The sequence below is a fragment of the Equus przewalskii genome, chromosome 24, assembly GCF_037783145.1.
Source record: "Equus przewalskii isolate Varuska chromosome 24, EquPr2, whole genome shotgun sequence".
Lineage (NCBI taxonomy): Eukaryota > Metazoa > Chordata > Mammalia > Perissodactyla > Equidae > Equus > Equus przewalskii.
Genome location: NC_091854.1, coordinates 32070669 through 32359026, shown reverse-complemented (window position 1 = coordinate 32359026; position 288358 = coordinate 32070669). Strand labels below are relative to the sequence as shown.

The following is a 288358-nucleotide window of genomic DNA, read 5'->3' as shown; positions in this document are numbered from 1 at the left end:
GAGTAGAATGGTGGTTGCCAACAGCTGGGGGGTGAGGGAGAGAGGTCAGTAAAAGGGTACAAACTTTCAGTTGTAAGATGAATAAGCTCTGAGGACCTGATATATAACACGGTGACTATAGCTGATAATGTCATGCTGTATGATTGATATTTACTAAGAGAGTAGAACTTGCGTTCTCGCCAAAAAATAAAAAGGTAAATATGTGTGGTGATGGATGTGTTAATTAGCTCTATTGTGGGACTCCTTTCACAATGTATATGTATATCAAATCATCGTGCTATACATTTTAAATATCTTTAGTTTTATTTTTCAATTATACCCCAGTAAAGCTGTGGGAGTGGGAGGGAGTGCTGGATCATCTAAAGGAAAAAAGAGAGAAGACACAAAAAACTTAAGGGCCGGCCCTGTGGCCTAGTGGTTAAGTTCATGCTCTGCTTTGGCAGCCTGAGGTTCCCTGGTTCAGATCCTGGGTGCAGACCTACACACCACTCATTAAACCATGCTGTGGCAGCATCCCACATAGAAGAACTACAATGAACTACAACTAGGATATACAATGTGCACTGGGGCTTTGAGGAGAAAACAAAAATGAGGCAGATTGGCAACAGACGTTAGCTCAGCGCCAATCTTCCTCAGCAAAAAGCACAAAAAAAAATAATAAAGCAAACTTTTAAAAAAATAAATTAAATAAAAACTAAAATTAGAAACTGAAGGAAGATATTCCTACTGACCTCACAGAAATAAAAAGGATTATAAGAAAATACAATAATGCAAAGACAAATTGGTACCCTAGATGAGGTGGACAAATTCCTAGAAACACGCAAATTATCTAAACTGACTCAGGAAGAAATAGAAAATCTCGACAGACCTATAACAAATAAAGAGATCGAATCAGTAACCAAAAACCTTCTAATAAGAAAACAGTCTGGGACCACAAGTCTTCATTGGTAAATTCTACCAAACATTTAAAGAAGAATTAATACTAATCATTCTGAAACTTCCCAAAAAATAAAAGGGGAAGAAACACTTCCTAACTCATTCTATGAGATGAGCATTACTCTGATATCAAAGCCAGATGAAGACATCAAAAGGAAAGAAAATTATGGACCAATATCCTTCATGAATATAGATGCAAACTCCTCAACAAAATACTAGCAAATTGAATCCAACAGCATATTAAAGGATTATATATATATATCTACACACCGTGACCAAGTAGGATTCATCCCAGGATTGCAGGGGTAGTTCAACATAGGAAAAGTAAGCAATGTGATACATCACATTAATAGAATGAAGGGAAAAAAAACCCCAAATGATCATATCAATAGACACAGAAAAGGCATTTGACAAAATTCAACACTCTTTCATGAAAAAAACATTAAGAAAAATAAGAATAGGAGAGAACTTCCTCAACACGATAAAGGGATTTTATGAAAAGTCCACAGCTAACATCACACTCAAAGGTGAAAGACTAAAAGTTAAGATTAGGAACAAAACAAGGATGCATGCTTTCACCACAGCTATTCAGCATTGAACTGGAGGTTCCAGCAAGAGCAAGAGACAAGAAAAGAAATGAGACACTCAAATGGAAAAGGAAGAAGTAAAACAATCTCTATTCGCAGGTGACCTGTTCCTGTATGCAGAGAGTCCCAAAGAACACACAAGAAAGCTACTAGAGCTAACAAACAAAGTCAGAAAATTTGCAGGATACAAGATCAACAGGCAAAAATCACGTGTGCTTCTATACGCCAATGATAAACAACTCAAAAAAGAAATTACGAAAGCAATTTCCATAGCGTCCAAGAGAACAAAATACCTAGGAATAAACTTAACCAAGGAGGTGAAAGACTAGTATACTGAAAACTACAAAACATCACTGAAAGAAACTAAAGACCTGCACAAACAGAATGATCTCCCAAGTTCACAGAGAGGAAGACTCAGCATTGACAAGATGTCAATAATATCAAAGTTACCTGCAGCTGCAACACAATCCCTAACAAAATTCTAACAGCCTTTGTACAGAAATGGATAAGCTAATCCTCAAATTCAAATGAAATTGCAAGGGATCTGAAAAAGCCAAAACAATCTCGAAAAAGAGAAAAGTCAAAGGACTCATATGTCTCAATTTCAAAACTTATTACAAAGCTATGTAATCAACACAGTGTGGTAGTGGCATGAGGATAGACATATACACCAATGGAATAGAACTGAGAGTCCAGGAATAAGCCCACACATCTATATATAATTGGTTTTTTGGCACAAGGGTGCCGAGTCCATTCACCGGAGAAGGAACAGTCTCTTCAACAAACAGTGCTAGGACAACTAGAGTGGCACATGTCAAAGAATCAAGTTGGACCCCTATCTCACACCATATATAAAAATTAACTCAAAATGTACGTAAGAGCTAAAACCATAAAACTCTTAGAAGAAAACATAGAGGTAAATCTTCATGACCTTGGGTTTGGCAATGGATGCTTAGATATGAAACCCAAAGCACAAGCAACAGAAGAAAAATTAGATACATTAGACTTCATCAAAATGTAAAACTTTTGCAAATCAAAGGACATTATCAAGGAAGTAAAAACACAACCCACAGGATGGGAGAAAATATTTGGAAATCTTATATCAGAAAAAGGTTTAATATCCAGAATATATAAAGAACTTCTACAACTCAACAACAAAAAGACAAACAACCTAATCAAAAAGTGGGCAAAGGACTTAAATAGATATTTCTTCAAAGAAGATAAACAAATGACCAATAAGCACATGAGAAGATGCTCGATATCAAGGAGCCACCACATGATTCCACCTATATGATATATCTAAAGCAGTCAAACTCTTAGAAACAGAAAGTAGAGTGGTGGTTGCCAGAGGCTGCAGGGAGGAAGAGATGAGCTGCTGTCCAATGGGTATAGAGCATCAGTCTGCAAGATTAAAAAGTTCTAGAGACCTGCTATACAGCATTGTCCTTCTAGTTAACAAGACTGTACTGTACGCTTAAAAATTTGAGGGTTTATTGTATGTTATGAGTTTTTTGCCACAATTTTTTTAAAAGATGCTCAGCATCATTAATCATTAGAAAACATAAATCAAAAATCACAACCACTGGAGTGGCTACGACCAAAAAAAAAAAAGGAAAATAAAATGTGGGCGGGGCTGTGCATCCTGGTACGCTCCTGGCGAGAATGTAAAATGGTGCGGCCACCGTGGAAAACAGCTCCTCAAAACGTTACACGTAGAATTACCACCAGACCCGGCAATCGCATTCATAGGTATATGCCCAAAAGAATTAAAACAGGACCCAGATATTTATACGCCAATGGTCATTGCAACATTGTTCACGACAGCCAAAAGATGGAAACAATCCAAGTGTCCGTCAACAGACGAATGAACAAAATGTGGTGTGCGTGCATGCATGTGTGCATATAATGGAATACTATTCAGCCATTAAAAGGAATGAAGTTCTGGTACATACTGCTACATGGATAAACCCTGAAACACTGTGCTAAGTGGAATAAACCAGACACAAAAAGACAAATATTATGATTCCACTTACATGAAATATCTAGAATAGGCAAGTTAACGGAGACAGAAAGTAGATTAGAGGTTATCAGGGACCCGGGGGAGAGGGCAGTGGGGCATTATTGCTTAATGGTTACAGAGTTTTTGTTTGGGGTGATGAAAAAATTTTGGAAATAGGTAGTCGTGATTATCTGCACAACATTGTGAATGCAATGAATGCCACTGACCATACACTTAAAAATGGGTAAAATGGCAAATTTTATGTTATATATTTTACTACAATACAGAAAATTTTAAATTAAATTTATCATCTTTCTCCTCCCTCCTCCCTAAAAAAGCCAGGCCATCTACAGTCAAGGTTGTCAGGTAGTTATCTGCTTTCTCGTTAACATTTATCTGAGCTCACACAGGCTAAAGCAGAATTTGAAGGGAGTATGGGCCCAGTGGAAGAGAAACAACTTTGCACCGTGGACCCAGAAAGTCTACCTGTGGCACCTTCAGAATATCCATAGAGGGAGGGGCTCGGGGTGGTCCCCCTGGCTGGAAGAGGAGGTAGCCCAGGACACTGGTTTTGAGCTGCAATTGCAGAGCAAGCACGCTGCTTCTGATTAGAACACGTTTTTCTGGGGCAGGCATTTGGTGCTGCCACTGAAATTGCTCAAAAGGCCTTCCTTTACATGCCTTCCGTTCTCCCAGAATTACGGCATTTTCACAGCCTGTGCCCTGTAAAATGGTGTGCTTTATATTGAAAAATTCAACTCAATTTGGTATTTATTATGGATCCACTATGTGCCAAGTCCTGGGTGAGACTCTTGGGATAGAGAAATTTTAAAGTCCAATAATTCATTAAGATGTCAGTGTTGCCTCAATGACGTATGTCCATCCTGGATTCCGTCATGAAGAGTTGTAATAGAAACTAATATTCTAGGTCAAAATAACAAACATTCTTTTCATTCCCAAAAGGCAAAGTTAGACAGGAATGTCACTGAAACTTAAGTAGTTGTTCCATAGTAATTTTTTTAAAAAATGTATTTCTTTCAAGAAGGCTTAGCATTATCTTGGTCAGCACCAGTTTCGGGATTTGGCTTTATAAGTAGTGTATTAGTTATCTATTGCTGCATTAAAAATTACCCCAAAACTAGACAACTTAAAACAACCATAATCATACACCCTCTCTTACAGTTTCTACAGGTCAGGAAGGGAGACAAGGTACAGTGGGGACAGCATCTGCTCCCTCATTTCTGTGGCTTCAGCTAGAAGACTTGAAATCTGGAGTCATCTGAAGGGTCACTTACCCTTAGCTGATGCTGGCTGCTGGCTGGGGGTCCGGCTGAGGCTGTCAGCCAGAACACCCATACGTGGTGTCGCCTTGTGGCCTGGGCTTCCTCACAACATGGTGGCTGGGCTCCAAGAGCAAGTGTTCCAAGAGAGAGCCCAGTGACAGCTGTCTTTTGTGACCAGTCTCAGAAGCCACACAACATCACTTGTGCTTCATTTTATTGGCCAAAGCAGTTACAAATTTCTGTCCAGGTTCAATGCACAGATCCCACTTCTCAAAGAAAACCATGATCATCATATGGGAGGAAGAACATGTGGGATGGGGGATGCATTGCTGCTACTGTCTTTGGAAAATAGAATATGCCACAAGCAAGGAGAGAGCTATGCAGTGTTTCCTGCTGTCAAAAGCTTTAGCTTGCTCTATCTCCCTCTTTGAAATTTGCTTTTAACTGGGGCTGACATTTACTAGCAGTCTTGTATAAAGCATCTTCTTCAAAGAATCCTATTCAACTTTTTTTCTTTTTCTTTTTTTTCGCTGAGGAAGATTAGCCCTGAGCTAACATCTGTGCCAGTCTTCCTCTATTTTGTATGTAGGTCGCTGTTACAGCTTGGCTGACAAGTGGTAGGTCCGCACTTGGGATCCAAACCTGCAAAGCCAGGTTGCTGAAGCAGAGCACGCAAACTTAACCACTACACCACAGGGCCGGCCCCTCAACTATTTTTAATTACAAAGGAAAGATTGATTTGGTGAGAAGGCAGATGACATGGAAGATTTATCCAGAGCCGTCTGGTGAAAGTCACCACTGAAATTGATTGACAGGTGGGATGGTGAGTTAGTCAGTTGATTCATGCCTCACTTTCACCACCATGGACTTGAGGCTGCCTACTCCTGCACCTTTAACTTCCATTGCCGTCAGGGACCACTCTTATTACGGGTCCTCCTTGGTTCAACTGGATTTTAATTCCTGCCCCAACAGCTTTATTCATGCTATTCTCACACCTGAGATAATACTATGATATTTGTCAAGATGTTTAGTTGCAAGGAATAGATATCCACTAAATTAGTGCAATTAACGAATGCTTTATTTTAAGGTTTGAAAATTTTTCTGACCCGCATATTGATAGAGCCAGACTTCACGGAAACAAAAGCTAGAAAGAGAGCCTACAAAAAAATCAAAATGTTCTCTCCCTCTTAGAGCCTGTAGGGTCTTTCTCACTTCTGCGTCTTTCTACTTTCCTCTGTCTCTTCCCTTCCCTTCCCCTCTCCTCTCCTGTCTTCTCAACTCCATCTTCCCAGCCTCATCTTCTCTCAACAAGCTTCCTCTGTGTGCACAAATCGGGGCACGGCTGCCAGCCCCAAGTCTTCATCTTATACGCCCACCACCTGCCACCAGGAGGCCACACCCTCTGTCTCCCAGGACAGATTGTTGAGAGCGAATCTGAGGGAAAACCCCAGCCCCACCATCAGCTGTGGCCAGGAAAGGGAGGGTCAGGTGATCAAAATATGGCTGCTAAATCTTGCACATAGGCAGGGACTACGAGCCAGGCATGCACCCCAAACATTATTCTACACTAATTTCTTTGTTTCTTTCACAAGAGCTGATGAACACTATTGGAGAAAACTCTCAACTGCGAGCATCAGTGCTATCGCTTCCCTCTTTGTCCCCCTCCCCAGAGCCCCAGCACACGGTTGCGTATCCTGCTTGTAAGTCCTTCTAGTGTGAGACACTGCCACAGCATGGCTACTGACAGATGGGTGGTGTGGTTCCACACCCGGGAATGAACTGGGGCCGCCAAAGCGGTGAGAGCACTGAACTTTAAACCCCTAGGCCACCAGGGCTGGCCCAGTTCATTAATTTTTTAAGAAAATGTTTTATTGTGGTAAAATATACATAAAACAAAATTTACCATTTTAACCACTTTTCAGGGTACTGTTCAGTGGCATTAAGTACATTCACATCCCTGTGGAACCATCACCACCATCCATCTCCAGAACTTCTTTGCATCTTCCCAAACTAAAATTCTATAATCATTAAACAATAACTCTTCATTCTCCCTTGCCCTGGCCCCTGGCAACCACTATTTTACTGTCTCTCATTGATTTTTAATATTTCTTATTTACTAATATATACATAAATTTTCCTCTACGTATCCTTCTGCTGCTGTATGTTTTGATAAGCAGTGCTTTCACTCTTGTCTAAATATTCCATAGTTTCTATCACAATGTCTTCTTAAACCTGCGAATTTAGAAGTATGATTTTTAGATTCCAAAACATTAGGATTTTTAAACTATCTTTTGATATTCACGTTTATAATATGATATTGCTATATTACATTGCGTGTTCCGTATGGTGTTGGTTCCTTAGAATATGTTAAACTTCCTTTTGTCCCAGTATGGGTCAAGTTTTAAAAATATTACATGTATGCTTGAAAACAATGTGAAATGTATCAGAATACCCATTAATAGTGACTTAAGGGGCTGGCCCCGTGGCCAAGTGGTTAAGTTGTATGCTCCACTTAGGTGGTCCAGTGTTTCACCAGTTCAGATCCTGGGCGCTGCTCATTCAGACATGGCACTGCTCATTAGGCCACACTGAGGTGGCGTCTCACATACCACAACTAGAAGGACCCACAACTAAAATATACAACTATGTACTTTAGGGATTTGGGGAGAAAAAGCAGAAAAATAAAACAAGAAGAAGCTTGGCAACAGTTGTTGGCTCAGGTGCCAAACTTTTAAAAAAAAATAGTGACTTAAGCAATAACGACTTTTAATTATCTTGCATAACTGGAAGTCTGGAAGCTGGAAGCTCCAGCGTTGAAAGCTCAGAGCGATTGCGCCATCAAGAACGGAGCCTCTATTTTTCCCCTCCTCACTCTCCTTGGTCGCCATGTTTGGTCACAAGATAGACATGTCACAGTTGCAAACGTAACGTCTTCACACCACTGTTCCAAGCAGAGAAGAAGGGGATAAAAGTCTTCCCCCTCATCAAACTCTTTTATTTTATCCCAAAAGCCCTACATCCGGCATTCCCTTAAATGAAGCTGTGGCCATCCCAAGCTGCAAGGCAACAGGAAAGCAGGAATATGGAAAAGAGGGACAAGGCACACATGATGTGTCCCCTACGTGATGGAAACTTCTCTATCTCGGGTAAGTGGCTTGCCTGGTCACAAACAGGAAATAAGCACTGGCATTTCTTATACCTGCAATCAAATACCATGAACCTAAAAGTGCCCTCTTCTCCGAGCCCACGGGTGGAACCAGTTACGTAGTCCTGTCCAGTTACAAGGGGGCTGAGAAATAGAGCTTTCCATGTGCACAGAAAACAATATTCGTGAATATAGCAATGGCTACCGCACCATCCATGCAGCTTTTCATTTCTATAAGTCCTAGAATACTCTTTTTCAGCACACCTGCTCTTTTTCTAATAGACTTTATTTTTTAGAGCACTTCTAGATTCACAGCAAAATTGAGAGGAAGGTGGAGAGAGATCCCACACACCCCCTGCCCTTCCACACCCACATCTCGCCCGCTACCAGCATCCTGCACCAGATGGTCCATCCGTTACAACTGATGAACCTATTCTGACACGTCATCACCACCCAGAGTCTGTCGTTTACATTAGGCTTCACTCTTGCTGTTGCACATTCTCTGGGTTTGGACAAATGTACAATGGCATATATTCCCCGTGATAGCGTCATACAGAAAAGTTTCACTACCATAAAAATCCTCTTTGCTCTGCCTGTTCACCCCTCCCTCCCACTAACGTCTGGCAACCGCTAATTCTTTTACTGTCTCCATAGTGTTGCCTTTATCGGAATGTCATATAGTTGGAATCGTACAGTACAAAGGGTTTTTCAGATTGGTTTCTTTCACTGAGTAACATGCATTTAATTTTCCTCCATGTTTTTCGTGACTTAGTAACTCGTTTCTCTTTCAGCACTGAGTAATACTCCATTGTCAGGATGGACCACAGTTTATTCATCCACTCACCTATGGAAACACATCTTGGTTGCTTCCAGGTGTTGGCCAGAGTGAATAAAGCTGCTATAAAATGTGTGTGCAGGTTTTTGTGTGAACATAAGCTTTCAAGTTATTTGGGTAAATACCAATAGGCGCAATTGCTGGATCACATGGTACGAGTGTGTTTAGTTTCGTAAGAAACTGCCAAAATGTCTTCCAGAGCGGCTGTAGCATTTTGCATTTCTCGCTGCTCCACATCCTCGGCAGCATTTGGCGCTGTCAGTGTTTTGGCTGTTGGCCATTCTAATAGGTGTGGTCTCATTGTTGTTTTAATTTGTATTTCTCTGATGACATCTTTTCATATGCTTACTCGCCATCTGTATCTCATCTTCGGTGAGGCGTCTTTTGCTCATTTTTTAATTGGGTTGTTCATTTCCTTCTTGTTGAGCTTTAAGAGTTCTCTGTAATTTTTGATAACAGTCCTTCATCAGACATGTTGTTTGCAAATATTTTCTCCCATTCTTCTCATTCTCTTCACAGTGTCTTTTGCAGACCAGAAGTTTTCAATTTTAATGAAGTCCAGATTATCAATTATTTCTTTCATGGACCATGCCTTTGGTGCTGTATCTAAAAAGTCAATGCCATACCCAAGGTCATTCTAGGTTTATATCCTATGTTATCATCTAGGAGTTTTATAGTTTTGTGTTTACCACTTACGTGATCCTTTTTTGGGGGGTGGTGGGGGTAGATCAGCCCTGAGCTAACATCTGCCACCAATGCTCCTCTTTTTGCTGAGGAAGACTGGCCCTGAGCTAACATCCGTGCCCGTCCTCCTTCACTTTATATGTAGGATGCCTACCACAGCATGGCCTGACAAGCGGTGCCATGTCCACACCCGGGATCCGAACTGGCAAACCCTGGGCCACTAAAGGAGAACGTGCGCACTTAACCGCGGCGCCACTGGGCCGGCCCCTGTGATCCATTTTGAGTTAATTTTTGTGAAGGGTATGAAGTCTGTGTCTAGATTCATTTCTTTGCATGTGGATGTCCAGTCGTTCCAGCATCATTCGTAGAAAAGACTATCTTTGCTGCATTGCATTGCCTTTGCTCCTTTGTCAAAGATCAGTTGACTATATTTATGTGGGTCTATTTTGGGGCTTTCTGATCTGTTCCACTGATCTATTTGTTTATTCTTTCACCAGTACCACCCTATCCTGATTACTGTAGCTTTATACCAAGTCTTGAAATTGTGTAGTGTTAGCTCTCCGGCTTTATTTTTCTTAATATTGTGTTGGCTATCCTGGGTCTTTTGTCTGTCCATACGAACTTTACAATCAATTTGTCGATATCCACAAAATAACTTGCTGGGATTTTTATTGGGATTGTGTCTACGGATTAAGTTAGGAAGAACTGACATCTTAACAATATTGACTGAGTCCTCCTATGCACAAACGAGGAGTACCTCTGCATGTATTTAGTTCTTCCTTGATTTCTTTCAACAGAGATTTTTTGAGAGCAACAAATCACATTTTTATTGTGAAATATTTCAAACATACGGAAAAGTGCACAAAATAATATAACAAACCCATGTACACTAAATATTGTTATTTAGGCATTTTACATAAATTATTTTTCTTTTTTTAACTGGTTCATTTTTTCCTGTTTGTTTTTACCATCTTAACCATTTTTAAGCATGCAACTCAGTAATATTAAGTATATTCATGTTATTGTGGAATAGATCTCCAGAACTTTTTCATCTTGCAAATCTGAAACTCTATTCTCCTTAAATAATAATTCCCTGTTTCTTCCTTCCCCCAGCCCCTGATAACACCATCCCATTTTCTGTTTCTATGAGTTTGACAACTTAAGTACCCAGCATAAGTGAAATCATACAGTATTTGTCTTTGTGTGATGGGCTTATTTCACTTAACATAATGTCCTTACATTCATCCATTTTGTAGCATGCGACAGGATTTCCTTCTTTTTAAAGGCTGACTAGTGTTCCATGGTATGTGTAGACCACATTGTTTATCTTCTCGTCCATGGATGGACATCTGGGCTGCTTCCACCTCTTGTCTCTTAAGAATAGTGCTGCTTGCAGCCAGCCCGGTGGTGCAGCAGTTAAGTTCGCACGTTCCACTTCAGCAGCCCAGGGTTCACCGGTTCGGATCCCAGGTGTGGACATGGCACCGCTTGGCAAGCCATGCTGTGGCAGGCGTCCCACATATAAAGCAGAGGAAGATGGGCATGGATGTTAGCTCAGGGCCAGTCGTCCTCAGCAAAAAGAGGAGGATTGGCAGCAGATGTTAGCTCAGGGCTGGTCTTCCTCAAAAAAAAAAAAAAAAGGAATAGTGCTGCTGTCAATATGGATATGCAAATTTCTCTTCAAGATCCTACTTTCATACATACCCCCGAGTGGGATTGTTGGATCATATGGTAGTTCTACTTTTTATTTTTTGAGGAACTGCCATACTGTTTTCCATAGTAACGGGAAATGATTGCATCATTTTACAATCCCAGCAAATATGTACGATGGTTCCAATTTCTTCTCTGCATCCTTGCTTACATTTGCTATTTTGTCTTTTTTTTTATATATATAGTAGCCATCCTAATGGATGTGAGGTGATATCTCATTATAGCTTGGTTTTTTTCAGTGTAAAATACTTTTCTTTCCATTTTCATTGAGAAATAATTGATATACGTCCCTATATAAGTTTAAGCATACAGCATGATGGCTTGATTTACATATATTGTGAAACTATTACCACAATACAGGTTAGTTAACATCCATCATCTCATATAGATACAATAAAAAGAAAAAGATTTCTCCTTGTGATGAGAATTCTTAGGATCTACTCTCTTAACAACTTTCCCATATATCATACAGCAGTGTTAGATGTAGTCATGCTGTGGAACATTACATCCTTAGTACTTATTTATCTCATAACGGGAAGTTTGAACCTTTTGACCCCCTTCCTCCAAACCTCCCTCCCCCTACTCCCCACCGCTAGTAACCACAAGTCTGATTTCTTTAAACTCAAAAGATACCTGCACCTCCGTGTTCATAGCAGCATTATTCACAACAGCCAAGACACGGAAACAACTTACGTGTCCATTGGTAGATGAATGGATAAAGAAGTGGCAGTATATATATATACAATGGGATACTATTCAGCAATAAAAAACAAAGAAATTCTACCATTTGTGACAACACAGATAGATCTTAAAGGCATTATGCTAAGTGAAATAAGTCAGAGAAAGACAAATACTGTATGATCTCACTTATATGTAGAATCTAATAAAAGATTAATAAACTTCAAACTCGTAGTTTTCTATTTTATTTTTTATTGAGGTTATGATAGTTTACAACCTTGTGAAATTTCAGTTGTACATTATTAATTGTCAGTCGTATTATAGGTGCACCACTTCACCCTTTGTGTCCTCCCCCAATCCCGCCTTTCCTCTGGTAACCACTAGTCTGTTCTCTTTGTCTATGTGTTTGCTTATCTTCCACATATGAATGGAGCCATACAGAGATTGTCTTTCTCTACCTGGCTTATCTCACTTAATATAATACCCTCAAGGTCCACCCATGTTGCTGTGAATGGGACGATTTTATCCTTTTTTATGGCTGAGTAGTATTCCATTGTATATATATACACCATATCTTCTTTATCCAATCATCAGTCGATGGGCACTTAGGTTGCTTCCACGTCTATTTGTTTGTCTCTGTGCCAGTACCACACTGTTGTGGTAACTGTGGCTTGATGATATGTTTTGAAATCAGGAAATGTGAGCCCTCCAACTTTGTTCTTTTTCAAAATTGTTTTGATTATTTGGGGTCCTTAAGATCCCATATGAATTTTAGGATGAATTTTTCTATGTCTGCAAAAAACGCCATTGGGATTTTGATAGGAATTGCATTGAACTGCAGATCGCTTTGGGTGGTATGGACATATTAACAAGATTAAGTCTCCCAATCCATGAACACAGGATGTTTTTCCATTTATTTGTCTTTAATTTCTTTCAGCAATGTTTTGTACTTTTCAGTGGACAAGTCTCTCACCTCCTTGGTTAGGTTTATTCCTAATATTTTATTCTTTTTGAGGTTATTGTAAATGGAATTGTTTTCTTAATTTCCTTTTTGACTGTTCATTGTTAGTGTACAGAAATGCAGCTGATTTTTGTGCTCTGATTTCATATCCTATAACTTTGCTGAATTCGCTCAGTTCTAACTTCATCAGAGGTTTGTAGTTTTTCTCACCCAGATCTTGTACACAATTGTTACCTGCTCATTTTTTAGACAATGCCCTTACTTCACTACGGCTTCTATTCTTCCTTTTATTTTTTAAATTATAAACATTTTTATGTTACAAGCTCTTTCAAATTATTCCATTATTTCTGGTTCGCAAGGTGCTAATTCTGTTGGTTGCGTCTGATAACACTCCCTCATGGAGGCTTTTTTCTTTATATGGTTTGTAATTTTTTTCTATTCCATTTTCAGAGGAGTTTATTCATTCTATAGCAGTCACAGGTGCCCTGGATTGTGAAAATGTGGAAGATATACAGTATTTTCAGGCTCGTTTCTGCAAACATGTTCCTCCCAATGGTATCAATGGGCCTGGACTATTTCTTGGCTTATGAATCCTACATCACACAGGTAGAGTAAATTTGGGCATCACACATACATAGAGCACAAGCTTGGGATTTTAATTTCCCGGGCAGATGGCAAGCTTTTTTACCACATATCTAGGCCAGAGAGAGTTTTTCTAGTCTGCAAATATAAGAATGTCTAAGTTCTAAGCTCTATCCAGGGGCATCAATTCCAGCTTCCCTACTTTGTGAACACTTGTTAACCAAGTCTCTTATCTCTGTGTGGGTGTCAAGAACCCAACCCCCTGCTCGTAAATCCTATAAGCCCACCAAAGTCAATTTCATCCATACAGCAGTGGGCGCAGGGCCTCCAGGGCACAGGCACTAACACCTCGCTCCCTGCCCTTCATCTCTACAGGGTCCCCTGTGGGGTCTGATTCAAAGGCTTCAGGGCAGCCACTCAGCCCAAAGCATAGTCCCCAATCAGAGGCCTAAAATCCTACCACTAAAGATTAGTTCCTGTGGGATAAGCATTGCCCCCTTCTCTTTACACAGACAAAATTCTGAACAGACTTGTCTTGGTGACAGTACCTCTGGGAACATTTTTCAGAATGACATTGGCACAAATCTGCTCAAATATGTTGTCCCCGTCTGTACTCATTTGTTTGGCAATATCAATAACTTCACATATCAGTGTAAACGACAGGAGAGGAAGTGAGCAGGAAGAAGAAAGAAGAAGAGCATTTTCGACTATCAAGATATGAGCACTGAAAATTTTTAACAAAATTAAAACAAGTCTTGTTCCTAAATGGGAGGCAGCATGCACATCTTGGCTTTCACCTGTGCAGCAACACTCCACCCTCTATTTCTTGGTTACAGAACCCTTCTTTTCTGGCGTAACCCACTCATGCAATCTGGGTAGAGATGGTGCTGGAGGGGCAAATGAACCAGGCCCGGCCAACTAGTGTGATCCATTCCACTAGCCTCAGTTGGTCCACGGATGGGGCTTTTCCGCTGGAGCAAATACGGAAGACGGTCTCTTCCAATGAGGATGAGAAGTTAGGAGGACTGAGTCTGTGGTTGCCTACAGCCATTTTTGCTCGCACATGGAGAGAACCTGGTGAAAATGACACAGGAGAGACAACAGAGGCAAGAGATGGAAACAGAGTGCAAGAGATGGAAAGAGAGTGCTGTGTGCTTGCCTACACCTGTTCCTCTTCATCCTGGTCTCACAGCAAGACTGGATTTCTCTGTCTCTCTTGCAGATAATTGTAGCTGTGCAGCTGAACTCAGTGGCAGTGGTCCTCCAGGGTCTCCCCCACTCCTACCCCTCCCTGTTGGCTGGAGTAGAGAGTCCCACAGAGGGCTCTGAAGCCCTAGGAGTAGCAAGCCAGAAGATGAAATGGGCTTGAAGCCCTAAACCACCATGTGGAAGGCCACCCACTGAACATTCACGTTAAACTATTAGGTGCATGTACAGAAATAAACTTCTATTTTGTGAAGCTACTGAAATTTAGGGGTTTGTAACAGCATTTAGCCTACCCTGATGAAAATAGAAATGGAGAGCCCAAATGACCTTGTTTGAGTGTGTAGAACCATCTAGGTTTGAAGCTAGCTGCTCCCCCAGGAAATCCGTCTGCTTAAGTTGGTTTGAATTGGGTTTCAGTTTCTTGCAATGAGAAGAGTTCCGACTAACACAAGAGGAAATATGCACACACACAAAAAATCAACAATACCTTAGTGTAAACTGAGTTAGAAAATCATTACTTTCTAAGAAGAGCTAGAACAATATTAAAGTACTGAGCAGCTGAGAGGTGCTGTCAGTTCAAGTATTTCTTCAATTCTATAGGCCAGAAAATGTTTCTCTCAACTCAGATAATGATTTCAAATAATAGTTACATTGTTAATTGCTGAAATAATATGCAAGTCTTTTTTCTCTTCAATCATTAATACATAATATTCCTTTCACAACTTATCACCAAGACAGCTAGGTCAACAAGCGAGAATGTGAAGGCAGCCCCAGCCTCCTGATCTTATACTTTCAGACCAGAAAGTAAGAGACCAAAAGGAGTTTAGAGACCATCTAGGTCAACTCTCATTCTACAGACAAGAAAATTATGGTCCAGAGAGGTGAAGGTATTTGCCCAAGTTCACACAGGAAGCAAGTGGCAAAACGAAAGTTAGAACTCAGATATTTTAAGAGAGGAAGAGAATGAATGTACAGGAGAGAGAAGGCATCACTAAGAGAGGAGGAGGGAACGAGATCCAGAGGGCACAGAGGCATTAGCCTTAGATCTGAAGATGGATGTCCCTTACATTTAAACGAGCAGGGTGGGTGTGAATACAGATCAGTTTTCTGGGGTCTACGGAAGTTGCATTTACCATAGATATTGTAGTTTGTTGATGTGTCATGCTGTCTCCCTGATCTCCATTATGACAGGGGCCATATAAATATGGCATATGGTCTCTTGAAAAGGACAGGGCATCGGGGAGCCAGGGAGGGAGGCCGCACAAAGAATCCCAGAGGTGTGGACAATGAACTTTGCCAATTTCACAGCTTAGCTCAGGCCCATTCCCAATGACAAAAAGTCCCGGAATTAAAATCAAGCCAAGAAAACTTTAGAACTATTCAAGTGAACAGACTGACCCAGCACATCAGAATGGGGCTTGTGGAGTAAATATGTCCCTTGGGATGAAATGGGGAGGGGACTATAAACAGAGGCAAGTCCTACCAACAGCAACAAAGGCCAGGTTTCACAAAGCTCTATCTGGTTGCCCTCTGTCACGAGAGTAGGAAAATCGCACACCCCTGTTGGGTGTGAGTGGCTCTGGCTGCAACGTCTGTCATTCCATTGATCGCCAGGCTGGCTTCATTAGTTCTGGCTGGCTAGGCTAGGGTCTCCTTTCTCCCTCCCCCTTCCATGTGCATCTCTTCTCAAGCTGCATGCTCTGTCAAAGAAGGCATCCTTCTCTAGTAGAGTGGACCATTCTTCAGACAAGAGTCTACTTACTATCAGGGAATAACCCAACCCGATTCAAGAGTCCCTAAATAATCTCTTAGTTCTGAGATATTTTCACCCTAAAGGGTCGTCTCTAGTGCCTGCAGCGCCCAGAGCAGTGAAGGCCTGCCGCTGGAATGGAAGATTCAACAAGGGGAGTCCGAAGACTTTCCTACTTTCATCTAGGATGGAAAGCCCAAAAGCTGATAGGGACACGGTACGAACAACCGCCCTGAGGACGCTGTAAGATGCCCTGACCCCTGGGCTTCCTTTGCGTGCACGATGGGAAGGCAGCACGCCTTCACAGCTTGAAAATCTTTACCACGCGTCCCAGGTGCCCTTGTCTTCACGCCTTCCTGACTTCAGTTCCCATCTGCGCACTAACGACTTCCTCTCTAGAACTCCTGACGCTCACACCCATCTGCCTACAAGACTCTTCCACTTTAGAATCCCATAGACTCAAAAAATATTTACTTGGCATCTACCAGGTGCCAAGTCACGTCCCAGTTTGAACTTATTATCTTCACTCTCCTCAAAGGAAAACTGGATGATACTTGGGGCCTGCAGCAGAGTTTCAAATTGGACTAATGGAAGCATCCACAGTGCCCACTCCTGGCCCACGCGCGTGCACCTGCACATCTCATCTAATCTTCACACTACTATGTGATAAGCATCATCCCCTCCACTTAGCAGGCAAGAAAGCAGGGATATGAAATAGATGCTGCCAAGACGTCTAGATTTCAAAGACATTTCAAAAAATATTTTGGGGAGCCACATAGGATTACTAAATGTTTATTTTGGCAAATAAACTGCTCTAAAAAAAATTAAGTCTTTAAAAAGAAAAGACAGGGGCTGGCTGGGTGGTGCAGCGGCTAAGTGCACACGATCCACTTTGGTGGCCCAGGGTTCACCGGTTTGGATCCCAGGTGCGGACATGGCACCATTTGGCATGCCATGCTGTGGTAGGCATCCCACACACAAAGTAGAGGAAGATGGGCACGATGTTAGCTCAGGGCCAGCCTTCCTCAGCAAAAATGAGGAGGATTGGCAGCAGTTAAGTCAGGGCTAATCTTCCTCAAAAAAAAAAAAAAAAAAAAAAGACAGGCTATATTAAAAAGAAAAGCTCAAAAAGGAGAAGATAAACAGTCCTTTCAATTCAACAATTTTAGCTTTATGGAAAATTTATATGTCTTTATTCTCCTCATTTTGCTGCCAACCAAAGAAAGCCTTGTCACAGGCCCTGAATTTGGGGACCACGTATCTGAGTCACTTGCTCAGGCCTCCTGGATTAACAGGTAAGAAGCTGTAAGTAGCTAGAAGGGCTTCCTGGTATTTGCATGAAGAGCCAGGTTCCATCTCTCCGCTCCTGCCATCTTCCCAATGCCCCGTGTTAGGCACACTAACTCGCATCGCCTTTCCTTAAAAGATGTGATGCTCAGAGCAGCCTGGGCTGGACCTCAGGGAGCTTCTGCTCCTTCAGCGGGGCTGCTGTAGATTTGAAAAAGAAGAGAATGAGCCTCTCCAGAAAAAGAGAACTTTTGGAATATCCCAGTTTCTTCAGAGATAGAATAATAATTTCTGGAGAAAATACTATTTTGTCATACTATGTTTTGTGAAGACTCTGAGTTTACTCAGAGTATTATCAGAATAAATCAGAAATCAGTGGGCCAGGGCTTGAAATTTTAGTTTGCAGAGTAAACACAGTAAAAATTTTCAAATTACAGACTAATGAAATCTTCCAGTTTGTCAGAAACAATGAAAATTAGTTTTATATGTGCTTTCTAATATTGAAAGAAGCTGACATTTTTTAAAACTATAACTAAATTTGGAGATTAAACACTACCCACCATGCCCTGATACCTAAAACTCCTCAAAGAAGTCAAATAACACTGCTAGCTAGACCTCACCTATTGAACTCTAGGCTCCTTCACATTAAAAACATATATGATTTAGGATTTGGAGTGCCAGGTATATTATGCAATTAATTTTTTGGTAATAAAATACCATTCAGTGAAGAAAGCAAGGCCAAAATGATCAATCAAGGTGAAATAGAGAGGTAGAAAGAAAACTACAAGAGTGATGGAATTAACATATTTGGAGTTGTGGTTATTTTCATAATTACATTTTTGGTCAAGTTAAAACACCTTAGAAAAAAATATTAGATTGAATCAGATGAAATTTTTATTTTTGTAGGTCAAAAAAATGACGAAATACCACAATCTCATATAGCTCAAACTAATACCTCACAATTGTCAGCATATTTTAATCGGGTCTTTGGAAAACGTAGTGTTCATTTTCATACAGGAAAACTGAGGGGTCCTGGGACTTGGTTTTCTGGCGGATTATCACAGGGGGATCAACAACAGAACTAGGGCTGTAACCTAGGAGAATAGCAGAACTATGCGTTGTACCATCATTTCACTAGCGCTCAGGAGCGCCTCCCACATGCGGGCCAAACGGTGGACCGTGAGCGCGGCGAGGGGTGGGGAGCAACATCACATGCTTTCCAGAGGTTTGCACATCTGAAGTTTGCCGAGCAGAGAGTTTAACCTTGGAGCGCACAGGCAAAGATGCAAGGCCGCCTCTTTCTTGTTTTTACTTCTATTGTCAAAGAGAAGTATTTGTTTTCTGTGATCAGTAGAAACTGTTCATGAAGACGTGCTAACTTAATCAAGTCACGTCTGTGAATTCCCGCCAAGCCAGACTTAAGGCGCTTCCTATGCTGATATCACAACCAAAGCCCTTTCTGCCAGGGCCTCAGCCGACTGTACAGATCCACGAACTGACAATACAGCAAAATATTAGCTTTAATAATGAATCTGCAAATTCTTCTTCCCTGCCTGTCTTGTTCAACATTACATTCCCATTCCGGCAAATAATAAGCCCTCAATAAATATTTGTTGAATGAACAAATTAGCTGGTGTTTGGTCCTTGATTATAGCATAATAATTCCTGCCAGATAAAATAAGTCCACCATGCTTACATTATATATAAACATTTTAACAAATAGTACGTCACCATAAATTCATCAATTCTAACACCTTCTCCTACCAAAGAACACCATTCTCTCTCACAGTTTTTCAAGAAAATCAAATCTATGTAAAATGTTAAATTAACAAAATATTAGAAAATTATGTAAAATGTTAAATTAACAAAACATTAGAAAATTATTTTGAATATTATTTTGTTGAAACATCCTAATTTGCATGTTATACTTTGTATGTATATCTTTTATATTAGAAATGCAATCAGAGCTATGTGTATACAAATTTCTCCGTGTTTCCCTTTATGGCTTCCAATACAGTACTGTATGGCTAGTTCATGAAATTGCTGTATGAATTCATGAATTACACAAGAAAGGAATTTTAAGCATAAAAGGGCCTATTCTAGGTGAAAACATTATTATGATAATTTTACCTCCTTGTCCAGTTGTAACACACTGAATAATTTTATAAGGCAACTTCTATATCAACTTCCAAATAGTCTGATTAAAAATGTTTGCATCTATATTTTAGGGAAAACGGAAAATCCAATGTGAACATATTATCAAATGATTGAAAATAAAAGCACGGTCAATTTCAGTATTTCAACTGCCAGAGTTCTATAGGCCAGATAAGAATTTTAAATAATAGTTACATTGTTAATTGTTGAAATAATATGCAATAGTCTTTTTTTCTCCTCAATCATTAAAATCTTATATAATATTCCAATAATAATTTATCACTAAGACAGGTATTTTTCTAAGTAATGTATCACCAAACCACATTTTGTTTCTGGAGTCATCTGCTGAAATCAATCCATGTTATAAAATGACACATTGGCTAAAAACTTGATAAATTTTGGAGTGAAGTTCACCGACATGCTGCTAAAAATAGACTCCTTTTAATTTTTTCAACAAATTTAATATGAACATGGTGATAGAAATACATTAGGAGAATAGAAATTCACCCTACATTAGTTTTTAATGAATCTTAGATATCACAATTCTTTCATACTCCAAATTTTAATTAGTCTTCAAAAATAATAACTACCATCTCGAGCACTTACAACCTGCATAAAAGTATACTAAGCACTTTACATGTTTTACGTCACAAATCCTCACAACCACCTTATGAGGTACTGTACATATTAACTACTGTCCCCGCTGTATAGAAGTGGAAACTGAGACTCAGAAGGTTAAGAAATTTGTTGTAGATAGAAGAACCAGGATTTGAACACTTCAGGTCTATCTGACTCCAAAGGCCATGGTCTTAAGCAATCATCCAAATTTAAAAAAATGAAGTTCTAAATATTGGGAAGTGGAAAGTCAACAAAGTCAAAATACAAAGTTACGTTGGATACGAAAAAAAGGTATTGCTAATTGTTAAAGAGAAAGGAAATGTAAACCATACTAAGAGTCTCAAAGATATATGTACAAAATAAGTGAGGCAAATGAATTTTTATTTTGAAGAAATCAGTTTCTTTTGGCAATATTTGTATGATGATTGCAGAGAATAAGCCTTTTCAGAGTTTCTTGATTGACATTTTAGACTAAATTCTTCATTCTAGACTCAAAATTCAAGGTCTTTTAACCACCAAGTTTTTCACACCTGTGTAGGGTTTCACTAAATAATGTACATACATTTTTTAAGCATTTCATAACAGGAGTTACCAAATATTGGTGAGGAAATAGAGTATACTTATGTAAGCTTTATACTGTCATTCCTCCTCCATGGGAAATGAAGTTATTTTCATAAGATCAAAAGAATTCATGACACACAATTAAAAAAACAACAAACAAGAGTCACATTTTATAAGGCAGCAATTACGTTCATGTGGTACCAGTATAATTGAAAGACAGAAGACGTTTCATTTGTCAGTAACACAGAATTTCTTCCAGTGGGTTTCCTAGAGCTCATTAGATATTCCCTGGCTGATTCTCCTAAGTAATTAGATTTTAACAGGATTTTCCACAGATCAGAGCAATCTCTGTGGGTGCCAATACAAGAGTCCCCCTCTGGCCTTACCAGCAGGGCAGAGCAGATAACACCCACACGGGGAGTTAATGGGACAATTACTGGCCTCTTTTAAATGAGTTACATTAATGCACTTAAGCTAAATGGCTCTGCTTATGATTAAATATTAACATCTGCAAAATATGAAATCATGATATGCAATCAAGTTTTGTTGTTTTAACTTCCCCAAAGAAAGATTTCAATTGTTTATATAAGTGCCTTTAAATACTGTGTATAAGCATTTTTAGGGTATACTAATAGAAAGTTGGGAAACCATTCTTCTCACTTAAGAGTCCTAAAATACACTGACTTTTAGGATGCTACTTCTGGCTATGATGGAGTAACTAAAAAACTAGGTAAATACGTGACATAACAGTTTTCATTGGACAACAGGCAGTGTAGGACGATGACCCCTGAGAGAAGGGGAAATAAATCAGGTGGCTTTCCTGAGTTGAGAGACAGAGTTGAGAATCTGGGGAAGCCAAGGTGCCTAGAATTCACGGGACAGAGTATCAGCGAGGAGAGAGTACCGGCGTACTAAAGAAGAGAGCTCTGAAGATGTGCAGAGGGCGCCCCTCAAGTCTCGTGCTGAGTGTTGATCAGCACGTGCGTGTGAGGAAACGACCCAAGGCTGGAAACAGAACGAGTGGGAAGGAGCAGGTGGAACACAGAGCTGGGCCTAGTTCACATCTTCAACAGCCAGAGTTAAAAAACAAAACACCTCATAACATATAAGAAAACAGGTAGGAACACAGAAGGTTGTTGTCTCAGCAGTAGGGACAAATTAGCCCTGACTAAAGGTTGCTGTGGTCCTACCTAACGAAACTTAAAAGCAGATCTCAAAAGGATCAACCTATTTCCAAGTTATCTGAAGGCCCCAGGACAAAGCTCAAAAATATTTATAGGAATACAAAAGAATACAGCACAAAACAACCTGAAACTCACGATGTCTAGCACCCAAATCCACTAAGTCATGAGAGAAGTAGGAAAATATGACCTACAATGAGGAGAAAAATCAATCAATAGAAACAAACGCAGAAATTAAACAGGTTAGAAATCAGGAGAAAAGAACATTAAGACAGCTGTTATAAATATACTCCATATGTTCCAGAAGAGAGAGGAAAGCATGAGTGTGATAAGGAGAGACATGGAAGAGACAAAAATGGCCTAAACCAAGCTTCTAAAGATGCAAACATAATGTCTAAGATGAACAATACACTGGGTAGCATTAGCAGTAGTTGGGAAAAGAGACAGAGCATTGGTGAGCTGTGGGACAACTTCAAGCAGTTAATACATGGTAACTAGAGTCCCCAAGAAGAAGAGAGAAAAGAGAGGAAGAGAAAAACTATCTGAAAAAATAATGGCCGATAATTTTCCAATTTTGATGAAAATTATATACCCAAGAAACATGAAGCTACACCAAGGCACTTCATAAATCAAGCAGCCTAAAATATACTGACTTTTAAATGCATTTTAGATACATTTTAAATGTCACCATCAAAAAACAAAATACGTTGGTCCAGACCCCACCCAAGTCACTCTCACGCTTGGTTCTGAGGACATTGGCCTGTAACCTTTTTAAGGGTAGTTTTCAACCTAATGTAAAGAGTCAATTTTGCCACTAAGTATGAGAGATATTTCAAGAGTTTTATAATGAATTCCATTCTTTACTTACTGACTTTATAAAGAGATGGTTCCTACTCTTATTATCATTATAAGCTTACCTAGCCTTACATTCCTAACCATCACTATAAATTATCAAGTTAGGCCCCAGCAAGTGCAGAGGCAGGAGCCTGAAGCAGACAAGTGGGCCTTGGCAAGCACCACCTCTCTCTCTTCATGGGCTTGTATTCACTTGGACAAAATAGGGCACAAGATCAGTAAGAGAATCTTCCCAGCTACCAGGCCCTCACAAAGTCCCCAGGAACTTAGTGGCAAGTTCAGGTCTTTACAATCCAGAGAAATGCAGCCTGTGTGCAGGGAGGGGCCTTACAAAGAGGTGCCGACCAGCGGTGACGTTTTCTTCCAAGGGACTCAAGCTAGAGGCTTAGGTTAGATCCTAAGAAACAACTTCTTGATGTTGGAATGGATTAAAAACAAAATTAGTAGAGTTTTCTTAAAGTTTTAAATTCAGGTTTCTGTTCTGACTAGATGGTATGGTTATAATCCCAGTAAAATCTGGCCTGTCTTTTCTGTAAGCCTGTGGACACTTGACTGGTTGAAATGATACTTAAACTTCTAGGCTGAGCCATGAGCTCCACCAAGTCCCACAGCAAAGCTGGAGCACGTCTGTAGCCCCAGAGACGTGGTAATATCCAGGCAGCATCTTTGTGTTGAATTTCTCCTCCCTGTTTCTCTCTGTTCACCTACAAGTTTATTTCTGTCATTCTCTTCTCCCTTGTGGAGTTTTCAAATGTCTGTATCTTGTTTACGTACTTGAAGCATTCCAGAGATCTTAGTTTGAAACAGAACTTTTTTCAACCTAATTACACTTTAAGGGCATTTGGGGAAATCGTTATTCAAAAGAATTCTTTGAGTGAATTAATCATTTCCTAAATTTTTTGGTCTGATTTTTGTATATCAAATTTAAGGTACAAAAACTAAATTGTTAATAATGCATATTTGCAAATATGGAATATCTGGGTGGAAGGGAATATCTTACATAATTTACTGAGTACTATACATGGTCTCTGGAAAAGGTTAGTATTGCGAAGATTCATAGAGATAACTAATCAGATAATGAGTTTTAAAAAAATGAGTTGAATTAACCTGGCCAAATAGATTCTATGAAGTCATACTGAGACCCCCACAAAAACCAGCATTTGCAAAGACCTCAAGGAAATCCAACAACTGGCCTAAATGAATTATAGTAGACTCTAGTTTCCCTTTTCTTACCCTTTTTTGAGATTTTTCAGGCCTGTTTTACCCAATAAACTTGAAATACTTTGGTAACAGGCATATTTATGGATTTCATTGGCCAATGGGCATCTAAGTGTGTCCTACTGCCATAGGGCATTGACAGTAGGGAAAGACAAGGTGATGCACAGGAAAAGGGGCTGAGGGATGATGCTCTCCATGGCTCACTGCATGGTTTTTGAATCACCAGAAAGCAGAACTAAAATCTATGAGTTGAAGTTGCAGGAAGAGAAATTAGGCCCAATATGAGACTAAACTTTTTAACAATCTGAGCTGAACAAAGATCAAAGATTAGTGTCCCATCACTCCAAATGTGCAAACCTTGACTGACCATTCGGCAGGGGTTTGTAGATTGGCTCCAAGTGTTGTACAGGAGATTGGACCAGACAACGTTTAAAGACACACTCTTTAGGTCCTTCGAAACATCCAGATGATCTGAGTCTATGCTCCTAAATGCTTTGGCGGTCGTACAAGGAACTCGCTTTGCCTTAATTCCTCCATAGGATGATATAACACAGGTCCCTTCCAGGCACACCAGAAGTCTTGGACTGGAAGAAGACCTAGGGTAGTTTGGTTCCGTCACTAACTTGTTGGATGACTTTGAACAAATCCCTTAGTGTTTCTTGGGTTTTTCTTAGTCATCTGCCGCTGTGGCCCAGGGGACTCCAAAGACACGTCTCAAGAGTTCACTCCTTACAGACTTTGCTTCTCCAAGTCTCTGACCGTTGGCTAGATGCCAGCCCAGCGCCCTGCTAGAATAACCAGCTACAATTCTGTTTCTGGCCAGGGAAAAATGTAAAATCTCTGACCTCATAATTCCATGTCGCTAACATGGGAAATCCCACAGTCACAACTGACTTCCACCTGGTTGCCCCACCCATACCCATTCATGGTGGCCAATCACAAAGAAGCCTTGTGGAAGCTTCCCAGGTTATCACCGACCTTCACACAACAGCTCAAGCAGTCAGCTTGCAGATTGTATTACCTAACAGATTTACATTCCCGACAAAAATCCTATCGCCCTGCTCCCAAAGCCATTCTCTGTGCTATAATCCTAAGAAAGAGCAAATAGATGAGCTCCGAGCTCAAAATTTTTAAAAAGTTTTTCCATTACAATATTTTAAAATACTATTTGCATCACTTACTGCAGCTTCTAAAATAAATATACAGAGAATATTACCAAGAGACATGTTAAATGAACCACTCTGAGAAGAATGCCAAATACAGCACAGAATAATGAGTAAAACTAATTCTTTTCTTGCAGCAACTCATCAAAATTGACTGTCTAGTCATTTGCATACACGTAACTCTACGTTGCTAATTCAGAAGCAATCTCATTAAAATGAGACAACTCTCCCACGAGCTGAATATCCTCTGTCCACTATCCACATTTTGTTCTTTTGCTTTCCAGTTAGAGATGGGCCGTTGTAGATTTCTTCTCTTAACCTTTCATACATTTGATCCAAAAAACTCTACTTCAGAACCATAATCAAAATAAAACTGAACTCTTCTTTCTTCCCAGAAGATTGGTAGGTTGTGAAATCTAGTTCCTGAATGTTTGGAGTCATTATGGAAAAATCAGCACTTCTTGTTATCCAATGCCCACTTTATGTTGTTCTCTGCCTCCAAAAGACATTTTCTTAAGGGGGTGAGACCACACTCAGACATTACTCAATTTTTCTATCTGCCATGTAAACATGCTCAGGAGAAAAAGAACTAAGGATGGCTAAATAATAAGAAAAGCCTACCCTCAGTAACATCAGATTCAAAAATGAATATAAATAATGGCATATGAGTGGCACTTTAAATGTGTCCACGTATTAACATCCATGATTTCACGTGACGTACGGGTAACCTTGTGAGGTAACATAAGTCATGAACTCCCATTACTGGAAAGGGAAAGTGAGACAGAAATCACTTGCCTGGTCACACAGTGAGCTTGCTGTGGACAGAATGGCACTCCCCTTCTCCCTAATTCACACGTGGTAGCCCTAACCTCTAATGTGACTATATTTAGAGTTGGGGCCTATAAGGAGGTAATTAAAGTTAAATGAGGCCATATGGGTCTGGCCCAGATATGACGGAATGTTCTATCTGTCGTCGTAAGAAGAAACACCAGAGAGCTCACTCAGTCTCTCTGAGGGCACACAAAGAAGAGGTCATGTGAGCACACAGCAAGATGGCGGCCACCTACAAGCCAGGGGGAGAGTCCTCACCAGAAACGGACCACGCTGACACCCTAATCTCGACTTCTACCCTCCAGAATTATAAGAAAATAAATGTCTGTTGTTTGAGCCACCCAGTCAATAGTATTTTGTTATGGCAGCCCAAGCTGACTGAGACCGAGCTAACGACATTTCTCCTAGAACCACAGCCTCTTGACTCTTGGTCTCGCTACATCAGTATAGCACGTGGCCAGCACTGAAGCTCTGAGAATGACGACTTAAATTTCAAGCAATTTCTCCTGAACTTCTAAGTGTGGTTGCCCCAGAAGCTGCTGTCTCTTCATCTTCCATCAAACAATAGAAGTCTTGCTATCATGGAGATACCCCTCAGAGGGGAAATGGAAGCGTCATCGTAAATGTGTAACAAATCCTGGGGATTCCTCTACAGCAATCAACTTTTGAACTGATTTCTTTTAAAGAAAACTCCACTTGTTATTGGGAAATGATTTTTTTCCTTACTCTTAATGTTTACTTCCTTTAAAGAGAGCTAAGGCCTCTCTATACCCCTTACTCACTCGAACCTAACTGGTAAATTTTGCAAAGAATAACTAGGCATACTCCAATTGGCTCAACTCTTCTTTCTCCTGAGATGAGACTGTCCACAGAAAGCACAAATTCTTTGCTCTTCCATGTTAAAAATCTTACCTAGGCAGTCCTTCCACCCAAGGAAGCCCAGGACCCGGTGAGTAAGCGTGCCTAATGTCAGGATTTTGTTAGAAAGCCCATTTGGCTCCCAGACTTAGCCACCCTAGCCTGTATCAGTAATAAAGGTGATATTCTGGCCCCAGTATTTTCTCTTCTTAAAAAATTTCTCTAATTACTCAGAAAGAGGAAAAGCAGGGTGTTATTTAATGCAAGTCCTTTCAGAGACGACCAGCATAACCTCAGGACAAACATTTGTATCCTGTTACCTCTACCATCTGAGAGGCCAGGAGCAAACAGGAACCTTAATCAGGTGGAATTACCCTTGCAAGGCCTGCAGTAAATGTTTGTTGAAGGGGAAAAAAAATGGAAAGAGAAGATATACCATATATACCCAGTTTTAATGGAAAGCCTATTTCTCCCACATACATTAGAGAAATTGTTCAAGAACTGTTCATCCATGGGAAAATATTAGCACTGTAATTCTGCCAAGGTCAGTAAGTCCTAGTGATTTGCTGAGATATCACCTTCATTGCCAGGTAAACAAAGGCTCCTTTTTCAGTATGTCCTACCCAAGAAGGCACTCCGCAGCAACAGTTAAATTATGAATACAGCACATATGTTCCATACCATATCATTTACAGCACGATTTAGCATAGACATAATGCTTTGTAACAAACTACAATACCATTCACAAAATGCATTTAAATAGCATAATTTAGTTCATTAAATTCAGTCATTTACAGTAAATCAAAATCATCATAGGAATTGAAGAGAGTACACAGTTGTTTGTTTGAACAGTTAAGCTAGGTAAGTCAATTTCTTTTTGAAGGTCAAGGACAGAGTTGTTTCCATTTTCTGTTATAAAAAAGATACAGCTGGTGTCAAGAGATAATTTAATGTCACCTCAAAATGATCAGCCCTCTTTTTTCCTCCCTCTCTCTCTCCTGGTTGCATATCATATCATATCACCGCCACTCCTGAAATATATCCAACGCCCTGGAAACGTTTTACATACTGGCTAACTAGAAGGGGTCTGCAGATTTTACGAAATCTCAAAGGTACGGCTTCTCCACATTTTTAACCAAGACATGTACATTTGGCCCTGAGAAAGGCTCAAACATTTACATCACAGTACACATAATGATCTGTTTATCTATTGGCTTTTTGCACCGTATCGTAAGCCCCTTGTGGGTAGAAGTCTAGTCAACCATATTCAGATTCCTACAACCTAGCACAGTGTTCGTTGATTGCAAACTCCCTGAAAGCAAAGATTGGTTCTTTTATTTATTTTTATTCCTTATGATCCCTGTCATAATGCTTCACAAATACTCAGTAAATATTTGTTGATTTAAAAATCTGGTTGGAAGGGCTTACCTCGAGTTATATTCCATAAGCACACTAATTCACTATATTTTTTATTGACTTAGTAAACCAGGGCTAGAATAACAAAGACAAAGTAAGACAAGAGAGGACAGCCTTTAGGCCTGATCTCATGGCCTCCCGGCCCAGTGTGCTCTGAGCAGAACCATACTCCAGGTGCGCACAACTGTCTCCACCTTACACAGTCCTTCCCTCAGCCTCTGCCTGAAACGCTTTCACCAGACTCAGCAACAAGCAACAGGATGAGGATTGAAGCCCTAGTTCAGCTGAGTTAAAGCCACCGCAACCCCGGGCAGCATTCATACGCTCAGCACTCATCTAGACGTTGCCTAACCTTACGTACGCAGGCATTAGGCACTGTGTTAACAGAAGAGGAGAGAGACGCAAGTAAGACCGGAACTTGGTCCTCAAACTGCTTAGGATCTAGGGCGCACACCATCAACCACGCAGTGTCTGAGGTAGGCACAAAGTGCTCAGAGAGACAGCACATGATCTGGATAATAAAAACATACCAGCACCCTCTACTCGGCACTGCCCACCTCTCCGAGGGGATGATTTCTCTTCTCGGCACATTTCGAGAGGGCCAGGGGGCCACTGGAGGAGGTCCAAGGGAGAGCCGCCAGGTGGAAGGGCTGCCTTCGCACACTGCCTCCCCTCAGCTGCCTCTTCCCTTCTGTAAAGAGGAGGGAGAGTGGCAAAGGATGTTGGAAGATGGGAGGGGGGCATTTTTGTTTTAATTGAAAGTAGCTGCTCTTGAAAGTACGCGAGTATTGCTGGTTTGAGGAACCACGGCAGAGCCCATCACCACGAACAGCCTCCAGTCGTATGAACTCCCTACACTGAGACTATCAACTGCTCCACAGAGCCGAGCAGCAAGGTACCAATTCCGTGGACCGCCTTGAAGACCTCTGTAATCTGGCTTCCGTCTTATCTCTCTTGGTAAGAGACTGTTAGCTTCCTCCAACGTCTGTTTCCCCCTTCTTCTGTTACTAAAAGAAAGTTTAGCTGGAAAGAGGGCCACCCAGAAAAAAAGATTATGTTTCCCTGCAGCTAGGTGTGGCCAAGTGACCAAATTCAAGTGAATAGGATGCCGGTGCAAATGTCCGGAGGCAGCTTCTGGGAACCTAAAGAGACAGTGGATGCACGCCTCATCCTGCCGACTGGGACACGAATGTCACGACCGAGGTGCCATCCTGGACTATGACGACAAGGGCCACACCACAGGGATGACGAAGCAGAAGCGAGAAGGAACTGGGCCCTGAGGACTTGGTGGAATGGAGCCACCATAACAGCTCTGGATTGCCTACCTCCAGATTCTTAACTGAAAGGGAAATTATTTTCTATTTCAGCCACTAAATTCAGCCATTACTTGGAGACTCTGTTGTTTGCAAGTTAAGACCATTCCCAGGTCACACCCTCTGTATCACCCTGTCCCCAGATCCTGCCCTGGGGCCTGCTGTGAGCCAGACACTGCGCTAAGGGTCTGCGTAGATCACCTCATTTAATCCTCACAAAGACCCCGTGAGATGGCTACCATTCGGAGCTCCATTTTACAGATGCAGAAACAAACCAAGAGAGATGAACTTACTTGCTCACAAGAGGTAAAGCCAAGTTTCTGCGCCCAGGCCGTGGGTCCCCAGATGCTATACTCTTAGTCTCTGCGTTCTCTGACCTGCCTCAGCTGAGCCACTTTCCCTCTGAGCTGCCTCAGCTGAGCCACTTTCCCTCTTCCCTGCCTTCACTCATGTTATTCCCTTGCCACCTGAAATGACTTTCTGCCTTCCTGATGTCCTTTTCTGTTTCGATGTCACCTTCCACATGAAGGCTCTGATGCAGAGTGGAAATAAACGCCTCCCCGAATGAGCCCATTGTACCTTGACCATGCCTCTGTGACATCACTTTGCACATCCTGCCTTGCAATCTCATTAGCTGTGTTACGTGCCGGTTTTCCTTAATATATTTTAAGTTCCTTGAGGACAAGAAACATATTTTATTTGTCCTTGCATTTCCTAAAGTACCTAACAGTCAAATTCAATAAATGTGATTTGAATTGCTAAAAAAAAAGGTTCTCATCGAAAGATATGAGTTTTTGACTATCTTATAAATGAAAGACAAGTGGTGAGTTAGAGTTCTAAACAACTGAAACTCTGTAACAGCACCATCCAATGAACTTTCCATGGCCACGGAAACATTCTACGTCTGTGCGAACACAGTAGCCACTAGCCACATGTAGCTACAGAGCGCTTGAATATTTAATTTTAATTAATTTAAATTTAAGCAGCCGCATACGGATAACGGCTACCATGCTGGATGCTGCAGCTCTAAGACTCCATGTTGAAGAGAACAGCTCCAGCGTGCTTTATGCGGAACAGGTTTTCAGGAAGCCTTGCTGCAGCACTTCCAGTTGAGTCGAAGTGATTATCAACATCAGTAGACATAATCTACACAGATGAAAAGAAACAGACTGAGAAAGGGAGAAACTTTAAGAAACTCAGGGATAACATAGAAAAAGATGAAGTTGAAGCCACAAGAACCAAAACATGACCAGAGGGCAGCATGTGCAGCAGAAGAAAGCCCTCGATAAACCCTGTCCTTGCTCAGGCAGTCTGGAAGAGGGGCGTCCAGACAGGCAATTATGTGATGTATAAACCCAGTTTAATAAAGGCTGGGCTGGCATCCATTTACAAAAACCTCCAGAGGACACTGAGGTTTCTCATGCTGTCTTTAAAGAAACTGTAAAAGGTTGGGATGGGTCTCACTAGGCTGGAAAGAATAAGTCCAGATCACTCTATTTAACAACCATTCATCATAAATTCCATTTTTTATTCGGTGGGGAAATGACAGAAGCTCACTCACTCCTGGTTACAGCAGCTCAGGGCAGAAATCCCTCTAGCTGTGCTCTCAGACCAAACCTTTAAGTTGAGGCCTCTCTGGAATTCCCACTCTTGCTTTTGCCCCACCGAGGTGGAGCACTAAAGAATGCCATTAGGGCCACACTGTTAAGCGAGCTCCTCCCTGCCCAGCCATTCTGGGGGTGACCTTCCCCAGGTCCTGGAGCAAGGCCAGAATGTAAGATGAAAAGCCACATGTGGAGGATGACGCAAGGGAAACAACCATGACTCCCACACTGAGAGCCAGAAAGAAATTCGAGGTCTTACGCACATGATCTCCCGCGCCTGGGTGTTTTACTCAGCATAATAACTCCCTCAACATTTTACATTTCAGGATTTCCAGCCACAGAAGAGTGAGCACTCTAGCAACCAAACTTTGGGTGTACCACTCTATACAACTCAGAGGGGGTCCATATGGTGTTGTCCTGGGTTCCCATAATAACTTGAAGGTTTCACAATGTCTGGAGCCCTGGATGTCCTACAGATGAAGGGGGAGGACGTCCTCAAATTCCTTGCAGCAGGAGTCCACTTGGGTGGCACCAACCTTGACTTCCAAATGCAACAGCACATCCACAAAAGGAGAAGTGATGCCATCTACATCATCAGTCTCAAGAGGACCTGCGAGAACCTTCTCCTGGTGGCTTGAGCCATTGTCACCATTGAAAACTCAGCTGATGTCAGCGTCCTATCCTCCAGGAATACTGGCCAGAGGGCTGTCCTGAAGCTTACTGCTACCACTGGAGCCACTCCTCTTGCTGGCCACTTCACTCCCAGAACCTTCACTAGTCAGGTCCAGGCAACCTTCCAGGAGCCACACTGGCTGCTGGTTACTGACCCCAGGGCTGGCCAGCAGCCTCTCACATAGGTGTCCTATGTTGACCTGCCCACCACCACTCTGTGTGACCCTCCTTCGTGCCATGTGGACACTGCCACCGCGTGCAACACCAACGCAGCTCACTCAGCAGGTCTAACATGGTGGGCGGTCGCCCGGGAAGCTCTGCGCATGCGTGGGAGCATCCCTTGTGAGCGCCGAGGGGGGTCACTCAGCGGGTCTAACATGGTGGGCGGTGGCCCGGGAAGCTCTGCGCATGTGTGGGAGCATCCCTTGTGAGCGCCGAGGGCGGTCGCTCAGCGGGTCTAACGTGGTGGGCGCTGGCCCGGGAAGCTCTGCGCATGCGTGGCACCATCCCCGGTGAGCACCGAGCGGGGTCATGCCTGATCCCTACTTCTACAGAGATCCTGAGGAGATGGAAAAGGAAGAGCAGCCTCTGCGGACAAGGCCGTGACCAAGGAGGATTTCAGGGTGAGGGGCCTGCTCCAGCTCGCGAATTTACCTTCCTCAACCTGAGGTCACAGACTGGTCTGGAGGCGCAGGTGCCCTCTGCGCCTGTTCAGCTGTTCCCTGCGGAAGACTGGAGCCCCCAGCTGCCACCGGAGACTGGTCTGCAGCCCTACTGTGCGGGCCACGAATGGGCGGGAACAATACTGAGGGGTCTTAAGCTGCTCTTCCCCAGGCTCTTGAACAGAAAACGGAAGTAAAGTGGATGGAAAAGAAACATAAGTTTCTTAAAAAACAAACCAAATAACTTTGAGTGTACAGTGTTTATACTGCTCAACTCGAGGACCACTGAGACCCACAAGCAGTTCTTGCTGTGTGATGGCAGGACTGAGCGCCGAGAGTGTGGAGATGAAGACAGTGGCACCTGTGACAAACGTTGGGACAATCTGCAACAGCATCTACGAGAACAAACATTTTTAAACTCACTGCCATGCTTTACACGTGCTGTTTCAGTGAGGCCTCTAGGCGATTGGTATTGTTATTCCTGTTTTCCAAGTGAAGAGGTGGAAGCTCAAAGAGATTAAACAACCGGCCTGTTAGCACAAGTGGTGATTGCCACAGCTCGGATCCGAATCGAGGCCTGTCTAAACCCAAACCGTGTGCCCATCTCACCACACTACCCTCTCCTTCAAACACGGCTGAGGGGCCGCCCCGTGGCCAAGTGCTTAAGTTCGCCCGCTCGCTTTGGCGGCCCAGGGTTTCACTGGTTCAGATCCTGTGTGCGGACATGGCACCGCCCATCAGGCCACACTAAGGCGGCGTCCCACATGCCACAACTAGAAGGATCCACAACTAAAAATATACAACTATGTATGAGGGGGCTTTGGGGAGAAAAAGAGAAAAATAAAATAAAATCTTTAAACAAAAAAAACATACACACACACAACTGAAAGACGGTAGGCTCAGAGATGGACCCCCAAAATAATATCAGATCTCTCCAGGGCCTGTAACAGCTTGGTCTCTCACCAGCTGAAGTAACTGTTTCCAACAACAACAGTGACTTACTGAATGTCTACTGCACCCAAGTACTTACCATATTTTATCTCCAGTGTCACAGTTATCCTGTAAGGATAAGATTATTAATATTAACAAAATCATCCTTATTTGACAAATAAAGAAAGTGAGGCTCAGGGAAATTGAGTTTGGCCAAGGCCATACAATGACTAAAGGAAAGAACCAACGTTCAAAACTAAGTCCATTTAGCTCCAAAGTGAACATTCTTTCCACTAACCATTCTGCCTTGAAAACCAAATCATCTGAAATCAGAGCAAACTCCAGGTTTAACGTTAGGCCTGTCTTTTCCGGGGTGTGGGGAGGACCTTCTTACTTGGTTACCCAGCAGAAGGAGGCGGGCTGGGAAGGGGAAACCCGTTAAAACACGCCCAAGAAAGAACACACCAGACAGATTCTGAGTTAGAGGATGGGGGGCTCCGTAGGCATCAGGAGGTATCAGAGGCCCCAGGTCCATGAGATGTGGGTTAGCACTGCTGACAGTACTGGGAAGCACAGAGACTTGGAGCCAAAAAACCTGGCTTTGAATCCTGACTCTGTCACTTACTACACGTATGATTTTTTTTATGTGTGCCACATCACGTATTTGTGGCACAACATAGACACAAGCTGGACCCTGTGGCATAGGCAGTTCAGACCCCCCAGAATAAAACAAGAAACAGGCCAGCATGGAGGAAGAGGAGACAAAGAGAACACGTTTGCTGACAATCATCATAAAACAAGACAAGTCCAGATTTGGGGCAAACGCTCCCAGGCACTTGCGAATGTGCAGAATCTCCGCGGTCTTCTCCGGGATTCTTCTGTTTTGTAGAACAAGGGAGTCTGTGCGGAAAAGCAGAAGGATGCCTGAGTAGAAAAATCAAGGTTTCATGTGTGGGTAATCTGAGCCCACAATGCAAAGTGACTGCCTTTTCTCTAATAAACATCCCTCAGACCTCAGGGAAGTCATTCAATCTCTTCGAGCCTCAGTTTCTCCATCATTTGGAGTATCTCTCCAAATAAGGTCATTGGTATAGAATTAGGATTTCCCAAATTGTGTTTGGCAAAATTCTCAGGGGCGGGGATGGGAGGAGTCCCGCTGGTACCTGTGTTTTGGAAACCTTGCATTATCTATCCACCATCTTGGAGAATCAAGGTGCACAGGAAACGCACATTTGTTCCTTTTGACTACCCAGCATCTATTCATCCTATTTCCAGCAACTTCCTCTGATATCCATTTGGGAATCCACCCTTCCCGTCTCTCAGCCCATGTAGATCCTGTGGGATTGACTCCCACACCCTGGCCCTAAGCACGACACACGACCCAGGCAAGGCCAAAGCATGGTATCCACCCCAGATGATGGTGATTAACTTGGCGGGGGCGGGGGGCATGTGACCTGAAAAAGTAAAGTCAGAGAGAATCTCAAGACTTCCACCGAGAATGCTGGGATAAAGCTGCTCATTCTTTTCCGCTGGCTTCATGCTTGGAAGAATGTCGCCCTGGAGACCACCAGCAGCCTTTCTGACCAACAGGAGAGCTTGTCCAAGAACAAAACCACACAATGGAAGGCAGAGTCAAAGCATGGAGCTATGATGACTTCATTTTAAGCTTTGAAACTTTAAAAAAAAAAAAATTAAATGCTGACAACATCCTGAAGAAGGGAGAGAACGGAAGAGTCCGGGAGCCACCAGCCGAGGGGATTAGTGGCGCTCCTTCCTGATCTGGAGTTCTGTGACTCCAGGCAGAGGATCTTCCACACCAAGCACGCCCTGGAAGGGGAAACACGGAAGGCTAATTTGGACGGCTCTGAAAGCACATTAAGCAGCTATATAGACCAAAGCAATGTCCTTACGCTCCTCACCGAAGGAGAGAATTCAGAGCGAACTGAAGATGCTACTACCCTGCTTAAGAAATGTTAGCTCAGGGGGATTGACCTCGGGACAGAAGTTGCAGTAAAAGAGCCCACGTACCTCCTTGCAAATATGCCTAGATTTTCATCTTTTTTAAAAAATCATGCTTCCAATAACACTTTCTCTAAAGGATATTGAGTGTAAGCAATCAGGATCCCATACAATTCTAATTCTGCTCCACTAAGCAAAGCTTTCCTAAGAAAAATTCCTCTTAGCCAGATCACACGAATCACTTCCTGAACATTAACTTAGTCTGGAAACAGACGACATTCGGTCCTGTCTGGCCTAACAGACCTCATGACTCACTAGACAGCTGCTAAGCTTTAGGCAGAGCGGCACAGCGCTTGGCGGAGAGAAACAGATCTTGGGGATCTAGAGATCTTTAAATGTATGAGAGTTTCTGAAATACACAAAGCATCATGCAGGTGAAACATTACATAAAATACCGAAATAATAATCCAAAGCACTGATGCTGCATGTTTTTGAGCTTCTGATTTCTAACACTTGGTAAAACAGTGGCAGAGAGGATAAAAGGTGGGGTTTTGGAATCAGGAAGAGCTAACTGCTACTTACCAGCTGTCTAGACTTGGCAATTTACTGAAGTTCTCCGGAATTCTTTCACCTCCTCTGTAAAGTAAAAAGATGATAATGCCTTTCTAGGATACTTGTGAGGATTGAGGTCATGCGTGTAAGGCATCTGGTTCAGCCCCTGGCACATAACAGGTGCTCAATAAAAGGGAATTATTAACATTACTTAAAATTCCTAGTATATTCAGGCTATGAGTAACAGGTACAGTGTACCAAATCAGACTCTTTAAGTGAACAAACTGACCAAAAACCCAACTGAAACCGGATAGAGCAAAAAGCAAACTTTATTAGCTCACACAACTGAAAAATCCAGAGAGAGATTTTTCTGACCTTCATCTAACCTTGATGTAGAGGCAGCATCTGCCTCGAGCTCCCAGCTTCACACCCCGCCGGACTGGTATGCCACAAGGAGGCAACGTGCCCTTCAGCAACTCCATGCCTGCCAGGTTTCAGTCCAGCAAAACAGAGGGGGCTCTTCCTGGTGGCTCCCATATGAGTTTTGAGCATTGGAACAACCTAAGTCATGGGTCTACCCCTGAGTCAACAATGTTATTAGGAATGGTAACTATGTGAGGTGATGGGTGTGTTAATTAACTTGACTGATAATGGTAATTTTTTGTAATTGTAAATCTTGTTACATATAAAACATTGTAATCATTGCACAATGTACGTGTATATCAAATTATTACACTGTAAATTTTAAATATATACAATTTTAGTTGTCAATTGTATCTCAATAAAATTGGTAAAAAATAAATGCATTAAAAAAACCCCGATGTTATTAGAGGATTTGGTACTCTGATTGGTCAGGACGGAGTCATGTGGTCCATTCCTGATGGAGTCCCACCAGCTAAGTGGAAAGAGATAGTTCTCCAAAGGACTTTTGGGTAGCTTCCAGAAATAATGAGGAACAGAAAAGAAAAGTATCTATTAAAGGTAAAATTCTTTTCTAACAAACTAATAGCAAAATACCAAATAAGAAAACAAACATTTCATATATTATTTTGAGTGGGCAATTTGGCAATATGTATCCAAAATTCAAATGCACATTCTTTTTGCCCAATTCCACCTCAAGAGATTTATCCTACAGATAAAATCACCCCAGTGGGCAAAGATGTTATGTAAAGGATGGTCACTGAAGCATTGATTATATCAGCAAAACACTCTCCATCAACATGGAAGTTGTAAAATCATTATATTCATAGAGGAGAATGTTGCACAATTATTTTTTAATGAGATAGATCTACATGTTCTGATATGGAAAGAAGTCTATGATATGTTGTAAAAGGGAACAAAGCAAATTGCAAAAAAAATAGGTGAATATGGTCCTGCTTGTGTAAATGCATAAGAAATATCTGGAAGATATCTGGAAGAACATCCCAGAAGTGAGTAACACTGTTTATTGCTGGGGAAGAAATGTTAGGGAGTTAGGAGCAGCCCGAAGAAGACATGTACTGTTTACTTCATGTCCTGTGGGGTTTTAATTTGTTTACCTGAGTATATGTGATTTTTATTACTTTAAAAAGTTAGTCTAAAAAACACCTGTTCATTTGACTGTCTATTAATATGATTTACAATTGACACCATTGGCTTTAAAGGAACAAAAATATTTGATTTTATGTGCTGAAGAAATTTATTAAATTCTTGAAAACACACATAAATGGGATTTCACCATGAGAACCTACATACTCCCAAAAAGTATGCCAATCTTCTTGCTAAGAAGCAATATAATATTTTCATGCTAATCTAGCAAATTATCTGGGCTACTGAATCAACTTGGTTCATTTATTTACTTTGTTTATGGGTCAGACCAGCCCATCCCAGGACTTCGCCACTATAAATTGGCCCCTGGACTGGCTTGTTCGGGCAGGCAGCAACTCCATCAAACCCCGTAATTAATCGGGCAGTCCTCCTCCATATGTCATGGTGACTATTCATTAAAGCAATGCATATGGCTCTTACCTACATGTGCTAGCTTTTCACTTTTATTCATGGTTCAACAAATTTATGAACCTTAGATCCAGCGGAACAAAGAAAAATTAGAACAGAAGATATTATAATTAGGCTGATAGTTTAACATTAGAAAAGAAAAACTTAAATTGAGAAGAAATGTTGCCATTAACAGCAGAATTCATGATATAGCAAACATCTTTTGCCTTCTATGAACAAGGTACAAGGCTACCCTCTAGAAACATAAAGAAATACATATGACATTGTCCATGCCCACAGTCCTACTTTTTATTTGAGGAGATAGCATATGTATTGAAAAGAATAAGTCATGGTATAAGGTTATCACTGGCTAGTGCCATATATTTTTAATTATCAAGATTCCCATTTAAGATGTTCAAAGCATCTTAGGAGTCACGAGTAAATGAAGTATATCATACTGTATATGTTATATATACTGTAAGAACTATCATTAAACTTAGAGTATTGTTATGGACTGAAAATTTGTGTTCCCCCAGAATTCATTTGTAGAAATCCTAAGCCTCAATGTGATGATATTAGGAGGTGGGGCCCTTGGGAGGTAATAGGTCATGAGGGTGGAGCCCTCAGGAGTAGGATTAGTGCCCTTATCACAAAAGATGCAAGCACTTGTTCCAGCTCTCTGCTCTTTCCTTGATGTGAGGTACAATGAGAAGTCAGCCATCTGCAAGAGAAGAGGGATCTCACCAGGCCTTGACCATGCTGGCACTATGATTTCAGACTTCCAGCCTCCAGAAATGTGAGAAAAAATTTCAATTGTATATAAGCCACCTGGTCTATGGTACTTTGTTATAGCAGCTCAAATGGACTAAGATAAGTATGTATCAGCTGAAAAAACCTCTTTATAAAATAAGAAACGAGGATTACCAAGTTGAATTGACAATGCTTTGGTAACTTAGATATTCAAAATATAATTTCCATATGATTTAACAACATACATCTGAAGTACAAAACAAAACACTGATTTAGAGGAGATCCTTGAATGTCAGTGTGAGTGACATAAGATATGATAATCACAATCATAATCATAGCTAAGGTTTATATAGCATTTACTCTGTGCCAGGTACTAGGTTATATATAAATGTATATATCATCCTCACAACAATTCCATGATCAGGTAATTTATCATTCCTGCTTTACAGGTGAGAAAACTGAGTTGCTGAGGAGTTAAGTAATTTGCCCAAGATGAGTGTCAGGGCCAGACTTCCAAATGAGGCCGTCTGATCGTACGGGCCACGACAGTGCGTGTATAAGATCTATTCCCTAAATGTCACAGTGTTCCTATGTTTAAGGAGAAAATACAAGGCCCAGAATAGTAAAGATAAGGTTTCTTCCCCCATTCTGGGATTCTGCACTTCCTTTGTAGCCTCAAGCCGTACTTTGCACAGAATAGATGATCAGTAAACACCTGGCCCACAAATGGCTGAGCTCCAGGACTGAGAAAACAGTATTTGTGACCCGTATTCCTCACTTTTCTTCGAAAGCCCCCACTACCACGTTGCTATCCCCTTGTATTCTAGTAAGAGGTCGCTCTCTTCCCAGAGTTCCAAGCAAGAAGCAGAAGGAGTGTCTGAAGGAGAAAGTATGCGACAGAGCAGAGCACTGGTCTGGGAATCAGTCCTGATGTTTTTTAGTTATACAACCTTGGACAAGGGGGTTCGCTCCTCTCGGAAATGGATGTTCATATTTGACAAATGAAAGAGCCGAGTTAGACGAGTGACTTTGAAACTGCGCTCAGAAGGCAGGAAGAAGAAGCAGTGTATGAACAGGTGTGACCTCTGTGGCTCCAAGGAGAAAAGCTCCCCTTAAACCTGTGTTACATATTAAGTCTATGAGATTCTGCTGGAATAAAGGAACTCGAGGCTTTACAAAGTTGGAAGACCACCGGATGAGATCAAAGTCTCAAGTACCATCTCATTTCAAATGTTCAGCCCCTCTGACAGCACGGGCACACTCCAATGCGTCAGACCATTTGTCTGTTCCGATCTGTTCAAGAGACATTTTAACTGAATCTTAGAATTCTCCCCATCATTACAATCCTGGATCTATCCTCTCAAAAAAAGAAATTGATTTTTTTTTTCCCTCCACTCACATTTATCAGTCCGTTTTTTGGGAGCTCTTCTTGCCACCTCCTTAAATAAGTAAATAGGATAACTCCGGTAATCGCCTGACCCACAAAGTGTATAGAACTTCAAGGTTAATGCTCTTGGCACAAGATTTTCGCTACAAACAGCAGAATTCCTCCAACCCTTTGCTGAGGCATCGGTTCAATAATAAGAGAAAATCATGCCATGTATCGAATTACTCAAAAGAGAATTATCGGAGAGTCCTCTGATGGTCTAACCATGGCTAAAGTGTACTCCAGGAAGAACTGGTCTTAAAGAGCTTCAGCGAAGGTTTCCACCAGACATGCAGGAGAAGAGCCAAATATTTAATAACGACAACAAAACAAGCTATGTATCCAAGCATTGGTACAATCCTACCCCAAATGTTGTGCTAATTCCTTACGTTTCATTTTATAACACTGAACTTCCTTCCACATGAATGAAAAGAATTGTTACTATGAAGCCTATCCATTCTCTGAAATCCTTTAGTCAGTTTTCATTAAGGACTGTCAAATACATACATCATTTAGGGACTTTTAAATCTTTTAAATTTTATTGAAGATGTATTACATATGGTTTAATATTTCAGTTCGGCAAGGGCCATCAGCAATAAGCATTACTCCAAGAGTGGGATTAATTAAATATTCTAGCAAACACAGTGATCCAAATAGCAAAGAAAAATCCTGGGCACTGAGCCCAGATTCCCCACCCTCTCTTATGGTGTGGCTCATCTCTCGCTCAGATAAACTAGACAACCGACAAATCTTTCCTCATTATTGGTGAATGTGTAGATGTGCAATAAATGATCAAACTCCCCTACCAGGTCCCCTATTAAATTTTTTAAATAGAAAAAATTGCATAAAATCAAATTGCTCCATGAGAGGGTATTTTTAAAACCAAGGAGAAATACAGTTGTCAGAAATAAAGGGCAACTTTCCACAGTCCTCAGCAGTTTTCATCCAACTTGACGTTAGCACACCTCCGACGACCAGCTGGAAGACGGTGCTGTTCCGTGATTACAAGTCTGTTGGTGACGTTATGAAGCTTTAAAGTATTTCAGCTTTGTGTATTACAGTGAGTATGAATCTCAGCTCCACAGAAACCAAGAGATCCACAGCAAGCTGGTGGTCTTGGTCCCACAAAGACAGCTGGTTTTGCAGTCGCAGATGGTACTCCAACCTCAAACGTTCGCTTTAGATCTGAACGTCTTGGTTTTCGTGATCTTGATCTATCTGAACGGTGAGGTGGTGGGAGGAGCTCCAGGCAGCACGCTTACGAAGGGTCTTGTTCATCAAAGCTACGTGTTTCCTCTTCTTCACTTCCTCTCTCAGTTCCCAGCAGCAGCTACTCGGTGACCCGATACGTATACGGAGCCCAGTGAAAAATGCCCACCAACAACCACTTCCTGTCATCACCAAACCTGCATTTCTGGGACAATTACCTTAAATCTTCTATCAAAGAACCCTCCTGGTTCAACAGGGAGGCTGGTAATAAAGCAAAGTCTTTGGAGCTAAAGTAGCTGACAAAAGAAACAAAAAGCAAAAGAGCAGTAGGAGCAGCATTACCTGAGTGCAATTTAAATGGTTTTCAAAGCGTGATCAAGTCCATTCCGTAATGGTGTCTTTCCAATATATTTGTAAGGTGGTTATGGGCTTAATTAAATCACTTATCTGTGAATTTCAGAATCCTCACCTTTAAAGTGGGGATAATATTTCACAGGCTCGTTGTGAGGCTGGAACAAAATAGCATATATACAGTACTTGGCACAGAATACTCATCAATAAATGGCAGCCAGTCTTGTTTGTTTGTTTTTTCAATGCGAGGAAGATTGGTTCTGAACTAACATCTGTGCCAATCTTCCTCTATTTTATGTGGGATGCCACCACAGCATGGCCTGACAAGCGGTGCCAGGTCCACGCCTGGGATCCAAACCTACAAACCCTGGGCCACCAAAGCAGAGCACCTGAATTTAACTACTATGCCGCTTGGCCAGTCCATGCAGCCAGGTTTTTAAAAATTATTATTATTACTACAAATAGAGGAAACACTGCTTAGAGCAAGTTACCAGCCCAAGGGCATTCAATGAAGAGACTTTATTGAGACCCGCACAGGGCTGTGAATATAAAAAAGCACAAGATCCCGTCTCTGCCTTCTATCTAGGAATGCAGACTCACTCTTAGCAAGAAGCCAGCAGGTTCTAGAACCTAGTAGTCTTTTCACTCTACTCTGACGCAAATCCAGAAAGGAAGAGGTAAACTGAGACCCATGTCAACTATCTCTTAGATGAAAACCCTCTTCCTACGCAGATTTTTCTCACTGTGGTTAAGGGTGGACTAACTCAATGTGCCCTCTCCAGCCTGCCCCCCTTCCATAATCAGGAAATCCTTAATAGTGGGATTTTCCCCCTCGGAACGAGAATTCCTTGCTTTATGTAACACTGTACACTTGACTAAAAACATTTTCAACCATACTAACTAGTCTAACCTAACTAACTAACTTAATCTTCCCCACATCCTGTGAGGTATGAATTAGTAAAAACCATTTCAGAGAGAAGGAAATTGAGACACTGCTATGAGAGTCATAACCCAGACTAGAAAACTAGATCAATAGCCTCCTACTAGTTTAAGTACTAGTTTAAAGCTTGCCCACTGAACCACACTGAACCCACAGTAAAGTATTTTTGCGATCTCACCCAGATTTCCTTCTATTTTCCTCCGAGTCTCTGTGACACGCTCATCCTCCCAGGGGTCTAATACTGGACCTTGCAGCTGAGGGATTCCCTCAGGCGATATGTTTATTCAGTAACCCGTGCGACATAGTATAATATCACCTTTTCAGGCTGGCTAGGACTTTCACATAGACGCGACCCATAAAGAGAGATGGAGAATGGTACTCGGCGTTTGTTCAGCAGTCTTTCAAAGTGCTTTCATACATATTATTCAGAGCGGGGAATGGAATTTGAATTGAAGAGTAGAAAGGATGTTACAGGTTCTCAAATGCAGTGTTTCTTCACCTTCTTTGGGTCACTTGCCTGTTTGAGAATCTGACAAAAGCTCCAGACCTCACACGTGGGAAGACGTACATGTGGACACACACACAAACGTTTGCATGGTTCCAAGGGGATCCCTGGACTACTCCCAGGGTAAGAACTGCTCTGATTCGCCATCTGACTTTACAGATGAGGGAGCTACTTTGTATCATGATAGCGTCTCTACGAGGGGGCAGAGTAAGGATTATTACCCACATTTTCCAGATCTGGAAACCGCGGTCCCCCAAGGTTTCAAGGCTCACCCGAAGCCTTGGAGCTACTTCACAGAAGCAGCAGAACCCAGGCGAGTCTCGTTCTCCGAGGTGGCACGGCCCACCCCCTGGACCCACCGGGATTCCCTCCCCACAGGAAACCTCTTTCTACAGCCGGTGGTCTACTTTAACCTCCGCAACACACACCATTCTTGACCTCTCGTGAAAAAGCTCCAGATACAAAAATCGTTCTCTTCACAAGGGGAACTCGTTTCTTAGAGATTTCCAAAAGGTTTCAGTCGTTGCTGACACTTTAAATATTGAAATCTAGAAATTAGAACTGTAAACAACTCTCTAACTTCTACGTTGGTAAACACCAGTCCAGTTGACTTCTTTGAGCAGCAAATGAGCCCCCTGAATCTCAGCAAAGAAGGCAAACGTGTTAGCACTTCTCTCAGAAGAGCCTGGGAAAGCAGTACGAGCACGTCAGAATTACATCTAGCACAGAGAAAGTGCTGAATAAATATTTGCTGAATGAATAAGTGAATTCCCCTATTAATATCATTGAGTTCTTCAAGTATTTTGTTTCCACTTTCAAAAATTATGTTTAAACTAAGAGTAGACTCCGATACAGTACTTTTCCCTTAAGGGCTAAGTGAAAACAACAGCAGCATATTCAATCCGAAACTATACATAAAAACAAATTGGCTTTTTTAAATGTCTACTTAGGTTTTATCAAAACAGCCCATGTTGTTAAGAGAGTGGTTCTGATTAATTTTTTCATGATTTATGCATTCTTCCACAGCAATAAATATATGTACATATTTATTGGGAAGAAAATATCTTCGATATGTGTAAAATATTTAGATATACCAAGGATACTATAACCATTTATGATGAATGTTAAATTTTTGCAAGAAAATGGCTATTATTAACATTTAATTTAACTTCACTTAATAGCAAGCTATCTTGCTGCACTCGAGATTTCCCTGCCTGAAGAGCAGACTCTCTGTGTACGCGCAAAGCTTCCAGAACCTATGCTAGGGTGCTGAGCATTCTGGTATTTAAGAGGAATCAACGATGTTGTGTTTCAGCTGTGCTTGTTTACCCCGGCTCTAGTCGACTTCAAGTCTGAGTATTAATGTTTCATTATCATAGTTTTTCGGTGATAACTGGATAGATTAACAATTTTCTACAAAACAAATGCTTAATAAGGCAATAAACCTGTTGAAGGAACGAATTAGCCGGCGGGTTATGTTTTCAGGGTGTCTACACTACAGAAAAGGTACTGTGCCCACTCTAGCCAGCGATTAGCTTTACACTGCAATGTGACTCGTAAGACTCATTGTCCTGAATAAAAATTTAGGCAATTAGTGATCTTATTTCTTAGGAAGCAGTGGTTGCTATCCTATATTAACACAGATCTCGCTCAATTAAAATTGCTCACAGTCAGCAAAAATAATTTCTGCACTGTAATGAAATAATGAAATAATTATATGCAAGGGAGCACTTGTGATCTTTTTAATTATTCTATTCTTCATTTTTAAAAGGGCTATTTGAAAACGTACTCTTATAATTGATTGCTATAAATCAGTCAAACGCATTCTAAGGATCATAAATATTCTAACTTTTAAAAGACAAAGAAATGCTAAATATTCAATGGAATACTTCAATATTCAGAAAATTTAATCTGGGGGGAAAGGATAGACTGCTCTTTGGAAAATAAAAAAGTAAATTTGTTGTCCCATGAAAAATGAAATATCTTGAATGTCAGTAACAGAAATGGAATTAACAAGAGATCTTTTTATTGTTTTTTAAGGTCATTAGGCTGTGAATTCTATAATTATGGAAATCGTCAGTCCAGTTCTGAAAGAATGTTTGCTCCCATCCATAAGGTAGTGCAATGTTCAATCAGTCTCTCTCGTGGGAAAGTTAGGTCATAACTGTAAGTGTACCAGCAAAATTGAATTAAGCAAAGAGATTTCATTAGTATTTATAGCCAGAAGGCATCTGTAAAAGTACAGGGCAAAGAAGTTATGTGGAAGTCAAAGGAGAAAAAAAAAAAATGGGTTTCTAGTGACAAAGGCGAATCTGAAAGAGATCTAAGTGTATAATGAACAAGAGCTATTGAACACCACTGCAAAGAGGGAGTTGCAAAGACGTCAAATATTGATTTTCCTGTGCATGCCTTTGGACTACATATGTAATTGTTTGGGTTTGCTGTCTTCATGGTACAACAATATTTGTTGTCAAAGGTTAAAAAGCATGATGTGAAATAAACCAAAAACTGAGAAACATGTTGGAGAACCATAATAATCCTCCACTCAGTGTCTCACGAAGAGGTTTCTATATTTTCTTGCAAAAGAACATTTGTAATGAAGAAAAATGTTACATATTTTTCAAACAGAACACAAAATCCTTATTGTTAATTGTGTTGTTGAAAATTATTTGACTTTCAGCATAGTTTAAATTAAACTAGCTTCTCTACTATTTTATTGAATGGAAATTCTTAAACCATATATCTGATTTTGAAAGTACAGTTAAACCACACTTTGTTTTTTCAATATAATTATAATTAATCCAATTAAAGCTGATAATAAAAATCTGATATTACTCCTTTAAAAAAAAAAACTCCTTACGGTATTTTCCTTTTCACTACTGAAACTCCAGAAAGAAAATTTCTGTATTTTAAAGTCTATATAAGCACATTTTTTTAACAACAAATTGCAAACTCAAGTAATCAAATTAATAATCAAGCTAGTATGGTCACAAGATAAACAAATACTGTTTTCTAATGTTCTCAGGGGTTATTTTCACTTTGACTATTCAAGTCTTAACAAAGAATGTTAACAATCATAATGCTTTCTTAAAAAATAACAGACACTTGTTTCTTTTATCTGATTTCCTTTTATTGCTTGTTAGGATCTTGAGTCATATTTATTAATATTACCTTGTTCTCTTTCCCACCTCAGGAAGTTTAAAAACAACAGCAAAACTCTCCCGGTGGATTATATTGCACTTAAAACCACAATGACCACAAACCGAAAAGAGAAAGAAGAAAAAAAAGTATGAGATCTTTTCAGCATTAGACGCGGACAGGGGTACAAACAGAGGAACAGGATAATATATGGCAGAAGGCTATCATCTTCCCAGTGCAGCAAATACTAGCTGGGAGAATTGCAGAGAAGACAATTTCTGCAGCACAAACAAGTTTCAGATCCTATTTTCCATGTCTCACTTTTAAACGTTATTAAATATTTAATAGCAAAGTAAAACAGAGTGACAGTGTTGAGTCTATGTGAAATCCAAGATGTTCTTTTTCTAGTGTTTTGAAAGCATTCAGGACGCGGAGAAAATAATCCGGCAGGAATGGCAGCTCCTCTCCGAGGTAAATACTTGCCAGGAACAAAATATAATTCAATTGCTCTCTTTTTTTTCTGAAAAGGTTGCTTGTGGAATATCCATCATAAAGTCATTTCTATTTCTTAAGAGCTATTAGTGCCTGGCCCCTTGGCTTCATTAAGACACTCTTTTTCAATATATTCTTTTATTTTAGACTTCATCCCACTTCTCAGCTACACAGTGCACATTGCAATTTCTCAGCTCCTGAGGGAGACGTCGGCCACGCCCCTCAGTGACTGGCATGCAAGGACAAGGCAGCAGCCGGGGAGAGGCGGATTGGGTGGCACTGAGTCGAAACATTTCTTAAACACTAGAGGTTAAAAGGGAGTTTGTCCAAGCCTCTGAGACACAGCACTGTGCCGTTCAGCTGACACTAACATTCGCACACTCCCCATCAGGAGGGCCTCGGCTCCCGGCCTGTTCATCTCACTCCACGTTCGGAGCGAAAGGAGCTGAAGGAGCTAGAAGTTTGGACAGTCCCTGTCACCAGACTTCAGCGTTGCCTAAGCAAGCATTAAGGGATTATGGTAATAATCGGTGTGCTTACACCAAATAAAAGGTTTCATTAATCAAGCCATATTGAGATAAACCTGTCACAGGACAGAAGGGACCAGCAATCAAATACTGTGAAAGTTCTGACAGATTGTTAAATAGAAACCCTTTAAAATAGAATTTAATTTACTGTGATATTATAGATATTTATGCATCAATAGGCAAGTGCAGATTGAGTTCAGAGGTCGGCTCTGGGATTTGAAAAATAAAAGCATAGGATGAAACAAAAGGTGACAGTTACCTTTGTCTGAAATTAGGGTTCGCGAGACTAAATGGAGAGTTTCTAAGTGATTCGTGTGTGGGACTGAAGCGCGGCCTGCCGTGCGGTGTGCTGTATTGGATAACAGGCAAATCCAATTAAGGGACCCTCATTCTGTTAAAAACTTGTCTACAAACTCGAAAAAAATCCCAGGGCCAGCCACGGAGCAGCCAGGCAGCCGTCTGGGGTGGCCCTCCCCACGCCACAGCAGGGGAGCAGATTTCCTTCGTGGCTCTACGGTCAGGAGTGCTGGCTTTGGGAGTCAGGCAGACCCGAGTTCGAATCACAGCTCTGCTGTTCACTAGCTGTGTGCCTTTCGGCCAATGACGTCCCTGCAGCCTCAGCATCCGGGCTGTTGGGAGGATGCAGACGCGGTCTGCAAAGCACTTAGCAGGGCAGCTACCGGTCGGTGCTGGACAAACCGCTGTTATTAACTCTTCCTTTTCCTCGTCCTTTCTTTCTCTCCCTCTTCGCTTCTTCCAGTCCCTTTCTTTTTGTCTTTCTCCCCCTCTTCCTTTTTTCTTTTACCCCCTGCCCTCCCCCAGCACCAACACCTCCGGGCATGTGCAGCCTCTCGGGATGGAGGGGCCGGCTGACCTCTGGCTGAGCGGGCAGAGTTCAGAATGAAGCTCTGAAAGGCCCGTTCATTCAGACTACCTCATTCATGAAAGACTGTTGGAACTTCCCTGGGCTCTGTAATGTCTGAAACTTGCTTGTTCAAACTGACAGAATTAAGTTCCGGAGTCGACGAAATGCATCCACAGGTGCAATCGTTCCTGAAAGTCAAAGCAGCACTTTGCCACAAATTTCTTACTGACCGGCGGTTAGAAATATGGGTGACAAATCGCTAAGAAGAAGATTAGGTTAATAATTTTTGTTAAGAATCCCACATCCCAAATGTTGCATTCTCATCGTTTGACATTACGTACTTCAGTCTAATTCGCATTTCCAACACTTCTATCCTTCCTGGGTTTTGTTTTGTATTTTAATATTCCTTTTTCTTAGTGTCGCTGTCCCACTCCATTTACCCTGGCTAAAAGACAAAGGAAGTCCTTAAAAAAAAAGTCGGAATAATATCTCAGAGAATAAAAGTCGTAGAAAGGGTGTCTGTAGAAAAACAGAGAGCAATGTACTGATACATGCAAAATAATACACAGGCAGCATACAGTCTTTTTACTGCCACTCCAGAGTCTACAAAACAGCGGAGACAGATTCAAAATGCTACAAAGTAGCCGGGCCTCTCTGAGAAAGTCATTCGTCTTCCCTGCCCTCCCAGGCCGGGATAGGCTGACGCCTCTGCACTCTACCTGCTCCCTGCGAATCACCGTATCAGGACGGTTCCCCCATTATTGAAATGATCCACCCCACCACTAACCTACAAACTATTCATGGGCAGAGATATCTTATTTATCTTTGTATCCCCTGGACAGCAGTGCTGTCCTTTTTTTTTTTTTTTTTTTTTTGCTGGGGAAGATTCATCCTAAGCTAACATCTGTTGCCAATCTTCCTCCCTCTTTTTTTTTTTCTCTCCAAAGCCCCAGTATGTAGCTGTACGTTTTACTTGTGAGTCCTTCTAGATCTTTGTGAGTTGCTGCCACAGCATGGCTACTGATGGGTGAGCGGTGCGGTTCCGAGCCCGGGAAGCGAACCCAGGCCGCCGAAGCAAAACGCACTGAACTTTAACCGCTAGGCCATCAGGGCTGGCTCAGCAGTGCTGTTCTTGACCAATGTTTGCTGAACTGATCAAAGACATTCATGTCTAGGCCTGAGTTAAATGACCCGTTGAAACCTCCTCCACGTTTATTAATTGAAAGTAGTATAATTGACCTGCGTGTAAAAGTAAAATAACTCAGACCACTTGAAATAGTTTAATATTAAAACAAGTAGCTCTCAGAAAACTTCTCTTGAAATAAGTTTCCTCAAACCATAATTCTCTCTTTTGAATGTGTTGCTGTCACTTTAGACTTAGTCTTTACCTGTATTTAAAAAAAATTTTTTTTTTGAGGCAGATTAGCCCTGAGCTAATATCTGTTGCCAATCCTCCTCTTTTTGCTGAGGAAGACTGGCCCTGAGCTCACATCCGTGCCCATCTTCCTCTACTTTATATGTGGGACGCCTGCCACAGCATGGCTTGACAAGCAGTGCCATGTCCTCACCTGGGATCTGAACCAGTGAACCCCGGGCCGCTGAAGCAGAGCATGTGAAGTTGACCACTACACCACTGGGCTGGCCCCTACTTGTATTTTAATAGAGCCATATTTCACAGAGAAGTGGAAAAAGAAAAGATGTTTCAATTCTTAGCTATCACCATTCCCTCCAATAAATATATCATTTAACTTTTCTATTCTTCATTTCCTGTTTAATAACATGAAAATACTGCATACAGGCTAAGGATAGATATGATGCTTGTTTCTAAGGGTCAAATGTCATAATAAGAACACCTACATTTATTGCTATTATAATTGTTTTTAAACAGAGAATGTTCAACTTTTGTCTTATCAATTGTATTAGTTATCTATTGCTGTGTAACAAATTATCCCCAAAATTTAGCAGCTTAAAACAACAAGCATTCATTATCTCCCACAGTTTCTGGGGTCGGGAATCCGAGTGTGGCTAAGGTGGGGGGTTCTAGCTCGGGGGTCTCTCGTGAGGCTGCCGTCATCACAAAGTCTGACCATGGCTGGAGGATCCCATTCCAAGATGGCTCACTCACATGGCTTTTAGCAGAAGGCCACACGATGCCTAACTGGCTGTTGGCAGAGGACTCAGTTCCTTGCCACGTGGCCCTCTCATGGAGCTGTCTGAGCATCCTCATGAGCTGGCAGCTGGCTTCCCCAGAGCGAAGGATGCAAGAGAGTGCAAGGCAGAAGCCACGATGTCTTCTCTGAGGTAGCCTCAGAACTGAGATCCTATTATTTCTATCATATTCTTTTGGCTGCACAGACCACAGCTACAATGTGGGAGGGGACTGCACAAGGCTGTGATTACCCGGAAGCGAGGGATCATTGGGGACCATCTTGGAGCCTGGTTACCACACTAATAAAAATGACTGTCCATGCCAACGGCGCAGAGAAGAAATGATTCTTAGTTTTTCAGAGGGTGGAAAGCCAGAGTCCAAATGACTGCCACAGAACTGAGATTAAACTCTGTACTAAGCCATCTCAAACAATAATTAATTAGTTAAGTGGATGAACTTGGAGTTCTGACTCCTTATTCAAGTGCAAACTCTGTTCCGTGGTTTTTATGTCCAGAACTCTGCATTGTGCCACTTATTCCCTGAACTGACCAAAAACAAACTCGCCTTCCCCACTTGCACCTATAACCACAGCACTTGGGGTTAGAGGAAAAATCACATTTCTCCTAAAAAGTAACCAGCATCGGTAACCAAGGCGCCATCAGACAAACCCAGACCTGTGGGTGCAGGGGCTGCAGACTCAGACTGGACATTCGGCAGACAGCACTTAATTGTGTTGTCCCAGATCTCGTCAGCATCTCAGCTGGTTGCTCAAGGATCACAGGCAACTAGATGCTTTGATTCTCAGCTGAAGAGTATAAAAGTCTGAGTCCCTGTGGGTTTGACAAACCCTTCTCCATCAAACGACAATCTCCTCCCCAGAAGGACAATTTTCCCTATACCCTACCTCCTATATCTTGCTGGGAAAAGAAGGAAACCTGGAATTAAGACATGGGTTCTAGTGCCAGCTCTGTCCTTAGCTTGCTGTGTGATTTCCAGCAAGTCACTTGACATCTCTGCTCTTCCACTTTATAGAGCCAGGACTGGATCCAAAGAACTCTTCCAGGGCTGAAATAAATCCTATAATTCTGATTCATTTTTGTTTTAGATGGACCCAGCTTGCTTATCCCTATCTACTGTCATTTGTGACCCTGCACTGATTTGTCACTACATGTGTCAGAAGACAACAGAACAATGACCACATCTGAATTCACATCAAGCTTTGACCTAGCCCATCCCTTCACAAAATTACTGCTGGAATGTACCCTATCGTACTCACTGAGGGAAGCTCAGCAGAGATGAAAACACCCAGCTGTGGGCTAAAACCATTCTGTGACCAATGGAACCAAACTGGAGATAAATTTAGGAACATGGATACAAAAACCAATTTTTAAAACACGGTTTTAACCAAACATGATTGCTTGTGGACAGAGACAGGAAGATGTCTTTTCCTGAAGGATTCACTCCCCACCAAGTTTGGCAGCACGATGAAAGGCAGAGAGTCGGGTCCTGTGGCAGCCCAGGAGATGAGCCCCTCATCAGCTGGCACAGGAGCGTCCTCTGAGGAGGTTCAGACACAGCTAAGCCAGGCGAAGTCACCCTGGCACTGAATTCCCCCCGGGAAGAGTGGGGGAAGACAGCAGTCTCATCTACTGGGCCTGGACGAGCTTAAAGGAAAAGGGAAGCAATTCCTTCAGCCATTTCCTGACAACGTAAGGAAGGCAGAAAAGTAAGAAAATGAGAGAAAGAAATCCAGGTAACAGAGAGAAAGGGTCCAGACAGGAAATGGCAGGAAAATGCAAGAATGAAAGAAACGAGAGGGAAAAAATCGTCCAAGACTAGAAACTCGTCAAGGGAGCCTGACTGTCTGGTCCTACAAGGGGTCCCTACGCGTCCCAGAGTGCTGGCAGAGAACTGGGGCTCAGCGTGTGTGAGCGAATGAGAGAACCAGGACAAAGAAACAAACACACATGAGTTTTGAAAGAGGCAGGATGTTCATTTGCTTCCAGCTGGGTGCTAACTCCAGCCCAAATCTCATGACTGAGCAGTGGCCATGAGCAAGGCAAGGGGTGGCCGGATCAGGACAAACTCCTACCCCTCAGGGAAAAAAGAACAAAAACACATGTCCTATTGCTACACACCTTGTCACTTTTCCAAATGTTCTTCTAGATATTGATAATCTGTATCAGTCAAGCACCTCATAAATATTTTAGGGTCGTGTTAAAAAAAAACTAATAATATTTTTATTTATATACTAGTTCAAAAAAATTTGATGGTCCTAAAAAAGCACTTTATTTGGACATAGAAACCACATAGTCATCTGCAGCACTTCTTAGAGCTCTACCAATATCTCAATATTAAAATAAAATTGTCAAGAAAAAGCACCAGTGCAAAAAAACAACATTTAAATGTTTTTTAGGATTTTCATCCTTCTGCAGAATACGTTATTTGTTTAGAAATTCGGTTCTCTTGGTTAAACACTGACACGAGATCAAACTGCATTACAGTTTGAATGCTCAGTCCATTCCCCTTCCAGAGGTTATTTTAGATCTTGGTCTCACACAGCCATCCCTCTAGGACCCGTCGGATTGCCACAGTAATTGCTCAGTGACCACAGTTGTTGCAACTCTGACACAGGAATGACCACAGTTCTAGGTCAGCTTTCATTTCACCAAGAAATGAAGACACATTAACAAAGGTGGGACTATACACAGACACAGAATCACAAACACAACAACTGTGACAGAGAGGAAACAGAGAGAATAGCATCCATTTCAATGTCACATAAAGACTCAGATGAAAAATACTATTATTTTTTTTCTCCATCATTCCTCTCTTTTAAGAACATGAAAAAGATCACTTCCACACAGAATTTCAATCGGGTATGCCTTTGTTTAAATGAATTATATTCCTAAGTGGAAATAATCAGACCAGATAGCCTGTTAATAATCCATGCAATGTTCTTCAAAGTTCATATCTTGGGGTAAATAAATATTTTAGAACAAGACTGAGAGATTAATTTATTCTTAATAAAATGAGTTTCAAATTATCTAATTTTATGTCACCTTAAAATGTGATTATGTTTAATAGAGAAACTATAAACATATTTATAAAATAAGCTACATTATGAGGAACTGAATTATTTATCTGTAAAATGAAAAGAATACACATTTCAATTGATTCAAGCATCAGATATCTATAAATACTGTTCTGTGCCCACCCACATGCTTAGTAAAGGAAAATAAAACTGAGATGAGACACTCAAGGATATCAAATACCAGACAGTATATACTCCAGCTGTAAGTCTTGTGTGCTCACATTTTATCAAAAAGGGAGCTAATTTTTAAATGAGCCAATATTACATTCTAAGAGATGGCCAAAATATTAATTTTCAAATTAATTTTAGTAAGTTTCCTTACGCAGATTTGTGTTCTTATCTAGAGATTCTCAATTAGCATTAATAATTATGTTGTAACTATGTATGATGACATGTTAACCAGACTTATTGTGGTGATCATTTCACAATATATACAAATATTGAGTCATTTTTTTGTATACTTGAAACTAGTACAATGTTATATGTCAATTCTATCTCAGTTAAATAAATAAAAACAGTGACAACAACAAATTTTTAAAAATAATTATAATAACTAACATTTATTGAGGACTTACATATTGGGCACTACACTAAGCCCTTTATATACATTAGTCATCTAATCCTATGAGGATGATATGGGTAAAACCCTATGAGGTAAATAAACGGTTTCCCCCACATTACTGGTGAGGAAATTGAGACTTTTGACAATATAATGATCTAAGATAACAAAAATAAGTTGTCTGTTACAAAGACCTAGAAATGCTGGAAGAAAAAAATAGACATCATTTTCAACGTAAGGCTGAGAAGAAAGAAAGGAAGAAATCAATCAATCAATCAATCAATTGAGGTGCCAGAATGAAGAGGCTGCTGGACCACAAGGTAGAGCAGAGCTTCACCTGCCTTGAGAGAGAACTGGTCCTAAGAACCTAAGACTTCAGTTTAATGTTCCTGTGGGAAGAAAAGATGAGGCTTTGGGTGTGCACGAGGAGCTGAGAATCCTTGGATAAAGACAAGATCCTCCATTGGCTGCTCCTTTTGAGGCAGGATGAACTGGAAAAGAAATATGTTGACGAGGATAAGATGACAAAAAAGCTTGTCTGTCTCTTTTGGGCTCTAAGTTGGAGAAAAAAACCTTCCCTCCAAATTCAAAGGCCTGTACCGCCCATAAATTTGGGGCTAAAATGAATATAACACGTATGATTTAGGAGGCCTCAAACTGAGAAGGGAACACAAAGATTGATTTTGGTTGGTGGTCTCTCTGGAGGAAAAGCAAGCAAGCCTTGATAAAGGTTCACAACAAAACGTGTGAGGAGATAAGCCAAAATGGGCAAGAGCTCATAGACAAGAACTTGAAGTAAAACTCCTGAAAGAGAACACTGAGAAAGAGATAAAAAGCCATAAAAAAGGAGGCACTATGGAAAAGAACAAGTTGATTATGGAGAAAAAAATTATAAAACTTGAAAAAAAACCTTCAGCACTTTCAGAAATGAAAAAGTAAAATTCAATGAATGGGTCAAATGAAAGATTAAACTGAGCTGAAAAAAAGAATTAATGAACTGGAAGATAGATCTTTGGAAAGAAGCACAAAGAGCTAAAAAATGGGAAAATGTAAAGAGAAGTAAAGAGACCTGGAGGACAGAATCAGAAACTCCAACATGTCTCCAACAGGCATAAGAAAGGAATGTGTGGAACAGAGAGAAGGCAATATTCAGGAGATGATGGCTGCAGAAATGGTGCCGCCACTGCGGAAAACAGTTTGGTAGATCTTGGAAAAGTTAAACATAGTTATCATATGACTCAGCAATATAGCCCAGGTGTATACATAAGAGAACTGAAAACATTAGGTCCACACAAAAACTTGTATGTGGATATTCATAGCAGCATTTGCATTATGGCCAAAAAGCGGAAACAATCGAAATGCTCATCAACCAATGAAGGAATAAACAAGATGAGGTTTATCCATACAAGAGGATGTTATTTGTCCACAAAAAGGAATGAAGTTCTGATACATGTTACAACATGGATGAACCTTGAATATAAAATGCAAAGTGAAAGAAGCCAGACACAAAATGCCACATATTATATGATTCCGTTTATATGAAATGCCTAGAATAGGCAAATAGGCAAATCTGCAGAGACAGAAAGTAAATTAGTGGTTGCCATTGGCTGGAGAGAGAGGAATGGAGATTGATTGCTAATGGAGATGGGGTTTCATTCCCAGGTGAAAAAAAATGTTCTGGAATTAGAGAGTGGTAAAGGTTGCACAAATTTGTGAAAATACTAAAACCCACTGAACTGCATGTACACTTTAAAAGGGTGAATTTTACAGTATATGAATTATACTTCAATTTTTAACATAAGTTTAAAAAATAAAATGGCTGAAAATCTTTTAGAATTGATGAGTTAAAGACACAATGAGTCTCAAATAGGAGAGATGAAATTAAAGACACAATTAGTACAGTATAAGAAATCACAGAACACTAAAGATAAACAGAAATATCTTCAGAATAGCCACAGAGAAAACATAGATTATTCACAAAGAAACAATAATTAAGCAGAAAACAGATTTCTCAACAGCATAAATAAAAGCTGGAAGAAATCAATTAAAATATCTATAGAATGCTATAGTCAGCTAAATTAAGATTTTAAATGAGAACACAGTAAACACATTATCATTAGACAAAAATTGAGATAATATATTTTAAATACATCCTCACTTAAAGAATTAATATATACTACAAAAAGAGGAAAATCAAATCCAAAACTTTAAGTGAAATTCAAAGAAACAATGATGAACAAAGAAATTGGTAAATATGGGGCCAGCCCTGTGGCCGAGTGGTTAAGTTTGTGCGCTCCGCTCTGGCGGCCCAGGGTTTTGCTGGTTCGGATCCTGGGCATGGACATGGCACCGCTCGTCAGACCACATTGAGGCAGCATCCCATATGCCACAACTAGAAGGACCTGCAACTAAGATATACACCTATGTACCAGGGGGATTTGGGGAGATAAAGCAGAAAAAAAAAAAAAAAAAAGATTGGCCACAGTTGTTAGCTCAGGTGCCAATCTAAAAAACAGAAATTGGTAAATATGTGGGCAACAATAATCAGGAATTGACTATACAAAACAAAAACAGTGCTGTTTAATTTACAATCAAAGTGGAACAAAAATACGTGACAATAACATGTATAACAGAAGGAGATGACTGAAGTTAAAGTATTCAATGATCCCTTTATTATTTGAAAGGGAGTTAGAGATATTGATTAATATTGACATAATTAACTCAAATATGCATGTTTAAAGTTTAAGGGTGTGCCAGAATGAGGAGAAAATCAATGAATCGACCAAAACCAACGCAGAACTAACATAGATGTTAGAATTATTAGATGAGGATATTAAAAGTGTTATTATAACTGCATTTCATATATTCAAAAGGCTAGAAGAAACATTAAAAATGTTAAGTAGAGACATTAAAAGCTACTAAAAACCAAATCAAACCCCTAGAGATTAAAAATTGCAATGTCTGAAATGAAAAAAAATCTACTGGATGAGATTAACAGTAGGTTAGGCATTGTTGAAGAAAATGCCAGTGAACTTGAAGACATAGCAATAGAAATTATCCAAAAATAAACACAGAGAGAAAGAACACTAGAAAGAAAGAATGAACAGAGAAAGGAGGGAAGGAAGGAAAAAAGGAAGGAAGGAAAGGAGAAAATAAACATTATTGAGCTGTATAACAACCTCAAGTGATCTAGTATAGCTCTACCTGGAGTTTCCAAAAAAGGGAGAGACAGAAAAAATATCTGAAGAAACAATGGCTAAAAATTTTCCAAGTTTAATGAAAACTATAAACCCACAGATTCAAGAATTTCAACAAACCCCAAGAACATAAAAACAAATTACACCAAGGCACATTATAACAACTTGCTCAAAATCAGTGCTAAAGAGAACATCTTAAAAGCAGCTAGAGAAAAAAGACACTTTACTTACAGAGGATGAGGATAAGAATAAGTGCAGATTCCTTATCAGGACAAATGCAAGCAAGAAGCCAGGCGAACCACATCTATAAAGTACTGGAAGAAAAGAACTGTCAAACTACAGCTCTATATCCAGGGAAAATATCTTTCAGAAATGAAGGTGAATATTCATAATAAATAGCCAAAAGATGGAAAAAAACCCAAATTCCTATCAATGGATGAATGGATAAACAAAATGTAGTATGTCCACACAATGGAATATTATTCTGCCATAAAAAGGAATGAAGTACTGATATATGTTACAACATAGACAAACCTTGAAAAAATCATGTGAAAAAAGCCAGTTACAAAAGACTACATACTGTATGATTCCACTCATATGAAAGCCTGGAATAGGAAAATCTACAGAGACAGAAAGTAGTGAAGTGGTTCCTTAGGGCTTGGGGTGAGGGGAGATAAGGGGACAGGGAGTGATAGCTAAATTATATGTTTCCATCTTCAGGTGTTGATAATATTCTAAAATTGACTGTGGTAATAGTTGCACACAACTGAGAACATTTGAATTGTACACTTTAAGTGGGTGAATTGTATCACATGTGAATTATATCTCAATAAAACTGATTTTTAAAAATGAAGATGAAATACTCTTCCAAACATTGTTGTTCATGTCATCGAGTGGATTCTGACTCCTAGGACCCTGTGGACAGCAGAGTGGAACCCTGCCTGGTCTTTTTGCTCCATCCTCTCCAGTTCTGTGCTAAGTAAGACAATGCTCTGCTGTTATTCCTAGGGTTTTCATGGCCAATCTTTTCAGAAGTGGGTGGCCAGGTCCTTCTTCTGAGTCTGTCTCAGTCTGGAAGCTCCCCTGAAACCTGTCCCTGCTGTGACCCTGCGGTATTTGAAATATTGGTGACAGAGCTTTCAGCATCACAGCAACATGCAGCCACCACAGTCTGACAACAGACAGACAGGTGGGGTGGCTCCCTGACTGGGAAACAAATTTGGGCTGCAGCAGCAAGGGCACTGAATCTTTTCTCTTTTTTTTTTTGAGGAAGATTAGCCCTGAGCTAACATCTGCTGCCAATCCTCCTCTTTTTTGCTGAGGAAGACTGGCCCTGAGCTAACATCCATGCCCATCTTCCTCTACTTTTATATGTGGGATGTCTGCCCACAGCATGGCTTGACAAGCTGTGTGTAAGTCCGCACCCAGGATCCAAACTGGCAAACCCTGGGCCACTGAAGTGGAACATGCAAACTTAACCACTGTGCCACCAGGCTGGCCCTGAGAGCACCAAATATTAACCACTAAACCACCAGGGCTGGCTTTCCAAACATGGAAAAGGTGAAAGAATTCATCATAGCAGACATGCACTACAAGAAATGTTAAAGAATATCCTTTAGGGAGAAGGAAAATGATACCAGATAGAAATATGGACCTACTCAAAAAAAAAAAAAAAAACAAAGAGCATCAGAAATGGTAACTACATGAGTAAATGTATACATTTTTTCTTATTTAAATCTGACTAAAATGTAAATAAAAATAATAACAATGTGGTATGGGGTGTATAACATGAAAAAGTAAAATGTCTGACAACAGCACAAAGGTTAGGCAGGAAGAGATGGAAATACACTATTAAGAGGTGCTTATACTATATATGAAGAAGTGCAATATCACTTGATTGTAAATGATGATAAATTAAAGATAAATACTATAAATTCTAAATCAAACACTAAAATAACAAAAAAAGTTATAACTAATAAGCCAACAAAGGAGATAAAATAAATCATAAAAAATACCCAATCCAAAAGAAGGCAGAAAAGAGGGAAAGAGAGAACAAAGGAAAATCGAACAAATAGCAAAATGGCAGATTTAAACCCAATCATTATCGATAATCACATTAAATGTAAATGGTGTAAAAAGTCCCAAATTAAAAGGCAGAGATTATCAAATTGGGTAAAAAAGCAAGATCCAACTACATGCTGCCTACAAGAAATCCACCTGGAATATAAAGATACAAATAAGTTCAAAGTAGAAAGATGGGAAAAGTTATTCTACACTACTACTAATGAAAAGAAAGCTGGAGGGGTGATATTAATATAAAGTAGATTTCAGTGCACAGACTATTACTAGGGATAAAGAACATCATTTCATAAGGATAAAGGGGTCACTTTATTAAAAGGGCATACCAGTCTTAAGCATTTATGAACCTAATAACTAAGCTTCAAAATAAATGAAGAAAAACCTGATTGAACTGCAAGAACTAAACAAATCCACAATTACAGTCAGAAATGTCAATATTCCTCTATCAAAAGTGATAGAATAACTCGACAGAAAATCAGCAAATACACAGAAGACTTGAAAAACAGTATCAACCAATCTGACCTAATTGACATTTATGGGACACTCAACCCAACAACAGCAGAATACACAAAGTTTTCAAGCGTACATAGAACATTTACTATGATAAACTATATTCTGAGTAATAAAGTAAGTCTGAATATACTTAAAAATATTCAAGTTACACAAAATGACCACAATGTAATTAAATTAGAAATCAATAACAAAAGGACATGTAGAAAATGCATTTGGAAACTAAACTTCTACATAACCCATGAGCCAAAGAAGACATCAAAAGAGACATTAGAAAGCGTTTTGAACTATATAAAATTGAAAATACAACTTATCATATACAATTTGTGGGATGCAGCTAAAGCCATACTCACAGGGAAATTTATAGCTAAAACATCTATATTTAAAAAAAAGAAAGATTTCAAACCAATGACCTCAGTTATCAGTATTGAAAAGCTAGAATAGAAGAGCAAATTAAACCCAAAATAAGCAAAAGAGGAAGTAATAAAGATCTGAGCACAAATTAACCAAACAGAAAACAGGAAACATCAATGAAACCAAAATATGGCTCTTTGAGAAGATCAGTAAAATTGATAAACCTCTAGCCAGATTGACCAGGAAAATTTGAGTATAAAATGAATAAATTAGAAGGGTACCTACATATCAACCCAGATAAATCTCACAAATATAATGTATAATGTAGAGAAAGAAAGCAAGTTACAAAAGAATACATACAGTAGGATTCTGCTTACGTTCAAAAACATGTAAAATGTGTATGTGCATAATACACATAATAAAAGTATAAAGAAGAGCAAGAGAATATGATTTTAAAAAGAGGATTATAATTATCCCCTGCGAGGATGGTAAGAAATGATTCCTTGAAGGCTTCAATTAAATTGTTGATGTTATATTTCTTTAAGCTGTGGGTTGGTTATAAAGGTGCTCTTTATAACTTATATGTACCTTATATATTATATATATTCTTTTGTATGTATAAAATATTTCATAATAAAATTTCAATAAAATGTATAGGTAACCACTAAAAGGGTAGAATCAATGTATAACCTCCAAAGCAATGGTGAGGGAAAGAAAAAGAACACAGAAAACTCAAACAACGCAGTAGACGCAGGGGAGGATCAAGGCCAGTCGAAGGAACAAAGAAAGGCCTAGGGATCTAGAAAGCACGAAATGAGATGAGGACAGAAAAATCAACAACTGAAATTAACATAAATCAACTAAATTTGCCAGTAAACAAAATAGACATTCATATTGAATTAATAAAACAAAACTTTTTATATACTATTTAAGAGAGAAATACCTAAAACATAAGAACATATCATAGAAAAGCTGAAAGTAAGAGTGGAAAAGTTATTCCATTCAAATTCCTACCAAAGGAAAGTTGATGCAGACTGTTAATATCAGTTAAGACAGGCTTTAAGGCAAATATGCATAGGCACAAAGAAATATATAACAAAAAAATTCACCAGGAAGCTCTAACGATTCTGAATTTATATGCACCTAAAAACATGGCCTCAAAATTCAGAAGCAAAAATGCACAGAATGAATAACTGTCAACTCCAGCACTAGGATGTGAGATTCTGACTCCCCTCTCCCAGCAATGATAGTCAGTGGAAGGATACAGATGTGTACAGATGTAGATGTTTTAGACAATGTAATTCACATGCTTGAGCTAATGACAGAACTCTGAATTCAATTGTTAAAGAATACTCTTTCTTTTCAAGCACACATGACACATTTAACAACAACCGAAAGACCAGTACTAGATTACAAAGCAAATTCTAATAAATACCCAAGAATCTGATGCTACTGAGATGAGGAAACTGAAATTTCAGAGAGTTTAAGTAACTTCCCCCAGAACATACAATTAGTAAGTAGTGCATTGTCGACTCCGGGGTCTCTAATAATAACCACGACATCATAATATTAAAAGTTTAATTAAAAATTAAATCTTCTTTTAAAGATTTTTTAAAAAAATTTTTCCTTTTTCTCCCCAAAGCCCCCTGGTACACAGTTGTATATTTTCAGTTGTGGGTCCTTCTAGTTGTGGCATGTGGGATGCCACCACAGCATGGCTTGATGAGCGGTGCGATGTCTGTGCCTAGGATCTGAACCAGCAAAAACCTGGGCCGCCAAAGTGGAGCATGCAAACTCAACCACTTGGCCACGGGGCCAGCCCCAGAAAAAAATTAAAAATTTTTATGCTTCTGCATTATATCTGACATCTGTGTCTCTGTGTAGACATTCCTAGTAATAAAGGCATTCTACTTTACTAGGAAGCCATAATTTGAAATATGGGCAATTTTAATAGGCTGTGTAAGCATGCTAGATAGAGAAAATCACACAAACAAAAAAGGCAAAGAAGCAGGATTATGGAAAGGTAGGTTGGGGCCACATCAATAACAGTTTATTCATTAGACAGAGGGAGAGTATGGAAGATATTAGGGAAGCGACATGTTTTAGAAAGAATACTACGACGGATATAATAAATAGGGCTCCTTTCAAAGTACTGCTCATGAACTACATCATTGTTTCTAACCTTCCCTTTGTTTTGAGATGTTCATCTCAGGAACTAGCACGGCAGTGTACAGATAAATGGATGAACATGCTGCTACTCCCTACTCTTGTGTTACCACGTTGATCCAAGCATTTCTTTTTGTTGGATCTTGGATTTGGACTCAGAATCTTCCTCAACACAATTCTTCTAGTAGCCACGATGAATTGCTGAAACTTTTTGCAGGGCCTGGCACTGTAACAGAGAACGAGGTTTGGACTAGATGTCCAACACGAGCTGTACTATCTACCTGGCTGTGTGACTGTAAACAAGGTACTTAGTACCCCCAAGCCTTCATAATAAAATGGGACCGATACCATTTACCTGACAGGATATACAAAATAATGCAATCAGTACCTAGCCCAAATAGCTATTTAATGAATGTTAGTCTTCTTTTCTTCAATGTAGTTATTCAAACTAGTACATAGTACGGACCCAGCATTTTCATAATTTTATCTTCAATAACTACAAATAAACCGCAGTTTAAAGAATACACAGCATGCAGATCTCTTAGGACAGCATACCAGGGATAACCTCCTTCAAGTCTTTGCTCAGGTGTCACGCCCAGGCCTCCCTGGCGACCCCATTTAAAATGGCACCGATGCGCATTCCCCACACTCCGAGTCCCTTTACCCTGTTCTTTTTTTCACTTTCCTTAACACTCACTGCCGTCTAACGTAATGTATAAATGTTGTTATACCTTTTATTGTCTTGGTAGAAAGACAGCTCCACTAGAATAAGCACCTTTATCAGTGTCACTGATGCATCCCCAGCACTTAGAACAGTACCTGGCTGATGACAAGTGCTCTATAAAGATCTGCTGAATTATTATTCTCAAAACATAATATACACTTAGGATGAGGTTTATCATGAACAACAGTGGCTATAAATCCCTATTTCAAAAACTCTTTCTTGATAATTTTAAGTTTGGGGTCCAATTCCTTGTCAGCTCTAATTAGATCACACTGCATTGTCTTTATTTTGTAATGTGCTGAAGGAGAGTTCTTAATAGATCATCATTATTTTTATCCTGTAATGTGGCTTAGACCTCTCCCAGGACGGGAGACAAGTCGGCTCTACCATTTTATCATTGGTTATATCTTCAAACCAAAGTCTCTTTGCAGGAATCATTTCAAGCTTAAGTTATATGTACTATTTTAAGGTTATTCTGATTTAACTATATAATATAATCTATAAATTCACTTAACCCGACAAACGCTAACTGCAGCAGCCTCACAGCAGGCTGGAGGCAAACACACGGAAGCCCCTTGTCTTGTGCGATCCCCGCGGTTCTCTCAGGAGGCTTCCTCCCCCTCAGTTACAGCTTCCTCACTTAGGAGATGACTATTTTAAGTAATCAAAGCAAAAGAAAGAAGAAATTATATGGTTTTCGTCCTTAATGTTGAGAAAAACAGCACGTCTGGGTGCCTTCTCCACTCTGTCTCAGTCTGTGAGTAGGTTTTGATGCCCGAGTAAAGGTAAACTGCATGAGCATCCTGTGTCGTCCTGGCGGGGGCAGGATGCATTCCTGAAATAGGTGTGCAAAGGCAATCCATGTGTGTGTGGTGGGTTTAGCAGAGCCCATGTGGAGACCCTTTGTGAGTCAGATGTCCTCAAATCCTCTGCCGCTGTGTCCCTCTGCCACCTTTCCCGCACTATGGTCAGTCCCGCCAGACTTCCTGATGGTTATAACGGCCCTCATAACGTCAGAGGGCTCCACCAATCCCTAAAGGCCTCTTTACTCCACTCTTCTTGAAGACGCCTCAAGCTGCCTTAAAAGTGCATTTTAACACCCAGTATGACTCCCTTCCTTTGTTACTTTGGGACAAAGTAATGTTTATGGATATCTTCTGTCAGCCATTCCGGATTCGCCAGAACACAGGAAAAACAGCAGAGAGACCACAGTGCAAAACACACTCCACTCAGGACAGCAGGATAAAGAGCTGGGAGGAGAGGGCAGATGGCCAGAGCTCAGACCGCCAGAGAGAGCGAGAGCCAGAGTGCCGGGGCAGCTCACAGCACGTGGAGGGGGTGCAAACCTGAATCATATTCCCGTAGAACACATTCCAGAGACAGAGATTCGGAAAAGCAGCGCTGCTTAAGGCTGCTCTCTCTTTCCAGACGTGTTGTATTCCTGGGAGATCATCTTCGAAGGCCACAGGTCTATTTTCAAAGGCTCACAACAGTCTTAGAATCGTCTTTTGAAGGGCCTCTGCAGACTATGGCACGTCCTTTCGATCATCCTTAAGGATGAAAAATCGTCCTTATTTAAAGCTGGCTCTTATGTAGATGACAGCCTCCAAAACTGAGTTGTAGAAAAGTCGATTATGAAGCAGGTACTAATTAGGGGCCAAAAGTTAGAGGTGAGTGCAACGCAAGGGGACTGGTTTTCTTCTCCTGGTTGTCTGCAACATGTCTCCTTAACTGTGTCACCATACTTCATCATCTGAAGGTGCTGTACGGAAGAGAACTGGGAACCACAAAGAGAAGGTAGAGGAGAAAGAACAAAACACAGCATTTAAATTGCAATGCTCATTACTTACAATGATCAAAAAACCATTACCAACAGCTCTGTATTATCAGCTGTCATTGCACCCTTTTTAAGGATCTATTTGTTTGGCCCAAATGAATAAGCAAGATTTAAAATTTGTATATACACATGCTCATACACATATACCTAGGATAATGAGAGTTTTGTTATACCTTAGGGAAAGATATTTGAAGTTGTGAAAACATTTGTATAATTGATCTCATTAATGCTCTATCTTATAGCTGGCCTTAAGTATTTAAGTATAATTTTGTTATGTACAAGACTAACCCTCTTCTTGGTACACCATCTCCAAGAGAGTTTATTTTCCCATTTCCACAACATCAGTCCACACTTAACCTGGCTTGATATTCGTAAACATTAAAACTTTGACATAAAAGACAAAAGAGATGTATTTTCAACATACATCCTTTTAAACCTCTCTATTTTATATACAAGAGCATAACCCCCAGAAATTCTGGTTTGGGAATAGGGTTTACTTATAAACTAATACGTAGAAGTCAAGGTTTCATTCAAAGTCTTTTCTTTGAAAAATATATTTTAAGTCATTAAATAATCTGTAAAACTAACGTAGAGTCGAGGGTATTGCTCTGATTTTGAAAGGTTAAAACGTATTGAGTCTTTAAATTCTCTAGGAAATAGCTTTATTAATTAACTAAAAGTCCTAGTTTTCTTTTGTCTTCTTAGTATTTAAAGTCAGAATTGTTTCAAATTAAGAACAGAGAGAATGATCTCCTTCAGGTAGTAATCACAATTATTGAAATATGTTAAGCTGGAGAGAACTGGGAAGTTGGTGGAAGTAGTAAACGTTCCACCGCAATGTACTTTACCGTTCTCCAATTTAAGATTTCTTTCAAGATATACTACACAGTGATGGTACTCAGAATAAAATACAACAATGTTGCATGTTAGCTTTCTTAAAAACCCCTCTTTTCTAAGAAATCCCTGTTTATAGCATCTTCAACCACACTCCAAATATTTTTCATGTTTTGACTGTAATTGATGTAAGTGCATACTGAAGTTATTGCGAATGCTGATTTTTAAATTGGTGTTGGTTTTAGCTTTTCACTTCCAGATTTTAACAAAGGACACCATCACCACCCCTCCACACCCTCCCCCCCTCCCCACCCAGATAGTAACGACAGACAGCCTTGCAAACTACATGCACACTGCCTTCTGAATCCACCACACTTAGCCACAAATCTAAATACCTTCAGTCTTCTTTCTACTTCCAAGCTGAGATATCTTGTTAAAAAAAGAGGAAAAGGTGATTTCAAATTACCCCATGATTATATACAAAGCCTTCTGCCTAAAAGGGAAGAGTTTAAAAACGCCATTTTGCATAATAGTGCTTTCTTAATTGTTGCTTTTATTGTTTTGATTCTTGCAGCGTCTTCCTTCTGAGCTTTTCTCATCACCTTTCACAGTCCTCTATGCCATAATAGAAAGCGGATGGAGGGGACAGAATCATCACTTCCCCTTTTACAGACAGAAACAGAAATGGTTTTAGAGGCAAGATCACACATCAAGACAGCAATAGAACAGGGCTGAATTCTTTGCATCCCATCCAATGCTCTCTTAAAACTTCCTCTCTAATTCTTTAGGCCTCCATATAATTTGTTAATAAATTTAAGCAGCTGAGAAAGTCAAGACAAACAGCCCTGGCGGGAACTACAGATAATTTCCTGCAGAGCGCTATGAACTTCAATCCTACCGCATAACACATCCAGACTATTTTGGTCCTGGATGCCTCCCAAGGGTCTGGTGACAATCATATCAGATTGAGAATCCGCAATGCAGTAAGGACCACGCTAAACACATGCGCACTCATTTATGCTTAGAACTTGTAATAGGATTTTTGCCCTTTTCTCCACTTCCTAATGTTTAAATCCTACTTATCCTTTCAAAACCAGGAGCAAATGCTACCTCCTTCAGGAAGTCTGTCTTAATCCGCTCCCTTCCCCTCCCCCGCAATCCTCCAGGGCCAAAAGGAATCTCTTTCTCTTCTGAACTCCCAGGAGTACTCTATTGGTATCTTTTCTCCCACTTAAGACCTTCTACTTTATAATGTAATATTTTACGTATCCTAACTCTGCTATTAGTCTGCAAGTTCACTAGGTTTGGATCCATATTACTTAGTAAGACTTCAATACACGCTTTCTAAAAGCCAATCGATGCATTACAGGAACAGATAGTACAGGAATACAAATAAAATGCCGGGCATTTAAGAATGGGAAATTAACAACCAAAATACAAGCACTCTTGAAAAGGTGTTAGAAGGCAGGATAATAGTAAAGGGATACGCAATAGCTAACGTAACATGTGCTAATTAATTAGATATTAAAATTTCATTTGATGCCATGGGTTTACCAAGCATTCCAGTTAAGAACTTCTTGTTGTTAGTGTTATCAGAAGGATTGATCTTAGAATGGCTATTGCTTTGCATATGTAACAAAATCCAAACTCCCTTCCATGGTGGGCAAGACCCCATACGATCTGGCCCCTCCCAGCCTGTCCAGCTGCATCCTTCGCTACCACACAAACTTCCTGTCCAACCAGCCAAGCTCTTTTTTGCCTCGGGCCATTCTGCTACCTGGAACACAGTGACCCACCCTCACCCTGCTCACCATCCACCAACTACCCCTTGCTCTTAGAAAGACTAGCTCCTCATCCTTCAGATCTTAGCTTAAAAGACCCACCAGGCAACTCTATCTCAGAATAAGTCACTTTAGCTTCCCAGCTAGTATTTTCTACTGAAACACTCCATTTCCTCCTTTATCACATTTTACACTTTTTTTATTTCTTAACTTGTCTACTATCTGTCTGCTCCATCAGATGCTATGGTCATGAGAGCAGGGACTACATCTGTGTGGCCACCAGTGCAGACCTACTACTCAGTGTACAGTAGGTTCTCAATTCATTTGTTTAAATGGCTTATGAATGAATGAAAGAAGGCCAAGTACATGAATTTCAAACTAAAGTGTAGAGTTGACTTCAGTATCTTAATAAGCTAAGCCTCAAATACTGTCATCGTTAAAACTTTGACCTTAGGGGCCATCTCCGTGGCTGAGTGGTTAAGTTCGCGTGCTCCGCTGCAGGGGCCCAGGGTTCAGATCCTGGGCGCGGACATGGCACTGCTCGTCAGGCCACGTTGAGATGGTGTCCCACATCCCACAACTAGAAGGACCTGCAACTAAATATACAACTGTGTACAGGGGGGTTTGGGAAATAAAGCAGAAAAAAAAAAAAAAGGAAGATTGGCAACAGTTGTTAGCCCAGGTGCCAATCTTTAAAAAAAAAAAAGAAGAAAAACTTTGACCTGGGTTCAAATTCCAGTTTACTTGCTTTCTAGCCGTGTAGCCTTGAGCAATTTACTTAAACCCTCTAAACCTTAACTCCTTCAAAAAGAGACTAAAAATAGTATCTACTTGTCAGAGATGTGAGAACTGAATGACAGTATTTCTCCCTCCCTGCTTGGCTATTAAGCACTCAGTAAACGGTTCATATTATTATTCATATTAGAATTTCTTTTGTCTCCCATTGATTATTTGTTCTTCTTTCCCTGGCATCATTTGCTTCACTTAAAGCAACACTTTTACATTAACGAGCTTACTTTTAATTTTTTGTTTTGTAAACAGCTTTATTAAAGTCTAATTGACATGCTATAAACTGCACTGAGGTTACTTTTTAAATGTGATCTTGGCTCAAAGGTCCTCTAGCAAATCTAATAAGCGATGCTGACCAGCAACATTGTGCATAACCTTCGCTGCTGTGTGAATACAGGTGTCTCCCATTGGGGAAATCTTTAGGAAACACTATGTTTAGATTTACTGAACAAATACTTACTGGGCACCAGCTTGTGCCAGCACTGTTCTAGAGGCTAGGGAGACATCAGTGAATAAAACAGACAAAATCTCTGCCTTCCTGGAGTTGAACTTCTAGTATTATTTGCTCTAATACAAAAGGATTTGTGAACTTTGGAAAAATTTGTGAGCTTTTAAAAAGGGGATTCTTTTAAATAGCCGTACACAATGCTTAAAAAGCAAGGCTATAGTCTCATCTGTCACATGGAGAGAGTATTTCTGTAATGAAAGACCACCTCTGCAAAGGTGTGAAGTGCACCCAGCCAGGATCTGAGATTCACACCCACATTACGCTGTTCTGCTCCTGGACAGCTTACTCTACAAGGCTGCAACCTCCCTGCTCCTGAAGCTGGCGGTGACAAAAATTGCCTTTCCATCCTTCACCCTGTAAAATCCCAGGTCTGAATACACTGTAAGGAGGAAACAGATGCTCAGGGAAAAACACGGAGAAGGATGCAAAGGAAGGAGGGAGGTTTCAGTTGACTTCAGAATTCCTGAAAGTCAAAAAGAATGTGCTTATTGCATTCTGTTATTTCTCTAGAGTCTAGATAGTGTTTTATCAAACTGTTGCTTGCAACTCATTAGTGGGCCATGAAATTGATTTTGTGGGTCGTGACTAGGACTTTTTTTCCCAGAATAGGAAAAAAAAATCATAGTACAACACATACAGTATGAATCTTATTCTATGAAACATATGTTCCATTATGTATGTATGTCTGTATCCAGTTACATGTGCTCATGTTCTGGGTCATGTATTTCTTATCATGAGTCAAAAATGAAAATACCATACTCTTTATATGCCAGAGAAGAGTAAGTGGGGGGGGGGGGTCACTTGCAGGAGCAAAAATGAGAGACTAAGCTGAGTTTTATGAACAAAATAAAGTTCGATAATAAAACTTCTCCAAAATGGTAACCAGCTTATAGATTTTTGTTTTAGTCATTTGGAGAGAGAGTGAGAAGAAGCATTCTGACCAGATACATTCTCTGCTAATTCAGAAAATTGATGCTCATTTAAAAATAAACCTTCTTTTTTAGCCCCTCTCTCTAAGACCTAAAATGTTCAGTTCAGAAATAAAACTAAGGGTATGCTGAGTTTATCCTCAGGTTCAATTCTTGGCTCTAAAGAACGGTAATCACCATTCAGATTTAGCCATCAGGGGTCCTCTGTCCCCTCCCTGGGAGAGGCGATCCTTCCTTCCTTTGTAAAATCACATGTGAATACCGAGGGCAGAGATTAGCCTCCTGGTAAAACAAAACAAAGATGTTCCTACCTTACCAGTTGGTAAATTCAGGTTTCCCAACCTCAGGCTTCTTAATTCTGGGCTGAAAATTATTTGTGGTGCCTTATAAATATTATCTGAAATCAGAGCCCTTATATCAGGAAAGTCATTTCTTAGGATATTAATTCACATCCTTTGAATGTTATTTATTTACATGGCTTTAAAAGCAATTAAGACATTTAGGAAACACATTAAACCACAGATTAATGTGCATTTTTCTCTTGCACTATCTATCATTCAAAGGCTTACCCCTACCCTTTTCCACCCAGGGAGATAAATGTTTCAGAACCAGAGAGGCATATTTCCTTTCTGTCTGGTTTCTTAGAATTCATTTAAACATGCTTATTGAAATTTCCTGTCATGCAATATTTTAGAAAGATTCCCCAAATATATACAGCTTGCAGACGGTAAATATTGCATGACAAGATTGCCATCAAGTTTTCTTCCTTAGGCAAACAATGCCACAGTCAAAGTCCCCTATATAAACAATTCCAGTCGGTATGTAAATTAGGTTAACATAATAAAAGGGTAAAGCATGGCTGTTTTCCTCTAAGCCTTTTAAATAAATAGGAGTGAATATTCAAAAACTGTAAATGCCCTGGGGCATCAGCGCTGTTTGTGCTGTCATTGTCATAGCCACTGATCTAGAGGGGACAGAGGACTGCCCGTCTCCAAACTAAATATCACTTTCTCCAAACAGCACCCAAATCAGAGCACAAAGAAAACAGTTTCCTCTTTAAGACACTGTGTTCAAAAACTTTTGAATACCTAAGGAGGAGTCCCCATGAGTTACAGACTCAGACTACCAGAGACAGAGGATTTCACAGCTTTTTTGAGACCAATTTCCTATTTGTAAAAAGGAAAGATACATGTCAAAACTAAATACATCTCCCTTTAAACATCTACAAAATCAGGACACTAAAAGTAGTCATCCGAGCTAATACATGCAGACTCATTTCCTTAGGCTTCGTACGGGCTCTCATGGGATAAAATACTCTCCGGAAAAAGGTAACTATCAGAGGTGGTTGCCACCCTTTTAGCAGCTCATTCTAGGTGGGGGTCGGTGAGAGTGTCTGGGACTGAGTTTTCCTCTGCTCTAGCTGCCTAAGGGTGGCAAAGTAATCAGGTCCCTGGGAACCAGCTGATTTAATAAGCTGGCACTGATTAAGAAATTAGAATCTTGATCTTGTTTTAAACTTTCAAGATTGTGTCTTCTTTGTTTTAAAGGAAAATAAACACAAATTTTGATGATTTCAAAGTTACAATATTGGCTCTCACAAGAATCAGAGGCCTTGACCATAGTTTTCTGTGTATCTATATCCACCAAGTGGATATATGAACTCCACTAGCTTCACACTGAGAGCTAGCAAATTGCCTTCTTATAGAAGCGTTTCTCTCACTCCTGCATAGTGGTTAAAGCACAGACTTCGGAATCATACACACTTCAGCTGGATGCTTGTTTGGCTACTTTTTAGCTGTGTGACCATGAACAAGTTGGTTAATCTAATCTCTCAACCAAAAAATGGGAATATTAATCAGTACCTACTAGACAGGGTTGTTATGAGTACTGAGCAAGACAATGAATAAAAATAAGTGGTGGCTCAATGAAGAGAGAAGAAGCTACCTATGCAGGAGGAAGAGGAGGAAATGGGGGAAGGAAAAATAGGATGAGGAAAAGGGGAAAGAAAAAGCTAGGAGAAAGAGGTAGGGGCCCAGGAAGGGGGGAGGGGGAGGGAAGCGAAAGAGGGAGGTCCATAGTTATAACAATCCTTCCCGTAAAGTACACCCACTGTGCTTGGCAAATACCAGTCACATAACCCTGCTTGCAGCCCATTATGCACCACTTTCTCCAGCCTTTTTTGGAGCAATTGGCCCAACAAATAAGAACAAACAAATAAACAAAAAGCACACAGTCATGCTGACTGGGTTCCAATTCATGACCACAACAAGAAACTGGTTTAAAAATAAAGAAAATGCGTTTTTCCAGCATTGACTAACTCAGCTGCTCAATTACATTAGGAAAGAACCTAAGTCCTTTCCATCTTTATCCTCTGCAGCTTCAAGGCCAAAAGTAGACAACTGCAGGTATGATACGCAGACATAACAACGTCTAGTAGAAGAAGAGGAACTCTTTCTTCCCTGGAGATCCTTTTGTCAGCAAGGAAACCCTTCCTAGAAACCCCTGAACAATCTTCCCCTTCTTTCTCACTGGACAGAATGGTATCTCTCGACCATGTCTTCACAGGTCTTCCGCAAAGTGAATGAAGCCGTCACAGCTGGATTAAATCAATCAAGTTTCACCTCACCTGGAGCTGGAATGGGGTTCATGTCTATCAATATACATGGCCATGAGGATGACAGGAGATACCTGGAGAATTATATTGGCAGAAATATCACCAGATTGGACTGAAAGGGAAATAACAGTACAAAATGAAGAGAGGCCTTTGGATTTCCCCAGACTTCCACAAGCAAGAAACAGGCTAAGAAAACTATTCAGCTGCAAACATGTGCTACCTTTCATGAGAAAGGAAGGATGACTTGGAAGGTGGAAATGAGAACCCAAAAGGCATAGTCAGAAGCCATGGAGAACTATTCTCAGGCACTGAGCCCTAATCAAGGAAATGCCAACCTGTGCCTAACTGGATTTCAGAATTGCTATGGACCATTCACTCTTGGGTGACTTTCCTATTCCCTCTTTTTGAACAGGATGTCCGTATAGCAGTTATCCTATGCCTATTCTACCATTATATGTTGGTTATTGGGCAGAAGAAGAAAAATTGTCTCTTTAGTTTGCAGGTCTTCAGATCAAAAGGAACTGTACCCAAGGAGCTGTACTTATGGAAACTACATCTGAGAAGTCTCATCTACACTTGGACCTGATTTATGTGATGAGGTTCTGAACTTTGAGGTGATGCTGTAATGGAATGAGACTTTTAGGAACCTTGGGAGGAAGTGAGTATGTTTTGTATTTGGGAGCAACAGGAATCACAGGGGACTGGAGAGTGGACCGTGGAAGCCAGCCTCCAAGATGGCCCCCAGTGATGCCTAGCCTCTGGTATTCACATCCTTATTGAGCGCACTCCCACACTGCATCAGGTTGTTCTGTGTGAACAAAAGACTCAGCAGAAGTGATAGCATGTGATGAGACGAGGACATAAAGACATTGTGGTGTCTGCCTTGCTTTTCCTCTTGTATCACTTGCCCTGGGGAGCCACCTGCCATGTTATAAGGATGCTTAAGTGGTCCTATGGAGAGGCCTACATGGCAAACAGCCATGTGAGTGAGCCCCGGTCAAGTCTTCAGATGAATGCAGCCCCTGTCCTCAGTTTGTCTGCAGCCTCATGGGAGATACTGAGTAAGAACCACCAAGCTATGCCCCTTCTGAATTCTCCATCCACTGAAACTATGAGAAAATAGGTATTTGTTATTTTAAGCTACTAAATTTTGGGGTAGTGCAGTAATAGGTAATAATTAGAAGTAGCTATTAAAAATTCTGTATTCAGTTTTTGCTAAAGACTGTCTGTTCCAAGAATCTCTCAAAAGTCAGTTATCAAAAAAGTACTATGACCCTTTTTGAAAGAAAACAGCACAAAATGGTTGACACATATCTTCTCTTCCCAAAAAAAAGTAAAATATCAAACTCTACAGAAATGACTAGATAATGAAGGTCTCTATTTGTTCTTTGTGCATTCTCTTTCATCATTCAAATTATTAACATTAAAATCATAGAAGCATTTAATCAATATGCCCCATTCAAAGATTTAATTCAGTTGTGGGTGCCAGTGAGAAAGCTACTGGGATGAGGAAGGGAGAGAAGGGCAGGTGAAAAGAAAGCTGATTTTACAGGGCAGGGCAATGTCATGGTCAAGAGCATAGGGGGTGCATGGGTTTAAATCCTAGTTGAGTGATCTTCCTCATTTGTAAAATGGGAATAATTATAGCATCCTAAGTTTGTCGTAAGGATTAAATAAATACAAGTAAATTGCACAGGAGAGCACCTAGCACATTTGTTGTTGTTAGTGCCATCAGTGGATTCCCACTCCCAGTGCCCCTGTGGACAGCAGAGTGGAACTCTGCCTGGTCTTCTGTGCCATCCTCTCACCTTCTGGCGCTATACCAGACAATGCTCCACTGCTATTCATAGCGTTTCCATGGCCAATTTTTCATGGCCAGGTCCCTCTTCCTAGTCTATCTAGTCTGGAAGCTTCACTGAAACCTGTCCACCATGGGTGACCCTGCTGGTCTTGGAAATGCTAGTGGCAGAGCATCACAGCCACACGCAGCCACCACAGTATGATAACTGATGGGTGGTGCCTAGCACATAGCAGGAGCTTACTAATCATTTTTATCCTCTTAGGGGTACGGATGGGATGAGAAGTTATAGATGTAATTTGGATCACAAAGAGATTTCAGTCACAGTCTTACTTGGCAGGTCACGCTGCTTCAATTTCCCTTCAGAACACCTCAGGAGAGTGCGAAGAGAAGCCCTGATCTAATTGGGAGGCAATTAAAACTATAGCGAGTGGCACCTATATTTGTTTGAAGCACTTCTCTATCCATCAGTTGAAAACCCGATGGGCAGCTTGAGTATGCTCTAGGTGTTGAAAGTTATGTCTACTAGAGATGGGGCAAGCAAATAATTTATTACCCAAACTGGCACACTTCGGAGAATAAAATAAACCCCAGATATAATTATACTTGAAAAGTTGGCTTAAACTGGAACTGTTCCAGGCAAGTAGCAATGAACCTTTTGGTCACTGTGACTATGGCCCAAGTTCATAGAAAGAGGCAATATGCATGTTTTAATGAAATCAAACAATAACATTTTGCAACTATGCACAGGATGAAGAAATGGTATCTACCCTCAATAACTGTCTCACCAGAATTTGAATAAGCAATCTACTTATATTTAAATAATTCCGATCAGAGATGGCCGAATCTTATAATAATATCTATATAACAATAATGCATAATAAAAATACATCTCAGAAACACTTGACCTTGTTGACTACTCATTTTCTCAAGAGCCCCTCTTCCTTGCTTGCTTTCCATGATACTACTTGCTCCCAATTTATCCTCTGTTTTCTCACTTTCTTTTATAGGCTCTTCTTCCTTCTCCCATGCCTGATATTTCCTTGGCCTTTTTCTCATCCCACACACTTCCATTTGCTGAGCTTACACACTCTCATTGCTTGAACTATCACACTTGAACGCTGATGACTCCCAAATCTTTATTTGTGATCCTAACTTCTCTCTTAGGCTGTAGACCTGAGCTGTCCAATACAATAGGCATTAGCCACACGTGGCTATGGAACCCTTGAAATGTGGCTAGTTCAAGGTGAGGTGGCTGAAAGGATAAAATACATACCATATTTCAAAGACTGAATCAGAAAAACTGAATGGAAAATATCTCAATAATTTTTATATATATTGCATGCTGAAATGACAATATTTTTAGGTATATTGGGTTAAATAAGATGTATCATTAAGGTCAATTTATCTCTTTCTGTTTATCTTTTTAAATGTAGCTATTAGACACTTAAAGGTACATACATGGCTCCTATTTGTAGCTTACATTATATTTCCATCAGACAGCACTACTCTAGACTCTTATCTCCTACTAATTATCTCTACTCAGAAATTCCACCAGCACCTCAAATTCAGTACGTGCAAAACTGAACTCATCATCTTCTCCTTTCAGTCCATTCTCCACACTGATGACAGAGTGATATTGCTAAACCACATATCCAGTCACATCACTTCCCTGCTCAAAATTCTACAATAGTCACTTTCAGGATAAAAATAATAATAATCTAAGCCTTTCAATCTCTACCTTCAAGGGCTTACAATGTCTGTCTCTCTCACTCCGCACTAAACTGAAAGCTCCTAGAAGGCTGGGGCTATGTCTCTCAATCAGAAAACAGGAAAAGGCATCGCAAAGATACAGCTTATTTAAAAAAAGTTTGAAGGGATCCTAACTATGTGTTCAATCCTGTTCTAAGTGTTTTGGGTATACTTAATCCTTACAACAAGCCCGTAAGAAAGGTACGATTATCCCCAATTTATAGATGATGAAATAAGGCACAGAGAGTGTACGGAATTTGTTCAAGGTCATACAACTGGTACATGATGGAGTTCATGGTGTGTCCTGGGAACGGGATATAGTCCCGTGGGGCTGGAGATGGAGTGCAATGAAACTAGAAGCTGGAGCCAGATGACGGCACACCTGAAATACTTTCCTAAAGAGTTTGGATTTTCTTCTGTGAACAGTGAGGTTTTTGATCAGAGAAGTGACTGGCATGCTCTGACTGATATTTAAGGAGATAACTTGGCTAGTCATGCAGATGACTGAGGGGCAAGGGACTAGAATATTCCTCCACCTGTATTCTCCCTCTCAACATCAACATTTCCTCCAGATGCCCAAATTCCATATCTGGGAGTTACTGTGAACGCCTTCTCTCTTATTAACCAGACACTTAGTCCTATCAGGTTTACCTCCTAAATCCTTCTCCATCCTTTCTTCTCCAGTCCCACCGCCAACAACTTAGTCACATCTTTATCATCTCTTGCTGAGATAACTGAAGTAGTCTCTTTACTTCCTCCAGTCTTACTCCCTCTAGTTTATCCTTCACATGCGCCCAAAAGATCATTCCAAAACTTTGCTCTAGAATCATGCCAATCATAAAGTTAAAACCCTTCAGCGGCTCCTTGTCAACATCAGGCTTTAAATTTAGCGCAATATTCAGGAATCTTCATGATTTCATTCTTGTCTACCTCCCCAGTATCAACTCCAGCCATCCTCCACGTCCTGTTCCAGTCATAGCAAACTATACTCTGCTCCTCAGGTCTTGCATGTGTCTGTGTCCTTGTTCGTGCTGTGTTCCCTGCCTAGAACTCCGCTTCTCTCTCCATCCACCTCTCAGCAGTCACTCATCATTCAAGACAGCTCAAGCATTATTTCCTTTGGGAAACCTTCCTACACATTCCTTCTCTTTTCCAAGCAGAGTTAGTATGTCTACTCTGCACTCCTGTAACATTCTGTAAGTATTTATAATTCATCAAACTACCTTTGAACTACAGACTTTCTGGAATGTCACCCACCAGAGCGGGGCTGTGTCTTACTGGTTCAGTCATGGACCCACATATATTGAGCCCCAGACCCACCCCCACCCCTAACCCCCTCTGGAGTGCTTGGCTGGAGGCTTGGGATACAACAGTGAACAAAATGGATCAAAATTACTTCCTTGTGGAAGTTACAATCTACGGGTGGAGCCTCCCTTCTCACCTACCCGTGGTTCCAGTGCTCAGCCCCTGAGGAACTAATAGGATAAACAAGGTGAGAAAAGTAGCTGGTCTACCAGCCACTCTCTTCAACAGACTCTCGCTATCAGCCTCTTCCCTAGGATCTTTTCCCTTTTTGCCAGCTTCCTTTTAAATTTCTCCCATGAGTTAGTCAAAGCACTTCCATGTAAAGGGGTCATACTGGACCTAGACAAAACTTCTAAGCAAGGTTCTATTTTTATGCTGTACCTTCTTCCTTCCAATGCTCATCTGTTTCCTTGCCACACTCTTGTCCCCACTGCCCTTGAGGCCAAGCCCCTCTGGCCATCTAGAAGCAGAGGAGGCATCTGAGGGCTACTTCCTTCCCCCAAGTATGGCAGGTTCTCATTACCTCCCCCTCATCTTCCCCTAATAGCCCAGAGTCAGAGCTGGCCCCTCAGTGTTATCTCCCCTCCTGGGACGCTTCGCCTCCTCACCTTCCCCGCAGCGACAAAGCTCCGTGTTCCTCTACCACGGAACTTAGCACCCACCCCGGAACCCTGAGTTTAACGCTTCCTTTCCTCCCTAGCACTTTGGAGAGTCTAGAACTGTTCAACAAAGTATCACTAAAGGAATAAATGAGTAAATGAAAATATACACCTATACTTACATATCCTCTCTCCCTGAATTTGGCTGAGTATGACTTCCACCCCTCTCCCACACGTTGTAGGGAGAGCTACAAAAAGCGGCAGCCAGAAATGCTCACTTTGGACCCCAGGTTAGGAAAGGCCTTTCTTTAAAAGTGTTGGAAAGAGAAGAACTTAAAATTAAAAAGTGTCCTTCAATATCCCAGGTCACGTCCCATCTGTATGTGTGGCATGTGTACGTGGCTTTTGCATTGTTTGTAAATTTAGTTTGACCTTCTGAGTGAATAAAGTGTGTATTACTATGTGTTGTCCAAGTGGGTCCCTTCCCCAGGATGTGGCTGAGCCAATGGCATGGTCTCGAGATTTTGCCCAGGGAAGACTGGGCAGGACAGGAGAGCTAATATACTACTCAAATGTCAGTACCCCGTTAGGTGTGTTCGGGAGTAAGGACGAGAGGGTATTCCTGCATGAACACAAAAAGCACAAACTTTCCGAAGGGCGGAGTTCTAAGAGGTCTGCAGGTCATCTGGATGCTCTGGGTCATGCATAAGGAGGAAATGGACCCAGTCCTCCCCGCGGAGAAGCCTTCCCTTGGGGCGGCATCCTCCGCCGTGCTCCCCTCCCCCACCGGGCCGCCCCCCGCGCGTGCAGGGCGGAGGGCTCTCCCGGAGCCAGCCCTGGGCCTCGCCTCGCCCCCGCCGAGCCCCGGGGATGGCAGAGATTCTTCGGCAGGGGTTTTCCAGTCGGCCCCTGCGGGACTGCCCTAAGGCAGGGCGGGCGGGCCCGAGCTGCCATGTAGAGAATTCGATGTCCGAGCGACCTCCTCGGAGGAGGGGACCGAGTTAAATATAACCGCGCGAATGGAATGGCGCTAAAAATAAGGCAACAGCTGGCGCGTGCACAGCCCAGTCCCGGGAAGGGCGGGGGCCGAGCGGTCCCGGCAGGACCGGGAGGCAGGAGCGTCCGCGGCCTGGCCCGGGGGCCTGCGAGCGGGGCCGGGACTGGACGCGGGGGCGCTGGGCGGCCCTGGGGGCGACTTTACGGAGGAGCCAGCCCCGGGGGAAGCTGCCTGGACGTGCCCAGGTGGGAGGGCTGGCCCGAGCCCGCAGGGGGAGCGAGCGCGGAGGCAGGCCGAGCCCTCGAGGGGGCCGCGATGGGCGCCCCGCTCCCCCAGCCCCTTCCCGCGCCCTCGCGCCCAGCGCCCCGACTCTCGCGCTGGGGATTGAAACGTTCCCCAAACGGGCTATTTATTTGCTCCCAATAAATCGATCGGCAGTGATTAAGAAATCGATGGGGCCTGGGTGGGCGAGCCGCGCGCGGCAGGAAAGGCGCCTCCACCCTGCGCCCTGCGCCCGCGGGGAGGCCGGCGGCGGCACGGGCCTTGGGGCGGAGGGAGGCGTGTCCGCCGGCCACGCCCGAGGACTCGCCACCTGGGCGCGCGGGCCCGGCCGGCCGCGTTCCCCCGGGCGGCGAGGGGCGTCCGCCGCCTGCCTTCCCGGCCCTCGCCTTCCTCTGGGGCGCGCGGGGAGCCGTGGCCGCCGCGCCGCGCCCCGGCTTTTGTTGCTGCTCGGCGGGCTGAATGGGGGTTTTGTAAAGCGGGACAGATAAAAATGAGCAGCATCATATTGTTTGACAGAATGAGCCCATATGATGAAGTGTCGGCTCCGAAGGGGGTGAAAATGGTGAATTCCTAAAAACCCGGCCCTCGGCTCCTCGGCGAGCTGCCGGTAGCCTGGAGGGACCCAGCGGACAGCGGGTCCGGCCGCGTCGCACCAAACCGTGTCGGGAAGGCTCGAGCTTTTCATGCCAAGTCATTTTTAAGGCCCGATCCTGCCCAGGACCTTTCTCCTCGCGGATGAAAAGAACAATTTTCGAGAGAAAGGCTCGTTTTGATTAAATCTGACATGCTGCTGATAACTCCATGCTAATGTGAAATAATTAACATAATAGCCATAATTAAAAGCACGCTAACAATGCCATAAATTTATCACACAATTTTACTAGCTTTCTGCCCCTAACTGCTCTCTCATCGTTAATTAAACGTGTTGCCTTTTACAGAATGGATGTTTATACATTTCCAATATAAATAAATTCGAAACCATCCTCTCTCTCTGTCTCTCTCTCTCCTCCTTTCCCTTTGGTCTCTCGCCATTTACAGGCGCTTCTTGGCATGAGCCCTGAGTGGTGGACACCTTGAAAATAAATGAAGTTTTGAGATGCAAATCCAAACAAGAACATTAAATTAGCTCCCTTTTTTCTTTCACCCCGAGATATCTGGAGACGTATACAAGGGTGGTGGGAAGTGAACTGAAAATCCCACCTACTTGGGAAAAGAAAGAATCTGGGTGGGTTAGGAAGCCGGGTATCATCTCGGCCCTTCCCACCTCCTTCGGTGGCGGCCAGCCAGGCCGAGGCTGATAATAGTTTAACAGATCTATGAAGAATTTCAAGAAGGAGCCGACTTTGGTTCTTGGGGGGTTGGAGGAGGAGGGGTGTATTCCACCTGGACTCCACCCACGTTTTGTTTCCTCTGCAACAGAGAGACGCGGCTGCTCTCGGTGGGGGACGCGCCCCTCACTGCGCAGAACCTGCGGTCCCATCTCCCCGGATTGTAAGAAAAGCGCACCCGCACGCGGGCATGGTGCTCCTGTCTCACATCGGGCCAACGGTTTACTCGAGCCATTGGCACAGTCTCTGACTTAAAGGAGGAGAAAGCGGGTACCTGGGTTCGCTCGGGCCTGAGGAGGGGGAGGTGGGCCACTCTGGCCTCCCGCACGCTCACCGCGCCCCTCCTCCTGTGTTGACCACTTAAGAACCCAAATTGAGTCGTAATTAATTTCCCCTTCTCCGTCATAAATTGTTCCATCCACTTTTCCCCTCCATCTCACCTCCCAGAACGCACACACTAAATCTCCCCTCCCCCGAGACGTCTCAATTTCCTTCCTATCGATCCGGACTCCACTTTCCTTGATTCCTGTTGCTGGAACCTCGGTCCCCTCCACCACCGGCAAGCCGCGTCCCCGACGGCCCTGTCCTGGTGGCTTCCCCAGCTGGGTACCACGGACTTTGCCCGCCCCAGGAGAAACGGAGGGAGCCTCATGCCATTCTCCTTTGGCTGAAACGTTTCAAACATTTGAACAGGTGAGACAGCTGGCTGCCATCTTCTTCAAACCCCTCCTGGGAAGTTGGCTTGTTGTGACCCTAGTAGCCACTCTCGCACTAATTGTGTGTGTGTGTGTGTGCTCGTTCCCCCTTTCTCTATCTCCTCCAGTAACCCTCTGCGACTCAGATAATATTTATCCACATCCCCCCTCCCCATATTTCCATTCCCTCAATCGCGTTTTTCTTCCCCCACTAATGTGTCACTTTCTGTATCTGTCTCGCTTCGTCCATCTCTCTCCGCCCTAAAGTTTGGCGGTTACTGACGACTTGTGGGCTTTTAGAAGCAAACTGCAACCACGCGGTAAACACGATTTTCTTAGCCGGAATCTGGTCGGCCCAGGGCAGGAGGGTCCCTGGCCCGCGTCTGCTCGGGCCCTTCCGCCCGGGGCGCCCCGCGGCGAGGACAGCGGGACCCTTCCTGCCTCCCACCTGGGCCGCCGCTCGCCTCCTTCCCGCCCCGGGAGCTGCGCTGGGGCCGCTGTCTGCCCGGAAGGAGGGAACGGCCGCGGGTCCCCAGCAGAACGGTCGCGGGAACTCCGCCGCCTCCGCTGGAAGTCGATACTAAGCGGTTGGGCCGGCGCGGGCGCGGGACGTCGGGGCGGCAGCCAGCGGGTCCTGCACGTCTCATCATTTAGCTAATCGAGTCGAAAAGTTTCTGTAAGGGCCAGACCCGGCATCAGATGGTAACACTGATTGAACAAGAGATTAGCACAATAGATCTCTAACCGAGGGGAAGCTTGCTTTTCACGCTACGCGCCGTAATTAATGGTATGAATCAATTAATTTGACTTTTATTGTGTCGAAGGAAAAAAGCGCAACAAATGGAACTGGCGGCTGGGAGTTGTTCACCACCACCCCCCCTTTCCCCCAGGGAGGTTCCAATGAGACACCGGGGAGTGGATGGATGAAGCCAGGTCTTGGCCGAGGAAGGGTGAGCGCAGGGGCCGGCCGCGCCGAGGGAGTCGGAGAGCCAGCCCCGCGGGCGGCGGAATCGAAATCAGGCTCGTTTGGAGGCTACTTCAAGAAGACCGCGCAGGACTGCCCCCCGGGGCCGCCACCCTCCCGCGCGCGCACACGTGCACGCGTCCACGCAGGCCCGGCCTCCTAGGCCGCGGTGGGCCTCGTGCTGCGGCCCGCGCCTGCCTCCGGGCTGAACAACCGAAGCTGAGCAAAGGAAATTCAGAATTTGTCAATTTCGGTTGGTTTGTTTTGTCCTTCCGACCTTCCTTTTGTATAATTACTGGATTCCTCGCACAGTTGCAGCCGCGGCCTCGGCAGCCGGGGGGCGATGGGCAGCCAGCTCGCCGCTCCAGTCGGTTTCGCGGGAGGCTGTGTAGACGGCGATGGCAGCGGTTCGGAGCCCGCGGGCCACAAAGCGGTGCAGCTGCGGGAATCAACCCAGATGCATTTAGGGTCAGGTGCAACCGGGGGATCATTCAGATACAGAAAATCCTTGGAGTTTCGCCGGCATCTCTGGATGGAGTAACTGCCCCCACCCTCCCCCCTTCCTCAACCAGGAACCTCTTGCGAAGTGGGGATCCATCCAATGGGCTAGTGTTATATCCTGGAAATTATCTAATGGAGATGAAAGTCAATCCGTGGGTCTCACTGCCTATAAGGAAGTAAGTTTTCGGGTTTTTTTTTTTTTTTTTTGGTGTGTGTAGGCCAAGGAAAGAGGGTGTCGTAGGTGAGAGAGACACAGACTGAGGGAACCAGAGGCACCACTGTCCACGAGCATTTACACCAGTTTCCTAGTGTCGTCTTGCGTACCCCACTATTTTCTCTCGGACCGCCCCCGTTGTGCTCCGTCCTCTGGTGAGGCTGGCATCGCCTCCCTGCCCTCAGCGGACAGGCTGGGCTTCGGCTCCAGGAGCCCGCCGCACCCGCAGGCGCTGGCGGCTCGCTCGGAGGCGGCCTAAAGACGCGGGAGGAAAGAGGTGGCGCATCGCGGACTCACCGGGTCAGGAGCGCTATGCGGAGGTGCGAGGTCCGTGCGGCCCAGCACTGCCGCCTCGCACCCAGGGGCTGTTTGCGGTCCCCTCTCCCAAACTCGCTTAAATCCCCACGGTCCTTCCTACCATCACTGACCTCCCTTGCCAAGGAGACTCGGTGTGCACGGGCCGCGTCCTCGCCGCCGCCTCCACGCGCTCTGCTGCCGGCTTCCGCGGAGTTCAGTCCGGGAGGGTTTCTGTAAACCTTAAGAGGACAGAATCCACTCAGTGCGCAGCCACTGAGAGCCCGGCCCGCGGCGAGCCCCAGGCCGCCCCCGCTCCCAGGAGGTCGCTCCGCCGGCGCCCGGCGTGGTCCCGCCGGCCCGGTCCAGGCGCGGCGCCCGCCCTCGAGGCCCGGAGCCCCGTCCCGGCCCCGCTCCACTTACCCAGGCCGCTCCACTCCCGGCTCCTTCCCCAGCGCCTCATTTCCGACTTTTTCACATGCTAAGTCGTTTAACAACTCCGAGCAGCTAGTTACGGCTTCTGTATTTATAGGTTCCCTGTTATTTTACGTCGTTTTTATTTCTCTCGGCAACTATTCTAATAGATTAATCAATAGCCATTTTCTGACCTTCGGGAACCCCAGCTGAGGCTGTGGAGGCCGCGCGAAAAATACACAGATATAAAAACCCGCCCCATCGAGCCGGGAAAGCCGAGGCAGGACCGGGGGCTGGGTCTCGGGGTGGGAGGTGGGGGGGGGGGAGAGGAGCGGCGCCCTCAGTGGGGTCTCCGCCGAGGAAGCACGGAGGCAGGAGGGGGTCTGAAGTCTAACCAGCGAGACGGAGCCGGGCGCGCAGCCCGGACTCTCTAGAGCTACAAAGAATCAAAAGCAACAGAACAGAGACTACTAAGTTTTTCTTTTTTAAAAAATGGGATGGGAGTCTCGTCCCACGTCGCCCAGTCCCTGTCTAAGGAGTGCTGGCAGGGGGCGGGGGCGGGGGGACGGGGAGGGCCGCGGGGTCCGGCCGGCGCTCCGGGGCCCACGCCCGCGCGCCCGCCCCCAGGCCCCCTCGACCCCCGCGCCCGCTGCAGCCGAGGCTCGGGGCCCGGGCAGGCAGGGCGCCCTCGGGGCCCGCGCGATGCTGGCGCACGACGCGGCGCCGAGTTGCGCGTCCCTCGTCCCTTTGTTGACAATTCCCCGAACCAACTTGAGTTTGGCCGGCTCCGCGGCGACCCTGACGTCACGCGCGGTCACGTGGCCCCGCCTCCCGCTGGATCTTTAAGTAGAAAGTAATCTATCAGGCCAGTCCTTAAAACGGGACTTTCGACTACCGGGGCTTCGGCGGCCCCGACCCCCTCCCCCCGTCGCCCCGGCGTCCCGCGCCCGCCTGCGCCGCGGCTGCTCCCCGCGCCCGGGCCGGAGGCCGAGGACGGCGGGCGAGCGAGGGGCGCGGCCGGAGCGCCCGGTGCCGAGGCCGGGGCAGCAGCGTCGGCGGAGCGCGGCGGCGGGGGGCGGACGGCAGCGCCCGCGCCGCGCGATGCCGGGCCGCCGCGCGTGAGCCGAGCCGGCAGGGCCCCGGGCCGCCCGCGCCCCCGCCCCTCTCCCGTGCCCCGTCCTTCGGGGGCGCCCCGGCCCCCTTCCCCCGAGCTCGGCGGCAGCCCCGGACGACCCCCGCCGCCCGCCGCGCCCTCCCCGCCGCCGCCGCCACCCACCCCGAGGAGGGATGACCCTCTCCGGCGGCGGCAGCGCCAGCGACATGTCCGGCCAGACCGTGCTGACGGCCGAGGACGTGGACATCGACGTGGTGGGCGAGGGCGACGACGGGCTGGAGGAGAAGGACAGCGACGCGGGCTGCGACAGCCCCCCGGGCCCGCCGGAGCTGCGCCTGGACGAGGCGGACGAGGTGACGCCGGCGGCGCCCCGCCACGGGCAGCCTCAGCCGCCGCACCAGCAGCCCCTGGCGTTGCCCAAGGAGGCGGCTGGCGCCGGGGCCGGGCCGGGGGGCGAGGCGGGCGCGTCCGAGGCCGACGGCGGCAAGGGCGGCGCGGGCGGCGAGGAGGGCGGCGGGAGCGGCGGCGGGCCCGGCGCGGGCAGCGGCGCGGCGGGCGGCCTGGCCCCGAGCAAGCCCAAGAACAGCCTGGTGAAGCCGCCCTACTCGTACATCGCGCTCATCACCATGGCCATCCTGCAGAGCCCGCAGAAGAAGCTGACCCTGAGCGGCATCTGCGAGTTCATCAGCAACCGCTTCCCCTACTACCGGGAGAAGTTCCCCGCCTGGCAGAACAGCATCCGCCACAACCTCTCGCTCAACGACTGCTTCGTCAAGATCCCCCGCGAGCCGGGCAACCCGGGCAAGGGCAACTACTGGACCCTGGACCCGCAGTCCGAGGACATGTTCGACAACGGCAGCTTCCTGCGGCGCCGGAAGCGCTTCAAGCGCCACCAGCAGGAGCACCTGCGCGAGCAGACGGCGCTCATGATGCAGAGCTTCGGCGCCTACAGCCTGGCGGCGGCGGCGGGCGCCGCGGGGCCCTACGGCCGCCCCTACGGCCTGCACCCCGCGGCCGCGGCCGGCGCCTACTCGCACCCGGCGGCCGCGGCGGCGGCGGCGGCGGCGGCGGCGCTGCAGTACCCGTACGCGCTGCCGCCCGTGGCGCCCGTGCTGCCGCCCGCCGTGCCGCTGCTGCCCTCGGGCGAGCTGGGCCGCAAGGCGGCCGCCTTCGGCTCGCAGCTCGGGCCCGGCCTGCAGCTGCAGCTCAACAGCCTGGGCGCCGCCGCGGCCGCCGCGGGCACGCCGGGCGCGGCGGGCAGCACGGCGGCGCTCATCAAGTCGGAGCCGAGCGCGCGGCCGTCGTTCAGCATCGAGAACATCATCGGCGGCGGCCCCGCGGCGCCCGGGGGCTCGGCGGCGGGCACCGGGGGCGCCGGGGTGACTGGGGGCGGCGCGGGCGGCGGCGGCGGCGCGGCGCAGTCCTTCCTGCGGCCGCCCGGGACCGTGCAGTCGGCGGCGCTCATGGCCACGCACCAGCCGCTGTCGCTGAGCCGGACGACGGCCACCATCGCGCCCATCCTGAGCGTGCCGCTCTCGGGACAGTTCCTGCAGCCCGCAGCCTCGGCCGCCGCCGCCGCCGCCGCGGCCGCGCAAGCCAAGTGGCCGGCGCAATAGGGGCGCGCGGGTGGCCGGGACGCAGGGCCGGGGGCGGCGCGGGCGGGCTGCGAACCCGGGCTGCGCGCCCCGCGGGGGTCCCTGCGGCCCTGCCCTCTCCCGGACGCTCTGCCTCTCCTCCGTTTCCTCCCCCGACCCTCGACCCCGACCTCGGGCGGCCCCCAGCCCCTGGCGCCCCTCGGCTGGCGGGGTCCGCTCGCGCCGCGCGCCCGCCGGAGTAGCTCTCAGCACAGGTAAAGCCGAGAACGGAATTTCCCAAAATCGTGCCCCGACGGCGCCCGCTCTCGGTCCCGTGGGGATGGGAGGGAGACGCTTTGTACATATTTGTATAAAAATCACTGACTTTCCTTTTGGGGTTTTTATTTTTTTAAGAAAAAATAAATTCAGTAGATTTAGAGCTCTGAACTTTCATTTTTTTTGAAGGTTCACTCTCCGCAGTTTTATGTGAGGAAAAAGAAAATGTATAGAGACGTTGGGAGATTTTAAATATAAAAAAATTTTCAAAAGGCGAAAAGTGTCATTCTATTATAAAAGTCTGTTTATATATGAATGAATATATATGGTATTCTAAATGTTATTCCATCGTGTTGTACACAACTTTGTAAATAAATTTTTAAAATGCTCAGCCTAGTGTTTTATTTAGGTGTCCGAGGTAAATGACAAGATTTTTAAGTGGCGTTTGCATCTTCTCTTCCCCAGAAATTCGGGAGTTTGGAAGAATGGCCTCTTCAAACTTTGCTAATTTGTAATTTGAGTGTAAGAAAAATTTAATTGGGAAAGGAAAGAATATGCCTAATTTAAATCGTATTCTTTTCCACATAAAATCAAGATATGGGTGATGATCTCATGTCAATATATTAAATCTAAATGACCAGATATTTCTGGAGATAAAATGAGCTGCCATTTAAAAAACCAACCTACGTCTAAACAACAGCACAAGGTTTTAATTTTTTTTAAACGCCAGACTTCTGTCTTTCACAAGGAAGGCTTCTCGAATAAGAGTTCTTGGTCATTTCAATTATCCTTTCAAAAGAATGTAAATTCCAAACATATCCCTCATTTTAGCATTTAAATCTTAGGTTTTTGAAATTAGTTCTCATTCCTTCAGTGGAAGTAGTAAATAAACCTACTTGATGTTTTTAAATGTATGTGATGGCATTTTAAATTTTGCAGTGCAATTGTATTATTTCTATTAACTCGGTAGATAATACATAGTTGTTTTATTCTTTCACAATATTTTCAAATAAGATGCCACTTTTCTATGGCAATAATCAATCCACAGCATAATTTCGATTTCTGAAGGATTCCTGTGGACGCCTCCTCTCCCTCCAACCGAAAGCCTTTCTGGAGGCCAAGGAGTAGCGGCCTTAATACCTTTTTAAGACCAGGTGCACATCACTCCCTTTTTAAAAACTTTTTTTTAAAGATACCTTAGGCTGGGTTGATGTGAAGTGTGAGATCATAGGGCTGGAATGGAGAGGTGTCCTAGTGGATTATTTTTAACGTTCATTTTAGCTGTTGCAATCTTGAGAGTATTATGGCAGAAATGAAACATCTAGACGCGGGAGGCCGGTTCCCATCACCACTAACATATCCTCAAACGGCATCAATTCTAATTATTTTGTAATTAATTTAGCTGTTACAATTACTTATGCGAAATCGCTTTTTAAGCCTGGAACCGGCAGCAGTGCTGTCAGCCCGGCCTCCTGCGCGTCCTGTGCGCGGAAGGCGGCCGGTCCCCGGCGCTGGCGTCCCCCGCGCCTCCTGGGCACGGAGATGCGCCCGGCTTCGGACCCGAGCCTCATTTCTCTGCTGTCGGCGTGGGCTGGGGAGTCTCTTTGAGAGACACTTCCTTGCAAATACCGGATCTGTTTTCCTGGTAAACAGTAAACATTATTGTATCCTGAGTAAACATTCCTTCTGGATCAGAGTCCTAAAATAAAACAAGCTGCCGGGGGTGAGAGAGTTTAACTCGATAAACAAGAACCTGGTAATCAGCCGCCGCCGGAGGAGCGACGTACCCTTCACGCAGAAGAGATTACGGACCACACAGTCTCCGGGCGGGTCCCTCCTAATCTCCTTTTACAAGGAAAACTAAACGGATCTAAATTTGTTTGTGTGTTGCAGCTATAAAAGTAACAAGTTGTTTCACAGTTGTGTCTGGCTAATCGGTTTTTACACAAACAGCAAATGGTACATGATTTGTGCAAACACATAGAGGTTATTTCTAAATTTAGCTGACACCCCTGGGAAAAGGGAAAGGCAGGGCTTCTTGAATTCACTTTTAGCCTCAAGAAGCTGCTGATCCAAGGCTTCTAAATGACATTGGATAACAGGGGCCTCATTCCATCCCTGATCCTTTGTTACTTATAAAATTACTCGCTCATATTTCCGCGCATAGCAGCAATACCGGCCGAGCCTGCGCCCGCGGCTTGACACTCGGCCACCAGCCGCTGCTTGGGATCCGCGGGGCTGTTTCCAGCGACGCCTTAGGCGGCGGGTGCAGAGGAGCGGAGATGGCCGGCGGCCTTCCTTCCAGCAGCTTCTCAACCTTCAACCAGAGCCTGGAGATGGTCCCCTTCCTTTATCTCTTGGAGGGTAGGAGACGCTCAGATCCAGACCCCGAAACGGCCAGCGGCTGTTTAAAGTCCTGGCAGATGTCTGGGAGACAGGCCTGGCCGTACCCCTCTGAAAAGCCCTTTTTGGTTTAAGCTGGTTAACCACGAAGGTTCAGAGCAGAAGGCAAAATGCAAGAAATCGTATGTAAAATCATATGAAATGAACGCAAGCACGTGTGGGGGCTGGGGGGTTGAAACATACATTTGATATGACCGAACGCGGGCACTAGAGACGAAAGGCACTGAAATCCCCTCTTACAGTGAGATTTAGAGGCGACACTACTGATACCGGCTTTTTATTCCACTTAGGTAGATTTATTTGTAATAAAAAGAGGAAGCGGGTTGATTTTTATGGGGAGGATTTTAGCTTTCGGCTACGCACGAATTTAAACTGGCTTTCACTTCCTCGGGCACTTATTTCTAGAAAGTCAATCCAGTTCCGAGGCCTGTGGTCCTTACAGCATCCCCAGGGCGGTGTCCCTGAATGGAACCCGGCGCTCGGTCCCCCAGAATGGAGGGTGGATCTGGAGGTCCAGGGAAATGCGAACCGAGACTGGAGCAAAACGTGCGCGCGCCAAGCGGGGCTCCCGCTGCGGTGGCCCACGTGGCCTGTAGGGGGCGACGAGCAGGTGGAAAACTTCCCCGTTTGTCTCCGAGGGTCCAGCCCCAGCCCTCGGAGGCCTCGCCTTGCCTCCCAGGCTCCGAGCACCTGACACCCTCGCTCGCCCTCCCGGCCTGGGACGCCCAGGCCGAATCCCGGAGAGGCTGCTTTCCTCAGCCCGTCTCCTGGAAGGGACAGAGTCCCGAGGGGAGTTTGTCCTAAAGATTGGAAGCAATAAAGTTTAGTGATGAGGAAACATCGACTTGGAAGCAATTAAGAGTTATATTTGAGGTTATTTATTTTACTGGGCTTATAGGGAGAGTCTTGGCAGTGAGGGGACCGTGAAAAGCTAGTGTGTGTGTGTGTGTGTGTCCGCGCGTTTCGACGTGGGTTCCTTGAAGAACTGTCCTAAGAGAATGTCCCAGAGCCCTGTGTCCCTCGGCCTCCACCTGTGTCTGCGTAAATTAGTGAATGGACTCCTCGCGGGGGGCCGGGTGGGGAGGTTGGAAGGGCGTTCTCAGAGTGCCCAGGCTGACCTTTGGGGGTGGGGGGGAGTATCTAGTTCATGGTGGTGGATGACCAGAAGCAGGGGAACTAGTAGGCCTTGCAGAGGGGATCCCAACCAGGGAACAGGCATTTCCTGACCGTGACCTTGGACAGACTGCGTGGTATCTCGGCGTCTCCTCTGCTCCCTGTGCGAGAGTGAGCCGTCTGCCTGCCGCTCGGGCTGGCAGGGTTGGGTGAGTCGGTGTCAGTGGAAAACGTTTTATAAACTGCGAAGAGCTAAGGGCGTGGAAGGAGTTTGTCGTTGTTGGGTAATGGCTTCCGGACAGAGAAACAACTCTGTTCCAAACACCTGCCGTGTTTGGTTTGGTTTTGAGCAACTCGATTTTAGGTGTGAAAAGTGGGTTTTTCTAAGAGGGGTCGCAGAACCTATTCCAGCTCCCTGCTCCCTGGAGAGTGGAGCAAAAGAGGCGGGTCCGGAGCGGCTTTAAAAGGTAGAGTCTCCTCCTGGCCTCGAGTCCTTGGACCAGGCCCTGGGCCTGAGCAGCAGCGCGCGGCACCCACTCGCCCTGCCCCAGAGGCCTGGCGGGCTTCCTCCTGGCTGAGCGTCCACTGTGCTGTTTGCCCCTTTTCTTCCACTGTCCGAGGCAAGTGGGGTAACCTGAGCCCGCCGCTGACAGACGCCCATTAGCGCAGACGCGGCCTCCGGGCGAATTCAAGGTAACCAGATCCCCAGCCCGCGGACACGACCACCCGCCCTTTGCCTGCCTCCAACAGTTGGCAGTTCCACCAGAGCCAACTTCTCTCTTAAGCATCACCACCCTCCCCGCGCCCTCCTAGGAATGTACCAGCCATTCTTTGCGCCCCGGGGGCAAGACCGGCCGAGGAGGGCGGGTGTCGGAACAAAACTTGAAAAGAAACGTCGCCAAATCAGCTAAGGAGTCGTAGAAAAGCAGCGTTATCACCTTATTATTTCCCTAGGAAGTGTCTTACATCAGACTTTTAAAAATGAGATTTAAATTAGTTCCCTCCTCTATTTTAATATGAAACTCGTACCTAAAGCCCTTCTTGGTTCCAGACGACTCTGTGCTCTGCGCACAGCTCAGTCCTGCCCGCGGCAAGCGGGGAGCGAGAAGGGCGCCCTCATTCCGGCGAGTCCTCCCGGGCTGAGTTCCAGAGCATCTTCCGGAGAACAGCCCTGGAGAACACCCTCCCCTCTTTGCACAGAGCCCCAGAAGGTTCCGTGACTTCCCCAAGGTCACTCAGCGGCTCCTGCGTGAGCTGTGTAAATACTTAGAGGAGGAAACATTGTTCTGCACCCGGGAAGGAGATCGCACTTGAGGAAAGGAAAACAGCGAGCAGCGGGGCAAGGAAGGTGGGGAAGAGTGGAGAGGAGAGGAAAGGAGATGCGGAGAGGCGCCGGCCGCGCGGGCTCAGCTCCAGGCCCAAGCCCTGCACCCTGGGCGCCCGCCCCGCCCGGGCCAGCCCAGCGCGGCGCGGTCCGGTTCTGCGGGACCGGCGGCTCCATCTCCTTCTGGCCTCGCGCTTTGGACGAAAGATAGAAGGTGGGAACCGCAGGCCCCAGGGTGCGCTTCCCCCACCCGCCCGGGCCACCAGCCCCGGGCCCAGCCTGCAGGACCCCCGCCCCCTGCCTGGAGGGGTAAGGAGGGAGGGAACTTTAGGGAGGAGCGGGTCCTGGGAGGCCCCGCCGCGGGGTGGGGGTGCCCGAGGGGCGTGGGGGCCTCGGCTCCCAGCCCCCGGCTGCGCCCATCTGCCGGTGCCAGGAGGCAGATCCCCGCCGTGCGCACCAGCAGGCCCGGACGCCCCCGCCTGGGACCTGTGGGGGACCAGGGTGACTTTCCTGCGTCCTGGGTAGGCCACAGCCCGGGCGAGTGGTGAGGGAGGTCACGAGGACGGACGGTGCCCCCATCGGCCGCCAGGTGTCCCCCGGCCGTCCCGGCCCCGCCGCTCCCGCTCCCGAGGCCCCGGCGTTCGGAACGCTCCTCCCGGATGCGGCGGCTGGGGCTGCAGCGCACGTCCCGCCCGAGAGGGAGCTGGGGTTCTCTTCCTCCCTCCACCCCTTCCTCTCTCTCCTCGCGACAGACGGTAAGCCAGACTCGGTTTTCTCCACAAGATCATCAACACATTTGGCCCGTTACCCGTTCCTGCAAGGGGCGCGTGCCCGTTATCGCTGTCAGCGCCAGGATAACCCCAAACCCCAAATTTTCTCTTTGCTCTCGAGCTCCACCTGGGAAGCAGCGCCTCCTCCGGGAAGCCTTCCTGAGCCTCCCAGCTCAGGTTAGTTGCACCTTCTTGGAGCCCATCGTGCCAACTAATGAACCCTTGTCAGCGATGCCCTGTGAGTTCCTACTGTCTGACACTGCTGAGCACAAAGGGGACATCAAAATTGTTTGTGCAAGAAATGAGAAGCTAGAACCATGGGAGTGGGGTGAGGAATCTTGAAGGCTGTTAATGGATCAAATCAAGTCTTTCTTAAGAGTTTGGGGGACTGTTTTCTTCCCATTTCTTTTTTTTTTTTTAAAGATTTTATTTTTTCCTTTTTCTCCCCAAAGCCCCCCGGTACATAGTTGTGTATTCTTCGTTGTGGGTTCCTCTAGTTGTGGCATGTGGGACGCTGCCTCAGCGTGGTCTGACGAGCAGTGCCATGTCCGCGCCCAGGATTCGAACCGACGAAACACTGGGCCGCCTGCAGCGTAGCGCGCAAACTTAACCACTCGGCCACGGGGCCAGCCCCGTTCTTCTTCCCATTTCTTTTCTTCAATCCTTTTCTGATCATAAATGCTTTTTGTAAACACCATGTTAATTTCTTAAGTGAAGGAATTCAAAAAGTATTGATTAGAGATCTAAAAAGTATAGGACACATCAATGTTCATATATAATGGGATTTTCTGGGATGTTTTCTCTGCCATTGTGAAATTAGTTGAAAACTCCTTCTCCTAAATTGAAACACCAGCGGTCAGGTCCACCTCCCGCCTAATGGAGAAAACCCTTCCAGAGTCCCCTCTCTTCAGCCAGCCTGTGCTCCCCTCCTCCTGTAGAAGAGGGATCTTTAACCCACAAAACAATCCATTGCACTTAGGGGCCTCTTTATTTGTTAGAGTGCCTTTATTTTATAGAAGCTTTTCATTTCCTTAGTAAAGTATGGAGAATTTGAGAGTAATCTGCTTAGATTCCAATACTAAAGGTGATCATATTATCATGTGCTGGGTTTCTTTATCTAGGAACACAAAGAATTCACTGTGGTTTGGCCTCTACTTTAAAACTGTTGTTTGTGGGGAAAACTGAGCAAAAGCAAAAGCGAAAGCTTCAAGAAAGCACCAGGATTCTGCACTCAGTATACATTTCTAGGTGCCCCATGGGCTTTGCTCTGAGACGCCCTGGAGAGCCCTAGTTACCTACTTACCGCCTCCTTTAGGGTTGGGTTTAGACTGTCCAGGTGGTAAAAATCTTGTGGGATGGTTGTTGAATCTCGTGTTCTTTTTTTTAACCAGACGAAAGGTATTTTTTAAAAGTTAAATCATTTAATTTCTCTCTCATTGCTGTAATCATTTTTAAAAAATGTCTTCCCTATCAGTCATCCAAACCCTTCGCCATATGGAACTAGAAACTTCGATGTCTTCACTGAAAAATATTCACACAGATTCTACTGTTTAACATAAAGAAGAAGAAAGAAGGGAAGTCCCAGATTATTTAGCCATTGCCCTCCAATGGGGATCAAGATAATATGCTCTTACTACTTTATTTGCAAATTGCTATCTAGTTTGTGTAGTCCCTGTTGATTCAGTCTTTACCTAGCCCAGTTAGCTTACTTCTTTGTCATTGTTACAGATTATGCAAGTAAGTCATCTCTCTAATTCTACCATCTTGCAAATGTAAATGTTGGTTACAAGAGCAAGGTGGCATCAAGATCAGCACAAATTAATCACAAGCATTGTGAAACATCTGCTTCATTGATAGTACTCCACAGCATCCCCTTTCCACACATGTCAGGAATAACGACTTCATGGTAAAGTTGCTCTTGTTGCTGGAGAGAATCCAGTGCAAGAGTTAATAGAGTGGGTTAAAAGACAAGACTAGTTCCTAGCCCTAGTCCTCACATTGAATTGGAATTATCTGATGGATTCTATACTTGCCCACGTAAAGACTCCTACTGAAAATTTAGCTGAGAGAAAGAGGAGAATTACAGCATTCTAACTATCATTTTAAAATTTTAGCCAACAGATCCTTTTGAGCAACTATTGAAAAATTTAGAACTTTTTAAAAACTTAATTTAACTTTTGTCTTGATTTGAGATATCTGTTATTCCAAGATGTCTGTCATTCAAACCTCCAGCAGTTTGATGACTCCTTTGGCCTGATCTTGGTGGTATATACTGCAGTTCAGGGTAGGGGACTGAATCACCCGCTTCTACCACCACTGCCCATAGGGCCCCACGGATAACTTGAAGAAGTCCCACAGGAGACCGGGAGTGAATCCACTCTCCGCTTCGGGAACCATCGTTCTCATACAGTGGATTCAATATACACACTTAATGGGTTACATTTATTTATCTGTTGCTTTAAAATATTCTTACATAAATGAGATGAAGTGTGAGAAAAAACTTCATTAACGACAATAGCTAAAAACTTACCAGGTAAGAGATAGCTATACTGTATTTTCAAAAGTGATTCCCTTGTTGGGAACAGTTTATTATTTGAGAGGCAGAATGATATATATATATATTTTTTTGATTGGCACCTGAGCTAACATTTGTTGCCAATCTTCTTCTTCTACCCTGGGCCGCCAAAGCACAGTGCACAAACTTAACCATTCGGCCACAGGGCCAGCCCCTAGAATGATATTCTGGAAAGAGCATGGACTTTGGATCTGATAGTCCTGAGGTCAAATCCTGGCTCAACTGTTTTCTTTTTTTTTCTTTTTTCTTTTTTTTGCTGAGGAAGACTGGGCCTGAGCTCACATCCATGCCCATCTTCCTCTACTTTATATGTGGGATGCCTGCCACAGCATGGCGTGCCAAGCGGGGCCACGTCCGCACCCGGGATCCGAACTGGCGAACCCAGGGCTGCTGAGAAGCAGAACATATGCACTTAACCGCTGTGCCACCGGGCCGGCCCATGGCTCAGCTGTTTTCTAAGCGTGGTCTGGATCAAAGTTATTTGGTCTTTCTGAAGCTCAGTTTTCTTATCTATAAAATGAGGGCCATAATGTGAAGATTTACTATGATAATGTGTTTGGAGTGCTCAAAAATGGTGGCCACTATGACTTTACAGTTTTGCTGACTTTATACTGGTTGTATTTTCATAAGACTAACTTTATTTTTTTCTCTGATATCATATACCAAGGGTGGTCACATTTCATATTTAAAAATGAAGTTGCTGAGACCACTGTCCCTTCCATCTGTTTGAGCACAGTATCAGTTCTGTGTTCTCACGACTTAACAAATGTGAAACAATTTACTCTTGGTGCCACTTGGTAAATCACTTGTTTGCTTTCAGGGTATTTTTCAGTCTTGTGGATGAGAGGTCTTGACAAGAGTCGTTAAAGATATGATAGCACTTTCACAAGAACAAGGACATGCGCCTTCTGTCTGTGCTGAGCTCCGGTCTAGGTGGACTAATTTTAACATTTTTTTAGATGTACACTAAGATTTCACTAGGAGAAGTCGCTGTCTGCCTACATTGGCTCAGATCAGGCCAATACCTAATTTTGAGCTTGTAAAGACCACCTCAGTGAGACTGTCTGGTTAATGGGAGGATGTGGTGTTGTCTAGTTAAAGGAGGATGGGATAGAAGCCAGCCAGGTGGGGGGTTTGCTGCCTGGTGACTTTAGCTAAGTCACTTGAAACCATAAACCTCAGATTATGATAATCTGGGGGAGACATTATATGTCTGTTTCGCTTACTCAAGTTAAAACAAACATCAATTTGAAAGTATAAGAAAGAAAAGAGAGAGAAGATGGAATGAAAAAGCTGACTTGAATTCCATTCCACGGGCGTGGCACCCAGGGAGAGGAAGCAAAGGCTGCATGAAGTTGCTGTTTCCAGTATGATGTCTTAGTTTCCATGTGCCTTTTACAGTGTGAGCATCTTGCTACAGAAAACAGGATGGGATCCCTGTGTTTAAATATATCGCCCTTATATTTTTTGTACAACGTGGCCCGTAAATGCAAGCCAGCTGGTACACCTGGAGTTCAACCAAAGAGGCATCAACCTGTTCTAGCAATTGGGGAAAAGCAGGCTATCAGATTAAGGAAAAGATGGTATGCTTGTATATTGTATAGGCAAATTTAAGGGATTTTGTGGCTAATTTTTATTATATTTGATTTTTTTACCTTACATATTACTTTAGAATCTAACTCCTGCACAAAATGCAATTTGCACTGTGATATCTGCCTTACCAGGGTTGTTCTGGGAATCAAATGAGATAATATATGTTAAAGTGCTTTGCAAAATTCACAGTGTTATAAAATGGAAAACGTTTCTGTCCTCTGAAAAAGACTTGGCCAGGAATCTATTCAAATGGTTTTATTCTGTGTTTTCACACAGAAAGTGAATTGTCACTGAGGACAGAACAACAACAAAAATAAAGATAGGAGCTAAGAAGATTAGCTGACCACTTACCACGTGCCAGGAACCGTGCTAGTGCTCTAAGTGGGTTATCTCCATCAGATATGGCTGCAGGAGGCTTCTTCCTCCAGCTTTCCACCCTCCAGCCCTCCTAGGGCAACCTCAGTTTCTCCTTAGAATATTAGATTATCATATATGCTTTCCGGGAAGCCTCCACATTACTCATGGGCTGTGTGTGTGTGTGTGTGTCTCCAGCAGTTTTTTTTTTCTTCTTATATGGCTGAATTTAATACCTAAGAAGTGTTAGCTGAGAAAATACTATTTCCTGCTCCATATGTTTCCGTGGGGAGGCATTTTCATTAGAGGACGTGTGAGCCTTTCTCTCCCCCGCCTCCCCTGAGGGAGGGAGGATGATTTGTCTGATGAGTGAGTCTGGGAGAAGGGCCTGGGCATCTGTGGAGCAGCTGCTCCTGCGCGTCCGGGACCTGCCTGCTCACAGAGAGGGTGCATTCTGGTTTTCAGCCTTGGCCATGCCGTGACCTTAGCAGAACGTGCTCTGTGCAGTGAGGTCTGTAACTTCAGCGCTGCCTGTGACCGGGGAGGTAAGTCTGACTAGCTCAGCAAATATTAGCAAATCCACTTGGTTGCACATCACTTAATTTAGCTCTCATTAGAAATAAAGCTAATATTTCTTATCTTTGACTCCTGTGTCTACTTCTCAAGTGGTTCTAAATTTACTTGGGAAAGAGAAGGGTTATGAATTAACTACTTAAAACCCTAACAAGAGGCAGTGTACAGAGTGGGTAAGAGCACAGGTGTGGAAATGAGCTTGCCTAATTTCAAATTCTGGCTCCATCACTTATCAGCTATGTTACCCTGTTTAGGTTACTTAAACGCTATGACTTAGTTACCTTGTCTGTAAAATGGGGACAATATTACCTGCACTCATAGAGGTGGTGAGAGGATTAACTGAGTTAATACGTGTAAAGTGTTTAGAGTAGTCTGGGTATATAAAAAGCAATAAACACGTGAGCTTTTTTTCTTATTATATTAATACTAATAGCCCAAGGATACTATCTAAATATTTGCAAATAATTTGCATTCCACTTCTAACTTCTCTCCTTAAAAAATGTTGATTCACTGATTATCAGCACAGGGGTCTTCTGTGTTAGCCTGTGCTAAACATGGTAATTTTTCTCCCCTTTTGCTACTTGCCACAATCTGCAGAAATGAGACTCACAATGACATTCCTTGGGGACACGTTTTTACTTCTTTCATTGGTTTTAGGCCAGTCCACTGTGATCACTGTTATTTAAGAATCCCATAGTACTCTGCCTATTCTTACAATTTAGCAATTCAATGTGTGCTGTCGTATGTAGTAGGGGGTGCTGGAGAGGGTAAAATTTTTTTAAAAAGACACAATCACCTGAATGGCCCTTCTTAGGGTACAAATATGCTGCAGTAATATTTGTGGGAGAGCGTCCAAAATTTTATTATAGAAAATTTCATACAGAAAAGTTGAAAGAATTTTGAAACAAACATCCGTAGACACCATTGTACCATTAACATAGTACACTTGCTCTATCACATACTCAGTCCAGCTGTCCATCCTTTCATCTATCCATCAGTCCATCTTACTTTCCTGATGCATTTCAAAGTAGAGTGTTGCAGTAATATTTTGAAAAGTAACCTTTGATTCCGTCCCTGGAATTTCCCGCGGCTTGTCTGTTTCCTCTCAGAGAGGCAGAAGCAATCGTGGACAGAATCTGGAGGCTGACTGCCTGGGCTTGAGATCCAGCCTGCCAGTTTCTAGCCATGTGACTGTGTAACCTGACTGTTACTTAGTGACCTTGGTGGTAAGGAGAGGATGATAACAGTAGCCACCTCGGGAAGTTGTGGTGTGCAAGTCAGGCCCTTACAGCAGTGCTTGGCCAGCCAACACTGGCAGGGTACTAACTTGTGTTGGGCAATTTTTACATATTACCTCATTTAATTCTCACCAAAACCCCTTGAGGTAGTACCGTTATTATAAAATATAATACACATTAGCGATTATTATTTCTTACAGCAGAAATTCATAGAGAAAAAGAGTCTCTGCTTAGTTTTTGAACTTAAAACAGACATTTTAAAGTTATGGCAAAAATAATACCATGGGAAGGGAGATGTTTTTAATGAACCTGGGCTCCCTGCCTAAGTACTCGGGAGAAAGTTTATACCATTAACAATGGCTTTTGGAACAACAGGTGAAAAATCTCATCTGGTCAAATTATTTAAAGTTTCCTAGCCTTTGGGAAGAGAGAGGAAACGCAATCGAGACAAGTTGTTGAGGGTGTTTGAGACCCCACCCAAGCCAGGCTGAGTCACAGAGTTGGGATAAATGTCCCTCCAGATGGATGTGGGGATTTGAAAGCAGAGAATTGTGCTTACTTTGAATACTTTTTGGGCCCTTGTGATGCAATCTTTTTTTTTTTTAATTCCATCCCTCTCTCCAATTCCAACTAGGACTTGTCATCCACTACCTCAGGAAATGGAGACCATAAGAAAAAAAATAAATTAAATTTTTCGATTTTGAATACCATAAACCAAACAGCCAGCAAAACAAAATAAAAAACATGTTGGGATGAGTACAGTTGTTTCTGGTTCCAGAGGAGATACCAATTTTCTGGACTGGAAGAGAAGGACAATTCCTGGCAGACTGGCAGAGATGGTCATCCTGGTCGGACGGTGTTCTCTTTCCAGTTATACTTGGTATTTACAACATAACTTAAGTGTTGTTACGGCATAACGAGGACTCTCTATTCTACTCAGGAACACCAGGCTTGGTGACTTTTCATCGTTCCCATTACTTACGACCTACGCAGCTCGCTGGAGCTCCCACGTTTTCAGGAGGGATGATTTGCTCATGCATTGCCGATGTGAGTTGGCCGTAATTTTCAATTGCCTCTATTTTTGCTTTTTAACTTGGAATTATTGTTCTAAGCACTTTATATGAATAAGCTATATAAAAAATAACTCATACATGTTATTTTCCAATTGTTTTTATATAACTATATTTATTTACCACAGGAAATTGGAAATAACTATAATAAGTGTAAGTGAAACGGAGTTGTAGTTAAGAACACAGGCACAGACTATCTGGGTTTGAATCCTAGCCTTGCCCCTTACTTGCTGTGTGATATTGGACAGGTTCCATTTCTTCACCTGCAAAGTGGGATTTGAAATAGAATCTACCTAATAAGGTGGTATGAGGATGCAATTCGTTAAGACGTGTAAAGCGCCTACAGCAGTGCCTGGTACACAGCGAGCGCTCAAGAATTGTTAGGTGATTTGTAAGTTCTTTTGCCCTACTAATGAAAACTTAAGAGTTTATCCATAATTCATTATTTTCGTAATTAGGACTTCTCTAAGACTTGAGAAAGCAGGTGAAAGTGTTTTCTGAGACGACTCATTGTTTTTTCCCTAACTTTTAGTAGGATTCTGCTATGAATTGTAGTCCCTCAAAATTCGTATGTTGCAGTCCCGCCCCGCAGCATGACTATATTTGGAGATGGTCTTCAGGAGATAAGGTTAAATGAGGTCATAAGGGTGGGGCCCTAATCCAGCAGGACCGGTGACCTGATGAGAAAGGGAACAGACACCAGAGGTTCACTCCTCGCTGCCACCCCATGCACTGAGGAAAGGTCATTTGAGGACACAGAAGGTGGCCACCTCCAAGCCAGAAAGAGCATCCTCAGCAGGAACTGCCCTGATGGACCTTAAATCACCCTGCCTGAGGTATTGTGTTATAGCGCCAAGCAGACTAAGACAGAGTGTTAATTAATGAGTACTGGAGACTGAGGAAAACTCCTGGAGTTGCAGTTCTTTGTCGAAAAATGGGCGCAGCCCCCCGAGGTCTCTTAGCCTATCGGGCCCTGCACAACGGCGTCTGCTGGCTGGGCAGATGATGAGGGGACCAAAGACCCCACCTCTTAGCCAGGCCCTGCCCCTCCCTGGCTACCTGATCTGGAGCAAGTCTTTCAGTCTCTTCATCCCTCAGTTTTCTCAGCACAAGATGAGGTGTAGGAGATAAATATATTTATTTTGTATAATTGGGTTGAATTACATGTTTGAATTGATGAGGCTGAGATGAGGGAGAAGCGACAATATGGAGACCAAGAACTTAGAAGACAAAGTAGTCGGAGCCAGAAGCAACTGCCATGAGAATTAGGCTCTAGGTCTTGGTGGAGACGTCTGGAAGGGCATTGGATTTTCCGCAGGAGGCGGCGGGGGCAGGGCGGGGAGGTGGGTCCTGAGTGGACTCCACGAGGTCTTAAGAGGCAGGAAGACCTTGGCTGCCATCTGGGTTTTGACTGGATGCTCTCTAAGTCACCTTCCAGCTCTTGGGGTCTATAACTTATTGACTACAGGGGGTGAGGAAAGGAACAAAGAGGGAGGATGAGCACTCATTTATGCTAAAAATGAAATAAAATATAGAATTCGTCCACAAATTCCCCTTCATTCCTGCCAACTCCAGGGGTCTGTCTTCCTTCGATCATGTATCTATATCTCTCCCTGCCCTTGAGATTCATTTTGACTTGACTGGAGTGCCTTGTCTGGGTCCTAGGCGTTCCCTGGAATGGCCCGGCCCTGGAGGCCACTAGGGCCACGCTGCCTGCTCCCACCTCCTCTCTTGTCCACACTTGCAGGGTGTGTGTCTGGTTAGGCTAAAGCTCTCTGATGAGCCTTGAATTCTAGCTCTGTGCTCACTCCCATGTGCCTCTGAGCAAGTTACTTAAGCGTGCAATGCTACGTGCTGTTTAATTTTTTAACCTGTTAGATAGGGATAAGTAAAATATATACCTCATACATTTGTCACGAAGATTAAATGAGATAACATATCTTTCTTGTCCTCATGCGTAGCATGTAGCAGGTGCTCAGGAACTGTTTATTTAGTGAATAAAAATGGCTCAGCCTGGTGTCTGGAGCCTAGCAAGAGCCCAAGAAAAGAAAACTATCCACGTCGCCTGCTCCTGTGGTCTTCAGTGTTTCTGCCTGCCCAGCATCTGGTCTGCTCATTTTCTAGTAGCAAAGCCTCAGTTTTCCTTTGCAGAACCTCCCCTCCCTCGTTCTGAGTTCTGGTGGTTCCGGTGGGCCTGACCCGAATCTCTGCTTCACAAGTTGGCATGTGGCCCAGCCTGGCCGAATTGAGGCCAACGAGAGTCAGGCCAGGGCTTTTTCCGGACCTGCTGTGAGAGAGAGACTCTCTTTCCATCTAGGTTGCCAAGTTGGTAAAAGGTAAGCCTGAAGCTCCTGGTGGCCATCTTATTCCATGTGCTCAGCAATAAAGCCAAGAAAGAAAACCAGATGCGAGGGCTGGAGGGAAACTGATTCCTGATCGCATCATTTAGCCTCCGGATGCAGCAAAAGTAAGACAAGCACGGGTCTCTGACTTTGAGGAGCTGATCGATATGAAAAGGACAATACGATCTGGTAGAGTCAGGCTGCCCTGGAAACACCAAGGCTGGCTTCCTACCCAGAACTTTGGGAGCAGAGGGAAGACTTCTGGGCTGGCAGGGAGAGACAGCTAGAAGAGGTGGCCGTGATGTTGTGAGTCGGCCAGGAGAATGTGGGTGGCGCAGGGGTCGGTACAGCTCTGAGAGGGGGTAGAAAGAGAGGGTAGAAAGGCAAAAGTGTAGGAAGGAAAAACAACGGCTCACAGGCAAAGCCGTGCAGTGCCTCCAGGGCCGTCACTGCACCTGCAGCAGACAAAGCGCCGTCCCAGACGGCCCCACCTAACCCAGCACGTTAGATGGCGCACAGCGAGAGCAGCACAGCCGTTAGAACGCGCTCAGCTGCAAAGGAATGATTAATGGTGACCTGAGCGATGAAGCAATGAGGATATTTAATTACCCAGAGGTAGGCAGTCAAGGGCCGGTACCGTGATTCTGTAATGTCGGCAGGAATCTGGGCTCCTCCTGTCTTCCTGTTCCACCATCCTCAGCTTTGGGTCATCGTGCGTATTATGCACGATGCACTTTGGTATTGAGAATAAAAGCCCCCAAAAGATGTCACATCCTAATACTCAGAACCGATGAATATATTAGTTATGTGGCGAAAGGGATTTTGTAGATGTGGTTTAGTTAAGGATCTTGAAATGGAGCAATTACAGTGATTCATCCAGGTGGGCCCAATGTAACCACAAGGGTCCTTACAAGAGGGAGACAGGGGAGTCAGCCCGAGAAGGAAGGAAGTTGACAGAAGCAGAGGTCAGAGAAACATAGGTTTGAAGATATTATGCTGCTGGTTTTGGCGATGGCAGAAGGGGCCATGAGCCAAGGAAGGCAGGCAGCCTTTAAAAGCTGGGAAAGTTCTGACCTCTAGAATTTTAATATAATAAACTTGTTTTTTAAGCCACTAAGTTTGCGGTAAACTGGCAATAGAAAACTGCCACATCACCCATAGTTGCAAGAAGGCTGTCAGAGCTCCAGGTATTACTTTCATGTGCAATGCAGGAGGAGGGGGTGGGGGTTCCTGGGGCAGAGCACACCGCATCCATCCTTTTCGTCAGGAAGTAGGCTTTCACAGGCACCCCACCAGCTGATTTTGCTGCAAGTCATTGACCAGAACCTGGACACTTGGTCATTTTAGCTGCAAGGGAGGCTAGGAAAGTATCTCACTCTCCAGCCTCATTTGTTTTGTAGATGCATTTGGTTTATTATTCGTGAGAGCGTAAGAGGGTGCACTGAGCTGTAGCACCTGGGAGTGTGTGACCAAAGGTGCCTTTCCTCTGCGAGTAGGGCCACAGTGAAGTCCTGGTCCCCTGTGTGAGGCGTCGTTCGCCCTCAGAACCCTGAGGTGTCTCAGAAACTGACTTCTCACACTTAGGGGTTCAGGTACTTCTGGAGAGTGAGCCTGGACATCCTTCCCTAGGGAGAGTGTCTGGAGGCTGGAGACTTCGGTCAGGGGTGCTGGTGCGGCTGCGAACCAGAGTCTTAGAGGCTTGTGTTCTCTCCAAGTCGACGCCTCCTGTCAGACACCTGTGGAGAGGGGCAAGGCTGCTCCCAAATCACAACCTTCTGGAGAACACAGAAGAGGGTGGCTGGAGTGGAGAGGGAAACAGGAGTAGAGCAAGGATGCTGTCAGCGGGTACGATGCAGAGAAAGGCAGGCATTGTTTTTAGTGGCGTTCACTCATTTGGTAGCTCTCTCATCAGGGGCAGGCTTCCCTCAGGAAGGGGCAGCTGTAAGGTTGCTGACCAGAGTCAGAAAGCTTGGGTAGACCCCTTGGTGTAGGCTAGATGTGTGTGCAAAGGATATGGCACTTGTAGCTTTTGGCAAAAGATCAGAAGCCTGCTATTGCGTACCGGGAGGAACACAGAGCGCTGAGAACCACAAAGAGCGTTTGACAGGGGGACAGAAGGTAAACAAAAGCAAGTTGTCTTCAGCAGGGCTCACCATCACTGGCATTGGCCGGACCACAGGATGCCCGGCTGGTCCTGCTGTTGGGCAGAAGTTTGTCTGTTGAAGTGGAATCTCCACAGATGTGAGCAGGGGAGCAGCATCCTTGACCCCCAGCCCCACCTCCTCTAGATATACTCACACGCTGCATGTGTGCAAAGATGATCATTGCATCAATGTTTGTAAATAACAAAAAAAAAAGGCAGAGACAGCCTAAATGTCCATCTGGAGGGAAGCAGTTAGATAAATTACGCTGTATCCATACAATGCAATGCTCCAAGGCCATTTTTATGGCTGATGTAGAGTAGGGCATCGAGCAGGATGCACAGCAGTGTGTAGAATATGCTTCCATTGTGGGAGCTGTTTTCTCATGGGATGGGGACTGAGGTTTTTGGGAGGAAGGAAAACGTATTTTTGCTTGTTGCAAAATTTTCCTTTACCAGGTGTATCACGCCAGTGATGTATTGCTCTATAACAGATCACCGCAAAACTTAGTGGCTAAACAACTACCATCACGTGCACATAACGACGTTTCAGTCAATGACGACCGCATATATGATGGTGGTCCCATAAGATTAGTACCGTACAGCCCAGGTGGGCAGTAGGCTGCACCATCTAGGTTTGTGTAAGTGCGCTCTGTGATGTTCACACAACGACAAAATCGCCTAATGATACATTTCTCAGAACATGTCCCCACCTTTAAGCGACGATGCATGACTGTGTTTTATTTGGTTACAATTCTAAGGGTGGCAATTAGTGCTGGGCTCAGCCAGCCAGTTCTCCCGGTCTTCTTTTGGTTATGTGGCTGCTCCGTCTGGTGACCGGACAAAGCTGGATGGTCTACGGTGGACTCGCTTGAGTGTCTGCTGTGGATGCTGGCTGCTGTCTGAGCCATCTGTCTCCAGCAGGTTAGCCTTGGCTTCTTGTCATGATGCTCGTGCTCAAAGAGAGAAAGAGCAGAAGCTGCAAGGCCTCTTGAGGCCTAGACTCCCGAGGAACCCACAGAACAGCACTTCTGCCATATTCATTAGTCGAAGAAAGTCACAGCCCAGCCCGGATTCAGGGACTGAGGAAACAGACCCCACCTTTTCCTGGGAGGGGCTGCAAAGCATTTGTGGCCATTTTTAATCTACCACATGCACACGTGACTTTTTCCAAAAAAGGCCTACTGAATTGAAAAGATAAGTATTAATGCTATTTGTGATAAATTCATAGGATTTTAAGAATTGGATGGGACCTTGGAGATTATCAATATAAAACACTCTGATTTCACAAATAAGGAAACTGAGATCGGAAAGATAAAGTGTTTTAGACCAGGCAATGGTCAGGGGGCAGCACAGGGTTAGAACCAGGTCTTCTGACTTCCAGTGTTAGGTCTACAGTTGAATTTGTTTTGCAAACAAAGCTTATTAGTGGTCTTGGATCATGAGAACTTGCCAACATCTTGGTAGGCTGGCCGCTCTTGTGGTTGAGGACTACAGGTTACATCTCAACCAAGCAAAGGAGAGCACTGAAGACAGAATCCAAGCAACTCTGAGGAAAGTGAAATGGGAGTTTGAATCATCTAGCTGATCTACTCTTAGTGCTCCACTCTTTTTTATTTTTTTTTTTAAGAAACCTAGCCTTAGTGTATATCTGTGGAATAAATAATTTACCACGTCATTAATAACTTGGTCAAAATTGCTTTATAAATTGTTCAGATGGGTCCAGATGCTTTCTCCTTTGGGGATATTTTTAAAACTGAAAGTACTGCCAAGTATATTCAAATTATACTTGTTGGTCCCAGTGGGAATTTGGGAGTTCTCTAACAGCTCTGCTTAGTCTTTAATTAGTACGATCTTGATTAGTAACTGGTTGGTTAATGGTTTTTTAAATTAGTTGAGTAAATGTTTATTGTGAACCCACTGGTTCAAAATATTGTGCTGAAAACCGTAGAGAATATAGAAAAGAACAAGGCATCCTTTCTCCTCTGACAAAGCCTCACGTCTGGTTGCAGGCAAACATGCGTAAAACGAGCGACAACACAAGGAGGCACGCATGTGACGGGCGCTCTGAGGGAGGTATGAGCAAAGTGGAACCAGGGCATCGGAGAACCACCACAGTGGTGCCAGCCGGGCACAGTGGGGAAGGCCACGTCTTTATTCATGGCAGAAAGCGGAAGGGCCAAGAGGGCCTTTCTCTATATTTAGAGTGGGTAGGAGGATGTCCTCTCAGAAAGTTCGAGCTGGGGAGTTTAAAGGCTTAAAGAATAGGACGCATGTCTGGGCTCTTGGGAACCCTCAGAATACATAGTCCCCCTCCCCCCGGGGGATCTTTTTGGTACGTAAAGTTCTGAATTGAAGAATCCTTTTAATTACGCCTGTGTGTGATCTGGATTAGATGGACTTGACCAAGCAGTTAAAATCAAAGCCCTGGCATGCCACGTGAGCAAAAGCGGGTCAGGAGCCCTGCTGGCAGCATTCTCCGTTAACAGCCTGGCTTCTTTTGGGGTTTGCTAACCCAGCACGATAGATTACAAACTAATGAAAGAGAGGGAGATACAGGAAAAGAATTTCTTAATTTATATAAGGACTGTATCTTTAATTTTTAAATTAAAGATTTAGCTCACGTTCATTCATTGACATTTTCTTTTGTGTTCAATAACACAACAATAACAACAGAAAATGCTGAAGTTCACCCAAATTTCAGTGAGAATGAATAGTAAAATATCTATTTGGTTCATCAGAACGTAAGCCCATAAACCACTCCTTTCAGAGCCTTGAAACCCTGAGAACAAGTTGAGTTGATGTGAGGGTGGAGTTTTAACCAGCTATTATGGCTTTTTTGATTTAAATAAGACTCATAATGCCGTTTTATGAGTGCCTATGTTATTTTTCAACATCCAGTCACCTTAGGATATGCAGGTGCTAATGGAGTACAGGATGTATATCATTGGATAAATATGGACACTGTATTTTCCTTGAGGGACAACACATGTTCTTGGGACTTTTATTGAGTTACGTTTTACTAGTCCTAAAATATTTAGAGTTATGTACTTAAAAGATACAGAGCTTAGGTATTACACCCACAGAAAGTATTTTAGTCAGTGAATGTTCAATGTAGCAGGTAGAGATGAACTTAGCACGTCTTGTAGACTGAGCTGGGAACAGACTCTTCAGCCATAAAATGCACTTAACAGTCTATTTAATAGTGGCGAGGTCCTTGAAAATGCAATATCCATGCTAATCTCGCCTTTTTCTAAATCACAGATGAAAAGTAGGTCGGTCAGGTGGAGCCTTCTCTTTCTATTTAAAGTGTGACATTTAATCTATTTAAACAACTACCAAAACTTTATTAATTCGATGTAAGATAAGCGTGCTGAGAAAGTAGAGAACTTTATTAGGAATGCAAGGTTTCCAAAATTTGATCTGGATGTCTTAGATCTCAGGACTCAGTAAAATCTCTACTTGGGGGTTTTGATCGAATCAGTAATACCGAAGAATGACCAGGAAAAAAGCAACCCAGAATGTAATTAAACCTCACTCTGTGAAACGGCATAAAGGAACTCAGTATTTTACAGAAGGTAAGAGGGGAAACGAGACAAGGAGCCTGCAGAGAGGGCTTTCTGCTTCCTTGGAACCTCGCAGGGAAAACCCATTTGGGAAGAGAAGTGCACACAGACAGAAAGCTTCAGCAGAGAACCAACCAAGGAGTCACATTAGGGCTTATCGTCGCTCGATCCCAGCTCTGGTGCATTTCATTTAAGCCACAGTGTTCTGCAGAATTCTCTGGAAGGAAAATGCAGAGTACCTGATAAATCGTAATTGCGTTGCACTGGGGTCTGTTCTGCAGAATGACTGTTCACGCTTTTCTTCTCCAGCCCCTCTCGTTTATTTGAATAAGATTTAGTGCTCTCTGGCCCCACCCTTGCAATCAGCCCAAATGCATACCTGGGGTAATGCCAGAGCTCCGATCTTTCCCAAGAACAGTTGTAAACAACGAGCGCTCCAGCGTTTGACAAGTCAACACAGCGATACTCCACTACAGCTTTGGGTAGGGGTTTTGAAAAAAACTTTTTTTGCTTTCTATTTCTTCTTATCATACATCCTTGGGTTGCGGATTTGGGCGTCATAACTGAAGGGGGAAGATGCTCTCCTCCTCCGAGCCCTCCTCTCCAGATCCTGAAAGAAACCCTGGAGGAGAAAGGGCACCTAGAGGTTCTTCTGCTTACCTGATACTGTGGATTCAATAACAGCTTAGTTCTGTTCAGTTCAGCTGTTATTCCAGAAAACTAACTCCATCAATTATAGAAAATAACTTTTTATAGACAGAGTTTTTTCCAAACCTGTCTTCACTGCATATCCAGGAAGGATTATTTTCTTTCACACCATCAAAGCACCTCGGTTCTTTCCTTCATTTTATGACAATCATTCAGGTGATATGTAGTAGCTACTAATATTGGGCACATGTGGTATCTCATTTAGATTTTTAAATCCATGTTCCTAGAGGCCGTGTGCTACTATTGACAATAGCTGCCATCTCCTTTCTCATTAAAACCAAACCCCAAACCTACTGTAAAACAAAATGGTGATAAAAAATCACACCATACACATTTTGCGTCCTGCCCCTCTTCTCAGCGCTCTTTTATAGTTTGGCAATCTTTTAAAAAAAATTAGGGAGCAAAAGCAAAAACTCAAGTAGGAAGCAAAGGCTTTCTTTTGTGACTTACCCTATTTCTCTCATAGGGACTTTCATTCTCTACTATAAATAAAAATTTATTTAAAAATCTGACTTTAAATCTTGATGTATTTACTGTAAAATTTACAAGTTGGAACCTCCCACCATCTTGATTTATATGATTTTAAAATGGAATTCTTATCATTTCCCTCGGGAGACTTTTTGGTTTGAATAGTTCTTACTGGCAGGTTGCCTCCTTTATATTTAGCCCAAATTTTCATTTTCAAAGACCGTTTTAGACAAGTACCATGATAACTCTAGCCAGTGGATCTGTGTGCCACATAATAGAGTGTGACAATCCACTCAGTTGTGAAAGACACTGGAGATAAAGCAATAAAGTAGCATTTGTGTTATCACATAGGCTTTACAAATCCACTTAAACACTGACCCAACAGTGTTACTCATTATTGGAAATTATAGATGTTTATAATTCTCCAAAATATGTTGGGCAAAGTTATATCATATATCATATATTTAAATTTAAATTCAAAATCCTGGACTGAGAGAGATGTAGATTTGTGGCACTCCTTGGAGGTTTGGGGACCATGAACCAATGAATACATTACATTGTCACATTAAAGAACTCTTTTCATCTGTAAAGATATAAGCACCATCCTATATTTTAATAACTTTTAAAAACAGAGTTTGGAAATCTTACGATTTTATAGAACTTAGACTTTCACACCAAATTATATCTGTGGACCTTCATAGATTTAGATTTCTTCTGTCTTATTTACATCTAGATATAAAGATACAAAAATACAAATATATGTTCTTAGAATTATTCCTAGATTCTGTTGCAATAACACTATTTGAACTATGTGATAGAAACATGTATTATTTCTTTTGTGGTCCATATCGACAAAATTTTTTTGTATGTATAATTACGTACATATATGCAGTTGAAAAATCTGTATTTGTGTGAGAATAATTCCAAGTGGCATCTGAAATTGACAGAAAATGTAACAATGATTTATATTCTACTGGGCTGTATATAATACTGGTCTGTAAACTCCTTAAGGGCAGGCTATTTATTTAATAAATATTTGTTGAATAAATGAGTATATCCATAAGTAATTACAAATTAACTTGATTAGCTTCATTTAAGCAATAAAGACATTTAAATCACTGTAGTCACAACAGATAACAATGCAGTTTAGGTTGATTCCACTTTGGTCCAATTCAAATACGAGGTTGTTTCTGAAGTTCCCAAAGCAATTTGTCTCATCCATAGGGCTGTTTGGTAGTTTGAAATAAGGGCGACTCCGTGTGCGCGCGCGCGCGCGCGCGTGTGTGTGTGTGTGTGTGTGTGTGTAAAAGAGAGGGAGAGGAAGAGAAAGGAGAGAGGAAGGAGGAAGGGGAAAGAGAAAGGGAGGGCAGCTGAAATATTCTATAAAGAGAATCTTTCTCTTATCAACTATTTGGCTACCCAGCAGAATAATTTATATAATAAAGGCAAAATAACTGCTTGATTCTTTTTCTTTATTTACCAATCTTCAAAATAATGAGTGGCTTACCAGCTTCCTCTATTGGTGACCTTATCTTTTTTTTAAAGTATCATTATGAGCTCATGGAGAATGCGACAGACAATTCACATTTGATGTGTTTCAATCCTTTGTAGTTATTATGCTTACTGATGCTGAATGTGTCCCATCCATGGCCAGAGGGAGTCTCTTCAAGTTAACTCCTGAGTCCTTTTGACATTGACCCCAGTAGTCTTTGATAGTTTCCTTGATATCTGGTATGACAAAAAGTTCCACATTTATTTTTGTATATTTCTTTTCCAAACCTGTAACTAGCTATTTCTCCAAGGATCCCTGGTTCATTTTAGTACGAATGGTATTTCAAGACCACAATCTGTGTGCTAAGGATGCTCGTTGTTATTGAGTTGGTCTTTGTTTTTATTCGTTTCAGTAAAAATAACTAGGAAATACGTTTTCTATTTCCTCCTTCCTTCCCTCCCCACTTCCTACCTTCCTTCTTTCTTCCCCGCCTCTCTTCTTTCCTTTCAATAATTCAAAAAGATAAATCACGCGTTCATATTTAACTTCTATCTTATACTTTTAACTCATTTTTCCCACACCAAGAATTCTGCTATTTAACAGGGCTTTTTTTCTTAAGGTATATTGCACTGAGATTTATTGTCAAATGACTGTGTTTTAAAGACATTTGGAACAGTTATTCTCTGTGTAGTTGAGCCACCAATTGGATACACATTTAAGTTCTTTTGTGTCATTTTATTTCTGGTTTTTAGGGATTTATTTTTCCCATTTAATTTTGTGTTTTAGCTAACAGTTTTCAAAGTTCATAGTCATTCTAAGGACAGTCATCATGTCAATGTTTTGTCTTTTTTTGCGTGCAATTTCTGCATTCTTTTATATAGACCTGAAAATGAATGTAAGTAACTAGGATCTGTGTTTAATCATAGTTTTGACATTTACTTGCTCTATCTTTTAGGGAAATTACACGACGTTTCAAACCAGCATTTCCAACAGTGTGTTTCATGGACCACTCTGTAGGACAGGAAGTAGGGGGTGGCGTGGGGTGGGGTGTGGAGATAAGCTTCCATGGTCAAATAAGTCTGAAAATTCTACATTCTCTTGGAGAACCATGATGTATATAACACATAAAAGGTTCTGAGACGACCCGGAGTAAGGAATCCTTTTTAGGTTGGTGCAACCTATTGTTTTCAAACTCCTTTGTGTCTGCATTGGAGACCATAGTCACACCTTTTTTGTTGTTGACAACAGTTATTCCACTGAATGAGAGTTCTGGGGAACATACTTTGGGAAATGTTGCTGTCAAGTTTTCCTCTATGTCAGAAGCGGATGATAATGCCTGGTCTACCGTTCTCTCTTAGTTACTGTGAGGATCAAGTGAATTGAATAGGAAAGACTTTTAGTATATAAAAGAGACTACTGTTTTGCTAATGGCTATAATGAAACTTGGAAACATGGAGCTTAACTCTAACTCATGCTGCTGAGGTGGACTAATTCTCTGAAGGGGCCAAGGGAATGATGAAACTTGGAGATTTCAGAAGAATGGAAAATGACATACAAGGGTCAATTGAGGAAGATGTTCAGACAGGAAAAAAGATTCTATTTCAAAGAACAGCTATGATCAGATTAATGGTTTTCACATAGAACAGGGAAGTCCTAGGCCTGATACAGAAAAGGGCTTGTTTTCTTAGCAGGTGGAAGTGATCTAGGGAAGGGGGTAGAAACCCCTATACAGTATGACTTGTGTGAGGAATTGAGTATTGAGAGTGCCTTTGATAGGTAGGTATTAGTTTGTTAGGGCTGCCACACAAAATACCGCAAACTGGGTGGCTTACACCATGGAAATTTATATTCTCACAATCTGGGAGGGTAGAAGTCTGAGATCAAGACATCAGCAGGGTTGGTTGCTTCTGAGAATTGTAGACAGCTTCCCTCCTTGGCTTGTAGCTGGCCACCTTCTCGGTGTCTTCCATGGCCTTCCTCTGTGCATGGGCATGTCTGTGTCCAATTTCCTCTACTTATGAGGATAACAGTCATACTGGATTAGCGCCTACCCTAATGACCTCATTCAAAATGCCTTTACTGAGCATCTGTTATGGAGGAACTGGACAGTCAGGCACTGGTGATAGTGCCTACCAGAGGGAAGGAGCAGGAGTGGGTATGTGGGTGTGGTGGGGGGGCAGCCCAGCTATGAAATAGAGGTTTGATGTCCCTTCCACTATTTATTCAATAAACATTTTAAGCACCAACTTTGTTCTTAATACTATGCCAGAAGCTATCAGGCTGGGAGGCGGAAAGGAGTGACTGATACCAACTTTTATCATTTGAAGATGTCTATTTTTTTCACACATTAATATTTCTGAAATTACGTTTTACAATGATAACAAGTTTAAATGGCTACTTTTTTTTTTCTTTCTTAGTGGTACATAAAATGATGATGTTTCTTACAATTGACAGAGCCAATTAGATTCAATAAAACATGCTGTTTGGTCTGCCAAATGTAGTTCTTCTTCAAAAGATGCTTAATATTTATGATTCTGCAATGTACTCGATTTCCCCTATGTTTGTAACCATGTAATATCCTTCATCAGCTTGCCGTGTTCCTCTTGGCCTTAAATATGCGTTTACTCAGCTATGGTTGTCTATTTTCTCTTTGTATGGTCTCCTTCAGCCTTCAGCCAAATGAAAGACTTCATATCTCTATCTTCAGCCCCAACTTCTTTCCTAGGCTCCGATTTGTAACTGGCGTCTGAACATTACTTGGTTGTCTTGATGTCACCTCAAACTCAACACAAGGCATTATCTTTCTCTCTAAGCCAGCTTCTCCTCCAGGCTTCACTAGATATTTCAGTTTTTCTAGTTCAGACTTGAAACTGTGGGAGCCCTACTTGATTTTTCTCTCTCCTCTCTTTCACTTCTACACATCTGGTACGTTGCCAACACCTGTACATTCTTCCTCTTGTGCTGATCTCTCTCTTCCACCTGAGTCCAGGCCCTTGTCTAATCATGCATGGACTACTCTAATTTCTACCTCTGCTTCTGATTCATCTTGTTCATTATTTAAATTTTGTCTAGCACTATACTGTACACTTGCTAAAAGTCATTTAATGGCCCCTTACTGATCGTTGAATAAATTCCAAACACCACAGCCTGGTACTCAAGGCTCTCCACAATTATTCCTTTCCGGCTTCATCACCCACCATCTAAAGTGGAGGAAATGTTCTGTACTTCTCAGCTGCCACAATTTTGGCTTGAACCATTTCCTTTGTCTAGAGTCCCACTCCCATCCCCTTGGTTAATGTAAGCCCGGGCTTTCCTTCAAAGCTCAGCTGACTCAGCATCTCCAGATAGTTTCTAGTTCACAGTGACCCCTCTTCTCTGAGCTCCTACAGCGCATAATGCATGCACCAATAATTTGACATTTAGCGTGTGCTCCCTTCTGTTGCTTTCTATCCTTTTATGCATGAAAATGTCTTTCCAATGAGAATTAAATCTTTAGAGGGCAGGGACTTGGCCATATTTCTCCGTATCTCCCGGGTCGATGGTCTTTTAAACAGAGTAGAACGAAACTTTAGCTCTGGAAATTTACTAGCTCCACCCACACATTGCACAGATAAAGAAACCGAGATCCAAAGGGGTTCAGACCCACTGAGTGGAAAGCCACGGCCACAGCCCGATATTTGCTGACACTTACGGATTATGAGTCAGAGGGTTGGCTTATAGAGAGTGGCAGCATTCAGAAGGGAGAATGCGAGCATCCTCTGAACACAGGAGGGAACGCAGTGAGTTTTGGCAAGTTTGGGGACAGACAGGAACCACGTAGCGGCTACTGGAGGGCAGGGCTGTCTTCTGCAGCTCCCACAGGCTCCCCGCGCGGCGGGACGTGGTCCAGGACATCTCCCGCACCGCCTGACTGCGCAGCCTCCACCACTCGTCCTCCCCGCCGGCTCTCCCGCTCCTGGGGCCCGGCCGGAGCAGGACCCACTGCCCGCTGGAGAGGGCGAGCCGGGGCGCGCCCCTGACGGGAATGCGCGCACTAAGCACTGCTCGGGCCCTGGCCCGGCTCCCTGGAAACAGGCGCAGGGGCTTTCCGCCGGCCGGGCCTCACCCGGACGGGGCTCTCGGGTTCCAGCGCCCGCGCCCCGGCCCCGCCCCCGCCCGCCAGGCCCCGCCCCCGCCCGCCAGGCCCCGCCCCCGCCCGCCAGGCCCCGCCCCCGCCCGCCAGGCCCCGCCCAGCAGCGGCCGCCTCTCCGCGTCTCTCCCCACCTCCCTCACGCTCGACGGGCTCGCTCCCGCGCCGGGCGCGCGGGCACGAGGGGCGGAAGCCGCGGGGAGCGCTCCGCCGCGGGGACGAGCGCGCAGGCGCCGCGGCGCATCCAGGCCGAGCGGGCGGTGCGGTAAGAGCGGGACCCGGGCTCCGAGCGTCCGGCGGGGTTGGGGGCGCGCCGGGATCTGCGCGCGGCTGGTGGCCCGGCTCTGCTGCGCTCCGCGGGGCGGCGCCCGCGGTCCCCAGGGTCGGGCGGGGCGCGGGGACGCGGCTGCAGCGGCGCTGGCGCCCGGCGCCCGCCCTCCGAGGGCCAGCCCGTGGGGACGGGGAGGACGTGGCCGGAGGGTCCCTCCTCCCGGACGGCTCCCCGGCCGTCGTGCGCTCGCTGGGTGTCGTGCCCACCTGGGGAGTCCTGTGGCACTAAAAGGAACGCCCCCGGCTCCGGGAAGCGGGCGGGAGACTCTTCCTGCGTCCAGATGCGCCCTCAGCGCCAGGCGGGACCCCTCTGCCGCCCCCGGGGCTGCGTCGGGGCGTGGGATGGGTTAGCAAGTCGCTTCACTTTGCTTTACCGGTGGAAACGGGAGTAAAGATCCCTTTATACAGTTTCAAGAGGAGCGCTCGGTGAAGAGTGTCACATACAGCGTTAACCACGGAGGACTCACTAACGTTAGGGACCTCGCTGTTCAGGCGCGAGGTCTCCATTCAGCAGATGCTTATGAGCACCTGCTTCCTGTCAGCATCGTCCCACGTGCAGGGAGCAGAGCGAGACTAAGACAGGAGCCCTGCTTGCATGGAGCTTCTGTTCTGGTTGGCCAGTAAACGTAATTTCCTTTTATACTTCTTATTGGAATATAACGTATGTACAAGAAAATACTGTACACAAATGGTAAATTGTAACTTGTTGATTTATCATAGAGTAAACCCATCTTTTAACCACCGCTCAAATCGAGAAAGAGAACATTTGCAGCATCTTAGACCTGCCTGGAGACCTCTTCCAGCACCACCCCTCTTTCCTCCCCAAGGTAGCCTCTTTCCTGATTTCTAACACCATAGGTTAGTTTTGCCTGTTTGTGTGCCTTTCATAAATGGAACCATGTGATATGTATTCTTTGGTGTCTAGTTTTTTATACTCAAAATTATATTTGTGAAGTTGTTCCATGTTGTGTGAAAATGTAATTTCTGATAGTGAAAAGAATTAGGAAGAAAATTAAAGAAGGTAATTGTACAGACAGTACGAGGTGGAAACTTTAGTGGAGTGGTCAGGGATGATCTTCCGGGGGATGACTTGAGATGTCACATGAACCACACAAGGTCAGCCAGTGAGCCGGGTTAAGAGCCTTCCAAGCAGAGCAAGTAGACATGACTAGGAACTGAGATGTGAATGAACCTGGCAGGTTCCAGGAGGAGAGGGAAGAGCTTGTGGAAAAGTGGGAAGACATGCAGTTGGAGAGGCAGGCAGGGGTCGGCTCACAGAGGGCCTGATGGCTGCGGTGCGTTGATTTTATTCCAGGTGTAGTAGATGTCAGGAGGAGATGGTTTTGATGCCCTTCAGTTTCTAGCATGAGCCTCTTGAGGTTGGGAAGGCCTATCCATTTTACTCATCAAAGAAACCCTACAAAAGTGGCAATACTGGGCAGCTGTTGGGAATTGGGCAACGTTAACATGCTGGGAGCCCAAATCTTTTGTATTATCAGGACTTATATTAATGCACACACATAATGTGCTTCCAGAATCAGATTGAGAAGACTTTAGAAATTAGTCATCTGTTCCACACTCTAAAAATATTCTTCTCAAGTGGTTGCTCAGCTTCTGTTTGAACCTTTTCAAAAGGAACTCCTTTCTCAGGAGGATTCTCGTTTCATTTTTGGGCAGCTCAATTGTTAGAAAAGCTCTCCTAACATTTGATCAGAACACTGTAACGTTGGTCATCAGTTCCGTGTCCATACAGGGCTCACGGTTACCACCTGTTATCTGCTGCCTCGTTTTCAGTACTCACCCAGTTGACTTTGGCTGGTTTGTTTTTTCACATTTAAGTGTAGAACTTTGAATTTATTTGAATTTATCCCTGTCATGGTTTCTGGAGTTACATCTGGTCCATCGTGGATGTTGTCCATACCTTTCTGGGTGTGATTGTTTCATCTGTCCGCCAGCTGACCTTCCACCACTGTGCTCTGAGCAGACCTGACAGCATGGTGTTAGTGAAGCATTATGTTCTTTTCAAGTTCGTTACGGTAATTAAGTGTTATTGGTAGTCTTATTTTTGTTACTTAAGGTTCCTGGGGAAGTACCTAAATATGAGTCTCTGGAGCTGTGGATAATTGATTTAACTTGGTCATATTAGTGATTTAAAGTTCCAAGATAGAATATTAGTTAAGCTATATTTTTAAATTCAGGAATTAGCATTTGTAAAATCAATTTTATTTATCTTTTAAATGAGACATCACTTTTTTTTTAAGATTGGCACCTGAGCTAACCTCTCTTACCCATCTTCTTTTCTTCTTTTTTTCTTCTTCTCCTCAAAGTCCCCCAGTACATAGCTGTGTATTCTAGTTGTGGGTCCTTCTGGTTCTGCTGTGTGGGACGCCGCCTCAGCATGGCTTGATAAGCGGTGCTAGGTCTGCACTCACGATCCAAACCGCAAACCCTGGGCCACTGAAGCAGAGCGCACAAACTTAACTACTCGAACTTAACCACTTGGCCATTGGGCTGGCCCCTGGAAAATCAATTTTAAACATGATGTCTCAGCAGAAAATAGAGTGCTGTATGCAATTCTGTAATATATAGTGCAGAATGTTGATCCTCCTCTTTTTTTTGCTGAGAAAGACTGGCCCTGAGCTAACATCGGTGCCCATCTTCCTCCACTTTATATGTGGGACGCCTACCACAGGATGGCTTGACAAGTCGTCTGTAGGGCCACACCGGGGGTCTGAACCAGTGAACCCTGGGCTGCCGAAGCAGAACCTGGGAACCTTAACGGCTGCAACACCAGCCCAGCCCATCCTTTGCTATTTTTAAGTAAGAAAATATTTTGCCCGGTAGGTAGAATGCGCCAGTTTTTCCCTAAATTTTTCAGTTGATTTGTTAATTGTATTTTTCTGAATATATTCAAATTAAAGTATATCCTGTGGTTAAAATGGTCTACCATTTTTCAAAGCTTTTTACTTTTAAACCCCCCAACCCAAGGAAAAAAGTGCAAAGAATGTAAGCAGTTAATTGCGTTTTACTGCTTTTGTATTTTTTCTTAAGAGTTGGGGCTATTATTGATTCTTGCAAAGGTTTTGTTAGATGGAAAGTTGGTGTGGTTACTACAAGTATATTTTGGAAGAGAAGAAGTAAAAATCAAAATTACATAAATGACTTTAGTGGAAGTCTAAATAGATAAAATTCCTCTTTCTCTCTGTACCAAAGGTGAGTCCTCCTCCGTTTACCTTTGTGGTCTCATGTCTGCCTGTAGGTGAAGGTGCCCTGGATGGGATCGACTGTTCTATCTACAGATCCCTGTGATTTTTGTCTTCACTCAGAAATACTCTCTTGTAAGAGCAGGTCCTTATCTTTAGATATACTGAGTCCGTTTAACAGGGAGAGCTGCCTTTTGAGGGATATTTCCCAACTAGAGCACTAGGGAATAAGAAGTTTAAAACTACCCCCTTTCCTGTGTGTCCGTCCTTGTGTGTCCTCTCCGTTCCCCCCACCCACCCACGTTCTCCACCTACTTGGTTTAATGGCTTTCTTGTTATAGGTACTCTGCTCAGCTAAATCTCAGTATCTTTTTTTTCCCCTCCAGGCTACTTCTTCATAGACATAAAAAAAAAATTCAATATTTAACTGTTTGGAAACGAAGCATCACTTGAAATCCTCTCCAACTCCTAACGCCAAAGAATTGATAACATTCCTCTGATCAAGAAGTGACTGACTGCGTGTTAAAAGTATTGTGGCATTGGTCCTGTTTTTCTCCCTCCCTAAATTTGAAGAAGAAATATGGAGAAATGGTACTTGATGACAGCTGTGGTCTTACTAGGACTAACAGTACGGTGGACAGTTTCTCTTAATTCTTACTCAGGTAACGCATTTTTACTGTTTAAAAGATAGGTAAATATTTCCTTGAATAGGTTTCTTTTTGGGGGGTGGGTGGGTAATAGTTTACAGTTTTCTGACCCGGACAGAGAAGAATTGTAGGCTTTATGGGTGTGGTCAAGAAAATACATTTAAACGTCTAATTCTGATAAAAAGAATTTGTTAAGAGCTAACTAGAAGCGTGGGCTTTGTGATCTACGAACACAGAAATGTATTCCAACTGGCAAGATGACAAATTACAGAGAGAAGTGAGCTGGTACTTCAAGGGGGGAGTGAATCAGGAGGCTTTTTTTGTTTAGGGTGGAGAAGGCATGATACTCGTTTGAAAGAAAGAGACCAGTGGAGGGTAAGGTTGGGAAGGATGTTTTTTTCTTATATATTTTATATTTTTGGGTTTTTTTTTCTTATGTGTTCTGTATTCTGGAAGCTGGCCTTTGTCCAAGTTGCAAATATCTCCTCCCAGTTTATGGCTTATCTTTTCACATCTTTTGATGAACGGGAGTTTTTGATGTTAAAATAATGAAATTTATCAGTCTTTTTCCTTCACAGTTTGTGCTTTTTGCGTCTTTAAGAAATCCTTCCGTATTCCTACGTGACAAAGATATTTTCCTAAAATTTCCTTCTAAAAGTTTTAAGATTTGTCTTTCCTATTTAGGTCGTTATCTTCTCACAGTTGAGTTTTGTGCATAGCATGTGAGATGAGGATCCCAAACAGTTTTTTTCACGCGGATAAGCCATTGTTTCAGCCGATTACTGAGAGTCCATCCTCGTCGGCTGATCCACATTGCCAGTCCTGTCTGTGTTAGGATGCGCGGGTCAGCTCCGACTCTCCGTCCTGATCGCTTGGTTCAATGCTGCCGTGTCTTCTTACCGTTTTCCATCAAGTCTTGATTTGTTGTGAGGCTGGTTCTCCCCCCTGATCGTTCCGCTGCTGGAGTGTCTTAGCTATTCAGGGCTTTGCTCTTTCTTACTGTGGGAGGCAGGACTTCTCAGATAGCCCCAGAGATGTCCCGTCCTAACCCCAAGCCCTGTGGAAAGGATGCGCTCTGGGCGGCGCGGGCCGTGCCCGGTGGTGTGGCCTGCTTGACCTTACCGTGCCATGTGCTTGACCTTACCGTGGGAGACTGCGCTGGGTGGGTCAGCTGTCGGTGCGAGATCGCCTGAGCCCTCACAGCAGAGGACTCTCCAGCTGGCCGCAGAGGGGCCCCGCGAGGTGCAGGGCGTGAGGACCCGCACTGTGGCTGGGCTGAGGGTGGAGGGGCCGTGAGAAGGAAGACGGGCAGCCTCTAGTCGCAGAGCAGGCCCGCTGACAGTCAGCAAGGGAATGGGGGACCTCTGGGCAACCTCGGCTTGCAGCCGAGAGGAACCGAATCACGCCAATAGCCTGAACGAGCGTGGCAGTGGGTTCTTGCCCCGGGCCTCCAGTGAGAGTCTAGGCTGGCAGACACCTTCATTTGGCCTTGTGTGACCCTGAGCAGAGAACCGAGGTAAGTTCACCCAGACCTCTGACCTACAGAACTGGGGGTTATAAAAGAATATTGTAATAATTGTTATGCAGCCGTAGAAAGGTAATACAAACGTATATGGCTTTTTAAAAAATCAGATTGTCGCAGTCCGGTGAAAAACCCTGTTGGGATTTTGATTGGGATTACATTCTTCTACACTGTTCGTTAATTTGGGGGAACTGGCAGTCGTTACCATAGCAGGGCTTCTCATTCACTAAGATTCTGTGTTTCTCCATTTATTTGTCTTCTGTAATGTCTTTCAACAAAATTTTGTAATTTTCTACATAAAAGTCTTACACATCTTTACTTACTTAGATGTATTCCTAGGTATCATTTTTTTCCCCTCACTATTGTAGATGGTATCTTTTTTTTTTATCTTTTTTCGTTGTTGAGTTCATAATAGTTTACATCAATGTGAGATTTCAGTTGTACATTACTTCTTGACCGTCACCACATAAGTGCTCCCCTTCACCGCCTGTGCCCACTCCCCACCCCCCTTCCCCTGGTAACCACTGAACTGTTTTCTTTGTCCCAGTACTTGTTTATATTCCACATATGAGTGAAATCATCTGGTGTTTGTCTTTCTCAGACTGGCTTATTGTGCTTAGCATAATTCCCTCCAGGTCCTTCCATGTTATTGCAAATGGGATGAATTTGTCTTTTTTATGGCTGAGTAGTATTCCATTGTGTGTGTATATATATATATATATATATATATATATATATATATATATACCACATCTTCTTTCTCCATTCATCAGTCAATGGGCACTTGGGTTGCTTCTATGTCTTGGCTATTGTGAATAGTGCTGCAGTGAACATAGGGGTGCATATGTTACTTTGGATTGTTGATTTCAAGTTGTTTGGGTAGATACCCAGTAGTGAGATAGCTGGGTCATATGGTATTTCTGTTTTTAGTCTTTTGAGGAATCTCCAGACTGTTTTCCATAGCGGCTGCACCAGTTTGCATTCCCATCAGCAGTGTATGAGGGTTCCCTTCTCTCCACACCCTCTCCATTTGGTATTTTTAGTCTTAGTGATTACAGCTATTCTAACAGGTGTAAGGTGGTATCTTAGTGTCGTTTTGATTTGCATTTCCCTGATGATTAGTGATGTTGAACATCTTTTCATGTCTTTATTTGCCATCTGTATATGTTCTTTGGAAAAATGTTCTGTAGATGGTATCTTTTAAAAAATTTCTCAATATTTGTTTCTAGGGTATAAAAATGTGGTTGACTTTTTATATTTGGCAACCTTTCTAAACTTTTCTAATTCTTATAATTTATCTGAAGCATCTTTTGGATTTTCTGTGTAAAAAAACAGTCTGTGCATGATGAGTTTTATTTCTTCCTTTTTACCACTTACACTTTTTAGTTCTTTTTTCTGTCTTTTTATTGCTAGGACCTTACTACAGTGTTGAATGTAGGTAGTGATTCAGGCATCCGTATCTTGCTCCTAATTTTAGTGGGTGCTTTTAATTCACCATCGAGTATGTTTTGTTCTTTCTAGTATTGAACCAACCTTGCATTCCTGGAATATTCCTGAATAACTCGTTTGTGATATATTGTCTTTTTTTTGTAAGTGTATTATTAAATTTTGCTGATATTTTATTTACAATTTTAGCATCTATGCCCACAAATGACATTGGTCCACAATTTTACTTCCTTAAAATATTTGTCAGTTTTGTTATCAAGGTTATGCTAGTTGCATAAAATGAATTAGGGCGTATATCCTCTTTTCCTAAAATCTAAAATAGTATGTAAGATTGGAATTGTTTGTTCTTTAAATGCTTGGTAGAACTTGCTAGTAAAACTATTTGGGCCTGGAATTTTCTGTGTGGAAAAATATTTAATTAGGGATTTAATTTCTTTAATGGTTATAGGACCATTTGGGGTTTCTATTTCTTCTTGAATTATTTTATAATTTATATTTTTCTAAGAATTTGCCTGTTTCACCTGAGTTTTAAAATGTATTGGCATAAAATTATTCATAATGTTTTCTTACCTTTTATATCTCTGCTATATTACTGCTAATGGTTCTTTTCTCATTTTTTATATAGTTTATGTTGTTTCATTTTTTTTTTTTTTGAGGAAGATTAGCCCTGAGCTAACATCTGCCACCAATCCTCCTCTTTTTGCTGAGGAAGACTGGCCCTGAGATAACATCTGTGTCCATCTTCCTCTACTTTACATGTGGGATGCCTACCACAGCATGGCGATGCCATGTCCACACCCAGGATCCGAACCGGCCAACCCCGGGCTGCCGAAGCAGAACATGCGCACTTAAACACTGCGCCACTGGGCTGGCCCCTGTTGTTTGGTTTTTTAAAAACCAGTCCTATTAGAGGTTTATTAATTGTATCATTATTTTCAAAGAACGAATTTGAGCTTTGCTCATCCTCTGAGTAGGATGTTTGGGTTTGGTTTTTTGTTTGTTGCTTAGTCAATGTTTTAGCTCATTAAGTTTTGGTTTCTCTTATTTTTTTTTTCTCCCCAAAGCCCCAGTACAGTTGTATATCCTAGTTGTAAGTCATTCTAGTACTTCTATGTGGGATGCCGCCACAGCATGGCCTGATGAGCAGTGTGTAGGTCCACACCCAGGATCCGAACAGGCAAACCCTGGGCCGCTGAAGCAGAGCGCGCGAGCCTAACCATTATGACACCAGCCGGCCCCCTCTCTTCTTTTCTAATACAGTCATTCAAACTGTACATTTCCTTTCAAGTAATATTTTCTACTTTCTATTGTGATTATGCTTTGACTCATTAGTTATTTGGAAGTATATTTTTAAAATTTTAAATATTTAGGCTTACATATATTACTTGTTCTGACATTTCTTTCCTAACATCTGAATTTACTCAGTTTCTTCCCTCATCTGGAAAATAGGACTCCTGCTGCTTGTTTTAAACCTTGCTCTTAAGTTGTCCCATAAGCAAGTCAACAGACAACATTACTTTTGGATTATTGTGTGTATAAGAGAAGTACTGTTATTGCACAGTAGTAGAATATTTGTATGTCTCTCTTGTGGTGCTTATGTATTTTTGTCATTTTTCAGATGAGAAAAATAAAAATGCTAAACACTAAGGAAAATAGTGATTCTGTCAGAGTTCTCAGCTCCATCATAAGAATAAGAATATAACATTTAGCTTTCACATGTGAAGAGCTTCTGTATCATGGGAGGCTGGGAAAATTAATGAAAAAGCATAACATCTGTGATTCTGCTGAGACCTTTTTCCTTCTATTAATTAAAATGCTTTTTTTGGTTATAATTTTTTTAACATGCTTATTTTAGTTTGCTTTTTGTTTATCTTGTTTTAAGATTGTAATTAGGAAGCGCTGGTGTGAGGAAGCTCCGGTGAGCTTGCTTAGAATTAATCCATTATTTCTTCTTTGGAAATGCACATATTGTGTAGACAAACTACTTATGTATTGTAATTTAAATTTTTCTGAAATTTATACCCCTTACATATTTACATATACCCTTTACATAAGTGCTGCTATGTAGTTTTTACAGACCTAAAAATACTCAATAAATATTGCTTGTTGCTTTCAGACCAACCATGGGGAGGAGACAAATTCTGATTTTAGTACTGTTTATCATAATTTGTAGAGATTCAGAATTCCTCATTCCTGTATTCCTCCTTGGATATACTCGATCCAAAGTGTTACCACTGTTTTTAGAGCAAATAGCAATACTTGAACTAATTTTAATAATTTATTTTTTCAAAACTGTATTGGCTGTTTAGGAGGAGAAAGTCATAGAGAATCCTTTTATGCAACCTGTCAATCATTGTTACTGCCTTCTATTTGATTGGTTATTGTCTCTCAGCCTACCCATTCCTATTTGTATTGTTTCTTCTTACTCACTAGGAACATATAAAAGGGATTTTATTCTGGAAAATGTTAGCTAAATTCTCTTCTCTTAGAATGTTCAAAATTTGAATGTAAAGGCAATTAGTCTATATTATTGTCAAAGAAACTACTTTTAAAAAAAATTCTAACAATTTTGAGTAGCTCAGCAATTAATGAAATGAACACTTAATTGGTGCTTAAGCCCATTTTCCTGAGAATGAGACAAAATTGAAGCTTCGTGAATACACATTAGTGTGTTTTCTGTCTGCGATTCTGCACCTGCTGTAACTGGGTTTGTGGGTTAATTGCAGTGGGAGGAGCCCGTTTGCCCTTCCCGGTGAGGCTCCCACAGGTGCAGTGGGGCTGTCCTTCTGGGTTGCTTTAAGGGCACTTTAGCAGTTTAAAAAACTTAAGTACTAATTTCATAGCCAGTGTCAGCTGAATTTATTGAAGTAGGTCAGACTCTGGATAGAAACTTGTTTCTCAACCCTAAGGAGAGTCATTATCCGCTCTTCCGTTTGTTAGAGAATGGTAGTAAATTCTTCCTCTTGACCACGAGTCTAGAGCAATTCAGAAAATCTAGATAGTGGGATGTTGTCAGGTACAGGAAATTACTTAAGATCCTCCCTGACTTTTATTATCCCAGTGGAGGAAAAACAAACAAATAAAAACAAAAGAAAAAATAAAAATCAGCTCCTTTCCCCCCATAGACGGTGGTTGTATTCCTAAAAACAGAAACACACACACACACCCACCTGTAAAATACACACGCACAAGTGCATTAGCTCACTGGGGAGTCATGTTCCTTTTTTTTTTATCGTAGGTTATTCTTCTCCTGTTCAGTTAATTAAGCACGTTTTTAATGAAAGTATGTACTATATGCTTAGCAACATGCTTCCTTTGAACTCTAGAAAAATCACATTCTCTGCCATAGAAACTAAAATTCTTATTTGGGTGGCAATTAGGAAATAGTATAGTCAATGACAAAGTATGTGATCTTGAAAATCTAAGTATTATGAGAAGTCAGTAATTAATGATCAGCATGTTTTCAATTTATAAGGGAAGGTTTCGTGGGGAATTTGGAATTTGAGACGATTCTTCTGGGACGGATATGAGTTGATAGAAGGGATGTGTGAATAGGGAGGAAGCAGTATGAACAGAAGCTTGGAATTTCAGTGTCCGACAGTAACTTCAAGATGGTTTTGGGCAAGAAGCAATACACGGGCATCGTGTTAAAGTATCCTTGGCGTCATTAGTTGGTCTGCCATCACAAATCGCTGAATGATGCACAGCCAGAAAGTGGAAAACCTGAGACTCAAAAATTCAAACGTTTTAAACTTAAAATCCTTGCTGTATCACACTGATTCCACCAACATCCTTGCTGTGTCATTGTACACTGAGAATCTACGAGGAGCCCTTTCATCCTGAGAGTACAGAAATGGACAGGATACGGTCCTTTCTGAGAGAGACAGCGGTGTGTGTACGTGTGCCTGTGCTGTGGGGAATTCCTGTGATAGTCACTCAGAGGGCACATGCTTTGGACACGTGACCTGCCTTTCCCATTATTATCTCATAGTGGGAGTATCTCTGTGGGCGGAGATGCTAGCATTTAGAGAATATTGGTAGAATATAGCCAGTAAGTGCAAAAAAATCTACCTAATGTAGTGTTCCACAGCTGGAGAAAATCTGGGTTGGATTTCAGTGAGTGATGATCTCTCCTTCTCCAATGTGACATACCTTCCCAATGGATTAATGCATATATTTGACTACCCGGGATTTTCCTTTGCTGACTGAAAAACCTTTAGCTGCTCTGGATCTCTTTGGGCCGCCTCACAATTTTGTAGTCAGTTGCTAGTTAAGCTGTGGGTGTTTACCAAATGGGATTACCTTTATATCATTTTAGATGACGTAGGGTGAATAACCTACTTAAGCGAGTAGTGAGGCCATGCGGAGTGGGAGCTAAGAGCGTGGACTGTGGAGCATCTGCCTGCGTTCCCATCTGGCTCTGCTGCGCGTCACCTGCGTGACCGTGGCCTCCGTTTTTCCAGCTGCAGAGTGGGGATGATGATAATCCCCACTTCTTTGTTGTATTTGGCACCCGGGAGGCACCATCAATTGTTAGTTACTAAAGATCCGTTATTCCGTGTTTGCAACTTTGAAATTAAAGACAGTTTCTGTATCACTCATTTGACAGCAAAGCCTGACGTAACTAACGTCTTTGTAACACAGTCTGTTTTTGGTTCTATGCTTGACCTCAAGTTATTTATATTTAGTTTGTAAAAGCCATTTGTGAAATACAGATATTTGTTATTAATACTGTTTTATGACACTTACTGGACGGTGTAGTGGACAGTCTTTCTCGTGAAGTAAAAGCAAACTTGAATATGTTAGCATGAGTGTTATCAGTGACTTAATTAATAACTAATTAGCATTATAGCTAGTTAATGTGAACAATATTTATTGAATGTTTACTGTGTGCCAGGGACTGTACTGGGCGTTTTATGTCCATTCTCTTCCTATTCCACTAGTCCCCTAGGTGGGTAGTATTGATCCTGTTTGTAATGCGCTGAGGCTCAAGGCCACGCACACTCAGTGAGTTAAAGTGCTAGGAGTCGGACCTCATCTCGCCGACGTTTTTGGTAACTTCTGTGTTCTTTGCCTTCACCTACACTACCTCTATAATATAGAAATTTTTCATAAGGAAATAAATTATAACATCGTATATAATACTAATAATATTATAACATAGTAAATAATAAAAATAAATTAAAGTCTATTGTTGTTTTGCTCTTTTTACCTTTCATCTTAGGTGCTGGAAAACCGCCTATGTTTGGTGATTATGAAGCTCAGAGACACTGGCAAGAAATTACTTTTAACTTACCCATCAAACAATGGTATGGATAATTTTAACTCGATTTTATTGTTTATCATAGTTGTTATAGATTACTTGAAGATACTTAAAAGGAAAGTATGTTCTTTTCTTCATCTTGAGCATTCTTATCTTCCTGCATGCTGATGTCACATACGTTACCTTGCGTATTGTAGGCCTGTTTTGACGTTGCATACTCCTGAAAGTTACCTCTGTACTCAGTTACTGCGGGAACATGGACTGAGCTAGAACTCTGAGGAGAGAACGCTGTATTCCTTAGAAGCTCCTCGGGACATAAACCGTGGAAGTTCATGAGCTAAAAATATTTCTGCTGGAGGTTTCGTGGAGTTTCTCTCTTAGAACGGATGAGCTGTAAAAAAGCAGTGGCCTAGACGGGAGGAGTGTGGGTGTTAGAGTCAGCCAGCCTGCGTTCAGACCCGGCCCTCCCTGTTTACTAGCAGGGGGACCCGTGGCGCATTATGTAACTTTCTCCGCCACAGTTTGATCACTTGCAGAGTGGACATGATAGAAGACGTATTTCACTGGGTTATTGTGAGGATTGAATGAGATGATGCACATGGAGCCCTTAGAGCAGGGTCTGCCATGTCGTGAGCTCTCGGTTAGTGTGAGCTGTGGTTATATCTTCACAGAAATCCACGCCTGTGGCATTTTTATTGAACATATTCTGATAACAACTGGTGATATTATTTATTGACTTACTGGATGCCTAGTGGATTATTTTATTAGAGGCTGGCTGTGCAAACCGTTCATGTTGTCTGTTAATTGTTTTCATATAACTCCTTCATGAGCGAGTTCACGCAAGAACTTCATATTGAACCTTCCCTAAGAGGGCAGCCTAGTCATAGTTCGCAGTGTTTAAACAGGTCAGGTAAATATTTGGCACTGTTCTGTAGTGTTCTCTTTTGAGTATCTTTCAGATCCTCAGACATTGATTTAACCAGCGAGTATCACTGTTCAGATCATTAGTACATTCTTAATGTTTTTCTCTTGCTTGATTGGTAAAATAGGGTCATACTTGCTGAGGCAAAACAGACCACTGCTTTGGAGCTTTGTAATTCTTTTCTGTTCTTTTGTAAATATTACATGGATAAGATAATTGTATTCTTGGCTGTTCTTTGATAAGTAGTTCTCAACAAAGACTTTAACACAAAATTAGACATAGTATTTAGTACTGAAAGATTAATTAATGCCAGGAGAGGAAAGCACTGATTCCAAGGGTGGGGTGGGATAGAGTGTATTTTTTTTTTTTTTGAGGAAGATTAGCCTTGAACTAACTGCTGCCAATCCTCCTCTTTTTGCTGAGGAAAACTGGCCCTGAGCTCACATCCATGCCCATCTTCCTCTACTTTATATGTGGGATGCCTACCACAGCATGGCGTGCCAAGCGGTGCCATGTCCGCACCCGAGATCCGAACCAGTGAACCCTGGGCCGCTGAAGTGGAACCTGCGAACTTAACTGCTGTGCCACTGGGCCAGCCCCAATATAGTCTTAATCCGGTAGGGCATGGGCCATTCTAACACTGACCTGCCTCAGCTTTCAGCTCTGGGCCAGTGGTCTCCTAGTTTGGCCCAGATAATTAAGAGGTGACTATATGTATTCATGCAATCTTTTTTCTTTATTAAAAGCCAGAAATGTATAACTCGGAGAATAATCATATGATTAGGTTTTGACTATGGTCCGTGAGCCTTTAAAAATTATGAAATGCCTGAGGTCATCTTGGTGGCAAATTTTGTAGTGTTGAAATCTTTATCAAGGGTTATACAGCCTGAGAATCCTGAAGGGTGGGCTCAGAGACAGAGGCGTAGAGTACAGAGAAATAGGATTTATCGTCATTGATCATGCACCACTTCAGAAAGTTCATAAGAAACTTAAGAAATATGATTTACTATAGTAAATGTCAGAAAATTTCTCTTTATGAGTGGATGGACTAGAAGAATCAAAAATGTGTGTCTGGTGATTGTAAGAGAAACAGATCTGTTTCTGATTCGCGTTTCAAGGGTGTGATTTCTTTTTCCCCCTAGTTTGAGGTTCACTTTATGTGATGTATGATTCATAATGGCCATCATTGAAAGTGATATATCACAGCGGCACAGTTTATATAGTAGAAAATATATACTCAGGACAGGTCCGCCATTATCAACAGTGGATATAAATCTATATGGGAAATAACATTTCTAATATTTTGAATTTTTTGGCTAATTTTATCAAATCTGATTAGTTTGCCATTATTACCTAGTAATGTGGCTGAGGAATGATGTATTTATTTATTTGTTTTTGGTGAGGAAGATTTGCCCTGAGGTAATAACCGCCACCAATCTTACTCTTTTCGCTGAAGACGATTGGCCCTGAGCTAACATCCATGCCCATCTTCCTCTACTTTATATGTGAGACGCCTGCCACAGTATGGCTTGATGAGCAGTGCGTAGTTCCACGCCTGGGAGCCAAACACGTGAATCCCGGGCCGCCGAAGCGGAGTGAGCAAACGTAACCACTATGCCACTGAGCCAGCCCTGGAATGATTTATTTTTTTTAACTTCAGTTTTCCAAGAGTCTTTCTGTCTTCATCTGGAAAGTTGGCTATCATGTAAATAGTCAAGGCTCTTTCAAATGACATAGTTGTCTAAAATATGCAATCAGGATCCATCAGGTTAACTTTAAAAAACGTCAGTTTTATAATTCTAAATTAGAAGAAAACATTTATTCTGTTTCAATATGGATAGTTGTAAGTAATAGGAATATTGAACTTTTTTCTTTAATTTTATAATGAATTTTATAGTGAAAATTCCTTATGTGTGAAATCAGGAGCACTTTTGGCATCAAGCACTAAAAAACTTGAGTAATAGCTTAAGCGATAAAATAATTTAATTCTCTCAAGAAGTAGTTCTTTGCAGGGCTGGTAAAGTGGCTCAGTGACAGCAGTCACGGACTTGGCGTTTTCCATCTTTCTTCCCTTTCTGTCTTTCTTCTTGGCATGTTGGCTTTTGACCCCACGCTCAGTAGATGACAGCCAGGGCTACAAGCATGGTAACTTTGTACAACTGTGTTCAAGGCAGGAATAATAGAATACCTTCTTTTTACCTCTCTTTTTGCTGAGGAGCAAACTCTTTCCCACCCTTAAAGCAGTCATTCGTAAAAAGAAACGCCTGGCTCCGTGCAGGCCTGGTTTCTGTCCAGGGCTAGGGGATGGGTCCACCTACCCTGAGCGTGCGGCGTTCTAAACCAAATCACAGCTTTGTGAGGTCAAGAGGCATTGTGGGAATGGCCGTTTATTTCAGCGTTCTCTATGATGAGAAACCAGGAGTGCGTTCTCTGTCTCTTAGTAGGTTAAGAGAATGATTAAGTAAAGTATATTTCCCTGTGCACATGTGTGTGTATTTTTTCTAGGTAGATTCCTAGAAGTGGAATCTCTAAAGTACCCAGTTTTAATGGATAACAACACCAGAATATGTCTTCCCACATACCCCTACCAACACTCTGTAACGCCACACTTTAAAAATTTCCATTTCCTTGAATACTTGTGACGTTGAGCATCTTTTAATATGTTTACTGATCATCATATTTCTTCTTAGAATTGTGTATTCATATCTTTCCCCTATGTTTCTAATGGATTGCTGATCTTTTTTGTAATGCTTTGTATGATTTTTAAATAAACAGTTATGTTAATTTTTTATGCTGTGTGACAGATGAGCACAAATGGTAATTGTTACACGCACATTTATCATGGCACAGTTTCTTTGGGTCGGAAGTCCAGGTGAGCTTAGCTTGATACTGTGCTAAGGGTCTTAGGAGGCTGCAGTCCCGTAGTAGCTGGGGCCATAGTCTTATCAGTGGCCCAGCTGGGGAAGGATCCATTCCACGTTCCCTTGGGTTGCTGGCAGAATCAGTTTCCTCGCATCTACAAGAATAAGGGCCTCAGCTTCTTGTGGGAAGCTACTCCTAGCTCCTAGAGTCCACTTGAAGTTTCCTGCCACATGGCTTCTCCGATGTGGCAGCTGACTGAGACGTGACAGCTTGCTTCTGCAAAGTCAGTGATGGGGGCATCTCTAGCACACTTGCTAGCGAGGTGGAATCTTACGCACATGTGAAACAAGCACGAGAGTGACATCCTGTCACCTTTGTCATATCTGGTTGGTTACAAGCAGGTCACAGGTTTTGCCCACACACAAGGGAGGGGATTGTACACACTCAGGGGCACACACATTAGAGGATGGGTTCAAGGGGATGACCTTAGGGTCTGTCTGCTACAACAGTATTCTACATTTTAATCATTTATCTTGTGTGTATGTATAAAAGAAATATCTTCTTCCTTTGAAGATATTTCTTCAAAGAAATATCTTGTCTTTGAATTTTTCTTATGGTGTCTTTTTTCATAGAAAAATTTTACATTTTCATGTGTACAAGTTCTCTGAACTATTTAAACTTTTCTGTAAATTTGAAACTATTTCAAGCAAAAATACCCATGACTCTAGGTTGTATGTTAAAAAAATTACGTTTTGGAGTTAATGATCACACTCTTGAATATAATTTCCTAATTTGTGTGGCAGCCAAATTTTTTCTGACAAAACGTCTCCTGAGGTCACATGGGGGTTTAATGGGAAAATCCATTTCACTGCTACTTATACAACTTTTTAGGTAGATCCAAAATACGTCAAGCAGGAGAATTAGCTCATTGCTTTGCTTCCACTGGCAGGTTTTGAAGCTTTACTGGAAAGGCTTTTCAGCTATCATCCATGAATTTCTCTCTTCTTATTTATGCATTTCCGTAAGAACAGGGCCGCAGTGGTTGGCCCCAGCGTTCTTCCCGATCTAAGCAGTGGCTTTGCTGTTGGCATACATCTGTGCAAGCTTGCAGCTTACTGTCAGCCCCTCTTTCACTTATCTCCACTGGATCTCAAGGTTGAAGTAAATGAAGAATAGCTTTTACCTTATCAGAAGCTGAAAGCCAAATCCTTTTGGTCAAAATATGATTCTTGACTTACTTGATAGTTTTCCCTTGCTGTATCCAACCCAATAGCTTTGTGGCTAATAACCAAATAGAATTAGTGTTGTGCACTTACCTTGTGGCAGGTGGTGACTTATCTGCTTTACGTGTTTAACTCAATCCCTCAACAACTCTGTGAGATAGCTGCAATCAGACTTTATGCTGATGCACCCTGTAGCAACGTGAATTTGGAAATAACACAGTTGTTGCCTATCTTCAGGCAACCCTTTCTAGAGAAGTGGGTCCTCTGGTCTCCACTGTTGGCCTGGTCCATCTTCCCAGATTCCAGCTGTCTGAAGCGGCTCCAGCTAACTTGCAGATGCTTGGCTTCACTGCTTCATGGCTTCAAGTCCCAGCCAGATATGGGATCCAGGATTGTTCACATGGGTGTTGCTGCTGGAGTGGACGACTGCCGACAGATGGCACCCTACTGGGGTACCCTATGCCCAGAGCTCTTGGCTGTCCGCCATGGCTCGGTCACTTTATTAGTCCCCATACAACCTACATGTTATGTGACTGACACTATGTAGACCTTCTGAAGATGAATAATGGATTATTTAACGGGATCAGGATGAATGCTAACGTAAGAAAGATTTTTAATCCCAAAGTAAGAGATTGTGATGCTGAGAAATTGTGACCCATTCAAGACCCCCTCTGAACAATGGTTATTTGTGAATTTGGTCTCCATATGATAAATTCTTCTTACGACTGAGAAAATAAATTGCATAGACGAAGCTGCCTAGTTATAAAGGGTGTGGTTGAGAAATCTGTCTATGTAACTGTAACTTTTGTTTCTTGAGTCATAACAATTATATACAGATCCTTCCCGTTCTGGCCAACTGGAGGGACCTGTTAATCTGTGAACGTTAGAGCCAGTGTTTTTCCTTAATTCAGAGAATCTTGCGTATAATAGACTCTCATTGTGTGTTGGTCGAATTGTTTTCAGATAAAGTCTTACTGAAAGTCTACTTGTTTCATGAAGTATTTCACTTTCTATAAACCAAGTCTTTGTGAGTTCTTCGATTCTCAGTATTTACTTTTTTAAGTTGTGAGTTCCTGCTGTTTCTCTGATGTGTCAGACTGTCGGAAGCAGGTTGTCTTTTTGTTGCCTGTTTTCTTTTGTGTGAGTCTTAGTCATCGATTAAGTCTGCTGATAGAGCGACAGCTAGTTCCGGTTTGCCTGGGACAGGCTGTGGTGCATCCACTGTTATGGCTTAATTATTAATAGCTTCCTTTTTCACCCTCAGGACTACTTGGTTTAGACAATAAATGATTTGGTCACTCTACTTAATAACAACTTTTAATTGTGAGTTCCCAAAAATTTTTAGGAGAAGGGGAAAAGAAAAACGTTTAGCTGAATCTTTTTTTTTTTACCTTGTAGAACATATTTTTTCATTTTAATTAAATTAAATGAGACGAGATGTTACCTGTAAGTCTGTTCTTGAATATTGGTTAATGGAATGGTGCTTTTTTCTTTTTTTTCAGGTATTTTAACAGCAGTGATAACAATTTACAGTACTGGGGACTGGATTACCCACCTCTTACAGCTTATCACAGCCTTTTATGTGCATATGTGTAAGTTTTTCTTCCTTAATGTGACTCTAAATGTCTGTGCCCTTAGCAGATGTAGTGGGTGACAGTGTGATCTGGCTTCGAGTAGAGCAGACCATCTGTAACTACTGTTGTCTTATGAAACTTTGTGACACACTGTGCCTAACAGTCAGGCGGCCAGAGGTCAGCTGTCAGAGTCTGAGCATTGCTGTAAGTTCTTCGGAGGACAGGCTAGAAGGAAATGCAAAGTCTAGCTTTGTTCTGAAGCAGAGATGTTACCAGTCCTGCATGGACCACTGAGAAATAGATCAAGTGTGGGTAGTTGTGCACAGAAAGCTTCTTTCTGGAATGGCCCAAAGTAAACGAAAATTGTAGGTCCAAATGGTACTCTGACTAACCGGTCAAGTTAGAAACTAGAATTACTGGATTTAAGCTCAGGGTTGGGATTCCTTCTGCTTTGACAGGAATGGGATGGTTTATGGAGATGAGGGGCTTCTGCTGGGTGGGGACCCGGCTCTGCTCTGTGGGGTCCTCCATCTCAGACCTGAAGTGCATCCGTGGAAATCTGAGGGACTTCTTCACAGAATCTTCCGAACTCATCTTATTTCTTTTACTACCTCATATTTTGTAAAATTTAACTTCATGGATTAAAAATAAGTCCCCAGACTTCACGATGATCAATTATCCTTTGCAGTGTTCAGGGTAATGCAGTATGATTAAAAACTTATTTTATCTTCACCAATTAGGTTTAGTTTTATGCGATGATGTATGATTAACACCTATTTATTGTAGCTGATTGTTGTAATAACTAAAATGATTATAAATTATAAAACTTGATCCTCTGGTCAATAGTGGCATATTGCTCTTTACAAAGTATGTGTTTAATAAAAGAAATGGGACACATCAGATTGTTTTTACCTGGAAGAATTGTGAAGGTAGGGATTTTAGTGACACGTTCCACAGTTTTGTTGGAAGATGAGCAAGGCAGACCCAGTTTTATAGCTCAAGACAGTGTCACATGATTAAATAAAAAAAGTCAAACTTAAGCCTTGCCTCTGTCGCTTTGTAAGAGCAGTGGCCACTTCTCAGAATAGCCTCAGATGTCCTCATTGCTGAGAGGATGAGGAATAAAGTGCATGTACATGTGCTCTGGTTCGCAGGGCCCAGTTTATCAATCCAGACTGGATTGCTCTCCATTCGTCCCGTGGCTACGAGAGTCAGGCGCATAAGCTCTTCATGCGCGCCACAGGTAAAGAGCAATGGGTATCGAGTGTGAAATTTGATTTCTAAAAAAATTTTGGACAAACTGATAAAAGGTTCTATTATTTCCTTACTGACTTTTAAAATTTTGTAACTATAGGGGCTGGCCTGGTAGCGTGGTGGTTGAGTTTGTGCGCTGTGCTTTGGTGGCCCAGGGTTTGCGGGTTTGGATCCTTGCATGGACCTACAAACCGCTCATCAAGCCATGCTGTGGCAGCATCCCACATACAAAATAGAGGAAGATGGGCACAGATGTTAGCTCAGGGACAATCGTCCTTAAGCAAAAAAATGAGGATTGGCAACAGATGTTAGCTCAGGGCCAATCTTCCTCACCAAAAGAAAAAATTGTGTAACTATACATATGCATGTATATGTACAATAAATGACCAAATGGATATGGAAGCTAAAAACAGAAGAGCAGAGACTAATGTGCTGGGTGGTTTGTGTCTATTATTATCCCACTTAATAACTAAACACCCAAATGAGGTAAAGACTATTTTACCCTTATCTTAAGCCGAGGAAACTGAGGCACAGTTAAGTGAGGTTAATAGCCCTCCAGGGGTCAGATAGCTATAAATTGAAGTTTTAGTTGTTCAGGCTGTTGCTTTAATATCCAAATTCCAAATCCTTTTCTCCTGTTTCTTAAAGTAAACCTTGCAGTTGTATCTCATACACTGTTGCTAAGTTAAATGCACTCATGGGTCGCCTAGCAATGGGGATGTGTTCTGAGAAAAGCGGTGTTAGGTGATTTCGTCATTGTGTGAGCATCACAGGGTGCACTTACACGCACCCAGATGCCACAGCCTCCTGCACACCCAGGCTGTACGGTACTAATCTATGGGACCACCGTCGTCTGTGTGGCCCCTCTTTGACCAAATGTCATCATGCGGCATATGGCTAATCCACTCAACAAACGTTTATTGAGCATTTATTGTGTGCTGTTCTGAGTTGAAAGTAATACGCTTAGATTTCTTTGAAGCTTTGCGTGACTTAGACTGTAGTGCTGGCCCGGGCCTTTTCCTTAATTAGTCTAAGATTGGTCAGCGTTCTCTTTACTGTTCATCTGCTCACAGAATCTCAGGCGCAGCTTCTCTGTCTTCCTCTCTTTTCCTCTCCCATTCTGTCCCCTCTTCCCCAGCGCTTTCATCCTCTGAACTGCACACTTGCCACGTGGTCCTTTTGCTTCTGAGCCAACCCGTGTATCTGCAGGGAACTCACAACCTTTACAGACAGTCTGCTCTGTGTTCAGGGAGCCCCAGGCATTAACAACTTCCTTCTTACGTTGACCCCCAACTCGTCATTTCAGCTTGTGTTTCCTTGGGCCACATGGAACACGTCTGATCCTTTACACCCGACACTGTACAGACATTTGAAGTCACCTCTTCTCTGGGGTATGCATTCTTAGATCTGTTAGCTGTTTCTTAGAAGACCCGTGTGTTGAATGTGTTTATGGCTTTGAGGCCTCTGGTTATGGTCCTTTGAATATGGTCTACTTTGTCAGTGTCATCTTAACTGTGGCACCTGGAGCTGAAAATAGGTTGCATGCATCTGACACTGACCGTTTACTATCATTTACCTTATTCTGGACGCTATATTTAGTACAAGAAAAAACAGGCTCTTTGGATAGCTATGTTGAAGAATGTCATGCATTTGTTTTCCTTTGTTCCAAAAGGACTGGACATTCAGAATTATGAATCACTTTTTGTTTTTTTTTTACTTTTTTCAGTTTCCTCCTCACATGGGCCTCTCAAGCTCTTTCTTTTGTTGTTGTTGGTTTGTTTGCCCTTTCTTTTGCGAGGAAGATTGGCTCTGAGCTAACATCTGTGCTAGTCTTCCCCTATTGTTTTGTATGTGGGATGCCACCACAGCATGGCTTGACCAGCAGTGTGTAGGTCTGCACCAGGATCCAAACCCATGAACCCTGGGCCGCCAAAGCAGAGTGAACGAACTTAACCATTATGCCACTAGGCCAGCCCCTCTCAAGCTCTTTATATACATTAATTAGGAAAATTTAATGTATTTTCTATAAATACTAACATTTAAAAAAGATTCTCCTATGCATCGCCACATTCGAGGTATTCTTCACACCAGAAAATCAGGAGTATACAGGTATTGAGGGAAAAAGTGTTGTCTTCCTTGCTTTGAGTATTCTTAATTTTCAAGTGTGAGTCAGAGCAGAGAGAGGATTAATTTGGGAACGTGTAATTGGTGTAATGTGTGGCTTTGTTAGAGAAAATTGAAAGAGGCTTTGTGGCACCGAATCAGTTGAACTTCGGCGCAGGGCAAGGGAGCGGAAGGGCTTGTCCAGAGCGCGTGGGAGCCGCGGTCCTAGGATCCCCCTCACGGTTGGAGGGCGGGAGGCAGTTAGTGGGGTATTGTAGATCACGATGGACTCACGCTAAAAATCGTTTGCTTGTGTTTCAGTGTTAATTGCTGACTTGCTGATTTACATACCTGCAGTGGTTCTGCACTGTTGTTGTTTAAAAGAAATCTCAACCAAGAAAAAGGTGAGTTTTAAAGCAAACCCGGCATTTTACCTCTGAAACGCTTTATTAGCGTAACTATGAAAACAAAGCTTAAGGAAGCCTGCTTTTGGGAGGAGATAAGAGGAAACAGTATATCTTTTGTCGATTTATTTTCATTTAGAAAACATCAACTGATCTGAGAGTAATTGTTTTAATGCTCGACTCTAGTAATAAGATGCCCTGAGTTTCACAAGTTAAGTGCTGCTGAATTTGTTGCTTTCTTGGTAAATCGGACTTCGAGTGGGCTTGTGAGAATGGCTAAACTGAAAGGCGTTTTGCAAAGTTGCTGTATGTTCTCGTGTTCACAGTTAACGAGTATTCTTTTTGGTCATTTTATATGGGTTAATCATTAGATTAACTTCTCTGATTTGTATATCTAAAAGCATTTTCTCTGACAAATACCTTTCAGTGATTTTTTCCCTTTTTACTGAAGTATCCTTTGTCACCTCCTTGAAAACTTTAGTGTTTAAAGAGTTGTTTTGTAAAAATGGGATCTTCATGTAAACAGAAGGTAAGAGGGGAGCGTTTGCTGCTGGGTTGAATGGAACTGCACCTTGACCCTGTGTGATGCAAGGAATAGATTACTCTCTCATTTCACAATATTTTTCTTTACAGATTGCTAATGCGTTATGCATATTGCTGTATCCAGGCCTCATTCTTATCGACTATGGACATTTTCAGTATCCTTTACTAATTGAGAAATGAAGTCAGATGCGTATGATGAAGTCGAGGCCCAATCTGTGTAGCATTGTCCTCCACTAATGTCTTTCCAGCATGTCTGTGCGAGGTTTTCCTGTGGTTGTGTGTGGCTGTAATTGTCCACTGCTGTGGCTTTATCATATTCCATGGCGTGGACACGCATAATTCTATTACTGACAGGCGTTTGGGTGGTTCCCAGGTTTTGGCTCTGATGAATATGCTGCTGTGAACATTCTTGTAAATATCGCTTTGCACACCTAGAAATACATTGCTTATGAGTGGAATTGCTGAGTTAAAGGTGTGGCCTTGTTTAACTGTAGATCTTCTCAGATGGTTTTGAGCACGATGCCCCAGTTAACACCCCATCTGCAATGGTGTGACAGGGCCAAGTGCCCGTCTTCACCAGTGGTCAGTCATTTTCACTGTAACCAGTCTGGTCAATTTGTAGTGGTATCTCCTCTGTGACTTGAATCAAATTCTTGAAGATTTTGGGATTATGTCGTTTTGTAGGGATACATTTATTATTCTTTTTAATTTTATTGAGATCATAATAGTTTATGGCATTGTGAAATTTCAGTTGTACATTAGTATTTGTCACTTACCATATAACTGTGCCCCTTTACCTCTTATGCCCACCCCCAAGCCCCTGCACTCTGGTAACCACTAATCTGTTCTCTTTGTCCGTGTGTTTATCTTCCACATATGAGTGAAATCATATGGTATTTGTTTCTCTCTGTCTGGCTTATTTTGCTTAACATAATACCCTCAGGGTCCATCCATGTTGTTGCAAATGGGACGATTTTGTCTTTTCTGGCTGAGTGGTACTCCATTGTATTTATGTAGCCCACATCTTCTTTACCCAGTCCTCAGTTGATAGGCACTTGGGCTGCTTCTGTGTCTTGGCTACTGTGAATAGAGCTGCGATGAACATAGGGGTGTGTACGTCTCTTTGAATTGTTGATTTCAAGTTCTTTGGACAAATACCCAGTATTGGGATAACTGGGTCATATGTTATTTCTATTTTTAATATTTTGAGAAATCTCCGTACTGTTTTCCATAGTGGCTGCACCAGTTTGCATTCCCACCAGCAGTGTCTGAGGGTTCCCTTTTCTCCACATCCTCACCAACGTTTGTTCTTTTTTGTCTTGGTGATTATAGCCATTCTAACAGGTGTAAGGCGATATCTCACTGTAGTTTTGATTGGCATTTCCCTAATGATTAGTGATGTTGAGCATCTTTTCATGTGCCTGTTGACCATCTGTATATCTTTTCTGGAGAAAGGCCTCTTCATATCCTGTGCCCATTTTTTGACTAAGTTGTTTTTTTTTTGTTGTATGAGTTCTGTATATATTTTGGAGATTAACACCTTGTCAGATATATGATTTGCAAATATCTTCTCCCAGTTAGTAGCTTGTCTTTTTGTTTTGTTCCTGGTGTCCTTTGCCTTGTAAAAGCTCCTTAGTCTGATGAAGTCCCATTTGTTTATTTCTTTTCTTTGTTTCCCTTGCCCAAGTAGACATGGTATTCAAAAGACTGATGTCGAAGAGTGGATTGCCTGTATTTTCTTCTATGAGTTTTATGGTTTCACGTCTTACCTTCAAGTCTTTAATCCATATTGAGTTAATTTTTGTGTATGCTGTAAGATAATGGTCTACTTTCATCCTTTTGCACGTAGCTGTCCAGTTTTCCCAACACCGTTTATTGAAGAGACTTTCCTTTCTCCAATTGTATCTTCTTGGCTCCTGTGTTGAAGATTAGCTGTCTGTAGATGTATGGTTTTATTTTGGGGCTTTCAGTTCTGTTGCATTGATCTGTGCACCTGTTTTTGTATCAGTACCATGTTCCATGCTGTTTTGATTACTATAGTTTGTAGTATCTTTTGAAGTCAAGGACTGATGCCTCCAGCTTTGTTCTTTTTTCTCAGGATTGCTTTAGCAATTCAGGGTCTTTTGTTGACTCATAAGAATTTTAGGATGCTATGTTCTATTTCCATGAAGAATGTCTTTGGGATTCTGATTGGGATTGCATTGAATCTGTAGATTGCTTTGGGTAGTATGGACATTTTAACTATGTTTATTCTTCCAATCCAAGTGCATGGAACATCTTTCCATTTCTTCATGTCATCATTGATTTCTTTCAGTAATGTCTTATAGTTTTCATTGTATAGGTCTTTCACCTTTTTGGTTAAATTTATTCCTAGATACTTTATTCTTTTTGTTGTGATTGTAAATGAGATTTTATTCTTTTTTTTTGTTTTAAAGATTTTATTTTTTCTTTTTCTCCCACAGCCCCCTGGTACATAGTTGTGTATTTTTAGTTGTGGGTCCCTCCAGTTGTGGCATGTGGGACGCCGCCTCAGCATGGCCTGATGAGTGGTGCCATGTCCGTGCCCAGGATTCGAACTGGCGAAACCCCAGGCCGCCGAAGCACAGCGTGTGGACTTAACCACTCACCCACGGGGCCGGCCCCAGGATTGTATTCTTGGGTTCTCTTTCTGTTAGTTCGTTACTAGAGTATAGAAATGCAACGGATTTTTGTAAGTTGATTTTGTACCCTGCAGCTTTCCTGGAGTTGTGGATTATTTCAAATAGTTTTCCAATGGATTCTTTAGGATTTTCTTTATATAAAATCATGTCTGCAAAGAGTGAGAGTGTCACTTCTTCAGTGCCTATTTAGATTCCTTTTATTTCTTTTTCTGGCCTAGTTGCTCTGGCCAAAACCTCCTGTACTATGTTGAATCATAGTAGTGAGAGTGGGCACCCTTGTCTTGTTGCTGTTCTCAGAGGGATGGCTTTCAGTTTTTCCCTGTTGAATAGGATGTTGGCTGTGGGTTTGTCATATATGGCCTTTATTAGATTGAGGTAAGTTCCTTCTATCCCCATTTTGTTAAGAGTTTTTAATCATAAATGGATGTTGGATCTCTTGTCAGATGCTTTCTCTGCAACTATTGAGATGATCATGTGGTTTTTTATTCCTCATTTTGTTAATGTGGTGCATCACGTTGATTGACTTGTGGATGTTGAACCATCCCTGCCTTGGGGACACATTTTTTAACCACTTTGTACTTCACTTTCCTCATAGAAATAGAGAAAATAATAACGCTTACTTTGTAAGTTTTTTTTAGAATTAAATGACTTAATCTTTGTAAAGCATTTAAAACGATACCTGGGAGCACTAGGCACTAAGTACTTATCGCTGTCGTTATCTGTTGCTGCTGCTGTTGCTGGTTTTCACTTTTCGGGCTCTGAGATTTTACTGCGATTTGTGTAGGCGTAGGTGTTTTGACAGCTGTTTTGCACTCTGTGGGTCATTCATTTCGAAAACTCACCTTCAGGTCTGTGAAATTCTCTCGTATTATTTCTTTGATAATTTTCTCACCTCATTCTTGCTCTTTTAGACACATGTTGATCTTTCGTGTCCATCTGGAGCATCTCTTTGTCTTTTTGTTTTATGGTTTCAGGATTATCTTGACTTTATCAGTAACACTTGTATTAAATTTCATTTGTTTTGTTAAGCATATCTTAAAGTTCAATTATTCTTTTTTTCCCCTACCCTTCCCTGAACTATTTCCATTCCTCTAGGGTCAGTCTTTCCTCTTTTTGTTTTGGTCTTTTTTCTGTCATAGCTTTTCCTTCGATGTCTCTTTGGTCCTGGTGTATCTATTCTAAGACTAAAGCAGAAGCACAAGCTGTCTGTGGGCTCTCTGTATTTGGTCCGCTGTAGGATACGTGGGCGGGAGCTGGCCAGTGTGGGTTGGGATCCGTAAATGTCCGAACACGGAGGGGTTTGCACCGTAGTGTTAACGTCTACACTAGCTGCCCCAGTAGTTTGTTCCATTTCTCTGGAGCAGTGTTCCTTCTTTTGTGGCCTGGGGGTAAATGTTTTGGCTGCCTGACAGTCTGCCCCGCGGGGAGGTGGGACTGGGTTCTCCATCTAGGGACCTGGTCAGTCCTCTTGTCTCCTTTCCAGCCTAGGCCTCGGCCACGCCACCTGCTGCTGCTTCCGGGCCCCTGGGGCGGGCAGAGGGGTGGCTCCTTGCTGCCTGAGCTTCCTCCGTGCTCTCTAAGGGGTGGCCTCTTCCATCCTGTTCTGAGTCTCACCACTTCTCTGTCTTCACTCTGTGTTCTAGATCTGTGCTGAAATCTTTACCTCTTGTAGCCATCTTCCTGTTCTCTTCATGGCTGTGAATTTATCCTTTTAAAAATTCCCTGTCATCTTAAGGGGCCTCGGGAAGGAGAGGAGGCGGACAGTGCTCAGCTCACCATTTTGAACTGAAAATCTAATTGCGATGTTGTTTGAATACAGTAATGTTGTTAGTTTCTAATCGAACACATATTAATTTATATTATTGATGCATATTATAGAGGAAGTATAGTGCTATCAGTAAGTTTTGTGGATTTTTTTTTTTTTTTTTTTTTTTTACTTTTGGAGCATTGTTTAATTCTCTAGATTTTGCTAAGTTATAATGTTGCAAAATAGTCCAGCAGAAAGAAAGCTACATGTTAACTATTGAGTTCTTTTAAACCTAGACAAATTGGTTTAGCAGATTTAATATTTTTGAGGCCATTATATATAATTTGAAATCTGTTCATCAATCCAGTACTTTCATTTTCTATTTAGAAATAGCTCTCATTACATATATTGTTTTAAAACCACATAAGAGGGGGCTGGCCCAGTGGCATAGTGGTTGGGTTTCCGCGCTCCACTTTGGCGCCCTGGGGTTTGCAGGTTCGGATCCTGGGCGCAGACCTACATATGGCTCATCAAGTCGTGCTGTGGCAGTCTCCCCCACACAAAACAGAGGAAGACTGGCACACATGTTTGCTCAGTGACAATCTTCCTCACTGAAAAAAAAAAAACCAACACGTAAGAAATAGACTCATAAAACGCAAGATCTGTCTCCTTTGGTGACTGAGATAATTTCCTTGACGCAGGATCATGTATAACTCTGTGAGCCTTGGTTTGGCTCTGTGGGGCGTTCTTGGAGTGTCCTGTGACTGGGACCTGCTGGGGTCCCTGGCCTTCTGCTTGGCTGTAAATTATAAACAGATGGAACTTTACCACTCCTTGCCATTTTTTTGCTTTTTACTTGGCAAGTGCTTTAAAAAAGGCCTCAAAGGAAAGGGGTGAGTGGCTTTTAGTTACCGGCATTCGGAACATTGCCCGAGTTTGTCTGCACACTCGCCTGAGGGAGGTGGCCCTTCTCTTCGCCTGCTGGGGATTTCTTACTGACGTGGTAGCTGTGGGGTGAGTGGAAGGGGAGACGTCGTGTTCTCTATCTTTTATCTGAAATCCTCCTGCCTGGAGAGATGATTTGATCAGTGCACGTTCCCGGAGGTAGTTGGATTGGCTTTAGAGGGTGGCTGTAGATTTCGTCCCTCCAGGGCTTACTGCATTATACCCTTGTTAGAAGTACATCCCGGTTTGACACTTTTCTCCCTGGCTGCAGAGGAGTGGTGTCCAAGGTAAGCGTTGATGCAGATGGGGATCGCCTTCTGTTGGAGCAGTGCACATCTGAACAGCTGTGCGTGTCCTGACTCCGACTTGAGGAGACTCCCGTCTTAGCCCTGTGCTGGTGGCACCACGTGTCATCATCACTCGACGCTGGCGTCCTTACACTCAGCGAGAGCCTCCGGCCTGACTGGTCACCTCTGTTCCTGTTCCAGGTTCGTTCTGTTCGTTAAGCTGGCAGGCACCGTGGTGGCTTCCTTCACCCTCTGCTGGCTGCCGTTCTTCACAGAGAGGGCCCAGGCCCTGCAGGTTCTGAGAAGACTCTTTCCAGTCGATCGTGGATTGTTCGAGGCATGTTTAGAACCCTTCTTCTCGCTCCTTTCTGTGACAGCACACAGAAGACACACAGGAGTAGTAACTTCAGCCGCTCTCCTCTCCCAGCCCCCCTGCCGGTGTTTAAGCCTGTACACAGGCTCTGCTCAGCTGGCCCTTCCCAGGCACCATAGGAATGGGGAGTGCTTATGCCATCATGAGACCCGTAATTCAGTCGCATCATACCTTTTTCTAATGAAATAGGGTCTGTAATGAAAGACGGCATGAGAAGTTGCAGCTACAAAGTTCACAGCTCTGTAATTTTTTGGTTTATATTCTCTTTTTAGTCTTAGGAAATTATTTATTAAACTAATAATCATGTTTGCGTAAGAAAGATCTCATAATTCCTTATGAGATATATAACCTTCATCCATAGTAATTTTTAATGAGAATCATTCATTTCATTTCATTTAATGCTAGCTTAATCACTCTTGTTAAACTTTTATTACATGGATAATTTGATTTAGATTTAGTAATTAAATTAAACAAATCATTTTTCTGAAACAAAAAGGCCTTTTAATAAAGTTAAAGAGAGACAACATATTTATAGATAATTTGCTTTTGAATAAACATTTCTTTTAAAAAGAGTTAGAGAAGCATATATATCTTCCTAATTTTTGAACATACAAATTGCTATGGAATATCTTTGAGTGGCTCTACAGGAGGATGGAACCAGCATTTTGAAAGAGACTAAGAGTTTGGTGTTGTGAAGGAACAGAAATGTGTGTGTGACGTGTGTGTCTGTAGGCATGGTGATGGTGGTGACACTGATCATCACAAATAATCACTATTATTCCCGCCACTTGCGTACCAGGTGCCAGACTCGCCACATGTGATCTTATTTGATCCTTAGAGTGGTCCTGAGGCTGCCGTTATACCCACTTTACAGATCAGAAAACCGAGGTCAGAGGTTCACACGGCTGGTGCATGGCAGGCCTGTGCTCCTCACTCCTTTGTATGTCCTCTCACCGTGACACCTGTAGAGGGAAAAGTTCAGTTCCCCGTGTAAGCTGTCCAGTGCTTCCATTTCAGAAATGGTGTTTACCGTGATAATTATAAAGACGGTACTATGCATGTTTGATGGGGCTGCTGGCACTTCCTTTGCTTGGTGCCCTCAGGGCCTGAGGAGCGTTCTCCTTGGTCTGACAGAGGGAAGTGGATGGTGCCGTTGTCACGATGTTGCGCCTGTGCGGCTGTGAGCGAGCAGCTGTGTGGAGGGGGTTTCACAGCAGAGTTGTGGTCCCAGATTCAATATTGAAAGGGATCCTAGCACAATTGCTAGTGTCTTTGAACTTCTCAATTAGCGATTAACTCTTGTCATTGCTAGAGCTAGTAGATTATTGTAAATAATTTCATGCATGTGATAAAATGGGCCAAGTAACAAAGATTTCTTAGAAAAATTTCCAAAGATGAATAACTTCAGTATTTAGGGATAACGTGCTGCTCTTTGAAAAATGTTAAGTATTTCTTGGGAACGTCTAGATTATGGTTGACTAGTGATTTAAATCAACTCCCATTTGTAAAAATGAAAAATGCTTGACTGTGTGAATGTGTGTTGAGTGTTTATTCCTTGGAGAGTTTAATCAACCTAGTTCTAAAATTGTGAACAAAAGCTTCCCATGGCTCAGAAGTTTGTTTATTTAGAGATTATGGACTGTACTTCATGGAGTTTAATATTTCTTTCAGTTATACCAGAATGTAAAACTAACAAATCTCTTTTAAGGATAAAGTTGCCAATATTTGGTGCAGCGTCAGTGTCTTCCTGAAGATCAAGGACATTCTGCCACATCACGTCCAGATCATAGTCAGGTGAGAGACGAGGTTGGGACGCAGAGTGGAAGCTGCTCTGTGAGCGTTTGGTAAGACCGCGTTTATCTGGCACTGTCAGGGAACGAGCGTTCTGCGTTAGTGGATGTTCCACGTTACGTAAACCTGTCTACACAACAAAACTCTTTCATGTGGAGGTTGTTACCCGCCTCCCTCCTCCTCCAACAGAGAGCATGCTGAATGTGACTTCACGTTGTCTTGAAGTCGTGATTTTCAGCGATGCATGTCAGCTCCACCACGGCAGTGGTGTGCACACGTGATGTGAGTTCATTCCGAGGGATTGGCTCATACAGCTGCAGGGCTGGCTGAGCACACTGGACGCTCACAAGGTGGGTGCTCAGGAAGGAACATCCTGGGGAAGGAAGAGCAACCCAGACCGGCTGCGGTTCGGAGGCCCTGAGCCCTCTTGCAAGGGCCTCTGGCTGGTGGGGTCGGCCCACCCCACAGGCTCCCTGTAGATTGACTTAAAGTCAGCTGACTAGGGACTGTAATTACATCTGCAAAACCTCTTCACAGCGGCAGCAAGATGAGTGTCTAAACAACTGGGAGAAGGGTGTGTGTGTGTGCGTGTACGTGCGCGCACCACAAAATGGGTGCTGCTTCTCCCTGTCCTGCAGTTCTTTTGAGAACACCCTTGTAGCCCACGGTGGCAGGTGGCATACTAAAGAGAGGATTCAGGGAACCCAGTTCGGCCTAGCCCAGCCGACACCCCACACAGCCACCACAAGTGGAGGATGAGCCGTCGCATTGCGCCAGGCTGTTTCGGGCCTTCAGAGGCTGTTTGCCTGGCACCTCCCGGCCGCACACGGCTCTGCCTGCCGCCTTCTTTTTCCTCCTCGCCCATCGGCCATCACTAGGAGAAGCCCTGGCTGCTTCCTGCTCCCTTTCTGACTTGTTCTTTCTCAGTTACCACGGGCTTGAAAATCAGATAATCAGCTTTTATGAAATGGGGGCCAGAGAGATTCTCCTGTGAGTAAATTTTATGAATGTTTGTGTTCCAAATGCAGCATTCTCTCTTTATACCTAGTCATGTTTTCTTATTTTGAGTGTAGGATAATTGACTATTAGCTATCTTTGTAACTTTTTTATAAATAATACTAAAATAATATAAGCAACATTTAGTACTATCATGTTTTATTCTGTATTATATAATCATATATATTAAAATGTACATATTTCAATGTGTGGATTTTATTTAAATGTTATTTGCTCTTAAATGTAGTAAGTAAAAATAAACTAATTTGAATTCAACTTAAATTGATAAGTAGTGTAATCCTTTTATTAAAAATTAGATTTTTGTTTCAGCTATACACCTCTACAAAGAAAACAAACGTTTTATTTTTGTTGATTTTTTAGCTTTTGTCTTACATTGTTGAGCCTGCTTCCCGCATGTGTAAAACTGACGCTTCAGCCCTCCCCAAAAGGATTCAGATTTACTCTGGTAAGTTTCTCATTACCTTAGATACTTAATTCTTGCTGCAGCTGATCTTTTCAAAATACAGATAATTATTCTCTTGCTCTGAACAGGATTTATTGGATTGGGAAACGGGACATCCATTTATCAGGTGAACATTTACTGAGTGTCTGACATACTTAGGTGCTGTGTTGGGCACTAGGCTGAGCAATCAGAATCTTCTCAGTTTAACTCAACAACTGCTTGATTTCTTCTCTGTATCAGTGAGGGAATGAATACAAAGAAGGAAACATGGTGACAGATGTGCTTAAATCATAATGTGGTAGGGGCTGGCCTGGTGGCGCAGCGGTTAAGTTTGCACGTTCCGCTTCTCGGCGGCCCGGGGTTCGCTGGTTCGGATCCCCGGTGCGCACACGGCACTGCTTGGCAAAAAGCCATGCTGTGGTAGGCGTCCCACGTATAAAGTAGAGGAAGATGGGCATGGATGTTAGCTCAGGGCCACTCTTCCTCAGCAAAAGGAGGACTGGCAGTAGTTAGCTCAGGGCTAATCTTCCTCAAAATAAATCATAGTGCGGTCAAGCAGGCGCTGTTAAGTTCTCTCAGGTCCAGTTAAGTGCGACGGTCTTGCGGGAAAAGGAGCTGTTACTTTGGGCTCAGGTTTTAGATTCTTAGAGCAAGTGGGGTTGGAGCCAGATTTTGAACGCTGGGCAAGATTTGGAACAGGAGGTTCTCTAGCAGAGAGAATGCGAGACAGGAGGGGGAGCGAGAAGGTCAGAGGAGGGAGACGGCGGGGAGCTCGGGGCACAGCTGCTGAACAGTGCAGTCTGTGTGGCTTTCCTGTGTTTGTGGAGCTTAGGAGAGCGCTGAGTGGGAGAAAAGAGTCAGAAAGGATCAAATTGCATAAGAAGACCTTGAACTTGAGGTTGGAAAAGTTGGACTTTGATTTGTTGCAAGAGGAGGCAAAAAAGGTTTTTGAGAAGGGGCAGGGACCGATCTCTGCTTTAGGAAGATGACTCCGGTCAGTTTGAACATGGATTGAGAATATTTCCTACAGTTTAGGGTTTCTCTGAGTGGGTTTACAAATTTCTCCTGGTTGTATTTCTGTGGTATTTAAAATTTTGTTCCTGTGTACCTTGGTCTATAAAACGACATTTAAACAATATCAAGAAAATTTAGTTTATGAAAACAGTAAGTCTTAGTGAACTTATAAGGGGACAGCATTTCAGAAATTAGGGTTTCAGCTCTGGGACTGCCACTTATTTACGTTGCATTCTGAAAACAAGCCGGAACACAGCATCAAGGTGAAGTGTTTCAAAGGTGTGTATCAGTACCACGTGCAGAAAGGGTCGCTTCCTGGTGCTCTTTTCCTTTCCTTACCTTTTTGTTGAGGATTTCTGTCGTCTCATCCTGTGAATGAACTCCCAGCGTATGGAGTCATCGCGGCTCGTGTTCTACGGGACGGTTAGAACAGGAGGGACGTGGTTAGTAATGCTCTCTTGTCTTTAATGGCCTAACTGGAAATATTTGCAAGCTTATGTGAGATTATATTGTTTTTCTGGGAAGTAGCATGCTAAATAAAGGTATATTTCAAAGATAAGGGGATGGAATTTCAGAGTTTGAGTAACTGCGGCAGTGTTAGAGGATCACTTTCAGGATTGTAGGCTAGAAACATTTTCTTTCTCTTAATTTCCTAATTTTACTCTATTTGCTATGTTTTAATATAAGCCACTGTGTTTAAAAAATAAAAAAGACTTAATGACTTTTGTTGCTTTATTTTTGTTGGTAATATTTTGAGTTCTTATTAAATACTTCTGAGCTTCAAAAACATTTCCCGTTATACTTTAGTGTTTTCCTTTCAGTCAAGATTGAATTAGTTCTCAGTATAAGTCTATAATTGAGGTAATTGACAGTATGAACGCTAATACGTCTATAGCAGCAAGATGATCTGTATTTAATGTGTAAGTGGGATTTATTACGTGGTCTGCAGGACACCAGGCCCTTTTCTGGGTTCTGGCGTGTAAGTGAATGCCGCCAGCATCCCTGCCCTCTTAGTTGGGGCCATTCATGCTCGTGGCAGGAGAAGGACCATGAACAAGATAAATCAGTTACCAAGCAGACGGCTGGCAGTGAGGCGGGCTGGGAAGAAGACAGTGTATGTGGAAGGAGTGCTGGTGGGGTTTGGTTACTACTTTAGACTGGGTGAGGGAAGGCCATCCTAGGGCGTATGAGCCCAGAACCGAATGACTGACCAGAACGGGCAAGTTTTTCCTTAAGGCAGGAACACATTTGACGGGTTTGAGACATAAAGGGACAGGTGTGACGTGGCTGGTGTGCAGTGAGGGAGGGCGACGGTAGGAAATAGCCTGGAGGAGGAAGGCTGGACCCAGGTCACGGAGCAGTTGGGGTTTTATTCCGAGTGTCAGGGGAGCTGTGGAGGGAAATCGATGGGGTCTGACACGGTGGCCGAGTGGAGTGGACTGTAGGGAGGCAAGCGTGTTAGCAACCAGGAGGTTACTGCAGTGGTCCGAGGGAGAGACGGGGGAGGCCAGAGCACTCCTCTGCGGCCGTCAGCAGAGGGGAGTGAGAGAGGAGGGTGGGTCCTGTGTGCGGGAGGCGGCTGGACGTACACGAATAAGATAGTGATCTAGGGTGTTTGCTTGAGCAGCTGGACTGGATGTATGTAGATCCATGTCCACCGTGCAGAATATCGACTTCTGAAAACAGATGCAAGTGATTTTATTTACAACCTCAAGTAGCAAATGATTACTTTATAAAACGTTTAATATGTTTTATTGAAGTGTACCTTTTAAAAACACTAAAATAGATTGTTTTACCAGTTTTAGATTTTGACCCTGTTCTTCATGCCTTTTATTTTAAATTGTCAGAGATTCCAAGGGAGGCCGAAGGTACGCTGCTGAAGTAGTCAGTACTTTTGTTTATCAATAATTGAGTCTCAGTGAACTTGTTGCAGATGGTTAAGTATAGCTTTATAATCACTGTTTTTTCAAAAAGTATTTTGATTAAATTTGAATAAAATATTATGCATATTAGTGTTGTATATATACTTTCCTTCTAGATAGAAGCTACATTAAGCTTTAAAATTTTCCTTGAAATGATATTTATTTAGATTCATAATTAAATTGCTTTTATATTTTACAAGTTGTAATATTTCATTTCTCCCCCTTTTTCCTTGAAGGTTAGCTGTGCACTGTCATTCTTTTTATTTTCTTTCCAAGTACACGAAAAGTCCATTCTCTTGGTATCATTGTAAGTAAAGATGTTTCAAAAGTATGTGTTTTATTTATTTATTATTATGTTTTATAATTTATAAATTTATTACTTACATATAATCATGTAAGTGCAAAACAAAACTATATAAATGTTATACAGTTGCATAAAATTATTTCATAAAATCATGTTTTTTCCCAGAATGATCTCTTATAATTTTACTTCTTTATAAAGTATAATAGTTGAAACTACAAAGAATTCACAGAACCATTACTGATGACTTCCTTCCTGTTTCTTCCTGTGTACTTTCCATACGCTCATAACAAATGTCTTCTGAACGGCTCCTCCGAGGGAGCCTGCTGTCCTCCCTGCCTTCTCTGCTTTGCTCGTTTCCGGGCTGCTCAGCGGCCTTGTTCTCTCCAGTCACCTCTTTAGGGGCTTTCCCATGTCTTTTGTCCAAACCTTTGTTTAGACCCTGTCAGCAATCCCTAACCGGACTACTCTATTTTAGGAGACTGAAAATCTTCTCCTGGTCTTTGTAGAAATCGGGTCACAGTTGGGGGAATATTATCCCAGTATTAAAATAGTATTTGCCCAGAACCCACTGGGATCCTTGAATCCCGCCCCCGGTCAGCCCCAGCCAGTGACCACTCCAGCCCTCTCCTGTGGAGGAGCTCCGTACCAGATGACTGGCGAGGGGTGGAAGCAGCATCGCTCGTATCAGCGTCGCTCAGCACAGAGCCGGGCAGTGAGCTGCGCTGGCCTGTTGGGGAGGCTTCTTTGCTCTGAACGGAATACTGCCACAGACGGGGGGACCACTGCCTTCATCCCCCGAGGTCTAAACCTGAGTCAGGTCGTACATGCTTACGTGAGGCGAGGCTGACCCTACACAAGCTCCTAGGGCCAGGGGATGGAACTTGGGAGAGGTACTGCTTCCAAACGTGTATTTTCCCCAGAACTTCTACCCCAGGGAAAGGCAGCTCCTTCAGTGACCTGTAATCTGACCATTCAGATTGACTCTCAGGCCCCGAATTTCTGGGGGTTCATACTCAACAACTATACCTAGATTATTGATAACAGAGCATGGCTTTAATACAATTTTTTTTAAGCATGACTTTTTTTTTTTTTTTTGCTGGGAAAGAGTTGCCCTGAGCTGACATCTGTTGCCAATCTTCCCTTCTTTTTTCTCCCCAAAGCCCCAGTACATAGTTGTATATCCTAGTTGTATGTCCTTCTAGTTCTGTGAGCCACCACCACAGCATGGCTACTGAGAGACGAGCAGGTGGTTCCATGCCTGGGAACTGAACCCAGGCCGCCAAAGCGGAGCAGGCTGAACTTTAACCACTAGGCCATTAGGGCTGGCTCACTTTAATGTAATTTTGATCATATGTTTTAGTTAGTATTGAAAGTTCCCCTTGGCCTGGTCCCAGCAAGTCTGTCATTAAACAGATATTTCATTCAGTCAACACTTACTGAGTGCCTCCCGTCTGCCAGGTTCTCTTCTGTGCGTGTGAGATATATCCGTGAACAAGACAGACAAAAACCCCTACTTTCTTAGCTTTCATTCTCAACGACAGGTATTGATAATTAAATAAAAATAGTAAATTAAATAGTGAGTGAGAAGGTAATAAAGGCCACAAGGGGAACTGAAGCAGGGTAGGAAGTGGGGCGTACTAGAGGTGGGGGCACGGCAGCAAGTGCAGGCTGCATCTGAAATGCAGCCGTCAAGGCAGGCCTCTGAGGAGAGACCTGAGGGGACTGGAGGAGGCAGGAGGTGGCTGTGTGTGTAGCTGGGGGAGGAACATTCTAGACAGAGGCAACAGCCAGTGCCAGGGTCCTAAGATGAGAGTTGCCCAGTACGTTTGGTGAACAACAGAATGGCCGTGTGGCCAGAGTGGGGAGAGAGGCAACAGGTGCAAATTACAGAGGACCATCTCGGCCACCTTAGGAACTCTGGCTTTTATTCTGAAGGAAATGGGGAGCCATGGTAGAGTTCTGAGGAAGCAGCATGATCTGATTTGATGTTTTAAAAGGATCACTCTGCTTATCAAACTATACATATTAAATACATGCAGTTCTTTGTATGTCAATTATATTTCAATAAAGCTGTTAAAAAAAATAAAAGGACCATTCTGGCTGCAGGTCAAGAACAGACTGCATGGAGCAAGGGTAGAAAACATGGAGGGCATTTAGAAGGCTGTGGCCAAAATCCAGGTGAGAGGGTGGTGACTGGGACCAGGATAGTGACAGCAGAAGAGGTGAGAAGGCTTCCTGATGACTTGGAGGGAGCATCTGAGAGAAAGAGAAAGGTCAAAGGTGTGTCTGTGGTTTTTAGCCTGGAACTGGAAGGATGGAACAGCCACTGACCAAAATGGGGAGGCTTGCAAGAGGAGCAGGATTAGGCTAGATGTGGACAGGGTGGGAGGTTCCTGAGTTCAGCGCTGGATTCTGGACATCCAAGCACGGATGCTGAGTCAGCATTTAGATGGAGTCTGGGTGGATATATAAGTGGAGGTCCAGAGAGAGGCTGAGCTGGAGATACAAATTGAATAGTTTGTCAGTAGAGACGACATTTAATGTCATGAGACTGGATGCGATCACCAAGGAAGTGAGTATAGACAGAAGAGAGTCCCAGGGACTGAGTCCTGGGCCACACAATGTCATGCGGAATCTGATCACAGAAACTGACTCTAGATACAGAGAACGCCTGGTGGTTGCCAGGGGCGATGGGTGAAGGTGGGCAAAGGGTACAGACTTCCAGTGCTAAGATGGGTAAGTTCTGGGGGTCTAATGTACAGCTTGGGGACTGTAGTTACCAGTGTTTAACAGGTATTGTATACTTCAAAGTTGTGAGAGAGTGGATTGTAAAAGTTTTCAACACACACACACACACACACACACACACACACGGTAACTGAGTTGATGGATGTGTTAACTAACCTCGCTGTGGTAATTGTTGATTGTGCAGTCTACACCTCCGTCAAGCAATCACACTGCACACCTTAAACTTACACAATGTTGTATGTCAATTATATCTCAAAAAAGCTGAGAGAAAGGACACGAGGTGATCAGTTATATCAGATGCTGCTAACAGGTCAGATAAGATGGGGGCTGAGAACAGATTGTTTGCCTTAGCAAAATGGGAGTCCCTGGTGACTGTGACAAGGCTGGTGCTGGTGGATGATGCCAGGAAGAGCCTGATGAGGGTGGGTTTAAGAAACAGTGAGAGGAGAAGAATAGAGGCCAACATAGAGAATTCTTTTTTAAAAAAGAAATTATATATATATATCTTTTAATTGTGGTAGAATACACCATTAGTACATTCACAATCTTGTGCAACCATCACCACTATCTTCTTCCAGAACATTTTCGTCACCCCAAAAGGAAGCCCTGTCCCCATCAAGCAGTCACTTGCCCTTCTCCCCTCCCGCGAGTCCTCATAACCACTGATGCACTTGCTGTCTGTGCATTTGCCCATTTGGACATTTCATAGGAATGGAATCATGACTGCGTGGCTTGTGTCTGAGCACTTCCACTGAGCATCATGTTTCAGAGTTCGTCTGGGTGGTAGCGTGTATCAGGACTTCACCTTTATGCCTGAGGGACACTGCAGTGTTTATCCTGCACCAATTGATGGACGTTGGGCTTGTTTCCACCTTTGGGCTCTCGTGGATGGTGCCGCTATGAACATTTGTGTGTGAGTTTTTCTTGTTTTCAGTTCTCTTGGGTCTATACCCAGGAGTGGAATTTCTGGGTCATACAGGAGTTCTATATTTAACTTACTGAGGAACTGTCAAACTGTTTTCCATGGTGGTTGTACCATTTTACATTCCCACCAGTAATATCAGATGGTCCTAGTTTCTCCGTAGCCTTGTCAGCACTTGTTATTTTCTGTTTTCTTGCCATCCTAGTGGGTCTGAAGTGCTGTGTCCTGTGGTTCTGATTTGCATTTCCCTAATGACAATGATGTTGAGCATCTCTTTATGTCCCTGTTGGCAATATGTCTACCTTCTTTGGAGGAATGCCTACTTAAATCCTTTGCCCAGTTTTTAACTGGTTGTCTTTTTGTTGTTCAGTTTTAGGAGTTCTTTATATTCTGGATGTTAAACCTTTATCAGATACATGATTTGCAAATATTTTCTCTCATTCTTTGGATTTTAAACTTTTTTTTTTTTGGTGAGGGAAATTCACCCTGAGCTAACATCTGTGCCAGGCTTCCCCTATTTTGTATGTGGGACGCCACCACAGCATGGCTTGATGAGTGGTTGTAGGTCCGCACCCGGGATCTGAATCCATGAACCCTGGGCCACCAAAGCAGAGTGTGTGAACTTAACCACCACACCACTGGGCTGGTCCCCCTCTTAACCTTCTTGATAGTCTTCTTTGATGCACAAAAGTTTTGGGCTTTTTTGGCTAAGGAAGATTTGCCTGAGCTAACCTTCATTGCCAATCCTCCTCTTATTTTGCTTGAGGAAGATTAGCACTGAGCTAACATCTGTGCCAGTCTTCTCTGGTTTTTTGTATGTGGGACACCACCACAGCGTGGCTGGTGAGTGGAGCAGGTCTGTGCTCAGGATCTGAACCTGTGAACCTGGGCCACTGAAGTGGAGTGTGCAGAACTTTAACCACTCGGCCACGGGGCTGGGCCCTGTACAAGTTTTTAATTTTGATGAAGTCCAGTTTATCTATTCTTTCTTTTGTTGCTTGTGCTTTTGGTGTCGTATCAAACAAACCATCGCCAAATCCAAGGTTAATAAAGATTTACCCTCATGTTTCTTCTAAGAATTTTATGGATATAGCTCTTCTTTCTTGTGGATTTAGGTCTTTGGTCTATGTTGAGTTAATTTTTGTATATGGTGTGAGATAGGTAGACAATTTTCTTCAGATGAGTTTTGCTGAAAAGGGGAGCAGGAAAACAGAGCAATAACTGGTAGAGAAAGTGGGGTCAAGAGAGATGTTGTTTGTCTGAAGACAGGAGGATAACAGCATGGGAATGGTCCGTCGAGGGAGGGAGAGGTGAGAGTCGCTGGAGCCGTGTCCTTCAGAAGGGAGGGGGTGGGATCTGGGGCACAAAGGGAAGAATGGGCTTTGGGCAGATGCATGATGGTTCATCTTAATAAAAAGGGGGAGCAGGTGACACTGGTCCAGATGCTGGGGAGAGGGTGGATGTGACGGTAGCATCTGTGGAAGCACCTTCTTTTTTTTAAAGATTTTATTTTTCCTTCTTCTCCCCAAAGCCCCCCGGTACATAGTTGTATATTTTTAGTTGTGGGCCCTTCTAGTTGTGGCCTGTGGGACGTGGCCTCAGCATGGCCTGACGAGCGGTGCCATGTCTGCGCCCAGGAACCAAACCAGCGAAACCCTGGGCCACTGCAGCGGAGTGCGTGAACTTAACCACTCGGCCACGGGGCTGGCCCCTGGAAGCTCCTTCATTTGCTTCAGTTTTCTTACTGGAGTGAAGGGCAGGGTTATTAGGCAAGGGTGGGGTGGAGCTCTTAGGGGTATGAGGAGAGAGAAGTTGTGAGTCATTTTTCTAAGTTGACACAGAGTATGAACAGACTCGGGTGACGTCCAGTAACTGTGGAACACTCGAATATCATGATCATGTATTTAAAGTGGGACAGTCGGGGGTAAATGTCCTCCTCCAGAGCAGTTGCTCAGTGCGGTTGGAGTAAGCGCAGGCGGACAGCTGGGTGCTTCCAGGTTCGTGGTTTTGCCTGTACGGGTAACTCACTTGCTCAGGCTTGAGTGAATGCATGGGAGTGAGTATGAAGTGACTGGCCCTAGCATTTAAGCTGGTGAAGCAGAGAAGAGGACGTCAGAGGAGTGAGCAAAGTGCAGAGGCGGCAGGAGCAGTGGACTGAAGGTCTTGGTGGGGTCAGACGACTGCTGGATTGGAGCACCGAGAGGTCGGAGAGAGGTGGGCATGCAGGGGACGAGTGGTGATTTCAGGGAGGTCCCAGTCTGGAGTGCGACTGCAGATGAGAGGAGTTCCGGCGCAGAGGTCAGAGTGTTGGAGGACCACGTGTATGTTCTGTGTTAAAATGTTACATCTGTATATGTTAAAGTTGCCAAGAATTAAGGGGGGTAGGGTCGTGAAGAGTGACAGTGAGTGAGGAGCTGAGCTTGGGAAGCGAGCCTCATGGCTGGTGGACAGTGACAGAGATGAGCAGTAATAGGGATAGGGCCTGATGACGCAAGATGCAGCGCTGGAGGCTGTTGGGTGGCGAGAGGGAGGCTGGGAGAGGTGGGAAGGAGCGGGGAGTCGTCTCCCTCCTGTGGCCCAGGTGTTTGAAGGCTGTGGAAACGAGGGCAGGGGGCAGCTTCTTGGTGCTGGCGGCGGGGCCAGGGGTGGTTGCGAACCCGGTGGTGGGCGTAAAGGGCGAGGAGAGGCGGAGGCCGTGGGTGTTGCTGCTGGACTGTAAAGGCCCTTGAGGTTAGGGCTGAGCTACAGTCACCTGTGTCTTCCCTTCAGAGCTGTGCTTGTACGTAATATGTTTTCAACAAATGCTGTGTTCAGTAAATGAATGCTGGATGAATGAACAGGAAAGAGTTAAGACCCAGAAAGGGAGGATAATGTTTACTGCGTCCCTGCCGTGTGCTTGTCATCAACGCGAACACATCCTGACGTGAAAAGCATCAGCCACGAAGCGGACAGTGCTCGAGTCCGGCTTCCGTGAGCCTCTTCCTGCTCCTTGTCCCTCTGCTTCTTCACCCCCGTCTGCCTGTCTCCCTTTTCAGTTGCTCTCTGCCTCTGTTGTCCTCTCTTCACTGGCGGATGATGATCCTGCCTGTTATAACTTTACTTTGTAACTCAGCTGAGTAATATGTCACACGGAGGATCTTAAAAAGAGAAGGTTCAAAACCACGGTACCAGGAACTCATTTCAGATGTACCAAGTGGGGTGAAATACATGGAAAAGCTCTTCCTCTGACTGTTCACCTCTGTGGATCTGATCCGGTCTTTAGCCTGCTGTTTGTAGGACAGAGAAAAGATGCTCCACGAATGGACTGCTGGAAGCCGTGTTTCTCCAGCGGTCAGGAGGAGGTAACACGCTGTGTCTAGACTCTCGTTTGGACTGAGAGCTATGAAGAAATGAGTCAGTAGCCCGTAGGAGACCTTGCTGGCTGTTGTTTGTTTTTTTAGTTATCCCGAAAATCAGACAGAGAATGTTTATATTTTTTATAAGAGTTGAAATTATATTCTGTAAGATTAAAATATTTTTCTTTGTCATTTTAGACCAGTCTGCCTAGTTTTAAGTGAAATTCCTTTTATGTCTACTTGGTTTTTGCTTGTGTCAACATTTAGGTGAGTCAGACTAATTTCCATATCATGTTTTCAGTATAGTTCTTATAAACTCATTTAAAACTTTCTGACAAGGTGATTTCGGTTTGAATCGACAGTTCTCTGATGATGGTTTTCTGTTTTCCTGTGCAGTATGCTGCCGCTTCTCTTGAAGGATGACCTGCTAATGCCCTCAGTGGTGACAACGATGGCATTTTTTATAGCTTGTGCAACTTCCTTTTCAATATTTGAAAAGACTTCCGAAGAAGAGCTGCGCTTGAAGTCCTTTTCCGTGTCTGTTAGGAAGCATCTCCCACGCTTTACATTTCTTCCCAGAATTATACAACATTTGGTAAGTTGTTCAGTTTTTAAGGAATGGTGCTTAGCATGGCACTGTTTTTAAAAAATTACTGCAATATCTTTTTTCTTGCATTACTTTTTAAAGCTATAACTCATGTAAATTCGCCCAGAACATCCACCCATTTAAAGTGTGCAATTCAGCGGTTTTAAATATGTACACGAAGTTGTACAACCATGGTCTAACTTTAGATTATTTGCATCACCCCGAAAAGAGACCCCGTACCCATGAGCAGTCCTTACCCATTGCACCTCCCTGCCGCCCCGAGCCTTGCACAGCCACTGATCTGCTTGCTGCCTGTGGATTCGCCTGTCTGGACACTTCACAGAAATGGGGTGTGTTAGTCTGCTGGGGCTGCCTCAGCAAAGTACCACGGCCGGTGGCTTGAAGCAACAGACATGTACCTTCTCGCAGTCTGGAGGCCAGAAGTCCGAGATCAGGTGCCGTCAGCGCTGGCGTCTGCTGAGGCCGCTCCTCCCGGCTTGCCGGCCATCTGGCTGCGTCCTCACAGGCCTCTCTTCGTGTGCGTGTTAGACAGTGGTCTTTTGTGTGTCTCTTCCTCTTCTTAGGAGGACACCAGTACTATCAGATAAGGGCCTCACCCTTATGACGTCATTTAACCTTAATTTACCCTCCCCCAGATTTCTATCCCCAAACGTAGTGGCACTGTGGGTAGGGCTTCAACGTAGGAATTTTGTGGGGTTCTGTTACATGGAATCATACGAAATGTGGTCTTTTGTGACTGGCTTTTTCCCTTAGTGTGTTTTTGAGCTTCACCCGTGTTGTGGCGTGTATCAGTAGTTCAGTCCTTTTTTATTGCCAATTATATTTCCATTATACGGGTATAGGGCACTTTGTTCACCCATTCATCATCAGTAGATGGCCGTTAGGCTGCTTCCACCTTTTGGCTGTCCTGAGTAATGCTGCTGTGCAGATTGGTTACAAGTTTATCAGTGCACGTGGGTTTTCATTTCCCTTGAGTGTATTCCTACAAGTGGTGATTCTGTTTAACATTTTAAGAGATTGCCAAACTGTTTTCCAAAATGCTCCAGGATTCTGCCTTCCCACCAGCAGTATATGAGGGCCCAGTGTCTCGACAGCATTTGGTATCTTTCTATTCCACCCATCCCAGTGGGTGTGAAATGGCATCTCTTGGTGGTTTGATTTGCATCTCCCTGGTTAGTAATGATGTTGAGCATCTTTTTACGTGCCTATTGGCCATTTGTGTATCTCTTTGGAGAAATGCCTGTTCACATGCTTTGCCCACTTTGAATTGGGTTGTCTGTTTATTTTTGAGTTGTAAGAGTTCTTTATACATTCTTGATACAGGTCCCTTATTAGAGGACTTGCAAAGGTCTTCTCCCATTCTGTCGCTTGCTCTTTCACTGTCTTGATGGTATCTTTTGCAGCATAAGAGTTTTATGAAGTCTAATATATCTGTTTTTTCTTTTGTTGCTTGTGCTTTTAGTGTCATATCTAAGAAACCGTATGTAACCAAAGGTCATGAAGATTTACTCATGTTTTCTTTTAAGAGCTGTATGGTTTTAGTTCCTTTCTTTCGGTCACTGATTCATTTTGAGTTAATTTTTGTGGATGGTGTGAGGAGGAGTTCAGCTTTATTCACTTTTCCAGCACTAGTGAACTGTGTTGGCACCCTGGTTGAAAATCACCCATCCTACATGTAAGGGTTTGTTTCTGGACCTTCAGTTCTGTTCCACTGATCCATGATGTCTCTCCTTATGTTGGTACCACTGCTTGGTTACTGTAGCTTTGTAGTTAGTTTTGAAATTGAAAATCTAAGTCTTCCAACTTTGTTCTTCCTTTTCAAGATTGTTGATTGTTTTAGCTATTGTATATGTCCCTTGTATTTCCATATTACTTTTAGGCTTAGCTTGGAAATTTCTCCAAAAATTTTGATAGCGGTTGCTTTCAATCTATATATCAATTTGTGGAGTATTGCTATCTTAAGATTTAGTCTTCCAAACCTGCAAACATAGGATACATTTCCATTTACTTATTCTTTAATTTCCTTTAACAATGTTCTGTAGTTTTCAGCGTACAAGTCTTGTATTTCTTTTGTTAAATTTATTTCTAGGTATTTTATTCTGTATGTTGCTTTTGTAAATGGAAATTTTTTTTTTTGCTGAGGAAGATTTGCCCTGAGCTAACATCTGTGCCAATCTTCCTCTTTTTGTATATGGGTCCCCGCCACAGCATGGCCACTGATGAGTGGTGTAGGTCTGCGCCTGGGAATTGAACCCAGGCCGCCAAAGCGGAGCGCACTGAACTTAACCACTAGGCCACCAGGGCTGGCCCTGGAATTGTTTTCTTAATTTCATTTTCATAATGTTCATTGCTACTATATACAGATAAAACTGATTTTTTTTATATTGAACTTGTATTCTGTGCTGTTTTAGTGGATTCCTTCTGATTTTCTATATATAAGATCATGTCATCTGCAAGTCAGGATAGTTCTTCTTCCTTTCCAATCTGGATGCCTTTTCTTTCTTTTTCTTGCCTCATTATCCTGGCTGGAACCTCCAGTACAATGTTGAATACAAGTGGCAAGAGCGGACATCTTCTCTTCTTCCTGATTTTAGAGGGAGAGCATCCAGTCTTTCATTGTTAACTATGACGATAGCGGTGGGGTGTTTTTAGGTGGCCTTTATTCGGTTAGGAAGTTCTCTTTTATTCCTAGTTTGTGAATATTTTTATCACGAAAAGGTGTTGGATTTTGTCAAATGCTTTTCCAGTGTCTAATGATACGGTCACGTGTTTTCCCTTCATTCTATTAATATGCTGTATTACACTGACTGCTCTTCGGATGTTGAACTAATCTTGCATTCTTGGGCTGAGTCCCCCTTGATCATGACGTGTGATCCTTTTTATACGCCCCTGGCTTGGGTTTGCCAGTATTTTGTAGATGACTTTTGCACCTATATTCCTAAGGGTCTGCAGTTTTCTTTTCTGGTGATGTCTTTGTCTTGTTCTGGTGTGAGGGTCAACACTTGCCTTATGGAATGAGTTGGGGAGCTATTCCCTTCCTACTTTTTGGAAGAGTTTGTGAAGGACTGTTAATTCTTCTGTAAACATCAGCTTTGATTCACCAGTGATGCCGTCTGGGCCTGGGCCTCTCTTTGAGGGAGTTTAAAAATGATTAATTCAATCTCTTTACTTGTTAAGGTCTATTCAGACTTTCTGTATTGCTTGAGACGGTTTCAGATGTGTCTTTCTAACTTGTCCATTTCCTCTGTTACATCATTTGTTGGCACACAGTTGTTCACAGCATCTCTCACCATCCTTCATTTTTAGGTTTGGTAAGGAATGCTGGCCTCTTCTCACTCCTGATTTGGGGAATTTGTGCTTTCTCTCTTCCTTGGTCTGTCTAGGTAAAGTTTGTTGGTTTCATCGATATTTCTACAGAACCAACTTTTGATCAGTGATTCTTCTCTATTGTTTTTATGTTTTCTATTTCATTGATTTTGGCTCTAATTTTATGATACCTTTTCTCATGCTTGCTTTAGGTTTGGTTTACTCTAATTTCTTAAAGCTCAAGGTCAGGTGATTGATTTGAAACCTTTTTCCATTTTTATATAGGCATTCAAACCTACAAATCCCCCTGTGCCATGTTCAAGCAGCATTCCATTCCATAAATTTTGACATATATATGTTTTTTAACTTAGAAATATAGTCCATTTCCATTGTGCTATCTTCTTTGGTTCATGAATTATTTAGAAATTTTTTGTTCAGTTTCCAAATATTTGGGGATTTCCCAGATTTCTTCCTGTTTTTGTTTTCTAGTTTAATTCCAATGTGTTTGGAGGACATACTTTGTATTATTTTGGTATTTTCAAATATATTGACTTTGTTTTATGTTAATTTCTCCTTCAATTTTGAAGGGTATTTTTCCTAGAAACAGAATTGTCTTTTTCTTTCAGCAATTTGAATGTCATCCATCCCACTGCCTTGGGCCCTCCATGTTTTCTGATGAGAAATCAGTTATTAATCTTACTGAGGATAGCTTATATGTTTTTCAGGTTTTAGATTCTTAGATATCCAATTCGAGATATTAAGGAGCACTTGGCTATATGAGTCTGGTGTTAGGGGAGAGGTCCAGGCTGGAGATGGTAATTTGAGTCTTCAGCATATAGACTGGAATTAAAGTCACGTCACTGGATGAGCTCACCAAAGGGGAGAGTATGGATTAAGAAGACTGAGCTCTCAGCCATGCAATACTACAGTGCGCAGAGGAAGAGGACATGGGAGGATTAACCAGTGAGCTGGGAGGAAACCAGGCGAGTATGGGGCCATGGAAGCCAAGTGAAGGGAGTGTTTCAAGGTGATGGGAGTCACGTGCTTCTTCAAATGCTGCTGAGATCAAGTGAGGCAGTAAGAACTGACCGTTGGATTTAGCACAGTGGAGGCCATCATACAGGGCAGTTTTGTTGGAGTGACTGGGGTGAAAGCCTGACTGGTGGGGGCTCATGGGGGAATGGGAGGAGAACTGGATGCAGGTTACAGGCCACTCTTCTGGGAAACTTTGCCCTAAATAGGAGCAGACAAGTGGGGTAAAGCTGGAGTTTGCAGAGGAATTTTAGCTTGTCTCAACACTGATTCAAGATTAGGACATTTCAGTCAGTCTCATATTTCTTAAGTTTAAAACTTTTGATTTCACTTCAGAAATTTTCACTCCCCACAAGGTCTGACTCGGGGACTTTCCCTCTGGAGGACACTTGCAGCCTGATTTCACGTTTGGGAGCCTTTCTGGCTCCTGTCCTTCCCACTCTGCCATCTGGCACTGTCTCTCCAGGTCTTACCAGTCCTGCCATAGTACAGCAGTGAAAGCATCTTGCAGGGTTCCTGTGACGTCCCCTCCTTCATGAAAGTCACTGACTTCCTTCTCACTGCTCGCTTTCCACATTCACTGAAGCAGCTTCTGTGCACCTCTGTACTGGGGTGGGGGCGGGTCTAATGCGTAAGCTCTGGCTGGTCCTTGTCTTAAAGAGGCTCACAGTCTGGAGCTAAACTGTCCAGTCCGGTAGCCACTGGACACATGTGGATATTTAAATATAGTAAAATAAAATTAAAAATCCAGCTCCTCAGTCGCAGCAGGCATTTCAAATGCTCAGGAGCCACACGTGGTTGGCAGCTCCTCTTCTGGACTGCACAGAGAGAGAACGTTTCCATCACTGCGGACAGTGGGCTGGTCTCAGAAGACACCAGCAGCTACACAGTGACGATAAATGCGATCATTATTGTTACTGTTCATTTTGGCATTTAATAAAATGTGACTTTGTGATTTTAACTAGCTTGTGCATTTCCCTGATTAAATGGAAAACTCTGAGGCCAGAGGACTGCGTTTTCTCTCATTTGCCCCACCATGCTTTACTGCGAGGTTAGCTCATTGAAAGCTTTCAGTGAGCATGAAATGGAATTTTCCATATGGCATGGAAAACTTCCATAGATGGACTTGTAGGTTAGCTTAGAATTTTATATGCTGCAGGGACACAGGCCCTGGAGCATGCTGCCTGACGCTGCCTGGCAGTGGGATCTCTCCCACCTCCTTTCCTCAGCGCCTGGTGTATGAAGGATGGGACAGGCTGTCCGGCTTTGGAGAGCTTTCAGAAGCGCTGAGGCCCTCCCCAGGAACGATTTACCTGGTCTGGGGTGTGGCCTGGGCATTGAGATTTCTAACCTCCCCAGCTGGTTCTAACACGCGGCCTCAGCTGAGATCCACCAGTGGAAGAAAGTGGACCCCTGACCCTCGCCTGCAGCTCTGCCCATTTACAGCTATAAGTCAGTGTGACCAGTACATCGCAATCTCGTCTTTTATACTACTCATGAATCCTTTTTTTCCCCTTATAGTTTATCATCTCAGTAATCACTATGGTCCTTTTGACCCTGATGACTGTCACACTGGATCCTCCTCAGAAACTGCCGGACTTATTTTCTGTACTGGTGAGTTCGGTGTCCTGCTTGAACTTCCTGTTCTTCTTGGTCTACTTTAACATTATAGTCATGTGGGATTCCAAAGATGGAAGAAATCAGAAGAAAATCCACTAGCTCTGTCCGCAAATGTGAAAACGTTAACAGTGCTAAAAGGTTTTGTGAACTTTTGCTGTGTGTAAATCATCATTTTGAGAATCATGGACTTATATAAGAGATGGTGACAAGTCACTGTTGCCTATGCAAAATAAATGTATATGGGACCAAAGCCAAGGGAGACTTTTATTTCTATTGAGTGGTCAAGAGATATTGTCATTTTATTAATATTCACAGTTATTCAAGTGCGAAAATAAGAGAAAAATGTCCTTAATACAGTGTTTACTTAGGAAATATACTCTAAGTTGTTGTCTTGAAAAAAACCTGCAAATACAGTGAGCTTACTGGGAGAATTTAGCTCTGTCTTTTTAAAGAAGATCACTAATTTTGGTATTCAAATTTGGTTTTCCCTACATTTTAGAATGCAAGAAATGTGTACTTCATTCTTTAGCTACTGTATCTCAGGGATTAAATTTGTGATAATCTTTTTAATTACTGCGAAGGCAATTTAAACCACGTAAGTTTGAACATGCCTTATTACATGTGCAAATTTGAGTTTCTTTTTAACAAGGCAGAGAGATTAAACCATGTTCTTATTTATTTCCAAGAATCCTGATTTACTTGAATGCAATTAAACAATGAATTTTCCTGAATTTAAATCTGAATAGTTTGAATGAAGTCTTCTTCCTTACTCATGATCACTCCTTCTAAACTTCCAGGATCGTCCTGTTAGATGGCTTTATGCAGAATTTCATCCTTCTGTTCTTTTGTGTTATGACCTGGTTCAAAGTTGCCATTGAGTCATGTCATGCTCCATGTTAACTTGGCCCTATGGATACTGTATCGCTCTGTATTCACACAAGCCCATCTTTACTATAGTATTCAATGGGTAAAAATGATGTATTATATCCACGTTGTACTTTTTCATGTACTGTTTATTTAGTCTCTGTAATAAAAATAAAACATTTTCCCATCAACCTTTTTTTTTTGAGGAAGATTAGCACTGAGCTAACATCTGCCAATCCTCCTCTTTTGCTGAGGAAAACTGGCCCTGAGCTAACATCCGTGCCCATCTTCCTGTACTTTATATGTGGGACGCCTACCACAGCATGGTGTGCCAAGAGGTGCCATGTCCGCACCCAGGATTCAAACTGGCAAACCCCGGGCCGCCAAAGCAGGACGTACACTTAACCACTCTGCCACCGGGCCCTCCTCTCAACCTATCTTCTTAATGAATATATTTGTTTCATAAGATGGCCATTAAAGCATATTAACTAAATGGTGGTATATATATTTATTTTAAAACAACGCAAGCCGAACATAGACACACACAAAGATAATTTGGTTCTAGACATGGACAGTGACATGCTGATGCAGGAAGGTATGTGTTTCTAAGCTTGATAAAGGAAGTGGGTTTAGACAAAGCAAAAACTCAAGAAGTATTTCTTTCTCAAAGCAAATGTGCATAAAGACTCAAAGGGCAGGTCAGCACAGAAACGCAGCCTTGAGTCGCTGCCGAATCAGCAGGAACACTGGTGTCCACGGCCACCATCTGTAATCGCTGGGCCCAGCTGTCAGCATCCTGGCTCGCTGGGATAGTCTTACTGTTTTATTTTTTGTAATAGCATACTCGTGTTGAACACAGGGTGCCAATTTAACCCAATGATTAGGAAGTTCTAACTTCTAAATAACTGGAATAGAGAAACGTTATTTGTAAATAAAAGTATTACATAAACAGTAAAAGGAATGCACTCATTCAAGATATAGGTAAATTCTGCAAGTGAAAGCACATTTTCCAGATGTTTTAATCTAATCACACTGAGTGACACTGCAGCTTTTACAGAGACTGTAGCAAATATAAGTGTCTCTTGTAGCTATTAGAAACCAGTTTCAGAAGAGTCCACTTTGAACTCTGAGGGATTAGGTTCCAAAATACAAAAAAATGTCCAGCGACGAGTTATGATCACAGAAACAGGCAATTCCAAAGTACTTCTCTCAGCTACACTCAGGATTATAGGAATGTTTTAATATAATGAGATTTAGGTTATGCAAAGATATTAAAAATTTCTCACTTTGTTCACAATTATACCTGTCAAAAAATGAATGCTTCTAAGTTATTTTTAAGTTCATTTTAGAGGGAAGGCGGTTTCTGAGAAATGCAGTTTTCTCTTGTCAATAAACTCAGGTTTGCTTCTTAAAATGAAGAGAGTAGGGTGTATGCTCATGTATCAGATATGAGGCATACAGCAGTCACTTTCCCTCCGGGCCTTAGGGAGGGGAGGAAAATCCCCGATGTAGCATTCTGTCCAAATGATAAACCACAGCTGAGTGAGGGAAACATTTACAAAAGTCACGGCAGCCAGCGGGGCCGCTCTGTTCTAGAGAAGGCGGGAGAGATGGATAGGACGCGACGAAATAATGGCTGGAGTAACACAACGGCTTCAAGTCTCAATTGGTCTCTTCTGCGATGTTCATTGGAAGATCAGGGTTAGGGTATCCCCCGCTTCTGCCGTGCCCTCCCCGCCCCACATAAACATTAGTTTTGTGTGTGGATCTTTCTGCTTTGTCCTTCATGTGGCCTCCAAGGGTGATAAAGCGAGAGTCATCTGATCTACAGTGAGGAGAACTGGGAAATGATTCTTAGCAGACCCAGCTGTTCTGCAAGGCAAAAGCTTAGTAGATCAAGAGGGCAAACATACGGTAACCAATTTAATAGCATTAAGCACATAGCTCCATAACTTGGATTACATATAGAACAATCTACTCCTTAACCTATTTCCTGACTGATGCAGGTTTCTTTGTATGTTTTGGCTTACATTCTAAGGTTAGTTTTCAATGCTAGAACTGAAAGGAATTATGCTTTTGAGTTGTCCTACTGTAAGAACTGTATCATAAAGTATTAATATTCTGCAGGTTATCTTAAAAGTCTTATTTAAATAATACCAATAAAATCATTAGTGAAGGCAAGGAGGTTTAACTGTTAACTGGGTTACTGTTTAGTATCTATGTCATTCAAATTAAGTTTTTTAAAAATCATTTTCATTTTAAGAAGTGAATCTGAAAGTTCTCTAAATGGAAAATTAGGTATTTTCAACCTTAATTTGTTAAACTTTGTTTCAGATTTTTATATAGTATTTTTATTTTCATGTTACAGTGAATTAAATGACACGGTCACATCTTATAAATTTTGTCGACAACGCAAGTACTGAGGGAGTAGCATTTTTTCCCTGTATAAACAGTCAAAGAAAAGTATAGAAGTTTTAAAAAACCATGTTATCAAGTTATAACACATTCTGTAATTTCCTCTGCCCTTTATTTTCTGACAGCACAAGCATGATGATACAAAACACCATAGCAAAATAGAAATTAATGCTTCAAAATAATCTGGAGAGGATCACATACAGCCCCATAAGAAAGGTCTTTTCTTTAAGTTCAGTAGTCTGTGTAGTTCAGTTTAAATGTCTGTACTGAAAAACGTATTCCAATAGTTTACAAAAGGAGATGTGAAAATTTTAACTTTGAAAATACTTTCTCCCTATGAGCATAGGAATAACTAGAGTCTAAAAACCCTCATTCCTGAGATAGCGGCTACACAATGAACTTCTACATACATTTTTAAAAATTTAAAGCAGAGTCTAAATAATGCGCAATACACATCTGGGGCTTTAAATGGGCAGACTGGTACCTAACGCTCCCAGCATCAGCTTTATCCTGGGCTTTAAAGCATTCAGCCTGCCCAGGCGCCAGGGCGTCAGCGCCTGACCAAGTCTCCACAAAGGCTCCAGGACAGGCGTGTGCGGCACAGAGAGAGTCAGGAGCCTCTTCCACAGGAGAGGGTCAAGAAGAAATGGATTATTTACACTGAGATTACCTACTGGTGTGTGTAGAAAGTTTAAATTAGCTGCAAGAAATTTTATCTAGACATGCACCTGCCTAGTGCTATGATCTGGTATTTACTGGGCAGATTAATTACAGACATTTCTTCTGTTCCTTTCAATGCGATCAGGCAGATGCAGGAGTTGTTCATAGTGGGTGCATTTCTTCTAAATGCCTGTAGGATATAAAAGAGGATTATTAAACCATCAAGAATTAGTTTCCAACTTAACATACATCTCATACATAAGAAATTATTCCAACCCATTTACTGTGTAACTTGGTACCGCGTTTAGACGCTGGTAATCTCTCATTTGCTTATCTGCGCTTCTACGCAAGACTCACCCCCACAAACAATTGTCACCATGACTACTCCAGCACAGCACGCTCCACTCCACGCGAAGACAGATCTTGAGATCTGAGGGAGCCGCAGAACCCCAACATGGCCCACGGAGACACGAAACCTACATGCCTGAAGGGCCTTCTAGCAGGTGTCTCCTCCAACAGCTGCCCCCCCAAGAGAGACAGTCTTCACTGACACTCCTCCTCAGAGTCCCCCGGGACTGGGTGGTGGTAGAAGTTCTCGTCTGTCTGGCCTTAGGACCCTCGTGAGAGAGGACGCCTTTGAGGAAAGCGGCCCTTGGCGATGATGGCACATGTTCTCACAGGGCAGGGGGACGGAGCCCTCCTGAAGCACCCCTTCCTTGCTTACACGGGCACCTGGGAAGAAGCAATGCATGGTAGGCCCCTGTGGTCCCCTAGTCACGAGAGTCCACGTATGTTGTTCTGCTCCAGGAGAAGACAGGTTGCCACCCTGCAGCCAACTTTTGCCAGCTCTCGTTTGAGTCTGGCCTGAGTTCCTAGAGAAGATTTTAAGCACGCAAGTGTTCCCTCAGTGTCCTTACTGGTTACTGACACCGAGTCATCAGAAGCAACCATACCAGAGAGGAAAGGAAGACTACCATTTGTTAACTAGTGACTATGGGGAGGCAGTAATTAAGCTAATTATTTTGTATAATCCCACACAGTAAGTACTGTCGGTCCCATTTGATAATTGCAGCCAGTCAGCTGAGCAGGTAGTGGAGCTGGTGCTGGGCATCTAGTCCAGATCCCGTCCTCTGTTACAGCGCCAGGCCCTGCAGAGGGGTTTCACCAACTAATCACAGCTGCTGGGAGAACTGAGTTGAGAAAGACTCTGAGGCTAAATTCAGGAGCCAGCAAAAAACAAGCTTTGCTCACTGTGATGTCCCGCCCAGCCCCAGGGCAGGGAGCGCGGTCTGCTGTCTCCACCGCCACACTGGCTCCGGAGATGACGTCTCAGAACACGGCGAAAGGCGACTGGGACACAGGTGCAGTTCCTGAGCAGGACTGTGACGGGGTCCACCCTTCCCATGGCAGCTGTATTGCTTCTAACGTGTTTTGGGTTGTTACTTCCCTGATCTTCTCCGCCGGTGCCCTTCTGCCTAACGAGTGAATCTGAACTGACGAGGCTGGAGGTCAGCAGTGCTGACCACGTGGCCGGAGCCCCTTCAGTCGTTCTGCTTCCTGCCTTTTGTTCATGTTGTTCTCTCTGCCGAGTATGTCGACACAGACCATCAAAGTTACCTGTCTTCAAATTCTAGCTTCCTAGGAAAGTGCTAAGCTTCCATCTGTAGGGTCTGGGGGCCTGTCAGAGCTCCCGCAAAGTGGACACACTTGAACTGACGTTAAGGTCATGAGCCCTTAATAATGACGTGATGGCTCCCTCCTGAGGTGACGGACGTCCATCGTGCTCCTACACTCCTCGCATTCTTCCTTGGGCTTTTAGAGAGGAAGGTCAACTCCCCAGTCTGAAGAGGAAGGAACTGCTGCCACCGCGCTCACTCTCCACGCCCCTGAAGAGTGACAAAGTCCAGAACACCGCCATGTCCTCCCGCAGTGGGACCTGTCCCTGTTCTTTCACAGCGCCCTCCCCACTATCTGGCTCCCTTTCACTGTCTGCTCACAAGTGCAACGGCCTTTGTGCTTCATGATCTCACGTAAGGAGACCAGCCCATTCTCTCTCCCTCGCCTGCAACCAAGCCCAGAGGCGGGTCTGTGGTCCTCGCACTGTAGAGGCACATGGGCCTGGGGTCTATTTCAAAGGTCCAGCTTTCTGCTCAGGTTCAGCAGAGCACACGGAGTTCAAGATTTCAATTCAAAGCAGGAGAGAGCAGGTTCCACCTCTGCCTTAGGGACAATGCACATTAGTTACCCCGAGCCGCTACCAGAGGGCCCGCCATGTCAGAGGTTATCATTCCACCACTACGCGAGTGAACACTTTGATCCTCACTGGAATCATAATCCTTTTCTGTACTTGCTATTGGCCAGAACCCTGGAAGGAAGAAGGGTCTGAACTTGTCCCCCACTGTCATAGCTTGTCTTGTATTATTTTTGTTTCATGTATATAATAGAAATCTTGTGTCCTTAGCTTGATTACTAGGTTTCAACAGGTTGACATTATGCCCAGTGCTCTGTTTACACTTTTGTTAACCAAGTGATTTTCCCATGTTGTTTCTAGATGAAGTATCCCAGTATCCCCTGCAAACATTAGCCAGAACCATGCTTCTTCTCTCCCCTCCCCTTTGGCTGGTCTTCGTATTATCTGTGGCCTATGGGTTGCTGTCTCCCCTACTCACAGTCTCTCTTATTCCAACATTATTTTACAGAGGCTTTGCCTCTTAAAGGCTCTGGGAGTGAATTTGTGTGGGGCGGTGCCCCCACTGAACAATACGGGTCACAGAAGTGAGTGCAGGAGGTGATGTGCAGACGGAGAACCTGGATGCAGTGGTGTCAGGAGCACTAGGATTGTCAGAGGACAAAATCAGGGAGCTTAATACCCTCCTTAGTCACACCCCTCGGGCAGCTACGACACACGCACAAAGGAAGAGCAACGGGAGAAGGTGGAAGAGCCTGATCCGAGGAAGCCCACTGTGGGTGCGTTAGAAGCAGGTTGTGAAGTGGCAAAACGTTGATGCTGATGGGGGAAAAGGTTCGCCAAGCCGAGGAGACAAGGACAAAGAAAGGAAATGAGGAAGGCACTTTCTGAGGAATGCATCTGCAGAACGGCAAGTGATCTGGAGTGGCGGAGGCACAGGGCAGACGAAGGGAAGCTGCGATGGGAACACCGTGGAGAGAGCCCCTCTAAAGCACAATCTGTCACACAGGACCGCTGTAGGGAAGGGGCAGGAAGGCCGGTCCCAGTGGAGACGCCAGTCATTGGATGAGCGGCAGTGAGGGAGTAACTAGCGCCGGGCGTGGAGAGGGAAGGGCACGTCTTTCAAAGCGATGTGACCTGGGGGCAGTTTGGGTGTGGAGACAAAAAGACAGAATTTTGAGGTTTTGAGCCTTATCCCTGGATGAATGTTAATCCCTAGAAAGGTCAAATGAAAAACAATTTTGGGGGGAAATGATGAAACCAGCATACTTGGGGGACAATGTTTGGCAGCGGAGATTGTCGGTTTACAGCTCGGGGGGAGGGGCACAAATAGATCTGGAAACTACTGCCCCAAGGCGAGAACTGAAGTCAAGGGAGGGGATGAGACCACGAAGAAAGTGCCCGCCGGGAGAGACAGCGCAGTCAAAGAAGCCGGGACGCGCCTCCGAGGGAAGCCGGGCTTCCTCTGCGCTGCTTCCCACTACCGGACGCTGACCGGTGCCAACCTTAATTCTCTCAAGTTTCTTGAAAGTGTTATTCAAATTGAAGACTTGAAGAACACTGCTAACACGTGACGCCCTTTACTGGAATTCTTGAACACGAAGCTATCCTCAGTACTCTAAGTTCCTCAAAACATCCCTACCGAGACTGTCAGGCACCGATGGTGTGGACCTGCGAGTACTATTCACCATTGCCCCCTGCACTTGTCTGTTGGAGCCCCGCGGGTCAGAAACTTCCTAAACTGTGTGCCGCTCCCATGGACGAACGTGTGCGTGGGAGTGCACGCGCGCTCTCCTTCCTCCGGACGGGCTCCAACACCTCGGCCGGGGGAGGCCTGGCGCTGCTGATGCTGCAGGGAGCGGGCGGGGCAGAGCCTGGCGCCAGACACTCAGGTTAGCCCCCCGGCTCCCTCTCCTAGGTGATTCTGAGACAGGGACTCAACCTCTTTGTGCCTCAGTTTCCTCACCTATAAAATAAAGATGACAACTGTGTCTACTCCACGTAACGCGGTGTGTACCAAGCACAGGCACTCTGAACGTGCTCCGTAAACACGCGCTACTACTACCAGCTACCATGTGCTGTGTACAACAGAACATTTTAATGAACGAAAGGGACACAATTTTCTATAGAAGATGCTTTGCAAATATTTTAAGAACAGCTGGTCTGTTGGGAAGCTAATATTAATCATTTGAGATACCATTTCCAAAGAAATGTATTTTCAGGATAGAATAGAATTCTTTCGTTTTGTATTAATTTTCTTCTAAGAGACAGCAAGCAACATCTGGTTAGCTTCTGAGAACCTCACTACTGATGCCACTAAGTCTGGGTTGGGCTGGTTCTTCGTGTGACCCATCAGTTCCAGGGGCCCCGAGCACGACTATCCACCATGACTCACGCTTCCAGCTCACACATTACAATAAGCGATTGAGAAAGACAGCATTTTTACTTGTATGGCTGAAGCCACAGGAACTGTTTTGAAGGTGCGCCTAATTAATATGTAATTATTTACTCAATTCAGCACATTTACAAATTCAGAGACTTATATCTTGTTTGGTCAGGCGTGCTGTATAGAAACTATAACCCAGCTGTCAGGATCTAGTCAGCTGTTTATCTAAAGTAGCTCAATTAAGGACCCTCTTTATACCCACGTAAAAATACGCCCTCTCTGAGTCTGAAGCTGGCGGGCCGGCTCAACAGTGTTCTTCTCTGTCAGCGTCTAACTCACAGATCTTGTCAGACTGCCCTCCTATTGTTTAAAAGAACAGATTAAATAGAATTTCAACTGAAGCTCCAAAGCTCATGTCCCTAGTTTCTTTATAGACAGACAGCACCAAATTTGGTCAATACAATTTTTCCATGTGAAAAAACTGAAATTTAGCAAGGCTCAACTTAATTAGAAAGGTGAAATAGTACCTCAGTTTAAAATGGCTTTCAGGAATTCATAGCTGTCGAGATGACGTAACTCTATATGAAAGAAAACAGACTTTTTTCAGAAAACAGATTAAAGTAAGTGGTCACAGTGTATGATGCAGAATAAATGTTGAATCAAAATGAAATTAAAATAAAGAACCTAAACATAAAGTTTTATTTTACATTATAAATAGCAGTTTTGGGGCTATAAATTATCATCTCAACATCCCACCAATTTGCCTGATTCTGTTTCAGAATGTACATTACAAAGATTTAGGATGGGAGCCAGCGTGGTGGTGCAGTGGTTAAGTCTGCATGCTCTGCTTCAGTGGCCCAGGATTTGCAGGCTCAGATCCTGGGCACGAACCCATAAACCGCTCATCAAGCCATGCTGTGGTGGTGACCCACATACAAACTAGAGGAAGACTGGCATAGTTGTTAGCTCAGGGCCAATCTTCCTCAAGCAAAAAAAGGACAAAGATTGGCAACAGATATTAGTTCAGGGCCAATTTTCCTCACCAAAAAAAAAATAAATAAATAAAATAATTTAGGATGAAAACTGTCAAGAAATTTATTATTATAACATATGCTTATGCTCTATCATAATTATTTGTCTTCTGTGCTAGATTCTATAATCCTGAGGGTGGGCTATGCTGGTCTGGTTCATAGGGTTTCCTCAACGCTGGAACACTGCCTGGCCCACAGTAGGCACTCAAACAAATATTAACTAAACAAGCCATGTAAGAAGATAGCAACGTACAAGTATTTGAAAATATTTAAATAATTCCTTTAGAACATCCTTCGAGGGCCCATTTGTTTTATTCCCTCACGCACATGCCCTGGGAACCTTCTCTCCAGCTTCCACACCAGGCTCTAGGCTGCAGGGAGAGAGGAGACTGTCTGCTGGCCCAGGAGGCCCTGTACCCAGATGGTCACCACCCGCAACGCCACTCCTACACGGCACACGTACGCACATTCAGGCAAGGGGTGGAGGAGCCTTGGGGATGAAGCAGTTCCGCTTTGCCTGGGCGAGCTGGGGAGAGCCTCGCAGAGGTCGTGACACCCGAGGCTGACCTTAGGGAATGAGCAGGAAGGAGTCTGGCAGACAGAGAAGGAAGAAAGCCATCCAGGGAGAGAGGCAGCAGAGAGCGATCCAGAGGGCTGAGGCCTGTGGTATAAGCAAGGTGGATTCCTCCTATCTGAGGTCTGAGCCAGAGGAAAGGTCACCTAATATTTACTTATTCCACAAGTCTTGCTTTCAACTGTGTAATTAGCTACATAACTATAAACATCTATCTTTATTGTGATATATATGTGTTTAAAACATGCAAACCACTTAGAGCATTTATCTAGCTCTTTTTTGAGGGGCTTTTCCGACTAAGAGTTAAAATGGAAAAAACAACGTTCACCTGTCAGGTGACATAAAACCAATTTCTACTAAATGTGCCAGAATAATTTTTTTCCACCTCAAGAACAGTTAGTCTTCAGTCTGTTCATTACTGTCTTTTTATAGTATTTTTATTTAATAAAACCTATTAAGACTACCATACAAATCTCTTTACTTATGCTTTTATCTTTTAGCTGATCAATTTTTATATTGCTGACATCCCTTCTTCACCATTTGCTCATTTAAAAATTCATAGTATGTGAGCTATGTCTCTGGAGAAAATGTCTATAAAATTTGTTGCAGCTGGCAAATGTGTATGAGTCAGTGATAGCACATGACTAAATGCTTCACAGAAAATAAAATTTGTTTCTGTAGTAAGCAGAACTGTTTAAATGTTATTTATTTTTATGTTTCAAAGAAAATATATAGTGAAGTGCTGCATTGATTTAATACGCAGCAATGTCTGTGTACACGCTGTAGAAGGAAAATTTATGAAACCTTTGCACAACTCCTTTAATTGAATTTTCCAAATCTCTCACCACACACAAATAATCAATATCTTCTGCAGAGAAAACCAGTCAGAATTATTACAGTCTTTCGTTTCAATTTTGTTGTCATCAGCACATACAGAGCACCTGGATATTTGTAATGTCTGATGGGAAGTTATTTACACCTCTTAGACACGTAATTGCTATTAAGGGAGTTCAAATCTATGGTTTAAAGTGGTTTTTTTTTTACTGATTATTTAAAAGATAAAAATCATCATACTTCTAATAAAGTATAAAAAAATTTAAATCATGGAAGAAATTATTCAAAAGGCTTTGAACAGTAATAAACCAGTTTGTTTTGCCTTAAATCCTAGCCAAGTCCCTAGTAAGCAGTTGAAATGTATGCCCAAACAGTGATGAACAGTGTACAACAAGAGCATCCGCGTCACCAGGACAGGCAGCCCCAGGGACTGTGTCCGCGACGGCAGGTCCTCATGGAGGGCTGAGGACTACAGGTGTACGTCAATGTCTATTTGTGTCCCCAAAACTAATTCTTTATTTTTTATCTCCAGATAAGCCAAGAATGTTAAAGTATAAGGGGAAATTTTGGTTGTTTCTCCTAAAACTCATCATGTCTAAACTTCAAACCTCTGTGCTTTTAAAACTGAAGTATTTATTTGAAAAAAGATACTAATGTTAAGATATAACAGAAAAAACTAAAGGGTAGTAGTCTTCTTGGATTATTTAGCTGATCTGATGAATCCTTTTTCAAGACTGAGTGGGCAAAGAACAACATAGTTTTAAGTTAAAAAATACTTCAGTGGGTGGTTAGAATGAAAAGGCAATATCACACCATTTTATAGTCTTAGAACAGACGGAGTTTCAGATTTGCCCTGAAGTCCAAGAATTTGAAAACTTTAAAATCCTATAATCAAGATGAATTTTACAATGTAAGAACATTAGCTAAAGAAAATAGGAACATTATAGTTTGTGCTTTTCTTTTTAAGGCCACAGCTAGAAATTCTGAAATATTTTATACGACAAACAGCTGAAACACTCAACTTTTTTGAACAATGTGAAGTTCAGATGGTTGCATTTCATTTAAAATATGCATACTGCAACCTACACAATTATTCTCAAAACAGATAAAATATGTTTTGGACTGAAGCTAAGTGTCTAGATTTCATATCTTGGCAAGTGCTCTACAATTTGCTTACATTCTTTTCAAAAACATTTTGTTTACTGGAAGTACTAGTCATAGACAAACAATGATGGTATTTTCTAATATCTCTAGAAAAAATGAAAATACTAAGTACTATATAATGCCATCTATTGACTCAGGAATATTTGTATCAAGTTGTTTTAAGAAGAGGTTGATTATGTAAAATAAATAAATTTCATGCCTTACCATGTGATGATAATGTGACATTCCATCTGTATCAACCCATTGAATGATCATATGTTTTAAATCTTCAGCATAACAAATTAAAAATAATTATGAAAATTCACATCCAAATCTAACTGAAAAGGAACCTTTCATTTCATGATTTTTCTAATAGTCATAAAGCCAATATTATTAAGAAAAGTGAAGTTAGGCTTACTTCCTAAGTAACTGAAGAAAAAAGCTTTCCTTTGTTTAAGAAATCTGTACGTGGCAGAAGAGATCCTCTCTTATTCACACTCTCCACCAAGGCATTCCCTGATTTGCAAGTTCTCCTGAAAATTATGAAAATCCCAGTGTACCTTTTCATGTTATTGTGTATGTTTTAAATTTCCCTTGAGTAAGTTATAGAAAGCCTTAAGAATGTGTGTCAGATGTCTAGTCATTTAAAACTCTCCCTGCCTGTGATGAAGACCGCAGCTGACGCTGAGCAAACCAGCACTGAAGTGAGGAAACACACAGAAGAGAGGACAGGGGGCCCGACAGCATCACTGCTGGAACTCTCCTGGGACTGTCTGCCTCAACTGTTCTGGGACAATTTTATAAGAATTTGAAGGAAAGGAAAAAGAATCTGAAGGACACTCTTTTGACAGTGCAACAAGTAATTTGTTTCTTCTCATTTTCATAATTACCTAACAAAACAAATCTAATGCATATTATAGGGCTGACTTTTATATTATATAATTTCTAAGATTATGAAGATTCCCAAAACATTTTAAAGTGTAAACAATTCTAGGTAACAGGACAGTAAAAGAGTAAAGTTGAAATTTCTATAAAAAGCTGAAGGCTTCATCCCCAAATAAGAAACATAAAGCAAATTAGTTTGAGATGTCAAAAAAATTAGCAAAGTCCTCTTAAAATGAATGTATGAATAGAAGCAGGTGAAAGTTATTAGCTTAGCAATTAAAAAACCTACCTATACATACGCATGTGTTGGTGTGCATCATCTTTAACAAAAAAAAACCCACATCAAAAATTAAAAGTACACATATTAGGAACCAGAGAAAGAGGAGGGAAAAGGACTCAGTAAAAATATATAGCTCCAACTCAAATTATAAAGAAAATAAGCTTCAATCTATTTTTCAGGCAACATTACTTTTAAAAAATTAGTTGAAAGCTAATGAAGATCTGAACACCTCAGGAAATACAAAGACCTAATGCAGATCTTGCCAAGAAACAGCAACGGAAGACAACTCACATATTCTAATATATACAGTATATGCTAATACACAGCACTCAATATACAGATGTTATATATTTTATACATCTTAACTCGGTTAAACCACCAAACTATCAATGCTTATTAGAAACTCTGAAACATGATTTAGTGGCACAGTCTCCCACAGGCAGGAACACACACTCAGTCTTTAGGGAAAACCTGGTAATGGGCAGTCAGTTTCAATGCCTAAAATACTAGACAATGGTTGTAAGGCTGATCATGCACAAACACACAACGGTAACTGAAAGGAGATGACTTTTAACACAAGGAATATAACTTTAATGTCTTCATGAATGTTTAGGGAAGGAAACAACATTTTTGCAAATTTTTTTCCATTAATTATTAACAGTGACAATTCACTTATTTGTTCTACAATTTTTCCTTCCTCATTTCTCAAAACCGTTGGCAAAAGCGAACTAAGTAAAGCCTAATTGTAATTAGTTCTAGGAAATTACAGATTAAAGAAGAAAATCACACCATCGGTATAGAATATATAGAAGAAAGATTTCCTCTAGTTGGGAAACAATACACATTCCGATTTCCCATTAGGATCCTCTAAAACTTGTCGAGTTAGGAGAGGTCTGAAACCCAGCTACACATGACAGTCAAGGTCGGAGCACAGGAGAGAGGAGAAGCAAGCCTTTTCTCAGAAAGAGCCACCTTCCTCTTCTTACATTCTTGGGATTACAACGGAGGTCAGCTGCTCAACTGACTAGCTCAGGAAGCCTGCCCAGCGCCCTGCCACCTGAGCTTCGGAGGCCTCCTGCCACGGCTGCTGCCAACCACGACCCAGCTGGCCTTGGGAACTGACCAGCAGGGAACCCCAGCACGTCCACTGCAGCCTCAGCGCTGGCTTGTTAGAGATCCCGAACACAGGCTAACGACTAGATTGCTGAACCAGTTTCAGTCATGCCTCATGTCTGAATCTGAACGCTGCAATGACTGGGTGGTTTCATTTGTTTTAGGAAGAGGCAATGTGGAATAACGAAAAGACCATATTTTTTGAGGTCCAAGTGGTCTTTCATTGGAATGCTTGTTCTGACACTTAAGTGGCAGTGTCTTTGGGCAAGTTACTTAACATTTCTTGTGTCTTTGCTCCTTATCTATGATGACAATGATAATAGCCATCTTGCAGTGTTGCTGCAAAGATCTGCTGATCCTAGTGTTGGAAACTTAGTAATTATTGGTCCTCAATAAATGGTAGTCATTGATACTCAAAAATAGTAGACTAAAACATGGCTATCATTTCAAGGCCTACCTCTGTTTCCAGAGATTGCTAATTGGCATTTATGTCAGTAATACTAAAATGACCTCTCAAGTTGGTTTAAAGGTTTTAATGTTTTACAGTCCATGATTATTTTGGCTTACTGAGGTGTGGATGTGCTTGTGTTATAGGAACTTAAAATCTGCTAATTCAGTTTCCCATTCTGTGAAATGCTCAGAGGCATAAGAGTTCACAGGAGATCAAACGTCATTAATGATCTGAAAGTTTTCAGAGTACTGATTACAAAGTAGCTTTTTATTCTTTGTGTATCCTTCTAATTCACCATTAAAAGCGGCTGTATATTCATGCATTGTTGCCCCATTTGTCTGTATTCTCAAAAAGGACATTTAATAAAATGACAAAATTTAAATCTTAAACTGAAAATTGTATTTCAAAAGATATTTAAAAAGTTCAACCATCAGGGCGGTTGATCTCATTAGACATGGTCTGCTAAATGCAATATGAGGTTTTCAAATGAGATTTGTGGTCTTTTAAAAGAACAAATTAAAAAAGGACTCATGATGACTGGTTTTAAACGGTGAAATCAGATGAAAGGATCTCTTTATATAACAAATTAAAACACAACTCTTTACCTTTGTTAGGAAGTCCTGAACTCTTCTTTTCAAACAGCTTTTGTTTTGTTGCTTTCGTCACTAAAAGAAAAAAAGAACCTCATGTTAAGAATTAACATGGACTATGTGAATAATTGCTCATCTTGGAAGAAACAACTTCATGAGGAAAAATAATTCGGAGTAATACATATTTATAGGTATCAAGCACAAATTGCAACATCTTACTATATCTTAAAGAATGAACACTATGTAAAAAAAACCTAATACATTTCCCAGGTACATTCTTTCCTTTCACATTCAAGATTCCCTGAGATGACACATCCTCGTGAAAGACAGGTGGCTTCTCATTCTTTCAACAAGACTTCTATCCCATGTCCAGTAGTGACGTATATAAAGAAGTCTATCAAATTTAAATTTGGGAAAAATGAATAGATTTATCTCTAAAATTAAAAATGCTAAAATATATATCTAAGTTTGCAAACAAGGAACAGAGAGACACCATTGAAAACTCATAAATTTTTCTTACTTAGTTCTTTCGTTTTCTGCATTTCTCTTAAGAAACACGATGCACGGGAGATACCAAGCAGATTTTCAAGCTCTCTACTGCCCTCCAAAGCCTGAAAGAAAGCCATCTTGACTGAGTTAAGGATGTTCTCCACAAACAACAGTAGGGATAAGGCCAGCAGAGACACAGGGCACTGTCTGCTTTATCTAAAACATGTAAACTCCACAGCAGGAGATCTAACTTTTTCTGGTAGGTCAACTACTGCAAGCCTTAAAATGTCTGAAGAAAAACAATTTATTAACTAAAAAGACTAAATATAATCTACAAATTTAAAGGTGAGAAAGCCAGAGATTACTAAAGTATTATGGTTAATTAATGTTCATATAAGAAAAGAAATTCTCATGAAAAGTAAATTAAACATATCCCCTGCAAATTCGTTCCTGAACTCAATTCTTCAATCTGCGGCTTCTCTCCTATTCTCCTTTTTCAGATGGGGTAGTAGAAGTATGAAAAAGTATATGCCAAAAAGAAGCAAACCTGTATACTACTTAAATTTTGCATTATTTCCATGATTTCTTCTGATGATTTCTCAACTTTAGATAGCAACACCATGAATCTATGAATGAAGAAAAAAATATTTAGCAAGATCAAGCATTTAAACATGGCAAGTCATTTTCAGAGCTTCAATTCTTTTTAAAGGATCCTAGATTCTGTTTTCTAATCTTTTCTTTACACTTTTCCAAGTGGCAGAGTAAGCACTCCTCCCCCATCTTTTGGCCCTTTCCAAACAAAATATGCATGTCAACCATCCTGTCTTGGGGTCTCACTTTCCCTCAGCCCCAGCGAGTGGTGGGAGGGAGGAAGCTGGCTTGCTCCTTTCTTCACAATTCCACTTGGAGAACACTGGTATGCCACCATCTCCTTATTTAACTTGACCTAAGTCTACGAATCACTGTTACCCAGTAATTTCTTTTTAATAAAAAATAAGTTTTACAGCTTTAATATATTTCACTGTGAAAAAGATACAAACACACTCTTTTAAACTTGAAAATAAAGAAAAACTTCTCTTGTAACCCTACCTTCTACACACATTCCTAGTTAGCATGTAACATTCTGGAAAAATTCTTTTAGGTTTTTTTTTTCCCCCTAACATTTCTATAACTTTATATCATACTTTCCTTCCTTAATATAACATTACATATATATTTTTTTGCCACAATATCCACAGGTCTACAATTTTAAAGGCTGTACAATACTGTAACCAGTAAACATACCAAAGATGATTTAACCATTCCCTTATTGCTGTAATTTTAGTTTCTTTTCCAATTTTAAGGTCTCATAGCTGTATATGATAATCTATACCAGTGCAGTCTAATAGAAATATAATAAAAGCCACATATGTAATTTAAAATGTCCTAGTAGCCACATTAAAAGCAAAAAGAAATAGGTGAACTTAATTTTAATAATATATTTTATTTAATCCAATATATCCAAAGTACTATCATTTCAACATGTAATCAATATAAAAATTACTCATATTTTATATTTTCAAAATCCAGTGTGTACTTTACACTCATAGCACATCTCATTTCAGACTAGTCACATTTCAAATGACCATTAGCTATGTGTGTCTGGCTAGTGACTACTGTTTCAGAGAGCACAAATCTATAATATCGATTTTATGAGAGAAACTAGAAATCCTATTTAAACGCTTTTCAAAATCACATTGGTGTTATCTATTAACATTCCTGCAGAATACATTTCTCAAGTTCATTGTGTTGCAAAATTTCAAAGGTACAGTTAGTTGCTCCTTCTTTCAAGTTGGTGAGTGAAGGAATCATGAGTGGGTGCCATGCGTATTTTATAGAACACTAGTCTTTTCTTACACAGATTTGCCTCCAGCTGGACTAAACTGGGTCACACCCTTCATCTCATAACGAACCCTGTCAACTGCTGATGTTGACGGTACGGCACCCAGCGGCCCCGTGACTGCCGCCAGTCCACGGCACTCTCCAGGATTTAATCAGACCCTGTGTTATGCCGAAGACTACTGTAGCACCACTGAAGAAATCTCAAACCCTGGTCTTCCTTGAACGGACCTCCTCTTTGTTCATCAGTAGAATAAAAATCCAGCATCCTCTTTTTTCAGTATCTAGCATTTTAAAAGTGTCGGGGTTAGTCCTCTAAGATACTTTTAAAAAGAAACTATGATCCAGTTGGTCTGGCACACCAAAAAGTTGTTCAAGTCTTGACTTTTTTTGCCAGATTGCCTTTTCTTAGGGCAGATTCTTATGGTATGTTAACTATGAATAGCTCCCTCCTTGAGAAAGTCGCATGCCCCAAATTCAGGATTTTCGGTGCATTTTCCAATTTGCTTAGAAAATTCTCACTGTGAAATTCAGAGTTCTCTCATTTTCCCCAAAGAGAAAGTTGTATTATTCTGAAGAACAATAGAAATTAGATGATCGAGTCAAATAAAATCTATGGGAGGAATGTACCCATTCATTACGCTTTTAATTTCTTCCATATTAATTTCTTCAGTCTCAAGTAAGTCAAACGTAATGTGACTTTCAAAACTATCATTCTGCTCCAGTTCTGGGTTTTTCCTATCTTAACTGCTTTCAAGTGTTTTCCATTCTTAGCTTCAAATTTAGCTTCATCATTTTCCTCTTCTCAATAAAGTTCCTCAGATGTATTCCGAGGGGAGAACAAAAAGAACAAAGAGAAACTGTCCTTAAATTGGCGGTTCTAACCAAAAATGACTGATGCAGGTGATCAGCAGGCATTAACCCAGCTCGCAGGGCCATCCCGGATGTGGAAGGAGGGAGTGGGAGGAGGGGAGCAGCTAAGAAAGCAGCCCAGAGATTTCTTCGAGAGTCCCAAGCACACATCCCATGGTGCCTGCTACACTGACCGTGAAGACATTGTGGATACAGCGCAAGAAGAGGCGAAACCTCTAAAACTCATGATAATGGCCTTTAGAGATCCAGATGTCTCCTTTCTGTAACTTCCAATAACTTGACACCCGTGTTCCTCACCAAATTGTACGTTCCATGAAGGCCACAGCGTCTACTTTATTTACCGTTACAACCCGAGTTACCTGGCATGGTGTCTGTAGTACAGTAGGTACCCAATAAATATGATGAATCAATAAACAGAATCAAAAAGACCTGGTCCAGCAACCATCCATCCCTAGATCCAAGTGAAATATGCTCATCTTCCAGGTTTCTCTTTTTTACCTCCTTTCAATCACAGGATTCGTGGCTCATCAATTCAGTTACATCGCTGAGGAAGTCGGGCAGAGGAGACCCCCGTCAAAGGGAAGAAGCTCCATTCACGCGATGAGGAAGTCCTGGGGATCTGACGCAGCGTGGTGGCTGCGGTTAACAATACTGTGTTGTATACCTGAAGTTTGCTGAGAGAGTAGATCTAAAGCATTCTCACCACCAAAAAGAAGGAAACTATGTGAGGTGATGGACGTGCTAATTAATCTGGTTGTGGTAATTATTTCACAATGTATACACATATCAAATCATCACATTATATACTTTATACAATTTGTCAATTATACTTCAGTAAAGCAGGGAACATGTTTTTTAAAAAAGGAAGTTAATTAGCTCAGCCTCTTAAGCTTCTGCCATGCACACGTCTTTCTAATGCGTGATCCTGGGTTTCCTGCCTATTTGTTTTCTTCTCTCCTGGCCTGAGCCATGGGTGCTATAGAAATCATAGAGTAGCACTGATGGTCAATATCACAAGTATATGATTTTGGTGGGCCCCTGATGCTGCTTAACTCACTTTTTACTTAATATAATAAATATTCTTTCACAAACCATTACTCAAAATAATGGTCTGACCCACTCTCTACTCCTCCGCAGTGAAAGTAGGCTCACATGCAGATTTCCGCCTTACCAGTCTACCAATGCTATACTCTCAAGGCTACAAATGAACTCTTAATCAATTCCAGGACTGAAAATCTATCTGAAAGTCACTGTCTGTGCGAGACTGTATTTTTATAAAATCTCAAGAAACGTGAGTTACATGTACACAACAGGGTAGAATCCCCAGGTTTTTCTTTATCCTCACAATACCATGCCTGACACAGAAAAAGGTCATAGGTCACTGAGCCGCTATCTCACTCTATCTAAATTGATTATTTTGGATGATGATAGCTGGATTATAACAATGAAATATATTGCTAACATTTTTTTGAGCTCTTTCTACGTTTAAGGCTCTGTATGTGTTACTTTACAAGCTATATCTTATTTAATCTTTAATACAACTCTTTGTGGTAAACACGATGTCTGTTTTACAGATACAGAAACTGAAGCACAAAGAACGTATTTAATTATTCAGGGTCACACAGTAGGGGGCACAGTCGGGACTTGAACCCTTGTGTTCCTATCCACTACACAATATTTCCCCACGGTGTAACTCACCACTGGCATGAGAATTCCTTGGTGAGACGGTTAAAAATGCAAATTACCAGGCTGCAGTCAAGGTCTATGAATCAAGAATAGATGGGGCCTAGAAATATGTATTTCCAGGTGATTCCTAGCACATCAAAATTAATTAAAAGCATTTTCTCTGAAGAAATACTGGTTAAATAAAAAAAAAAATGTGGACAATAAAAATAATTTGATGCTTTGTCAAAAAAAATTTTTTTCCTGTGTTTAGGTCTATTTATTCCATTATATTCTCAAAGGCTTTCACAGAAAGGTTTTCTTTAGCTGTTTTTTTATTCTTTAAAAATTTTTCCTTATTGTGGCAAAATATACGTAACATAAAATTTGCCATTTTAACCATTTTAAAGTGCACAATTTAGTGGTATTAATTATACTTCCATGTTGTACAACCATCAACACTATCTATTTCCAAAACTTTTCCATTACCACAAACTCACTCTGTAACATTAAGCAATAACTCTCAGCCTCTGGTAATCTCTAAATTAGTCTCTTTGAATCTGTTCATTCTAGATATTGCATATCACTGGAATTGTGCAGTATTTGTTTTTTGCATCTGGCTTATTTCATTTAGCATATGTTTTCAAGCTCATCATGTTGTAGCATGCCAGAACTTTGTTCCTTTTTAGGACTGAATAACTTAGGTATGTGGTGTGAGGTAGGGGTCCAACTTCATTCTTTTGCACACAGAAATCCCGTTGTCTCAGCAGCACTTGTTGAAGAGACTATTCTTTCCTCATTAAACGGACTTGGCACTCTTGTCAACAATCAGTTGGCCACAGATGCATGGGTTTATTTTTGGATTCTCAATTCTATTCCATTGGTCTATATATCTACCCTCATGTCAGTACCATATTGTTTTGATTACTGTAGCTTTGTGGTAAGTTTGAAATCAGGAAATGTGAGTCCTCTGACTTTGTTTTTCTTTTTCAAGATTGTTTTGGCTATTTAGGGTTGCTTGCAGTTTTTTTTTAATTGAAATGTATTTGACATATAACACTGTATAAATTTGAGGTGCACAACACGTTAATTTGATAGATTACACACTGTAATAGGATTGCCATGGCAGTGATCTCTAGCTCCTCTATCATGTTACAGAGTTCTCATTTCTCTTCAGTGGATGGAATAATTAAGTTCTAGTCTCTTAGCATGTTTGCTGATTACACTACAATGCTGTTGTCTGTATTCACTGTCCTGTGCATTAGATTTCTAAAGCTTAGTCAATTCTCGTTTCAAGTTTGTACCTTAAAGAATGTCTGTCCTGTGCCCTCACCCTATCTCCAGGTAACCACCATTTTACTGTTTTTATGAGTTTGTTTTTTTAGATTTCATCTATAAGTGACATCTCACTTAGCATAAAGTCCTCAATGTCCATTCATGCAGTTTCATATGAATTCAAGGATAGGCTTTCCCTTTTCTGCAAAAAATACTGTTGGAATTTGGATAGGCATTACAATAAATTAGTAGATCACTTTGGGTAGAGGCACTGACATCCTAACGATATTAAATCTTCCTGCCCATGAACACGGGATGTCTTTCCATTTATTTAGATCCTCTTTAATTTCTCTCAGCAGTGCTTTGCAGTTTCGTGTACAAGTCTTTTACCTCTTTAGTTAAATTTATATGCAGCTATTTTATTCTTTTAGATGCTACTATAAATGGAATTCCTTCCTTAATTTTCTTTTTAAAGTGTTCATTGCAGGTGTATAGAAACACAACTGATTTTTGTGTGTTGATCTTGTACTCTGCAATTTTGCTGACTTTATTAACTCTAGCAGCTTCTTGTGTGTTTTTCAGGATTTTCTATGTAGGATCATGTCATATGCAAATAGAGAGAGTTTTATTTCCTTTAAATTGGATGCCTTTTATTTCTTTTTCCTGTCTAACTGCCCTGGCTAGAATTTCCAATAAAATGTTGATTACCAGCAGTGAAAGTGGGCACACCTGTCTTGTTACTGATATTTGAGGGAAAGTTTTCATTCTTCCACATCAAAAATTTTCAACAGTTGAAAATAAGTCTCTCATAAATATTAGTTTCCCTCTTAGTCTCTGCTCACATACAGAACACAGGCATAACTATCTTCATCCTAAGTTTCTGATAAACATTTTCAACTAACTCACCCCCAGAGACCCTCATCCAAGCAGAAAGTGATCCATAGGTCACTATTCTTGCTGCATGATTGAATACTTAAAATACAGTAAAGGGAAACTCATAATTCTGAACAGTGGTTGTCACAATCAAATTGTATATATAAAAAACAAAAAACAAAACCCAGTTGTCATAACTCATTACTATTAAAAAGGTTTCATTTGGATTATTATAGAAATAAAAAAAATCTAAGAAAGTTACTCTTCTGCCTACAAGAGAATAAACCAGTGATTAAAAATAAACTTTACACAACACGGGGGATCCTTGTGGTGATAAGACTGTTCTGTACCTTCACTGTGATGGCAGATACATGAACTACACAGGAGATAACGCTGCACAGAACTAAATGCATACACACACATATAAATGAGTACATGCAAAACTTAGCAAATCTGAATAAAATCTGTGGATCGCGTCAATGCCGATTTCCTGGTTGATAGTACTACAGTTTTGCGAGATGTTATCATGTCAGGAAAATGGGAAAAGCGTACACATGATCCGTCTGTTTTACTTGTCAGAATGGCATGTGAATCTATGATTATCTGAAAATAAAAAGTTTAATGAAAATAAACCTTACAGAAGGACAGTCACCATTACTGCATTTTCATCGCAGTGCCAGCAACAGCAGCAACTTGCCAAGACAAAGAGAAGCCAATGGCAGTGAATTATATAACATATTTTCCTTTCAGAGAATAAAGGATATGGAAGTTCACATAAAATATTAATGTGTAGGTGTTTGTTTATAAATGAGCTTTACTGACATGTCACTAACTGCTTGTTTTCTGGGGAAAAAAAATTTAACCTAGAACACGGAACCATATTTTCCTGTTGGTAGAATTCTTACATTTAAAACTTGCCGAGGCGATTAATAGGGAGTGATTCCAGGACACACTCATAAGTGAAAAAAGAAAAGTGTAAAAGAGTACACATCGTATGCCATCTTTGTATAAGAAGAGAAATTGGAAAAAATAAGTGAAATGGCTTAATTTCATAAAAATAAACACAGGAAAGGTAAATCAAAAATAAATGAATTTGGTTACATACAGGGAGTAATACTTCTCTGAGTATACATTTTTTCTTAAGTTTTGACCTTTAGAATCAGATTAATGTTTTACATAGTCAAAAATATTATTAAATCAAAAAGGAAGAGAGAAAAAATTTAAAATTGAATTCAAACAGAAACAAGAGAGCTTAACTACTTCTAATGAATAACTAATTCCTCAAATGAAGAATGAGTCCAAGTAGTTCTGAACATGGTAACTTGACTATGTCCCTTCAAACTAAAGACAGACAGACTGCACACAACCCTAAACGCTCTGCAGGTTTGGTTTTAGCAGTGCTGTGAGAGCAGACGTTCTGAAACTATTTTGTGTAGGTTGTAGGGTTAAGCAAATGTGCAAATATCTTACTGCTGTTAGGAGCCGGACATCTACTGTTTGAGAAGGGGTGCAAATATGGAAAGGGGGAAGGCAAGGAAAAACCTTCTATCACTATGAACTCAGGAACTTAAAGTCAACTAGGGGGCAGGCACTGTGGCACAGTGGTTAAGTTCACATGCTCTGCTTCAGCAGCTTGGGGGTTACAGGTTTGGATCCCAGGTGTGGACTTACACACCGCTCATCAAGCTATGCTGTGGTGGCTTCCCACATACAAAATAGAAGAAGACTGGTAAAAGATGTTAGCTCAGCGACACTCTTTCTCACCAAAAAAAAAAAAAAGAAAAAAAGAGCCAACTAATAGAAGGAACTATGGAGTTAGAAAATCACCACTGTGCAACCATCTTAGTAATAATTCAGTAAAATAGACTGCCCTCCCCAATGTAGGTGGGCACCATCCAATCCATTGAGGTCTGAATAGAACAAAAAGCGGCTAAAAGGAAGACTAGCTTGAGGGATGCCTGGTGGAGCTGGGATGTTGCTCTCCTGCCCTTGGACTGGAATTTACACCATGGCTCCTCTGGAATTATTCTCCTGGCTTTCCTGGGCTCCAGCTTGCACACAGTAGACCGTGGGACTTAGCCTCCATAATTACATGAGCCAATTCCTCAGAATAAATCTCTCTATATGTAATTATATATACAATTCATTATTAATCCATTATTAGTAATAATTACTACATCAGTAACAAATTTTATCATCAAATATTATATTACATATATGTATCTGCTATTGGTTCTGTTTCTCTGGAGAACCCTAACCTATACAATTGTGAGAACAAAACATAAAATGTTATAATCATTTAAAATTGATTTAAAAATGTGCAACATTCAGTTTAATTTCAGATTTTAAAAATCCAAAGGTTGAGAATGATTTCATAAAATAATAAAAGAAATCTAAACAAATGGAATAAATAAATGAAGAATCCATTACTGAAGCTAATAAAATAGTTCTATTTACTAGGACTGAGTAGTTTAATAATGAATGGAAAAAACAATCAGAAACACAATTTTTATATACTGTAAAATATCTTGGCTTGTACTTAAATTCACTAATTGTAATATCAAGTCATGGAGTGATATGCATAAATAACAGGGATCTTTAGAAACAAATAGTAAGAGGAATTAAATAAATACAGTAAATTCCTAAGTGACCTACAGCCAAGGTTCTTGGGCCTCCTTTGTTACTAGAAAGCTCCCTGCTCCAGGAGCTGTCGCTAAAAACCTGGAGCTGTGAGCAAGTTGGTGGGTTAAGAAGAAGAAAGAAGGGCTGAAGCGAAGAAAGGCCAGAACTGCGGACGCAGAGCTGATTCCAGGGGACAGCAATAGCAAGCTCTGCCGCTTCCACGGTGTGGCTGCTGTCCAGAACCACCTGCTCCTGCACTGCCTGCCCCTGCCTCTCAGCTTTGTTGTATCTTATAAACGTGGCAGAAATTCATTTGGTTTAGCAGATTATCTGCGTTCAAATGTAAGATTATATATGATTCAAAAATTGTCACTCGCCACTTGCTTTCACTATATGTCCTTTTGTACAATTTGAGTTTTTTTACTATGTACATATATTGCCTATTTTAAAATATATTAAATAATTTAAACACACAAAAAAATGGTTTCCTCTTAAATTCTAGCCGAGATTGGCTTCCCTGAGGAAATGGGAACTTTGATTACAGGAAGGAGGAAGGAGCAGTAATTTACAATAAAAATATTTGTGGGCCAGGACACATGAAGTTATGTGGGGTCGGGGAGCACGGCTAGGGGAAGCAGCTGCAAAAAGCAGACAAGGAAGGGGGCTGGCCCCGTGGCCGAGTGGTTAAGTTCGCGCGCTCCGCTGCAGGCGGCCCAGTGTTTCGTTGGTTCGAATCCTGGGCGCGGACATGGCACTGCTCATCAAACCACACTGAGGCAGCATCCCACAAGCCACAACTAGAAGGACCCACAACAAAGAATATACAACTATGTACCGGCGGGCTTTGGGGAGAAAAAGGAAAAAATAAAATCTTATTAAAAAAAAAAAAAGCAGACAAAGGGGACGTGATAGATGGAGGAGATGCCTAGCAAGGAGGCTTCTTGGAGAAATGCCTCCCTTTGTCCCTACTGTACTCTGGCACCACCTTCCATATCTTTTAATCTAGACTACAACTCATTAATACTATAGTTCAGCTACATGATGAAAAAAATAGACTTGTGGCCCTGACCTGGGGTTATAGGCACAAATTACACTACTTGCATGGAAAACGCATCCTGAGTTCTACTCAAAAGATTTAAAAACATTTTGAAACATAACCTATAACTCGTTTCTAAGTTGGGGAAGGATTACTAACTTACAACATAAGACCCCAAGCTCCCAGTGGGCAGAAACTTCGTTTTCCTCATCTTTACCCGTCCATCACACTTGTGGCACACACAGCCAAAAGGAAATGAGCTGAACAAATGAACTACTTCGAAAATTTAACCCCCTGTTCTGCTTAATTTAATTTTGCCCAGCCTCAGTGGAGAGATATACATCTTCTTTCCAGAATACACAGGCAGTAGCTTTCTGCAGATAATGGCTCCATTCAAGGCACCACTGGCAGGCCACTGTGAAAAGGCTGACTGCTGGCAGGTAAGCCTTCCAGGGTCCTCCAGATCCCTGACTCTGCTGGCTCCACTGTGTTCTAGCTCTTGAATCCGCTATTTGTTAAGCACTTTGTCCCCAGGCAATGTACTCCATCTCCATCCACGTAAATCTGGAAAGGGCGTGTGCCTCACTTTTACCCTAGGCTAGTCTGTTATGACTATTAAAATTAAGGTTTTATATATCACCATCGTATGAACACTGCAAAACACATCACAAATAAAGTATTCTACGTCTTTAAGAAAGAATACTTCAACTCAGGTATAAACTATTTATTACATTCTGCAAAGAAATGATTCCTCTTAAATTATCACTTTAACACATATGACCCTTTTCTTTCAAAACACGTGCAGATTATTTCAAAAACAACAAACTTACTCATCACTGTCTTTTGTTGTAGCTTCCTTTCTTTGGGTTAAACTGAGGCAATTCAATTTTTTTCTCTTTCCTACACATGTGGAATAAAAAGAAGAACATAAAGTTAAGGGAAAACTGTCAAGTTTTAAACAGAATTTAGATCACCAAATTTTACATAGAAAATAAAAGGGAAGACAAATGAAGGGGAAGTAGGAAAAGAAAAAGTATCCTGAGATTTGCTATGGGAAAAATTTTTCACTATTATGAATAACTTTCCAATAGCTATTTTGGTTTTTTTATTTTCGATCCTCCCAATTTTTTACTCATGATGACATTACACAGAAAAAACAATCTTCTGAATAAAATTTCCACTGGGGCTTGGTATACTAAAGAGAAAACAAGAACAACCCAATTTGATAATATAATTAGCTTAAAATACATTAGTAAACTTTACTAGATAAAGAATATTTCTATCAAGTATTTTAATCAAAAATATCACATTAAAGTTTCCAGTTTGCATTATTTCACCCCTATTTTTGGTCTCAAAGTTAACAAGGGATTGGTGATACTCACGTCTAGAAAATAGTAAGGTCCTACTGACATCACAGTAAAATAAATAAATTTGATTTTAGGGGTAAAAGTACCCGACTCTTTAAATGCACATTGATTAAATTCTTGAAAGATCTTTAGTGCCTACTAAAATATTTCATTTTAGTATTTATTTAGGTAACAATAAAGAAATAAGTGATTACATTCCATCCATTTAAAAGGCTGTGTAGTTATCTGATGCCATCACTTCTCTAAGTTTTTGCAAGTTGACAGAAGCACAGATGAAAACATGGATGTAACTAAGTTACAATCCCTCCACGGTGTGCTGGGTCGAAACGTAAGTCTGACCATATGGCTCTAGCAGAACACGAGGTCTGCACTTAGTGGGCAAGTAGACAGCTGTTCTATGAGCTGACCACTCAGCTCTTTGTTCTGCGTTACTTTATAGCACTACACACCTAGATACTTCAAACAAGAATCTGAGGACATATTAACATAAAGATTCTCAGGGTCTTACACATACTGGCCTTTGATAAATGTTTATTGAATGAATAAACAAGCAAATGAATGAATAATCTGAACTCTTTACTACTAATGAAAAATAGTCAAATCACTTTTTATCACTTTGTATACACAGTGACACCCTCCTCGCACTACATATTTTTATGTAATTCCACCTGTTCAACAACTGGAACAGAAACTATTATTTACTCAATGTTCTTATTATTTTTCTAAAAAATTGTTTGATACAATGTACCATGAAAAAATATCTCACCCTGTCCAACAGAAATATAACGTGAGCCACCTACGTAATTTAAAATCTACTAGCAAAATTTTTTTAAAAAGTAACAGATTAAATAAATTTTAATATTTCATTTAACCCAATACACCCAAAATATTATAATTTTAACATAGAATCAAAATAAAATTATTAATGAGAGAACTCAAATCCTTTTTCACACTGTCTTTGGTATCTAGTGTGTCTTTACGCTCACAGCACTCCCCCACTCAGAGAGCTGCGCTCCACACGCCCAGCATCCACACACAGGGGCAGCGCAGCTCTGGACAACACTGCAGCAGGAGCCAACGCTTCCAGACGAGACCAGATACACAGATAACACGAGGGCAACTCCTTTAAGTTTCCAAATGTCATTTATTAACATATTAAGAAATACGTTGTCTGGAACAGACTTTCCAATGCTAGTTTACATTTTTTTCTTCATTTAATTTTTATTCCATTACTCTTACTCGCTCCTATTACTAGGGGAATAGCTTATCTAAAGTATATTTTTTATTCTCTGGTATTTAGAAGTTTACCAAGTAAGTTGATTCAGAAACTAATTAACAATAATTTCCCTCACTGTTACTTTGGACCTTACGCCTTCTCTCAAAAATATTGTATCATAACTAGGCCTCTGGCAAGACTGATTTTCTTTTACGCAGGAGAAGGAACAGATGATATGTATGTCAAGAGAGCTGATAAACTACTATCATTTTAAATATATGATGAGCAATTTGAGATATGTGAGCCAAATGCTTCTTAATGTGGTCCACAATCTAATTTGGGTGAAAGATTTTAAAACTTATTGTTCTGCTGCTGCTTCTCAAATATTAATGTTCTGGTAGATAAAAAGCAATTCCAATTTTCTCAGTGATACCTTTATATTCAATAACAGGTAATATTTTAAGAATATTATATTTCCTTCCATGGGACTCAATAAAGATATTTGGAATTAGAAACAAAGAACCATTAACATTGCTATTTTTCATGAACTGATTCTCTGAAGAGGCTCTTCACTCCCCACTCTTGTTTAATAACATTAATTCGGTTAACTGAAAGAGTAACAGGACCCCATCTGCCTCTTAGCCTACACAGGCTCCAACTTGATCTGGCGTCACTCTTAGAAGAAGTTACTAACTAGTGTGTGGCACCTTAGACAAACCACTTGACCTCTCTGGGTCAAGGTTTTCCTCAACTCCTAACTTTTGGTTTGGGACCAAGTGCTGCCCGAGATGTGTGCCAAGTGTGAAGTTCTGTATCTGGAAGCAGCATGAGACCAGCCTCACCCCGTCTGAACTTTAGAGTAATCTATTAATAAGTAAGCATGGCATCATGGGCAAGAGCACAGTCTTTGCAGCCAGGTGGCTGGGTTTAGATCCTGATTCTGCCACTGACTAGCTTTAGGGCCCTGGAAAATTATGTAACCATTCGGCACCTCTACTTCTTCATCTGCAAAATGGGAATAAGACTATCTCCGAGTCATGCAGATTATTTAGTTAACATAACATTTAAAACAGTGTCTGGCCCTAAAAATACTACATAAACGTTAGCCATTATCATCCTCATCCTTGACTGTACTTCTAAATCTTATGATCTGTTGAAAGCCATCCTCATTAGGTAGAGAAAGCGCTCCCTGGAGCCTTACCAGAAAATCCAAACACCATTTAAAATGCAGTCCAGATTCCGGGATGGGACATTGATCACCAGTGTTTTGTGAAACTGCATTCAGAGGCAGTCACATACACAACTGTGTGTTACACACAATCTAGCAAGAAGAAGACCATATAGAATCCACAGCCCTCAAGCACACATCTGTTCCTTCTCTAACTTAAAAAAATGACCAGCCTTGCCAGAGGTCCACTATTTGATGAGTCTTTTCAAAAAAACTGATTTTAATTTTGCTGCTTTTCTTCATTAGTGCTTTGTTTTCTACTTAATAATATCTGTTTATATTGTTTACTACTTCCTTTCTTCTACTTTTTGGGGTTCATTCTATTGTTCTTTTTCTATCTTAACCATATAGGTTAAGAAATAGAACATTACCAGTACCCCAGGAATGCTTGCTATATGGCTTTTTAAAAAAGAGCTTACTTAGTATTATAATCTGTGATAATTATCCACTTAAATGTCAACTGAGATCACGTGACCAACCTTTTTATGGGCAAAAGGAATGTTCCCTTAAGTCCATATTTAATTTCAATATGGAAATTGAGTGCGTATCCACTTAAAATCTATTCACATTTCAGTATAGAGATGTGCCAACTCTAAGGCACTAATTTTTAATTTTAAACAAAAGATCTATCAAGCGTACAAAAAACAGAACTATAGAGCTTGAAAAAAATGTATACATCTTCATACATTTTTGTGAAAGCAAACCTAGGAGGAACAGCTTTAAGATAAAAAGCATTTGATTAAAGTAAAATAAAAGTCATTCAAAAGTTTAAGATCTCATTATGGGTTTTATTATGACAAATTAGGTAAAATGAGAAGACTTCTTTGTTTCTGTGTAGCTTCTATATATGCTTAGCACTCAGTAAATGTTAAACAATAAAAGATGAATTAGGCTAATCAGAGCGTATCTAAAATATATTTTATTAAATTTGAGCCTACTCAAAATTTTATATTATAGAAACTTGACATGTCACTAATTCATGACCTTTTCGAACATTAAAAATTAAACTTACGAAATCTAGATTTCTGTATCTCTAAACAAATATTTTAGCAATAAACTACCAGAGAACAAGAAATACATATGGTCAAAATTAAACTAACAATATTTTGAAGTAAAGAATTTCATATCAAAATTAGGTTATTCTCTAATGGAAAATTCTACAAACCTTTTGCAAATGCATTTAAAGTAGTAAAGGAAAAGAAGGGAATGAAACATAATAAAAGCAAGCTACATAAAGATACACGAACTGTGGATAAAACTAAGTGGACAACATGGATAAAAATAACAGTGAGAAGCATCAGTCTTCAGCCGTAGTGCAGCAGCACCGGAATTATGCGCCCTTTAACTTACGCACAGGATGGATAGCTTGTTAAGGGGCGTATCTGTAACCATGATAATTGATAGTAGCTGAAGGCAGTCAGCCCATAATTTCTATTTAATGGATGGGACAGTAAGAGAACAAAGTCTACAGTAGCATTTTAAAATAAGTGCCTAGAAAGTTTACATTTATGTCCAAAGTAACACCTATATTCTAGCCTTTCTTACGTTGAATTCTTTATGAAAGAAGAGAAAAACCAGCTGCAGCAAGATCCATATATTGTTATATGAAAATTCTGATTTAACCAATAACTGGAAAAATCTTCGACTAAGTGGAAAAGAGTGTTCAACTAACCATTTGATGGTCCACTTTCGTGCTCTCCTTCTTTAGAGCTTGTGGGAGAAGCAAATGGGCTCATTTGACAAGTTCCAGTTGTTGGAGAATAAGCTGTAACATTCTTCCTGGTGATTTCTGAAGGATCAAATGACTGGAAATAAATATTAATTTGGGACAAAAATACTTATGTTTAGTTATAGATCTTTGAAAATACCTTTGAAAATTCGCAAAATTCAAACAATTCTTTTCCTTTTCAGATTTTAAATATACTCAATTATCACCTTTAAAGTGAACACTGGTCTTTCAAATTATGTAGATATTTCAGGTCTCTCACTAATTAGGGCGCTTCAATTTGATTTTATGAAGTTTTAACATTAAAGGGTTGCTACCTTCTAAGATGGTATTTCCAAACAAGTTAGAGACAGCCGACTCTCCCAATTACATCCTGACTTTCGCTGTCAGCTGAGCCTGAAGGAGAATTATGGGGCTAGGCCAGGGGAACTCTCAGATGTGTCTCTTACTAAGACCCACTAGGAAATCCTAGGAAGGATCAGGGCCGTCCTACACCTTCACAAAGTTGCTCTGACATAGCATCTTGTCTTAACGACAGTCAACAACGTTCAAACAGTGTGTGCGACACAGGGCTCTGAGAATGTGGCCTGTCCTGCTCAGGTCTTCTTCGCCGCCTTCTGTCTTCCCACGGACCTCGTGCAGATCTCTCACTGGAGTCAGCAAATTTTAAAATTTTTTTTCATTTCTGCCTGCCCCATAAGAATTTGAGTTCCTGAAAATAAATATCATTTCTTCATCTTTGTACGCTAGAACTCAAAAATGTGTGATGAATAAATGACTTAAAAGGAACAGTCTGGTAAACGTGGCCAAGCCCCTCTACTCAGAACACACCCGCGTGCTCGTGAGCGCACTCAGCCAGTGTCAAATGGCACTTGCAGCCCAGGCACTTCGGCTGTGCCCACGGGGCCTCGGCTTGCTCTGAGCCAATCTGGAATGCCCTCCTTCTCATCCAGTCTCTCTTCGGTTTAGGTCCCCCTTCATGATCCACTTCCTCCAACACCCCTTGTCACACTATTAATTGCTTGCTCTTCTGAATTCCCATTAAATTTGTTTTCTATAATGCTTACTAACCACCCAGCACTTGCTACTAAAGTGTACACGGATATAAATAAAAGGTATGAAAACCCGAACTCTGAAGGTGAAACAGACAGCACCGGGCGGACATAGAGGATAATGGAAAGGTCCGAAGGCTCACAATATGTTGCCAACACTGCAGAATTAAACTTGAGCTTGGGAGCTGACTTGAAATAGTTACATAATTCTCCATTGTCAACTATCCTTTATTTCTAAGACACTATGGCAGAAATAGTGGCTGTGTCACCTTTTTCAATAATCTTGGTATTAGTTCCAGAATCTATAGCATCAATTTTTTTTTTACAGTTAAGATTTTAAGTGATAAATACTTCTTTGTATTGGAGGAACAAAAGGCATTCCATTCTTTATTTTATGTATCCACAGTAGCCAGAAATGTAACCAATATCTTTTTAAAAAAATCAAACTATAATATCAAGTTATAACTCTAAAGCAGTCCTTTTTGTAGGGTGAAAGGGTCTTAAGTCTCTTTATCAGGTGGTTATTATTACCTCTCCATCTTGAGTTCTCACCTGTTTATACGTATTCAGTCATAAACTATGACATTTATCCAATCCTACCCTACTTTTCCAAGAATTTATTGCCCAGAACTATTTTACTGTGTATGTAGAAGAAATGAAAGTCACTACCCTAATGTACATTTATGTCAATCTGTTTTCCTATTTTCACCAAAAAATTATTTTTTCCAATTGCCACATATCTAAACATTGCAACTGTAGATCATATATTTCTCCTTGAAAACAATTTTCTAGCTTTCATAAAATAAGTCTTTGTGTGCATGCCTGTGTGTGTGCGTGTGTATTTTTTTTTCCCCTCACCTTAAAAATACTGAAGCTTCTCTTTCGCTTTCTTTTTTTGGTCATCTGTGTTGGTTAAAAGGAAAAATGTCTGACTACAATGACTATCCATAGAGGGAAAAATGAAAATCTACCTTTCCTTACTATTCCACTAAATATTCTTCAGTAAATAACGCATTTCTATATATCTGCCTACTGATACACACAAGGCATAATCTTACTTCTCTAAGTTATTTTCCCCCTCGAAGTTTTACCAAGGTCCTCTAATTTTTAAATCCTGAAGATGCTTAAGAGCGATCCTGGAATCCATCCAAGAACTTCCTCTCTGCCATCCCCAGACACTGAAGGGCCTTTCCTGCTTATGGTCTCCCACCACAGGGAGAGTCAGAGGCCTGAACTGCTGAGAAGGCGACACTCTCTCCGCTCAGCAAGGAGGAGCACTTCCCCGCCAGAGTCTTCAGGAGACAGGAAGAAGGGCGAGCAGGGCAGATTTGGCTGGAGAAGACGAAGAATTCCGGAAGCAAACAAATCGTAAGGAGACAGAAATCAGCTAAGTCACGACTGCTTCTACAATAACTTACAACTGCTTGTGAAATGGACTCCTTGGAGATATTTAACACCACTACTAAAAAAACCAACAAAATTCTATGTATAATCAGCCCAGATGCTATGTACTTTAGGTAAAAAGGTCAAACTTTGTACATTAGCAAAACTAAAATTTAGGCATTGATTTTTCTGCATAAAAAAGAGAGAAATGAATGTTCTCTTCATAATTTCAAATATATATGATGTTCTCCTTCAATATCTTTCACAAGCTGTAGCTTAGTCATCTTGTTTAAAAGCGTATTTGACCAAAAGGGTGCCTGTATTTTATTGATTTTTGCCTATTATAAACAGTCTAGAAAGTACCAACTAAGGGTTCTATCAGGATGAAATATGGGAAATAAAGGATGTGCTACTATTATTATGAACTACTAGCCTATGCTATCACCGAAATGTTTAAAGCACAGGTGCTGGAGGTACCTGGACAACCAGATACAGAAGAAAAACTAGGGCAGCTGAAGGGAGACGATTCTTTATAACCTTACGCTGATTAATGAGGTTCTGGAATGGCTTACCTAAGATATTATTATGCATTACTAGTACTAATTATGGGATTTACACTGCAAACTCTAAATACTAGCTGTCTCAGGGACTTTTCACAATTTGGGCCTAGGGTTCCTAGGAGAGTCCTCGCTATCAACTAACCTCTTACCAGCTGCTGCAATGATCATTCTGAGCAGTTCCAACACTGCTGGGCCTCGTGGTTATTTTTACTGGTAGTTATGGAGAACACAAGCATTTTGCACTTGTCTCAGTGATCTTACGGGGATAGCAGGGAAAGAATCTGACCAACATATCAGATCTGTGGTGATGGAAATATTCTCTTTCTTGATGGGTGCTTGATACAGAGGGGTATCCACTGTTAAAACTCATTGAACTGTACACTCAAGAGCTCTGAACTTCACAATATATAAATTTTACTTTGATAAAAAAATTTTAACAGGAAGAATAAAACATTGGCTAAAAAGCTCATATACTGGGCCTGGTCTTGTGGTACAGTGGTTAAGTTCACGTACTCCACTTCAGCGGCCCAGGGTTCGCGGGTTCAGATCCCTGGCGTGGACGTACACGCCGCTTACCAGGCCATGCTGTGGTGGCATCCATTATACAAAACAGAGGAAGATTGGCACAGATGTTAGCTCAGCGACAATCTTCCTCAAGCAAAAAGAGGAAGATTGGCATAGACAGCTCAGGACCAATCTTCCTCACATACACACACATACAAAGTTGATAAACTGATGTTTCTATTTGTGCTCATAACTGTTCCATAATTAATTTTACTATTAAAGATATTACTATTCTGTTACCCTCTTGCACTGTAATCCTCAAAAAGTTTTCAATGAAGTATTTTCATGGCTGTTTCCCATCATTCCTTCACACAGTCTCATATTTTTCAGAATACAAAGTGAATTCTACCTCAAATATATTTTTCTTTGTCTATTGAAGTACAATTTACATACAATAAAAAACACAGGTCTTAACTGCTCAGCTTGAGGAGGTCTGACAATTGTATGCACTTGATTGATGCTACCACCACCCAAGACACAGCACATTTCAATTGTCCAGCAGGCTCCCTGTACGCAGTTCAATTCCCATCACAGCCCAGAGGCCACGGCTCTCTAATTCCCATAACAACAGACCGTTCCCCTCTCTTGAACTATACACAAACGACGTACCTAACTTTCGTGTCTGGCTTCTTTTGTTCTATCTACCTGCCTTTGAGGTCACCTTCATTGTCACGTGTGGAAGCAGTGGGCTCTTTATTGTTCGTGGTGTGTCTTTGTATAAATAGACCCAAATTGGTTTTTCTACTCTCCTGTTGAAGGACAGCTGGGTTATTTCCAGTTTGGGGCTATTACGAGTCAAGTTGCTAAGAACGTTCTTGTACATGTCTTTTTGAGAATGTATGATTTTATTTCTTTGGAAAACCTAGAAGGGGAAGTGCTTGGTTATAAGATGGATATAGATTTATTTTCTATATATAAAATAAACGCTAAACTTCTCCAAAGTGTTTGCACCATTTTAAATTCCCATAAATAGAGTTCCAGCTGCTCAGCGTCCTCACCAGCCTTTGGTGTCTTAGTCACCCTGGTGGTGGCGGTGTTGGTGTAAAGCCATTCTGATCTGCTGGTGCTTGTAGCTGTTCTAGTGGGTGGGAATGGTACGTCTTTGTGGTTTTAATTTTATTTCCAGTGATGAATGATGTTGAACAATTTTTCATGTGCTGATTGTCCATTTAAATGTTTTTTGTAAAGGGTTCAAGTTTTTGTACACTTTTTACATTCTTTTGCATTACATTACATTGCATTCTTATTATTTTTTTATATTCTAGACACAAGTCTTTTGTCAGATATATGCATGACAAATATTTTCTTTTCAATCCATGGCTTGCCTATTCATTTTCTTAACGGTGTCTTTTGATGAGCAGAAATTTCTAATTTTGATGAAGTCTAATTTATCAACTTTTTCTTCTATGGTTAGTATTTTTTGTGTTGTATGAAATTTTGCCTACTTTAAGGTCTCAAAGATCGTTTGTTTCCTTTCAGAAGCTTTATGCTTTTGGCTTTTACCTTATGCCTATGATACTTCTTGAATTAAGTTTTATGTGTCAAGTGTGTTAAGGATTCAGGTTAATTTTTTTCCATATGGATATTTAAAAGATTTTCTTTTTTCCTATTGAATCGACCCAATATTTAAAAACATTTCATAAATTTAGTCAACTATAAAAATAATATGAACCAAACAGTACTAGAAATAAGATTTTTCCAAAGAGAATAAAGACTCATAAAGTATTTAAACAATTACACTACAGGAGAAATAGCTGTGTTACATGGAAGGAACACTAGACTCAGAGTCAGGAAGCCTCGGTTCATCGGATGGCTTTGCCACTTCCCAGTTGTGCTATTGTGGGTACCACTTCTGTACTCTGCACTTCAGCTTCCTCACCCATCTAGCATATCACTAGAATGATAACGCCTACCTCACATGGAGGCCTGGAGGAGCACATGGCAGTGGAGTTCACCTTTAAGAAGTGGGCCAAGGGCCTGGAATCCATGTCACCAGACCTGGTGGAGTATTCAGTATTGGGAATGAGAGGCAGCCAGAGGAGAAGGACATGCAGAAACAGAGATGCCAAGGAGATTGGTGCTACACCTGTGGAGGTCTAGACCATCATGCCAAGGAATGCCACACCAGCCCAAGAAGTGCCACTTCTGCCAGAGCATCTGCCGTATGGAGGCCTCAGCCACTGAAGGCCTAGCAGGCCCCCACCTCCCAGAGAAAGCCAGCCCACTTTTGGGAGAAAGAAGGGATCCACAGCCCTGCCCTACTCCCAGAGGCACAGGATTTAGCAATGGTGGGTGGGGGGGTATGCTTTTGCAATTAGGAAATATCAAGGAACAGGCATCAATCAGCAGAGTGGAGAAGGCGGGACAGATGGGGGACAGGGGCAGCCAGCAGGGCCGTATTCTTAGCCCAGGACCACAGCAGGAGCCCCCTAGAGTCTCTGTTGGTGAGGGAAGGAGTGAGGCAAAGACCTCCAACGGTGCTGTTCAGACACAAGCGAGAGCTGTCATGGAGAATCCCCCTGGAACCTGCACGCTTCATCTTGAGTCTCTACTCCCACAGTCTCAAGCTTTTGAAAGTGGCCTGGATAGGGAGGTTGTTTTCCTTTTAAAGAAGGATATCTAGCATGAGACCAGATTAAAGGACCCAACCCAGAAGCCATTACCTTCTCTGGGAGGGAATATCTCGGGGTAGGGTAGGCCTTTTCCACCTGTCGTCTATTCGGGGTGTAGAGCCTATTGAACTACTTTTCTACCACAGTTCTCTCACCTTGAAGATGTTTCAGGGGAGACTTGGTTTTAATTGGTTTGCCCTGATGACTTGATCTCCTTTTACTAGGTTGGAAATGAGTATGAAGCAGCAGCTGGCGCAAAGAGCTTGGAGGCTGCGCCAGGTGGAGGGCCTACAGAGGAAGCCAAGGTTAGATGATGGTTGTATGTTTACATAATAAAGGAGTCTTTTTTTTTTTTGAGGAAGATTAGCCCTGAGCTAACATCTGCTGCCAATCCTCCTCTTTTTGCTGAGGAAGACTGGCCCTGAGCTCACATCCGTGCCCATTTTCCTCTACTTTACATGTGGGATGCCTACCACAGCACAGCGTGCCAAGCAGTGCCATGTCCGCACCCGGGATCTGAACCAGCGAACCCTGGGCCACCGAAGCGGAACGTGCGAACTTAACTGCTGCGCCACCGGGCCGGCCCCTAATAAAGGATTCTTACTCCAAACCTCCAATCCTAGGGCACAGGACTTGCTTCACAACCAGATCCATTCTTCACTGGATTAGGCTAGGCCTACCACGCACAAGTTTGTGTGTGTGTGTGTGTGTGTGTCTAAAACTCTGAGCTGGTATAAGCAAAGGTTTTAAGAATGATACATCTGTGCTGCCCAGGAATGAATATATGAAGCATGAACTAAAATCCTTAACCTTTCAAAATTCTGGACTTTTCCAGCTTGGCTCCTAGAGACCCTTTAATTAGAGCTTTTATGTTGCACCCAGAGCGACTGTCCTGCAGAGCAGCTAAAGGAGAAAGAGGGTTTCATTTACATGCTGTCAGATCACTGCAAAACTAGACCGCTGTGCTGACGCAGGCAAAGGCAGCAGACGGCACCAGCGAGGTGTGTCTGAGCTGGGCTCTTGTCTCCCCAGCACTGCTCCTCTCTAGCTGTTCTGTTTGTCTGAGATTTGTGAAGCTTCATGAAGTGCTCATTTGATGACTGTTGGGTTGCCCAGTCTGTGTAAATATAATGTACTAGTTTTCTAAATGTTCTTTTGCGTTAACTGTTTAGAAATTTCTTTTTGTACTAAAAGCAAAGAAAACCCACAAAGTATTTTCAGAGGGTTGTGAACCAGGCGAAGAGGTGTGACACAGAACCTGGGGGGGGCCCTCTTGTTACAGTGGGAAATCCTGTCATCTGCGAGAACGTGGATGCACCTGGAGGAGATTATGCTGAGTGAACTAAGCAGACAGACAGATACCGCACAGTTTCACTTCTGTGTGGAATCTAAAAAAAAAGTCCAACTCTATAGAAACAAAGAGTAGAAAAGTGGTTGCCAGGGCCTAGGTGGTGCAGGAAATAAAGAGTGGTTGGTAAAGGATACAAACTTTCAGTTATAAGAAGAATAATGTCTGAGGACCTAACATATAACATCGTGACTATAGTTGATAATATTATTGTATAACTGAAATTTGCTAAGAGTAGAACTCAAATGTTCTTAGCAAAAAAAAAGAAAAGTAAATATATGAGGTGATCGACGTGTTATTTCGATGGGAGGAATCCTTTCACAAGGTATATGTAAATCAAATCACCACATTCTAAGCTTTAAATATCTGACAATTTTATTTGTCAAATATACCTCAATAAGGCTGGGAAAAAAAAGTGGAGGCCTTGATCCATCCTCTCTTTTTTGTCTTCTTCCCGTATTTCCTATTTAGACCATCTTCTGCCCTAAAAATCTGACTCCTACACTACACAGACATGTACATTTGGTTTTTGAGTGTCTCCCATAACTCTTGAATGATTTATGCAAAAAACCTGGAGAAGCTAGGAACATGTCATCCCTTGTGCCTAACCTTCTGAGTCCAGACTTCCTGATGAGATTCATGAGAAAAACTTACACCACTGTACATGGATGGACCAAACCTACTTACTCTCCTATCAGAGGACAGAGAGAAGCAGTGGGGCGCTTTCATCTAGAAAGTGGGGCTGGAGACTAAGAAACGGAAGATGAATGTGTATTCAAGTCACTCAGAAACTTTTACGCAGCTGCAAACAACTTATGTCAAAACCTATGTTTAATAGGAGACGGACAAATTTTAACTCCATGTTTACTGCTAGAAATCAAAGCTTTGTGCAAAATCCTGAATTTATGGGGAGGGGAGGACAGCATGCACCTGTCTGTCCCTTCCCTGACCCCTCCTCTCCTTCCTGAACTGAGAAGCCTGAGCTCCCTTGGCTTCGCTGACCCTATCACGAGGGCGTGTTTACTTGAGGGCTGATTGTGTTGTACTGGGTACTTCCTTTCTTTTCTGCTTTACTTTTGCTATATGCCGATCCTTTCCCCTTCCTCCTCTTTTCCCCAAGAAAACATAATGATAAATAAAGACTTACTGGTACTGAAAAAAAGAGGATATATAACAATTATACACACACACACACACACACACAAACATACATCTACCAAGATAGCCCCAAAATACAAGGGCAAACATTGGCAGAATTAAAGGGAGAAATAGAAAATTCAACTATAATAGCTGGAAATATCAGTGCCCCACTTTCAACGGGCAGACCAACCAGACAGAAAACCAGCAAGGAAACAACAGACTTGAATAACACTCTATACCAACTAGACCTAACAGACATCCACAGAACCCTCCACCCAACAGGAGCAGGATACACATTCTTCTCAAGTGCACAAGTGACATTTGCCAGGATAGGAGATACATTAGATCATAAAACAAATCCCAGTAAATTAAAAAGACAGAAAACATAAAGAATGTTCTCTGATCACAATGGAAGAAAGTTAACAATAACAGAAGGACATTTGGAAAATACAAAAATATGTGGAAATTAAACAACACATTCCTAAATAACCAATCAAAAGGGAAATTGCAAAATACATTGAAGAGAACCAAAAATGAAACACAACATATATCAAAACTTAAGGGATGCAGAGAAATCAGTACTCAGAGGGAAATTTAAATACTTAGATTAAAAAAAGAAGAAAGCTCTCAAATCAATAACCTAACCTTCCACTATAAGAAACTAGAAAAAGAGCAAACTAAATCCAAAGGAAAGAAATAATATTAACATTAAAGAGAAAACAAATAAAATAAAGAATAAGAAAATAGAGAAGATTAACAATCTAAAAGTTGGTTCTTTGAAAAGAAAATCGACAAAACTTTAGCTAGACTGACTAAGAAAGAAAGAAAGGTTCAAATTACTAAAATCAGTAATGAACTGGGAGACATCACAACTGACCTTGGAGAGTGAAACAGGATTGTAAGGGGATACTATGAACAGTTGTATGCCAACAAACTAGATAACCTAGATGAAATGGACAAATTCCCAGAAATATACAACCTACGAGGATTGAATCATGAAGAAATGGAGAACTGGAATACACCGATAGAAAGTAAAGAGATTGGATAAATATTCAAAAAACTTCTAACAAAGAAAAGCCCAGGACCAGAGAACTTTGCTGGTAAATTCTAATAACATTTAAAGAAGAATTGACACCAATCCTTCTCAAATTCTCTCAAAAAATAGGGAACACTTCCTAATTCATTCTGAGAGCCCAGCATTACTCTGACACCAGAACCAGACAAATACATCACAAGAAAAGAAAACCACAGACCAATACCCCTTATGAATACAGATGTAAAAATCCTCAACATACTGGCAAACCGAAACCAGAGGCAAATAAAAAAAAGTATATATTATGACCAAGCAGGACTTATCCCATGAAAGCAAGGTTGGTTCAATAAAAAACCAATCGATGTAATACACCATATTAATAAAAAACACACATGATCATCTCAATAGATGCAGAAAAGCATTTGACAAAAGTCCAGCATCCTTTCATGATAAAAACACTCAACAAATTAGGAATAGAAGGGCACTTTCTCAATCTGATAAAGGGCATCTAGGACAAACCCACAGCCAAAACCACATTTAATGGTAAAAGACTGGATGCTTTCCCCTAAGATCAAGAAGGAGGCAATGGTGTCTATTTCTGCCACTGCTATTCAACACTGTTCTGGAGGTTCTAGCTAGGGCAATAAGAAAGGAAAAGAAATAAAAGGCATCTCTATTTGCAGATGACATAATCTGATGTACAGAATATCCTAAATAATCTATAAAAAAATATTAGACCTAATAAACAAGATGAGCAAAGCTGCACAATAATTAATATTCAAAAATCAGTTGTATTTCTATATACTAGCAATGGCCAATCTAAGGTGAAATTATAAAAACACTCACATTAGCATCAAAAAGAATATAATACACAGGAATAAATTTAACCAAAACAGTATAAGACTTGTATACTGAAACCTACAAAACACTGTTGAAAAAAATGAAAAAATTAAAATAAATACAAATACATCCTGTGTTCATGGCTTGGAAGAATTATTAATTTTAAGATAGCAAATTCCCCAAACTGTTCTGCCGTGTAATCCCTATCAAAATTCCAAATGTCTCTTTTTCAGAAATGGACGAAATGATCCTAAAATTCATATGGAATTGAAGGGATATAGAATAGAAGAAGCAATCTCAAAAAAGAACAACGAAGTTGGAGGACTCACACTTCCTGATTTCAAACTGACAGTAATAGGACAGACCTACACATAAATGGAATCGATTTGAGGGTCCAGAAATAAAATCCATGAATTTATAGTCAATTGATTTTGAACAAGGGTACCAAGGGCATTCAATGGGGAAAAGAATAGCTTTTCAATAAATAGTGCTAGGAAGACAGAATATCCACATGCCCCTACCCTCACACAATGTGTACAAAAATAAACTCAATTAGGTCTTTGACCTAAATGTAAGAGCTCAAACTATAAAACTCCCAGAAAGAAACAGTAAAAATTTGCATTACCATGGATGAGGCAACAGTTTCTCAGATAGGACACCTAAAGCACAAGCAATCAAAGTAAAAATAAATTGGACTTCATCAAAATTCAAAACTTTTGTGTGTCAAAGGACATTATCAAGAAAGTGAAAAGACAACCCAAAGAACTGATGCAAATTATATATCTCATAAGGTGAGAGTATTCAGAATACAAAAAGAATTCTTATAACTCAACAGTAAAAGACAAACAACCCAATTAAAAAATGGACAAAGGATTTGAATAAATATTTCTTCAAAGAAAATATACAGATGGCCAATAAACACATGAAAAGATGCTCAACATCGTCAGGGAAAGGCAAATTAAAACCATAATGAGATACCACTTCACACCCAGTAGGATGGCTAGAATCAAAAAGTCAGATAACAACAAGTGTTGATGAGAAAATGGAAAAATTGGAGCCCTCATAAACTGTTAGTGGAAATGTAAACTGGTGCAGCCACTGTAGAAAAGAGTTTGGCAGTTTCTCAAAAAGTTAAAGATAGAATTACCATATGACCCAGCAATTCCACTCCTAGGTACATAAGCAAGAAAACTGAAAACATGTTCATACAAAACTTTGTACAAGAATGTTCATGGCAGCATTATTTGTAATAGTCAAAAAGTAGAAACAACCCAAATGTCCTTCAACTGAGGAATGGATAAACAAAAGGTGATATATCCATATAAAGGAATATGATTCAGCTATAAAAGGAACGGAGTAGTCAAATGCGACAACATGGACGAACCTTGAAAATGCTGTGCTAAACAAAAACAGTCAGTCACAAAAAACCACATATTACATGATTTCATTTACATGAAATGCCCAGAATAGGCAAATCCATAGAGACAGCAAGTAAATTAGTAGTTGCCAGGGGCGGAGGAAACTGGAACTAACTGTTAATAGGTATTGGGTTTCTTTTTGAGGTGACGGAAATGTTCTGAAATCTGACAGTGGTGATGGTTGCACAACATGGTGAGTATAAACCACTGGTATACGTTTTAAATTGAATTTTATGTTACGTGAATTGCATCTCAATAAGAAATGCTGAAATTAAAAAAAGAGAACAATAGAATTGTCACAAAGTATATGAGCTAACTAGAGAATGTGAACAAAGATCATCCATTTGATGATCAGGGAATTACTGTTCATTTTGAGAGATACGATATTATTACAGTTTTTTAAGTCTTTATATTTTAGAAATAATTACTGAAGTATTTATGGATAATATGGATGATGTTTGAGATTTGTTTCAAAGTACTCTATTATAGGGGGTAATGAAGTATGTGTGGGAGAATGAAACAAGATTAGCTTTGTGTTGATAATTATTGAAGCTGGGTAATGAGAAGTGCATTGTCTCTCTCTATGTTCGAAATTCTTCATAATCAAAGATTTAAAAAAATCACTATTTTGTAACTGTAGTGAAATAAGGAATCTAGGAAATAATCATCAACGAATAAAAAACAACTAAGAGAAAGACTGTCAGAGAATTTTATTATGGGTGGATCAGGCTGGTAACACGTGAACCCTATAATCAAGACCATTTTGTGCCTCCTAAGGTGATGCATTAGGAACTACAAAGACTATCTATGAGGCATTCCCACCAAAAATTGAACCAGAATCTAACCAAGCCTCTAGCTTTAACCACCAGTTTTATAGGAAACATGAAAAACAGGGAAATCATTTAAAGGACATCATACACACACAAAAAAACCACCCCACAAACCCAGAATGTGGAATATGATTGTAAAACAAATGTCTCAGTTTTTTCAAAAAATAAAGTACAGGAAAGAGAGAGTGAGATTTTAAAAGATTTAAAAAGACTTAAGATATACAAGAACATTATAATGTGTAAACCTTGTTTGGATCCTGATTTTAATAAGCCAACTACCAAAGGATATTTTGAAACAACCATGGAAATGACTATGGACTAGGTGAAAGATATTATTAAGGAATTACTGTTAATTTTGTAAGGTATGATAATGGTACTGTGGCCATTATAAAGAAGTCATTATCTGTTAGAAATGCATACTAAAGAATATTCTGGGGGGCCAGCCAGTGGCACAGCAGTTAAGTGCGCACGTTCCGCTTCTCGGCGGCCCAGGGTTCGCCGGTTCAGATCCCGGGTGTGGACGTGGCACCACCTGACCACCTGGCAAGCCATGTTGTGGTAGGCATCCCACATATAAAGTAGAGGAAGATGGGCATGGATGTTAGCTCAGGGCCAGTCTTCCTCAGCAAAAAGAGGAGGACTGGCAGCAGATGTTAGCTCAGGGCTAATCTTGCTCAAAAAAATCCCAAACATTACTAACCACACCCACACACAAAAAAGAATATTCTGATGAAATGCCATCTGGGACTTGTAAAATATTCCAGGAAAAAACACAGATAGATACACACACACACACACACATACATGTACTTAAATTCATGTGTGTGTGGGTATATATATACACATAAGAAGCAAAATTAGAGTATTAATAATTGTTGAAGCTGGGTGATGGCTACATGGGAGTTCATCATATTATTCTCTCTACTTTTGTGCTATGTTTGAACATTTCAGTAATAAAAAGGTAAGAAAGGAAGAAGGGACAGAGAGGGAGGGAGGGAGAAATGAAAGGAGTAGATTTGAGCCAAATCAGTAAGCAAGCTCGCAGAAGGTGAGCGATAAAACTGCCTAGTGCCCTGAAGTGCAAAGTTCTTTCTAATTTCAGGAGTTGGCAGAAGCTTGTCTCAGAGAGAAAGACAAGGTTAGGCCGTGAGGATAATCAGACTTAGAAGTGTCCTACCAATAGTAAGGGAGGAATCCAGACTGGGTTTCTAAGTCCAAATCAGCAATCTCCCCTAGAGCCTGCCCTGCATTCCTTCCAGCAGCCTGAGTCAGCCTGAGTAGAAGCATGCTCCCCTCTTCCCATCATAGCATCTCCTTCTTCCATTCCTTCTCTGTGGTGGCCTGAAAGAGACTGGGTCACGCTGGCTAGGTATATGACCAGGTAGCCAGCTGTCTCTATAAATTCATCTGGACTGCTCTTGGCCGCAATTTTTAATAAATAATTCATCTGTTTCTGAAATTCCAGCTAGAAACAGTACTTGGAGGGCACTAAGCCAAGCAGCCCAAACACTGTAGGTGACCATAAGGTGAAACCTTAATCATTCCTCACTAACCTCCAACAATTTGGGAAGGTTCAGCAAATCTTGTACTTGCAATGTGCATTCTATATATTAAAGGAAGGTCACAGGGGATGACCCATACCTCTGGTTCTCCCATAGGAAAATCCTAAGGAAAATGACTCTTGCACACTTGCTCTAAAATCACGGAGCATTAATCTCCATGAAGGTCTGTAGCTGTACTGGGAACACGGAGGTCTGGGAGAGGAAACAGCAGTAAATTAGGATGAACATGTGTCACTTTAACCAACTGGCGTAAGAGCCATCTCCTTTTCTTCGACATCAGAGTCTCCCTCCAACATCATACTGGTAAGGTAAAATGACCGCCAAGTTACCTCTACTTCTTCTCCAGCTCCACAGCAATTAGGTACTCTTAGAATTACAGGGATACGTCTTGAGTGTCTGATTTTCCTTGCATGGGCTAAGGCAGCCTCAGGGGGATCACTGGCATGTGGGTAGAATCCTGGGAGCCAGGCTGCTTCAGGGCGAAGTTGTTACTGGAGGGGGTAGAAGCATGCATGTGGCTCAGGAAAGCAGCCCAGACAGCACCAGAGCAAAAGCTGTCAGATCTGAGATGTGACTACAGAGCTGCAGACACGTGACAAGGCCAAGAGTACAAAAGCTGAAAATATCAGAAATAGCTCACAAAATTGAAGAAAAATGTTGAAGAAAGGCCAAGCTAGGATGCTAGAACCTGTATTTAGCAAGTGGTGGCCATGTGATACCAAGCTAAGTCACTGGTTTTAAGGTACAGAATTGGGCCAAACATACAGTGTACTTTCCTAATACAGGTATTAGCTGTGGCACTGACTACCCTGACACATCCTGATCTGAAAAAAAAAAACGGACAGAAAGCCTGCCATGACGACAACCGTACTTCATGAAGAGGATGAATTCCTAAATGGCCATTCTTTTCCATTCAAATGATGTTACCATCTCCCAAAGAATAGTTTTGGGGCAGGACAGAACAGTATTTCATTTCAAGCTGGACTACTCTCTACCAAAATACCATTCTGACCAAAGAAACAGATGCAGAATTACAGTCACAGCTGCATTCTGTACAGAACAAGTTGGATAATGGTACTCTAAATTGCTAATTACACTGCTAATGATTGTTTTAGTGGCATTGCAGTATTTTGCCACCTTTGTTTAAATTTTTTTAAAAAAGAATCTAGGAAGTTTGTAAAATGGTAAATTGTTAAATATCAGTAAGTCTTCCAAAGAGAAATTCCAAATAAAAGGCATTTCTTGAAATGGCATTGTCATATGGGATTTTGTAGGACCCCATTTATCGACCAGCTATTTGTTTTACTTTCTCACCAATTTACTTGTGTTTAAGATTACCGAGGCCATAAATATCTCAGTATTAGTGTTTGTATCTAGATCCATAGTTGGTATGAAAAGATAATAAACTAACATATGTCATGATATGCTGGCATTGAGAATGTGCCATGACTAGGTTTACAAAAAGTAACAGCAACAGTACAATTTTATTTTTATTGTGACAACCGTGATGCAATTTATAACAGCGTTAGTATTTTATTGTTTAATCATGCCAGCGTACCTGAGGGAGGTAATTACATTTTTGATATAAAAATGCTGTTAATGTTTTTATTTCAATTTAGCAGATTATAGAAAGCAGATTAAAGCACTGTCATTGTTCCATGTTGTTTACTGTGCATTTAAGTGGCAGAATATTTTTTTCTACAAATAGTGAATTTCTATTAAATTAATTCATTAAGGTTTCCAAATAATTTGCATCTTAGATGAAACCCTGAAGCTGGCCAGGAACTTCCACACATAAAATTTACAAAAAATATTTTATATGTAGAAAATGATATACCAATCATAATTATGTCATGATGTTTTTCAATAATTTTTATATTTAGTAAGGTAAATCAGCTATTAAAGAATTCAAAACAAATCTCGTTATCCAGTTACAAACTTATAAGTAAATACTTACATTGGCTTCTAATAGACCATCCAATTTCAGTGATCTTTTAACACTGCAAACAAAATATTTAAAAAAATCTTAGATTTGATGTGCTTTAAGGAGTCAAATATTTAAGAGTAATATATATAAACATTCTAAGTTACTTTCACCAACTAAAATGGAATAACATAAGAAAGCAATTTCACGATGATGAAACTGGTTTTTTTAAACAGCATATTTCAAGATGGAATCCTAATTAAATATTTAAATGGATCTTTTTACATATGTGGTTTATATATATGCACTATCATACAATTCAAACATTAAAGTCATATTATAAAACAATCTTACTAAAAATTTATATATTTGTGTGTTTTAAAATACCAATACTAAAAAATTATACCTAAGAGCAAAATAATTTACATACCTTCAGTGGAGATGTTGAAAGTATATTTTTTGCAGAAATAATGCACTAAGTATTAACATAAAGTACGAGCAAGGTGAGAAAAGTTTTGCACATTATTTCAGCTTTAAGCATGATTCAGTGCGCCCAGACTATGACCTAACTGAGGAACAGATGCTCTATGTCTTTATAAGCCCCAATCCATAAGAAAGTATTTTTTGTCTCCGTCACTAAACTGATTCAAGAACATGCCAGGCTCTCTCTGTGCAAAATCTGTTCTGCTAAACTGGATGCCCAGCTGTTGGTGACAATCCTTAGAAAGGAAAGCTGAATATTTATAATACTTTATTTCGTACAGCTGTCTTCTAAAGAGCAGTCAGCAACATTTTATTGAATGCAGACTAAATGCTCAAAGGAGAAAAAGGTCAATATAAATTAAAACTAGTTTTCCCAGTGACAAATGCAACATTAAAAGTACTTTCTTGATCCCTGAGAAATAGAAATTAAGTTATTTAAGATACTAGAGAATTTGAGAATAAAGAAAAAAAGGATTGTATTATAAAGGTTGTATTACAGAAAACAAAATTGTTATATAGATCCTAGAAAAAGACTATTCATAACTAACTACTGACTTCTAAACAAGTGACAGGAGCAAGAAAAAATAGAAGAGATGGACAATTTACAAAAATTACTGAGCAGTAAATATTAAATACAAAAATTTAATCCATCTAAAAAGGGTTCACTTAATTGTGCTCCTATACCTATATTAGCCTATCACATAACATCATTCCTTAAGATTAATTAAACTGGTTTAAGGAATGACTCATATCTTTTAGAAGTCCACACGAAATCAATTTAATGTGACTTCTCAATGAAACAAGAAGAGAATAGAGGTAGGAACAAATAAAAACGGCAGATAATCCAAAAAAGTCTTTATGTTTAGCTTTGGAATATATATTACCCTATTCAGGTGTGTGAGATGTTTTCTTATTTTATAAAACTTCAAAAGGAGAAATCAAAAACTAAAAGTACACAGTACAGCATTTTTCACCCTTTGTTTTTAAATGCTGTTAAGACACAATACTACCTTTTAGAAGGAAACAAACCCCACCCTGACGTTAACTGTTCAAAATGTTATTGCTTTATTATTGATGGCTAACTCTTAGAAAAAATAACTAAATGTTTGGATTTAAAAGACTTTCAGGTTGGGTCCTTGGTTGATCTAAGAAACCCTGAGAAATATGTAAAAGTAAACAAGAAAGTGATCACTTTATCTGTTATCTATCTCCCACTTTAACAGGGGAGTTGAGAATCTAAAAACATGATTTATTGTGGGTAATGTGGTTTTCACACAGTTCAGGCCTCTAACAACCAAAAGCTAGTAATATTTACAAGCATCATAAAAAGACTGAATAGACAAGAATAGGAGAAATCTAAGACATCACTTAGTTCATCCAAAAGAGAAGAGCTGGTATGAGCCCACAGCTTGAGGGAGAGACTCAGATCTCAGGTCCCGGGCATAACAAATCTTTGCTGAATTAAGGAGGAGGAGCTAAAGAAGAGGCAGAGAAGAGCAAATCTGCCAGGGGAATTTATGTTCATCTATTCTTACCATTCTGTTAGAACAGGGCCCCCTGTCAAGGGATCTTATTAAATTAAGCACCTACTACATGCTTTTATCCCCATTTTTACCCACTCTTTTACCAACAAACAACCGTAATACAAGCATGAGATGATGTTAAGTTGATTAGGGTGGTGTTTATAGGAATAGAGAAGAAGAAATGAATGAAACATATATCATAAAGGAAGACGAGGCAAAGCTTGATTAGATATATGGAATAAATATTTTCCTACAGCATTTACTCACTTGCTACCAGTATTAGTTAGTGACTAAAAGTGATAGATCTCTGGTAGTTCTGTAAAGTTACAAGCAGCTCTCATGGTTACTACCTTGGTTTAAAAAAATGGGCACCCTAAACTAGGCAAAGGACTCAAACAGACATTTCTCCAAAGATATACAAATGGCCAATAAACACATGAAACAATGCTCAACATTACTAATATTAGGGAAATGCAAATCAGAATCATGAGATACCACTTCACAACCGATAGGATGGCTACTATCAAAAAACCAGAAAATAAGTGTTGGACAGGATGTGGAGGAACTGAAACTCTTGTGTACTGCTGGGTGGGATTATAAAATGGTACCAAGGCTGTGGAAAAGTTTTTGGTTCCTCAAAACATTAAACATAGAATTAGCATATGATCCAGCAATTCCGCTTCTGGATATATACCCAAAAGAACCAAAAGCAGGGACATGAACCGATATCTGTACACCCATGTTCATAGCAGCATTATTCACAACAACCAAAAGGTGAAAGCAATGCAAGTGTCCACCGACAGATGCATGAGTAAACAAAATGTGGCCCATACACACAATGGAATATTCTTCAGCCTTAAAAAGGAAAACAATTGAGAAACATGCTACAACATGGATGAACCTTGAAGACATTATGCTAAGTGAAATAAAGCAAACACAGAAGGACAAATACAATCACTCCTCTTAAATGAGGTACTCAAAGCAATCAAATTCATAAAGACAGAAAACGGAATGGTGATCGCCAGGAGCTGGGAGCTGGGTGAATAGGGAGTTACTGTTTAATGCTTACAAAGTTTCACTTTTGCAAGATGAAAAGTTATGGAGACGGATGATGGTGATAGCTACACAACAGTACTTAATGAACGTACTTAATGCCACAGAACTGTACATTTAAAAATGGTTAAAATGGTGAATTTTATATTATGCATATTTACAACTTAAAAATAAATAAAGTTTTCAAATGGACACCTACTTCTTGCATCCTAATTACCTTCCTCTTATGAGTAACCTTATAACCTCTGCAGGTTACTTCTCACTTCCAACTTAACCCAAGTTTACACCTATGCCCACAATTTAAATACCTTATTCCATCTTTAGGTGTGTTAGGTTTGAGTTTGCTGGGATCAAAATTCTGGTTGCTACCAGGATTACTGCTGTTGAGAATTTAAGAAAGATAAACACATCTGACATGCAATTTTATATCAACAGGAATACAAAGTACCTTATGTTTACAGAGTTAGCAATATTACTAAGACTATCCTCCTCTATTTTATTTACCTTACCACATGACAGAATCCTGAATAGGATTCTCGGATTCATCAGAGCAGAATAAGTGGATAAGTTTCATTACATAAAGTTACTAACATCAGTGACAATGTTAAATTATTCTAGAAAAAAAATGAACTATCATTTGATTCTTAATAACCAAGAATGCCACCTCAAAAGCTCATGAAGTTACATGATTTGAGGTTCTCTTACAGGACTTTTAAAATATTGGATTAAATAAAATTTGAATAGCAGAGCTGAGGGTACGAGAGTGTGTGGAGGGAGGCAGATAAACTTAGTAAAGCAGTTCAGACTCAGGGAGCCTTGATGCTAGCTACGCCAAATTCTTCCCCTAAGCTTGCGCAAATCACATAATCTCACTAAGCTTTATAAAGTTGATGGTAATATTGGCCTGTAAACTAGTAGGAATTTCTGAACAGAAGATAAAAATATCACCTAGTATGTCGATGCTTCCATTTACTCCCTACTATAATGAAGATGATAATACTGCTAGCTACAATTTCACAAGAGTGTTCAGAGGATTATTGAGTATGCTTATGAGATGCTTAGAAATCCTTTGATGAAGGGCAACAGCCAAATTCACATCCTATGGTTTATTTTCCATTCTACGTATGTGAATGAGCAAAAGAAGGGAGGACAATCTCCAACATACTTTCTGCATTCTTCCTTTCACTCAAGCCTATGCTCTTTCGTGTTCAACATTCATAGTGGTCACACAATAATGGGAACATCACTGCACTACATGTAGAAATACGAAAGCACCTAAATAAATGATTAGTCCGCTGTTATTCCTCATGACGAAACTGGCCAAAACCATAACCAGTTATTGGGCAATATATTTATGATGTCAAAAGCTTCTTTTCTCAAAAGATTGATAGGAAATAGCTCAAGAATTCTTACAGAAGTAAAGGGATATATTTGGGAATACTGACCCCAGAAGATAAATGGATGGAGGTGACATGCTCTTTGGGTAGCATAGAATGAGAAATGCCAGAAGATCATTTTACACCTAAATGGGTACTCTCAAAAATGAACATTAATAAAATACTCATTACTATTACCTTATGCAAGGAACTTAGAAATACACGTGTGTATTGTATCATCACACAAACACATACATATAAAGGACATAAGTGAGTTCTTTAAAAGAGTCTATTGAAAGGGGCCAAATAAGTTTATCAGAATTAAGTACGGTGGGTGGGTGACATTTTACATACTTTTTTGTATGTATTATATTTTACAGCATAAAGATTAACATAATAAACTAACATTGGTGTCCACCCTCCCCTTGAGATTGCAGCACAATCATCACTAAGGAGTGTCCCTGATACTGTGCAGTGTGCACTGAGGATCTTTCCCCTCCAACCCCACAGCACTGTGTGTGCACGTGCCTCTCACTGAACGAGCACAGTGAAACAAGCTCTCCATGTGTCTCCTTCCTCCCCAGACTAAGAGACTTAGACTAGCACTCTCTGTTAACTAGCTGGCTATGAGTTCTAAAAATGTTTGTTGAACTCTCCGAATAAAATTAAAACTCCAACAAAGTACAGTATCTGTTCATATTTGAATCCCCAAAGCATGACACAGTAACTGGTCCAAAGGTGTTCTATAAATTAGTGATTTATTTAATTAATTGTATTTATTTTTAACCTAAAACCTCAGTCTCAAATTCAAGAATATATTTAATTCCTTTAATTTTTTTATGATCCTCCAATTCTATTTAAGGTAGGTTAAACGGAGGTTCCCAAAGGATGTCATATTAACACAGTCTTATCTCTATGGTAGTCTCTTACGTGGATGTGTGTCTTATCAGTTCTGGAAAAAATCTAAGCCATAATCTCCTCAAATATGGACTCTCCTTCATTCTACCTTTCTGAGACTTCATCTAGAAGTAATTTCAGACTTTATCATTCCATTTTCCATATCTCTAATCTCCTATTTCTATCACTGGCCTCTATGCTGCATTTTGGGCAACTTCTTCAGATCTGTGTTCCAGTTGTCTAATTCTCTCTTCAGTTGTGTCTAACTTACTGTTTAATCCATCCATTAGTAATTTTTTTTTAAAACAATTTGATGAGTTTTGGGGATAACTTTTAATTTTTATATAATTTTAAACTTAAAAAAAAAGTTCTAGGAATAAGAGTTCTTGTTATCCTTTACCCAGACTTACCACTTGTTTACATTTTGTACCATTTGCTTTATCATTCTCTCTAAAAAACATACATTTATTTTTATGCACATAATCTTTCTTATGAGCCATTGGGAATAAGTTAGACACATTGTATACCTTTACTCATATACAACTATCAAAATCATAAAATCCTCTTTTGAGCTACACTTGATGTATACCATATTATTTTCAGGTGTACAACATAACAATTCGAGATATATATATATGTGTGTGTGTGTGTGTGTGTACACACATATATATAGTGAAATGATCCTGAAAATAAGTCTAGTTAAGAGCCAACACTACAGTCAAAACTTTTTTTCTTGTGATACACTTTCAAATATACAATACAGTATTATTAACTATGGTCACCATGCTGTACATTATCTACCCAGAACTTATTTATTTTATAGCTGGAAGTTTGTATCTTTTGACCACCTTCACCCATTTGGCTCAACTGCCTACCTCTGGCAACTACCAATTTGGTCTCTGTATCTATAAATTTGGTGTTGGTTGGTTGGTTTGTTTTTACCTTCAACATGTAAGTGACATCATATGGTATTTGTCTTTCTCTGCTTGACTTATTTCACTTAGTATAATGCACTCAAGGTTGATCCATGTTGTCACAAATGACAGGATGTCCTTTTTTATGGCTGAATAGTATTCCACTGTAGATACATACCACATCTTCTTTATCCATTCATCCAATGGTGGACACTTAGGTTGCTCCCATGTCTTGGCTACTGTAAACAGTGCTGCAATGAACGTTGGGATGCAGGATATATTTGAGTTAGTGTTTTCGTTTCCTTCAGATAAACACCAAGAAGTGAGATTGCTGGATCGTATGGTAGTTCTATTTTCAATTTTTTGAGTAACCTCAAAACTGTTTTCCATAGTGGTTGCACCAATTTACATTCCCACCAACAGTGCACAAGGGTTCCCTTTTCTCCACCTCACCAGCACTTGTTATCTTGTCTTTTTGATAACAGCCATTCTAATAAGTGTGAGCTGATAGCTCATTATGGTTTTGATTTGTATTTCTCTGATGATTAGAGATGTTGAGCATTTTTTTTAAATTGCAGTAACATTGGAATACAACATTATATAGCTTTCAGATGTACATCGTAATATATTTTGAATTCTGTGTAGATTACATCTCGTTCAACACCCAAAAACTAACTATATTCCATTATACTCCACCACACAAGTGAACCTAATTGCCCCTTTTGCCCTCCCCCCACCCTCTATGGTAACCACCAATCCAATCTCTGTTGCTGTGTGTTCGTTTGTCATTGTTTTTATCCTCTACTTATGAGTGAGATCATATGGTATTTGACTTTCTCCCTCTGACTTATTTCACTTAGCATAATACCCTCAAGGTCCATCCATGTTGTCACAAATGGCCAGATTTCATCATTTCTTATGGCTGAGTAGTATTCCATTGTGTATATATACCACATCTTCTTTATTCATTCATCCCTTGATAGGCACCTAGGTTCCTTCCAAGTCTTGGCTATTGTGAATAATGCTGCAATGAACATAGGGGTGCATTTATCTTTATGAATTTGTGTTTTCAAGTTCTTCAGATAAATACCCAGCAGTGGAATAGCTGGATCATATGGTATACCTATTCCTAATTTTCTGAGGATACTCCATACTGCTTTCCATAGTGGCTACACCAGTTTGCACTCCCACCAGCAATGTACGCAGATTCCCTTCTCTCCACACTCTCTCCAACACCTGTTGTTTCCTGTCTTATTAATTATAGCCATTCTGACCAGAGTGAGGTGATATCTCATTGTAGTTTTGATTTTGAGCACTTTTCATGTACCTGTTTGCCATATCTTCTTTGGAAAAATGTTTATTTGGATCCTTTGCTCATTTTTAAATCAGATTATTTTTTTTGCTATTGAGCAATATGAGTTCTTTGTATATTTTAAATATTAATCCCTTACAGATGTATGAATTGCAAAAGAAAATTTTCTCCCATTCTGTAGGTTGCCTTTTCATTTTGTTGATAATTTCCTCTGCTGTGCAAAGCTGATGTAGTCCCATTTTTACATTTTTGCTTTTGTTGCCTTTGCGTTTATAGTAAAATACAAAAAATCAACACCAAGACTGATGTCAAGGAGCTTATCACTTATGTTTTATTCTAGAGTTTTTTAGTTTCAGGTCTTATATTCAAGTCTTTAATCCATTTCAGTTGATTTTTGTGTATGGTGTAAGATAGGGATCCAGCTTCAGTCTTTTTCTTGTGGCTGTCCAGTTTTCCAAACAGCTTTCAATAAAGAGATTGTCTTTTCCCAGTTGCATATTCTTGGCTCCTATGCTGTAGACTAACTGACCACATATGTGTAGGTTTATTTCTGGGCTCTCTTTTCTGTTCCATTGATCTATGTGTCTGTTTTTATGCCAATGCCGGACTGCTTTGATTACTACAGCTTTGTAATACAGTTTGAAATCAGAGAGTATGATGCCTCCAACTTTGTTCTTCTTTCTCAAGATTGCTTTGGCTATTCAGGGTTTTCTGTAGTTCCATACAAATTTTAGGATTATTTGGTTTTATTTCTGTGAAAAATGTCATTCGAATTTTGATAGAGATTACATTAAATCTGTAGGTTGCTTTGGTTGGTATGAACATTTTAACAACATTAATTCTTCCGATCCACAAGCATGGAATATCTTTCCATTCACTTGTGTCTTCTTCAATTTTTTTCATCAATGTCTTATAGTTTTCAGTGTACATGTCTTTCACCTCTTTAGTTACATTTACTCCTAGGTATTTTATTCTTTTTGATGCAGTCGTAAATGGGATTGTTTTCTTAACTTCTCTTTCTGGTAGTTCATTATTAGTGTATATCCATCAAAATCAGAACACCTACCACTGACACAATATTATTACCAACATTCCACATTCAGATTTTATTACTTGTTCCAATAATGTCCTTTATAGCCAATTTTCCTCCCAGTTTAGGGTCTAATCCTGAGTCACTTTTTGCATTTAACTGTCTCATCTCTTTAGACTCCCCTAATCTAGAACAACTGAACTCTTTTCTTGACTCGGACATTTTTCAAGAGTATAGGCCAGCTGTTTTTGTAGAGCATCTGCCAATTTGGGTTTATGTGATGTTTCCCCATAAAAGGTTAAACATTTTAGGGCATAATATCACAAAAGTGATGTTGTATCCTTTTGGAAGCATGATAATTTGAATTTGTCACAATATCAGTGATATGTATTTTGATCATTCATTAAGATGTTATCTGCCAGTTTTCCCCAATATAATAAATAAGAAATTGTATATGTAAAAATCTTGTTTCATGTCAAACTTTCTCCCAATATTAAGAGCTATTCATGTTGTTTTTTTCTCTCTCTTTTTTTTTTTTGCTGAGGAAGATTCACCTGAGCTAACAACCATTGTTAATCTTCCTCTTTTTGTATGTGAGCCACTGTCGCAGCATGGCCACCAACAGACAAGTGGTATAGTTCTGTGCCTGGAACTGAACCCAAGCTACCAAAACAGAATTTGCCAAACTTAACCACTAGGTAACCAGGGCTGGCCCTGATTATCTAATTTTATCATTCTTTTATATTTATTAGGTAGCTTTCTACTCCAGGGAAGAGCTTTCCTTTCTCCTCTCATTAATAGTGATTTATTGTACTGCTTTTCTTTTTTTCTTTTTTTTTCCCCAAGGAAGATTAACCCTGAGCTAATATCTGCCAATCTTCCTCTTTTTCTGAGGAAGACTGGCCCTGAGCTAACATCCGTGCCCATCTTCCTCTACCTTATATGTGGGACGCCTATCACAGCATGGCTTGCCACGTGGTCCCATGTCCGCACCCAGGATCCAAACCGGCGAACCCCAGGCCGCCAAAGCAGAACGTGCACACTTAACCGCTCTGTGCCACCAGGCCGGCCCCCTCTCCTCTCTTTATATATTCACTTATTTATATCACCATGGAATCATGGAATTTTCTTTTATCTAATGAATTATAATCCTGTCAATTATTTTGATGTTCAATTGTCCCAGATTCGGCAATGGGACCATTTCCCTTTTACACTGCCTCCAATCTACCCTACCCGTAATTCTTTGAGCACTTCCTTACTTTCCAGCACAAAAAAATGTTCTCTTCCCTAGCCCTAGAATTAGCTTTTGCTTCAACAGACTTTGTTCTTTTTAGTGGGCAATGGTATTTAGAAATCACGATCTGGGCCCTAGATTTCTTCACTGCGACTGATGTCATTGCTTATAGGCAAAAGACAGAGCTAGAACAGAAAATACACACACACACACACACACACACAAACACACAACTGGTAGCTTTATATGTATATTAAAAAATCCACAATTTCATAGATACCTCCAATTCCAAACCAATATATTTTAAATTCTTCTATCCAACAGTGAAAACCCAGCTCCCATTATCTGCAATACACTTATTATTTGCTCAAGCCTAGAATGCACAGAAACTAGTTTTGGAAACAGGAACCCAAACCTCTGTGCTAAAGCAAATCTATTTACTAAGATTCAATATTTACCTAGTATTCTTAAAATATAAAATACATATACAGCCATTCTACTATGTGTTAGTGTTTCAATATTTCCCTGATGTCTAACAAAATGCTTATTTACCATTCATACAACTTCTTTTCATTAAGTATCGGTTCAAGTCTTCGTACTATTATTGTAATGAGGCTTTTGTCCTTTTACTGTTGAGTCATAAGAGTTCTTTACATATTCTAAATAAGAATCCTTTGTCTCAGGGTTTAATCTCCAAAATATATAAAGAAGTCACACAACTCAACAAAAAAAAACCCCAACACCACGATCAAAAAATGGGCAGAGGATACGAACAGACGTTTCTCAAAGAAGCTATACAGATGGCCAATAGGCACCTGAAAAGATGTTCAACATCACTAATCAGCAGGGAAATGCAAATCAAAAATACATTAAGATATCACCTTTTATCCGTTAGAATGGCTATCATCACCAAGACAAAAAACAATAAATGTTGGAGAGGATGTGGAGAAAAGGGAACCCTCATACACTGCTAGTGGGAAAGTAAACTGGTGCAGCCACTATGGAAAACAGTACAGAGATTTATCAAAAAATTAAAACCAGAAATACCATACGACTCTGCTATTCTACTATGGGGAATTTATCCAAAGAATTTGAAATCAACAGTTCAGAGATTTATGCATCCCTGTGTTCATTGTAGCATTATTCACAACAGCCAAGATGTGGAAGTAACTGAAGTGCACAAGAACTGATGAATGGATAAAGAAGATGTGGTATACGTATGTATATACACACACACAATGTAATACTACTCAGCCATTAAAAAAAAGAGAAAATTGTCCCATTTGCAACAACATGGATGGACCTTGAGGGTATGATGTTAAGCGAAATAAGCTAGACACAGAAAGACAAAAACGATATGATTTTACTCATATGTGGAAGGTACACAAGTACGTGGACAAAAAGAGCAGATTAGTTGTTACCAGAGGGGAAGGGAGTTGGCGGGTATAAGGGGTAAAAGGGTATGTTCATGGTGACTGACAAGTAATAATGTACAACTGAAATTTCACAATGTTATAAACTATTATGACTTCAATAAAACAAAAAAGAATCCTTTGTTAACGTCTTATATTTTCTCCCAATACGTTGCTTGATAATTCATTTTCTTAATGGTGTCTTTTGATGAGGAAAAGTTTAAAATTTAGATTAAGTCTAATTTACCTTTTTTTTTCTTTTATGGTTATTATTTTTTGTATCTTGTCTGAAATTTTATCTACCCCATGTTGTAACAACATTCTCATATATTTCCTTTCAGAAACTTTACCTCTTACATTTATATGCTATACCTCAAATTAATTTTTGTGTATAGGATAAGATAGAAGACGAAGTTGCTTGGTTTGTTTTTCTATATGGTATTCTAAGACCACTTGGAAAGACTTCTCTTTCCTCCACTGAATTGTTTTGGCACTTTTGCAGGTATACTCGTGGACTTTCTATTCATCTCCATTTCATCTAATTGTCCTTATGCCCAAGCTATATTGACTTCATTACCACTTTAGAGTAAGTCTAGTTAGTGTAAGTACTTCAACTTCATTCTTCTTTTCTAAGATTGTTTTAGCTATTAAGTCCTTTGCCTTTTCATAAAAATTCTGAAATCAGTTTTTCTATTTCTATAAAATGCTTGGTGGGATTGACAAGAACTGCATTGAATCTAAAGATCAATTGGAGAGACCTAATATTTTAACAATATCAAATCTTCCAATCCATAAACATTCCCCTATTTATTTAGATCTTTATTTTCTCTAAGCAACATTTTCTAATTTCACTGTAGAAATCTTGCATGTCTTCTGTTCAACTTATAAATATTTTTTATGTAATTATAAATGGAAAAATTTAAGGCTCAATTTCCAGATGTTTATTGCTAAAATGTAGAAATAGAACTAATTTTTGTAAACTGACCTTGTGCTCTGCATCTTTGCTAAATAGTTCTAATGACTATTCGTTTTGCAGATTCCTTAGGATTTTCCATGTTCATGGTCATATCATTGGTGGATCATCAATTTTACTTTTTCCTTTTCAACATGTGTTTCCTTTCTTCTTAGTACTTTGTTGAAGAGAAGTGGTGAGAAGGCACATTCTTGCCTTGTTCCTAATCTCAGAAAGAGTGTTCAGGACTAAGTATGACATTTGTAGGTTTTTCAGAGGAATGAGTTCCCTTTTATTCCCAGTTTGCTGAGTTGTTATTTTATCATGAATGGGTGTGTTCTTTGTACAACTATTAATATGATCTCTTTTATTCTTTTTAAAAAAAAAACATTGATTTTCAAATCTTGAAACAACTTCCATTCTTGGGACAAACCCCACTTGGATACGCTGTTGTACATATTATGTCTACCTATGTTATAAACTCCACAACAGTGTTATAATTTTTGCTATAAATTCATGTCCCTTCAAGAAATTACAAGCAAAAAAAATATAACCTTTTATATTTTACCACGTATCAACTGTTTCCAGTAATCTTCACAAAAACAAAAATTCGCATCTGGTGTCATTTTCCTTCAGTTCAAAGAACTTCTTTCAGTATTTCTTCTATGCAGGTCTGCTGGTGACAACCTTTCTCAGTTTTTATCTGATATCATCTTTATCTCACCTTGATTTTGAAGGATAGAGTCTTTAGATATAGAATTCTGGGTTAAAGGTTCTTTCCTTGTAGTACTTTTAAAATGTCATTCCACTGTATTCTGACCTCCATGTTTCTGAAGAGAAGTCAGCTTTTGTTTGAATGGTTTCTCGTACATGTAAAGTATCACATTTCTCTGGCTGCTTTCAATATTTTCTCTTCACTTTTAGTTTTCATCAGTTTGACTACTGTATTATATGTACATATGTGCATACAAATACATATGTTTGATCTTGACTGGAGTTTGTTGATCTTCTTAGATCTGTAATTTTATGTTTTTCAGCAAAACTGAGAAACTTAGAGGCCATTATTTCTTAAAAATATATATTTTTTTTGCTCCATTCCCATTTTCCTTTGTTCCTAGGTCTCTAATTACACATATTAGACCATTTTATTTTGTACTGGAAGTCACTGAGGCTCTGTCTTGGCTTTTATTAGATAATTTCTACCGTTCTATCTTCAAGTTCCTTTCTTCTACTATATAGCCCATACAGTAAATATTTTCATTCCAGACATTATACTTCTCAAATACAGAATTTCCATTGCTTCTTTTTCTCTTCTCAGATTCCCCACGTATTCTTTCATTATGACCATTTTTTTCCCCTTGAAGTCCTTGAACATATTTATAGTAGGTACTTTAAAGTCTTTGTTGGCTATTTCTAAAATCTAGGTCATCTTGGGGTCAATTTCAATTGATTATTTTTTCACTCAACAATGAGTCATATTTCCTTCTTTGCGTGTCTGGTACTTTACTGCCTTTTGGACACTGCAGATAATGTGACATAGAGATTCTAGATTCTGTTATCTTACTCTTAACAGTGTTGTTCTGTTCTAGAAGGCATTTAACTTGACTAAGGTCAAACTCTAAAATCTGTCTCCCCTTTGATGGCAGCAGCTGAAATCTCTGCTCAGTTCTTTCAGCATTCCAGCTGTTGATTCTGACAGGTTTTTTTTTTTAAAGATTTTATTTTTTTCCTTTCTCCCCAAAGCCCCCCGGTACATAGTTGTATATTCTTCATTGTGGGTCCTTCGAGTTGTGGCATGTGGGATGCTGCCTCAGCATGGTTTGATGAGCAGTGCCATGTCCGCGCCCAGGATTCGAACCAACGAAACACTGGGCCACCTGCAGTGGAGCACGCAAACTTAACCACTCGGTCACGGGGCCAGCCCCCTCTGACAGGTTTTAGGTAGTCTCCTCAATCAATGTGCAGTTCAGAGATTCACCAAGGATTTGGGCATTTTATACCCAGATTTTGGGGCTACCCTCTTTTGAGGATTTTCTCTTTATTTTCAAGCAATTATGGTAATCCCAGACTCTCATCCTGACTCTTTAAACCAGTAAAACTGGAGCTTTCTGTTAAGTTCTAAGCTCCACACCATATGGACCACCCTCGGGTAAAACACTATAAATGCAAACCTTGCTCATGGCAGTTCCATTCCTTCAAGGGTCTACTCCCCTCCAATTTCTGCCTGCTATGGCTGCTCTCCACCACATTCCTCAGACTGTTGTTTTTCATGTTTTGTCCAGAGTTTAAAATTGTTATCTACGGAAGGTTCAGTCCAATAAAAGCCACTCTGATATGGAACTCCATCTACTGAGTTTTTATTTCAACAATTATATTTCTTTGTTTCTAACATCCTAATCCATCCCAGTTTAAAATCTGCCTAGTCATTTTGGGTAGTCTCTTATCACTTGCTACTTGTTGTGATTCAACATTTTATTTTGTTAAGCATCTGTACAACTATTTCATATCGCATCTCTGACAATTCCATTTTGTAAAGTCTTTGGGATCTAAATCTGTTGGTTATTATGTGTTCTAACTTTCACTCATGGTAGTTTGTTTCCTTTTGTGCTCAGTTACCTATGATTTCGGATATTTGGTGATCTTAACCTGTTACAAAACTAGGGGCCCAAACTGAGGATGCTGTGCTCCAGAGATGCACATTTGATTTCATCACTAGCCAAGGGAGCCATACCAACTGGGGATCGCTTTAGCTTTCTTCTCAGCTTAACTGCAAAGTCTCTTGTTTAACTCCTTTACCTTGCCTCTCACCCAAGGCTTAGTCTATCAAGCACAACACGGATGTCAGTATTTATATTCAGGGCAATCACCTTTCATCTGTGCTTACTGCTTATAGTTCTGCCTCCAGGTCACTGTTTTTCTTTCACCTCTTGAGATTTAATTTCCTACAAGTCCACTAATGCAAAGAAAAGTAGGATTTGAGCCAGATCTAGTTGTTTTTGAATGACAGGGACTTTCAGAGATTCTGTTCTGCCATATCATGGGAGTCTCTCACGCCATATAACGATGCTGTATTCTACCTTCCTCACTTCCGTCTTTACTTTTTCAGTGACTTTTACAAGCAGGATAGAATTGTATTTAAAACTCATACTTTTTACACTTATATAAAGTACTAACAACTTAAATCTTCTTCAAAAATGTATGATAGTTTTTTTTTTTTTGAGGAAGCTTAGCTCTGAGCTAACATCTGCCACCAATCCTCCTCTTTTTGCTGAGGAAGACTGGCCCTGAGCTAACATCCATGCCAATATTCCTCTACTTTATATGTGGGATGCCTGCCACAGCATGGCTTGACAAGTGGTGTATAGGTCCGCACCGGGGATCCGAACCAGCGAACCCTGGGCTGCTGAAGCAGAACATGTGAACGGAACCGCTGCACCACTGGGCTGGCCCCCATGATACTTTTAAAGTAAAAGAATTTACAGAACTTTGAATATCTGCTATGATTCAAAGGATGTTTACTGAACGGCTAACTTTTACTTGGGCTCACGCATCATTTCAACTCTGTTTCTTTATAATCAACCCACAATAAAAATCTTTGTACTTAGCATTACCACCAGCACGACTACAGACCCAGACAGGTGCAGTCAAATAGCTTTTCAGATCCAGAATATGCTTATATTCATTGTTGTCTAGGAAGGAAAAGAAAATTTTCAAAGTTCTCTCAGAAAACTCAGATTTTTATGAATACATCATCAGTATGGATCCCACAGAAATACTGGTACAAATAGTTTTCTCCAACACTAACGCTATTCCAACTTTATCACCTTAAGTCAGTCTATAGCTTGGAAAAGAATAAAACTGACTCTCACAGGAACAGATGGAACGTCCTTGGCTGAATCAGCATGCTGACCCACATTACTTAGAAAGACTAAGTAGGTGGTACTAAGAAACTTTACAAAGGAAAAGATGTAAAGGGAAAAAAGCACAAAAATGGGCCTTTATTATTTATAGGAAGAACTATTATAAAAGTTCGTTTGAGTTTAGTATTATGCAAATATAAGCGTGGTGTCAAATTTGTCTACAGAGGATGAAATCTTTTCAAAGTGGCACCTTTGTCATTCAATTAATGAATATTTATTAACTATTTTATCCATGAGGACACTGAGTAACAATCTAAGGGTCACATAGCTGGTAAAGTAGCAGCACCAAGATTCAAACCCTGGTTTGTCTTACTCCAAAGTTTTCTATCTAAGAAAAATAACCATAAAAAAAATTAACCTAGACAGAGAAATGATAGTGCCACTAACCTTATAATGTATACAGAGAAGCAAGTTCAAAAGGGAAGATGATTAGCCTAATGAAACCAGAAGCAGCATTTATCTAATTCTTCTGTTTTCCCAGTTGCAAGACGGCATCTGCCTTATAGGACCAAAGAGGAGACAGAGAAAACTATAATTATTGAGAACTTAGTTCACGATAGTTAATCTCCAAATCCTCTCAAAACATTTTAAGTAGTATTTCATACATACTAAAGACTATATGGTGGAGTGACATCATCACAGCAGAGTGAGCTCTCCCCGTAAACTCTCCTCTCCAAGATACAACAAAAAGGACATTCATATTCTAACAGAGGACATCCACACAACACAAAAGATGTCTGAGAGACCCACACAGCCATACGTCAGAAGGTGGAGGTGCTGGAGTCCCCCTGAGGAAGTGGAAGGAGGTAAGAGAAATCTTCTCTTCCTCCTAAAGGGCAGAGACCCAGGGACTGAGTGCAGCTCTGAGTGGAAAGGGGGCAGGGGGTGGTGCTCCACAGGAACACCGTCACTCTCCATGGTCCCTCACAGCGCTGGGGAAAGCACCATGCAGAGGTGACTAGCTATCGTGGGGGTGTCTCCATCAAGCCAACACCCCAGGAGAGCCGATAGTGATGGCAGAGTGAGAAGCGCCCGGGATCACGCAGAAAGAAAGCACCCCTCCCCTCTGTCTGACACTCCAGTACAGAAAGTACAGAAAAGAACAGGCTAGGAGCTGATTTGTGGATGACAGCAGGCTCAGAATATGCAGCTCTTGACCCCCACTCAGTGGCAGCAAGTGGAAGTGGTGATCAAATACTACCACTATGCAGAAGCACAAAGCCACACCACCTAGCAGTATGAAAACATATATGAAACCTCCAGACCAGAAGGAAAATGACAAGTATCCAGAAATCCATGATGAAGGCACAGAAATCTATAATCTAAATGACAGACAACTGAAAATATCTATCATAAAATAATTCAATGGGTTACAAGAAAATGTAGATAGACAGTTCAATGAATTCAGGAGCTTCTTCACAAAAGAGATCGAAACTATAAAGAACCAATCAGAAATATTGGAGACGAAAAAAACACAATGGATGAGATAAAGAATATGGATTCCCTGAAAAACAGAGCTGATATTATGGAGGAACAAATCTGCAATATTGAGGACAGAAATATAGAAATGCTTCAGATGGAGGAGGAGAGAGAACTAAGACTAAAAAGAAATTCTCCGAGAAATATCTGACTCAATTAGGAAATGCAACATAAGGATTATAGGTATTCTAGAGGAAGAAGAGGAGAATGGAACAGAAATCTTGTTCAAAGAAATAGCAGTGGAGAACTTCCCAAACCTGGGGAAGGAGCTGGAAAAGCAACTGAAAGAAGCCAACAGATCTCCTAAGTATATCAATGTAAAAAGACCTACTGCAAGGCATATAGTAGTGAAGCTGGCAAAAGTCAATGACAATGAAAAATATTAAGGGCAGCAAGGCAGAAGAAAATAACTTACAAAGGAACCAGTATCAGGCTTTCAACGGATTTCTCAACAGAAACCTTACAGGCTAGGAGAGAATGGAATGATATATTCAAAACTCTGAAAGACAAAAACTTGCAGCCAAGAACACTCTATCTAGTGAAAATATCCTTCAGATATGATGGAGAAATAAAAACTTTCCCAGATAAAACAAAAGCTAAGGGAGTTTACGACCATAAGACCTATGCTCCAACCCCCCAAGAAATCCTCAAGGCACTTATACCTGAAAAAAAAGGGGGGGTTACAAATAACCCCCTGTAAGGAGTTAAATAGGAGTAAGAAGATAAATAGAAAAAATCAGAAATTTGTAGCTATCCCATCAGAACAGGTTAGCAAATACTAAAGTATAACATTAAAAATAAAGGTAAAGAAAACACCAAAAATAAATATGATCTTGTCATTTTAAGCACAAACTCACAGCACAATACAGAATAAGATGTGACAAAAACAACTCAGGAAGGGAAGACGAAAGGGATGGAATTGGCTTAGTCTAAGGAAATAAGAGGTTACCAGAAAAAGGATTATTTCATCTACGAGACTTTTTCATACAAACCTCATTGTAACCACTAAACAAATAAACAGAACAGAGACACAAATAATAAATAAAGAGAAAAATAAGAAAACCAGCATAGGAAAATACCTAACTGAATTGGTATTCTGAAATACACGGGACAAGAAACAAAGAAAATGCAGAAGATTCCAAAAATGAGCAATAAATGGCAGCATTAAGCCCTTATATATCAACAATCACTCTAGATGTAAATGGATTGAATTCTCCAGTCAAAAGACACAGAGTGGCTGGATGGATTAAAAAACAAGACCCAACAGTATGCTGCCTCTGAGAAACACATCTCAGCTCCAGTGACAAACATGGGCTCAGAGTGAAGGCATGGAAGACAATACTCCAAGCTAATGGCAAACAAGAGAAAGCAGGTGTTGCCATATTTATATCAGATAAAGTAGACTTCAAGACATATCAGGTAAAGAGAGACAGAGAGAGAAGTATATAATGATAAAAAGGGACACTCCACCAAGAAGACATAATGCTTAGAAACATCTATGCGCCCAACACAGAGCAACAAAGCACATAAAGCAACTATTAACAAACCTGAAGGAAATATTAACAACACAATAATATTAAGAGACCTCAACACCCCACTCACATCAACAAATAGATCATCCAGACAGAAAGTCAACAAAGAAACAGCAGAATTAAATGAAAAACTAGATGAGATGGACTTGACAGATACATATAGAACACTCCATCCAAAAACAGCCAAGTACACATTCTTCTCAAGTGTGAATGGAACACTCTCAAGGATCGAACATGTGTTGGAAAACAACGCAAGCTTCAATAAATTTAAGATTAAAATCATATCAAGCATCTTTTCCAATCATAATCCAATGAAACTAGAAATCAACTACAAGATAAAAGCTGGGAAAGCGACAAAGATGTGGAGACTAAACAACACGCTACTGAACAACCAAGTGGTCACTGAGGAAATTAAAGGAGAAATCAAAAAATATCTGGAGACAAATGAGAAGGAAAACATACCACACCAACTCATACGGAACGCAGCAAAAGCAGTCCTAAGAAGGAAATTCATCACAATACCAGCTCATCTTAACAAACAAGAAAAATCTCAAATAACCAATCTCAAACTACACCTAACAGAATTAGAAAAAGAAGAACAAACAAAGCCCAAAGTCAGCAGAAGGAGGGAAATAATAAAAATCAGAGCACAAATAAATGAAATTGAAACAAAAAAGGACAGTAGAAAGGATCAATGAAACAAGGAGCTGGTACTTTGAGAAGAGAAACAAAATTGACAAACTCTTAGCCAGACTCACAGAGAAAAAAAGAGAGAAAGCTCAAATAAATAAAATCAGAAATGAAAGAGGGGAAATTACAATGGATACCACAGAAACACAAAAGATCATAAGAGAATACTATGAAAAACTATATGCCAACAAATTGGACAATCAAGAAGAAACAGATAAATTCTTAGACTCTTACAACCTCCCAAAGCTGAATCAAGAAGAAATAGATAATCTGAATAGACACATCATGAGTAAAGAGATTGAAAGAGTAATCAAAAACCTTTCCAAAAATAAAAGTCCAAGACCAGATGGCTTCCCTAAAGAATTCTACCAAACATTCAGACGATTTAATACCTATCCTTCTCAAACTATTCCAAAAAATTAGGGATGACAGAATACTTCCAAACACATTCTAAGAGGTGAACATCACCCTGATACTAACACCAGAGAGGGACAACACAAAAAGGAAAACTACAGGCCAATATCACTGATGAACAGAGATGCAAAAATCCTCAACAAAATACTGGCAACCAGAATACAACAATATATCAGAAAGATCACATACCAAGATCAAGTGGGATCTATACCACGGACACAGGGATGGTTCAACATCCACAAATCAATGTGATACATCACATTAACAAAATGAGGAATAAAAACGACATGATCATCTCAATAGACACAGAGAAAAACATTTGACAAGATCCAACATCCATTTATGATAAAAATTCTTAACAAAATGGGAATAGAAGGAAAATACCTCACCATAATAAAGGCCATATATGACAAACTCACAGCCAATGTCATACTCAATAGGGAAAAACTGAAAGCCATCCCTCTGAGAACAGCAACAAGACAAGGGTGCCCACTCTCACTACTCTTATTCAACATAGTACAGGAGGTTTTGGCCAGAGCAACTAGGCAAGAAAAAGAATAAAATGAATTCAAATAGGAAATGAAGAAGTGACACTCTCACCGTTTGCAGATGACATGATTTTATATATAGCAAACCCTAAAGAATCCATCAGAAAACTATTAGAAATAATTAACAACTACGGGAAAGTTGCAGGGTACAAAGTCAACTTACAAAAATCAGTTGCATTTCTATACTCTAATAACAAACTAACAGAAAGAGAACTCAAGAATACAAATCCCATTTACAACTGCAACAAAAAAGAATAAAATATCTAGGAAGAAATTTAGCCAAGGAAGTGAAAGACCTATACAATGAAAACTATAAGACATTACTGAAAGAAATTGATGATGACACAAAGAAATGGAAGGATATTCCATGCTCATAGGTTAGAAGAATAAACACAGTTCAAACGTCCACAATACCCAAAGCAATCTACAGATTCAACGCAATCCCAATCAGAATCCCAATGACATTCTTCATGGAAAGAGAACAAAGAATCCTAAAATTCATGTGGTGCAACAAAAGACACCAAATAGCTAAAGCAATCCTGAGAAAAAAGAACAAAGCTGGAAACATCACAATCCCTGAATTGAAAATATATTACAAAGCTACAGTAATCAAAACAGCATGGTACTGGCAGAAAAACAGAAACAAAGATCAATGGAACAGAACCGAAAGCCCAGAAATAAAACCACACATCTATGGTCAGCTAATCTTCGGCAAAAGTGCTAAGAACATACAATGGAGAAAGGAAAGTCTCTTCAATAAGTGGTGTTGGGAAAACTGGACAGCCACATGAAAAGAATGAAGGTAGACCATTATCTTTCACCATACACAATAATAAACTCAAAATGGATCAAAGACTTGAAGGTAAGACCTGAAACCATAAAACTTATGGAAGAAAATATACATAGCACATTCTTTGACATCGGTCTTAAAAGGATCTTTTCGAATACTATGTCTTCTCAGACAAGGGAAACGAGAGAAAAAATAAACAAGTGGGACTTCATCAGATTAAAGAGCTTCTGCAAGGCAAAGGAAACCAGGAACAAAACAAAAAGACAACCCACCAATTGGGAGAACATATTTGCAAAACATATATCCAACAAGGAGTTAATCTCCATAATATACAAAGAACTCACACAACTCAACAACAAAAAACCAAACAACTCAATCAAAAAACGGGCAGAGGATACAAACAGATATTTCTCCAAAGAAGATATACAGATGGGCAATAGGCACATGAAAAGATGCTCAACATCACTAATCAGCAGGGACACGCAAATCAAAACAATGACGTTATCACCTTACACCTGTTAGAATGGCTATAATCACCAGGACAAAAAATAAATGCTGGAGAGGTTGTGGAGAAAAGGGAACCCTCAGACATTGCTGGTGGGAATGCAAACTGGTGCAGCCACTATGGAAAACAGTATGGAGATTTCTCAAAAAACTAAAAATAGAAATACCATATGACCCAGATATCTCACTACTGGGTATTTATCCAAAGAACTTGAAGTCAACAATTCAAAGAGACTTATGTACCCCTATGTTCACTGCAGCTCTATTCACAACAGCCAAGACAAGGAAGCAAGCCCCGTGCCCATCGACTGATCATTGGATTAAGAAGATGTGGTATATATATACAATGGAATACTACTCAGCCATAAAAAAAAGAAAATTGTCCCATTTGCAACAACACGGATGAACCTTGAGAGTACTATGCTGAGCGAAATAAGCCAGACAGAGAAAGACCAACTCCATCTGATTTCACTCACTTGTGGAAGATAAACAAACACACGGACAAAGAGAACAGTTCAGTGGTTACCGAGGGAAGAGGGTTTGGGGGTGGACACAAAGGGTGAAGGGGCACACTTATATGGTGACTGACAAATAATAACGTACAACTGAAATTTCACAATGTTATAAACTATTATGACCTTAATTTAAAAAATCTAAAAAAAGAATCTATGTAAGATGAGCAAATTATGAACCTTAATAAGAAAATGATAAGAAAATAAACACTTATAAGCTCACCACACAATTTATGAAGTAGATTATTACCAATATGGGTATGGACACCTCTATACTTCTTCTCTATTCCGTCTGCTTTTCCAGAAAGGTAACCCTTAAACTGAATTTTCTATTTATCATTTCCCTGCTTTTTTCCTTAATAACATTATCACAAGCACACACATAATCCTAAATGTCTATTTTTGCTTGTTCTTCAAGAGCTTTACAAAGATAATATACTATATGTATCTGCTACAAATTGGTTCATCCATCCAGTATGTTTTATGATTCACCCATCCACTCTATTGTCATTGGACATTTGCTCTTTCCTATTTATTTTAGGAATTCTACTTAATTCTATTTAGGATTCTATTTATTCTTTTAGGCCAAGTATATCTCCACAATTACTCATTACATTTTTTTCCTGTCAAGGTTCAAAGAAATTAGAAAGGAAATAGTTCACACAACCCCACTTAGTCCTGCAAGTGCCTACCAAAAAGCCACCATCTCAACATTACTTAAAAACTGTACCACCTTCACACGTAACTTTGCCAACATGACTTTTTGCACCACCATTTGCGACTTTACGGTTTAACCACATTGAAAAATAAAAGCTTACTAACAATGATGGAGATCCTCTACTAAAATGCTATTATGCTTTATGCATTATTTAACCATTAATTTGGTGTTAAATCACTTTGCCGAAATATATAAACTCGGTGAAGCTGCGATACAGTTGGCCCTCCACAGCCACAGGTTCTGCATCCCGAATCAAAAGGCCTGTGATGGCTGCGTCCGTGCTGACCACGTACAAACTTTTTTCTCTTGTCATTATTTCCTGAACAATACAGTCTAACGACTATTTACATAGCATTTACATTGTATTAGCTGTCAGAAGTAATCTAGCGATGATGTAAAGTATACAGAAGATGTGCAGAGGTTATATGCAAACACTACACCATTTTAAGGGACTTGAGCATCTGCAGATTTTGGTCTGGCAAGGGTTCTGGAACCAATCACCTGCCGAAACAAGAGACGACTGTATATTTGGGATGTCAACTTCAAGGTCACGTATTTGTCGTCAGAATATATTTACTACAGATTCTCCTAACATAACATGTACCTGTTAACATGTTAAGAAAACAGTTGCCTAAAAGTTCCACTTGAATAGTTTTTTGGTTTCCCACTACCTATTACAGAACAGGAACATAGTTCAGGCAGTACTACCACGTTAAGCAAATACACACCAGTTTCCAGTGAATTCGTACTTAGCAGGGATTTTCCTGCATTACCCTCGCAGCTTTGTGTATGTGCTAACCGGGTTATTTTTCTAGCGCAACAGAAGGGAGCCAAGTCTTTTTCCTTAATTCCAGGGGAAGGAAAATCTCTTCAATAATCCGTAACTTTGAAGGGTATAAGTGAAACTCTTCTATTTATTGATACCTGTGTGTAGCAGACCATCTTAGGCGCTAAGTTTCCTTATCTGGAAAGTGGAGATAACAGCAGCCCCTACTTCCTAAGTTTCTTTTTTAAGATTCAACAAGAAAATGGAGGTAAACTGCTAAACAGTACTCAAACCACCGTTAAAGATTCAACAAATGCAGGTTATTATTTCTGCGCATCTGTCCACTTTCATGTCAATTCCTATTTGATACAAATATCTACCCCGTTGTGTTACTTTGCATTTTGCTCAAACCTGAAAATAAGGGAGGAATAAGTTACTCTAGGAGTGCACAGGAAGGGGTACCCAAGCCAGACCGGGGAAAAGGGGCAGCCAGAGTATCTCGCATGTTGGATATTATCCCTCCCCCCCCCCGCCCAAAAAGAGTGGTTTACTGAACTTAAAAAAAAGTTTCTAGAGGGCAGCCACAAGTAAGAACGTCGAAGCCCAGAGCTGCCAAGTGACTTGCCAACGGTGGACAGCTCTTCACCGAACTGGCCACGCTTCCCGGTCTGAGAGCCTGAATCCAGGTCTCCCGACCCCAGGCCCTGAGTCCCCCCAGTCTATAGGGACACACCACACCCATCTGGGCACCCACGGGCTCTACCAAGTTATAGGGCGAGGGTTTCGTCTCCTCTGCCCCATTCTCGGTGTGGCCAACACATCTGAAATTACGTCAGGCTGAACACATCACTAAACACGGCGCCCAGAGACAGCGTCCGTCCACAGCCGCGAAGACCCGCGGGCCACAGGGAGGCCCGGGAGGAGGAGGGAGGAGGCGCGGCGGGAGGCGCAGCGGGTGGAGCGCGAGGCGGGCGCACCCGACCCGTCCGGGGGCCTCGGAGGCCGGAGGCGAGGGCGCGCGGCCCCACGACGGCGTGATACCTACGGCATGTCAGCACGAGGTTAGCCGCACCAGGTTAGCCCCACCGGGGCGGCACTGCCGGAGCCGCCTCTTCCAAGATACGACCGGCCCAGGGCGCCGCCGGGCCCAAAAAGCGCGGGCACCCGACGCGGCGTCACCTCAAGGCGGCCCCCCGGAAACAGCCGCCCCGCGACGCGGGCTCCGACGGTCCGCGGGGAAGCGGGCAGGGGTGGTCTACGCCCGCGACGCCAGCGAGGTCCCGCCGGGGCAGCCCAGGACTTCCTCTCACGACTCCGGCGGCAACAGCCCCAGAGAAGAGCACAGAACCGTCTAGGGCCTCTCCGGGTCTCCCCTCCCTACATTTCCAGCCGGACCGCTTGGGGCGGTGCTCCGCCTTGTACTTCCGGCGGCGGCGAGGCACAGTTGCCATGGTAACTGGAGGCGGGCGAGGCCGGCGGCGGCAGAGGCGAGGGGCAGGCGGGCTGGTGCCGGACGCAGGCAGGTAGCGGGCGGCGCCCCCCGCTGTGTGCTGCTCGTGTCCGGGGTCCCCGGATGGAGCGGTGAACGCCGCCACGCAGGGGTGTGCCCCGCCATGGCCCTGAGGGTCTGTGTCCTGCGCGCGGCCGGCGTCTCGGGCCCGTTCGCGCGCGTGCTCCGGCCCCGGCCCGGCCTCGGCGGCGCTCAGCGGGGGTCCGGCCCGGCACGCGAGGGAGGGCCGGCGGAGCGCCAGTGGCCCCGGCGCGCGCACGCAGGCGGGAGCGGCGTCCCCGAGGCGCTGCCCTCGCCGCGCCCCCCGCCGCTGACCGCCCGGCCCCGGCCCCTCGCCGTCCGCGTCCGGGCCGGACGGAAAGGCCTGGCCGCCTCGGCGGGCCGAATCGGGATGTCGGGCGGCTGCTTGAGCTCCAAGCGGAGGCGCCGGGCCACCCCAGCACGTTCTCGTTAGGAAATCTCGCGAAATGCTGAAAACGGGGCTGCTTAAAAATCAGTCGTTTAAAATGTGGGCTCTGTCACTGAGGTGTTAGCGAAGTCACCTGGTCGACCCTGCCGTGCAGGTGGATGCCAGCTGCCAATCACCTTATGTCCAAATTCTCATTATTGTGGCGTTGCACGCTACCTACAGTTTATTTAGTCCTTATTGTGTACCAGACACTGATGTGTATGCTTCACATGTATTAGCTTGTTTGATGCTTTTGTAGTTATGTTACATCTTTGTTTTGGCTTTGTTCTATTGGCTCTTTCATATGTATATGTATATATATGTATATTTCAAAATACATATATTTAGAAATCCTAAATACATTTCTAAATATTTATATAATAGAATATATAACATTATATATTCTGTATATAACTATATAGAATAGAATATATCTGTAATATATATATTTAGAAATCGAGTGCAGAAGGCTTATCCTAGTTTAACATATGATAATACAACAATGTTATAATGTTCGTCTTTTTTTACACTTACAAAAACTTTGTCTTGATTGCCCCCCCCCGCCCCCCCCCCCAATTTGAAAGGCGAGATTCCGTTTGCATTTTAGGGGGTTAACATTGCCTAAAACAAATTTTAAAATTATCTTCTGATAGAATGGCCATCAGTCCAGGAAGTGACGCAGCTTTCTCCAGTCAGAAATCAACGCTCTCAGAGAGTCCTCGATCAAAGAGATTCCCACTAACTGAAGAGGAAATATTTTATATGAATTGTAGAGCTGCCTACCTAACTGTTTTCAAAAGCAGCTTAGAAAACATTATTTCTAAAGATCAGCTTTACTTAGGTAAAACTTTTTTTAACATTTAATTTTTTTGCCTTATTTGTTGAAAGTTAAGAGATCAGAAAGACTGGAATTAGAGTTACGTTGTGGAATCATTTCAATTTCTTAGTGAAGCTTGAGCAACGGGACTACATTATGCTATTGTGCCATTTTATATAGTTACATATTCTAGGAGCTTCAGCACAAAACTTTCAATGTTTTTACAGACTAGGTTAATATTTTTATAGCTTCCATCAGTTACTTGCTTAAAGTTTTTTTTTCTAATTCTCATTTTGGTATTTTAAGATTTATAATAGAATTAAAACACTTTGGGCATCTGAATCACTACTCTGAATTTGACCTGTACTGGGGAAAATGTAAAGGATATATAAAAATGGATTGAATGATTATAAAAGAGAAGTATTAGGAAATAAGTAAAATTCTAAAAGAGAAATAACAGTTCCTCTTGGTTTTGTTTTTTTTTGTTTTTTGTTGGGAGGAGGGTTGGTCTTTTTTTTTGCTTCTCTCCGTTAGCATATCTTGTATTCCTCTGGTTGCAAATATCCCCCAAATCAATGAATTTGGTCTTGCCAGGTGTATCTAATGACTTGGAGGTCTTTAGCCTCAAAAGGTGAACGGCAATACCAGGTAACACTGAGTGGTCATGTCAGTTTCCTTGAGGCTACTAACTTTGTGAGTAGAGAATTATTTTGCCAACTTTAGAGCAGTTTCTTTAAATAAAAAAATCTGACATTTAGATTTAGCTGTAGAGTTCCTTTTTTTTTTTTTTTTTCCAACTTACAAGTAATACAGGTATTATAGACTCATGTCAAAGCTTAAAGTAAACCCTGGCAAAAGATCAGTATCTTGGTGTAAAACTTTAAACGTCAGTTACATAATGTTTTTACTGTTATTAGACTTAAATCATAGGCTCCAACTAATTCTGTAACTAGAGATTAAAGTTAAGTTAGTAGGTTACTAAGTTATACCTATTTTTTAGACAAGAATGTCTGCTTACTGAGTACATGTTTTGACATAATTAATTTTATTGAGAAAATTCTGTAATTAACAATACATTTAAAAAATATTTTGTTATTAAAGATAGCAACAAGTGTATGCTGAGCTGCCACTTGTGGGAAAGAGTTACACGCTTGTTTCCCAAAGCTAGACAGAAAATACCATTTTCTTTCACATGGGCTTCAAATCACAACTTCGTTTATGTCCTACTCCCAGCTTTTAGAGGATGGAGGTTGGCTGGGGACGGCATCCTAAAACATGTCTGCCTTTTCCCTGGTTCTCTTGATAGATGAATTAAGGAATTGTCCGTTTATGCCCTAGGCAAAATGCTTACTTATCTTTTATTCCTAGGGTGGCATGGCAGTCAGGGCTTTTCTCTACATCCAGAATAAACCTGTGGAAATAAGAAAAGAGTCATGTTATCTCCAGTGCTACCAATTTCCACAAAGGCTTTCTAGGTGAATGGAAAATTCACCAGGCCTACAACTTTTTCTTAGCTCTGAAAGTCACCTCTAGATGATTATCTTGTTCCTGTGCCAAAGTTCATCTAGGTATGATACTCTGATGTAAGCTGAAGGGTGGGAACATTTCTCTTAGTCTATGGACTTCTAATATGTTGTTAAACATAAACCACGACCACAGGTAGCAATTTTACACTTCAGGTGTAGACTTCCTATTTAGATTATAAAATTTCTTAGGAACCAAGAAGTTTGTATCTCTGAAAAAAAAATCACCCTGTATTATGCTGTCCACAATGAATGCTCAATAAAATGACTCAGAAATGTCTGTATTTATTACCCTGATCTGATTTCTATCTCCTTGAGCATATTTCTTTAGTTATTGTTTTATATATATTAATCCTTATTACGTTAAATTGTAGAATATCCAGATTATCACTTTTTAATGCTTACTGACAATGCAGAGATATTGTGAAATCTCACCTAAAAAAGTTGGAAGTATCAAATATAAAGTTTTATAATAGAAGTTGCTAGCACAATTCAGGACAGTCATACCTTTAAAAATTCTGTTAATCCCTCCTGTAGTTCTAGGAAACTTATCACTGGTTCATTTTAGATAGTGTTAAAGCTTAATATGCAGAGATTTGTTTATTTGCAAGTTACCAAGTTATTCCTATTCAATTGTACAGAATATCCATAATTGTTTAATAAAACTGTTATATCTTAGTGTGATAGGACGTATGCAAACATATGAAGCCCTTCTCACATCGTAATTCTTTGCTTTTCGTGCCTGTAAGGTCATAGCTTTTATAATAGGCATTTCTTATGAATAACTGGCTATAGGACTATTTTTAAATGTTTTGGTTAAAAAGAATAATTTGACCGTTGCATTTCTGTAGTAGTCTTCTCTCAAAGTATGTTGACCTTCCTGATTTTTAGCGGGATTATAACTTAAAGCAGATACTTTTTATGCATATGTTTGACATTTGACACATGATTAATGTTCTTGAAACTCTAGTGTCTAGCAATGATGAACATTTTAGATATTATGGCTTGATAGTAATATTCTCAAACTAACAATCTCCTCATTAAGAGATTTGTTGAGCCAGAAAAAGTAATAATTTATACTTTTTGTGGTTATTCTTATGTCCTCAAACAGTTAAGTGGATAGTTATTTTTAATCTTTTTTTTTTCTGCAAGCACTCTTATGAAGTAAATCAGGTATTATCAGTTAATTAAACTATGTAGATTGAGAAACAAGTGTCAGAATAGGAAAAATCTATTTAATTCTGATATTAATAAATCAAGAATCTTTAGCTGATAACAGATATTTTTCATTTTTGAAAGTCAGGCATACGTTAATATCACTAGGTTATCCACACCAAAGGTAATGTATTGGTATATGTGAACTTTTGTATAATATTGTAATATATAATGATTTAAAGAAAAAATACACTTAAATTCCAATATAGATGTTACTATAACAAATAATACTTGTTTTATTGGGCAGCTCTTCAGCATGCAGGAAGAAATCCATCCCAAAAGACCATTAATAAGTATTGGACTCCTCAAACTGCCAAACTGAATTTTGATGATTTTTGTATAATTTTAAGGAAGGAGAAACCTACTTCAAAAGCAGAACTGCTAAAATCATTTAAGCAATTAGATGTAAATGATGATGGCTCTATTTTACACACTGACCTTTATAAACTTCTAACAAAGGTAAGATCTGTAATACAGATATGCATATCTGTAATATGCATATTTTGCAAAACAACTTAGAATCTAGCTTTGACCACCAAAGTCTACATTAAAAATAAGCGTTTCACTGGCAGGTGAAATGAATCATATGTATGTTGTTTATAAAGTGCTTAAGGATCCTTCTGGATGAAAGGTGCTTTGTAAATAAAAGATAAAGTATAAAATTGAGCCCATGCTGCAATCCCCTTGTGCTCCTCTGCAATTCTTTCCTTCTGAGAACTCTGTAAATCAGTGATAGGTTCATATGTGATAAGTAAAAGATAAACAGCATCAATAGGCTTAGGAATCCAGTCTGCGTCTTGGTACAATGTGAGAAAGTATCATTACTCTAAATTCAATAGTAGTTATTACTGGATCTGTGATATATGTTGTTGAAATTTAGTAAACTGAAATTCAGCACACTTTAACAAAATTTAATAAAATTGTGAAATTTTATTTTGTATAACAGTTTCATTCTTGCTTGACATAATACTCATTCTGAGATTTATAATGAAACCATATATTCAAACTTGTGAAAAAGATTAAAATGGATTTCCACTCTCCTCATGCATAACAAAGTGACAGACATGTTGCTTTAAAATAAATCTTGTTTTTTCAGAGAGGTGAGAAGATGACTAGAGAAGAAGTAAATGCCATAGTAAATTTGGCTGATGTAAATGCTGATGGCAAGTTTGACTACATCAAGGTGCGTAGGCTCATATTGATGTAAATTGGCTTACTGTGTAGGAGAAGTATTTTTAAAGGGGTACATCTTTTTAATATTGGTAATGACATACTTATATATTGTGTACTAATTATACTTGAAGTTTAATTTCTCCAGTCCCACACTTGTAATCTGATGACTATATTAAAAGTAATACAACCAAGTTAAAATACATATATGTACACACACACAAACAGAGACTCTCTGCAGAAATATGCTGTTTCTGGGGTGGAAGAATCGTAAAAATTATTTAGAACAAATGCAATTCTACACATCTTGTAAAAAAATATAAATCACCTCTCTTTGTGTGACATTTTATTTTCACTCGGAGTGTGACCTCCTCCTTGACTCGTGGATACATTTCACTGGGTCACTTGAGGGTGGTCAATCTGATTCAAGAAAATAAAATGAGTAGCCTAGTTCAAGAGAAAATATATTCCATCCACAGTCTACCCCTTGCCTACTAATGTGCATTTGTCTTCCCCTCCCAAATATGTGATTGAGTGTTGTACCCACTGGACTACTTTTTTATTTCCTGTAGTTTTGTAAGTTATATCTGACAACCAACGAGCAATGTCTCAAAACTGCTCTAGAAAAACTGGAAGTTGACAGTAAACTGAAGCGTCAACATTTTGGAAGCCACATCGAAGCGTCCCCTGAAAGGGAACCCTCACCAGTACCCAAACCATCGCCTAGAATCATGAGAAGAAGTGACGAGGACACGTTCACAAATAAAGGTATTTACTTTTGACACTCAGGGTTTCTTGATCAAGAATGGAGGGACGTATTCAGATCAGTTTTTCCTTTCATCCTGCTTTGTCAGTGATAAAACAAATGAGAAGCCTACTTTTGTCAGCTACCCTTTTTAGACTCTCTTAGCTGTAAAAATCTATTGAAGTAAAATTTTATTATGGAGCTTGACTTGGCTATGCTCATTTTATTTTATTAAAACTAAAATTTCAGGTTAAGAGGTGACATATTGAAATAAAGAATCCTATTAGTAGCCCATAAATTAGGGACCGTTAAAGCCCAATAAAGATAAAACTTCTGACTTTATTTCAATAGGAAGAACAAAGAGAACTAAATAAATACACAGACTTTTTCTACTACACTGTGTTTAGAAACAAATCTCCTTGACAACTTTTCCTAATGTGAGACCAAATAACTATTACTTGTTACAGGTGACACCAGGAGTTCCTTACTGGCAACAACTAGAAAGTTCAAAACATCTGTCTCCTTCACAGTTACAATGGGTGCTAATAGTAACCGAAACTCAAAGTTAACTGAGCCAAACTCAGTAAAGGTATAGTATTTTAAATTAATAGATACAACTTTTTCTGAAAAAATTTGGCGTTAAACTTAACAACTACGTAGCATTTAGAGAGAACCAGTAAAGTTTGTGAAATAATTGAGGTTTTTCTGTGTGTTGCAGCACTTCTACCCTATAAGCCAGTTCTAATACTTTTGAAGTACAAATGACAAATAAGAATATTATTAAAAAGTCTTCAGTTTGAAAATGATGACTCTTCAATTTCCAGACTTGATGAATAGATTATCTAATTAGGTGCTTTGCCAAGCAATTTTTTTGTTTTGTTTAACAAACACTTTCCATAGATGTTTCTTATAAATAAAGCATTCATTCAATATCCGTTCCTATGAGAGACAGATAACAAAGACTCTTTGCTAAGTCAATATTTTTAGAGTGTTAATATTGATCTTCTTCCTTTGTTTTCCCTTTCTAGACTCAACCTTTACTAGTTTTCTTTCAACAGAAAATAATAGCTAGAGAAATATAAAACATTAACTGGAAACTACTAGGGTACATTAAAAATGTGTGCCTGGAGACCTCTGTGGAAGGGGGAGAGATGGTTATGACCGCACACTGTAACCGCTGTTGGAAAACGGAACTGATTGTTCTCAAGAGCTACATTTTTGTTTCAAATAACAACTCTGTATTTGTTATTGAACTCTGAAGTCCCTTATATCTTTAAATTGCTAGACAGTGACATTTGTTCTATATTAAAATTTTAAAACATTATCTCCAAGGAATTTTGTTCAGACTGTTTAGGAATCTATGCACCCTAAGCAATTTGGTGTGCATGTCCACCATGTTCACACACAATATTTAGTGTTCCAACAATATTATTTTCTGCCAATGGAAGTCTTTTGTATTTTTTAATAAATTTCATAGATTTTTTATATTGAATTTCATAACAACTCTGAGAAGTACTTGGTTGTGAATATAGTTATTATCTAATTTGTTTTCATCGAAATTGACAGAATAAGTTACTAAGAGGTTTGTTAAGTTAGTTTTCTTCAAGTACTTTAAATCTATTTTAAACGAGTTTTGGTATCTCGATTTCATGTGGAATGAACATGTATGGGATTGGAACAGAGAAGAAGGCTCTTTCAGAAATTAGAAAATTGTTGTGATGGGGTCTGATAAGCCAGATTTTAAACCATGAATCCACACGGTTGGTAAAGGGCCTGAATTACTGGAAGAAAATAAGACCCTTACAGGGACTGTACATGTATTTCTTTCCATAGACCATATGTAGGTGCTAAATCACTATTCTCTTTTTAATCCTGAATTCTCTCCGTTTGCTTAGGTTTTGTAATGTGCAAGGAGCATTAGGAGTTTTTCTTGAGAGGGGAATTACTTCAATGGCTTCTCCTCAATCATGACTAGAATTAGAGAAAGCCCCAAAACATGAGTCGCAAACTCCAGAGACGCACTATTTCCTCTATCCAGACTTCTAATTAAAATATGCCTACATATGGTTTTACATATATATGTGTTGTGTAACATATATGTTATTCAACATGTATACGAATATGGTGTGCAACATATATGTTATATATATGTCTATATTTATGACAATACAAATATAAACATTTTAAACTTGAAATGGTTGTCTAACTTAATTTTTGTGAAGGTTCCAAATAATAATTTTGTTACAAAAATTTCTATATTTTCAAAATGTTGATCATTTCAACTTGTCAATTAGGTGGCAATCCAAATCAATTTTTCATTTATAAATTATATATTTAACCTTTTGTTTTTAAGTACTTACAGTTTATAATTCTTTAATAACAAAAAGTTCAGTAACTATCTGCTTACCTGCTTGTCTTAATGAAAAGCAAATAGCTCTCTAGTAAGTATGTGACGTGAGATAGCTTTAGAAAACACAACAGTGATGATGGTGATGTATAGATTCCTCCTCTGACTAAGTCTTTGGCAGATCTACTGCTTAATAATTCTACCTCGCCTTAACTTTAATAATAATACAGAATTGTGCTTAAATCATGTTCCCTACAGTGTTCCAAGAAAAATGTAACTCTACTGATATGTTTAAGTTTGTGGTGTTTTTTTTTGTTTGAGGAAGATTGTCCCTAAGCTAACATCTGTTACCAATCTTCCTCTTTTCACTTGAGGAAGATTGCCGCTGACCTAACGTCTGTGCTAGTCTTCCTCTATTTTGTGTGTGGGACGCAGCCACAGCATGGCTTGACGAGCGGTGTGTAGGTCCACACCCAGGATCCGAACCTGTGAACCCTGGGCCGCCGAAGTGGAGCACACAAACCTAACCATTACGTCACCGGGTTGGCCCCTGTTTAAGTTTTTTGATAGGTAGAATTTTCAACCTGACTATTTTTCATGAAAATAAAATAAATATAATGAAAACAAGTAAAATTTGTATGTGACAAATAAATGAATTAACAGTTCTTTTTCCTTTTATGTGAATTTACCTGAATTGGTAGAATATAGCACCACCTTATGCCATATATAAGAATTACAAGCTACTATTTTATTTCTGCTTTATATTGTCAAAAGATTAATCATACATGGAATTTCTTACTCTCTCATTCTAAAAATTTTCTTAAAGCTCAGCCTTCTTCCATTTTTCTCATAATACTCAAATTGTCAACTTAATCTATAATCCTTTCAAACTGATTTATTTGAATGAGCCAGCCAATTTGTCAGTACTTTTTTCTTTTAATTCATAACTTTTTAGTCTAGGTCCTAGAGAAGAAGCTTTGTGTAATTGAAAGCCTGTTTGTTTTAAAGGAAATTTAGGTTGAATAAGCGTTGTGTGTTTCACACAATAGCAGACCTTAAAAATTTGAATGCTTCCTTTTAAACAGGAGAGCTACAAATTCTCCTAGGAATGTTAGTTTTCAGAATAGTCTGACAATTACGCTGAAGTTTGGTTGATATAAGTAATGCGGCATTAATTTTACTTCTGTTTTGTAAGAGCTCCCGTCCTGCTGTTGTCCAGCCTTCGTAACCGTGCATTGTGCTGTGCAGGTTTTGTAAGAGCTCCCGTCCTGCTGTTGTCCAGCCTTGGTAACGTGCATTGTGCTGTGCAGGTTATGTAAGAGCTCCCGTCCTGCTGTTGTCCAGCCTTGGTAACGTGCATTGCGCTGTGCAAGTTTTGTAAGAGCTCCCGTCCTGCTGTTGTCCAGCCTTGGTAACGTGCATTGTGCTGTGCAGGTTATGTAAGAGCTCCCGTCCTGCTGTTGTCCAGCCTTGGTAACGTGCATTGAGCTGTGCAGCTTATGTAAGAGCTCCCGTCCTGCTGTTGTCCAGCCTTGGTAACGTGCATTGTGCTGTGCAAGTTTTGTAAGAGCTCCCGTCCTGCTGTTGTCCAGCCTTGGTAATGTGCAATGTGCTGTACAGGTTAGTTGCCTTTCTAGACAAACTTATAAACTCCTTTCTCTCTGCAACTTTTCTAGAATTAGAAAGAATTAGAATAGAAAGACCTCTATTAACTCTCTCCCCAGCTAAATTTTGTAAAGGTGTCTCCTGCCAGCCCTGGCACTGCCCCCAGAAATACTGTAAGCACCTTGAAAAATTTTTCCATCTTCGAGTTTCCCAAATGCCACAGATTATGTTCACTAACAGTGTACCAGGCAAAGTGCATTATTTTTTAATTTCATTTAAACATTTTTTTAACTGAGGGACGGGGGCTGCTACACCCATGATTATAACACAAATTTAAGGAATTTCCAGCTGCTAAAATCTGAAGTTTTTTTAGTATGAAAACCAGAAAATTATGCTTATCTTAATACTTCAATATATGGATAATTCCAAATGATAATGCTTTATCGTATTTTTGTTATAATAACTTCTTAAACCTGAAGTTTGTTTAAATACTAACTTTTAAAAAATTCATGGCAGGGGCTGGCCTGGTTGTGTAGTGAGTGGTTAAGTTTGCACACTTGCTTCAGTGGACTGGGGTTCACAGGTTCAGATCCTGGGCACAGACCTACACACTGTTCATCAAGCCATGCTGAGGCAGCATCTCACATACAAAATAGAGGAAGATTGGCATGGATGTTAGCTCAGAGCCAATCTCCCTCACCAAAAAAAAAAAAAAAAATCATGGCAGATATTTAAGTGTGAAAAAGAGCAGAATTTTGAATATAGCTGGTAGTTTGGAGAGAAAGTAAGGAGACCTAGGTTTCAGCTGTGGCTCTGCAATCAACGAGAATTGTGACTTAAGCATATCACTTCACTTCTCAGACTTTCATCAATCAAAAGAGAAGTCTGGGCTGGATTACTTTTTAGATTTTTTTTTTTTGAGATTCTATTTTTTCCTTTTTCTCCCCAAAGCCCCCCAGTACCTAGTTGTGTATTTTTGGTTGTGGGTCCTTCTAGTTGTGGCATGTGGGACGCTGCCTCGGTATGGCTCGATGTGCGGTGCCATGTCCGCATCCAGGGTTTGAACTGGTGAAACCCTGGGCAGCCGAAGCGGAGCGTGCGAACCTAACCACTCAGCCACAGGGCTGGCCCCGCTTTTTAGATTTCTACCTACTACCTAATAGTCTGTAATTCTAAACTAGTATCCCTTACCATTCCAGATGGGTAAATGTAAAAAATATATTCATGAAATATATTAGGCGAAATTCTGTACGATAATGCTATAGTCAAAATTGATTGAGAGGAACGTATTCTAGATGTTTTATACTAGGTGTCAGAATCTTAGTTCAAACTGTCTGAAAGGGTAACTGATCTATACACCATCTATCTTTCCTTTCTCCTCTGTAGCAGTTGTCTTCCAAGGTCGAGTTGATTATATTAAATAAGGCCAGTTGGCTTTGGGGGGATGTCAGCCTGTGTTGTTAGTCCATAATAGATTCCCATCCAGGAGATTTACAGGGAGGCTAATTGACAGTCTGTCCATACTCTTGCTCATCGTTAATAGCGGAACTTGAACTTCTGGCTCAAGCCCAAGTTTAAAGCTCATTGTTATAAGAATCTTGAGTTTAGTACCCGGAGTATATTTTCTTTTGGAAGCATGATCTAATGGTAAAAGCATTCATCCGAAGGTCTTAGACTCTAGACCTAATATTTCTACAAACTCCTTGTAGAACTCTGCACCCGTAGAGCCTCTGGGTACCTCAATTTCTCTGTTTTTTAAAATGACTAATTTATATCTACCCCATATTGCCTCATAGGGATTTTGTTAAAATATATATGGTGACTTGTTTCTGTCATGGGCAATATGTTTATCAAGATGAATTCCAGTAATTTAAGGTCACATTTTAATTCCTCAGAATTAGAAGTACCCGTATCTTTTATACCCCAAAGGGGTGACAGCGCTTGTGCTTAATGACTGACTGTAAGTTTGAGTAATAGTTCACAATAATGGTAATTTCTTAAAATTCAGTTTAAGGAGAAAGCGCCAAAGAAAAGATGAATATAAAAATGGAAAACTTACATAAGTTGAAAAATAACCAAAACTGAAATAAAAGGAAATGCATCAAACCTTACAAAGGGTGGTTAATATCTAAAATAGTCAAAAGAGTTTACTAAAATATGTAAGAAAAATACCAAGTCTGCAACAGAGCTAGGAGAGTAGGGGATGAATAGGCAGGTCACACAAAGGAGACAGAAGTAGTAAACACGTGGGGGAATGTTCAACCTTGCTAGTAATCAGAGAAATTTAAATTAACAGAAAATCCATTACAATACCATATAGAAAAATATATAGAATAGTATACTGAATATTTTCTGTACCCACATCTTGCTCCAGAAATTACCCCCCACCACCACCCAGGTTTTTAATTATAACACTATTAAGTTGTGTAATGGTAAAATTGTTATACACCAATGGGAGTGCTGTAAAATTAGCATCACTGTTTTACAAAGCAATGTGTGAACACATGTCGTTAGCCTTAAAAATATGTATACTTTTTGCCTAGAAGTTCTTCTGAAGGATATTATGCATCAGAAAAAAAAACATTTAGACAAAATAGTATTCGTTTTGGCATCATCTATACTGATGAGAAATTGGAAATGACCTAAATGTCCAACATTTTAGAAATATTTAAGTAAGTAATCGTATACCAACTCAGTGAATAATTATAGAACCAGTTAAATTGAAAATTTGAGTATTGCGTAGCAAAATCTTTTTCTTATTGTGGTAAAACTTATATAACACAAAATTTACCATTTTAACTATTTTTAAGTGTACAGTTTTGTGGCATTAAATACATTCACATTGCTGTGCGGCTATCACCACCATCCATCTCCAGAACTTTTTCATCATCCCCAGCTGAAACTGTACCCATTAAACAACGGCTCCCCATGCTTCCCTCCCCTCAGCTCCTGGCAGCCATCCTTCTACTGTCTGTCTCTGGATTTAACTACTCTAGGGACTGTGTATAGTGGAATCATACAATAGTTGTCCTTCGGTATCTGGCTTATTTCACTTAGCCTAATGTCCTTAAGGTTCATCCATACACAGCATGTGTCAGAATTTCCTTCCTCTATAAGGCTGAGTAATATCCCATTCTGTATATATACCACATTTTGTTTATCCCTTCATCCGTCAGTGGATGTGTGGATTCTTTCCACCGATGAAGATGGGTGTACAAATACTTATTTGAGTCTCGGCTTTCAGTCGTTTTGGGTGTATACTCAGAAGTGGAATTACTAGGTCATACAGTAATTCTATGCTTAATTTTTTGGGGAACTTCCAAACTGTTTTCCACAGTCGCTTTACCGTTTTACATTCCTACCAGCAATGCACAAGGGTTCTAATTTCTCCATATCCTTGTCAGCACTTACTATTTTCTGTTTTTCTGATTATAGCCATCCTAGTGGATATGAAGAGGTATCTCATGGTTCTAATTTGCATTTCCCTAATGATGTCATGCTGAGCGTCTTTTCCTGTGCCTGTTGGTTATCTGTGTGTCTTCTTTGGAGAAATGTCTATTCAAGTCCTATGATCATTTTTTTAATTGGGTTTTTTTGGTTTTTTGTTGTTGAGTTTTAGAAATTTTTAACATTCTGGATATTAATCTATTTTCAGATATGTGATTTGCAAATATTTTCTCCCATTCTGTGGGTTGCCTTTTCATTGTTAATAGTGACTTTTGATACACAAAGGTTTTTAATTTTGATGTAGTCCATTTTTTCTGTATATTCTTTTGTTGCCTGTACTTTTGATGTCATATATAAGAAATCATTGCCATAGCCAATGCCATGAAGCTTTTCCCCTATGTTTTCTTCTCAGAGTTTTATAGTTTTAGAACTTAGGTTTAGGTCTTCCATCCACTTTGTGTTAATTTTTATGTATGGTGTAAGGTAAGCATCCAAATTAATTATTTTGCATATGGATATCCATTTTTCTTGGCTCTATTTATTGAAAAGACTATCCTTTCCCCCATTGAATGGTTTTGTTACCCTTGTTGAAAATTATTTAACCGTATGTGTAAGAGTTTATTGCTGGGCTATCTAATGTGTTCCTTTGGTCTCTGCCTTTATGCCAGTACTGCACTGTTCTCATCACTACAGCTTTGTAGTCAGTGTTGAAATCAGGAAGTGTGGTCCCCTGACTTTGTTCTTCTTTTTCAGTAGCAAAATGTTTTGGATGTAACATTAAATGGATATAACATTTAATAAATATAACATTTATGACATAAAATAGTGTTAATTAGAATGTAAGAAATAGATTTTTATATAAGGCCAGTATTAGGAAGGATTACATAAAAACCAAACTAGGGTGTGGAACTATGGGGATTTTTTTCCTATTTTTAAATTTCTAATTTTAAATGTATTTTAATGTGGTGAAAATAATATAAAATATGAAGATAATTATGATTTATATAATAGAAAAAGGATGTGTAAGTACATGTTAGGATAATTTAGCCTGTAAAATGAGCGAGAAATCAATCTCAGTGTGAATTATGTTTGTCCTTGCCTTTTCAGTGCTGTAGTATATCCTTCTATAATAGATTAATAATATTTTTATATTACTATATTATTGTTGTTATACAGCTAATGCACACCTTTTCAGTGATTATCTTAATATTATTAAAGCCTTGACCTTATCTAAATATACTTACAGATAATTTTTAAAAATCATCCGTTAAAGTCACTTCAAAACCTCATTAATATTCTATTTTTAGAAGTCATTAGAACAGAAATATGTCTTACGTTATAGGTAGGCAAGCCAACTAATGGTAGAGTGAAAAGGTTTTTGCACACATCTATGGTAATGGCACAATTTCTCATACCTTCAATAAAAAATCCTTTCCTTTCTGCATAAGATGCCATCTTCAAGTTTTACTTAATTTTAGTTATGAGATCCCATACAGACATAGGAGTTTGGACTAGGAGAAGGCATTTGGCTAGACTAAGAGATGGTGAAACAATCTTACAGAAAGGTCTTCTTCAAAACTGATGTTTATCAGCATTTTGCTATAGCTGTGAAACTTGTTCAGTGTTCACTTAGTTACCTAGACTTGAGACACTTAATTGGTTGTCACTTAATCTTTTAAATATGAAGTCCTATCACTTTTCCTTTCAACACGTCAGTTTTAGAGGTCCTTACCTCCTCATTCTCGCTGTGCTCCAAGAGCTAATCGCACCCTGATTATTGCAGCAGCTCGTTTATTGTTTCAATGCTTCTCCCTCTGTCAGGAACTTTATTTTTCTTATTTCTTCTCTTCTTTTCCTCACTTTTCATTATCTAAATGCTGCTGATCCTTCAAGCTACAGTTCATGGATTGCCTTCTCAGTTTATATCGATGCCCCACGTCAGTCAGACAATAAGCACTTACTGAGCACCTGCCATGTGCCAGGCACTATTTTAGGAACTGGAATTATAATATTATTTTGCATATGTAATTCTTCTTTTGTCCTAACCATAGCCTGCTGTCAATTATAATCGAATCGTGTCATGCCTGTTTTTACCTCTTGATGACGTTGCAAATTCCTGGAGGGCAGTGGCTCTACTTGACATTTCTTTTATGTACTCCTCAAGTTTCTTCTCATTGCTATACATGCTGGGAAGATTTAATAAATACTGTTTGAAGAAAATTGTTTTCTTCATTTCAGGAGTGGCAATGTGTACAATCAAAAGGTTGCTTTTTCTTGGAAGAAGATGGTGAAATCGTGAGTCATCAATACAGGATGCAGATAGCTCAGAGATGCATGGTTTATCTAACAATTAAGCCCTTAAACCTGAGTCAAGCTGAAGGCAAGTTCAAATTTTCTGTATATTTTTAAAAATATCACTTTATACCCTCTTTGAAAATACTTATGTAAGTATTTGGTAGTCCTAGTTAGTGAAGAAAATAATCTGCCTAAGAAACATATGGTTATATTTAAAGAAAGAAAGAGTTAGTTTATACATTGACTGTGTTATTGCCTTATGCAAGGCAAGTAAATTGCTTTTTGTATGTGTCTAAAACATGTTTTATTTTAATTCATTTAAAAACAAGAACAAAATGTTACATGATTTCCTCATGACTTAGAATTAATTTCTTACTTGCTAATTTATGGTTAGCTTTTTCCATTTATCAATTTTTTAAATTAATATGTTTAAGAGAAGTTCTATAGGAGCATAATTTGGGACAATATGAACTGCAAGTAGTTTTGAATACCTTCAAAGTTCTATCCTTGCTAATAATCTTTGCATTCATGGTAATATTCTTTTTTTGTACACATATCCTAGATAAAAGTTAATAATTTCCTAGTGTCTAAAATGGTTATTATGCAATTTTTAATTAGAGTGTCTATAAGTGTGCTTTCCCTAGATATCTTTTAATGGTGATTGTTCTAAATATCATCTTTTTCTTTTATTGTGTTTACATATAAACATTTTCTTACTAGAGGATTCTTCCCCACTCTCATTCTTTTTCCCTCCTTAAAGTGAAATTCTGAAAGTTATCCCTGTATTATCTTGTAGGATACTTAACACATTTGGTAGTTAACTCTTTTAAATGACAATTTTTCAGATTAAGTTTTCAAAATAGGCCTGGAAATTCAATGTAGTTGTTAATTCTCCATATTCTTACAAAGATGATTCCTTTATTCATTGATTTATCAAATATTTATTGAGGTTCTTCTATATCAAGTATCATTCAGGTGCTTAAGATACATCAGAGGACAAAAAAGGCAAAAATGCCTGCCCTTATGAACTTAACAAACCAAACGACAAATAGACAATAAATAATAAACATAATAAACAGTAAATGACGTTTTATGTTAGAAGGTGATAAGTGCTGTGGGAAAAACAGAAGGAAAGGGCGTTGTGAATGCTGAGGGAATATGAGTTGCCCTTGAAATGGAGTGTTAATGTGTGCTTCATTAGGAAGTTGACATTTGAGCAAAGACTTTGAAAAATATGTATTAATTATCAACTGCTACATACCAAACTACCCCAAAACTCAATGGCTTAAAACAAACATTTGTTTACTCATGAGTAGATCTGCTGGACAGTTCTTTTGATCTGAGCCAGGCTTGGCTTTTCTGTAGGGCTCGCTCATGCGTGCATCTGTGGTCAGCTGCGGGTTCGCTGTGGCTGGCTTTCCTGCTCTTGGTGGGGCGCTCTCCTCTGTATAGGGTCTCAGCCGAGACAGCCTGACTTTGCCTCATGTAATCTCTATCCTCTAGTAAGTTAGCCTGGACTCACTTTCATGGTCAACGGGGACCTGAGAGAGAATGCAGAACACCATAGGAACTCCGGAGCTCAGAATGGCCACGTTACTTCTCTTACGTTCTCCTGTTCACAGCAAGTCACATGGCAAGGCCAAATTTATAAGGTGGAGAAATAGACTTGATCTCTTGGTGGAAGAACTGTGAAGTTGCATTGCAAAGCGCTGTGGACACAGAGAGGGATAGCCACATTTGCTGTCTTCCTGGAAAGCAGGGAGTGAGCTGTGGGTACAGAGAGGGATAGCCACATTTGCTGTCTTTCCTGGAAAGCAGGGAGTGAGCTGTGGACACAGAGAGGGATAGCCACATTTGCTGTCTTCCTAGAAAGCAGGGAGTGAGCTTTGTGGGTGTGGAGTGGTGGAAGGGGTAGGTGAAGAGTGGAGGAGGGGCAGAGCACTCCACGTCGAGGGGACGCTCCGTTCAGGGCCCTGAGGTGGGTGTGTCTGGTGTTCGAGGAGCAGCAAAGTGGCTAGCGTGGCTGGAATGAAGTCCGTGAGAAGAGATAGTAGATGGAGATGCGGGGGCGGGCAAGGACAAAATCAGGTGGTTTTATTTTTGCCATAATGAGGACTTGGGCTTTCACTCACAGAAATGAGACCTTAGGAGGTTTTTCCCATGGCTGCCATCAAAATTTTTTTCTTTATCTTTGATTTTCAACAGGTTGAATATGTATTTAGGTGTTTTTTCTGGTTTATGCTGTTGTTGGTTGTATTTTGGGGGGTTTTTTGTACCTGTCCTACTTGGGACTCTGAGCTTCTTGGATTTATGGCTTGTTGTCTTTCATTATTTTTAGAAAAATTTCCACCTTTATTTCTTCAAATATTTCTTCTGCCCTTTCTCTTCTTCTTCCACTTGTTTGGTACCTGACATCTCGTCCTCCTGTGCTCTACCACAGATAAGCCAGTGCTTGCATCAAATCTCTCCTTGGAAGGGAGGGTTTGTCTTTCCCTGGATTTCAGGCTACTTGGTTGGCCTGTGACCTCAGCTCTGATGGGTTCAAGAAAAGTTATGATTTTGTGATTCCTGCAATTTTTGTTATTGTTAGGTTGGGAGAAACACTCTTCCAGCTCTACTCCATGAGAAGATTTTGAGTAGAGACAGGACATAATCTGACTTATATTTTGACAAGAGCAGCCAGGTTGCTGTATTGAAAATGGACTGAAGGGTCCTCAGGAGAAATCAAGGAGTCCAGCTAGGATGCTGTTGCAGAATTCTGGGAGAGGACTGAGGATGCTTCAAACCGGGAGGTAGAGGGGATAAGAAATAGAGATTCTGGGTATATTTTGTGGTTGAACCACAGGATTTACTTAGGATTGGTTATGATATGTGAAAGAGGAAAAAAGTTAAAGATGATTCCAAGATTTCTGGCCTAAGCAACTGGAAGAAATGAATTACTATTAACTGAGATAGGGAAGAGGATATAGATGGAAAGTTTTTTTAAGGGCTGTGGAAGGTCAGTTTTAGATATAGAAATCCAAGTGGAACTGTCAAATAGGCAGTTGATGATATGAGTCTATGTTCAGAGGAAAGGCCCTAGCTGGAGGTAGAAATTTTGGAGTTGTCAGCACATAGACGGGTCTGGCATCTCTTCCTCCTCTGCTCCTCCACAGGTAAGTCAGTGCTGACATCCCATCTCTCCTTAAAATGGTTTGTTTTTCCTTGAATTTCAGGTTTCTTGGTTGCCCTGAAACTTAAACTCTCTGATGAGTTTAAGAAAAGTTAAGATTTTTAGAAAGTATATATACAGAGAATGTTTCTAACAAGGTTACTGTAATAGGTATGTGCCTTAAGGCAAATACTATGGTGTTTACGTACAAAAATGGGATGTGTGTTTCTAAAAAAAAAATCCAAAGGGGAAAGTAACCGCTAACGTCTTTTTTAGATAGGAAAGAGTAAGTGGTAATTGCCTATTTTGAGATGTTTGGGTTTTTTTGTTTATAGGAAAACCATCCCCTTGGCTATCAGTTGATACTGCCTTGTATATTCTTAAGGAAAATGAAAGTCAAGCAAATCTACAGCTCATGTGTTTTACTGAACTACAAAATAGAGAAGTATACATATTTATTTTCTAATGTTTAATTTAAAAATATAGTATGAACTCATTTGGGGAAAATAATAGTTTTTCTAAATTTATTATTTTTTTAACTTGTGTATCTTCCCTTCCAATTAAGGTATATACAGTACTTAACACTATGCATATTACATGTGTTTTACTAATTATTCTTGTTTGCTGAGATTTAAGAATTGAAGATTGATTGGCAGTCTTAGTTTCACAACTTATAAATTGTGTGACATTATACTTCACTTTTCTCTAAATGCTCTGATGTCTCACATGTGAACTTTTTTTGTTATACTCAATAAAAATGATTGATGCCAGTGGATTTTTCTTTCCCTAAATACAAGCAATTCATGACTTTGGAAAAGTTGCTTTAGATGTTTGCGTTTCTTATACTACTACTGCAAAGAAGAGAAACTTCATGATTACTACCCTCAGGCTTGACTCGTATTATGGGGTTCAAAAATAGATTGATCTGAAGAAATGCTTTTAAATGATTTTATGTGTTGCCCATGGGGTTGTTCTGATCTTTTCTAATTATGTATTTACTCAGAGGCCAAATATGTGAGGCAGATACATAAATGTGGCCGTTTATTTTATGAGGACTACAAAATACATCTGCTACACAACAACAGGAATAATACTATTCAAGGGCTTACTGCAATATCATATTTAATCTTTATATAGGTCCAAAGACAGACAAACATTTCCCTGATGGAATGTTATATAAAAGTCTTTATTGTAGGCTTCCTAACAGACAAGAATAGTTATAGGCCAGAAACATAAAATGACAGAAGTTAATGTTTTGACGAAACTCTTCTTCAGAACTGACTACAGAGTTAAGTTCAAGATAAAACACTGTCTAAAACAGTAGCTTTTCCCATTTTGTTTTGGATAAAATTACTTTCTTATGAGATTGCGTGTGTAAAATTGTTGGTACATAGCAAGCCTGTAATAAAGTTTGAATGAGTTTCTATTTACCTCTTTACTATTATAGGCTTCTGTTTATCTGTAGTATGTCATCTTTACAAAGGATTTTTTAGTTTTAGTTGAAGTTTCACAGTTGTTTTCTTTGAGGAGAGTTTTATGCCCGTACGTTCCGTCTGCCGTCCGCAGTGGCGATTGCGGGCTCTGTGTGGGGGTGAGGGAGGTTCACGGGCTCCCGTGTATCAGGGAGCAGCAAGGACAGCTTCTCCCTCCTGCGTGTCAGTCTGCCTCGGCCAGTCTAAAAGATTATGGTTTCCAAAGGATGCATTTGGTCAATCTTTAGTCTTTAAAGTGACCCTCAGTTTTATTGGATTGCTTCTTGTATCAAAATAGGACGTGGTCACTTTAGGACAATTATGGTTCCTCTGACTTGTGAGGGCAGAAAAAGAGCTGAACCCAAAATTCAGATGAGCAACTTTATTTTGTATGAATCCCCAGGATAACCTAAAATATACTCGGGTTTTGAAAGGAGTTTCTTAACACAGTGCCAGACAGAATTCTCTCGGGCCATTCTGTGCTGAAGGGCAAGTAGCGTTTGCTTAGCTGTTACACACGACTAGAAAATGCTTAGATTTAGTACCTTTGGCGGAGACAACCGCTAGGTTTTACAGGAGGCCATTGGGCTCCAGCAAGCACCTAGAAGGTCTGTGGAAAGAGACCATCTTGCTTTCTTTTATAGAACAGGAGAATAAAATATTTTCCTATACAAATGTCCTGGCACTCATTATAAATATCCTGTGAAGGAGAAGAATTTTATGTGAGGTAGGTATATCTAGGATTCTGCCATCTTGTTTTGTAGTCCATATTCCATAAAGAATAGTGAAATTCCAGTTCTTTTGCCCACGTAATTGGATTCTTACAAATATGGCTAATTCATACAAGTAGTGAACTCTTTTAAAATATATTTAATTTTTATTGTATATCATTGAAATATGATTTAAAAATCATATATTTATATTTGAGTCAAATTAGGGAACTGCAACCTGGAAAAATTATTCTAATATTTTTCTGTTTGCTTCCTGTTGCAGATACTTGCATTATAAGCATTTTTGAAGATTAATGGGGAAGAATTCGAAGTTATATAACTTCTTACCTGTTATAGTTTTAGGTATTTGTTTTTAAAATATATAAAGAACTACATTTCATGGTTTTGTACTAGGGTTTCCATTAACAAAAAGATTTTGAAGCCTGTAAAAGATTGATAGAATCATAATAGGATTGGTGAATATTGATAAAAAAAATTACTTGTAGTGCTTCCCTTTCAGAAGAAAGATTAAAAGTCATTAAGACTCATAGTGATGGTTGTTTTTTTTAAATTCTTTTGAGCAAAGGTGTTTGGGTGGACTGGTGAACTGGCACCTGGAATGTACTGGTTGATTCCTTCCACAACTGGCTGTAGGCTGAGGAAAGAAGGACAAGCAGTAGCAGAAGAAGCCCAGCTTGTGTACAGAGATGAGACAGGGGGACTGCTTCTTACGCAGGAGTTTAGGTAAGGTTTGTTTATTAAGGTTAGAACTGTAGCATCTAGACTGGATTTATATCACTAACCTGTTCTCCATCCTTTCCTTCGGCCAGCCGCTGCCCCACGCCCAGACTGTAGTTCAGTAACTCAGCTCATTCACTAGGCGTCTGAAGGTGACCTTCCGTTCACAGCTCTGGGATTGCTGTTCATTTCCGAGTTCCACACATCTGACAAGTCAACTTTAGCCAAACGTCTACCGATTTCTCCCCACTAGGCACTGCCTTAGAAATAGATCCTGCTGGTTGCACTATAGACTTAGTTACCCATCAGATATAAATCCAGACACTTAGGCAGTTCTCCCATGCCCTAGATACACACAGCAGGACCTGGTCAGAGGAAAAGGAAGGCAGATCAGAGAAGGGAGAAGAGGAGGAGGGAACTGCTACTCACTGAGTTCCCACCAGTCTCGAGACACTGCGGCTGCTTTAGAGACCTGTTTATCTCGTGTAGTACTGGACAGAGTCAAAAATATATGTGGATGCACTAACTTTATAGTTCACAAAAGTTGTTTAATGCCTTGATATTTCTGCCTTTTGAAAGTTATCCTCACAGAAACCTCCTTCAGTCTAGTTGTGTTAGAAACAACAAATAATTTGCTGTTTTTATAATTTTAGGTCAACTTTATCAGATATATTTGAGGTAATTGATTTAGATGGAAATGGTCTTCTTAGCCTTGAAGAATATAATTTTTTTGAATTGAGAACCAGTGGTGAGAAATGTGATGAAGATGCTTGGGCTGTGTGCAGAGGTAAGTACTTTTCTTTTTCTTAATGGATATATAAAAATATATATAGCATCCTTTTATCTTTAAGACATAAAATGTCAAACTTCTCTGTGGAATATTATTGTAGCAGTTAGGACACTTTAAAAGTAGTGACGTTGTTTGTAGACCATAAGAACTTAAACATTTATTTTTTTTAAATTGGTGTACTACTCAAGTTAAAAGAAAATATAAATTACTTCATTCTGGTTTCACCTGTTAAAGGATGACTTGATTGCTTCCAATTTTTGGCAGTTATGAACGTAGCTGCTGTAAACACTTGTGCAGATGTTTGTGTGTATGTTGTTTTCAACTCCATTCAATTCAGCTTGCTGGATGGTACAGTAAAACTGTGTTTAACTTTAAAAGAACTGCCAAATTGTCTTCCAAAGTGGCCGCACCATTTTGCATTCTCACCAGCAAAGAATGAGAATTCCTGTTGCTCTGTATCCTCGTCAGCATTTGGTGTTGTCAGTTTTTTGGATTTTAGCCATTCTAATAGGTGTGTAGAGGTGATTTGTTATTTTATTTTGCAATTCCTTAATGACATATGATGGTAAGCATCTTTTCATATGCTTATTTACCATCTGTATATCTTCTTTGGTGAGGTTTCTGTTCAGATCTCTCGCCCATTTTTTGATTCAGATTTTTTTTTCTTACTGTTGAGTTTTAAGAGTTCTTTGTGTATGCTGAATACAAGTCCTTATCAGATATGTGTTTTGCAAGTATTTTCTCCCACTCTGTGGCTTGTCTCCCACTCTGTGGCTTGTCTTTTCATTCTCTTTCGCAGAGCAGAAGTTAATTTTAATGAGGTCTCACTTAATTTTTCCTTTCATAGATGATGCTTTTGGTGTCAGGTATCTAAAAACTCATAGCCAAACAGAAGGTCACCCAGATATTCTTCTGTTTTCTTCTAGAAGTTTTAGAGATTTGTGCTTTGGGTCTATTTTAGTTAATTTTTGTGAAGGATGTAAGGTTTAGGTCCTTGTCTAGATTTATTTTTTTGCGTGTGGATGTCCAGTTGTTCCAGCACCTTTTGTTGAGAAGACTATCCTTTCTCCATTGGGTTCACTGTTCTTTTGTCAAATATCAGTTGAATATATTTGTATGAGTCTGTTTCTGAGCTCTCTATGTTATTCCACTGAGGTGTCTAACATTTTGCCAGTACCACACTGTCTTGATTACTGTAGCTTTCAAGTAAGTCTTGAAGTCAAGTACTAATAAACTTTGTTTTTGAGGCACATTAGCCCTGAGCTAACATCTGCTGCCAGTCCTCCTCTTTTTGCTGAGGAAGAGTGGACCTGAGCTAGTATCTGTGCCCATCTTCCTCTACTTTATATGTGGGACACCTGCCACAGCATGGCTTGACAAGTGGTGTGTAGATCCACGCTCGGGTTCCTAACTGGTGAACCCTGGGCTGCCAAAGCGGAGTGCACAAACTTAACCGCTATGCCACTGGGCCAGGCCCAGTAAACTTTTAAAAAATTAATGGAGGATTGTGAATTTTAAGTTTTAAAAGTAGGTTAGTTATTGATAATCTTTATATTATGGTATCTAGATACATTTTTCTTGAAAGTAGTAATTTCTTTGTGTTATATATCAAATATTAATATTTTCATCTTGCTTTACTACATAGTAGCTCCAGCCTCCATTTTAGTGGCTACCATTTCTCTCTATGATCTAATTGAATCTACATTTCCTTCTTTTTCCTTGCAAAAGTTGAGTCACTTTCGAAATTCTAAACATATTTTAAACTATTAAAGTCAACCAGTTTTAAACAGTTATGTCTCTGCTGCTTTTCTCATAGAAATACGTACAAAAGAGATATCTCAAATAAGAGTACCCATTTCCCTTGTATATATTACAGATGAAGTTGGAAAATAAAGTCTTTCTTGTTGTAGGGCATTTAACAAAATATAATCCATAATGAGTAGCTGTTTATTATCTATTTTATAGACGAATTCAGGTATTATACATGTCTAGATACTTCTAGGTGAATTTACTTTTGCTTACAGATAACGTTAAAATAGACATACTTAGATTAGTCTGGGACATTCATGGACTCCAAAGGGTTCCCCATTATCTAACAGTTTGTTAAGGACCCAGGGAAAGTTCAGGTAAAACTAGAGCAATTAGGCTTATTACAGTCTCCTTAAATCTGGCACCATCCACATTTCTTTTTGAAACACCAGTAGTTTTGGGGGTATTACATCAAATTCATCCATATTCTGCTGGGTTTAAGTAGCAAATATATATGAAGCATTTGAATTTCTGAAATATATATCAGTGTATACTCTAGATAAGCAGGCAGGTTAGAATTTACCCAGAAAGACTACAATTTCCTCTAACTTTGGCATATATCTGCATTATTTATAACTTGGGGTTTTGTTGAGAAACTAAATCCTGCTCTGTGCTGGTGCTCACTGGGTTGTGGGGACTTAGAGCAGTTCCTCTCTGGTGTGTTGAGCCCTTGTTATTCTGCCTTTGCGCTGCTCGCAAAGTAAAGTAAACATCTATGAGTAATAATATATAATGGACATTTTATTAAACATATGGATTTTAAAATTATGTAAGAAAGAAACTTTTGGTTGTTTTAACAGAGAATTTTGATACAAAGAAGAATGAACTAACAAGACGGGGCTTTATGGATCTGAATCTGATGGAAGCCAACGATCGGGAGGGAGATCCTCGTGACCTTTGGGTAACTCTGCACGCCATGGGCTACAATAAAGCTCTGGAATTAACAGAGGTAAAGCAATCTTAAAATTTTGCAGTGGATTTAATGTACATAATTTTATACCCCACGAACATCTTCCTGACACATGACTTTTGAATTGAGCACTCAAATCCTCGAACTTCAGCATATGGATGAATTGTGGGTGCAACAGCGTGTTTCTGCTAGTTGATGCAAGTTCCTGTTTTTAACTGAAATTTAGTTACTGCCAACGTTTAAGTAATTCAGGAACAAAGGAATTTGAGCATGTGATATGCAGAAAAACAATTGGTAATTTAAAAAATGATGTTTCTTAATTGGTGTTGGCATTTGAGTTGCTAAATGTCTCATTTCTATAGGGAACTCTTTCTCCTAACAGAATAAAGACTCTCTTGGAATAAGGGGAATCTGTCTGTATGAGCACTGGAATTTTGACCTTTTTAAAAAGGTCCTCCTTTGGTTAATTTTTGCAAGCACTTGGGACAATGGTTGGTTCATATAAAGCACTGTATGTATTAGCTATCATTATTATTATTTATTAACATGAGAGGCATAGAAATTGAGCAAGGCTTGCAATAAACCAGAGGAATAATAAAAATTAGCCTTATTTCTCAAATTCTATATTTTTGTATCAGGTTTAAAATTAAGAATTTAAGAGTTTCAGGCCACATTTCATTAACCTAAATTCATTGAATCCTATATTTTCACCATGGTGCAAAATCATCATTGGGTCTATGAATAATATTATGTCTGCTACACATACTTTCGCTTAATAGAGAAATTGGTTAAGAACAATTTAAGACATTTTATAACATTTGCTGATGTCATTGACCTTTGAAACAAGAGGCAAGAAGTGTTTCTGAGACAAACTTTTTAAATTTAAATTTTATTTATTCATTTATTGAAAAGGTAATATATTCACATCATTGGAAATTCAAGTGGTAGAAAAATGTATCCAGTGAAAATGTGAAAGGCTGATGAGACCACCACTCACTAACTGAGATAAAAAGACAAAGCTAAGCCGAATGCTTACTGTAAGGGAGAGCCGTGCTGGTCAGGGACCACCTCCACGCAGAGCAGAGTGCTCATCTTACTTACGTAGGCTTTTGGGGAAGCGTGGTGACTTGGGGGACACTGTTGATTGGTTGGCACTCAGCGGTATGTTTATTGACGTGAGCCTGTCCCTGATTGCCTGACTTTCAAAAGTGAGTTGCTGACACTGGTTGGCTTACAAAAGTGTGTTTATTGAAGTAAGTTGTTGCAGAGTAATTGATCAGGTTTATAAGAAGGGACTGGAGGGCACTCCAGAATCATGATCCTAGCTTTTCCAGGCTTGGCCAAGAAAAGCCCCAAATACCCCCTAAGTCTCCTTTGTACAGCTCAGGTAGTTGTAGATGGTTTTACTTGTAGTGTTAATCCAGGTGCAACGCGCAGTATTAGCATCGGTGCAGACCCTTCCCTGGTTGATCCAAAGAAAGTGAAGGCTTTATATTATCTATAATTTCTGGGTGAAAGAACTGAAACTGGCTTGTTGTGCCCCCAGGGTTCAGGCTATGTTAATTACGATGTCAACCAACATGAGGGACCAGTGTTTTTAATGACCACCTCCAGTGGTGTAACTGCTATGAATGGGATCACTATCTTCAGGAGTCTTTTTCTAGAAGGGGTTTTGTTCTTTTAGAGTGCGTTTAAGGAAATGTAACCCATTGAGAGTGTGAAGGAGTCATACCTTTGAAATGGCCTCACTAACAGCTGTATGGATAATTTACCTAGCTTCTGGGTGGGCTTTAAATCGTCTGATTTCCACAGAGGAGCTACACAAGAGATATGGTCATCCTTAGTGGAACTGTAGGTGTAATGTTTCGTGGTATTGTGACAAATAGTAAGTGTTGCATTTTGTATTTCTCATAGTTCAAACACATTTTCCTTAAAGTCTAGCCTTAGGCAAGTCATTATTACTAACAAGGAGAACATGACAGACCACGTCAGACATAGACATCCTTCCATCGGTAAAGAGGAACACTGAATAAACAAGAGTGTGCAAAGAAGAGTGTCACCTGTAGAAGAGTCTTGCTCCAGTGCTTCTGAGAAGAGGCTGCTTACTTCACACCATTATGTGCTTGTTCAAAGGGGCTAGCAGTTAATTCTGTGGACTGTCTGCTTCTGGAGGTTCTCTGAAAAACCTCACTTTAGGTTGTTTAAAGGATGTACCTTTGCAATTCTGTTAAGGCCCTTTTCATTTACCCGAGGTTTGGGAATGGTAAAGAGTGAGGAGCAAAGCCTTATGCGATCCAAATTCATGAATAATTGTTCTAGTTGAATATGTTCCTTGTCGTGGGATCAGTAATTTGAAATGTCCTAGGCAGTCGTGATGACTGTGGCCTTTAAACAGGGAAGTATTTTGACCCATTCTGTAAATAAATGTACTGTTATTAGTAGTACATACTCGTAAACCATAGCGGGAGAGGCAACTGTGTAAATTCAATTTGGAAATGCTCAGAGAGTCTTTCAGAGCATCATCTCAGCTTGTGTCCCACAGTTTTTCCAGGTGAATTTAGTTGCAGGTGAAGCGTGCATGGACTGACCACATCCTTCACTGTCCTGGGAAGGTTTTCCCTCGGTGTTTAGTACTGTAGCCAGTTTGTCCCGACTGGAATGAGTTGTTTCATGCAGGATTTTAGCTAATGTTCAGGCAGCCGTCTGGGTTTCCCAGCTTTCACCCTCATGGCTCTCACAACCTGATCATACCCATTGTTTCTTTGGAAAATTTGGTAGGCCAAGTTTTATGTATCTACAGTGGAATCCTTGCAACTTCTCTATTGATTTGTTTTCCTCTGTTGTTGTTTATATAAGGACTTTAGTCAGAGTAGTCTGTCTAGTATAATGATCTGTGAAAAGTGTTTCTATAGTATTTCTAGAGTGTTTCTACAGTACTTTTAAAGTATTTCTATAGTATCTATAGTACACTATAGTAGCTTCTATAGAACTTCTTTAAGTCTCTTTGATAGCAGTTACTTTAGGTATCAAATAATGTATTTGTTGTTCATTTTTAAAGGGTACTTGAGAAAGTGGAAAAAAAAAAACCCTGGTTTTTTCTATAACATTTTTAAAAAGTCAGTTATTCTAACAGCATACTACCTATTCATATATTTCACTCTCTTCTTTTAGTAATTTGACATGCCTTAGAGAGAGCCACAGTTTAGTCATTTGAGCTGAGCTGTTTCCTGGTAAGGAAATATATTTTACAAAAGAGACTAGTCTACTTATTGTATGTCAAGCCTGGTATTGTCCTTTTATTTTTTAATATAAAACCCACCAACAAACAATATTAAGTCAGGATTTGCTGTTGGAGAATCCAGAAATTTTGTTCTGGGCATGGATATGTCTTGATTTACATAGTTACAATGCGAAGATTCTCCTCGTTCAGTAAGGGTTACAGAGTTTTTGGATTAAAGTATTACACCAGCAGATGGTAACAAGAAGGAGAAAGTAACAATTCATAATTAATCAACTGGTACAAGAATGTTGAGTGGTTCCCATTAGTAATCGGGGTTTATACATGTGGTAGCATTTGATTTAAAGGATTCATATGAGATGTGGAGATATTTTGACTGGAGCTTGCCGTGCTCCGAGGCAAGGAGGTGAGAGACAGTGGCTCTTTGGTGTGTGCTGTGTTACAAAGTTAGCATGCCTAGAGCATGACCCAACATTTCCGTGTTTGTGAAAAAAGAAAGGTTTATGATAATCTAGGAAGAATCAATCTATAATCTTCAGACCTGTATTCTGATTGATTTGAACATGTCTGTAAGTTTGGCCTGTAAGGATTCTGGAACCATAGCCATATCTTTGGTAATTCTTGAATCATATATAACCTGAGTAATCTAATGCTGATTTGAGCTAAAATTTGGTCCCACCTATTAAATTAGTAGGTATTGTGTCACAAAGAGTAACCGAAGTATCAGTTACAGGTGAGGATTTGGGGAGGGGTTTAGGATTGTTTGAAATCCCATTATTTGAATGGTTTTAGTAAACCCAGACAAATAAAGTTCATTTCGTTTTAAGCATTCTGTAACCTACACTACAGTCTTGGTTTGTCTTCTGATATTTTTTCCCTGCACAATCAGGCACCACCAGTCATTTTTACTTTATTTTTTCTCATTAAACCTGCCAATTCAGGTTTTAGAATTGTAGATTATCCATTCTCTAGATCAACCTATAAAGCAGATTCTCTTTCAAAGAACAAGCGTAACTTCTTCACTGTTCTTGCCCCAAGGGCATTGCCCCTGTGTCACCATAACTTAATACTTTGCTCTTTTATTGAAGGTCGATAAGCAAAACATTTGTCTAGTTTTTCATTTTTTTTTTCTTCTCTTCTTTTTTAAAAAGAATTTCATGGTATAAATTCCTTTTAGAATTCAGAAGTGGGAAAAATTTACTTCATTTTTTTAGATTTTAGGAGCTATGTAACACACTTTATTTCACTTTTGCCTTGGCTAACAGGTAGCTGAGGGCCACGTTTTGTGCTAAATTTAAGTAGCATGCCCTAATCCAGACTTTATTATTACAGTCTTCCCCATCCTCTGTATTATATACTGTTAATATTTGTTAAATTAACAGTTTACAATGAACAGTTTTCTTGCTTGTGTGCTTCCTGTATTAACTTATTAGGATAAAGAGAATAATTAAATAAAATTTCAAGCCCATGAACAGAAAAAATTGTATAGTTATAGGGCAGCTTTTTTAGAGTAGATAAGATTTTATTTATTTAACTCTTTTTTGAGGAAGATTGGCCCTGAGCTAACATCTGCTGCCAATCCTTCTCTTTTTGCTGAGGAAGATTGGCCCTGAGCTAACATCTGCTGCCAATCCTCCTCTTTTTGCTGAGGAAGACTGGCCCTGAGCTAACATCTGTGCCCATCTTTCTCTACTTTATATGTGGGATGCCTGCCACAGCATGCTTGACTAGCTGTGTGTAGTTCCATGCCTGGGATCCGAACCGGCACACCCCAGGCCGCTGAAGCAGAATGTGCAAACATAAGGCCTGCGCCACTGGGCCGGCCCCAAGATTTTATTTTTAAAATTTTAGAGAACATGTCTTTAACAAGGACCTTTAGGATCTTTACTTTCAGAGAATCTTTAAATAGTAACTTGGTTAAATAAAACCGATCACCAGGACTTTCAAAATGGCAAAACAATACCAGACTCTATTCAATACTGAAAAAATAAATCAAGACTTTAAAATTTCACAATCATAATTATTATAATCTTTTTTTTTTTAGAATTCTATATTGTAAAATATTTTGGCACATATCACCTATTAGCTATTTCCAACAATCCTTAAGAGAATATATTCTGTCTATTCCCACTTTCTCAATGAAGAAGCTAAGCCTCATAGGAGTTAAGTGACTTGCCCCAGATCGTGTAACCAGTAAGTGGCAAAATCCAGTTACAAACCCAGGTCTTCTGCTTTTAGTCCAATGATTTTTTATTCTATTCTCTCTCTTAAAAAGATGACTTTATTATTGGCAAAGGTTGGGAGTCATTAAAATATTTTAAAACTTTTTTTTAAAATAAAAATGTCTATTCATATTCTACTAACTTCAGACTTTTATCTTTTGCCCCCAAATAGAAAGATGATCGTCAATGTGTGTGAATTCATTCGTTTATTTAACAAATACGTATTGAATGCCTTCTGTGGGGTAAGCATGTAATAAAGAGGCAGGGAGGACACAATGATGAATAAAATAGTCAAAATTCCTGCCTTCCCTGAAGGAGAATGATTAATTAAATGGAAAATAAATAAAATCATTTCAAAAGAGTTTTGAAAGAAACAAGCCAGAGGCCAAAGTAGAGAAGAAGTTGGGCGGGGGGGGGATGGGGTGTGAAGGAGCTGGGACCTGGGCAGCTCTCTCTGCAGAGGGTGACACTTGAGCTTTGACCTGATGGCAGAGGATGAGGAACACATGTGAAAAGATGTGAAAGAATCTTCCACGCAGAGAGAACCCTCCAATCGAAGGCCATGCCGTAGGAAAGAGCTTCCTTTGTTCCAGCATCTGGAGGCTCAGAGTAGCTGGAGTGTGGCGAGCGGGAGGCTGGGCTGGCCGGAGAGGCAGCAGCTGCTGTGTGCAGCATCCTGTGGGCTATGGTAAAGACTAAAAGGCAGACATCAGAAAAATCCATTTCCAAATGCACAAAGTCTTTTTAGATCCTAGATTTTGAAGGTGATTTTATACTAACTTTGAACTGTGAATTTATTTTTTTGCATTTAGTTCTTTTTGGTGCTCTATATCCATGCATTGTTTCAATTGTAAACATAATAATTTGTTTAGAGCCCTTTGATGAATTCTTTCTGTAGCCTTAAAGTTAGAAAAGGAAGTTAAATAACTACTATGACATAAGTTAGCTCTAAACCAAGTGGAGAGGTGGTGCTATTGCTTACAGAGTGTATGGCTGATTTGCTAGAGGTTTTAGTTTTCTTTCCTTTTCTGTGAACATAACTAAAAATATGCTTCCAAAAAAATCAGAATTTCATGGTTTTATTACTCAATTCATAGTACTGAAGTTTCTCTCTGAACGTTTGTCAGAAGGACCAGCTAGAAAGTACAGTGCTTCTTACATCATACGATGAACATTTTAACAATAAATAATTTTCAATTCTATCAAAGGTTAAAACAAGGTCTGCTTTTTCTCTCACATCAGGCATGCCCATTTGTCATTGATGTCTATGCAGACAAATGCAAGCCAAGAATTAAAGCTGTTCACATGGAGGCATGCAGTGGGCAACTTGAGAAGGCCGTTTGTAAGTCCGTCCTCAGCAAAGGTGATGCCAAAGTAATGGACGGCTATGAAGACATAATTGTACATACCTATACGTGTGACACCTGGATAACATCAGTTATTGAGAACAAGGTACCAGTTATGAGGTGGTGCGCCTTGTGACCGCGGTGGTTACTAGTATGTTCCATCTTCTTTCTTACTCTATTCTTGCACAGCAATTAAATATCCCATTACATTAGTAATATTTATAATAGGCAAGTATTCTTTCTCCTCAGGTTTCTAACTCAAACTGAGCATGATCATTTTTCTGTTTTTTAAAGGCTTGAGATCATTGTTTTTCTCTTAGGATATTTTTCTCCAATAAAAATTATTTAGAGATCTATGAAGATAGAGCATAATCTGGGTACAAGGTGTTTTATTTAGTTTATTACTAGAAGTCTTCACGCATACATAGCTCTTTTAAATAATAGACAGCACGTTTTAAAGGAATATAAACAACATAAAAAAATGTAACCCAACTTTTTACACAAACTTTGCAATATCAGAAATCCTGTAGACTATCATCAGTTTATCTAATTAAATATATTCCACTGTCCAGGACCTTTTGTTATCAAGCCAACTATGTCTAGCTTTGGCCATCTTCCCTGCTACCATTGATATTGCAGATCAAGAGAATACATGCATAAATTTGTAAAGTCAGAGATACCCAGTTTTCTAGAAATTATAAATTTTCATAAAATCTTACTCAGGATGCCTGGGTTTTTAGGACTATTGGCTTATTTCTTTTAGTTCCTGGGTGAGACTTACATTATTTTTTGCCTTCCCTAAATTTCTTAAAGTTCTTAAGATTTGGCTGAATATTGAGTCAATGTTAGTGTGTATTATGTAACTAACTCTCCTAGTCACAACAGGGGCTGACAGAAAGTGTAACATGGTCTCTGCTTTCAAGGAGTTAAAGGCTAGTTGGAAAGACAAAATTTTAATACTGTTGAAAGAAATCAGAGAATAATTAAATGTTAAATTATATGGTTCTGCTTGTATGTGTAAAAGGAGTTTTGCTGCATTCATGTCTTTTGTAGTTGATGTTGGTTTGGACTGCAGAAGTTGGGGAAGGATTTGTGGCGAGAGGCAAGGGGACCGTGTGGGGTTTGAAGAGTAGCTAGGATGCAGCTATGCAGAGAGACGGCCCTTCGAAGCAGGGAGCAGTGCGAGAGAAGGGTGAGGAGGGCCAACGCGAAGGACAGGGAAAGAGAGAGAATACCTGCTCTGAGAAACACAGACCTTTATTTGGAGGAGTATTAGGAAGGTAAATAACACAGGCAGAATGGGCCCAGGTTGTGTATGTTGTCTTGAGAATGAAATAGACGAGTTTGGATTTGATGAATTAGGCTGGTAGACTGCAATCTTCAAATGGATGGTAAAGCTTTGGAGGGTGACTCCCAAGATCCAGCAAGCTTCCCTTTCTGCCCTCTGTGTTATTAGGATTAAAAGGGTGGAAGGGAGTCACTACCTTACCCTGATCCCTCAGCTCTGCAATTACCTATCATTTCTCAACTCTCCACCTCCTTCTTTTTAAGGAAAATTAAACTTCCCTTCACCAAAATGAGGTAATAATAATATCTGAGAGCTTACAATGTGCCAGGCACTTTATGTATATTAACACGTTCACTTCTCACAACCACCCGACGAGGTAAGTACTGTCCCCATTATACACACAAGGAAACTGAAGCACAGGGCATCAAATAACTTGCAAAAGGTCACACAGCTCAGTAGTGGAAGAGCTGAGACCAAGTCCAGGGAGCCCAGTGCTGCCCTTCTGTGGTGGGCCGCAGGCAGGGCGTGCAGCCCCGTGAGCAGGGGCGCTTTGCTGCTGCGTTTCTCTCACTGTCAGCTGCCTGCTGCTTTCCCTTGCTTGCTGTCCATCCTGGAGGCTCTCTGTCGTCTGTGGTCTGCCATCTCAGGTATCTCCTCTTCCTGAGGTCTTCCTTGATACCCTAGTCCGAGCTAATATTTCTGTTCCTGTAGAACCCTGTGCATACCTCTGTCGCAAGACTTACAGTGTGTTTTGTAATTCATTTTATTTGTATTTATTAAAGAAAGGACTGGCCACTTACGAAGTCTTTTTCATAGTCAGATAATAAAGCGATTATTCACATCAGCAACGAGCTGAGTAGAAACTGCGTGAACAACAGAGGACTCAACATCTTTGCAGTCGAAGTGGCACCCAAATCTGCGATGGTAACGTGGTCTTCTAATTAGAGCTTTTTGTTTTATCAATGTGAAAAGAAATTTTTTCTGTTAGTGCTATGAATAAATGTGTAGATATGAAATAGAGTAGAAAATTATTTTAAATATGATATTTGTATTAGTGTCAGTCATCCTATTTAGGAGATAGGAGACTGGTTCTAACTCAGTCCTCACTGTTTGGTTGAGTGATTATGGGACGTTTGCTTAACCTCTCTGTTCCTGTCTCTTTAAAGGTAAAATTAATATCACCAACTTAGGTACCTCACAAGGTTAATGTAAAGATAAAAATAAAATGATGTACATGAAAGCACTTTTGAACATCATATAGAGTTACAAAGTAGTATTAATAGCAATAGGACTTTTGATATTCCAAAATATTTTTATCTACATTATGAAGATTTTTCTAAGGTAACGTGAAAGAGAAAGCGCCTCTGAATTTTAGACAAGCAGCTAAGTGAGGAGCCAGGAACGGCCGCAGTTCTGGTGTCAGCAGAACTCTGGGTTTCTGATTCAGCCAGAGTTCAAAGGCAGGGGCAGGTCAGCAGACTCGCAAACTGCTCTAGTCAGGGGAAAACGGAAAAGGCTTTCTGTTCTTACCCTTTCTTCCTTCAGATTGTCCGTGAAATCCTACACCTTCTACAACAGGGTAAAGAGAGTTTCCTCCCCGTTGTCTCCGTGAGGATTTTAGGAAGCACTCTAGGCTCGTGAGGGGAGGGTCTTTGCTCGCCTCTCCACCGCCTTGCCCCACGTTCACACGCACCAGCCGTCAGCTGCTCTGTCGCAGGAGAACTCAGGCCGGATTGTCCTGTTAGACATCAGGTCATAGACGGCAGGCCCCTGATAAGGACAAATTATGGAATTTTATCTGCACAGGGGTATTTTTTACATAGGCCTGGAAATGTTGTTCTGTTGAAAAATTAGCCCAAAGTAATGATATATAAAGGGAAAGTAAAAGCTTTCTATTTCTGTATGCAGGTTTGTCAACATGTGATGCCTCTGAATGGACAACAGGAGTGGATGTCTCACTGTGTGTATTCCCTCATATCTTAAGACTGTTTTTAGGAAATAATCCTATTTGAGGCTAACAAACTAAGAAAAATTATTTCAGGTTTAGTCTGTTATTTGCTGATCAACTAAATGTTAATCAGTTTAATTGATGTACATAAATAATAATCTATTTGTATGGATTTGTATTTTGTGCCCATGTTATATACTTCATTATTAAAATATAAATAATACTTTTATTGTTTGGCCTTCTTTTTAATTTAATGGGCAGTCTGGGCACATTTAATTTAGGAATAGTAAATCAAAATAAAATTACAGGTAAGCTTTTAAAAAGTAATACTCAATGAATTCTACAAAATCCTATACACTTTTGGTTTATCTTATTTATCAAACAAAAACTAGAAAATGTAAATGGGCCAGCTATGGCGAGTGTCTTGGGCTCACACCCTTGGCTTCTCACTCCCCTGCCCTGGGAGCCCAGCAGATCCAGGACTCCTGTCCATGATAGTGTAGTCCCAGGCATATGGCTGTGGGAGGACCAGGGGACCTCCTGGGCCCCTTCTGCCTGCTGCTGCTGGTGGTGACATGCAGCCCCTCCAATGCCTGCCTCTTCGGGCAGCCTCTCCCTCCTCCTGCACCTTTTCAGCTTGGAGCTGGTGCCCTCCTGCATGGCCCTGCAGCTGCTCGAGCCCAGGAACCGCATTTCCACCCTCACCCACACTGGCGGTGGTTCGGCAGGCAGCTAAGATTGGAGCGACAGCGTGGAGTTGGATCTTGAGTATCCTTGGGAGAGGACTCCCGGCTCAGTGCACCATCGCGCAGTAGATAGGATGGGACTGGTCGATGTGTGATTTGACATTTAAACAATTAGAGAACTCAATCCTGCAGCATGTCACAGATTCAGGAATGATTTCCTTGATGAGAAGATCTCTGCCCTGAGGGAAGCCGGTGCAGAGTACCTGGACCACAACCTCACAGTCGTCTTTGGTGTCAGAGGCCGTGCAAATATGGCCCCTCGTGCTCTAAAGAAAATGTGGATGGAGTTTCCTCAACTAAACAATAACAACATCGCCTGCTCTTCCGTGGCACAGTGTTTGCCCTGCCGTGTGGATAGTCTTTCTGACATAGAAAGTCATCTCTGGTGACAGCTCTTCCTGGTACAGGCCCCTGTCTAAATCCTTTTAGGCAGTTAAGGGAGAGGGAAAAAGCTTTTCCTGAGTCTACTGGGTCTCACTTGGCTTCAGCTCGAAATAATCGACATGCCAAAGTGACACATTTTGGGGTGGCGTGTTCTGCTCCCCCTCAGTACCTTTAATGAGAGAAAGTTACACAAATCCTGTCTGAGTTCCAGCTGTGTCACCGACAGCATGTTGGAAGGCTGCGCATCTCAGTTCTAGACTTCTCCTGGAAAGGAAACGTGTACAGAAACTGCCTACTGGCCTCGTGCAGGGCTGTCAAAATACCCTTTATGCTGGGCCAAGTCCTGGGGGGTCAGGTGGCCTCACACAAGCAATAATCGATAATTGCATTTTTACCTGAACCAAAGCAAAACCGGTGTTGCCACCATGCTGCAGGGGATTCCTGAGTTCCACACTGCTTCCCTTGAAAATCTGGGTCTGCATAAGGGCACGACAGCTCCTGTGTCCGACCTGGCTGAGGCACGCACCAGCACCCAGCGGGGACGAGCACCATGGAGCTGTGCAAGTTGGGTGTGCAGATGCACATGCATGCGAGATGCACCAGCAGTCAGCTGACATCCTAAAACTTGTCACAATGATGTAATTTACTTATTTCAAATATTGTGTTCGGCTATGTTATCAATGTACTGTAGACGTCAAACTTGTGACCATACTAATAAAATCATTAAAAGGAAAAAAAGAAAATGTAATGCAGAAATAGCCATTTAATTATATATTAATTTTCCAATCAGAAAATACAATTAAAGCAAAATTTGGAGAAATTGATTTTTATATTAAGCCAAAATCTAATCACAACAGTAGGAATATTTTGTTCTGACAGTAATTTTCTTTAATGAATTTTCTTGTGGATTGCTTTTAATTAAGTGTTTTCTGAAATAGTAGGAATTAAATCTAAATAGCACTTAATGATGACTAGTATAGCACATCAAAAACTATATTAAGCAATTAAGAACTGTATAACCATATCAGTAACAGAATACTTGGCCAGTAAATGTCAGCTTTTGAAATATGAATACCAGTATGGCAGTATATTATTTTTGTACCCAGTACATGCTAGCCCATAGTTTAAATGTCATTTGGAATTTTGGCCCTTGATTTAGACATCTGTAAAGTGAGTTATCGTTATCTAGCAGTTTGAATTCTTCAGATGATGTCTTAAAAAGCAATGCTACGTGAAACATTTTATTAATTGCCAGGTGCTTTGTAAACCCAATAAATGTGACTGTATATTCCATCTCACAAAGTATCAAGTTGCAGGAAATTAATTATCTGGCTATATTACCAAAAGCGTATAATAAAGTTGCCTTTGCCCCAAGTTGTTAAAAGGTGTTTTGTAATAGGGTGATAGGTGGTATCATTGGAACACGGAGACTCAAGAAAGGACTAGTGAGCACTTAAGGCTTATCTTCCACCACTGTCACCACTTAGACATACCAAGCCTTTATTTTTCTTCTCCTACCTCACTTATGAGAGAGGAAAAAAACTATCTTATGGTCCCATTTTCAACAGTGGAAAAGACAAAGATATTTCATTTCAAGTTAAATTTAATTCAAGTCCTTGTATACCTGACTCATAGTTTAATAGTAATTCTTTATCCAACCAAATACAGTTGGTTAACATATAAGAATGTTTTCTTTAATTTCGAGAGGTTCTTCCCTTTTTCAGGGTAGTTATGCAGAGATTGACAGTATTATTTTCTGAGGTTACCTTTCATGCGGTTTAATTTAAAAAAAAAACAAGGATCCAGCTTAGCAAAAGACTTCTAGATACCCCATTCTCTCCTGTGCTCTAGGTCCCATCCCTGCCTATTTCCTTAGTATTTGCATTATAGTTCCCCAAGAATGAGTTTTATCTACAAACGCTCCCTCGACATTGGCTTTTTCCCATTATTATTGACACATGTTCCAGACTCTTCGTCTTTAAGAAACCTCTCATTCCCCATCTCTATCCTTATTTCTGTCCTCCCCTTCACAGCACAAGGACTTGAAACAATTGTCCACGTTTGCTAGGCTCACTTCCTCACTCCCGTTCCTTCTTTCCCGTTAATTCAGCTAGTGGTTGTTCCCCCCAGGACATCGTAACTTCCTTGTCATTAAATCTAGGGGATGTTTTAGTCTTCTCTCCAGTGTTGGACAGTGTTGACCTTTCTGGGATACCCATATTCTTCAGATTTTCTTCCCACCTCTGACCATTCCTTTTCAGGCTTCTTTTCAACTATACTTCTGTAGCTTCTCCCACTTTCCGCATTCTCACCTCAGGCCCTTTGGATGTGATGTTTCCTTCTTGCCTGTAGAATGATTCTTCCTCTTCTTCCTTCAGGTTTCAGTGAATGTGTCACCTTTCCCAAGAATTTTCCTGATTACCCTCCCCACCAAGACCACTTGGATGGTCCTTATTCCTCGTGCTCACTCTTGGTTATGGTGCTCGTCGCACATACGGCAATCACCGCTTATCTGTCCCCTTCACTAGGCTGAAAGCAGGGACAGTTATAATTCCAGCATATGCCATAGAAACCGTAATAGATGTGCAACAAATATTTGTTGGACAGTTGAATAAAGTGGGCAGAAAATTAAAATAAACTTATAAGTGGCATGGATTTTTCCTAATTCTTAGGGCTATTTGTAAATTAAAAATAGAAACATTTAAAAAAGCCTTTTTATTCAATTCCATTTACTCAGACTTTGTTTTTCATGTCATTAACTAACAGTGGAAAACAACTAAAACAAAATGAAATAAAAATTTAGTTTTTTCACTGATTATTAATAAACAGTTTGGGAGGGGAAGACTAAATGATCACTGTAATTCCCTCCTACTCTAAAATTCTACAGTTCTGATATTTTAAAACCAAATTAGTGGTAAGTACCAAATTCTGTCATATTATAAGCAATTCTTAAGTTATTGTACTTAATAATTTTGTTGATTTTCCATTAGATATTGTATTAGACCTGTTTTTTTTAAAAAAAAAAAAAAAGCCAGTGGCCTTCTTTTAGATGTATTTTTGGAGTAGGTTAAATATGAGGCGGGTAATATACCACATTAATCATGTCTGGGATGTAATCCAGGAAAATGGAAATGTATTTCTTATTTTGGCCACCAGAGGGTGAGCATATTATTTTATTATTCATTAGAGAGAGAGAGAGACTGATTAATAGTATTTCTCAGCCCTGGGTTGAGTCCTTCCCGACTTCTAAGACTCCTTTGGTGAAGTGTGTTGTAGAGCCTGGGTATATCCATACACAGGCATGTACACCCATCTTACTAGAGAATACATAAAAATTATTTTTAACTTGTGAAGTGGATACTTCTGCTCTTAAAAAGATACTGACTTTCACTTCTTGAAGTTACAAATATAAGGGCACAGAGATAGCCCTGCTAGCTTTACGTAGTATTATAAAGCCTATCTTTGCTCCTCAGCCTAGCTTAATTTCTGGGGGAGAAAAAGAACTACATAATGATTTGAGGAGAAATAAGGCAAACAGTGGAACTGATAGGGAATGTAGATGAGATTCATGTGGGGAGACAGCTTAGGGTCCGGACCTAGGAATGTTTGCTCCAAGTCCAGGGGGCAAAGGATTTTGGTTGCTTTGAAGTGTCTGTGCCTGTTAGCTATGGCTAGAATTGTCTGAGGAAGATGAAGAATAGGCATTCTCAGTCCTTTAGAATAAGTCACAAGCTTTCCACATTTGTGATTTTTGACCAAAGTGAATTTTATACTTTAAAAGTAGGTACTTTATTTTTTTGACATAATACATTTCTGAAGATATATATTAATTTTAAAAAGAAGACCTACATATTAGAAAGGGGTTACAGGTATGGTTTCATTCCCTCCAGATTAAAAAATATATATTTTTCAATTTCTTTTAGACACAATTGATAAATATGCAACATTTTATACATATTCTTGAAGCCAATGTCAACATATGATGTAAATGCAAAAGTGCCAGTTACAGAATACCAGCACTGTAAGTGTTCTGGTAGTTTCAGATGTGAGTGTGCAGCATTACCAAAAAGTAAATTTGGGTCAGGCCCATGGCATAGTGGTTAAGACTGGCATACTCCACTTCGGCACCCTGGGTTTGGTTCCCTGGGCACAAACCTACACCCCTTGTCAAGCCATGTTGTGGCAGCAACCCACATACAAAATAAAGGAAGATTGGCACAGATGTTAGCTCAGAGCAAATCTTCCTCATACACACAAAAAAGTAAATTTCTCTGTGCTTTTTCTAAACATCTTTTGCAAAAATTGGATTTAGCTTTTGAAAGAATTGTTTTCTTAGCAGGCAGTAAAAATTTTAGGAGATGAGTAGGCCGGAAGAATGGTCCACAGGGACAACCAATTGGCAAGTATCTATTACCTCGGGCATTAGTTGTCATGGAAAAGCAGGTGGCATGATTTCTAGCCTCAGGAGAAGAGCGAGCTGGGGAATGAGTTGCGTGTTGTCCTGTTAAGGAATAATATTGTCTTGAATTAGTGAACACTGGTCCTTAAGCATAAACCGGTGATGAGGGTACGGGAACAGAGGAGGAAGAGAGGCTCGCCCAGTTTTGGAGGCGAGGGGGATAAGACTCTTGGAGGACTGCAGGAAGGAAGCAAAGGTTGAGCTAAGCAGTGCTTTGATTTGATTTTACTCACTCAATACAATGCATTTTAAAATTTAAATAATATAAAAAGCACATTTTAATAACTTTTAAAGGAAATGAGACACGGGCTTTAAAATATTGAGAAGTACTACACTAAAATATTAGAGCTAGTTGATAGAACAGGTTTGGACAAGCTGGGAAGACTAGCGTGGGCTGGAAGAATCGGGGGCACGAGCTAGAACTTTGACCTTGAAGAGGGATTTATAAAGGGTGGGGAGGAACTTTCAGGCATTTTGTCTCGTTTTTCACTTTTCTTAGAATTTCCTCTATTGTAACTCTGCATATTATTATCATAGGCAATAGGGCAATTACTCATAGACTTATTGAGCGACCAATATGTAAAGAGCATTGCTTAGTTGCTGCATCTCCAGGGGGGAACAAGCTAGACACTGATCCTGCCCTCATTATATAGGGTCCATCAGAGAAGACAGATGGTGACAACTGTTACACACTGTGCCTTCCACAGGCATTTTTCAATGCCTCATCCTTCATGAAGCCGTGAATCCTTTCTCCAATCCGGAACAAACTATGTTACTTCTTGAGCTTCTATGTGAAAAGTAATACTCTTTCATCTGAGGCTTTTTTTGTTTGTGTTTTGGTTTGTTTAGTTTTATTCAAGTAAAAACGGTGTCGCGTGATAAGGTAGCTCATGCAAATTTCAAAGACTTTCCCTCGAGGCACTGTTGTCCTTCGGAAGCAGCAGAAGTGTTTTATGTGTACTTCCGCTTCACCACACAGTGTATTAAGACAATCCGGAGCCACGGGTTTGGAGTTGTTAAAAGAATTTGTACTGCTTTAATGAGGACCTTAAGTGAAACTGGTACTTTTTTTTTTAAGATGCGAGTGTGCACCAACAAAGCATACAATCTCTACAGTACAATCTGGTGCCTCTATCTTGATTTGTGCTAGAGTACCTTACCCACCACTGCTTTTGCATCGTCAGTGAAAAAGGCAAAAACATCCCAGCATTAAAAAATAGTTCTGACCTTGTGGACCGCCTGAAAAGGTTTAGACTACCAGGCTTCCGTGAACCACACTTTGAGAGCCACTGAGGAAGCATAGAGGCTCACCATTCCTTTCTTCAACCATGGCTCTCCTTGAAAAGCAAAGCCCTGGACATTCATTACAGGTGAGGGTCTCTGAGTCTTTGGCTGAGTTGCCGTCACAGGCGTCATTCTCTTCATAAGGAAAAAAAGGACAAACTAAGGAATCTAAGAAACTGCTGCTATTGTCTACTGCTTCTTAACACAGGCACAGCCTAGTTAAGATGGATTACAAGACTTGTTAGAGAAACAGCTCGTCAAGATGACACAGCGTTTTAGTGTTATAGTGCAACTCTTTTTATTGAGGTGTAATTGATATATAACATTATCTTAGTTTATAATTATTCAATATTGGTATATATTGCAAAATGATCACCACAAGTCTAATTAACATTTAATATTTCATAGCAAAACATTATCATGCCATAAATTTGAACTTTTTAGGGGAGGGGGCAAGGTTGTACAGTTCTAGTAATTGAAAACAAGTGTAGATTCATTTAACCACCACAGAGTCAGGAAACAGAACACTTCTATCACCAAAAAACCCCTTCATACTATCCCTTATAGTCACATCCTCCTCCCCTCCCAAACACGCACACACACACACCCAGCCCCTGGCAACCGCTGATCAATTTTCCATCACTATGGTTTTCTCTTTTTGAGAATGTCACGTAAACAGGATCATGCACTATGTAACCTTTAGAGACTGAATTCTTTGACTCAGCATAATGCCTTTCAGAATCATCAAGTTGTGTGTGTCAATACTTTCTTCCTTTTATTGCTGAGTAGTATTTCCTTATATGGATGTACCACAATTTGTTTATTCTTTCATCTGCTAGGTTGTTTCCGGTTTTTGGCAATATTAGTAAAGCTGCTATAAACATTCATGTACAGGTTCTGATGTGAACATAAGTATTCATTTCTCTAGGGTAAATAGCCAAAGGCAAGCTTGCTGGGTCATATGGTTAAGTGTGTGTTTGACTTTTTAGGAAACTGCCAAAGTGTTTTCCACAGTGGTGTACCATTTTGCATTTCCACCAGTGATGTATGAGAGTTCCAGTTGTTCTGCATACTCCTGAACACTTGATATTGTTAGTATTTTTTATTTTAGCCATTCTGATATGCAGTGGTATCTCATAGTAGTTTTAATTTGCATTTCCCTAGTGGCTAATGGTGATGAGCAAATTTTCATGTGCTTCTTTACCATCTGTGAATATCCTCTTCAGTGAGATATCTCTTCAAGTCTTTTGCCCATTTTAAATTGTGTTGTTTTTTCCCTTACTGTTGAGTTTTGAGGCTTCTATATAAATTCTGGATACATTTCTTGTTGGAGATGTGATTTGCAAATATTTTCTCCTAGTCTGTAGCTTGTCTTTTCATTCTCTTAACTATATCATATGGAGAGAAAAGTTTTTAATTTTGATGAAGTCTAATTTATCAATTTTTCCTTTAATGTGTTGTGCATTCGATGTCAAGTAAAAGACGTTGTTGCCTAACCCTAGGTCACAAAGATTTCCTCCTATTCCCTTCTAAAAGTTTTATAGGGTTACTTTGCACATTTACATCTATGACCTATTTTGAGTTAATTTTTGTATGAGTTATGAGGTTTAGGTTGAGGTTCATTTTTTTCTTCAAATAGGTGTTAATTATCCCAGCATCATTTGCTGAAAAGATTATCCTTTCTCGATTAAATAGCTCTTGTTCCTTTGCTGAAAATCAAATGACCGTATAGACCCATGCATTTGTGTGGGTCTGTTTCTGGACTCTCTAGCCTCTTCCATTGATCTATGTGTTTTTCCCTCATCAATACTACACTGTCTTCATTACTGTAGTTTATTTATAGTAAGTCTTGTAATCAGGATTCTTTCAATTTTATTGTTCTTTTTCAAAGTCACCTTAGGTATCCTAGTTTCTTTCCCTTTCCAAGTTAATTTTAGAACTAGCTTGTTTATATCCACCAAAAATCTTGCTGGGATTTTGATTGATGTTGTGTTAAATATATTGATCATTTGTGGGGAATTGACATGTTTGTTATGGCAATGCTTCCAATCCATGAACATGGTATACCTCTCCACTCATTTAGGTTTTTTTAAAAAAATTTCTTTCATCAGCATTTTATAGTTTTCAGCATACAAATCCAGTACATCCTTTATTAGATTTATATCTAAATATTTTATTTTTATGAGCTATTGTAAATGGTATTTTTAAATTTCAGTTTTTAGTTGTAAATTGCTAATATATAAAAGCACGATTGACTTTTGTATGTTGGCCTTATATCCTGAGACTCTTGCTAGACTCATTTATTCAGTCTAGGAGGGTTTTTTTTTTTTTTGTAGATTCCTTGGTATTCTCTACATGGAAAAACATGTCATCTGCGAAAAGGGACAGTTTCATTTCTTTCTTTCCAATTTGTATGGCTTTTCTTTTTTCTTGCCTTATTACACTGGCTAAGGCTTCCATAATGACGTGGAATAAGAATGGTGAAGTGGATATCTTTGCCTTGCTCCCAGTCTTAGGGAGGAAAGCATTCAGCCCTTCACCATTAGTATGATGTTAGCTGAAGGTGTTTTTGCAGATGCCCTTTATTAGATTGAGGAAGTTCCCTTCTATGCCTAGACTGCTGAGAGTTTTTGTCAGGAATGGATGCTGAATTCTGTCAAATATTTTTTCAGCAATATCATGATTTTTCTTCTTTAGACTGTTAATATGGTGGATTACACTGATTGATTTTCAAGTATTGAAACCAGCCTTTCATTCTCAGGGTAAACTCTACTCGGTTGTGATATGCTATTCTTTTCATATTGTGAATTCAATCAGCTGGTATGTTGTTGAGCATTTTTGTGACTATGAATATGAGGGATACTGGTCTGTAGTTTACTTGATTTGTAATATCTTTGTCTGGTTTGAGTATCAGGGCCATGCTAGCCTCATAAAAGAAGTCAAGAATGTTCTCTCCTCTTGTTTTCTGGAAGAGATTCTGTTACTTTTTCTTAAATGTTTATTTGAATTTGCCATTGAAACCCTTTGAGTGTAGAGATTTTTTGGAGGTTTTCAAGTACTAATTCAATTTCTTTAACAGTTATAGGACTGTTCAGTTTATCTATTTCATTGCAGCGGGGTGGTAATTTGTGGTTTTTTGAGGAATTGGTCCATTTAATCTAAGTTGTCAAATTTATGTGTATAGAGATTTTAAAAATTGTTTATAGGGTCTTTAGTGATAGCTCCTTTTTCATTCCTGATATTTGTAAAATGTATTTTCTCTTTTTTCTTTGCCAGTCTTCCTGAAAGTTTATCAATTTTATTGATCTTTTCCAAAGACTAACTTTTAATTTCATTGATTTTTCTCTATTTTTATGTTTTTAATTTGATTTATTTCTGCTCTTATTTTTATTATTTCCTCTTTTCTATTTGCCCTGGGCTTATTTGCTCTTTTTCTAGTTTGTTAAGGTAGAAGCTTAGATTATTGATTTGAAACATTTTTATTCTAATAGTAGCTTTAAAAATCAATACCTTTTCGTGGCTTCTACTATGTTTCTTATATTTTATTAATTTGTATACATGTCCGGACTCTCCTACTTTAAACTCCTTGAGTACAGGGATCTTATCTTATGTGACTAATCTGGGCCTAAGTATCTTGTACTATGTGTTTAGTATTTCATAGATGGTTTGAATGGAGGGATGGATGGATGAAAGGAGAGTAAGTGAGGGCAATGAATATAAACTATTTCAAAGATAGCTTCAGAATTAAGAAAAATATATAACAGGAGCTACAAGAGTCAGTAATGTCAAGGGAAGGAAACACAACAATTCACTCACGAGGAAAAATTGCTAACACTATTCAGAATCTCAAGGTGGTGTAGAGAGCACTCACAGTATGTTGCATCTAATTCTGCATAGTGGATGAAGCAGAGAACTCTGTTTCCTAGACAATTTCAGAAAAAAATTTAACTCAATTTAATCAGATAATTTAAGCAAAATAATAATTTGGAATAATTACCTCCATGATTTTCTCGATTCCTTTTTTTCCTCATGCTATACCTGATATGCTTTCCTCTGTTGCTTATTCATTGGTAGCACCTTAGGAGAGCCTTCTTATTCTGTTTCTTGCTGATCTCCTGATGTCACACTTCAGGCCTCTAGAGAATCAGGCAGTGAGTTTCCTGGCTCATACTCCTCCATAAAATTAAAACATCTGTGTTAGTTTCCTTTGACTGCTGTAACAAATTACCACAAATCTGGGGGCTTAACACAACGTAAACTTATTTTCCCATAGTTCTGGAGGCCAAAATTCCAAAATCAACATCACTGAGCCGAAATCAAGGTGTCATCAGGGGTGTGCTGTCTGCAGAGGTTCTAGAGGAGAATGCATTTCTCACCTCCTCCAGCTTTTGGTGGCTGCCAGCATCCCTTGGTTTGTGGCTCCAGTCTCTGCCTCTATGGTCACATGGTCTTCTCCTCTGTAGCCAAATCTCCCTCTGCTTCCCTCTAATTGCATTTAGAGCTCACCTGAATAATCCAGAGTAATCGCCCCATCTCAAGATCCTTAATTTAATTATATCTGCAAAGGCCTTTTTTGCCATGTAACATTCACGGGTTGCAGGGTTAGGTCATGGATATCATTTGGGGGGCCATTATTTAGCCTACCACAGCATCTTGACTCCTTAATCAAGAACATTGATGAAATAGGATAACAGAAGACATTCATTATCTCTTTAAAAATGTCCTTTGTAATCGGTATTTTAAAAAATCTTATCTTTTTGCCATTTAAAATATTAATATTTTCACATCAAATATTCATATAAATTAATTCAGACTGATATCCATTAGATTCCAAAAGTGAATTCTAAGGAAAAAGCCCAATTTATCATATATCAATCTTTTTCACGTATAGTTTCACGAATAGCCATTTGACACTGAAACATGAGTTCAGAAACTATTATTATTTTGGCACAGGAACAAACTTAATTTCAGAATCATGACTTCAGATGTCCATTAACTTTTATTCAAATAAAAGTTTTAAGCACCTGAATAACTTATGCATACAAATAGAACAGACATTAAATGGTTTCATATTGCTTTCATGTGTTGGAACTGGTCATTTCAGCAAATTACAAATAGATCAAAATTTAATATAATGAACTAAATCTGCAGCCAGGATTTAGATTTAACAAATGAACCAAATGACATCCACAGTATTGTTCAGCATCAATTTGTATGGGTTCATATGGAATCATTAATTATTTGCCAGCTGCAAATAATTGTGAATTCTTGTGGGAGATTATCTATAACTTACCTATTCAGGCAGAATTCTCTTAATCGAGAGACTGCCTTTCAGGCCTAGGAGAACTCTTGGGTAGGACAGATTTCTATGACCATTCTAGGTCTAAACTGCAGTCACTCCCCAAATCCCTCAATACAGACTATTCCACCATCGCTTGACACCACCAGACAGGAAGCTGGGCATACACAAATATAGAGTTGTGCTTTGTTTCATTTTTAACAATATAAGTGCTTTCTCAGACTTTGCCTACATGTTGTTACTGAATTACTTTTCAGTATTTTTTATTTTGATCCTTAGTTTCTATATGAGCCATGTAACCAATAAATGTTACGTGGCGAATGCCACTAGATCACCCACTTCACCATCCAGAGTTTCCATTATCAATTCCATGCATGTCATTATAAATTCCATATGCATACCATTTGTTATTTGTTGCAGCCCTCAAAGATTGATGTCTTGTGGTAAACACATTTCTTTAAATCATTAAGGTTGGAATGCAAATGATGATTTGTGAAGGGTGAGGGTAAAGCCGTCCACTGTATTTGGAAATGGGATTTGATCAAGCATTGTACATGCATCTGCCAGGATTTAACCCATCTCCCATTTATACACATTTATGTGTAGACAAAGAAATCATTCAAGCCTTTCATAGATTTGCCACCTGCTTGTTCCTTGACCCAGATCACACATAACAAAATTCGGGATAATTTGGCTTGTAGGAAGGCTCCTAAATGGCATATAAATAACTCTCTTAAGAAGTAGATCTTGCTTGCCTCTGAATGTAAACTCATAGATTTGAGTTCAGGTTTATGAAAGGCTGGAAGGCATACAGAAGAACACATATAAATCTGCTTCCTGCTAGGTCTATGTTCCTAAAGAAATTCTCTTTCAAATGTAGAAAAGCCTAACTTTTTCGCACTGCAGTTCACGGCCTTTAAATGTTGGCGTTCCTCAGAGCGTGGTGTCGACTCTTCTGTTCTGTACATCCTCTCCCTCGGTGATCTCATTCACTCTCATGTTTTCAAATGCTATCTATATGCTAATAGATTTTAAATTCGTATCACTTGGCCAGGTCTCTTTTCTAAGCTCTAACACCTTATTCTGTACCTCCTCTTGGATGCATGACAGGCACCCCAAACTTTACATGTCCAGAATAGAATTTATGATCATACTGTACTACCCCCAACCCCACACATCTTATCATAGTCCCAGTCCCAGACTGCTAGGAGACACCACTCCTTTTCACTCACCCTATACATAGAATCTACAGCAAGTCCTGTTAACTCTACTTTCCAAAAATATCTTGGATCTGTTCACTTCTTCCCATGTCCATTGACTTTAACCTAGTACAATGTACGAGTTTTCCATCTGCCTATCAGCTTTCACTTCATCCACATTTTTTCCTTTAATTCATTCACACAGCAGTCAGAGTAATTTCTTAAACATGCTATTATGATCACAGTGTTCCTCTGCTTAAAACCATTTTGGCATGCTACAACAGAAATGAACCTCGAAGACATTATGCTAAGTGAAATAAACCTGATGCAAAAGGACAAATATTGTATGATTCCACTTATATGAGAATAGAAAAGCCAACTTCATAGAGGCAGAAAGTGGAATAGTGGTTTCCAAGGGCTGAGGGAGGAGGAATGGGGTGTTCATATTTAACGGGGACAGAGTTTCGGTTGGGGATGGTGAACAAGTTCTGGAGATGGGTGGTGGTAAAGGTCACACAACAATATGCATGTACTTAAGGCCACTGGACGTACACTTAGAAACGGTTACAGTGGTAATTTTTATGTTATGTATATTTTACCAGAATAAAAAAAAACCCTTTTGTTAGCTCAAGGCTGTTATGATAAAGATCCCAATGGTTGACACCATCTAGAAGGCCTGACATAATCAGGCCCTCCACTCTACCCCTCACTTTGTATGCTCCAGTTACACTGGCTGCCTTTTAAATCCTTGATGACACAATTTCCTTCTTCCTTCAAACCTTCCCCTGTTTCCTCTCCTGGAATGAAATGTTCTCCTCCCTTCACCTGGCCAGCTACCACTCTTGGTCCCAGTCCTCAGCTTAGACATCACTTCCTGCAGGATATTTTCCCTGACTCCATCCCACGCTAGATCCTCCCAGTGACATCTTACAGCACCCACACTTCTTTGTAGCGCTTACCCCCATTATGATTTGTTATTCAGTATCTGCCTCCCCTAACACTTGCAAGCTCTGTGAGATGAAGGACCATTCTGACTTGTTCACCTAACACCTTTTAAAGAGTGGAAGTTCAAAACATATTTGTGGTTACACCTGAAACTAATAGGATATTGTAAGTCAATTATACTTCAATTCAAAAAAACTGGAGAGTGAATGAATCAATACATGAATGAATGAATACCATCTAAAGGATAAAGGATAACTTATTAATGAAATAACATGAGAATTACCACTTAAAAGAGGTACTAAAAAGGGAAAAAAATAATGTATTTTTACTATTATAAAACCAATACCAATTCCCTATGGAAAACATGAAAAATCGAGATAAAGCATGAAGAAGAAAACAAACCTTACCCTATCTCACAACCCACAGGTAACCGTTGTTATATATCTTAATATTTTTCCTTCTAGTCCTCTGCATGTGTGTTGTGTTTCTCCAATAAAACACTCAAGTGGGATAATACTATATATACAATTTTGTTTCTTTTATTTATATTATTTACTTAAGCACATATTATAAGTAATTCTGAGTTAGAATATCTTTTGATAAATCTTTGACTGCATTTTGGATTTTTATTAGGATTAATTAATGAAAGTTGATATACTGTATGGACATGAAAACAATGAATCAGAAGACAGATGAAAGGGGTACACATCCTGCCACAATGTAACTGTGCAAGAAAGACAACTTACTTTTTCCATAAAAATGTTTTCAAAACTCCGTTCAAAACTCCGTTCTGCTCGGGTGGCAGAGACTTAGATTCCTGTGAGCAGATACACATCTCAGTCCACAGAGTTAAGAGTTCAAGAAATCATATTTGTTTTCATAAATCTATCTTGATTTCTATTCCCTTTGACTGAGACAGCCCATCTGGGGCCATCATTACGTAGTTAGCTCTTGTCGTGCAAAGTAGTGGGGAAGAAGGCTCTCCGAGCTCTGATACCAAATGCCCATGGAGGCACACGATCTTCCTGTCACTCCTGGTCCTCGGCCCGCACTGCTAACAACTCTCATTTCTGTTTGGATCGGCTCTTCAGGTCCAATGGCTTCTCTTCCTGCTTCAGTGCTGCCCCTGAGGGAGCAGAAATCATTTTGCTGCTTTTCTCCCCACTACAATTTGGAAATCCCTGCAAGTCAGTTTTGAGCGCAGGTAGAACCTGCGAATATGGTGAGATCGCACTCCCACGATTGCTCCATCACGTGGCCAGGTATGTCTAGTCTAAACACACAAGCCCTTAAACAGCAAGACTTTTCTCTGGCTGATGGCAGAAGAGAGTCATGAGAAGCACTCAGTGTAGGTGGACTCTAGGAGCAGAAAGTGGACCCCCCCAAGGAAACGAGGGCCTCAGACTCACAACTGCAAGGAAATGGGCCCTGCCAATAACCTGAATGAATGGGAAGCAGATTCTTCCCAGAGCTTCCATGTAAGAGCCCAG

The 288358-nt window shown here is 40.9% G+C and overlaps 4 protein-coding genes, 1 long non-coding RNA gene and 1 pseudogene across 50 annotated transcripts; 4 read left to right on the top strand and 2 right to left on the bottom strand.

Moving 5' to 3' along the window:
• Positions 1-31864: 31864 nt before the first annotated feature.
• LOC103552663 (small ribosomal subunit protein uS2 pseudogene) lies at positions 31865-32946 on the top strand (annotated as a pseudogene).
• A 51849-nt stretch (positions 32947-84795) lies between these two features.
• On the top strand, positions 84796-86514 carry FOXD3 (forkhead box D3). The gene has a single exon (XM_070591892.1). The coding sequence runs from the start codon at positions 84922-84924 to the stop codon at positions 86362-86364; it is 1443 nt and encodes a 480-aa protein (XP_070447993.1). The 5' UTR covers positions 84796-84921; the 3' UTR covers positions 86365-86514.
• A 23779-nt stretch (positions 86515-110293) lies between these two features.
• Positions 110294-114438, bottom strand: LOC139079075 (uncharacterized). The gene is made up of 2 exons (XR_011532359.1): positions 114019-114438; positions 110294-110563 (listed from the first exon to the last, which is right to left on the bottom strand). It is a non-coding gene; the product is annotated as an uncharacterized lncRNA (long non-coding RNA).
• On the top strand, positions 113966-186443 carry ALG6 (ALG6 alpha-1,3-glucosyltransferase). Of its 15 annotated transcripts, none has more exons than XM_070591878.1 (17): positions 113966-114106; positions 115507-115613; positions 118376-118651; positions 126829-126913; positions 133377-133466; positions 134603-134691; positions 137127-137209; positions 137843-137907; positions 142861-143052; positions 143593-143728; positions 145473-145558; positions 146933-147017; positions 150187-150257; positions 157458-157526; positions 157656-157854; positions 163726-163818; positions 182993-186128. In XM_070591878.1, exons 3-17 carry the CDS (start codon positions 118570-118572, stop codon positions 183080-183082), a joined length of 1515 nt encoding a protein of 504 aa, XP_070447979.1. In that variant the 5' UTR covers positions 113966-114106; positions 115507-115613; positions 118376-118569; the 3' UTR covers positions 183083-186128. The 15 variants fall into 15 exon arrangements, with proteins under 15 accessions (XP_070447979.1, XP_070447975.1, XP_070447976.1 ...); XM_070591880.1 differs by lacking the exons at positions 113966-114106; positions 182993-186128 and adding exons at positions 114598-114721; positions 175111-177159; XM_070591876.1 differs by lacking the exon at positions 113966-114106 and adding an exon at positions 114607-114721 and having other exon boundaries at positions 182993-186134.
• Positions 165182-237161, bottom strand: ITGB3BP (integrin subunit beta 3 binding protein). Of its 11 annotated transcripts, XR_011532355.1 has the most exons (11): positions 236572-236719; positions 211783-211825; positions 195430-195562; positions 190777-190846; positions 180275-180353; positions 179759-179849; positions 179254-179313; positions 177094-177124; positions 172865-172915; positions 172600-172697; positions 167835-167953 (listed from the first exon to the last, which is right to left on the bottom strand). XR_011532355.1 is itself a non-coding variant. In XM_070591886.1 (10 exons), the coding sequence occupies exons 1-9, from the start codon at positions 236856-236858 to the stop codon at positions 172891-172893; spliced, it is 537 nt and encodes a 178-aa protein (XP_070447987.1). In that variant the 5' UTR covers positions 236859-236993; the 3' UTR covers positions 167013-167953; positions 172865-172890. The 11 variants fall into 11 exon arrangements, 8 of the variants coding, with proteins under 8 accessions (XP_070447988.1, XP_070447986.1, XP_070447992.1 ...); XR_011532358.1 differs by lacking the exons at positions 177094-177124; positions 236572-236719 and adding an exon at positions 236854-236993 and having other exon boundaries at positions 167013-167953; XM_070591886.1 differs by lacking the exons at positions 172600-172697; positions 236572-236719 and adding an exon at positions 236854-236993 and having other exon boundaries at positions 167013-167953.
• EFCAB7 (EF-hand calcium binding domain 7) lies at positions 236793-274984 on the top strand. 22 transcript variants are annotated; one of them, XM_070591859.1, is made up of 15 exons: positions 236854-237327; positions 238420-238607; positions 241569-241780; positions 242418-242504; positions 243064-243259; positions 243704-243825; positions 252874-253015; positions 256417-256526; positions 258850-259007; positions 259655-259788; positions 262401-262549; positions 269213-269422; positions 271421-271528; positions 272513-272564; positions 273189-274984. In XM_070591859.1, exons 2-15 carry the CDS (start codon positions 238421-238423, stop codon positions 273365-273367), a joined length of 2046 nt encoding a protein of 681 aa, XP_070447960.1. In that variant the 5' UTR covers positions 236854-237327; position 238420; the 3' UTR covers positions 273368-274984. The 22 variants fall into 22 exon arrangements, 16 of the variants coding, with proteins under 16 accessions (XP_070447965.1, XP_070447960.1, XP_070447955.1 ...); XM_070591854.1 differs by having other exon boundaries at positions 273162-274984; XM_070591853.1 differs by having other exon boundaries at positions 236854-237331.
• Positions 274985-288358: the final 13374 nt, after the last annotated feature.

Bases quoted from the DNA above. Each gene is read 5' to 3' on its own strand.
- FOXD3 (XM_070591892.1), top strand. From the start codon at position 84,922: ATGACCCTCTCCGGCGGCGGCAGCGCCAGCGACATGTCCGGCCAGACC.
- ALG6 (XM_070591869.1), top strand. From the start codon at position 118,570: ATGGAGAAATGGTACTTGATGACAGCTGTGGTCTTACTAGGACTAACA. The intron at 143,729-145,472 runs GCATGTTTAGAA...ATCTCTTTTAAG, and splicing joins TCGATCGTGGATTGTTCGAG to GATAAAGTTGCCAATATTTG. The intron at 145,559-146,932 runs GTGAGAGACGAG...TTGATTTTTTAG, and splicing joins CACGTCCAGATCATAGTCAG to CTTTTGTCTTACATTGTTGA.
- ITGB3BP (XM_070591884.1), bottom strand. From the start codon at position 236,609: ATGGGGCAGAGGAGACGAAACCCTCGCCCTATAACTTG. The intron at 177,125-179,253 runs GTAAAGAGTTGT...TTTTTGTTAAAG, and splicing joins TTCAGGACTTCCTAACAAAG to ATGATGCACACCAACACATG. The intron at 172,916-177,093 runs GTAGGTTTTTTA...TCTTTCATATAG, and splicing joins CAACACATGCGTATGTATAG to AGTTACGTCATCTCGACAGC.
- EFCAB7 (XM_070591852.1), top strand. From the start codon at position 237,258: ATGGTAACTGGAGGCGGGCGAGGCCGGCGGCGGCAGAGGCGAGGGGCA. The intron at 259,008-259,654 runs GTAAGGTTTGTT...TTATAATTTTAG, and splicing joins CTTCTTACGCAGGAGTTTAG to GTCAACTTTATCAGATATAT. The intron at 272,565-273,161 runs GTGTGTATTCCC...CTCTTCGGGCAG, and splicing joins ACAGGAGTGGATGTCTCACT to CCTCTCCCTCCTCCTGCACC.